The sequence below is a fragment of the Maniola jurtina genome, chromosome 17 (genome assembly GCF_905333055.1).
Source record: "Maniola jurtina chromosome 17, ilManJurt1.1, whole genome shotgun sequence".
Taxonomy (NCBI): Eukaryota; Metazoa; Arthropoda; class Insecta; order Lepidoptera; family Nymphalidae; genus Maniola; species Maniola jurtina.
In genome coordinates, this window is record NC_060045.1 from 2,243,602 (window position 1) to 2,531,959 (window position 288,358).

Below are 288,358 nucleotides of genomic sequence, written 5' to 3' on the forward strand. Positions count from 1 at the left end.
AATTCCCTTTCCACGTTCCCCATCCTCAACATCTTCCTCGCCCGTCCCAACCTCAGTCGGATGAGGCTAATATTACGGTTGTACAAGAAAGAAGGTGATTTAGCAAATGTAGATACGTAACGGAGTGACATGTTCCGAAAGGAAAAAACTCCTTAAAATAAAGATTATAAACAAGTGTAAATTAAAAATTTATAACACCCCCGACAAGAGAAGGTTACAGTAAGAACTAGAAAAGAGCTGATAACTTTCAAACGGCTGAACCGATTATCTGGATTATAGCTAAGAACACTCTCGATCAAACCACCTTTCAAACAAAACAAACTAAATTAAAATCGGTTCATTAGTTTAGGAGCTACTTTTTGGGTCGGGGGTTAAAAAGAGCCCACACATGACCGGTTAAAGCAAGTAGGTATATTATTTAATTGCTTAAAATCTAGCTAGCCCCACCTTAGCTTCAAAAAGTTATAGAGAGAAGTTCATATCTAAGTAGTTTCTTTTAAGTTCTCACTTGCGATTTGTTTTGGCATTCACTTTCCATCAATTTACTACAAATCATGTATAAGTAGTACCATATGTACTTACTTATCTAATTTACACTTACTTAAGTATACTTTCACTGATAGATTTGTCAATACGGATCTAAAATGTAAAATGTTATTAGCTTTTGAAATCCAAAGTTAAGAATTCTTCAAAGCAATTCATAAATTCTATTCAACGCGTTAGGCCAGGAAATAAGCGGGTAATCTTTGTCGTCGTTCTCTCGATTGATAACGTCCACAGCTGGACAAAGCTAGGTCTTTTTTTTTAGGGTTACGTCCCGAAATGTGTCAACGGGACCCTATTCTGTCCTTCCGTCCGTCCGTATACCGGGCTGTATCTTGTGATAGGTAGGAATAATGTGTATTTTCTATTGCCGCTATAAAAAGTACTGAAATTTTCAAATTGCCGCCATGAAAATTAAAATAAACTATATCTTTTTTTATGGTACGGACCCCTTCCTGTGCGAGTTCGACTCGCACTTGGCCGGTTTTTAGGGAGCCACGCGGAGGGGACCACACGGTCAGAGTGAACTAGAGTGAGGTAGCTCTTAGTTTGATCCTGAACACATCCTGAATCGACATGTGTCAAATATTCGGTAGCCATGTTGTGTGTCTATCCTAAGTCTTATTTAAAGTATTTCACTGAATAGTCTGTTTGTCGCTGATTTCGAGGACTAAAAACTACGATACGATGACAGACGAGGTCAATGCACGTTTAGGTACTTAGTAAGTACTTACATAATACATTCAATACGATTTTGCCTATGCAGCAACTTTTACGAATACGAGTGGGTAGGTACCTGTCTGAAGTAAATCTTGGAAGATGGAAGCGGGCTAACCTGGCTGGAAGGGGTATGGCAGTTTTTTATTAAACCCATACTACCCCTTTGGTTTCTATACGGCATTGTACCGGAATGCTTAATCGCTTGGCGGCACGGCTTTGCCGGTAGGGTGGTAACAAAATTCCAAACCCCTGCCGGAAATCAAACCCGGGACCTCCCACTAATGAAACGACAGCGCTTACCACTGTGCCAGGGAGGTTGTCGTACAATGATGGCACAGTTTAACGATATTGTAAAACTGTGATGATGGTATCCATCGGGATCGAATGCATTTAAATATGATCACATGAACTCAAAATTATGAGGTGCGTAGTACATAATATCTACCTAACAATTGGGATGATGCCTAGGTATCTCTAAAATAAATTATTTATTAGGAGTCATTAAATAGAGGGACTTCCAAAATTGGTAAAAGCCATGCCCGATTTTACTTTTAAGTTTGCTTAAAATTTTAAATTATCTATTTAACTAACAAAGTACGTCCAATTTATGTCAAAAGTCTATGACGTCACATCTGTGAATTTCATACAAGCTTACTAAGCGAGCGTTTTGACGTTTGATAAAAAGTCACTGATTTGACTAGTAGTCATCATCCCTATTGGAGTAGGTACAATAGGTAACAAAATACCTATATAACCGAGTTCAGGCATAGTATGGACACTGATTGTACCTACGCAATGCTCAATTGATGTCACGGGACCAGCATGATGGAATCGTCCAATGATTGTATGACACATGAGACATTAGCCAAATTGCCTCGTTGCGAGAACCAGAGGTGACAAATCGCTTGAATTGTATTTGCAACATTCTCGAACAGTAACTATACCTTCTTAGGGTTCCGTACCTTAAAAGGAAAAATAGAACCCTTATAGGATCACTTTGTTGTCTGTCTCTCTGTCTGTCCGTCCGTCCGTCCGTCGTATCTGTCAAGAACACCTATAGGGTACTTCCCATTGTCATAGAATCATGAAAGGTAGTTAGATAGATTTTATAGCACAAAGGAATAAATCTGAAAACCGTGAATTTGTGGTTACATTACTTATTAAAAAAAATGTGTTTCAATTTTCACAATTCTTACTTGGAAAATTGAAACATATTTTAATTTAACTATACCAAGTGGGGTATCATTTGAAAGGGCTTTACCTGTATATTTTAAAACAGATTTAATCAATTTATTATTTTTATTCATAATAGTTTTTAAATCGTGCAAAATGTCGGAAAAATTACCCGAACCCTCGGTGCGCGAGTCTGACTCGCACTTGGCCGGTTATTTTATCGCTGGGAAATGCGTTTACGCATTCGTAATACGCAAATCGTGCTGATTCGCGCATGCGTATTACACACAATCATACGAATTGATCTTCGCTTTTTAAAATTCGTATGAATGTAGATGAGTTTTGCCAAGAACGGTGGCTATGAGAACCCCAGCTCAAGAGTTATTTGACATTATTTGATGCGTTACAAAATACATATTTTGTAACGCATCAAATAATGTGATTGAAGTGAATACAGTGAATTAGAACCATAAATCAACTTCACGCTTAGTTGAAGTGGAAAGACGAATATTAATCACCATTTTAAAAAGGCCTAATAATTTCCAAGAAAAAGCAAATTACTCCAGTGGAAACTCCAATATAATAAGTTATTTCCTAACGACGTTTAAAAAACGTAGACGTTTTTTACGACCAAGAAATCTGATCAAAATGACATACGGCTTCACACAAAGAAAATTTACTCCAAGATAGCATTTCTGATTTTAATTAGGCAATTAATAAAAGTCTATTCCACCACACAACTTCCCACCATTTAGCCTGTGAATAGTTGAAATGACTTTAAATTAAACACTAGTTCATTAAAATTTACCTCATTATCTAATGGGGTAAGGTTTAAAATGCATTGGCAATGGCCAGTGAAGATTATACCACAGATTATACAAAAGGAAATGATGAATTGTCACCCGCACGCGTTTGAAATTTTAATGAAATGGTTTTATTTACTTGAGATATGCCTATGTGGAGCCAACGAAGCGTTAAACTTGAATCTTTATATTATTTATTGTCTAAGTAAATAGTTTTCATTAATTTAAATAACTTTCATATTAATAAACTTAGAACCGAACTAATTATTGAGCAAGTTAATAAACTATTTTGTAGTTTTATTTGTTTTACAGGAACGACGTTTTATTGTTTTACCAGTCAGCAAAGCAACAAATAGGAAATCAACAATTAAATAATTAATAGTACCGCGAGTAAGGGCGAGAAAATAATATCAAGCATTATGAATAAAGAAATATAAACACGAGCGAAGCGAGCCCGAACAAAGCTTTTTCGATTCGATCAACTCAAGACGTCATTCAGTCATCGGTAGGTACTTCTGATGACTGAGTGGCATTCTGAACTGAGGCAGTATGTATTCACCTTAAGTTACAAATGCCCTTGCAGTTGTCATGTTATCATTCCTTGCCTTGGCCGAAATTGTAGGTAAGTGGCAGGAAACATGGACCTTAAACCTAGGCTTTTAGAAATAACAAAGCAAAACGAGCCATTGGCTTGGCCTTGGTATATTGTACCAGTACTAAAGCTAAAAAAAAATATGCTGAAGTAGGTAGAAAATCAACCTTAGATGAGAGTTCGTCTCGAACGTTCTGCATACAAACGTATTTTGATTCTCATTTGAACACTAGCTGATGCCCGCAGCTTCGCCCGCGTGGATTGGTCAGATCCCCTGCAGCATCAGGATTGAAGAGTTGGACTCCAAATTTTTTATGAAACAATATCGCAAAGTTCCTCTATCGAATAAAAAAGAAATGACGCAAATCGGTTCAGAAATCTCGGAGATTTCGGTGTACATAGGTAGAAAAACACAACTCCCTTTTTGAAAGTCGGTTAAAAAAGTAGCCTATTTTACGCCCTGGTCAATCCTCTACTTGCCTGTGAAAGTCCCGTCAAAATCGGTTCAGCCGTTCCAAAGATTAGCCTTTTCAAACAGACAGACAGACAGACAGACAGACAGACAGACAGACAAAAATTTTAAAAAGTGTGATTCAGTTATGGTATCGTTCAAATAACCATATGAGCTTAATATGAGGTAGTTATTTCGAAATTACAGACAGACACTCCAATTTTATTTATTAGTATAGATAAACCGATCACACTCAATGATGTAAATACGTTTTAGAAAGTAATATTTCTGTCTGTTTTTGCCAGATTTGCCTAAAATATGTAGGTACCTAGTTTCAAAGTTAAAACGCAACGCAAGTTAGATTTACATACAATATGATTTATATTATGTAAATTTCTGAGCCCGTGTAACTATGAAAATAAATATTGTTACGGAAGTCTGGTAAACCACAGACACAGATGTTTATTACTAGAATGAGTCTACAAAATGAATGTGATTACAATTTCAATGGTATAGTGGTCTAGGCTATACCAACAATGCGTACCTACTATATACCTATAAGATAAAAGGTAAAGCTGACTGACCAATCTATCAACGCACAGCCCTAACTACTGGACGGATCGCGCTGAAATTTGACATTCAGATATGACATAAACATCAGCTAAGCAAGGGTTTTCAAATATTCAACCCCTAAGACCTCATTCGCACGAGCGTTAAAAAAGCGTTGCGTTAACCCGGCGTTGTGCTGACAATACAAAGTGTGCATTAAAAAAGCGTTGACGTGTGAACAGATACTTGTAAATGCATTTGGTCTATTTGAACGCTTATTTAACGGACTTTAAAAAGCTCTCGTGCGAATGAGACCTAAGCCCTAATTCGCACGAGCGTTAAAACCCGGCGTTGTGCTGACATTATACAAAGTATGCGTTAAAAAAGCGTTGATGTTGAACAGATACTTGGGAATGCATTTGTTCTATTTGAACACCCTTTAAAAAAGCTCTCGTGCGAATGAGGCCTTAGAGAGTAAACTGCGGGTTTGAAATATGTGTAGTATAAGCTATTCGAGCTATAGACATGTTTATTTTATTACGATTTTGTTACAAAAAACGAGTCAAGTCAATATGCCAGCATAACAAATAATCGTAATAACAATGTAACAAGATTCAGAAAATATGACGGGCGTATGACGGCGCAGTCAAAATATAGCAGAACGCAAGTGAATAACACTTGTACAAATGGCCGCCGCAATTAGAATGGATGCATGCCTCACTGCGCTTCGCACTGATCTCATTAGGGTTGTCACACATGAAAAATAACAAAAACAATCGTTTAAACTATCGTGAGTTATTTTCATTGGAAGTATAGGTACACCGTACCAGCTATACTCAAGTATTTAGTCGATGCAATCCCGACTAGTTTTGAACCCATCCAGGGTCCTTTTTTGATATTGCCAATCGCGATCGCGCCGCGGCCCATGACTCGCTGTGAGGGTGCCTGAGGGGGCGAGGGGGGGGGGGGATCATCTCTCGACAGTTCCTGCTGGGCATACACAGGTATGAACATGAACAGGGCGAACATGAAAAAATTAGATAACCACGAATATGTCGAACGAGATCAAAGTTAAATCATTTATTCAAATTGGATACAAAAAAAACTTTACTTCCTATAGTCCACAAGACAAAAAAAAACAATTGACTGCGTGACAAGTGACAGCCCTGTGCTCCAAATTATGCAGAATGTGATACTGAACTTGTTATATCACCGTTTCGCTCCAAAATCCGGCCGCAGCACACTACGCCGCTTCCGGCAGACCATCATTCTTGTTATTACATACCTATATTACAATATAATAAGTAATCATTCGTCATCATCATCATCAGCCCATCGCCGACCCACTACCTGAGCACATGCCTCCGCTCTAGAGTTTAAGCCACAGTCCACCACGCTGAGCGCTTGTCAAGTGCAGACTGGCAGCCCATTATCAGCCCATACATTTAGGAGAACTCTCACACGGTCTTCTCACAAAATTTTCCCTTTCCATAAAGCAAGTTGCAGAAACACAATACACAAGAAACACATAACTCCGAAAAATTATAACTTACTAGAGGATGCCCGCGGCTTCACCCGCGTGGATTTCGATTTTTTAAAATCCCGTAGGAACTTTTTGATTTTCCGGGATACAAAGTAGCCTATGTCCTTCCCCGGGATGTATCCCAAGTCTGTACCGAATTTCATTAAAATCGGTTCAGTGGTTGGGCCGTGAAAACGTAGCAGACAGACACACTTTCGCATTTTAATATTAGTATGGATAAGGAATCCAGAATAGGAGGCCAAAACGTTAACCATAAGCCTATGACCTCTTTGATAACATTATGGTAGGTACTAGGTACACTTTTCTATTTTCATTAAGTACACGGGCTTTTTGTATTACTTAGTTAGTAGGTACCTTAGTAGGTAGGTAGGTAGGTCTACTTGTTTTTACTGACACATTTTATTATAGCTTTATTTATGGGATCTAAGTTATTCAACCTGTCTACCTAGTAACTGTAACTGGTTCTAGTTACTTCTAATAAGTGTTGTAAATAAAAGAAACTTCACATAACTACCTCTACCTACCTAGGTATTCATATATTTATTATGTAATCAGAAAAACTACAGACTTGACTTTCTTTCTTGGTAGTAACGGTGTTAATCCTCAAGAACTGCAATGTATCTGCCATTCATCATTCATTGTAACATGCATCTCGACATTATATAATATGAAAATAGTCCCTTCCCACTGTCTGTTGTACGCTTAGGTCTTTTAAACTATGCAATGGATTTTAATGCGGTTTTCATCTATATGTATATAGTGATTCAAGAAGAAGGTTCATATGTATAGTTTAATATTGTTTTGTGTCAATTGTTCAAAATGTAGGAAGATCAAACCGACTGAGTACTTTCATCGAAAATGCTGTTTTATTCTTTTGAAATATTACTTTCGCTACTGACCTAAGTACCCCTATTACTACCGACTACGTCCGCGTTGATTTAGGTTTTCTAAAAATTCCGCTGGAACTCATTGATTTTCAGGGATAAAATGGAGGCTAGTAGGTAAGTAGTAAGTAGTATGTCCGACCTCCGACCTTTCAACTACATATACGAGTAACTCGATGCCAAAAATCAAGTTGATTGGTTGCTTAGTTAGGGCGTGAAGGAAGGACAAACAAACAAGCAAACAAACACACATTTGCATTTTTAATAATATTAGTATAGATAGGTACCACAGTGACACCTGTGCGAATCCGGGATGGGTAGCTAGTTGAAGTATAAGCAACGTGACAACTTTCTTGTAGGATTCTTGTTTTTATGTGATTGATGACCGTTATTTTTCAGAATTCCATTACATACGAGTACAGTGAAACCAGCGTATTGTATCGCTGAGTGAAGCAAGTTATAAATAGGTAGGTAGGTACCTAGCTTATTTATGTCTTGTACATGCTACTAAGGTACTGACTAACTTACTAACACGTCTACATGACATTACAGACCGAAAGTAGTGAAACTCACAGACACTTAAAAAAAATAGTAAGTTTAGGTAGCTAAATGTAAATATTTTCACAATACACGTATTATATCCTCATTACCTTACGTCATGAAAGCATTAGAGCCACAGAACTCCTAAGAAGAGTCTTCCTAAATCTGTCTGTCTGTGATTAGAACATTCGCTGGAGGAGCTCATACTTAGTATTGTAGGTTTTGAAGCCTATGTTTTGAAAATGTTTTGGATTCTTTCAATGGCTGAAACATAAAATTTAAAACTAGAACAATGGATGAAATTTTAATACAGAACAGTACCTATCTATATTTTTAGAACCAGCTCAAGAAGCGCTTTCATTTGATAAATATGATGACTTGGGGAAACAAGACTTCTTTGTGATCGCATATAGAAGTCAAACCATGGTCCTCATATTTTGCAAATGAATATATTCTATTGAGGGCTGTGGCCTCGTTAGTATTTCTATGTAGGTTAGATATAGGTAGGCCGTAGGTACATTATTTATAGACGTAGGCATTTCTGAATCTTAAGCGATCAGTTATTACAACATGCAAAAGAAACAATGGTAAACCAATTCCAAATTGAAAGAAAAATAAAACATACCAACTCGATTTTAATATTAGGGTTTGTATTTGCATAATGAATGCGCATTTTGTCATTGCGTGCTGAACGCATCGGCGCGTGGTTCCCTCGCATGGAAGGTCTCTATCAAGGCTTTTATGATGCGGTAGGTATTGAATTCCAGAAAAAACAATTGGAATCTGTTAGTTTTTGAAGTAAAGCAGTGGTTGAGACGTCGCTCAGCCTCCTTTCGGGAGGTTGGGGTTCGATCCCGGGCATGCACCTCTAACTTTATGGAATTATGTGCGTTTTTAACCCTCGACCCAAAAAGAGGGGTGTTATAAGTTTGACGTGTGTATCTGTGGCATCGCAGCTCCTAAACTAAGGAACCGATTTTAATTTTTTTTTTTTTTTTGTTTGAAAGGTGGCTTGATCGAGAGAGTTCTTGGCTATAATCCAAGAAAATCGGTTCAGCCGTTTGAAAGTTATCAGCTCTTTTCTAGTTACTGTAACCTTCACTTGTCGGGGGTGTTATAAATTTTTAATTTACACTTGTAAGCAATTCAATATCACTTGCTTTAACGGTGAAGGAAACGTGGGCAAGCCTGTATGCTTGAGAGTTGTCTATAATGATCTCAAAGGTGAGTGACCAACCCGCACTAGGCCAGCGTAGCAGACTATAGCCTAAATCCTTCTCGTTCTGAGAGGATTAAGACCAAAACCCACATAACTCCAAAAAGTTAGGTACGGGTTCGAACCGCCGACCTCCCGAAAGGAAGCATGTAGTCTTAACCCCTTAACCATATCGCACACACACAGTATGGGCTGCACATGTTTTTTAAATTTAATAAGGATTTTTTTTGACTATCCTGTCCTATCCTACAATCCAATCTATCATTCTCAATCTAAAAATCCAGTGTAGGATTCTACGACGCGAACGGTTCCACCCTAGTATGAAATCCATATTTTTTTATTTATCTTCTAGAGTTGCCATCATAAAAGACGGAAAAACCCGGGACCTATTTCTGTTGTCTTGGTAACCCTACTCAAAACTAAGAGTGTAGGCAATGCGGGTAGAAGTTACAATTCCTATCACGTGCAAACTGACAGTCGTTATGGTTGTACTATCTAGTGTTCACCCACTTGAACACCGTTACCCAGTACACTCCCACCCAAGTGTATCGGGTTATGGTGACGTGAGAATTAGAGTACAATAGAATAGAATAGTATAGAAATAGAATAGAATAAATATTTTTATTCAAATAAACTTTTACAAGTATTTTTGAATCGTCAAATGCATCTTCCACCGCAACTGGTTCATCGCAACTGCAAGTTCTGCAAAGCCATCGTGAAAAACTCACTCTGTAAATAACCCTTTCACTCGCTCCGTACAATCGTAGTTCCAATTTCATTTGAATATTAAGCAACCAAAGTCCATGAAATTTTGCAGACATATTCTAGAAACTAATATCTATGCCTGTGGTTTTCCAGATTTCTGTTAAAACATTCGGTTTCAAAGTAACGTGGTATTAAAAATTCACATACAAATCTTTGAGCCCCTGTAATTTTAAAACTACATATTTTTAGAAAAATCTAAAACACCACAGGCACAGATATTAGTTTCTAGACTATGTCTGCAAAATTTCATGGACTTTGGTTGCTTAATATTCAAATGAAATTGAACTACGATTGTATGGAGTAAGTGACGGAGAGAGCCCTGTTAATACGTATATTAGAGGGTAAGATTTTGGGTAACTAACGAAGGGACAGTCACAAACTTCTAAATAAAGAGGGATAAAATAACACTTTAAAATACCTACCGCTCCGAATAGATATTTTCATTGTATCGCTGATCCCCGCGACTTTGTCCGCGTGTATTCAGGTTTTTAAAAATCCCATGGGGACTCTTTGATTTTGCGGAATAAAAAGTCGCCTAGGTATGTCACTTTCGTTTTAACGCTTTCGAACATACAGTATCAAGTTTATTGAAGTTTAGTCAAGTTTAAAGTAAGTCTCAATTTAATAGAAGCGGCGCGGCTTCCTGTAAACTCGACGGTGTACGATTGCCATAATGTTATCACTTGTAACCAACTTGCAACACGCATAAAAGCAAACACAAGTACAGTACCCGGCATGAAATATTGCACATCGAACTTTAGAAAGAGATTTCGGCTTCGTAGAGCGTTGTCTCTGTCACTCATACCTATGTGACGTTTCGTCGGTTTCAACGACAGAGACAACGCGCTACGAAATCGTTATCTCTTTCTAAAGTTCGATGTGCAATATTACCTGCCGGGTATTGTACATACTACATAGGCTGGTTTTACAGTGACGCTTACCGCCCGCGCGGGTGGTAAGCGCGGTGGCCGAATAGCCGTCAGCGCGGGCCATCCGCGCGACTATGTAACGATCCATAAGAGACGCAAAGCTCGTGGCCCGCGACGCTTACCAACCGCGCTGGCGAAAGCGTCACTGTAAAACCACACATAGATATAGGTAAGTAATGGGTAAATGTAAAAAAAATTGAATTGGTGATCGACGTTAGATTTAACAGATCTTAAATGCTTCATTATTTTGTAACTTGATATCTCCAAGAAAATTCGTGTCTGCCTAATTAATGTGCATCGGCGTCATGTAAACTTATTAGTGTAGTCTGCAGACTAGAGACATGTTCAATTATTTTCGCTACAAAAAAATTAATTAGCAGAATGGTCGGCGCGGCACGGTTAGGGTTACCAGCTCACTGATGTGAAATGGAAATGTCCTAATACAAAGCCTCAATAGCTCAACGGTTATAGGAGTGGACTGAATTCCGAAAGGTCGGCGGTTCAAACCCCAGCTGTTGCACTATTGTCGTACCCACTCCTAGCACAAGCTTTACGCTTAATTGGAGGGGAAAGGGGAATGTTAGTCATGATTAAAATGGCTAATATTCTTTTTAAAAATAAAAAAAATAAAAAATAAAAAATAAAAAGCCTTATTGTTTATCAGATTGCGGCGAAGCCCTATAGGAGGGTTATGTGATTAACCAGTGTGTATGTATGTGCGTTTCTGTGTCTGCTCGTAACGTCTCAACGGCTCAACCGATAGTAACAAGCTAAGTATCTAATCAATTTTTGATAGAACAATTTCACACTTATAATTAGGGAACGTGAGATGAAAAACGTATTTTTTCGACACAAACATCGTATACTTAAATGTGTTGTTTGCTTAATCTTGTTCTATTTGGTGCAATACGAAACTATTTTGAATGCCGTCAGTTGATCCGTGAACATTTTATCAATATTTTTTATTATTTCTTTATCAATATTGGTTATATGGTAACCCTAGCCGGAGTGGAATTTCATTCTGGGATATAAAACACTTTCAGCGGCTTATGCGTCGAACAAGGGAATGCTGGTGGAATTTGGAGACAGACTTTCATCTTGTTAGTGTGAAGTTAAATACTGTACTACCTACATACTCAAAAATAATTTTACCTAGATATTTACGACTACCTATCGCTGCCCAGTGTCACTCGGGATGAAACAAGAATTCTAACGATAGGTAGCATACCTACATCGAAATCTGTTTAGGCAGTTTAGAAGTTATGGTGAAACAAAGAAACTCTCTCACTTACATAGTATACATGTACATAGTATACATGGTACATAGTGTACAATATACATGAACCCTAAAACAATTAGATACACTCCTTTTTTGGGCAGTGCATGTCGTGCAATAGAGGACAGTGGTTCGCCCCTAACTTGTCTTAGCATAAAAACGTAAGCATGCTTGCTTATTATTTCATTTCAAATATATGGACCTTAGTAAGGAGTGGAAGCGCAGGGTGCCGCTGTATTCAGGCGGCGCAAGATCGTGGCATGTGAAAGTCTCTACAAGAGACCTATGCCCAGCAGTGGAAGTTTATTAGTTTATTTGTTGATAATGATGATGATGATGATGATTTTATCTAAATATATAAAAGAAAAAGCTGACCGACTGACTGACGCACAGCTCAAACCATTGGAGTTTGGACGGATCGTTGGGCATGCAGATAAATGTTATGGTGTAGGCATCCGCTAAGAAAGAATATATTTTGGAAATTCAACTTCTAACGGAGTAAAATAGGGGTTTTTAGAAAGACGCGGGCTTAGGCTACTTTAAAATAAAATGCATGAAAATAATTATTGCAGATGCATTTCGGCTGGCAAAAAAATGACGACTTTCTATCGAGCTGGAGCAATTAGTGAATTCATACACGAGAGCAGTAAAGATATTTAGCGGCGCGACAAGACGCGGGAAATTCGAGATTAATGTGGATTAGTGAACAAATAAGGCTCGTAATACATGATTAGGTAAATATAGGTATAATGAATAATTAATTTATTTTATGTATTGTACTATCTAAGCCCAGTACACTTCCCTAAAGTTCAGTCAAATACTCGTACCTACCATTACCTACATGTTATAAAAGGGAAAGTGTTTGTTGGTTGGTTGGTTGGTTTGTCCTTCAATCATATCGCAACGGAGTAACGGATCGATAACATGATTTTTTGCAAGGGTATCTAACTATCTATATTACCTATAGACCTGGAGTGACATAAGATACTTTTTATCCCGGAAAACAATAATCCCCACGGGATTTTTATAAATCTAAATCCACGCGGACGAAGTCGCGCGCATCAGCTATCACTACCTACATTATAAATGCGAAGTGTATTTGTTTGTTGGTTTGTCCTTCAATCACATCGCAACGGAGCAACGGATCGATAAGATTTTTTGCATGGATATGGTATAGAGAAACCTGGAAAATGACTCCGCCCGCATTGGGGCATTACAAGGCTTGTTCTTTACTATTTTTAACCCCAGAACCAAAAAGAGGGGTGTTATAACTTTGACGTGTGTATCTGTGTATCTGTCTGTTGCATCGTAGCTCCTAAACTAATGAACCGATTTTAATTTAGTTTTTTTTGTTTTGTTTGAAAGGTGGCTTGATCGAGAGTGTTCTTAGCTATGATCCAAGAAAATCGGTTCAGCCGTTTGAAAGTTATCAGCTCTTTTCTAGTTACTGTAACCTTCACTTGTCGGGGGTGTTATAAATTTTTAATTTACATTTGTTACATAAACATTTTTACTTATGTAAAAAAAAATAGCTGGTGTATCTACATGTGCTAGGTGCCTAAGACCGTAAACGCACGTAACTTTTTAATTTAAGACGTTTCGGCAAAGGAATTCAGCGTCTAGTCTGCGGGCGAGAGAAATCGGATCAACTTAGTATTTGTCTGTTAATGAGATTGGCTAATTCGCGGCAGATCATAAAATAATAATAATAGTCAGTCAGTATCATTCCACAGTTTCTCTGATAACTGCGATGAGAAATCTCGATATAAGTGCTATGTTTATTATGAGTAGGTAGCTGTATAGGTACTATAGCGTAAGGTACCCAATCTTTGTATTGGAATAATTATTTTGAAGACATCTAACTACCTATAGTATGTTAATTAACATTTTCTGTAAGGTTTATTTCATTTGGGAAAATGAACAGCTTTTTTTTGTAGTGTAACCATGAAGTGAAACATAATTATAAAATAAGGCGGTGTTCTTGAAGGTTGCGGAAGGGTTGCGGCTGCTCTTTACGATAGTCAGTAGGTAAAGATTTAATTTAAAAAAAAAAATTAGATAATTATTACTGATTGACAGTATTCATCCAAGCAAAGATAACTATAATTATGATAAGTTAACTATATGCATCCACTATCATCCAAGTGCGAAATTAATAACATTATTTTAGTTTACCAAGTACACCATAGAAACTTGGCAGTTGATACTTGGCAATATTTATACGAAGCTTAGAACCTAAAGCTGCAAATACGATTAAAAAATACAGTCAAATGGGACTTCGTCTGTGTTGGTGTTTGCTGGCGCGCGTGCTCTGCCTTTTTGGTTTTTTTTTTTTTTTTTTGTTAAAAGTGGCCGGGTTTTGTGTTTTACTGGTGTTTTTGGTGGTGGGACTGACTCGAACCGTGTAACGCGCTCTAAAGGGATGCCGCGCGTGTCGGTGAGCGCCGGCACAGATGATGTCCATACTTTTTCCCTATCTTGTAAATAATACAAACTTGACATTAGCTAATCTTTGTAGCTAGACGAGAGAAAAAAAAAACGTCTACGTCAATGTCTGTGGTCAATGTCATTCTGATATGACATTTATTATCACATTGTGATAACAGGCGTTGTTTATTGTTAAGGTTAGTTTTTAGTTTTGCTTAATAATTCTTTACATCACAACTAATGATATTAGTAATCTAGGTTTCCTGTAATTAGATAAACCTTAAGCAATAATAGCGCTACTATGTCAGGCCTATCTTTTATTAAATCTACAAAAGGCAAAGTGATCTTGGCGACCGTAGTGGCGCTACATCTGGCAATTTACGTCGCGAAACCATCGTTTTTCAAGGGCGAAAAGGAGAATAAGGTTTACGAAGCACCGCCGAAGTATCTGCCTTGAGATCTCCGTGACCTTCGGAACCCGGAAATTAATTTAACGCTCGAAAACCGCACTAAATCGTACTAATTCATGATTTATAAAACGCTCGCCGTGTCTGCCGCTAGTTTAGTCCGTAAAGGTTTGGTGAACAACTTTTCAAGAAACATGAGTTCAGGAAGATTTCTGGTTTACGTCACAAGATCGGATATGCCAGAATGTGGTATAGAATTGCTGAAAAAACAGTGAGTTACATGTCATCTTGAATTATTACTTGATATACGTAACTCTAACTAATAAAATTATTTTATAGCCCTAAAAATTACACAGGTTTACCCTAGCTAAGATTTTCTTATATACCTATGTAATTATAAACCTAGATTCGCATGTGATTTTTTGTTTGTTTTAAAGTCAAAATCTCTAGCTAGCAGCAACAGTTGTAAGCTCATGCTAACCAAACAAAATGCAACTCAAATAATTTCCTAGTGCTCCAAGGCTTAGATCTATGGAGCACACTTTGACTTGGCTCATACTTGTACAGTGCAGAGTTAAAACACAGTAGATTTGTATACAGATAAATCTGTATATTAGAACATGTATTTCATATATTTTTTTATTAAATGTTATTGACATTTTAATTATTACTTTAATATTGGGTAGGTTAAACAGTTAAACAATTTTACATCATTTTGATATATTTAATTAAGCCATAATCTTACGTTCCAGATGTGAGGTTAAAACATGGAAGGATGCTGCACCAGTCCCAAGAGAAGAATTTCTTAAAGGTGTTGCAGGTGTAGATGCGATCTACTGCTCTCTCAATGAGAAAATAGACCAGGAAGTCCTGGATGCGGCTGGGCCTCAGCTAAAAGTTATAGGCACCATATCTGTTGGCCATGACCACATAGACTTGACAGAGTGCAGAAAAAGGGGTATCAGAATCGGGTACACACCTGATGTTTTGACGGATGCCACTGCTGAACTTACTGTAACTATAACATTGTTTTTAATCCAGATTATTATTATTTTACACAGACATGCTCCATCTTAGGTTTCTTCATATCCTGCTTGGTTTGATTGCAGTAAAGTACAGCCTATATAACTATATAAAAAAAACTATCTTCACTTGTCTAATGAAAATATGTACATAAAAAATCCTCAGTAAATTGTACAAACTATTATATAATTTCAATAAAGGAGAATGTAGGTAAAACAAGTTACTAATAAAACACCAAAACAGATATAATTACTTACTTTGATTACTTCATTAAGCTAAAACTAATTGCCAAATATAAAATTCCCAAGGTCAACAGGAAGTACCTGTAGAACTAGTAGGTGGTTTTCTCAACAGACACGACAGACAGACAGACAATAAAGTCATTGTATTAGGGTTCCTTCTTTCCTTTTGAGTTACAGGACCCTAAAAATTTTGCAAACTTAATTCAGGCACAATTAGTAAAAAGACCAATGTAAAAAAAAAACAAATATATCGATCAAACCAATCAATCAATCTGTCCAATATGGGTATAAAATAACAAGCAAATAACTTTTGTTTCAGATGGCCTTGTTACTTGCAACATCAAGAAGACTACCAGAAGCGCAGCATGATGCTAAAACTGGTGGATGGGTGTCCTGGGCCCCGCAATACATGACAGGACCGGGACTTAATGGCGCCACTGTTGGCATGGTTGGCTTTGGGAGAATAGGCCAGGCTGTCGCCAGGCGCGTCAAGTCTTTTAACACTGCCAAAATATTATATTTTAGCCGCAGTGAAAGAGTAGAGGCAAAAGAAGTTGGAGCTATCAAAGTTAACTTTGAGGAACTGCTTAGAGAAAGCGACTTTGTCATAGTCTGTGCTCCATTAGTGCCAGAGACAAAAGAGATGTTCAACAAAAGTGCATTTGAGAAGATGAAATGCAGTGCTGTCTTTGTAAATACTAGTCGAGGTGCATTGGTTGATCAAGATGCTTTGATTTATGCTCTTGAAAATAATATTATTTGGGGAGCTGGTTTGGATGTAACAACTCCGGAACCGTTGCCTCTGGATAGTCCACTGTTCAAGCTGAAGAATTGTGTTGTTCTACCTCACATTGGCAGTGCAACATTCGGTACAAGGAATACCATGAGTGAGCTAACTGCCTCTAATATACTTGCTGCTTTGAATGGTACAAAAATGCCTGCAGAATTAAAGTAGTTGTTACTTTCAAGATTATTTATTTTTCTAATATTGTACTTAATTTTAAGGAATGATTGTTTTATGTTATTAATATAAATGATGTTAGAATTTGTTATATTGATTATTTATTTATTATTAAATTATGCATTCTAATATTAAAATGTGAAAGAAGTCTGTTTGTTGATTACTTGTTCACTGCCCATTTAATTTGGATGTTTGGACTAGGGATAGCTTACATTCTAGAGATGCAGGGCATATGCTTTATCCTGCACTTTTATCCAGGAAAATTAAAATGGGATTTGAATACCTAACTGTAAATCTGCAGACAAAGTTGCAGGCATCATCTAGTTTATTACATTTACAATCAAAGTTCAAACACATGGGTATTGAGTATAATATTAACATTGGTCAGCTATGTCTTAAAATTGTGACCAAATGAGTGAATTTGATAAACCAGTTTTGATAAAATGTGATTAAGTAGATAAATTGTAAAATATGATGTTGCTGTGACTTGTAAATAAAAATAAACGTTTCCAATAAATTAATCATATATTTACATATCACAAATAAAGCTTTAATTTAATCATTGTGCTCATGTTGTGCCTCAGATTCCCTCCAATTATTCTGGATCATTTCCACAATCATTTTCCACCATTTTGATTCCATGAAGTAATAAATTGAACAGATTATAATGAACAGCCACGACAGAATGAGGAAATAATCAGTTTCTTTTTCTACAACACTTGAAACTGGTCCTTGAAAGTCTTTTGAAGTGACTAGTAACACTTGAGGATTCTGTCCTGTTATAACATGAACAAATTTGCTGAATAAATGGATATTGTACTCTGTACCATTAAATTTACCGACTGGTCGTCCATTGTGAAACATTTTTAATGTTGGTACACCTACTATTCCATACTGGGCATTTATTCCGTGGTATTTCAGAGCATCCAGTGCTACCATTTTAATATTGGGGTATGATCTGGCTAATGCATTAAAATGTGGTGCAGCATGAGCACTGAACGGGCAAGGCCTTGCAAAAAATAGGACAAGTACACAATCAGCTTCAACATCACGGCTTTGAATGTCCGGTTTCACTTGAAGTAACTTGGCAAGAGCCGTACCATTAATAATTTCAACTGATGGATCTGTATCAGTTTCATAGATTATCTCCTTACATTTAACTAGTTTTCTTGTTTCATTTGCATTTGTTTTATTTGTATCCACAGTAACATTGGCGAATGTAACTTGGTTATATAGATTGGTTAGTGTTTTGTTCACATCCGATACTACATTGGAGAGAAGAGATTCAGATTCGTCGACGGTAGAGAAGTCATTGTCTTCTTTTAAAGCATCTGCTTCTTCATCTATGTCAAACTGTGAGGCTATAGGAAGGCCTGAAATAAATAATACGAATTCTTTTTATTTGATCCAAATAATCTTGCATTACTGAGTTAATTACTTAATAGTCGGTTAAATTACAACTTAGTAAGGTTAAATTTTTTGGTAGGAAAGAATTTTACATTGAAATCCCTATTTTAAATTGTAAATTATGTATTATAAAAACGAGGATTCAAGATGTTTACAATTTCAATGTTTTTACTTACATAAAAGCAGTATGGCAAGAAAGGAAGCATAGCTTCTATTGTGGAAGTACATTTTACGAGTTTTTAGTTATACAAGAAAGTTCGTTTCGTCTTTGAACATCAAATTATTTAATTACAAATTCAAAACTCCACTTGCGAAATGCGAAAACAATACATTTTTGACATTTTAGTCTGACAAAACCGTAGACACCATTTTTAACAGTTGACACTGACAGTTATGTAACCATAGAGCGGTTTATTTTTTTTGTTTAAACATGGACTCTTTCATTTTGGTTTGGTGAATAAAATAAATTATTCACTTGATTGCAATATAACTAACTAACGAGTTCACAAAACAAACAGGATATGAATCGTATATGAATTAATTAATTTGATAGAAAATAATAACGGACGGAACTGACTAGATAACAAAAAACCACTTAGGTATTATAGTTAGTTACCTGAAACCTGTGTAAGAAACCAATCTTTATACAATTTTAGTGATGTACCTACTAAATGAAGTTATTTAAAGACATTTGTCCATTCAATTTATTTATTTTTAATTTCTATTATCGAATAGTTAGGTATAATTGAGGACGTCACACATGTCGTGGGCGATGGGCGTCGATATAACATTAATTACAGTCGATCTCGACCTTGCACTGCTACCGATTAGCCGATGTCACTTCCAGGGTGACCATGATGTCTGCTTTGGGCTGGACACAATAGATAGAGCGATCACTTGCTAGAAAAAATTGCTAGAGATAAACCATTCGTCAGACCCTTTATAGAGATGACTGCCTCTGAGGTGCTAGTACTGAGTAGGAAAATCAATGGCTTAATAATAATGCAGGCACTAACATTGGCCATCCAACATGTTTAACCTCTCCAAGAAATCTGTAGAAACACCTTTACAAATCAAAATATGTTATTACCCTGTATTAATGTATACCTACTAAATATATTTTCCGTGACAGGAAACACAATGCCAAACTGTGGAGTAGGCGAAAAATATGGCGGCCAAAATGTTGTTGTACCTACATAGCGGCAAGTAGGTACTGGACGGGAGAAGTTTCTGTTTATACTTTAAGGTGCTGGAATGGTAAGCCCACAGCCGTATTTAAATGCCCATATCGTTCATAAATATTTAACAATTTCACACGTCATTCACTTGAAATATTACAATAAAGTCTCTGAATAAAATGTTGCATCATAGTCGCCCCAATCATACGTTGCCAAGCTCAAACCAAATCCTATAGACTCACGAATTACTATAGAGTAGATATATTTAGGCAGTGTATTGGTATCCGTGACGTGCCACATCTTTGTCTTGACCCAAACTCCTAAAGCGCGCGGCAGTCGTTGACCATCCGCCGTCGGGCACCGCGCTACTCGCCCGGTCAGTAACTCGGAAAGTTTACTCGTGCGAGTTGACTGAAAACAAAGTAACGGAAAGTGTGAAAAGCGTGCACTATGGCGTATTCATGGGACAATAGAGTCGCTTTTGTGGTGCGCTACCTTTACGGTGAGTAGATTAATAAATTATTTATTATTTCAAATCTTGGGTTTAGAAACTTTTTTGTTTTTTTTAATGCATCTAAGTCTGCAAATCAATCAATTGTTTTTTTTTTTTTCAAAAAAAAATATTATATACTCGGGATGATGTAAGGATTCTAACGATACCGCATACATCAGAATCTGTTGTTATTTAGAAGTTATGGTGGAATTAAGAAACTCACATACATACTTATATGAACCCTGAAAACGTTACAAATCCTTTTTTTGGGCATTTGTGTCAAAAAGGAAAAACTTAGTAGTGAATACTTTCATATAGACATCGTTAATCATCCAACAACGATGTTATCATTCCAATAGTGGAAAATGACACACCCCTCCGACAATAACAGCCAACGATTAATGCCCCATACAATATGTTCCTACGTGGGTTGAGTACACGATCATTGAGTCAGTTAATTAAACGGTACTTTACAATAAAACTTTTGATGCAAATTCCATGATTAGCCTAATCATTACCATCACTAACCATATTATAAATACGAAAGTGTGTTAGTTTGTTGGTTTCATTTTCTTTTTTCTTCTCTCTGGGCTGGTTTCCGCATTTAAACGTTTCCGTGCGTGCGTTGCCCCTCTCCACTGAAGTCTTCATTCTAGCCATCCAAGCTCGCTCCAGAAGCCGAGTAGACTGCCTAGGTTGCCGAGGGCTTCATGAAGTGTGTTTGTTGGCCTAATGGTTTGTTGGTTTGTCCTTTAATCACGTAACTAGCATCGGCAACGGATCGACGTGATTTTCGCATTATTATAGTTAAGGACCGTTGGAGAGTTACCAGACCAGAGACAATTTAAGAAATTATAAATTCCCAAATTGCCACTGTTGCGAATTGAACCCCGGAATCTCCCAATAATTGTAAGAACACCCTCTATAGACGCAGCGACCAGAAAACTCAAATCATAATCCATCCATACTTCCATACTAGTATCCATAAGTACCTACTAATACTTATTATAAATGCGAAAGTGTGTCTGTCTGCTACCTTTTTCACGGCCCAACAATTTAACCGACTCCAACGTTTGTTACCTACAGAGTTAGTTTATATCCCGGGGACGGACATAGTTAGGCTTTACTTTTTAATTCGGAAAATCAAAGAGTTCCCATGGAATTCCTAAAAATCCATCCGCTTGACCGGTTGTATGAAAGGTACCGAGGTAGCTTGCGTCCATTAACATAAGCAACTTTTTGTCCCGGAAAATCAAACAGTTCCCACGGGATCTTTGAAAACCTAATTTCACGTGGATGAAGTCGCGGGCATCCTCTAGTTATTATTTACAAATCGATTGGGCACCACTCCCAGGAAGCACTTCCTTAGTGCGGTGCGGTGATCAATCACCCGTCAGTGCCACTTTCAATGTATTTATTTCTATTCTATTGATGCTACCTTGACTACGATAGCTAATAAACATTTCATTGGAACAAATAAAATAAATTGACAACTATTTAGGGTCGGCTAGCATGGACAGTAGATAAAAATTATATCCCCCGATTATATCCACTGATGTCATAGAAATCAGTGGATATAATCGGGGATATAATTTTTATCTACTGCCCATGCTAGCCGGGCTGATATAGAATAAATGAAACTTTTCTATTGTAGAACCTCAGCTAGTCCAAATTAGGTAGAGTTTTTGGAAAGACCTACCTTCTGATAGTTCTTCTCGGTAGGGAGGACATTCCGAACTAACATTTGGATATAGGCCTTCCCTAAAAAGCGCCATCACACCCGGTCCTCAGCCTTCCTCATCCAGCCACTTCCCGCCAGCCGCTTTATATCGGCGGTCCATCGTGCTGGAAGGCCTCCCACACTACGCTTGTAAAACGCGGTCTGCACACGAGGACTTTCCGGACCTAAGGTGCTGAAACAACTGGTGCTAAAGCAACTTCAAAGTTGCTCAGCGAGCTATGGAGAGGGTTATGTTAGGAGTTTCCCTGAGTGATGAGATCCGATATGAGGAGAACCAAGGTCATTGACATAGCCCAAACTATTAGCAAGCTGAAGTGGCAGTGGGCAGGCCATGCTTGCCATAGAGGCGATGGCCTTTGTAAAAGTTTATTTGAATAAAAAAAATTATATTCCACTAGAGATGCCCGCGGCTTCGCCCGCGTGGATTTCGTTTTTTTTAAAAATCCTGTAGGAACTCTTTAATTTTCCGGGATAAAAAGTAGCCTATGTCCTTCTCCGGGATGTACCACAAGTCTGTATCAAACAATAAAATCGGTTCAGTGGTTGAGCCGTGAAAACGTAGCAGACAGACAGACACACTTTCGCATTTATAATATTAAAGTTTGGATGGATTGTAATCAATTTTACAATTATTAGGGATCTTTCAGTTTAAAATTAGACTGAACAACCCACTTCAACGTACCAACTTAATAAATCTATGTATATAACCTCCGCCATTTGTATTCATCAATATCATCACCCAATATCTATTTTGTATCGACGAATTAATTATTGCGAGCCAAGAGATTAGTTTGTAATTAGCGACGAGTGTTAACTGACAATGTTAACCGATCAAAAACCTAATGCCAATATGTTTATAAATTACGAAATACAATTACTTATAGTGATTATCGCACTACCTACTACAATCTCAATAATTGTTATAATTGATTAAAATGGCCCTGATAAGTAGGTTGGTACCTACCCATATAATATTTTACCATAATAGCTTCGTCCGTGTGATTTAGGTTTGCGAAAATCGCGTCCGAACTCTGATTTTCCGAAAAAATAAGTTTTTTTTTTAATTTAAAAAAATTAAACTTTTACAAGTATGTACCTACTTTTGAATCGTGACATGTATCTACCACTGCGGAATGCCTTCCCTACCGAGAAGAACCAGTAAGAAATTCGGCGATTACACGTTTTAAAGATTTGATTTACAATAAAGTAATTGCAGTCCCGCGCATGTTATGGAAAGTGGTGATGTGGCATAAGATGAGACGCATTCTAAAAATACCCGCGGTTTGTCGGATCTGTCTTTCTTGACAGATCCGACAGACAGACAAGAACGAAGAGAATGAAGAAGAAAAGTGATTTTGAAGGGGGTAAGACCCTCGCTTCACTGGCTGTCTTGATCTATTCTTAGTAGAGACTATTGTCTACTTTGTGACCGTCGTAAATCCGAGGACATTCTTCCCAGCCAGAATAAATCATTCAAACAGTTCCTATGTCAACTACAATATCATACGGTCCACATAATCAACATAGTGACGCAATGACAAATAGACATAAGAAAATTCTAAACACGTTAATAGTTTGGTTGCGAAAGGGCCCGCTATTGGCAAAGGTCTAGCCATTGTTTACTCATGCTAGCCAAGTCTCAAGTCTAGATTACTAATTTGACCGCTGCGACATTTTAAATGAGTGTACTTTTTAATTAATTCGACTAGATTATTGAGATGGCTGTGATTTGTGAGCCAAAATAATTAATAACGTGAAGTAGATATTACTTCCGTGTCTTTGAGCCATTTTTTTTATTTTTGAAGCGAAGCTTCTATAGCGTGCTTGTGCGTTTGACGACCATAACTGTTAACTTCAATTAGCGTGCCGCGCCGGTTACACATGCTTCCACCGAAAAATGCGCAGAAGCTTCACTTCTTTCAGACTAACTACCCGCTTTTTTTATTGGCAATGTTCATATCATCAACGAATTATAAACGGTGTTCCTAAAAGCTTTTGCATCGTCTACCTGTGATGAGTGGATATAAGGTTCCCACTTTACCGAAGCCCTCCTACGACACCATCTATCTCTATACTCTATAGTCTATATAAATTGAAGTGACTGTTTGTTTGAACAGGCTAATCTTCGGAATGGCTGAACCTATTTTGACGGGACTTTCACAGACAAGTAGAGGATTAACCAAGGAGTAGAGTAGGTTACTTTTTAACTGACTTTAAAGATGGGGGAGTTGCGCTTTTCTACCTATGCACTGATATCTCCGAGATTTCTGAACCGATTTGCGTATTTTTTTTTAAATCGATAAAGGGTCTTTCGGCATTGTTCCATAAAAAATTTGGATTCCAACTCCTGTCCTGATGCTGCAGGGGATCTGACCAATCCACGCGGGCGAAGCTGTGGGCATCATCTTGTATACATATAAATAAATAAATATTTGTATGCGGAAGGATCTGAGAAATAACCTCAATAGGTATCCCAAGAAATTTTATCCGAAACTTTAGCTATGGGTTTTGGATTTATTTAATTACTCAATGTGATTTAATATTTCAGTGATCGTAATTAAGACAGACGTAATGGAGAAATTACAGGCAATAAGATTTTCCAGTTTATAAACAAAATTGTTGCCAAAGAATCTTAACTCTGATTGACTGACGATTGCACGTATTCTCCAATATAAACAGATAGAGTTCATGAAATTTTAAGAAACATAGCTTACCCATATTTTCCAAGGAAATTAATCTAAAACTCATTGTCTCACTATGGGACGATGTCGTGGTAACAATGAAGGAAAACATCGTCAGGAAACCTGCATCATGTCTGAGATTTCTCCACAAAGTCTACCAATCCGTACTTGACCAGCCTTATCCCTTCTCGTTTCGCGGGGAGATCTTTGTTCATTAGTGGGCCGGCGATTAATCTTTCTTACCGAGCACTTACATGAAAGTTTGGATGTAGTTATGTCACAAGGATAGTAGTTATAATTAATATAAGGAAACTTATAATTAACCTTGAATTAACACCTAATATTATAGACTAAGTAGTAAGTACCTACTTCTTATCGAGGAAAATCAAAGAATTTCCGCGGTATTCAAAAAAAAATATAATACCTATCCACGCAGATGGAGTCGTGAGTATTTTAAATAGTAGGTATAGATCGTTTCAACGAATAGCTCCTATGGCGTTATGTTGGCTCCCCTGAATGAAAATCAAATGAAAATAAACAAAATCTGCGTCTTCTCATGCCAATATGGTGCCAATGACTTAGACAGACAGGGGAGCCAACATAACGCCATAGGAACTATTCGTTGAAACGATCTTTAGTAGATAAATTAATAATCTCTAAATAATAAAAAATAAAAATAATCATTCATTCATTCATTCATTCATACTTAACCATAATTTTCCCATTTTCAGATATCGATAACAACGGCTACCTCGACGCCCGCGACTTCCACTGCCTCGCGCTCCGGACGTGCGTGCTGGAAGGCAAGGGCGACTGCAGCGCGAGTCGCTTGCAGAAGTACCAGCACATCATGCTGAGCCTGTGGGAGGAGATCGCGCAGCTGGCGGACTTCGACAAGGTGCCAGACTATGTCGGTTACACAACACCTTATACACTCGCTGTCGGTGTAGGCTTGGCTTTACCTGGCATTGTGACGTAGACTGCGGTATAGGCATGTAGCATTTCTTCTAGATCTTTCTATCTCATTGCAACTAATTTTTCTTTAGTTTTCGTAATTTCTTTTGTTGATGGGGGAGAATCTCCGCGAGAAAATCACATAAACCTCCTCGGTGGCTATCCTTAGCGCACTTCTTCTCTTGTTGATGGGGGGAAACTCCGAGAGGAGAGGTCGGATTAAGTGGGATCCATGTACCCCCCCCCCCCCCCCCCCAGGTGGCTATTCACAGCGCATAATTAGAGGTTCCGTACCAACTTTGCATCGCAACTCCCCATGGAATCATTCCAAGAGAAACTATACCCCTGCCTTGTGTAAGGCTCGGCAATGGCTACAATGCCACGGCTAGCTACCTCTGTTGGGATCACATAAGCACCTACTTATAGATGGAGAAATGAGCGCTTCGGTTATGCGTGCTGGAAGGAAAAGGCGAGTTAGTTGAGTTTCGTCCTAGGCGCCGCCCGAAGACACCTGGAATGGCACCTATACCTAAGCACCAAGAACTTTCCTTCTCAACAAAACGTGGCGCTCGCCTTGATATGTTTAGTAATTTTCTTCTTCCTTCACATTACTACCTTGTAGAGTACGTCCTTAGTAGGTACTTTGTTGTTTAGTAAAATATAAACAAAAACTTGGCGCTTGCTGCGCTCATATGTGTTATTGCCTGCTGAATAAATAGCTCTTCTTTCGACATTATCTATAATCTACCTTTGGTGTCATATATTTCCTCGTCTACTTTTATTGTAGTTAGAAAATAATACTGCCGAACTTATTTAATTATTTTTTTTATGTATTGTAGAAGAATTAAAATGAAACACACTATACATATTGCATGAATATTATTTATTAATATTATTTAATTGCTTAGTAATTATATTAAAAACAATTATCTATTATTCGTAGCTTAATTTATTAAAACACTAGCACGCACTGCTGCAGCGCACGCTTGCCGCTTCTAATTTATTTAAAAAAAAAAATAGATTATTTGTCTATGGTCAGCTATTTCTTTTAGGATGGCATTGTAACGGTGGATGAATTTAAAAATGCGGTACAAAACAGCTGCATAGGACGAAAGTACGAAGATTTCCCGCAGGCTTTGAAGGCATTCATCGAGACCAACTTCAGGATGATTGATATAAATGCTGACGGGATTATTGGTGTTGAGGAGTTCAGATATGACTGTGTGCAGAGGATGGTGGTGGATGACATCAAGGTTATAGATGAAGCATTCAATTCTTTGTTAAATGTGAGTATAAACAAGTCCTTCTATCCATATTTAAAGAACGCTTATAAGTCGGCCAGTTTCATAGGTTATTGGAGTCGATTTTTTTTGAGACGACATACCAATAAATAATTAAAACATGAAAATATTATGTCGAATCAATCACCTACACAACAATATTTTAGTCAGTCATGGCCATGGTCATCAGTAATGGACGAGTGATCAGCTACGTAGGCCAACGTATTCGTAATATTACGCGATTCTCGGAATACCCCGCCAGAACATTTGGCAAATATATTTAGCAATCCATGTCAATGCCGATCCATCTCTGTCGCAATCGCAATCGGCATTAAATCGTTCGCTATCGGGTATCGAACTCGGGGTTCTGGCAATGCTCTGGCTCTGTTTTGGCGTAATATGAAGGTGTCTAATCAATCATCATCTTCAAATTAAGACGCGCTTGTATCGACGAAGCTAAAGCTAGTAGTAAGTGCCTATCCCCGGGATACAAGTTATCCCTGTATCAAATTTCATCAAGATGGAATCAGCGGCTAAGTAGCTAAAAAACAGACGATATATTTTTGTATTTATTTAACAACTAGAGGATACCATCGTCCACGTGGATTTAAGTTTTTTTAAATCCCGTGGGAATCTGGGTAAGGGATGCAAGTACCAGCATTTCACGGTCTATCCGCATTTTTGACAAAAGGTACTTATAGAAGGTAGCTTGCATCCCGAAGACGAAAACAAGCCATTTTTTTATCCTAGAAAATCAAAGTTTTAACGGAATTTTTAAAACCTAACTCCACCTAATTTCTGTGTATTTTCTTTGCTGGTTTTAATTTCGTAAATTTTTACATCCACGAGAAGTAAAAGTTCTCCAATTTAATGCTTTTAACATGACGTTGCCGAGTTAATTAACAAAAGTCAAAAATTTCTGGAGTAATTCCAAAACCATCACGTTAGTGTGCCTTTCTGACTCGTAACGCCACACGTCAGTGTACATCACCGTAATTTTTGTAACCAATAAACTATGACACGCTTTCCTACGTATGGATTAAAATATATACCTAGTGCCAGAATCTTGAGTTTCATGATAATGAAACATCAACCAATAGACGCCCACTGTTGGCCTGGACATAGGTCTTTTGTGGGAACTTCCGCACGCCACGGTCTTGCCCGCGCCGCCGGAATATAGCGGCTCCCTCCGACTCATTTGATATCGTCTATCCACCTTGTTGGAAGCAACGCTGAACTTTCTCTGAACACTGAACACTTACTCTTAGTTCGCTAGGTACCTACTGACCTGACTGTTTTGTATCAAACACGCCCAAAAATAAAAAGCAAAGTTATTTATAACCAATTTTTTGTGATCATTTCGAAATAATAATTATAGTAGCGTGTGACAATCGCCCAGTAAAATGATTTTCTTGATACCCACAGTTCAGTGGGTAAGGCAGAGGGAATCTCGAGCGTTGGCAGCCTACCAACTGGTGCTCGTTAAATTTTTATTATCGTATTGCATAATTTCACGTTTAGATCGCTTTTGTTTATTTACCTAAATACCGAGGTGTTTAAATGTTAGACGTGATTTGATGGATATGTTAATTTTATAGAAATCGAACCTTCCATTTTAAGAAAATTCGTAGACCGTAGTCCGTATTCGACTTAAAAGGTCGAATCGATTAAATTATAATCAGATGTTAGCAATAAAACCAGCTGCTCGATTGCGGTAGAATGACAGCTACAATGTCACGATCGCAATCATTTCTGATTGGTTGACGCTCGCTCACTATTGGCTACAATGCATTGTTGCAACAAGAATACCATAAAATCAGCCAATCACAACAACTGCGATTATAATGATGATTGAGGCAGGTTTTCGGGAATCGAGCTGCTGAACTAATAGCTGCAGCTTATTAATGTGCTCTTGTGGAAAGCGCTAAAAAGCGCAAAATATGAGTAAGCGGGTCATACCGCCGCCCATGGACACATTTTGCAGCACTAAAGAAACTATCTAATTGTTGCCAGCATTTCAGCAAATTTTTAATCTGCCTCTTGATTCTTACCTTGAAACCCAGCGAATAGCACTGGAGTTGGTTTCACAATTGGCATTTTTTTTTTTCACAGCGTACGGCCCGTACGCTGTACTTAATCAATTCTATATCTACCTAGGCTCTTGCAATAATCAGTCTACTGGCCACACTTTTCTCAAACATACTGCAAGCTTTACTGTGGCTTTACTTACGTTCTGATTTAACGTTCCAGGACGACGACAGAAGAAAAGGCGGCATGTCAATCTCTCGGTACCAGGAGCTCTTCGCGCAGTTCCTGAGCGATCAGAGCGAAGACTGCCCCGCCAAACTGCTGTTCGGACCTTTAGAATTATAAGTTATACACCACTCTACTGAGTACCTACCGGCTGAAGGAAAAAGGAAGGCCGGAATAAAAACGAAATACAGTAGCCGGCAAGAAATATTGTACATCGACCTTTAGAAAGGGATTTCGGCTTCGCAGAGCGTTGTCTCTGTCACTCGTACTATTTGTGACGTTTTGTCGGTCTTAACGAAAGAAACAACACTCTACGAAATCGCTATCTCTTTCTAAAGGTCTATGTACAATATTTCCTGCCCCTTACTGTAGCATACTTTGATGCAATCATAAAATAGAAATATTCCGTAGGTTGGTAGGTACGCTCCATTATATAGTGTGATAATTTGATGAAATCTACCGTGGTGGGTAATAAGGCTGGTCTATGGAACATAATACATAGAGTTAAATTCCTGTTAAAAGTAAAACCCGTAGTAAATCTTTAATTTGTGGCTTAAACTCTGAGTAGCATTCATCTTCGAAAGCATTGCGGAAATAGTACCTATTGATTGCATCAAAAATGTGAAGTCCTGCTGACTTCACTTTTCATCCTTTATCTTTTTCCTAGGTCTGTGCGAGTCTAGTCATAAAAATTCGTTGAACTGAAATTATTTATCTATTTATCTACCTTTATTTTTATTCAGTAATTTATTTTAAAATAAGAACTGATGTTCGTATTATTTTTAATTTTGCATGTCAATGCCTGAATGTCAATTCACCATCAAATTAAAAAAAAACAGACATTAAAAAAGTTTTCATTTTAATGGCAACCGTGGTTGGCTTATGTAATAACTTAATAGGCTTGCGCTTGACAATAATCAGGATTCAGGCCTGATAGAAAGCAACGATGTGATCTAGGTTGGATATTCACCCTTGCCTTGCAGCCTGAAGGCAAGAAAAAAATTTACTGAAAGTCAATTATTATGAATCGTGTAAAACTGACCTTTTATCGTGTAAACCCTACCTAAGTAGTCATAATTTTTAAATTCAGGATAGGTACTTACTTAAGTACCTGGTTGAAAATGTTTAAAAAGTATTTACTTAGCCTTTTTATTAGAGTTAGACAGGTAGATAAAGATAGATTCGGATGAAAATACTCGAAAGAACACCCTCAATACTTATGTACTATAAACTGGTTTTAATTTCAGTTTAAAGTATTTCGTGGAAGAGATTTTATGAATTTCAGAATGATATGCGAAAAGGTAAAGTAAGTACCTCCTATATACGTTAATTAATTTAAGGCGTCTTAATGCTATTATTAAGATGCCTAGGTGGTAGGTACCTGACCTATAACATTTAGAAAATCGTAGATATTTCGCTATTTATAAATTTACACATCATAGAAAGTCCCGCTAAAAATACCGAATTCGCCGCATCGACGCGAATGTGGCGTTTAAATATAGATCATTAAATAAAGATGCGTTCTAAAACGCTGTGATATTTCATTAGATATAATTTAAAAATAAAATGGTTGGAAGTGTTTTATTTAAATAAGTACCTACATCTCTAATTATTATTGTTATTTATTATTGTCCGTCCTACTTTTACTCATATTTATTTGCAAGTTTCTTTTTGTGTTGTCTTTTCTATTTTGAAATGAATCACGTGATTTGTTTTTCTGGACTGTTGGTAATGGTATTCCTGTTCTGTATATTTAAAATTTAAATATCAATAATTTTAAAAAATGTTCATAACTACTGTATTCTATTATACCTACAGTCCGACAAGGCTCTTTTGGCACTTGAATGAGGGCGCTGTTATAGCTTCAAGCTACCTACCGACACAGCGAACTGTCAACAAGTGCACTTTTCAAGATGGCGGCTTTAGTTCCGATTTTGGCCACGCGCCAAAAGAGCCTTGTCGGACTGTAATTAAAATAGTCCATGCATGTTTTTTTGGAAATGTGATGTCGATGTGGTCAACCAAAATATCTAGTCATGACGGCGTTTATTTCTTTATTATTGGTGTGAATGTGAAATGTGTATAATTATTTAATTTTAATAAATTACTTATTTAAAAAAAAACGGTTTTTAATCGATTTTTTCTTCTACTGATTTTTTTTTCTAATTTCTGGATCTTACTACTTTTTAATATTAGGTATAATAATGTACCTAGGTATTATTTTTAATTTATACTTGACTAATTTTAGTATTTGATTCATGATTGGCTTGAGGTAATTGAATTAAGTAGGTACATATTGATTCAGTGACCCCAATTAATCCATAGGTCACTGGGTTATATCCGGCTCGAAGGACCAAAATGTACGGGTCCAACCAGTACAACATTTATTCAGAAGTTATGAGGCTCTGCCAGGTGGACGGACGGACAAATACAAATTCATCCAAGTAAACTCGGAAACCTAGCTTTGCTCGGTCAAGTCTTGAGTAAATAAAACACATTGTTTTTTACAGATCATATTTTATTGAAAACGCTAGTACACAGATCTTGCGACAAGTCACTTAAAGCGCAATACACTTTTTAGTAAGTAAAGTAAATATACATTAGTTGGTTAAATTTTGGCCTGCCTACGTGGCCGCCATTTTTTTTTTTTCAAAATAGCAGGCACTCAAAAAACATGTATTTATTAATAACTGACATCAATTATATTTATTAATTAGCAATAAGTGTTTCAAAAATGGGCCGAATAATAACGGAAAAAATTATGTACTTATGTTCAAGTGTTAGGTTTATAATAAACTGAAGTTATATTTTAAAACTCTTTTTTTACATTTCAGACATCACATACAGATGTGAATATGTGTGCAAACCTGGCCACTTCAGCTACGCCAGTTTGTTAATGACCTGTTATCTACTATATACACTATGATAATAAATCTATGACTAAACTAAAATCATAACCCTTCCTTTTGGCTTTGCCGCAGTCGGGTAAAAAGAAAATAGCGGGCATGTGGGCAAGCCAGGCTCCATGCTGGAATATTCAAACCACTTTTCTCTCTGAGTAAACACTTAGGTACTCGTATCGTACCTGCCTAGACGCTAATACAATTTTATGTACAACAACTTTGGAATAGGGTATTTTTAATAATTAATAAACTCGATTACCTAATTACAATTGTTTACTATGGATATGGGTATTTTATTTAGTATTTTTAGACACATCTATATACCTAAACTTTATTTTGGATCTATATTTTATAGTTAAAGTAAACAAATTATATTAATTCATTTTACATTATCTAGCAACAAAATGTTTTTCAAATTTCGAAATCTAGCAACTTTACTTTTGTAACATTTTTTGTCAAGTAGACCAAAAAGGCACAAGCACAAGGCTTTAAAAATCAATTAACAATAAGAAGATTATTTATATTTTAATTTTTTTTATTTCGTCTGATTTTATTAATCCTACTTATTTAATATTAAATTTTGATGCCGCTATATTAGTAACTTATTAAACAATATTAAGCCAATGTTGAAAATTAAAGAACAGCACTAAGTACATAATGGTAAATACAATCTACACACGATTTAGGTATTACCTATTCCTACTATTAATATGACTTAATGTTGTGCCTAATAATGTTATTTATATCAAACTTTTAATAATCATAATTGCAATGGGCCAAAGACCTAAATCCAATTCTGGGATCGAACATTTAATTAATTAAAATTGGGGCAAACGTGTTATTAAATGATTTTAAGCCGGAAACATAGTACCTAAACTTGTGGACACAATCGTGTATTTCCTGTAACAAGAATCGCATCACATACCTATTATACGTGCTTAGAGTTCCCACACAGACTAAATAAAAACGAGGGACGGAGTCCTCGTAAAAAAGGGAAGCACACAGTGAAAGTAAGACGTGTCACTAGGTACCAATGGACTTTTGTTGAAGTTGGCTTCCCAGGCTACTCGTTCACCGCTTTTTTAAAAGTCGAACATTTGTGAATGGTTTTCTTATACTTATACCTATTTATTAGCTTATGGCGTTTTGGTAATAATCAATTAATTTCAAAAGTTTGGTGTACTTACAGAAAAATTTGTCCCCGAAAAAAATATCAAAAATTATGATTACCGTGTACACTGTACATTGATATAAAGTTAAAAAGTTTTCCACCTTGGTCCATAGTTCAGATAATAACATGTTACTGTTACTTTTACATTCAGTCCTTCAGTCAGTATTAATGATAAAATATTTTTTATACTTATATTAAAATATGATGTCTGCTTGATAATAAATAATTGAATACCTAAAATAAAACTTGGAATTTCTTGGCTAATCTAAAAATCTATTTCTTATTTTTATGTACTCGTAATTTCTAATAATATCTATTTAATATACCTACTGCTACCAAAGACTACAGAAAAAATAAAGACATAGTCATGGTGAATCCTGACACTTGCATCAAAGCGATTTACGGTCGGCTTCTTTTATAGAAACCGGCATCTGCGGGACGCCTTCACATTATTATATCCCGTTTACCATCTATCTTTCTGCATGTTATTTGTTAATCGAAGCACATAAATACAATATTTGACTATGTATATAATATTATATCGGATAATAATATGTATAACATCAATTAAAAATGTCTAACACTACAAACTTACTCGTAGATCTATATAGAAGATCTATTATAGTAGTCGTAAAATATCACTACAAATCATAACTTTTTTGAAGTGTAACTTCTTTACAGGTTAGAGCTTCGAGGCACTGGTAAGCGTCAAACGTTAGTACATTTGACGCAACTAACTACATAGCTTTATTTTTCTTTGATTTTACGTCACCATAGCCTAATATTTAACAGATCGTCAATTCGTCGAGGATCAAACCGAGAGTTCCCTCACTCTAACTTTGACAATATACCTATCTACAAAATTCAAGCTGCAGCATTGATATGTCTCTAATATCAGCCACCCGATAACAGGCTTTATAATCACTTTAAGATACAAGCCATTATAGTGCCAAATTGGGGAATACGGGAAGCGAAAGTCGACGTATCAACCAATCGCATGCACTCGCGCCGACTGATCGACCAATCGCGTGCACCCGCCATTCGCCAGCCAATCGCGTCAATGCTCGAGTTGTTTGCCGGGCACTGTACAAGCCTTCGTTTACAAGCTGCGGTTATTTATGACTCGAACAGCACAGCAAAGAACGAGCAAGAGAAAAACTTTACCAGAGCCATTTTGATTTTAATGTTGGTCAATATAAAAAAGATTCACTTCTGATTTTCTAATAATAATCGGAAATAAAGCTTTATACTTACCACAGTTAAAATAATCTACATATTTTTATATCTAGATTAGATAGAAAATTTAAAATATTCAATCAATAAATCTTCTTAGATTTAGGTACCTCTATTTTACTTTTCGAGAAAAAAAGAATTCAACTATAGATTGGCTAATATATCTAGTAAAAAATCAAACAAACACGGCTTAGATCTAGAAACAAAATTACTTTTTTTATAAACATTTTCGAGTCCATTTACTACACTTCACTAGATACTTACTTATTCAATCAGTCCAATTATTTCGCTTGTCTCTGAGATTTACAATTAAGTACCTACTAATTAGCAATTTACATTTTTAACCCCCGACCCAAAAAGAGGGGTGTTATAAGTTTGACGTGTGTATCTGTGTATCTGTGTATCTGTCTGTGGCATCGTAGCGCCTAAACGAATGAACCGATTTTAATTTAGTTTTTTTTAACCCCCGACCCAAAAAGAGGGGTGTTATAAGTTTGACGTGTGTATCTGTGTGTCTGTGTATCTATGTATCTGTGTATCTGTGTATCTGTGTATCTGTGTATCTGTGTATCTGTGTATCTGTCTGTGGCATCGTAGCGCCTAAACGAATGAACCGATTTTAATTTAGTTTTTTTTGTTTGAAAGGTGGCTTGATCGAGAGTGTTCTTAGCTATAATCCAAAAAAATTGGTTCAGCCGTTTAAGAGTTATCAGCTCTTTTCTAGTTTTCTTGTAGAAAAGAAGGTTAGATAACCGTTAGGTTCTTAATATTATGTCAATAGACAAATGTCAAGCTGTCAAGATGGACGTTGCCTAAAATACATTATTATTTATTTGAAAATGATGTTTTGGAAAACTCAAATACTTTGGATCGTCGGGGGTGTTATAAATTTTTAATTTACACTTGTAACTACTTATGTCTATTAATAGAACCTCAATAGCGCAACGGTTAAGGAATAGACTGAATTCCGAAAGGTCGGCGGTTCAAACCCCACCCGTTGCACTAATAATTGTCGTACCCACTCCTAGCACAAGCTTTACGCTTAATAGGTAAGAAAAGGGAAATATAAGTCATGATTAACATGACTTATATTCGTTAAAAAAAGTAGGTACTTACCCAATATTGATTAGATCATATCAAATCATCCATATTTTTAACTAAATGAGCCTGCACTTGACTGTAAACACACCAAGTAGTAAGTGATAATGCAGTCTAAGGTTGAGTGGACCTGTCCAAGTGACTATTCGCTCTTTTGAAGGTTCCAATATTGAAAATTGAAGCCGGAAGTGCGTATTAGAAACGAGGAAGCGAATCTCTAGGGACCCATACTCATATGTTACGAGTCTGTGGAACTCCGACTATACAATGGTGTAAGTAGATCTTTACGATGCCTCGTGGTCTGATAATAAAATCCTTATTCCTAACAAATACCTCATACTACTCTATGCATGAAACACTCATACCTATTTTACGATGACCGCTCAGCCTTCGTTGTAGTAGTGAGTGTACCGATAAGCGTTAACGCAAGGCATAATTAGGGTGGAGTTCACCGACTTTTAAAACGGCTGATTATTAGAAAACCGGCTGATTAAGTGATTTTTACTGTTCACCAGCACCTAACCGAGGTTTGCAGCCCTAAAACGGCCGTTTTACCTAACCGAGCTCGGAAGGGTCGTTTAACCGGGGTTTCCACATTTTTACATCTGTTGTGCCTTTGTGTACAGATCAATTTAGATTATTTCGATTTGTCTTTGCGTCGTTCATTTCAGTAGCGTGCAACAAGTGATTAATGTAATGGTTGGAAATAATTACTTATCTTACTTTCCACTATATTTTGATATTTTAAAACCATCTCTGAACTGATGCGCTTGTCGTCACTTGAAAAATCACTTGTACACATTTTTGGCCCTCCATTTTAATATTGAAATTATTTTAAACACTAGAATCTCTTAAAATCATCTTTAAATGCACGCACAAATAATTACGGCAACACGACAGCAAAAAATCAACAGTCCAACACGTGCAGGACACATGATCACGACTGTGACGTCGGGGCCCCGAAGTTGTAAATTTGGGACGGTTACTACCTGGCAAAATTTAGAACAATAGTGTAGTTCATCTTACCCATAGCGTCGTTGTACTTTTCCAGTTGAAAGTATTTTATTTTATGCTCCTAAATATAGGCGTCACAGTTTGTTGTGTTGAATAGTAATGACAATGTGTCTTCGCTAACGCATTGCGTTTTAGCGTTCGTTCGTAGCAGCAGCGTAGCTGAGAACAGATGGTGTTCCGCCGATTTAGTAACCATGCTACACTTTTTCGTGATGAACAGTAAATATTAAAACGGTTGTTTAAACGACGGTTTCGAAATAACCAGCTGATTTAGCAACCGTTGTTTATGTAGCTTTCGGCGAACTCCAGTCTTAGTGTGCGTAATGTTAACACTACAACAATGTGTACGTGTGCACTACACACACAAACATAGCCAAACTGTCTTCGTGAAATGGAACATCTATCGTGTCTACTAAACTTTTGTTCAGTAGTAATGTAGATATTGCAAGTAAAACGTTCACTTCTACTTCGTATTCAAGTCCTAGTAGCTAGCGTACAGCATTATGCTGAGTTGGGACCTTTCTTTTCGGGTTGTGCCACACATGACACAGTTTATTTCGGCGCTTCTTCTGCTTGAGGCCTTTTGGCTTCAATCCTCAAGTGTTGAGGCCTCGGGATAACCAATCCCTTAGGTATTGGTCATGTGTGGCACACCTTAAAATAAATTATAAACGTTTTTTCTTTCTAATATACCTAATACTTAGGTTGGACTTATATGTAAATCTCAGTAGTCAAGCGAATACTTAGAGGTTTGTTGGGACACTAGGTTTCGTTGGTGAGGTCGAGGCCGCTGCTGGAGGCCTGGGGCTCCACTGGCGTCGAGTCTAGACTGCCGTAGGTGTGGCCGCCTCCCACTCGCCAGCGTCCCCGACGACGGGTTATGCCTATAATGGAAACCTTTATCTTCAGTACAAATGTGTGATTTTAACTATTTGTATAGAGGCTGTATTGGCTACGATCTTTGCCTGATTAAAAAAAAAAACAGTAAAAAAATCCGATCGAATCAGGTAGGTATAATTAACACGTATGACCGGTTTTTTTTTTGCTGATCAGTATTTTGATGAAACTATTTTATTAGTTCTAGTAAGCTTTGAAGCTATGGAGTGTGTATGTACCTATATATGAATGAAAAAAAGATTATGTAACGAAAATTAATGAAAAAAAAATTAAAATGTATTTCCTGTATGCGTGCGCGCGGGTGTGGTAAAAAGCTGGATAGTAAGTATTATAGTTTTACTTTGACTCCACATACTCTAGTATACGTATACCGTAGATGTTTATGATTTTCTACATTACAATCTATGTTTCTTTAGCTGACTCAAAAGAGTAACTAATCGCTTTTTTCAGTAACGCGCTTTGCACGGGCTTTTAGGACGTTCTTAGCGCGGCTATGAAACCGTGAAGTCCATGATACAAGCGAACAACGACTTCTATAGACTGGTGCCATGTTTTGAAGCATGTTCATAGGTGTCGTTTTTACCCAAAGGTGTGTACTTAAACACCGCATCAGTAATTAAGTAGCCTGTGCCACTATTCTCACAAGTTGGTTTGCGCAGAGCACTTTTAAAACTACGTATGATGAGCTTTGCCTATCTGTTGAAAGCAAAAAATTTATCTAGCGGTATCGGTCTGCGTAGACGAAGGACTAATTGCTCGCGAAGGACAAAAATAGGTCATTAAGAACTGTAGTTCTATCTATTGCATTTGCATAACGCACACTATGGACTATTAGTACGGTAAAACACCATAGTAAAAGATAAGGGACTTTTTCCTACACGGACAATAGTCGATCGTTCGCGTCTACCCTAAAGGACCGGGCAAAGCGCGTTTTTTAACCAGATTCTCTGAAATTTCTGCGATCTATTCACCTTTTAAGTCAGCTAAGGAAGAACAGATCATAGTTGCTTTAAGCTATGAATAAGTACAATATTCTCTTACGTTGTTTTCACTTGCCCTGAGCAGACACTATAGGTGGGTAATGGAAAAGAAAGAAAATTACACATTTGTACATTGGACCTTGGATGAATATTAGGTAGGTAGGTATTTAAAGCCGACAAAACATCAATGTTATCTATAACTAATTTTGAAAAATAAAATCGTTTTATTGTAATAGAAACACAATAAATTAAATCTTTGAAACAACCACTTATCAAAATGCAGTGCAATTGAACGAAATGAGAGCTTTAAGATTTTGACCGAAGTTGAGAATTCATTCATCTCATTGGTCAAAAACACATGTCCCGTTAAGTTCTGTGGAAACAGACCTAACCTGCAGAGTGGCAGTCGAGGCGTCCTTTAGATAACAACTAAAACTCAACTTTATTTACTTCAGTCAGTACATTTTGGGTCCATACCATCCCCGTAAGGCAATCCCTGCGACGCGCATCCGTGTTTTATTTTCATATAGCAATTTCAACTCTATGTCAAAGTACATAAAGCTGAGTTTAGGTAGTTACCAAGACGATTTCACTCGGTCTGTTTAATTTGAACTTTAGAGGAGGAATATTAAGGCATCTATTTCTATAGGTACCTAAATACCGTTTCACTGAGAGAGCTCGTGAGGTCGGTCGTGAATTGTGGGAAGGTGACAGCTGACGTAAAAATTAAGGAATACAACGTCGCTGTCTCCGTCCCGCATTCCGAATTCTACCTCATAATACTCTGGCCCGGTTTCCACCTATTAGCGGCGAGGAGTTGTGTTCGGTCGACCAATCAGCTTTTTAAACGATGACGCGATAATTTTTTCGCGAATCGGATTGGTCGTCTGAACACATCGCTCCGCTTAGGTGGAAACAGAGTCTCACGAGCGATCTCAGACAAGCGCCTATAGATTTTTTTGAAGATTACAAAGATTTTTTAATAATTTAAAGTAGCCCACAAGCGTACATGCAATGAGCTGGCAAACAGAGCTGTGCTCATGCCATGCAGAGGTGCTAAACTAAAGCCGAAGACACATTACCGTGGTATGATGTGTTGTGATGTGACACGACAAATGTCAAACAGCGACGGTGCCATATGGTGCGCGCCAAACAAGTAGACCAATCTGAAGTTGCAAGGACACTAAGGTTGAGATCTAATGAGCGTACTTTGACTTTGCTCAGACTTATGACATTTTTAAAACGAGACAGCGTTTTATTGGTGGCGTAAACCTGTCTCGCTTTAACATAATGTTAAGTCTAAGCAAAGTCAAATTACGCTATATAGATCTGTTTATAACCTATTTAGTTATTTTTTTTAATGCTGTCACTTTTTTGCAACTGTTATGCTCTTGCCTAAAAATGACGGCATTACAAAATTTTACTAAATCAGTTTAATAGACCCTGTGCAAGGGTTAGGGATTAAATACGCAAACTTGGCTGAGACATGACTTTGTACAATACGTCATCGTACGCCTCGTATTCGGATTGGTCTACTTGTTCTGCGCACACTAAACATTATAATATAGGACGACTATAAAAAGGACACTATAGTCCGTCGCTCGCAAACCCTAGAGATTTACTCCCGTTGGTTGATCGTCGCGTCAGGTACAACACTCCACAACACAGTAATTAGTCTTCAGCTTAAAAAAATAAAACAAAAACAAATTATAAAAAAGCTCAATTTATTTTCTATCACAATAAGTAGTCGGTAAATTATACAATACATTATTTACTTTTAACCATAACCTTTGGATAATTAAAAGCGTTACCCTCTAACATTAAGTACTAATTTTAAGTAAATATTTTAAGTAGGAGATTCCGAAACCGGTAAACACTCGAAACTATTACAAAAATCGGTTCAAATAACAAAATACAATTCGATTAATAGGTAAACATTAACTATTATATTTTTATTTCAATACAAATATATAGGTACAGCTAGGAACAAATAGAGGGTACTCACTAAAAATCTCAACAATTAATACAAAAATCAGAAACTATTTAGATAAAAAATAGCTTAGAAAAAATTCCCACAGAAAATTAAACTATATAACAGGGATGTAAAAATATTTTAATTATTTTGGTGATAATTTCCTTGGCATTACAGGCGTACCTGCAAAAATAGGCGCCTTTTTTATTTCTCGAAAAAAAAAAGAAATACTTAGTGAGAGAATTAACCGACACCTGTTACAAGAATTAGTTACCAATTTTCGCCCCATTTTTGTTAGTAAACTATTCGAAATAATAAAAAGAATAAAGAAACATAATATGTGCGAAACGCCTACAGACAAAACATTTCAAGTAGCGGCTACATATATTTTATTTGTGTAGATTATAGTTTTACAACCAGGGAGGTACTTACCTTTACTTACTAAACGGCCGAATACAGAAACGCTTATTAATCCATCGCAAATTCTCAGAAATTGTCTGTTAGAAAATCAGATTTTACCGAATCAGACATAGATGCTCTATTTCACGATGACCGTTTTTTTTTTCGCCTGGTTTTACAAAGATTAGCCAATGTCAAGTTTGTAGTTATTTACAAGTTAGGGAAACTATATGTATAAGTATGGACTTCGTCTGTGCCGGCGCTCGCCGACATACGCGCGGCGCCCCTTTAAAGCGCTTCCCAGTCAGCTCCAGCACCAAAAAACACAAAAACCGGCTACTTTTAACAAAAAAAAAAACACTCCAATAAGGCACCACACGCGCGCCAGCAAACGCTAACACAGACGAAGTCCCCCGTTCAGCCTTGTATGGTAGCGAGCGTACGGATAAGCATTATTTGCGTGCGTAGCGTAAACCGTGCGGTCGAAATTAAACGCCACGCACACTATAACAATGTGTACGTGTGCACTCACACAGACATAGTCAAACGGTCTTCGTGAAATAGAACATCTGTATGTGCTTCTGATATACGCCAACCGAATGGTCCTTAGTTGGATCGGAATATCGGAATTTGCAGGGCGCGATCTCTATACATTTTGTACTAAACCTCACAAAACAGCTTCAGAATCAAACCTGGCGGTCAAACTCGATTTTTTTTTAATTTATAGACTTTTTGGCTGCAATTAGAGCAAGTGAGGATGCATCCTAAGATGGTGCGTGCTTGCCTAGAAAATGCCACTCTAGACTTAAAGGTAAGTATATTAAGAGTGATGGGGAAAACTGATGCCGGAAGGGTGTTCCATATCCTAGTTCGAATCAGAAACTACTATCGTACTGTATGTATGTCATATTTGATATGTACTATTATAGATTCACCCTTTTCTGGTAATAATAATATGCGTGGTATGCGGACGGTCGTGGAAAGGTTTTCTGACAGACAATTCTGATAATATGCGGTGGGCTTTGTCAAGTGCACCTCAAATATTTAAAGCACAGTCCACATTGTCTCAACATCCTAAAACAGAATGGGACAGCGAGTGTTGCTGTTTTTCTCGTCTGTTCTCAGTTGTTCCTAGGTGGATGCTTTTAAGACGTCTCTCTACTGAAGCAAAAAGGTAATTAAAATTTAGGGTGCCCTTAAGTTTACAAGCGTTCCTATGTTCGGGAAATTAAGAAGCTAAGAGATTGCAAGCTGAATTCTGAAAATGTAGCTTTATTTTGTCTACAAATTTTCTAAAAATTACTCAATTAGTCGGTTTCTACTTCGAGTCGATATTGTATCGATTTGATTTACTGAGCATAAACTTGAAAAACTTCCTTGGTAAAATTGTTAATGTCTTCCAAATGCTGTGCAATTTATTGACTTTGCTCATACTTGACCAGAGTTAAAACGAGATAGATTGATGTGGTCTGACATAACTATGTCTTTGTCATATTATAGAGCTAAACGAGACAAATTTGTGTCTGTACATAAATCTGTCTTGTGTTACCTGTCTAGTCTGAGCAAAGTAAAAAAGTGATCCTATAAGGGTTCCGTTTTTCCTTTTGAGGTACGGAACCCTGAAAATTACGCTCTATGGATCTCAGCCTGAAAGGCGCCCTTACGTTTGTCATTTAAATAAAAATTTAAAGTGTAGGTACGTCACTGGATGTAAAAAGGATATGTATTGCACTAGCAACAATTTTACTTGTGTGCCCAATGTAGCATATTATTTAGTATAAATAAAATTTGTAGTTTAATTAAATTTTATCATGAAAAATGAAAAATAACGTAGAATATTATTGACATTAATGGGGTAACTTGGTTAAGATTTCATTAAATAAAATTAATCATTAAATAACTTTAAATTAAAACATCTAACATCGATCACATACACGAACTTGAACATCTATTAATGACGTCACACTTAAAGGGGAGAATTTTCGCCACATTTTTATTTTCGAACTACTAGAATTGTGCAATCAATGGAAAGGGTCATAATCTTCAAGCAGTGAGAAAGAGAGAGGCGGAGAAAAGGTTTCTACGCATTGTGATTTGTGACCAGTTGTGGCAAAAAGAGGGTAGGTGGGTTTAATTACTTTTCAAAAATGCTTTTTTAGCGGATGTCTACGTTATAATAGCTATCTGCATTTCGAATTTCAGCCTAATCCGTCCAGTAGTTTGAACTGTGCGTTGAAAGATCTATCAGACAGTCAGCTTTTCCTTTTAAATAATATATAGAGTATCGAGAGAAAGTGGAGAATATTTTATTTTGTGAAGATGGTTTTGATATACTTCAGATAGGCAAGAGCATTGCCTGTCGAAGTTTTGATGAAAAATAATTGAAAATTTGTATTTTTAACCCCAGACCCAAAAAGAGGGGTGTTATAAGTTTGACGTGTGTATACAGATACACACGTCAAACTTATAACACCCCTCTTTTCTGTCTTTTTTATCTGTCTGTGGCATCGTAGCTCCTAAACTAATGAACCGATTTTAATTTAGTTTTTTTTTGTTTGAAAGGTGGCTTGATCGAGGGTGTTCTTAGCTATAATCCAAGAAAATCGGTTCAGCCGTTTGAAAGTGATCAGCTCTTTTCTAGTTACTGTAACCTTCACTCGTCGGGGGTGTTATAAATTTTTAATTTACACTTGTAAAAAGTGAAGATAAACTCGTAAAGATACAGGCTAGATACTGGCGCAGGGTTTACGCACATTTTGACACCTACGAACGTGCTTAAAAATGGCTGATAGTTACGTCATTAAAACCAGAAATTGGCCTAAGTTTTTTGGATCAAATGAATCTAAGGTCATAAAAAGTGCGACATGTGTGACGTAATCAATAGATGAACCCTTCCACATAAAAGCACATGTAATAAATAGTCTAAAATTACATACCAAAAATAATTTCGAAAAATATTCATGCGCCGAAACGAATACTTTGTAGTTTGCGTATTTACGCGTGATATTAAAGCCTTGTGCACTAAGAAGTAGCGAATATTCATAATGCGACCTACGTACTAATATAAATATGTATAGTAACAAAAATAAGGGGTATTCGATCATATTCCATATGCTTATGCCTCATCGCACGCAATCTAATTTATATTTAAGGCGGATTTAGATTAATACAGTGATTGGAAACAATGTCAGTGGCATGTTAGCATTGAATAAAGGTCGTTTTACGTCAAAGTCACACAATGCGACATTGAAGCATGCCACAGGGCTTGCATTGCATGCTACAATAATTTAAAATGTAGCACAAATCGTTCGGCAGGCGGTCATAGCGCTATATCCCATTCTACAGTTATATATCTGATATATAATAAATTATATATCTAATAATGTGTGTGTATGTATATATAGATTTAAGAATGTATTGATATAATAATTTTCTGGTGTCCTAATAAATATAAATATAAAAATACAGCACAATGTTGTTTCGACATAAGATAGACTGCCTCATGCAGCTAAATGCCGCAAAATTAATGTTTCTTTTTGTAGCATGCCGCATTGTCGCATTTGTTGCTCTGGAGTAAAACGCCTTTAACAATATATATTTGCTCCCTGTGTTAGATCTGTAACTGGTATGATACATTTTTGGCATAAACCATGCCAGCAACATTGCCACCAGCCACTGTCTGAATCAAAATCCGCATCATGAATAATTATCGCGCATTTAAGTACTGAAGACACTGCATAAGTACATACGAGCCTGGTTATAAGGATGTACACGTAGATATATCGATAAGGAAAAAAACATTTAACAATTAAATTCGAAGAATTAGGAATGACTAAATGTCGATATACATCTAAACATTAAAACGGAGCATGCAAAGTTGAAGGAAATATTCAATTAAACTACATTAGGGCATCCCTTCAACCAAACAGTGGTTAAAACCGAACCCCTCTAAGGACATTGCAACCGGATAAAATAAGCTAAATTTTAATCTCACTTTTTTACAAAAAATCTTTTATCAAACTAATATAATACAATCATCGAAAATATAGGTACTTATTTAACGATTGCAATTATCCTTTACATATAAATGCTATTTGATAGAAAAAAAGGGAGGACCTTATTCCATTAATTTATACTAGCTTGTGCAACACTCACAACGAATCCAATTTTTATATTAACGCTGAGTTGTTCGAAATGAATTCAAAAATTTAAGTGTAGATTAAACTAATTTAATCACAAGAATTCTATGAAGTTTTGTGATTATATCAGTTCAACCTACACTTAAATTTTTGAATTTGTTTCGAACAACTCAGCGATAGAGAAGTATCGACAAGTGTCGCAATAAGGTATTTTAGTGGTTAAGTTCAAAGTTATCACTAAAATAATCTAACAAAGGTGCGTTGTAAGCCCTTCCACTGCTACAAAAAGTATCGATAAGTTAGTGTTTGAAACGAGATTGAACATTGCACGTCACTATTGCTCCATTCAATTTAAGTACACAGAATTTTAACGTCTCTTTTCTCGTATTGCAAAGCGTATGTTAAAATCTCATTTCTTATAACTTCCTATTTTTGGAAAATATTAATCCTAAGATAACCCAAGCGCATTTTATTTTTTAACTAAGCAACCTGTTAATATGATATAATTACAAGAAATGAGTTAGCCACTTAACATTGAATGGAAATCGGAAATAGTCTCACTATTTTAGAGTCTATTCGAATCAAAAGTATAATAAAAAGAACTATTTACAAATACAGATAATTTGACTGGATTAATATTTACAACCGATATAAAAAATATTATGTACTTACTAGAAAATATATAATTTATCAAACAAAGTCGATCCCAAAATCTACTTAAATATTCAAGTGTAAAAAATCTGATGCCCCTTCTTGCGTTGTTTGTTAATTTTTGTGAAAAGTTTTAAAAATATGACGTTTTGGGAAATAAATCGGTAAAAGACATCAAAGTTGACTAAAAAAATGTATCTATCTAAAACTGTAAATACTATAAAAACATTTTGGCTTTTTATTTGTCTTTATTGAAGCTCTTAGCAAGTATGTTAAGAGTATTTTAATTTTTAGGTGTCTATACTTTATACCCAATTATCTTATTGAACCAGTGTTATTGGCGTATTTATCGGACCCCAACACCCGTTCGCTACGTTTTTACACGTAAAATCCTACTAAAACCGATTCCGTCAATCCTTACAATCGTCCACTGGCAAGTATTCTTACAAAGTCGATGTCCTTGTCATGTCCATTTCTGCAAGTTTTTATAAGCATTAGTATACAAAACTTGCCGAAGAGTATTTCCTGCGAGTGATTCAGATTCTTTCATATAATAATTGTTTTACTAAACAGTTTGCAATGAAACAATAAAAATTGCATAAAACATTTGCATTAAATTGTTTTAAGTTTCTTTATTTGGCTTGGTTATTTCACGTTTTGTGTGCAATAAAGTTTTCTATCTCTCTAATATTCTCACATATTTAACAGCCCTCTCTTAAAACTTAATGTTAAGCAAAATCCAGTCTAAGTATCCACATACAACACACCGCGAGCGTCAGCGGACGTCTAATTTAATAATTTTAAATATATTTCAAAAGTATTTAAAACTTTCTTTTGTTTTGCCTATATTGAATAAATCTATCGTTCTCTGTTTTGCTAACTATCTCCCCATCATTTCCCGTCCTTTTAAACTTTAATCTGGAGACCATATTACGCGAAAACCAGTCAAACTATCCGCACACAACTTAGCGAACAACATAGCGTGCACAGTGAGCATGTCAAAGCCCAGTCTTGCTTGCGCGAGCGTCGGCAGACGACTATATTAATTTGTTTAGTTTTTCTTACATTGAATAAATCTATCCTTCTCCCAATTTTGCTAACTACCTCCCCCCCCCTTAAAGCTTAGTGTGAAAACCACATTACACGAAATCCAGTCAAACTATCCGCACTCAACATTGCGTGTATAGTGAGCATGGCAAAGGCCAGACTCGCTCACGGATTTTTATTTTTAATTTGTTCAGTTTTTCTTACATTGCATAAATCTATCCTTCTCCATTTTTGCTAACCCCCTCCCTCTCTAACTTTAGTGTGGCGACCACATTACGCGAAATCCAGTCAAACTATCCGCATACATCATAATCCAGTTGGCGGACGTCTATTTTCAATTTATTAAATTTATTTTAATTTGTTTACTTTTTCTTACATTGCATAAATGTATCCTTCTTCATTTTTGCTAACCCCCTCCCTCTCTAACTTTAGTGTGGCGACCACATTAAGCGAAATCCAGTCAAACTATCCGCATATATCATAATCCAGTCGGCGGACGTCTATTTTTATTAAAATTTTAATTTGTTTAGTTTTTCTTACATTGAATAAATCTATCCTTCTCTCATTTTTGCTAACCCCCTCATAACGCGAAATCCAGTCAAACTATCCGCACACAAGATAGCGCACAACATAGCGTGTACAGTGAGCATGCCGCGGCGCTCAGGCGAGCGTCGGCGTAGGGTCAAAGTCATAATGTCTGCCTTTGCTTACTCGGCTCAGCGACGTCTCCGCCACGCGCGCCTCCGTGCCGCGCAGCAGCTGGTTGGCGAGCTTCTGCTTGTTCACCGGCGAGCCTGCAACAACGGGCCACAACCTGCCTATCGGCTCAAGCTTTCTTTAAAACACCACTAAACGAACCAAACTAATAAAAAAAATTTTTGCAAATCGGTCCAGAAACCTCGAAAAAATCAATGTGCACACATTAAAAAAAATGGGTCGAATTGAACCTCCTTTTTGGAAGTCGGTTAAGTATGTAAGTGTCAAGAATAGAAGTGCCTATATAAAATATTTAATTTAGGTAGTAGAATTTTTACTATCACATAAAATTCGATTGCATTAATTGTCAATCAGGCTAATTTATTTAATGAGGTACGATAGGACTGTCATATACGTGTTGTATAAAAACCCGGTAAAAATAAATAAAGATGTTTAAAAAATTCATTAACTGAGCTCGGTTCAGTTAATGAATTTAACCTTTACAAAACCTTTTGCTAACTCTTTTTGTACAATGAATTTTTTAAATTTTCTTAATTGAAAATTTTTAAATATGATAGACCAAGAAATTAATTGAAATCGACCAATATTTCCAAAACCTAGGACCTTCCATAATTGCATTCTTTTAAGGGGGAAAAAATATATATTTTCTAAAAAGAAGAACAATATTTGAAAACTATGTCCTACTTACGATGTTCAAAATACCGTATAATCACATTTAAAATATAAAATCTGCTTCAGAACCGCTAAGAATCTTCTTTGACCGGAAAATCATATACATAATATTATGTAATCAGTTATTTAACACAGACATATAATATAAAAGCTACTATGTATTAAATAAGCTAAAATAGCAAAAAAGGATATATTTCGTTAGTATACTGTCACCATTGCCCAAACCATATAATTTAAATGCTTACCTCGAAAGTTAGTGCAATATAATACAATGAGTTAGTTTTCAAAAGACGTCACAGTCAACTAAGAAAAAAAATTAACCAAATGCAAAAAAAAAATGTAACTCAAAGTAGTATTAATATAATTTCTTAAAAATTACTGAAAATCTTAATGAATTTACAAACATGAGACAATAAGAAAGACTTAAAAAAACAGTTCGTATTTGAAATATAGTAGCAAGCTTTTTACTTTTTATTTTAAGATCAGTTTAAAATTATTGGTGTATTTAAAAAATTGACTGCAAGTGGGCAAGTTTAAGTTGAATTCGTGAACAACCCTAAAAGGAAAAGGTCCAATATACAAGCGAAAAAATGCGCAAATAAAAATGACTGAAACAAACTGAAAAAAACAAGTTTCACATGCAAGTATTTTCATAAAGACGCTCTCATACACGGGCTATTTTCATGGCGATTTCTTTGGATGCATTTGAGTTGCTATTTATATAAATAACTCAATGAAAAATATAATAGCCCGTTTACGAACTATGCCTATCTCAAGTACAAAATATGCAACCAAAAAGCTAAAACGGTAAAACTAATTACACTTTTAAAATAGAGATGCATAATACGTAATCGGCTGGTGCTATGAAAGTATGATGACTTCGGCGATCAATTTGGTATCAGTTTAATGATTGATCTGTATTCTGTGGCCTTACATTACAATCACTGTTGATAAGACATCTTCTATCTATAAGGCGCCATCACCACGGGCGAGAGTATGGGCTGGCGCACATATGGCGGAGCGTAGCGCAGAGCATTTTTCAGTCAAAATATTATCGACATTGTCCTCATTGAAATAATATCTAAAATCAATTGTGCATCCGTGCGGATACTCGCGCATCCGCGCGCAGTCCCGCGCGTGCTCGCGCATTCTCTGGTAGAAATTCGCGTAATGTGTCACGCGATTAGAAAACTTCGCGGGCATGCTCTGCGCTGCGCTCTGCCATATGTACGCCGGCCCTATGGCGGCGATAGTCTCGCCGTGCCACCAAATCCGATACAAACTATATGGGCCTGTCCCCACAGGGCGATACTGTCGCGGCGATACGAGTGGCTCTGGACGAGTATAACGTCTATATCGTCGAGTCTCACAGCGATACCGCCACGTTACGCCATAGTTGAGACGCCCAATGAGGCGTTGCGGTTAAGAGGCATGACACGAGTCTGCGCGCGAAATTCTAATTTAATTTGGTTTTTCGCAATTTGCAAACTAATACGACAAAGTTGGCTAGTGGCACTATTATTGCGCCAGTGGCAGTATCATCCTCACAGGTTTATATAAAAATCTTTACTTGAATGAAAGGGTCCAGTTAACGAAATTAGTTATAGTATCGACTAATTTGTGAGTAACACATATCAAACTCATTATTTTGACTGATTTCTTTAACTGAACACTTTCAAGTTAAGATTTTTATGTAATCCTGTGAAGATGATACTGCCATTGTCGGAATTAGAAAGCCATAAGCCTACTTTGTCGTATTAATTTACAAATTGCGAAAAACCAAACTAAATTTGAATTTCGCGGGCAGACCCTCATCTAAGGTGACCTAAGGTGCAAGGTCTCATGCACCTTAGGTCACGCGGCGATACGCTGCGGTCTTATTGCGTATCATTGCAACACGACACACTGGCGGAATTATCGTTATACCTAACGATAGTACGACGGAATCGTCGTGATACTCTCGCCCGAGGAGATGGCGCCTAAGGCTACGAGTATGCTGACGCGCAGGCGACGTAGCTCAGACCAGTGCAGATTTTGTAATGCATGACTGTACTCGCATACGCATTACACTTGGCACTGTACATACGCTCGTGGCCTATGTCTGCCTAAACTACCCTGTCCTGCGAAATCTGTACTGTGCTGCGCTACGTCGCCTGCGTGTCAGCATACGCTTAGCCTTAATAATTCAAGATCAATCTATGTACTTAGTATGAGATTTTACATCTCACCAATGTTGATAGAATTCAAGCGTCAAAACTTTCAGCGTTAAAGTAAAATTGACCTTGTTTTAGAACTCAAATTAGTCCATACATCTACAGACAGACACTTTGTGAAATTAAAATCGGTGGGACTGAATTTATGACTAAATCAAGTAGTTTTCACGGTTTGCGCATAAAGGATATTGGATACCCAGCTTTGAGAAAAGGTGCATTTCCACTGAAACGGAGACGTGTGTTTTTGACCAATCACATTCATCATCATCCTGCCTTTTAGCCTGCAGACGTCTACAGCTGAACACCCTTCAGATAGAGCACCACCTCACCCAACCTTCAGTGTTCCTCATCCAGCCACTTTTTGCCACCTTCTTTATATCACCAGTCCATCTTGCTGGAAAATGCCCCATACTACCCTTTCGCGGTCTCCTCTCAAAACCTACCGGTTCCAGCGGCCATCGATCCTAATGCAAGCATTGCTTGGCCACTGCCATTTCAACTTGCTGATGGTTTTTGCTATGTAAGAAATCTTGTTTCTTCTGCAGATCTTTTCATATCAAATCGTATCCTTCAGAAAATCTTCTAACATAACCCTGTTCACAGCTCGTTAAGCGACTTTGGATTGGTGGATCAAGTCCTTTGCCAATATTTTATCGTCAATAACCTGACTGGTCTATGGAACACGTCTCCGCTCCGCTTCAGTGGAAACGCAGCCTTTGGTATAGTCACTTACCGATATAGCTGAGCATGACGGGCAGGAATATGAGGCCGTGCGCGGCGCCCAGCACCACGATGCCCAGGTACATGCGGAAGTAGAACACCTGCAGACAGGGTAAAGTTAATAAACCGCAAAAAATTCAATCCTTACATTACAGTTACCGATCAAAATGGATAGCACAAGTCCGGGAACGGTACAATAAAAGACGACACCAAAAAGTTCGGCCATCATTGATTTAAAAATGGACGTTTTTTAATACCACTATAACCACAAACACGCACACACATGCACGCACACACGCATGCACGCACGCGCGCGCACTCTCTCTCACACACACTCTCATTCACATACACACCACACACCCTCACTCACCTACCCACCCACTCAATCATTTACTCACTCACTCACTCTCTCACTCGAGTCTGGTGCACTCGATTGAGATCAGAACTAGGCCTCACCTGGAAGATCTGGCTGTTGGCGGTGGCCAGCACCACTATGCCGCCGAACTTGGTGAGCGTAATGCCGGACAGCACGGACGAGCCCATGGTGCAGAGCGAGTGCGAGGCGCGGTCCACGCGTGAGCCGCCCCCGGACACGCTGAATGAGTGTACCAGGTGAGAGCAGAACTCCACCGCGATACCAACTGCCATCACCTGGACAAAAGAACAATCAATCCTGTCCAGTTGGATTCAGACCTAAAGCGTCAGAATTGAGGAGTTCGGACCTGTTATTCAATAATCTGAATCTCCACTGATTAGTTGGTATACTCTACTAATATATTTTGTGCTGCAGGGGAGGTGAACCCAGAATTTTAAAAGGGGCCAGTGGCGGGCAGCGCTGTCAAGGACCATTTTACAGTATGACCTCCCCAACTAAATGCTTACTCTAGCTTCTAATGTTGTGGATGCCACTGAATGTCACTATTAAAAAACGTCAAAAAAAAAAAAACAACGCACCGAATTGAGGACAGAAAAACAGTAAAACAAGATACTTACTAAATTAACTAATGACACTGCGTTCAGACTGATTCCCCACCAGTACATTACACCGCCGAGATTTACTACGATCATCGTTATGGTGATCACTACAACCTGAAAATGAAAAAAAGACTATAAATTCAAGGTGCGCGAATTAAATCGGAAATGAAGAGATTCATACGAAAACCAGAGTAACTGAGCTCAATGAGCTGTCGCGGGGAGCCGCTGAATTCATGCAGCGCAAGACCGTGGCATGAAATACAGCAGTGACGTCTATCGTTTATGTTTATGTTCATAGACCACCACTATAAATATGCTGCTAGCTTACAGTTGGAGAGTCCTGGATATTTCAGCTGACATGGAACCTTCTAGACACTCACCAGCGCAGAGAACAGATCGAAGCCCATGAGGATGAAGGTGACCAGGAAGATGGACAGCACCGAGATGCCCATCGACTTGAGCGTGTCCGGCCACATGGTGAGGTACTGCTCGTAGAACACATAGAACACCGAGTACGGGAACACGTTGACCGTCACGTTCTTGCCGCTGGCCTGCAGGTTGCGGTTTAGCGTCTCGGATATGTCTGCTGATATAGACCGCGCCGCGCGCAGGGCGGAGTAGTAGTCGTGGCTTGTCTTTAGAACGGAATGGTACCCTGCAAGTATACACAAATTATTTTTATTTCATATATTGTGGAGACACACACGCACTATGTACGCTTGTGTACGCAGCGCGTGCAAGTGCGTCTTGGATGAAAAAGACAAATAGTTTAGTTATGATATCGTTTCGCGTCAGCTTTGAGGATCATAGCACCCTCGAGATATCGCTTTCCTTCATTGGGTCATTTCTCTATATTTGAGGCCATACAATAGGTATTGCAGAGTTTCGACCGCACCTTATATCGGGTCAGACCAACGTGTCGGACTACTTCCGCGGGGTCTTTTCCTCTGATCTTTTAATGAAAATGAGTTTCTTGCTAGCTTCCTTCTCTTTCCCTTACTGCTTGCTTCCTTTTCCTAGCAATATAGAAAAGTAATCAAATGTTCGCCGTAGACTAAGGTTGAATTGCTGCATGTTTTTTTTTTCATTTAAGACAGAGACCCTTGTACTCCGTCCAAGAAACCATGACAGTAGTCTGAAAAATCCTTAAATTCTCAGTTAGGTATACCTTGATAGTAGGTAGCGCCAACTCGCTTCTCCGTCCCATTCATTTTATAGTTGACGGCGTGCCCGTACGCCGCGTGTCCGGCCTTGGCGCAGGTTGGCGTCGGGTTGTCTTGCAGGAAGAACGGAACGTAATGTTTGAAATCCTCCTGACTGGGTCGCTTCTCTGCTCCAGTGAGAGTTATGTTGCACATCTCACAAGGCGGCATGGCTACAAGAAAAATCACATTTAAATTCGTGATCAAATCAGAAATGAGGATATGCTTAGGTAACCAGAGTAACCAACATCGCTCAGCGGGCGTACAACGGACGGCTATGTTTAAGTGCGGAAAAGAAGATAGCTGAGCGGGTTGCGAAGTTGGTAATGGGCTGGGCACATCGAAAAACTGATAGACGTTTACAATCCAAGATGAGAGACATCCTTGGCATTGGCGTGGATACGGCGAGGGTCAAAAATGCATAATGATTGGATAAAATTGCTAAGTCTATACAGTTGAATACAAAATTTATAAGCAGAATTCTCCTACTGGCACTCAACAGATTTTTTCAGACAGTCAAATTCTTTAGTGTGAAAAAATCTTCTCGTGGTCTTACTCTCTTAACATTTTTGATTCTTTTTATTACACAATTTAACTTTCAATTAAATTTAACAAATTTTTAATTTAAGAGGTTTCTTAGTAAAAGTTGTGCAAAATGATGAGTACAGAGACCGACCCCCCTTTCGCTTACAACCCCGTTTACGATTGACCCTATATTATTGACTCACCATGATCGTTGGGGCAGAAGGAGTCATTGGTGGGGAACTGCTTGCAGCACTTCTCCGAGGCCGACCAGTCGAAGAAGTCGTCCAACCACGCGTTGGGCGGCTGGGCGATGTACGACACGTTGGGTGTTCGGTATGCTAGGGAATAACGAACGAAATAGACACATCAGTTTTATTTATTGTGTTTTAACTTTGAAAAAGTATTGCATGAAAAATAATTTTAAGGTTTTTTTATTATTTGGGCTACACTGAATGTAAAAATAATATTTTTCAAAAAGTAGTTCAAGTTTTGGGAAAAAAAATCGGCCTTTAAGGCTTTATATGAAATTCGATACTAGAGATATCCGGAAAACTGGCATAGCCTACTTTTTTCTGGGATTTTTAAAAAACCTAAATCCATGCGAACTAAATCGAGGGTTTAGTGTACTTTTATAAGGGAATATGGCAAGAGATCAAAAGCAAGCTCACCAGAGTAAAGTTGCATGGCGACGCTGTCGTTCCTGCAGAATCTGGTCCCGCACACCATATTCTGAATGTCCCGATCCGAGTAGTCCAGTTCATCCGTCACCACAAAATAGACCGGCGGACCAATATTCAGGTACCGGTTCAAGTGCTGGAAGTATTTCAGCTGGAAGCTGTCCTGAGGCATCGACAACTCCTGGTCCAAACCAATTTCTATGTGAGGTGCCACCTGGAATTAAGTCATACTGATCATACACATTCAAAACATTCTGTAGCCTCACTCTTACTTAGCACTCTTCAGACTTTGTACCTAAAATGTAAATATGTGTGCCATCTTGAATTTGAAAATGGAAGTCAATTTCATAATCAGAGCCCAACATCGAAAAGACACTCAATTATTAATTTATATTTAAAAATAGCCATCTCAGATTTCAAAATGGAAGTGATTTTCGTAGTTCAGCACCCTAAGGAACCTCAATATATTCATATTTATAGTTTCATGTGATAAGGCCTCATTTACACGAGAGCTTTTTTAACTTGCCTCTATTAAAAATGCGTCCAAACAGAACAAATTATTCCCAAGTATATGTTCACACGTCAACGCTTTTCTACGTGTGAAAAGATACTTGGGAACGCATTTGTCCTATTTGGACAGTTTTTTAACGGCCGTTAATAAAGCTCTCGTGTAAATGAGGCCTAAATCTGGCAATGTTTGCGGCTAAGTAAGCCGTAAGCGCAGCACGTCGGCTAGCAGAAGTGCAAATGGAGGTATGTCTCTTTATATGAAGTGGTTAGTCAACTTACGGCCACTGATGAGCAGAGCCAGGCGAAGAAGATGATCATGACGGAGGCGCGCACCTCGCGCTTCATTAGGAAGGGCACGTACACGTGGCGGAACAGGTTGTACAGCGCGCCCTCGCCCGCTTCGTGCGCCGCGCCCGCCTTGCTGCCCGCTAAGCAGCAGAACACGTCGTACCTGTGGGAATTGAGTGCGATCACTAATGGAGTTTAATGATGGCTACAGATAATCTCCCGACAGTTCCTGCTGATCTTCATCGCTGGCCCTTCAAGCGGGCCTAATGGTGTCCTGTCCCACAACTGATCGTGTTGTCTTAGCATTTTAGTCATAACATTTTCATTTTAGAATCAAATTTTTCTTTCATATTTTATGTTTGACCTCTGTAATATGGGTACAATTTGCCTGAAATAAAGAACATTTATTTTATTATTTTATATTTATTAAAAAGCGGTTTCCACGCCGAGGGTAGCATCCATTCATTGTCACGATTGAAATTCGGGTGGCAGCTAATTTAATCGCGAGGTTGGTATGTCATGGAAGGTGAAGTGGTGACAGTACCTGTTGTCCACCTGCCGCTTGGTGTCCAGAGCCAGCAGAGCCACGAAGCACGTGACTTGCAGCAGGAAGTCCACGAGCAGCGCGGCACCAGCGTACAGAGCGAACGCGCGCACCGCGGGCATGTCGCTCAGCGCGCCCAGGAAGAAGCACACGGATTCCGACACCGACGTCAGGAACATGGACGGGCCCACTTGACCCAACCTGACAAACCAATTACCATTTTAATACTGGTTTTTCAATCGCCAGATAAACTTTGACCACAGAGTAAAATAAAACATACAGAGCATCGACGAAGCCTGTATCTCTGTATAGTCAAAAAGCAATCGTGTGGTAAATGTGTGGTCGTCATTTACCACGAGATCAAAGGCGTCGGACAACTGTGTCTCTCTTTACCCAACTACGGCAAAGCCAAGAGGAAGGGTTATGACTTTATTTATGTACGTATGTTTGTATCCGGATTCCGCGTTCAACCCTAGCGCCTAAACTACTGGGCCGATTTTGATGAATAAGTTTTGATGATTCATTGTAAAAGTCCAGGTGACATAGGCTATATTTTATACGAAAAAAATTTACCTAGCTGTTACACAAAAAAAGTGGGGGTCTACAAAACTTTTTTGCTTCTGTATCGAGGGGGATGTCAAATGAAAGAGGAGAAAATTTTGAATTCTTGAATATAAATGTACTACAGTGTGCAAGTGGGAAGCAAGAGAGGGGATGTCAACTCACGTCCTGCCGATGTGCTGCGCGATGGTCTCGTCGGGGCGGCGCGGGTCGCGCTGCGCGGTCTGCACGAGGATGAAGATGTTGTCCACGCCCACGGCCAGCACGAGGAAGGGGATGACCTCCACGATGATGAGCGTGGCCGCCACGCCGCAGTAGCCGAATATCCCCACCGAGCACAGCACGGACGCCAGCACGATCAGCACACCTGCACAACAACCGCGTAAATATACCTCTAAAGGGGCTGGGGGAGAAGGTTTTTTTTAATATATAGACTACCGCTTGGCTGCAATTAGACCTGCTAACAATTGATGATGCAGCCTAAGATGAAGCGCGCTTGCCTAGAAGATGTGCTATTAAGCTCATTGGGTGCAGCATAGACGCGATCACAACTAAGAATCGTGTAAATCTATACATATCAATAGATAAAGGGGTTATAACTAGGGCATGATAATAATTAGTATTTGGGCTTTTGGACAAAAATGAAGAAGTATGTGGGAAACAATATTTACATCTAGAAGAGAAGAGAGAAGCGTTTATTCCGTAGAATTTAAAATATACACCCCGAAATCACAGACTAAAATTATTACAAGTGTAAATTAAAAATTTATAACACGGGGGTGTGAAGGTTACAGTAACTAGAAAAGAGCTGATAACTTTTAAACGGCTGAACCGATTTTCTTGGATTATAGCTAAGAACACTCTCGATCAAGCCACCTTTCAAACAACAAAAAAATTAAATTAAAATCGGTTAATTCGTTTAGGAGCTACGATGTCACAGACAGATACACAGATACACACGTCAAACTTATAACACAGGGGTGTTATAAGTTTGAGTCGGGAACTTTTTGGGTCGGGGGTCAATTAAAGAAGAAGATAAAAAGTATTTAGCGCGACATAAGTCCCACGGCAAAAACCAAACTTACCACCCAATCCAAGAGTGACTTTACTATCAATGAGCAGCCTCGAGCAAGTAGTGAACCTTCCCAAAGATACTGCAATATACGCGAACATGATGAAATAAGACACCAATATAGTGTAGACGTCCGACTTGGACTCGCGGTTTAGTTCATCTTCGATCGACCGCTCGGACGTGTAAGCTATGTCCATGTAGGGTGGCATTTCATTCTCCGTGTAATTCTTCATGAATTTAATGAACTCCTCCTCCCATTCGAGCGCTGGTTTCAACTGAAATCAAGAGGATTATTGAAAATACAAAAAAATATGTCATTTTATTACAACCAGTGATTCTTCTGAACTTGAAAATGAATTTCCCAAATTCAGTCAATGTGCTGGGTTAGAGTCCAATATAGTTCCTCAAGGTGATATCAGATTGTTCAATATCAGTTCACTCGAGTGATTGTCTCATTTTGTTTGTTAGTTTTTGATTCATTTGGAGTGAAAAATGTTGAATGATAAAAGAAAAAAAAAATTAAGCGTCTTATATCACAATAGTATTTGAAGGGGCATTTCAGATTCAGCAAATATTTTTTTCAATAAATTATCAGCGCCGATAAAATTAGTTCCGTTATCACTAAAAAGACCTTGAAACTGACCGCGTCTTGAAAAGAAAAAACTTGGAGATCTTTATTGGGCGGGGGAACGAAATTCTGGAAGATTTAATGGTCCTATTGTTATAGGGCCTTGTGGACATACACAGATTCTTAGATAGAATTGCTTTGACTCTTGGATACTGTTATATTGATTGGACCGCTAAGAGATGTAGCATAAGACTTATGCCACGACAAGAGATACTAGTTATTCTACATGAAATAAAAAGAATGATTTGAGGGTTGGGAGAAGAGATGTTACCTTCTCTTTGTCGTGTTTATTGTTGACGAGGATGGTGATGATGAGTGCGTTGGCGCGGTGGAAGCGCGAGGCTTTGCTGAGTGGCTCGCCGGGCGCCAAGAATCCACCCAATGCAACGCCTGGAAGCACGGGCCCTCCCCATACTGATAGACACAGGTAAGGGTTCCTGGAATAAACAAATAAATAATCTTTGCACAAACACGGTACAACAGAAAAATATAGAAAAAGATCACAAATACTTAGGCTTTCCATGCATTTCAAGTTTCAATCGAGAAAACTTAGGTATCTCTAAGAATACACGAATTATATCCATTTGAAGAACACAACTTGACTAAGCAACGTCAGTACTACATTGGAAAAAGTTCCGCAGTGGTGTCTTCTCTAAAAATCGAAGACTATCGGGCTAAGGGCCTTGTGGCCAAGCCTCATTGCCCAAACGTATTCTCAAAACTATCTCAGACTACAAGGACTATTTATTTCAGCATTTTTTAAAGTGGTTGGCAGCCGCGACTGTTCGGCATCAGCCTTGACAATACTGGATTTGGTCTTTGTTGGTGCTCTGTGTCAAATCTAGTGGTTTTAGAGTTTTATCCAGTGGTTGGAGTGTCATATTATGACGAAAGTGGTAACTTAGTGACGATAGATGGCGCTACTTGTAAATTAGTTAACGAGTCGAGAGTACGGCACTTACTGTGAGCATGTAATGATCTTCTCGAGGTACTGGTTGTTGTCCAGGTCGTCGAGCACGTTGTCGCGGTCGTTCTGCCACCAGCCCCACACGGATTGCACGGCGCACTGGTCGGCCGTTACGGGGCCGGTGAAGGGTGACGTCATCGGCGCGAAGCAGATGTCCTCGATGCGCGTGTTGTTCCCTAACGCTGCAATCACACAAGATAAACTTCAAAAACCCAACTGCCATTCTCCAATAGACACTAAATAACGTTACTCAAGCTCATACGAATGGTTCTTTCTACGGCTATCAGTAGCGCGGGTCGCGAGCAGTCGCCGATACGGGTTTCGAGACGTAGTCTCCTTACCCGGGTAGGGCGCATTTCACTATGACAAATGCTGCGGGTGCTGCGGTTCGTTTACAGGATTCTACCACCGGTTCAGAAAGCGGTTCTACTGAGAAGAACCATCAAGAAACTCAGCAGGTTTACTCTTTTCAAATCAAAAATAGTAACAATCTAATATAGCAATATTATCAATGTCTACTATTTCACTTACTGAGAGCAACTTAAAGTACTTCCATGCAATTTGTTACTAAGGAATTCATGAATCCTGTAATAGCTTTGATTTAATAAGTGTGTTTTTTCACATAATTGCAAATAATCAGGATAAACTATTGACTGATATTGATTGATTGATTGTAGATAGTCCGAATCTTGCCTCCGCTTGCTCTGCTTTAGTGAATAAAAGAATTGGCCAATTAACGACACTTACCCATAATCCTCTCCTGCAAATCCAGCACATTTAAGAGGAAGGTAGAGTTGAAAACTGGTCCAAACTCCCAAACTGTTTTATCATCAGATATGAACTCCAAGTTGGGCAGACCCTTCGAACTGATGATTAGCATCTCTGTCCTGTCAAAATCAAAATGTTTAAATGCTGCTACGGTTTTTAAACAGACTGAGAGGTCGAAAAATTCAGCCCCCCGATTTTGTAAGAAAAACGTATTCATGGTTATCGTTATCGTCAATAAATTCTGCCCTTTGATTGGCTGTGAAAAAAGGTAAACAGCGAATGAACCAATCAAAGGGCAGAATTTCTTGACGATAACGATAACCGTGAATACACGTTTCTTTTTTACATAATCGGGGGGCTGTTCTAACTTTAAACAGTTTCAGTACTGAAATGGTAAAAAAAAGTAAAAGTAAAATATTCTTTATTGTACACCAACAAGACATAGTAATATATAAATAACATTATAGATTTATGTACAAAAGGCGGCCTTATCGCTAAAATAGCGATCTCTTCCAGGCAACCTTAGGGTGAGGAGATAATAAAAATTAAAGAAAGTGGAAGGGGTGTACTAATAAAATAAAGTAAATAAATATAATGTATATATATAAAATTTATAATAAATAATTAAGAAAATAATAAAAAATGTGTAAAAATGTATCTACCTGTAGAATGGCTCGAAATGGGAGTCGAAGTATTCTCGCTCGACGCGCGACCTGGACGTCGGCGAGGCCCACAGCTCCACGGGGTTGGTCGTCACTATCATGAACTTGACGCCGAAACCCAGCGCCACTACGAAGCAGAGACCTGAAACAAGATACAGTTCGTAAAAACCTGTTTTAGGGTTCCTTACCTCAAAAGGAAAAAAGGAACCCTTATAGGATCACTTTGTTGTCTGTATGTATGTTGTGTCGATCTGTTCACATAAGCTTGGGTAAAGAATTCCACAAAAAGAACGTAGGATCCTTTAAAACTACAACACACTATCCGGTTTTGCAGGATACGATAAAAAGTAGATCCGACAAAACTTGACGTCATGTAAACGGGGGTAAGGCTGGCCGCATATTACCAGGAATTGTCTGTCACAAAACTTTCTTTTACACTCACTATGGCGCATGTATACGGGGTCTAACTCAAAACGTATGAGTAGATTGCCTCCCGGCGCGCCTCTGATTTTTTTTTCTGGCAGTAAATTCTTGATAATGTGCGGCTGGCTTAACACTGAACTTTTGCAGTCTGGTACAAAATTTATTCATTCATTTAATACTAGTAACTTACCAAGGACCAGGACGACCCATGGTCGCGACGCCATGGCCGTGCCCCACCACTGGAAGAAGTCCTCGAGCCTGCTCTCTGTCTCAGCTCCTAGCTTCTCGAAGAACGTGGCTTCGTCGGCGCTATCAGTCTGGTCGGCCGACCAACCAACGGCTGTCGGATTCGTTGCCATTTCTTGGTTGTTTTCAGATGCCACACCTACAATTTTTGGTATATTGGTATATGCCTGCATAACCTACAATGTTTTACGCTGGAGCAATGACATACGACAATGCGGCGTGCCGTAGCATTGTTTTAGCGTGGATTCACACTTGCGCACGTGCACGAACTGTGGACACAACGCGCATGGAACAGGCTATGAACACGTCACTGTCCCTGTGCGCACGCGCATATCGCAAACGAGTATACCATTACCGAGTTTTGCTACCATGTGGGACTAAGAACGTTATTGTACTATGCGACCCAGTGGCATACTACAATGTCGCACTACATTGCTCTGGCGTAAACGAAGCTTAACGCTCCCACGCCAACTACGTCTTATCGTAGAACCATTCTACATTTCAAATACACAATACAATAGATAGGACAAAAATTATAGCCAATAAATATTGAAAACAAAATATACCTATAAAAGTAGAACACACTCATACATAATCTATTTATAACAAATCATATATGTACATTGTACACATAAAACACAATTGAGTACTTAAGCCTTTAAATTATTACTATTCAAACTGTTTATTATATCTCCCAGTTAGTTATACTTCATGCAATAAATTAAGTCATGTGGTGAAATCAATAAAAAAATAAATCTTCATGCAAACACTACTTACTACTAGTCTATCCAAACAGGTGATTACTCCAATAAAATAATCTTAAAACGATAAACATTCAAAAACAAGCACAAAATCTTGGACCCAAGCTTAGTATTTCAAAGTTCACTAGACGATCTGCCACGAATTTCCTCGGGAGAAACTCCTAATCCTTTCTTCATCCACATTAAAGAGAAAATCTATATGCGAAATCTCAAGTTTCTAAAGCGTACCTAATCTGTACCTAAGCTGACACGTCAGTCAGTTAGTTTATCCTATTATATAGTTACGTTATCGCTAGTTATTATCCACTAACTAGCGAGACAGCTAAAGTGCGAAAAATTATGTACATATCTTCTTTCTGAAGTTAGTTAATGTTGAGATTTCCGAGAGTCAAAATTAGGGAGAGACGTAATTTGCAGTAAAGTAGGTATAATTTATTAATGTTTGCATTCGTAGCATGCCCATCTTAGACCACATCATCACTTTCCATCAAGTGTGATTGTGGTCAAGCGCTTGCCTATAGTGAATAAAAAAATGCCATATTGCCGCACGTTGTTGCGTCGGCGTATAGCAGCCTTAAATGAATGTTTAGTTTCTAACCACTGTAATTTATCGTCAAAGACAGAGGCTTCTTTAGGAGACGTTTCAAACAATATGTGTCATATTCAATCTTTATACATTAAGGTTGAATGTTAACACATGGCGTCCGAATGGTCACCTAAAGAAGCCCCTACATTGATTATGGATTCCAGTGTAAAAGCTTGAGGTCCAAGATTCCCGGACGGCACACTACACACGTGATACGTACTGGATCGGTGGCTGTGCAGCGGACTGGTCTCGGGCCCGCCGCCGCGCCGCAGCTCGGCCGCGCGCGCCCACCCATCTGTTCCCACACCACTGTTAGTGCCCGCACCCAACACACCGACAGACTTCACTACAATACTAATAATGTCCTTCCGACCGAATTCCAGCCCCGACGGCCAATCTATAGAGGTTAGCCAACTGCACGGGAGAAATTATAATGCACAAGTGTGTGCGAAAACACAGGGACACTCTCTGTTCTCTCACTCTCATAGCCCGATGAGCCGAAAAGCCGACACGTCCGGAGAAAGATCAGGCGCGGGACCGATGGCTTTACGTGCTTTCCGAGACATTACACCACTACCACTTTTACAAGTCGCAGAAGAAAAGCGCAACCTAACAAAGACTAAAACCAAAAGTACAACAGTGAAATACATACCTCATTACTTGAAGTTAAGATTTTAAACACTAAAACAACAGAAACTTGCTATCTCGCTCATAATTCGCGCGTACATATGGCGCGTAGGGAACAACCAATAGCGGACGGACGCGCGCTATCATTGGCTGAGATATTTCCGCGCCATTCAAAAATAAGATTTCTGCGCAAGTACATCGGTGTAACTATAAAAGTGGTAGTAATGTGCTCGATAGCTAAACTTGACGCAAGTTGGGGCGAATGTGAAGTCTGTCGATGTATTTTTGGTAAATAATATATTGTTTCATATACTTAGGCAGTGTACAATATAAATTTGTACATTTCAATAAAATTGTATTCAATAACTAGTGTGAAAAAACTAAAAATGCACACACTAAAGGAAAAGATAGATGGACACCCTGGAGCAAACCCTTTATAAAAGTGAGGCCAGGTTGCTTTTACTTGTTACTAGTAGCCGCAGTACCGTCTATATTTTCCCTACAATATATGCAAAAATATAGAAATAACTGCTTCCTATATGGTTAAACCAAAAGTTATTGGAAACTTAACACCTTCACCTCAATAATATTGTTGTGTATTAGTAAGGATAATATAATAATTCTATTAATTTAAAATGTTAAACTCTATAACATAGAGATGTTCTGGAATAAAATTGCCCTTCAAAGATCTTCAATAAATATCGCGATCTAGTATCGCAATAATTCATTCAAATATCGCTATTTAATTACTTGTTATAGCATTTAAATAAAGAATATCACGATATTTACTGACTATCTGAATTCTGGACCATGGCCATTATCATCTCCAAATGCATGCCCCAAAATCACTTTATTTTTATTTTTTACCAGCTGATACCGGCGGTTTTACCAGCATAGATTAGGAAAGAAAGTATCTATCTCCAGGATACTGACATCTCTGTGTTAAATTACGTCAATATCGATTTAGTGGTTGAGTCGCGAAAAAGTAACATACAACATGCAGATAGACAGACCAAACACGCCTTCGCATTTATACTATTACTATGGATGGTTTGCTAGACTATTGCAATCATAATATTGTCTGCCAAGGTATACGGCAGTGTTGCAAAAGTGTAGGGTGACACGAATTAATTAAAAAAAAATCAGATAGCGCCACGTAAGTCAAAACGGTGCAGAAGTCAAAAGGAAGTGAAGTAAGCGCATCTTTCAGACACATCCGACCACGCCCCATTTTGTAAGCTTCCGTGGCACGGATTGTAGGATAAATAACTCACTCCTCTCCGTGCAATTCACTTAACCACCCGCCACGATCAAATCATGACAATGCACCTTAGCTTGTAAGGCATAAGTGCACATCTCAAACCTCTGCAAAGCGTCTGCGCCGGTAAAGACGAGGGCCGTCAAATTAAGGTTGAGATCTATAGAGCGCACTCTGACTTTGCTCAGACTTAAGACACTGTTAAAACGAGACAGCGTTATACCGCTGGCATTAATGTGTCTCGTTTTAACTGAAACTTAAGTCTAAGCGAAGTCAAAGTGCACTCTATAGATTTCAACCTCAGTCTGCGGTCCCTTGCATGAGTGATCAGCCAAATGCTTGTGAGGCGCATAATATCTACCTTCACTTTCGGTCATAGTCACTTTGTGATGACTACGACCAATCTGTCAAGACTATTACGACGATGTACAATGGTACACTCACCGACAACGTTCTCCTGCGCGTTGCAGCAGTATACGCCGCTGAGGAAGAGCGTGGTGAAGATGAGGAAGACGATGGCCATGACCACGGCGTAGCCGTCCGCGCCGTGGAAGCTGAAGGGGCGCGGCGGCGGCGGTGCGGGCGCGGGCGCGGGGCACGCCGCCTCGCAGTCCAGGCACGAGCAGCCCGGCTGACCCTGTGGACCATCACAGCTGTTAGCATTTCACATGTTTTCTCCTCATGGGACGGTTCAGATACAAAGTAGTAATATTAGTAGGCAACCAGTCTCACCACAGAATAGCCAAAACGCAGGATATACCAAGGCCAATTGAAGCCCCACATGAAAGTATTTACTATATTTTTTACTATACTACTCTCCATCAAAAGTTCGACGACAGTGATTGTTGTAGTCCGCAGCAAGTACCAAACAGAAAGGCTGTTTTTAAAAAATTCCACTACAAGATAGCCCTTAACCGCAATGTCACCAGCTTGTAAGTGATCATGCAATCTAAGATGCAAGTGGGCTAACTTGAAGGGGGTATAACAGTTTTCATTAAACCTATACCTCTTATCGGTTTCTACACAGCATCGTACGTTAAACCCCTTTGCCGGAAGGGTGGTAACCAGCCACAGCCGTAGCCTTCCACCAGAGACTCAGGCTATGCTCGTACTCGGCAATTTTTTTTAATAATAAAATATCGAGTAAACGAGCAGACGGATCACCTGATGTTAATTGATTACCGCCGCCCATGAACATTTGCAGCACCAGAGCCGATGCCTCGCCGGCATTTCAGGAATTTGTTGGTCCACCCTTGAATAACCCCATGTTGCAACTTACCGGTAAGCCAATGCTGCAGGGTCTAGTGGGCGGGTTGTACGGCGTGAACCCGTCCACCGGCGCGTCTCCACTGATGTAGTTGATCTGGAAGGGCACTTGAGGCACCCTCACGTCGCCCATGAAGTTGAACCAGCGCTGGGGCGAGCAAGTGTACGCTTCCCCGCACAGTATATCCAACGCCAACTGATTCGTAGACGGCGTTTGTACCTGAAAATTAATGTAAACAAAGTTATTACATATGACTTACCTATATAAATGTATAAAGGAAAAGGTAACTGGAACGATTTTATCGACGCACAGCTCAAACTACTGAAAAGATCGGCCTGAAATTTGGCATGCAGACAGCTATACAGCTAGACATCAGCTAAGAAAAGATTTTTGATAGATTTGTATAGTCCGAGTGGACTACACAAATCTCAACCGACCCGCTCCGAATGCGGTCAGGTGGAATTGGTGAAATCCACTTATTGGTGGGGGTTGTTAAGCTTAAGTCGCACGTAGCGGGTTTACTCGCTTACTCTATTCGAATGGGTCACGGCGAGCCAACTCCTACATGTTTGTCACATGCAGCGAAGTGTCTAACGCGCGCTTAATCTACTGACGAAAGAAAACACAAACTTACATCTTTACACGAGCTAAATGTAGTATTCATGTATGTAGCGCTGAGATGGTAGTCCACCGCCATTATCATCTTATGTGTAGCTGAAATAGAAAAGAGAAAAAATTTATATCATCATCATCATCCTTCTTATATATGTGCACAGCGAAATGGCATACACCGGGAATTGGCCATATCCCTCAGGAATATGGCTAACTCCTGAGAGATGTTATAACGACAACTCAATTAGACCCTTTCACTAAACAAATCTAGTGATATCATAGAATACTGGGCATAGTTAAGAAGTAGCCTATGTCACTCTCCAGATCTTTAACTATGTCTATGTAAAAAATCACGCCGATCCGTTGCTCTGTTGCGGCGTGATTGAGGGACAAACCAACAAACAAACACACTTTCGCATTTATAATAGGGATAGTGATGACAATTTCTAAACGATCTCTTCGCAATTGTTGTCTTCCAGAACATTCTCATTCCACGCACGCAAGATCAAATTATATTAATAGAATATCATTTTCCGTCACGCGAGCCTCAATCACGTCATTTTCATACATTTTCCTCGACACATAAACATGGATACAGACCATCTTTACTTAATCATTAGATTTTCTTTGATTGGACTAAAATTTCGCTCACATCTATTTCTTCTGTAAACCCATATTTTTAAAATTATCGAGAACTCATTTCGAGAATGTTCAAAGAATTCGTGTCATAATTAAGGTTATCCAGCTGGCTCTATGTGATGGACGGAATAAATAAAGGCTACCAGGGAAATCTTGCATGAGCGTGCAAGAAAGGCAAACCGTCAAGGAAGAGTGGAGACGGGTTTTCAAGCGAGCCACAGCTGAAATGATGATCACAACAGCTTGCCAAGACTGTAGCGCCTAAGAAGTTTGCCCTAAACTATCAATATGATTGCTTTACACTTTTCTACACTATGTAAGTTTTCTACACTATGTAATGCCTATGAAAAGGAAGCAATGCTGTTAGTGGTGGGTAGACCCTTCGCTATGTCCCCTCCACATTCCTGATGCAAGGATCTGTTCTCTTCTCCTCACAGTTGAACATAACCTCTTTTTCCACTAGAGATAAGATAAGCTAAGCTATTATAGAAATGCGCCGTTCCTATAAGTAGCTTTCGCATGAATCCTTTAATCTACATTCCTGGTGGGTGAGTCAATACTCACAGACATTTGAACGGAGCAGTCTCCTCATGGCTCAAAAACTCACTTTACTGTGGAGCTCTTTTCCAACAGAGCTAAGATGAGCCAAGAGCAACCGCGGAGTTTCTTGCTGGTTCTTCTCGGTAGGAACGGCATTCCGAACCAGTGGTAAATTATTTGACGATTCAAAAGCACTTGTAAAAGTTTATTTGAATAATCAATTCTATTCTATTCTATTCAATAAAATGTGCCAATCCTATGAATACTTTTCACATGCAGTCTTTCAAGGGTCAATACTCACAGTTGTACTGAGCAGTCTCGTTGGGGAACAAGAACTCGCTCTGATTGGGCGAGCATGTCATGGCGCATATATGCTTGAGGAAGTTGTCCACGCAGGACGGGCACCGCGCGAGGAAGTTGAGAGGCACCTGTATGCCATCGTTGAGATTCTTCAGCTGGTGCTCGTCGCAGCACGAGACGCCCCCGGCCGCGATGTCCGGGCAATATGTCTGCAGGGTTTTCTGAAGCAAAAGAAAAATATTTGCTAATAATTGTTTTGACTATTATTTAAGAGCTAGACGATGCCCGCAGCTTCGCCCGCGTGGATTGGTCAGATCCCCTGTAGCATCAGGATTGAGGAGTTGGAATCCAAATTTTTTATGGAACAATGTCGCAAAGTTCCCTTAACGATTAAAAAAAAAATTACGCAAATCGGTTCAGAAATCTCGGAGATATCAGTGTACATAGGTAGAAAAACACAACTCCATTTTTCAAAGTCGGTTAAGAAAGGAGCCTATGTTACTCCTTGGCTAATCCTCTACTTGTCTGTGAAAGTCCCGTCAAAATAGGTTTACCCGTTCCGAAGATTAGCCCGTTCAAACAGACACGACATACACTTCAATTTTATTTATTATAGTATAGATATAGATTTAATGAACTCTTTTCTTAGCTGGTGTACCGTTGAGACGGCATGCAAATTGCGTTCCTATGCCGCTTCATGATTATATGCAGACGGTTGGGTTTTAGTGGGCCTGACAGTGAGCCCAACATCCCCCCCATACCATTACACATACAAGATAAGGAAATGATTTAGAAACTTATCATGATTCGGGATCATAGGGATCGAGGCGATAAAGAGAGTCTTTGTTTTAGTTAATCATCAGGGTAATTAACCGAGGGGTTATCAAACAAATACTAGTAGAAGTGACTGTAAGAGATTAGACGATAGTTCCTGAATCAGTCTTTCGTTTATCATGACTGATGAATGACTCCAATAACAATGTCTGAACCTCTGTGTTATCCAGATATTTGTCATGCAAACATCAATCATCTCATACAGATTAGATTATGCTAACATTATGTCTCAGCCATAACAGTGACTGTGGCAAAACCATAGAAATATACTAAGAATTATTACTTGCTAAATCCATGGTGGGTGGTGTTATGTTGTGTATCACTCTCAGAGATAAAATCTGGAACGAGGAAATTTGTAGAAGAATAAAAGCGAGCGACATAGCTCAAACGATAAGCAAGCTAAAGTCGCAATGGGCAGGTCATGCCTGTCGCAGAATCGACCGCGTACCGGTAAGCGCAGTTTTGGACGACCTCCAGCTGAACCGATGACCTGAAGAAGGTGGAAGCGGGTGGATGGAAGGCGGAGGACCATGTTTGGTGGCGCGTTCTTGGAAAGGTCTATGTCGCTTGCTTACGATCTCCAGTCAAGGAAGGATTGCTACACTGTTAAGTAATATTTATATAGGTCATGAATGAAAATCTTTTGCCGTACTGGCCGTCAGCGCATGCTGGCCCTAATTGTACTGTGATTATTCCAATAATTATAATATCGTTTGCTAACGGAAAAATACAATATTTCTAATAGTATTATTTACGTATGATTTTTTGGGCATAAATCATTTGGCACTAATTCGTATTTAAATACAGGAAATAGTTACGTTTCAATGTCGCTACTCCCTTGTTTGGTTACTATCCATATTTTTATCAATTTGTTCAACAATGTAATTTATCCTTTATTATTATCTGCCATTAAATATTTATTTTTGTTTTGAGTTTTGTAAACCTTGACCCGAGAAGCATACTTATTTACTGTAATTTGCAACAAGTTACATTTAAATATACCTAGGCACTAGATATAGTTAGGTTTGACTTTAGCTTGGGCCGGGACTACAGCTTGATTTGAGCCGGCCCACTGGTTTTAGTATAGTAGATCGATTTTGATGAAAGTTAAGTTAAAGACCAGAATATTTAGTCTGAGTAAAGCCTGCGAATCATTACAATCGCAATTGTTGTGATTGGCTGAATTCATAGTATTCTTGTTGCAAACAATGCATTGTAATTTGTAGCCAATAGTGAGCGAGCATCAACCAATTAGAGGTGATTGCGATCGTGACATTGTAGCTGTCATTCTACCGCAATCGAGCAGCTGATTAGCTATTAGATTTCACGTGACTCCTTAGAATTATTATTACACGTGAATCCTTAGAATTATTATTAAGCGAGACTCGTCGATGCCATAACAATAGTATCTTCACGGTTTGCGTATCGCCCACACGTTTTTTTGATAAAATATCTCGAGACATAGGTAACATGACAAAAAATATGATAGACATATTCTTTAGATAAGGCCGTCGCGCGTCGCATCGTACAACAAATGCAGAAATTAATTAAATCTGTCTGTGGTCTGCAGATTTCCTAAAAAATAATTTACACTGGATCCCCGAGAGCCAAACTATACATTTGTATGGAAAACACTACTAATAAACTCCCCTTAATAATCTATTTCCTTCGTACCCAATGTGCTCGACAGTTGACACCTATTTTTTAGGGTTCCGTACCTCAAAAGGAAAAAAGGAACCCTTATAGGATCACTTCGTTGTATGTCTGTCGTGTCTGTCAAGACAGGAAAATCAAAACCTATAGGGCACTTCCCGTTGCCTTAGAATCATGAAAGGCTGGTAGGTGGGTCGGTTTTCATTTGAATGTGGACGACGAATTTGTTAAACATCACAAAAAAATAGATATGTATTGAAATCTGTTCACGAAAAAATAATTACCTAGTTTAATAAATCCCATGTAGATGGCGCTATCCGTCATTAGCTTACACATTCAAGTGTTATAACTTGCACGATGGTACGGAACCCTTCGTGTGCAAGTCCGGCTCGCTCATTACCAGTTTTTCTGCCACAAGGATCTGTACAGCCGACACTACCCGGACAGTGCTATGTCCGCACACCCGGCGGACTTTGTCCGTAACATAAAGATTGTTTGTTATACAATAAAAATCGTTACAAAGTTGCATCGCCTGGCTAATTCTGATTGATAAAGTTTAATTGTTTAATTTCATGTTGAGGTGATGACATAATATGAACAGACGTGGCGCGATTGAGACGACCAATCCTAGATGTTAGCTGAATCTCGAATAATCGTCAAAGGTCGCGCCATACTTCTAGTTCGATGTGAACTGACTAGACGAAACTGTATTATAGTTCTACTACGGAATTCTAAATCATTTAAAAATCAGTCAAGTGCGAGTCGGACTTCCTCACGAAGAATTCCATACCATCCTACAAGATAACACTATGTATAGTTCGCTATCGGGGTATGAGGTGAGTCGTGGAGGTGATCGATCAGCTAGTAAATTGCGGACAATCTGGATCAATCATTGCAACAATCTCAATTGCGAATTGTGATTGGCTAAAATGGTACTCTTGCTGCAACCATGCATTGTAGCCACAGAATTATAAATAAATTGTAGCCAATAGTGAGAGAGTATCGGCCAATCAGAAGTAATTGCGATTGTCACAGTGTAGCTTTCAAACAACGGTGGTAGGATAGCCCTTCGGGAGTTATTGGCTCAAATGCACTGTTGAAGCATAAACGCAGTTGAGATTGTAGCAATGATTAATGCAGCTTTTTCGCAAGCAATGATTGATCATTATTAGCATCGATCGAAATGCATGCTATACCTATCAAAATGCGGGCCAGGCGCACATGCCATTGTATCTTAGCTTCCATTAATTTCGGTTAAGTGGCCATATTGACATCAATTATAGAGTCATTCGCGTCGTTACTACGCTGGGAACAATCTGGAAACGTCACCACAACGTACCTAACTCATTATTTGGGACTGCAATGCTGGTATTTTTAACCCCCGACCCAAAAAGAGGGGTGTTATAAGTTTGACGTGTGTATCTGTGTATCTGTGTGTCTGTGTATCTGTGTATCTGTCTGTGGCATCGTAGCGCCTAAACGAATGAACCGATTTTAATTTAGTTTTTTTTGTTTGAAAGGTGGCTTGATCGAGAGTGTTCTTAGCTATAATCCAAAAAAAATTGGTTCAGCCGTTTAAAAGTTACCAGCTATTTTCTAGTTTTCTTGTAGAAAAGAAGGTTAGATAAGCCTTAGGTTCATAATATTCAAGTGTCAATTGACAAATGTCAAGTTGTCAAGATGGACGTTGCCTAGATATACATAAGTATTTATTTGAAAATGATTTGTGGGGGGTGTTGAAAATTTTTAATTTACACTTGTGCAAACAATGTGTAATTTTAGAAGTGTTGAACCTGAAAGGAAATGAAGAATGAGCGAGCGAAATAAAGGGATTTGGAAAAGGTAAAAGGAAAATAGAATAAATAAGTAGGTAAGTACCATTCCATTAAAAACAAATTAAGCACAAATTAATGTCAATGTCAATTTAGTAGACTTATTCTCAATCAGACATTCTTTTTTGGGTCAGCAATTTAGATTTCTGGGTTTAATTTTTTTTTAATCCCGTGGCATCTCCTGTTTTCTGGACAAAAAGTAGCCTATGTCGTGCTCCAAGTCTTTAACTGTGTCCATGCATATCAATCACGTCGATTCGATAGGATTTTAGTGGCAGGTAAAGTTTTACAGAGGACCCTCCGTCACTCGCTCCATACAAACAAAGTTTCATTTCATTTGAATTTAAATTTTAAAGCAACCAAAGACACGTTTTAGAAACTAATATCTGTATCTGTGGTTTGCCAGATTGTCGTAAAAATGTTGAGTTTTAAAGTTTACACGATAGCACGGTTTTAAGCATTTGTATTTATAATACATTATTAACCGTGTAACTTTAAAACAAAATATTCAGACAGAAATGTGGGAAACCATAGACACAGATTAGACCCAAGAACATAATATCTACAAAATTTAAATGGTTAGTATTCAACTAAAAGCCAAACTGCCCACTGAAATAAACACGGCGCTATAGGTATTATTGTTTTTGCACAATTTCACGCATACGCTGTTATCAGCAAGTTACAACAGGATACCGCTTTGGAGGTGACTGCATCATCGCGTCGTGAACGTAAACAACTAAACTTAGGACATTAGAAACAATTTGAACTTTAACGCACTGATTTTAAATTCTAAATTCCTACGTGGAAACATTCCTATCGTATTGGCAGAACGCCCGCGTAACATTCTGGCGTATTGAATTATAAACATGCAAAAGAAGGAAACATAACTATGATTAATTCTTCAAATGTAAAATTGTATAGCTCAGCCACTCAGCTATTCATCATGATCAACACAACGCCGCGCGGCCCATTATTTACTGAGGGTAGTTCTCTTCTCAGAATGGGAAGACTTTAGGCCATAGTCTGCCACGCTGGCTCAGTGCGGATTGGCAGACTTCACACACCTTTGAAAACATTATGGAGAACTCTCAGGGATACAGGTTTCCTTAGAATGTTTTCCTTTACAGTTAAAGCAAAAGTGACATTTACTTAATAACTCCGTATAGTATTACCAACATAACTCTGAAGTACAAGGCCGATGTCTAAACCACTATAATAGCCTATCACAGTTCTTCTCATTACTCTCTTATTATTGCTTAGCTATTATCTTGCGATTTTGGTTCAATCAATCAGCCCGTTTGCGTCCACTGCTGGACATAAGCCTTCCCCAGAGCGCGCCACCACACACGGTCCTCCGCCTTCCTCATCCACTCACTTCCCGCTACCTTCTTAAGTTCGTCAGTCAAGCGGGCTGGAGGTCTGCCCCAACGGCCATCAGTTCTACCCACCCTGCCTATCCACTGCCACTAACATACACTTGTTTTTCTAACAAAGTGATAAATGCTTTGGTGAAATCATGTCCTCAGATACATGTTACGCATTAATCTTCAACTTTTTCGTCATGCCAGGAGCGACATCTTAACTAGAACATTGAACAATTGACTAACTTCGCGCTTCCGAGTTCCGAGCAATATAGTAAAAACCTTAACCTTTCATGTGTTATATTGTAATAATCGATATAAAAAAATTGAGTTATACAGCATTGAGCTTTGACACAAAAAATGGCCGACAAACATCGAGTCCTGCTTGATGATTTAGACTACGCTACTTTTATATATTATCACATACTTAATCTTACAAAATGTAAATAATTCCGTAGGTGACACTTTGGAATGCTCAAATTATAATTAGTGTTACTGTTAATTGGGTCTTAAAAACTCACGTGGCTATATTTGCATTAAAAATAAAACTACTTGTTTTTTTTTGCCATAAGACATAAAAAAAAATCAAGTAGTTTTATTTTTAATTAGTTTTATTTACATCTTAATAGCCTTGGGATCCTGAGAATTTAGTAGCCTATTAAGTTATTAATAAATAGTTTTTATGAAGATTCGTAAATGGATTTTTTGCGCATGGAAGACTAGCAACCAACCATCCAACGTTGTAGAATGCACATGTTTATTTAACACTTCGATGACGTAATAGTAATTAAGAATAACTTAGCGTAAACTCATACATACAACAAAATGTGACTAATTAGTAATTACGAATAAGGTCTATGACACAGCTGTATGAGTCAGACAGATAAGGCACCAAATATTATAAACAAATATCGGTTGTCAAATCATATTCGTTAATCGTTTTGGATTCCCAATATCACTATCTCCCCTTAAAAGTTGGCTAACTTTTATTAATTTATTTATATTTGTACCAGAAAGTTGTAACAATAAAGAGATTAAGTAAGAAAAAGTGGACAGGGAAGCACTTATCTCTATAAGATACCTCTACCAGTGACCCTTGGCCGTGCGAGAGGTTGTAAAGGGAGTAGAATGGGTAAAGCACAGATAGAAACTATTCATGAAAAAAGATATTATGTTACTTTTGCTTCCCTAAAAAGGTTTAAAGATAGCAAGGGCCGAAGTCAAGCTAATTCAAATCGCGATGCCCTTTCTTATAAGTTCACAAAAATATGGCTACAGTTATAGCCGGAAAGGAAAATTTAATAATTTTTTACCTGAAAAATAAGTTGGTAATTAACATCAACCTTTAGAATGAGATTTCGGCTTTGTAGAGCGTTCTCTCTGTCACTCATAACCGTTCTCTTTCTAAAGGTCGATGTGCAATATTTCCTGCCGGGTACTGTACTCTTTTAGGCCTAAGTAGCTCAGGGTTGGCATATTTTAAGCATGTTTAAAATTAAAAGTAACAGTTTTCAACAGAATGTTTTGTTCTTTTAAAAATTGCAGTTTTTCTTATAAACGGAACCCTGAAATGCCTACACGGGGTAGAATGATAAAAAAGTGTGCACCGAGGATGTTTTTCTCTATATGAGATACGATATAGTCCCGTTGTCCCCGATAGCCGTGTCCCCTTTAACGGGGACAGCGGGAATTGAATAAACAATACAATAGTTCAAATACTTGCACAAAATACTTATACAATCTTTTTGTGATACTAGTAACTTATTCTTTCGTTTGTATGGGAGCAAATCAATTCACGTTTTGAGTGATCATCTTAATTTTAGATAAAGTTTGTTGTTTATCAAGCAACCTAGTATCAATACTAATTTAATGTTTTGAAACATTGTCCTTACATAGAGAAAATATATTCTCCGCACACTTGTCCTGTCTGCCATTGTAATACATAGAACGATACTGTTGCGAATCATTAATGTTGCAAAAAAATGCTGTAACTCATATAGTGCGCTAAAATAACACATCAACCTTTAGAATTATACATCATTATAATTGTACTTTATAATGTAACGTATATTCTATTGTAACTTTTATTTGTATATATGGGGGTTTTTATGCCTGACAGTAAAAAACTATTATTATTATATATTATGGTCTCGGTCAGTTAAGTTCGGAATGCTCAAGTGAGAGAGAAAGAAGGCTCGGTTTGACGTCACAATTGCATGCACATGCTAAATATAGCCTGCCGGATAAGTAACCTCGCGGCTGACCCAGTTAGTGGTCTGTAAACCGCCCTTGGGGGATTGAGGAAGGTTCAAATCATCATCGGAATACATCGATGCAATTTAAGGCTCTTTTCATATAAACTAGCGGATTGCCCCGGTCTAAGGCCGAAATGTATTGAGCGCACTTTGAATTTGCTCAGACTTAAGGGAGGTTGCCCATGGCGACTTATTGCAGCGATTCAGTAGCGATACAGTCGTAAAAAGACAGCGATGTGGCGATACAGTCGCGAAATGCCACTGGACGTGTATCTTCGCCCGCGTACCAATGATTTTACATTGGTAACATCTACTATGTGCATTAATTCAGAAGTTATAATGCTCAGACAGACGGACGGATCATCATCATCATCAGCCTGTGGACGTCCACTGTTGGACATAGTCCTTCCCTATAGAGCGCCACCACACCCGGTCCTCAGCCTTCCTCATTCAGCTGAGGACCGGACGGACGGATAGACAAATGCAAATTCACCATAGTGGATTTGGAGTACTCCACCACTCGCTCGGTCTGACCTGTAGGGAGTCCTTTAGTAAGAACTTATTACTTCTTGCTTGGAATAGAGAAAATACGGAAAGCAAAACAAGGATGAAGCAAATCAAGGTTAGTTTCCAACCTATGAGCTACAAGTGTACTTAAATTAAAAATTTAGGTATAACACCCCCGACAAGTGTTACAGTAACTAGATAAGAGCTGATAACTTTCAAACGGCTGAACCGATTTTCTTGGATTATAGCTAAGAACACTCTCGATCAAGCCACCTTTCAAACAAAAAACTAAAATTATAAATCGGTTCATTAGTTTAGGAGCTACGATGCCACAGACAGATACACAGATACATAGATACACCGATACACTGATACACACGTCAAACTTATAACACCCCTCTTTTTGGGTCGGGGGACAAAAAGAAATGCTTTTGACAGTGCCTACATAATGGAGACTACTAGATATACTTTATTATAAAATATATAAAATCTTACAATATCGTTTTTTGATTGTTTGAGATGGCCTATGGGCCTAGTGGGCCAAGGAGTCGCGTGTTGGAACTTGGAATTAAACAAATTATTTATATTTATTTCATAAAACTATTATATTACAATTATTATAAATAATAACGTACTCAAATAACAATTTTTCGCGGTCACTGGTTGAAAAAAATAAATTGTATCAAAAGGGGTACAATGGAGAGTAGGGACTTGGGGACTAATATTCGAGACTACCTAATACCTATTTGCCTATCCCTCGATTAAAGTTATCCGGGTCAAAGTCAAAGTAGCACGATTCTAGCAGCCTAGCAGGCAGGGGTATGTATATCAGTATTTACTAGAATTTAGTAGTACCTACATTTAATGACCTTGAAAAACTTTATCGCTTCGTTCAAAGCTTGAAAGTTGGAGAAAGAACGTTTTTTACGCATGCTTGAATTTTCTTGCTTCATAGCAGATTTTTTAGTCACGCTAAAAAGTTTCATATAGGTATACGAAGTACACCTAGCATGATATAACTAATATTATAGATGCGATATCTATGTCTGTCCGTCTGCCTGATACCTTTTCACAACCTATCCGTTTAATTTATCTACATGGGCAGCTTGCATCCCGCGAACGAAAGGATTAATATCAAAGAGTTACCAACGGGATGTTTAAATCCATATGGACGAAGTGGTGGGCATCATCTAGAAAATAATAAATAAATATATACTCGCATATTTTTTATCTAGGAATCTTATCGAAGCTATAAAACCTTATACTCTCATGTTACACTGAAGTTGATATTTTCACAAACCGATTTGATCTACTCATATTATGTATTTTATATCTTAGTCATAAACAGGAAATTCATTAGTCAGTAAATATAGTTAGTTATAATGATAAATATGATTAGTATATTAAACTCTACAGTGGAACAACCTATACTAATAAATAAAATTGAAGTGTCGTGTCTGTTTGAACGGGCTAATCTTCGGAATGGCTAAACCTATTTTGACGAGACTTTCACAGACAAGTAGAGGATTAACCAAGGATAGGCTACTTTTTAACCGATTTTGAAAAATGGAGTTGTGTTTTTCTACCTACGTACACTAACTGATATGATATCTCCGAGATTTCTGAAACATTTCTACAATGTATTTAATAACACCTAACTGTAAACAAATGTTTCTGAACCGATTTGCGTAAATTTTTTTTTAATCGTTAAGGGAACTTTGCGACATTGTTCCATAAAAAATTTGGATTCCAACTCCTCAATCCTGATGCTGCACGGGATCCGACCAATCCACGCGGGCGAAGCCGCGGGCATCGTCTAGTATATAATACTATCACAGCAGCTGTAATTTTTCATCCGTTTCTTCCTTGAAATTAAATTAATAGACTTGAAGAGAACCAAATAAAAAGAAAACATTGTTTTCAATCACTTGGTGTGGTGACCATTGATCATGGATATTTTTGAATAATAGTTTGTCTTTTTTACTCACTTAGTACTTTTTTCTTGTATAAAGTAGGTACCTACTTACTTGGTTTTAATTAAATAGTGTAAATGTTAATAATAAAATATTGTACTTTCTGTGTTTCTTTTTACTTTAAGTAACTTTTAACTTTAAGTTAGTGCATGATAGGTTATTTTCTTTCATAAGTGCACCTGTAATGGACAACCATATTACTGCAGTGAATTTGTATATTTTATAGTCATAATAATTGTATGAAAGTTGTTGGTGGAAATTAAAAAAAAGAGATCCTCACTCTCCAGGTCGCCAACGACGCAAGTGGTAGTTAGAAGGGGCGGCCTGGGGGATGTGTAACAAATTTTTATAAAGAATATTAGCCATGTTAAATGACTAATATTCCCCTTTCCTCTCCAACTAAGCGTCAGGCTTGTGCTAGGAGTAGGTACGACAATAGTGCAACGGGCGGGGTTTGAACCGTCGACCTTTCGGTTTTCAGTCCACTCCTTTACCGGTTGAGCTATTGAGGCTCAATTATAAATCAACTTACCATTGCGTCCCCCTGCGGTATTGGCTTGGCAGGACCTTCATACTGACAGTTCTTCTGTTTCGACGTCGAGTTGGAGCACACGCCGTACCAGATGCAATGCCCTTCGGCGGACGCGGTGGGAATCTGTAAAGGGCCAAAAATATTTATTAGACCAAAATTATTATGAAAGAGACAGCTTACTAGTATGTTTCTACAAACGCTTAGTGAGCGTCAATATTTTAATGGAAACGGCATAAGAGTAGGTATTTATTATGCAAATACTATTGCATACTATTTGATCTGGACCTGGAATGATGCCCGCGACTTCGTCCGCGTAGATTTAGGATTCTATAAAATCCCGTGGGGACTCTTTGATTTTTCAGGATAAAAGTTGCCTATATCAATTTCCAGGACGCAAGCTACCTCTGTGCCCATGCAAATCGATCAAACGGATAGGACTTTAAGAGTCCCGTGGGAAATCTTAGATTTTTCGGGATAGTACCAATAACTAACTCTGTACCAATCATCAAAATCGGTTTAACTGTTGGGCCGGGAAAAGCTAGCAGATCTACAGACAGATACACTTTCGTTTTTATAATATTAGTATGGATACGCGATATAAATAATAATAATTTTTTTCTAAGTACATATATGATGTCATCTCTTAAGCGCGTTGCTCGACGACCACTCCCTGACCATTGCATGCCTGGATGTACTTCAATTAATATCGAAGCACTTTTAGCTACATGAAAAATTCAGAACAGCTTTTGGCTTGTAGACAAGGTCAAATTTTATCGATGTTTTTTTATTGCGAGGCAAGCTCGCGCTTGACAAAAATCATGCTTAGTAAACAAACCGGTCAAGTGCGAATCAGGCCTCGCTCTTTTAGGGTACCGTACATATAATTATGAAAAATAAACGATTTCCTTGCCTTGAACGGCCGTATTCACAATCATTACTATGATGTCTCACAGTGCGCTCGAACGCATAGCGTAGGTTCCACCAATCAGATCATTGCAAATTGACGTGACACAGTAATCTGATTGGTGGAACCTACACTATGCGTTCGAGCGCACTATGAGGCCTCATAGTAACGTTAGTGAATACGGGCAGAAGGCATTTATATTCGGAAAAGTAATTCAAAATGTAGTCTAAATATCACCCGATACGGTCAACCCAATAGGTGCTAGTAAGCGCGCACTATCGATAATATAATCCACCATTACATCGCAACACAAAAATAAAGTCAAAGTCAAAGTCAAAATCATTTATTCAAAGTAGGTACAATTGTACTCCTTTTGATGGTCGAAATTGTTAAACTTGTACGATATAGTGGTGATAATTAATTACGTTACTTAAAACTAAAGCTACGAGGGTTCAAATAGACCAATAAATCGGCAATTCAAGTACATAAAATTATTCAAAAGTGCGTGAACCTAAAGGTCCGGTACTTTGTCAAATGGGAAAGTTATTAATAGCGTCTCCCCCTAGGTAGGTTTTTGAGTATAAATAAAAAAGATAAAGTGATAAGCGACAATATCTTACCAGATCATTGAACGTAGCTGTAATGTTAACAGCTGATAACATTATCATTATCAAATACATATAAAGAATATTGCAAATCAAACAATAAAATAATCATCTGATAATGACAGATAGAGGAGGCACCTAACAAGAAAAGCGCATTTTTTTTACTCACAAACTAGAAGATACTTATCGGCGAGCTCGTCGGCGTGGATATAGGTTCTTTAAATCCCGTGGGAACTCTTTGATTTTCCGGGATAAAGCCTATGTGTTAAGTCAAATTTCAGCTAAGCCCGTCCAGGAGGCTTTGCGTGAAAAGTAACATGCACCCCACATATCGCTATTCCAATAATGGGAAAACGCACAGGGTGGAAAATAAAACTGAATTTTAAAATAGTAATGTATGCAAATACAAGTGAAAATTAAAAATTTACAACACCCCCGACAAGTGAAGGTTACAGTAACTAGAAAAGAGCTGATAACTTTCAAACGGCTGAACCGATTTTCTTCTATTATAGGTAAAAACACTTTCGATCAAGCCACCTTTCAAACAAAAAAAACTAAATTAAAATCGGTTCATTAGTTTAGGAGCTACGATGCCACAGACAGATACACAGATACACACGTCAAACTTATAACACCCCTCTTTTTGGGTCGGGGGTTAAAAATAGCACTTTATCGCATACATTTCTATTGTAAGACACCCAGTTTTCCATAATATGAAACACGATTCAAATCGGATTATATAAAAGGCCAGGATATTTAAACGTAACAGTTATAGACCGGACAAAGTTATGAAAGTCATAGGTCAAGATAAAGAGATTTGATTATTTTGCCCCTAGCTAAGAAGCGGAACAGTTTCAGTCTATGTTGATTTAGGGAGACTAAGACTGAAATCTATAGAGTGCACCTGACTTTGCTCAGACTTAAGACACTGTTAAAACGAGACAGATTTATGCCAGCTGTATAACGCCGTCTTGTTTTAACATTATCTTGTGAGTGAAGTCAAAGTGCACTCTATAGATTTCAGTCTCAAGGTTTGGAACTGGAGACTTTTTGCAGCGATTCAGTAGCACGTTTCGTTAATGCGTCTGAATCGCTACTTTTGGCTGTTAGTCGCATTTTGTAACGCGCGACAATATTATAGGGATTATAGGGAGTAGTGACCTTTCCAGGTTAGCCCGCTTCCATCTTAGACTGCATCATCACTTACTGCCAGGTGAAATTGTAGTCAAGGGCTAACTTGTATCTGAATAATAATAATAAAAAAGTGATACAATCACAAATTATCGATTCAGCATCGCTTTTGCATCAATGCAAACGCGCGATTGATTTAGCAACCGTGGTCTCGACCGAGTCCATCTTCCAACTGTAGCTGGCATCCTGTGACCATTAAACTAAATCATTAATTTATTCATTTAGAATTCTTTTTTGCACACACAAACATATACATATATACAGAACACACAGAAGAAACTATATATGAGGGTGCAAAGGCGGCTTTGCGCCCTTGTAATGATTAATGTAATATCGGTTTAAATTTTTCTATTAGCTGCTCTAGCTTTCACATAAATATCTTTGATAAAAGGAAAATATATCAAAAACATGCTGACCCGTTACATTGACGTTGAAATGTTAATTTGACTAAAAGAGGGTAGAAACGGTCAGATTTATACATTTTCGAAAATGGGTCGGATTCGCGTCGTTTACATAATTTATTTCGTATCTACTCAAAACAGAATCGCCATTTAAGATAATTTTTTATTCAATGAATGTTGGAAAATGTGGCTGTAATTTATTAAACGCATACCGTATTTTTAAGGTTCCGTATCAAGAGAAAAATGAAACCCTTATTGGATCACTTCGCTGTCTATGTGTTTGTCGTGGCTGTCAAGACTCTTCAAGGGAATCCAACCCTATCATGATCCCGTTGACCTAGAATTCTGAAATTTGGCAGGTAGCAATGACTATCACAAGTGAAGGGAAAAATCTCAAACCGTGGTTAAACCACAAAACAAGTGTAAATTAAAAATTTATAACACCCCCGACAAGTGAAGGTTACAGTAACTAGAAAAGAGCTGATAACTTTCAAACGGCTGAACCGATTTTCTTGGATTATAGCTATGAACACTCGATCAAGTCACCTTTCAAACAAAAAAAACTAAATTAAAATCGGTTCACTAGTTTAGGAGCTACGATGCCACAGACAGATACATAGATACACACATCAAACTTATAACGCCCCCCTTTTTGGGTCGGGGGTTAAAAAGTATTGTTTCTTATACGATGGTACGGAACCCTTAGTATACGAGTCTGACTCGCACTTGACTGGATTATTTTTCGAGTAAGTCCCACAGTTCACGACAGTTATGAATCTTGTAACAAACAAGGCTTCACCTACATTGGTCGACTTAATTTCACGTCACCCCTCGCCTAATATTTGACAGATGTCGATTCAGGACCAAACCGAGAGTTTTCTCAGCCTAGTTCTCTCTGTCAGTAACATCTAAAACCCAGTCTACTCTTTGCCCGCCTGGAATGACGCAAACATATCGATTATTATGAGCTCTATTCGGTTTATTTACGGCAACAGGAATTTATAAATGTATAAGTCGATGCAGGAAGCGGGGTTTACAGCATGAATTATTGAAGATCAATTTGAGGTCACTGCCGCGGAGCCAGAATGTTATTTCTACATAATTCATAAACACAGACAACCTTTTTGCAAGTAGTTCTTAGCTGACCGCGACGTCAAAAAGATAATTTCTATTTGTACCCCTTTTCTGGGTTCCGGTTCTCAAAAGGAAAAAAGGAACCCTTATAAGATAACTTCGCTGTCTGTCGTGTCTGTCAAGATAACTTATGGGGTACTTCCCGTTGCCCTTTAATCATTTTTGGTATGTAGGTAGGTCTTATAGCATAAGTAAAGGAAACAATCCGAAAACCGTGAATTTGTGGTCACATCCCAAAAAAAATATTTTAATGTGTTCACAAAAAATAATTTACTACATCACATATAAATGGCGCAGTCCGACATTAACGTGCAGTGTTCTACAATCTACATAAAAATGTTAGGTATATCTTGTACGATGGTACGGAACACTTGCCCGGTTTTTTAGCGTGTTGTGCATATTTCTGCTTATTTCTATCACATCACACTAATATTATAAAGTTCGAAGCGAAAGTTTGTATGTGGGTGTGTATGTTTGTTACTCTTCACGCAAAAACCTTGGATTAACATATAGACCGTAAAAATCCAAGGTTCTCGCGAGATTTTTCTAGAGCATTAACAAGTAATTGAAAAAACCAAAGCTACGAAGGTTTCCATCGTGCTATGAGTAGTTCACCATTTCACGTACATAGGTATGCTCAACAGTGAATACTTTTCCCTTCCAATTAACCTGAAAACTTCAGCTTTCACATACAGACAGCACAGTTCGTTTACCTTCCCTAAGGTTCTTGCCCGTGTTATTTTACGATTTACGTTAATGGATAAATCGCTCAAATCATTCAGTTCAATGTTTCGATTAACCTTTATCAATGAGCCCTTAAAATAGGTAGGTACATTGCAAATCTATAAATAGCCAATTTTGCTTAAATAAATACGTAATTGGGGACGACCCCTAGACTTGCCATCTGTAATATGAATTCAGGATTAATTATTTGGATAAATTTGAACCTTTAGGTAGGATCGGGATTCTGGACATCCCTGCCAAATATTGTTTTCGGAAAGGCATCATTTATCAACATCGTGCGAAAACCTGCTTGCCTGAGATTCGTCCATTATGTTCTCAAAGGCGTATGAAGTCTGCCAATCCGCAGTTGACCAGCGCGTTAAACTATGGTCAAATCCTTCTCATTTTGAGAGCAGAACCGGTCCAGTAGTGAACCGGTAATGAGTCTAGCATGATGACAGTCTAACTGAAAATAAATTTGCATAGAGGCATTTTAAGGCTCTGAACTCTGAAGTTAGGTATATGTTCGACCGTTGTGCCAGATTGTTATTTCCACGCAAACTGTAGAACCAACTCCCTTCGCCGGTGTTCCCACTAGACTACAACATGGGGTTATTCAAGAAGCGGACCAACAAATTTCTGAAAGGCCGGCAACGCATCGGCGGTTCCTCTGGTGCTGCATGGGCGGCGGTAATCACTTAACATAAGGTGACCCGCCTGCTCGTTTGCTCGCTATATTTATTTTTCTATAATATTATTTTTATCAATGACGGGGCGGCGAAACGCACGGAACTTTGGACTCCGAACTGACCAGATACTATACGTAGTCTTCCAAACGAAAAAACCCGAACGGATGCAGGGAACACTACCTACATCCATATGCACTCATTGATATCTATTACATGAATAATATAATCGCAAGCTACATTTGCAACTAGATGATGGCCGCGACTTCGTCCGTGTGGATATAGATTTGTAAAACCCCGCGGGAAACACTTAATTTTTCGGGATAAAAAAGCCTATAATCATCTCCAGGATGAAAAAATATCTCCGTAATCTCCACCCCCAGGATGTAAGCTAACTCTATACTTTTGTCAAAATCGGTGAAATACATGGAAACAAAGAGTAAGACAAGCTTTCGCATTTAAATTATTATCACACTAATATTATAAAGGTGAAAGTTTGTTTGTTTGTATGTGTGTGTGTGTGTGTGTGTGTGTGTATGTTTGTTACTCCTTCACGCAAAAACTACTGGACGGACTTAGCTCAAATTTGGAATGGAGTTAGATAATATCCTGGATTAGCACATAGGCTACTTCTTATCCCGGAAAATCAAAGAGTTCCCACGGGATTTCAAAAAACTTAAATCCACGCGGACGAAGTCGCGGGCATCATCTAGTTTATTATACATGCATTATGGATTTCAGCTGGCAGACAATACAAAGCAAGCTTTTATTTCTTTGGTAATGTCCCTATTGCCTTTATTTACTCTATGGTCTAGCTCAAGACAACAATGTTGCCTATGCCTGCGTCGCGCTGGAAAATTAATTCATTGCAGGGTTTCTCCAAAGCCCGTCAAATGCGTATCGATCGAGCCAATCAGACTGGTGGACTAACGTGCCTTTGAACGCCCCTGTCCTTGAACACCGCTCACGTTAATTTGTGGATGTACTTACCTAACACTAACTAACTAAGTAGGACTTTTTACTTTTTTAGGATTCCGTACCGCAAAAGGAACAAAAGGAACCCTTATAGGATCACTTTGTTGTCTGTTTGGCCGTATATTATGTATATGAATTTGACATCACATAAAAAAAATGTGTTCATGAACACATAATAATTATAATTTTCCGTTTTCAAAGTAAGATAACTATACTAAGGTTGAGATCTATAGAGCGCACTTTGACTTTGCTCAGACTTAAGAGACTGTTAAAACGAGACAGCGTTATACTGCTGGCATAAATCTGTCCCGTTTTAACTGAAACTTAAGTCTAAGCAAAGTCAAAGTGCGCTCTATCGATTTCAACCTAAGTGGGGATCATACGAAAGGGATTTTACCTGTACATTCTAAAACAGATTTTTATTTATTTTTATTCATAATCGTTTTTAATTTATCGTGCAAAATGTAGTAAAAATATCCGAGTACGCAACCCTCGGTGCGCGAGTCTGACTCGCACTTGGCCGGGTTTTTTATTGGACGACAAATTAGCATGTCTGCGACCTCACCAGGTGCTAACTTATAAGGAGTGTGACTTTAAAATCAAATCCATATACTTAGAAGTAAAATGTTATTACATCTCTTTTTTGAGGAATTTCCGATCGTTTTTTGCAAGATTTGACTGCGTATGACGGCATTTTTGACAATCAAAAACACGAGCGATACGATGAAGCGCGTACGGCCGACTGATGACGAAGTCAATAGACTTGCAAATTCGATTAACTTTTTGAGCGCGTTTTTTTTATTCCAAGGGCCTATCCTTTGTAGAACCAACCCATGACAAATGAGCTCACCCCATTGCCGGTTTACAGGGTTAACTCAAAACCTAGAGAAAAGGTCACACTCGGTGCAAGAGAAATCACCGTGTTCCGATAACCCCAATACAAACACACGGAATAGCTTCCTTGTGTTCTTGTAAGGGTCCGTTCAGACAGACCTGCTCGGACCGCAGATTTTGATAGCGATTAAAATAGAGTGTTAGATAGTTGAAATAAGGTTTATTTTTAACATATCACCTTTTTTGTTATTGAGAATGCCGGAGAGCAAACCTTACGCGGTTAGTGTGAAAAAATAAAAGGAGCCGACCGGCTACGTATGATTTCTGATGACGCGCTCTTCCGTTCTAGCGCAGCCGAACAGCTCCGTACTCCGCGTTCGCGTAACCGCTTGAATAGTGCTCTTCCAGCCGGTCTATGTGAAACAAAGCTTGGTCTGGTCGCTCCGGCCAGTTCCAACCGTACGCGCGCTGGAGGTCTGTGTGAAAAGAAGAGAAGGTCTGAACGGACCTTTACAGTCGCAACCGAGTCTTGGAACCGAGCTATATGAATTTCCCACAACTCGCACTGTGGCGCGTAATCCAACAGTACGAATATTATTTCCGTGCTAAGTACGTCAATCGGTGTTTATCTCGTGTACTTAGGAAATGTTACGACAGTGTGTATGCGACACATCGCTAATATAGCAAAATAATGTTGGCCTCGGATCGGAATGAAGCGGCACCGTATGCTTTCAGTGTTCGGTGCGGGGCCATCTTTGAGGACTTACTTCACTTACTTCAAAGCTTACTTTCACTCACTACTACTAATACTACTACTTTTTACTAGTCTTCAAAAAGTGACATTAAAAGCCCGCTTCATCGAAGCGAGAAAGAATTCTTTGGTGGCTGGAATCCATACTTCCATACTAATATTATAAATACGAAAGTGTGTCTGTCTGTCTGTCTGCTACCTTTTCACGTCCCAACAGTTTAACCGATTCTGACGAAATTTGGTACAGGATTAGCTTATATCCCGGGGACGGACATAGGCTACTTTTTATCCTGGAAAACCAAAGAGTCCCACGGAATTCCTAAAAAACCCATCCGCTTAACCGATTTGTATGTTTGATACCGAGGCAGCTTGCGTCCTTGTATTTGACCTAGGTAACTTTTTATCCCGGAAAATCAAACAGTTCCCACGGGATCTTTAAAACCTAAATCCACGCAAACGAAGTCGCGGGCATCCTCTAGTCTAAAATAATGATGTTTCCACACATGACGGAAACATTTTATTTGTGCGTGTCACACTTTCCCTCTAATCGCACCTCTCCCCGACTAGCTTTCATCCCGGAAATTGACATAGACAACTTTGTATCTCAAAAATCAAAGAGTTCGCACGGGATTTTTAAAAAATCCGGCCGGCCGTTTTTTATACGTAATAGTAAAGATTAATGTTATATTCTAGCCTCACTGAAGTGAATCTATGTGGACAGTGGACACTTTCACAAAGCAAACTGAACTTTCTCTAATACATAATAATATGTATTATATTCATACAAAAATAGTACTTTATGTACGACTAAACATACGAACTATAGTAGGTCTCATCCACAGTGACGTCACAAACCTGTAGCGTCTTACCGGCTCATAGTAATATGACTTTAATCCTAATTACACTAACGAGCTCTCATCCACATCATGCAAGTGAAAATGAGGTCACGTACTTACTTCTTACTCACTTTTTGAAATCTTTGATAAGTCCATGACAAAAATAACATACCTACAGACGTGTTTATTAACCCTCGACCCAAAAAGAGGGGTGTTATAAGTTTTACGTGTGTAAAACTTATAACACCCCTCTTTTCGTTTTACGTCTGTGAATCTGTCTGTGGCATCGTAGCTCCTAAACTAATGAACCGATTTTAATTTAGTTTTTTTTTGTTTGAAAGGTGGCTTGATCCAGCGTTCTTAGCTATAATCCAAAAAAAAATTGGTTCAGTGAAGCCGTTTGAAAGTTATCAGCTCTTTTCTAGTTACTGTAACCTTCACTTGTCGGGGGTGTTATAAATTTTTAATTTACACTTGTTGAAATCTTTGGTAAGTCCATGACAAAAATAACATACCTACAGACTTGTGTTTATTTATCCATCAGTCTGAGTATTTAGTAGCTGCGAATTCCAATTCACAAATAAACCAAAATGTTATACCTACACAAATCATTGTTTTGTATACCTCCGTAACTACGTATTAGTGTCTATACTAGCAAATACGACTATTTAGTGTGCCTAGTCTAAATTAGACTACACTAAACAATCGTGTTTACGATTAATTGATCCGCCCAGGCTTCGCACGAATGGGCTTACCTATTCCATAGACAATTTAAGAAAGTATATTTGGAAAAATAAATACCTAGGTACTTCAATAAACACCACGGAAACTCGTACTGTTGATTAAATCGAAATTTCAAAATATTTTTATTCAATTACACTTTTACAAGTACTTTTGAATCGTCAAGAGCATTTACCACTGGTTCGGTCCAGAAACCTCGAAAAAATCGGTTACATAAATAAAAAAAGGGCCGAATTGAGGACCACGTTCTTTTTGGAAATCGGTTAAAAATACAAGATAATACTTATACTTACCATAGATAAGGAAACTTATTTGTGTGTTCTTTGGTTCGTTACCTATGTTTTCGCGCATCGTTCATTCGAAAGTTTGAGTTGATTCTTCGTATCAAATCTTTGAAAAGAGCAACCGCCGAATTTCTTACTGGTTCTTCTGGTTAGGAAAGGCATTCTGAACCTGTGGTAGATGCATTTGACGATTCAAAAGAAGGTACTTGCAAAAGTTTAATTGAATAAAAAAAATTGATTTTAATTTTTAATAAGTATTTTCTGACATAAACTAATTACAATACAGATGACGCACGAGTCGCATTGTCGGGCATTATTAGCTAGTGAATCATGTTAGTACTTACTGTATGATATAAAAAAAAACCTCTATCGCCTGCATGACAAGTAAATCACACTAATATTATAAAGGCGAAAGTTTGTGTGTGTGTGTGTGTGTGTGTGTGTGTGTGTGTGTGTGTGTGTGTGTGTGTGTGTGTGTGTGTGTGTGTGTGTGTGTGTGTGTGTGTGTGTGTGTGTGTGTGTGTGTGTGTGCGTGCGTGCGTGCGTTCGTGCGTGTGTATGTGTTCCGGAAAACCAAAGAGTTCCCACGGGATTTTGAAAAACCTAAATCCACGCGGACGAAGTCGCGGGCGTCAGCTAGTAATTACATAATATACAAATTAATGGATGATATAACTGTCTAAGCATCGATAAGGTCAAGGACGCGTCCGTGTCGCGTCTATTGTTCCAGTTTCCACTATCATCAAAGCATCGATACACAAGAGGGTAGTTACTAAATTTAGCGTTCATTTGAGTAGATAATCTTTTGTTTTTTCCTATAATTTTATTAAGTACTCCTTTCGCCCGATACAAAAAGGTTACGAACTTATGAGTTTGACAGTTCAGTCTTGTAGTTTTTGTACGTTGTTCATCCAATGTCGGAATAAAGGTTTGTGGGAACTCCAAACTTTGAGAAGTTATTTGATTAAGTCGACGAAGGATAAATCCATTTAAAAATGAAAACAAGAAGGAAAACAATTTGTGCTAGGTTGCAAGAGGTCTTATCACTAAAGAAGATACTGCTACTGTATTAGAGACTTTATTATCAGTTATGTAAAGTGTATTTTCTACTGAATCGGGGCAAACTTTGTGTCCTGTTGATACAAATAGGGTAAATCTGGCATTTCCGGTTACAGAATGACTCAATCTACCACTCATCATAAAATCAATAGGCTTAGTTTAATATTCAATTTTATTGGGGCCTATTGTCATTACTTATTTTATCAGCAATGGAAGTAGAGATACACATAATATAAAATAATTACTTAATAAATAAATAAGTAAATATAGAGTACCTCTTGACAAAATTACGACATGTGTATTCAACTTAATAACTACTGAGTAGTAAATAACTATTTATATTAGTATTTATTTATTTTTTAAATTATTTAAGTAAGTACATAATTTTAAAAATGCCATAATTTAAATTTTACGCATTTTATACATAAGTATGTACTAACCTAACTTAGTGCCTACTTACTTAACAGGAAAATAAAAATCACATTTTCCTAGAATTGTTGTAATAAAAAATCGTTATGTATTTCATGTTTACGTAGGAAGCGGAACATAAAATGAGACGCTAACTACAAGATCAACGATCCCAAGGAAAATTACCGCAATTAACTGCTCACTAGTACAAAGTCGGTTAGGAAAAACTACATAATATAGGGGATTTTTGATGGCCTGCCTGTCACACTGGTAAGCACTATGGTCTTATAAATGGGAGGTCACGGGTTCGATTTCTGACAGGGACAATTTGGGAATTTTTAGCGTTCCGTACCTCAAAAGGAAAAACGGATCCCTTACTCTTATACCCTATATAGGTTTCTTGACAGACACGACGGACAGACAGACAGACAACAACCCTTCCCCTAGACAAGACTGTCTTCCCTTTCCCTACTTGTACTTGTACTTCCCGTTGACCTAGAATCATAAAATTTGGCAGGTCGGTAGGTCTTACAGCACAAGTACAGGAATAAATCTGAAAAACGCGAATTTGTGGTCACATCATTCAAAAAAAAATTAAAATAGGTATGTATCAATTTTCAAAGTAAGATAACTATACCAAGTGGGGTATCATATAAAAGGGTTTTGCCTGTACAATGTACATTCTAAAACAGATTTTTATTTATTTTTATGCATAACAGTTTTTGATTTATCGTGCAAAATGTTGGAAAAAATACCCGAGTACGGAACCCTCAGTGCGCGAGTCTGACTCGCACTTGGCCGGTTTTTAATTTCTGAATTGTCTCTAAGGCTATGGCTACGGGTCTCTAAGGGAGGCTACGGCTGTGGCTAGTTACCACCCTACCCGCAAAGTTTTGCCGCCAAGCGACGGCGGCGGCGCGGCGTGGCGGTCATTTTTAAATTCTTATTATTTGCTGTTCAATACAAATACAAATTCTGTGAACATTTCAACTCTTTATCTATTACGGTTCACGAGATACTGCCCACTGATAGACAGACCGACGGACGGACGGACGAACAGCAGTCTTAGTAATAGGGACCTTTTGGCACCATTTGGGTACGGAACCCCAAAAACTGCCATACTTGAAACTCAGCTGTTGCTCTTTTCAAATATTCAATTTATAATATTACGCCATGTTTTTAACCCCCGACCCAAAAAGAGGGGTGTTATAAGTTTGACGTGTGTATCTGTGTATCTGTCTGTGGCATCGTAGCGCCTAAACGAATGAACCGATTTTAATTTAGTTTTTTTTTGTTTGAAAGGTGGCTTGATCGAGAGTGTTCTTAGCTATCATCCAAGAAAATCTGTTCAGCCGTTTGAAAGTTATCAGCTTTTTTCTAGTTACTGTAACCTTCACTTGTCGGGGGTGTTATAAATTTTTTACGTGACAACGTCTTATAATTCGATAGAGCCGGCTGCACGCACGAAAAAACATGACTCATGCGGCGTTACCTCGCTCTGAGGCGTTCCATGTAAGGCTTGAAGTGCAAGCGAGAGCGCGGAACGAGCGACAAAGAAGCACAATCGGCCTTTGTTGTCACGTTCAACTATCGTCAGTAAACCGACTTTACAGACAACCAATTTTTAATTTACACTTGTGAAGTAACTAATAATGCAGTCTAGCTCTAACTAAAACAGTTACCTTAGCTAATTAGTTATATTTAGCTTAGGTCGAGGAAAAGAAATTAATATGATATGCGCATGCGATGACGTAAGATGATAGGCCTTGATGGCGGAGCCTTGCAATGGAAGATACGCAATACGCAATTATTATCAAGTAGGCACTGTATATGTTACGGACATATTACAACACAGGACGTACTTACATATTATACATATTCGCCTATGTAAAAAGCCAAGTACCTACACGGTTCCTTAAGCCGACTTTACATTACGAATTTAGTCATTAGTGGCATGAAATTAGTTTTATTACATTAATTTCATAAGAAATTTAACGTGTAAACGTCTAATTTCGTTCGTATTGAAATTAGTTTCGTGACATTAATCCATACTAATATTATAAATGCGAAAGTGTGTCTGTCTGTCTGTCCGCTACCTTTTCACGGCCCAACTGCAGTTTAACCGATTCTGACGAAATTTGGTACAGGGTTAGCTTATATCCCGGGGACGGACATAGGCTACTTTTTATCCCGGAAAATCAAAGAGTTCCCACGGGATTCCTAAAAACCCATCCGCTTAACCGATTTATTTGAAAGGTACCGAGGTAGCTTACGTCCCTGTAATTGACATAGGCAACTTTTATCCCGGAAAATCAAACAGTTCCCAAGGGATCTTTAAAATCCTAAATCCACGCGTACGAAGTCGCGTACATCCTCTAGTCTTAAAAAAAATAACCCTTCCTTTCGGCTTTGCCGTAGTCGGGTAATAAATAATGAAAAACTAACAAAGGACGTGGATTTGGAACACCCTCTATTTAAAAATCACTGAGAAATATTTATTTTGACACAGGCACATACCATATCGTAAATTAGTAAGGACTGTATTTCTAGTTTTGTACATATGTACAGTTTATTAATATGCACCCGCACTTCATTAAAGGCAATCCCACCTCATGTTGACACTGTCTGCTCTGCTATTAATATAATAAAAACGCGTTGCTCATGCTAAAATTATAAACATACGCAATACGTGGGTGGGTACACTGCTGTTCTAAAATCACTACCCATATTATAAATCCGAAAGTGTGTTTGTTTATTGGTTTTTCCTTCCATCGGATCCTGCAATGGATTGACGCGATTTTATGGATGGGTTTAAAGACATGAAGACTGACATAGGCTACTTTACATCCTGGAAAAGCAAAATAGTTCCTACAGGATTAAAAATCCTAAATCCACGCGGAAGAAGTTGCGAATATCATCTAGTTATTTATAACATATTTTTCAAAAGTTTAAGCGTCACAAAAAACATAGTCTACCGAATTTTAAACCCCCGACCCAAAAAGAGAGGTGTTATAAGTTTGACGTGTGTATCTGTGTATCTGTCTGTGGCATCGTAGCTCCTAAACTAATGAACCGATTTTAATTTAGTTTTTTTGTTTGAAAGGTGGCTTGATCGAGAAAGTTCTTAGCTATAATCCAAGAAAATCGGTTCAGCCGTTTGAAAGTTATCAGCTCTTTTCTAGTTATTGTAACCTTCACTTGTCGGGGGTGTTATAAATTTTTAATTTACACTTGTACTGATATAAACCAAACTAAACTCGGGCACACCCGCGCGTCACCCGCGCTATCCCGCACGGCTTAGCGCAGGACTGTGCGGGTGTGCGGGGCGTCCCACCCTAATTGCCATCTCGACCTGTCGCGTACTATACTCACCCGATTTCATAAATTCTTTCCTTGATAGACAGCTACATTATCCCCAACTTTTATACATGTCATAATATTGTACATCAAATCTTTTAAAAGAGTAACCGCCGAGTTTCTTGCTGGTTCTCTCGGTAGAAAAGGCATTCCGAACCCGCGGTAGATGCACTTGACGATTTAAAAGTACTTGTACAACAGTTTACTTGAATAAAAATATTTTGAAACTTGAATTGCTATAGGCTACTAATTATACACGTGTCGCAGACAAAGCTAGTAATATATACTTTTAGAGTTGCAGTTGTCAATTTTGCAGACAACAGTTACATAGTTTGTCAATTTACTAGTCAATTAATTCAATGAAGTCCCCCATTCTACATCAATTATTATGACATGGTAGTCCTATGAGGGTATTGATTGATATTGATTGTTACATAATTGTATTGATTAGTTTAATTGAAATAGTTAACATGGGCCATCATTATGTTACATTTCTATGGCATCCATTAAGTAGGATGATAGATTCTGCCAGTCACTGTAGGCAGCTGAGACAGATGAAGAAATCTATAGTCGATTTTTGACAGGCTGGATAGGAGTTCTGACTGTAACATATATTGTGTGTTAATTAATTGCCATTAAGCGCAATCACGGTAGGGGGTGAAACCAGACCATACATTATCAAAAACAACAGTCAAAACATGCACTTTTATTACAACACAAAAAGTGTAAATTAAAAATTTATAACAACCCCGATGATCCAAAGTATCTGAGTTTTCCAAAACATCTTTTTCAAATAAATAATTATGTATTTAGGCAACGTCCATCTTGACAGCTTGACATTTGTCTATTGACATAATATTATGAACCTAACGGTTATCTAACCTTCTTTTCTACAAGAAAACTAGAAAAGAGCTGATAACTCTTAAACGGCTGAACCAATTTTTTTAGATTATAGCTAAGAACACTCTCGATCAAGCCACCTTTCAAACAAAAAAAACTAAATTAAAATCGGTTCATTCGTTTAGGCGCTACGATACCACAGACAGATACACAGATACACAGACACACAGATACACACGTTAAACTTATAACACCCCTCTTTTTGGGTCGGGGGTTAAAAAGCAAAGTTGGTGATAGCATCTTTTTGCAAGCTATTTGTAATTTTATCCATACTTACTGCCAACTTGCCAAGAAACTGTAATATGGTGTAATCTTATTTTATTCAAAAAAATCAGGCCAATACTATGGGATCAATCGATTTTTTAACACAATCCAAAAAATGGTATGGGGTTCTCAATTCTGCCAGTTTTTTATGCACATAGAGTCCTTAGAAATCTGACTTCATCAATTTGAAGTAGGATTATTTTTTTGTCCTTAGTTTAAGGTCTAGTTTTACCACTTTTCAGTGTCGCACTTTATTGAGGGACACACTGTATAAGAAACAGTTATCATAGTTATTCTGCCTAATCTGATAACATGAAAAAATACTATAACTGTAACAGATAAGACAATAATATACCTAAGCAAGAAGTATGTTTCAATATCTAGTTAAATACTGGTTAGCCAGAATCTAATCAGACACCTGCACATGAATCAACCAAAAAATGAGTAATGATTCATCTTTATACATGAATAATTTGTTTACTTATTAAAGTAATTTGTTTTAATGAAAATATTGCTTACTAGCAACCCGCTCTGGCTTCGCACGGGTAGCTTATTACATATTTCGTAGGGATCTCTAATGTTTTAAAAAAATATATGGAATAATGTAGCTTTCTACTGGTGAAAGAATTTTCAAAATCGGTTCAGTAGTTCAAGAGATTGTGATTGCTTGTCTCCTACAAACAAACTTACAAACTTCACCTCTTTATATCTGTATTATAATTATTATACAGTGATACCCCGCTTTACGCGACCCTAGGCCATCTCAATCTCTAGCATGCAAGCTATCTCTTTACTAAATTACACTAACATTGGTTAAACAGATGGCCTGAAAATAGTCAACAGACAGACAGATACAGTTTGGCATGGATAATACATGTCAAGCGACCGACATAGCTCAAAGGATTAGCAAGCTGAAGTGGCAATGGGCAGGTCATGTCTGTCGCAGAACCGACGGCGGATGGGGCAGACGTGTTCTGGAGTGGAGACCGCGTACCGGTAAGCGCAGTGTGGGACGACCTCCTGCCCGCTGGACCGATGACCTGAAGAAGGTGGCGGGGAGCGGGTGGATGAGGAAAGCGGAGGACCGTGTTTGGTGGCGCGCTCTTGGAAAGGCCTATGTCCAGCAGTGGACGCATACAGGCTGATGGATGGATGGAATACATGTCATAAAAAGTTCTAACTTTGAAAATTCAAAGAATTGCTATACATGTACCTAATATGAAAAGAAATGATTGTGTTATCACTTATCAGTCATGCTGAGATTGTTTATAACAATAGCAAGTCATACAGCAACCAGCTATCATGACCAACACTAAAATTTAAACTGTAATTTTTAGGCAGTGTATGTGATGCAGTTAGCGGACCCTATAATAGAATATTGAAAATAAACTGTTATGTAGGTACTTGCAATACTTTAATCTTTGTTTCTGCCAGAATAATTTCAGAACAAAAAGAACATAAAGATAGATAGTAGTCTCTCACATGGTAGCAATTTCTAATATATAAATGGTCATAATACTGGGAACCTTTCTCTCTCTGCATTATATTCTTCATTGCAAGTCATTTCTTTCCATTAATCACATCAGAACTTTATTGTGATAAAGATCATAAGAATGTAGTAAGGAGGTACCAATTTAAAGAACATCTTGCAATAGTCAACTATGACTATTTCAAGATGTTCCGGTTTCGATCAACCTATAATGTTTATTATACCAAACACGCAATTAATAAACACTCCCAGTTCTTCCAGAAACTTATTAAAGTGAAATCCACCCTACGTTTTCAAAATGTTATGAAAACTTTAAAAACGAAGGTTTTACATCGAAAACCTGTTTTATGATATCATTTCCTCATGAATACGCAATGGTCTTGGTTTTATATTGAGCATTAATATTTTGCAAGGTGAACGTAAAAAAAGTAATATAACATGACGTTCAATCATGGCTACACACAAAAACTACATACTCACTATGGAGTGCACTGTGTAGTAGCGCAGAACAACGATATTTATAGTAATCACTAAGCACAATACTTACGTATTCCGCTATATGAATTAGAAACAGGAATCCGAAGACGGATGGGAGAAATCGTCGCAAAAATATTCCACCCGTGCCAGCCATTGTGCAAAACAAAACTTCACAATATTAAAGTCACAAATCCGTCATATCATATTATTTACACACCGATGTCTATTGTAAAGGGTTAATGGAGTCAATGTTATTTCTCTAAAATAATCGAAAATAAGGAGTAAAATAGAACAACGAACTGTTTCACGGCACGACATCCGTCAACTGTGAACTCACGGAAGCAGTGTTGCCAGTGGCAGATAGTCAATTGTAACACGAGACATCTCAAAATGTAACATTTTCACGAGAAAAGTAACATTTCCTTATTTTTCGTGGAAAATAAAAGTAAAAAGGTACACAGGTTAATATGGCACTTTATTATACAAAAATTTTAACAGTTTTCTTGTCCCATTAGTTAAGCTTAAAAAGAATCGTAATAATAATTGTTGATTGAATAAATTGACTGCTGATCCTGAAAAAGAAAGACAAATCAATATGTAAAATAATAATATACCAACGGATCTAAAAATGTCTTTGAATAGCTATAACTTATTTTGTTAGGTAATCAATTTTTATTACAAGTGTAAATTAAAAATTTATATCACCCCAACAAGTGAAGGTTACATTAACTAGAAAAGAGCTGATAACTTTCAAACGGCTGAACCGATTTTCTTTGATTATAGCTTAGAACACTCTCCATCAAGCCACCTTTCAAACAAAAAAACTAAATTAAAATCGGTTCATTAGTTTGAGAGCTACGATGCCATAGACAGATACACAGATACACACGTCAAACTTATAACACCCCTCTTTTTGGATCGGGGGTTAAAAAGATTAAAATCGTCTTATATCGGGCGATCTGGCAACACAGGACTGTTTGAGTTTGAGGGCTTCGCACTAGGTGGATTTTGTCTGTGTAGCGTTTCATGGCGCGCGTGTGTGTTGTGTTTCACTGGCGATTTTGGTGCTAGAACCATGCTGCAACTAACTGGGAAGCGCTCTAAAGGGGCGCCGTGCGTATGTCGGCGAGCGCCGGCACAGACAAAGTCCTTACTTAACTATATAGTTTCTCTAACTTGAAAATATCTACAAACTTGACATTGGCTAATCTTTGTAAAGCCAGACGAGAGAATAAAAAAAAACGCACTAGGTAGGTACGCAGTGAAGAAAATTACGCGGGAATTTCAAATTCGTTTTGTTAACTGAACAATACTAGGTAGGTACCTAACTACTTACCTTGGTCTCAGCAAAGAGATCGATAGATTCGATAGTAAAACTCAAATTTTAAGTTACGCCGGCCGGTATCTACTCAGCTCGCTCTCATTCCTGTAAAGAAAACCGAAGTTACCTACAACAATAACTAAGTAGTAAATAGCTAAATGAACTTCTGGAAACTAATGTGACTTAATAATAAGATGACAGTCCATACAAAAACGAACTGCTTTCAGTTGCAAATACTATGACTTTGTTTTTGCATTACTGATTCCCTAATTAGTTAACTACTTACTTATTTACTTAAAACTACATTGTATACAACATTTACTTACCAAGCAAGTAGTGTTAGCAACACATATACACGGTCGATAAGGATAATGAACAAACCAATCACTTTCAAATTTTGACGAAATAAAGATACAATTTTTTTTTGTACTTAGATACATAACTACAATATCACTACCCCGCAACGAATAACTTTATTCCAAAACAAAGTTCAGTCACAGAGAAAAACAAACAAAACACTTTTTTAATCACAGAGTAATTACAAAACAAAGTGAACTTAGACCAATAACTTAGAGAAAGTGAAATAAACTAACAAATGGGTCAATTACGACAAACAAAAACTGTTAATGGATGTGTTCCTTTTCACGATTATTTTTGGTTTGCTGGGAAAAATTTGAATATTTTTATGAAGTCCTAAAAGTAACGTAAAGTAACATTTTGAGTCGTGTAACATGGAGGAAACATGAGGGGGTCAAAAGTAACGTAAAATGTTACAAAAGTAACATTCTGGCAACGCTGCACGGAAGTGGCAACTACTGAACTGTGTTGCAAACTCTTTAAAAGGTCTTCGTCTGTGTTGGTGTTAGCACTTAGCTGGCGGGCGTGCTCTACCTTTTTGGAGTGTTTTTTTTTGTTAAAACTGACTGGAAAGCGCTCTAAAGGGGTGCCGTGCCTATGTCGGCGAGCGCCGGCACAGACGGAGTCCATACTTGTATAGTTTAACTAACTTGTGTTACAAATAACCACAAACTTGACATTGGCTAATCTTTGTAAAGCCAGACGAGAGAGAAAAAAAACTCTTTAAAACCGTTTGTAGCAATGACGTCTTCAAGTCGCTAGATGTGGAAAAAGTTAAAATTCACTAGAAGTCTCCGAAATCAACACAAACAAAATCAATGTAAAATAAATGACTAGAAAAGACGCTAAATTGTTTGTTGTCGCTAAAAGTGAAAAAGTTGCTGGTGCCTTTGAAGTTTGAAATGTCAATGGCAGAATGATACTGCCATTGGTGCAATTAAAGCGCTCTAAAAAAACACTCCAAAAAGGCAGAGCACGCCCGCCAGCTAACAGCAACACAGCAAAGTCTTCTATAACTTATTTGACATAAAAGATAATATTCTTTCCTGTCATAATCTGTAGTCTGTTAGTCTTTGGTTTGGTCCTATTTTTCTGTCATATTTTCTAATCTGCAGAGCAGAGGCTATTCTTATTTCTTTGATACAAAAATAAAAAATATCTACGTTTTCTAGTGTTGAATTAAAATAACATATCGATTGCGGTATTTATTTACCTAGAAATGGAAGGTAGGAAAAGACAAAGGTGTATTTATGTCACAGCTCGACAGAAGAAAAAGTTAATAGAATTAATGGCAAAACATCCAGAATTAATATCTTGCAAAGTTACTCAGGATTTTAGCTATAAAGATTCTCAAATATTATGGCAAAACATAGCCAGCGAATGCAATGCTATGCCAGGTGCGCGGAAAACTTGGAGACAGTGGAGAAAAGTACGAAAATAATGTTTATAAGTAACTACATTAGTTTGAGCCGGCGACCACTAAGTTCATACTTTGTGCCTTTGCGCAAAATTTGAGTGAAAAATTATAATAAGTTTACATTGTGGGTTTGTTACAAAAATCACCATTTTACAAAGTACTTTTACAGTTTACTTATTTTCCATCACTCATTTCAGACATGGCACGATCTTCGTTCAAAAACAAAGAAAAAGCAGACTGAAACAAATGGCGAAATACCTTTTTCTACAACTACACTAACTCAAGCAGAGCAGGATGCCTTAGGCATCAAAACTTTGTCTTCAGATGACTATCAAGAATCTACAGAGTTTGTGCCATTAAGTGAAAATCAAGATGAATTTAATGATGCCATGTCTGCAACCTCATTAAGTGAACCAGGTTCACCTCCTGAGCCAAAAGTATTTGTTTCAACAGAACACAAAACAAAAAAAGTAAAAATCAAAAACTCAAAACGTAGCTCAAAACACTCAAATAGCTGTTTCTTTAACTGTGACCTGATAGCTGTCCAGGAACAAAGGAAAGCACAGATCAAAGAAGATTATTTAAATTTTAAGAAGGATTACTTAAGACAAAAACTGAAATTGCTGAAAGAACAGACTGAAGCATTAAAAAGTATTGCTAAAGAATTAACAAAGTGATATGAGATCTCGAGTATTTGGGTTTATCTAGTTTATTTAGTAAATGTACCTATCTGTAATATAACAAATTGACATCTGTGCAACCATAGATGTGATGTAAATAGTTTTTAATAATTCTGCAATAGTTGAAAATATTATCACAATAAAACTTTAAGATAGTCTTATCTAATTCCTTTACAAATCATGCCTATGTGGAATGGTGCCAAGAATACTGGCTGCATTATTACAATAGTTGTAACTTGTAATAATTTAAAATATCTATTTAACTGCCTATAGCCTATTGTAGCGTTTACATTATCATAACAATTAACAATCTATACTTTTAATACCTATAGTCTGATTTATATTTATAATACAGCATATGATTCCAAAAAAAAATATGGCTAAGCGCTAGTCAGACTCGCCCACCGAGGGTTCCGTAGCAAAGAGTATGTAAACACTGGTTCCGTAGCTTTGAAAAAGTCATGCGAGAATCGATAGAGAACAGTATGTTATTTTCCTTGTACCAGAGTTAATCCTAAACCATGGTCATATAAAAGCAGAACGCCAATATTTAAGTTACCTACACTTAATCTGGAGCTGACACCACTGAACTGAGAGTCGAGAGATCTCTCGTTCTACTTTGTTAATCGAAGTGGGATAGCGATAAGTAGTTATAATTTGCTTCACTTCAAGTAGGATTAGGAAAGAAAGGTCGATCCATTTTTATATACATAAATAGGTATATTATATGCATGGATATCGTTCACAGGTAACTGTCACAAGGCTTAAAAAAGCTAGAAACCAGAGCCGTAAAACCAGTTAATAAAAAAAATAACTGTCATAATATAGGTTGTTGTTGTTTATTTATTTTAGTGGCTTTTTGTTGTGCCACACAGCACAATTCACTTCGCCAAAGACGCGTTGTTTGGAGAAAACACAAAGGAGGTTGAACGGTTTATTTACATCCAAGTCTTTTCTGGACAATCCCAGTCCGATTTGTGGTAGGTAACTGGACTAGATGGGTTATGATGTTAGTAAATAACCTACAACAACACAAATAAAAAATATTATGTACATGTACTTACATAAACAATAATATATACAGAATATTTTAAACTTAATAGATTAATTTACAATTTTATTTTGTTAGACTTAATATATTTACACAAAAATTTTACATAGGGACTAAACACAAACATTAAGAGACATTCAACACTTAGGGGACGAGGGATCTTAGGAGGGAGAACATCATAAAGTTTATATACAAGTCTTGGACAGGAAAAGAGGATATGGGAGGGTGACCCTTCATCCAAACCGCATTCGCACAAAGAGTGATCTCTAATTCTCAGTTTGGCCAAATGGACTGGAGTGCAAGAGTGCCCAATACGTAACCGGGTGATAGTTGAAGCAACCCAACGAACCATATTTTGATGAAAAAAGAACCACGGTCTTCGAGGAATTTCAGATTGCAAAGAAGCATAATATTTACCTTTAACCGATTTTGATTCAATCCACAATGTGTTCCAAGAATTAATAAGGTCAGTTTTTGCAAGAGCACACAGATCCTGGGAGTGATTTTTAAAATATGTTAGAGAACCTGATTTAGTGGCGAGCTTTGCATAGGAGTCTGCACTCTCATTACCTTTTATACCAGAGTGACCTGGGATCCATGCCAATGTAACAGAGAGACCTTTTTGATGACAGGAGTATAGAGTTTCTTTGATTTTAAAGATGATGGAGATCAGAGCTTTACTACGGAAGGGATTTCCTTTAAGTGCTTGCAGGCAACTTAAAGAGTCTGTCAGTATAATTGATTGTTGTACGTTATGGGACTCTATAAAAAGGGTAGCTTCTAATATAGCAATAGACTCTCCTGTAAATACCGATGTTTCAGGGGGGCATTTGTATTGAAGGACTATCTTGTATTTTGGAATCCAGCAGGCAGCACCAACACAACCATTGTTGGATAACTTGGAGGCATCTGTATATATTGCTAAGGAATCGGACCAGTTGTTTTGAAGTATTTCATTAAATTTTGCATTTGCCTCACTTGTGTCTTTATGAAGACCTAGACTGGCAATCGGTGGGTTATATGTTAACCCTGCAAATGAGGAGGAGAACAAGGGGAGTTTGGGAGAAGAGTAGAGTGGATGTGGGAGTTGAGTATATTTGACAAAACTTTTTAAAAGGCATGGACGGGTATGGTTTGGCCTTAAGACGGAGGAAAGCTTATGAAGCTTGTCCAATAAAGGATGGGAAGAGAGTTGTAATACTTTACAGATAAAGCGATCACTGAGATATTGAGCCCGTAGAAGTCTAGGAGGGTCAACACATTCAACTTGCAATACATTGGTGGGAGAAGATTTCATGGCCCCAAGAATGAGCCTTAGGCATTTATATTGAATTTTATTTAATTTTTCTGAAGCCGACTTATTTATAGGGTCTAAAATAAATAATCCATAGTCCATATGACTACGGATTATGGCGTTATATAATAACTTTTGGGTGTAAGGGTGGGCACCCCACCATACCCCTGACAAGGCTCGCAGGATATTAATATTGCTTTCACATTTACGGGTAACATAGTCGGAGTGAGCTACACCGTTCAGCCTGGAGTCTAGAACCACGCCAAGAAATTTGGTTTTGCATGCGAGAGAAATGTGTTGATCCTCAAACATAACATTGGGTATTGGAATTTGTCTTCTTCTTGTGAAGATGACTGCCTTGCACTTATCGATTGACAGTGTAAGCCCATGATCTGACAACCACTGGCCTAGATAATACAAAGCAGAGTTCAAACAGGTAGAAATTTCGTCCATGGAGTTGGAGCTGGCGTACAGAGCTATGTCATCTGCATATTGCAGGATGTTACAAAAACTTTCAACAGACATTTCAAGATCATAGGTGTAAATATTGTAGAGCAGTGGGCTCAGAACAGAACCTTGAGGGAGACCTTTCCAGACCATTCTGGGGGGAAGATTTAGGGATTTAGTTCTCACCAGAATGGTTCTAGATGAGAGAAGATTGCATATTATTTGAGTTAATCTCGGTGGGATGCTCAGCTGTTGCAGTTTCTGCCTGAGTACCGGGAGAAGAACGTTATCATATGCTGCTGCAATATCTAGGAATACACCCACAAGGTACTCTCCTTTAGCTAGGGCTAATCGAATGTCTGTTGAAAGAACTCCAAGGCTGTCCATTGTACCAAGGCCCTTTCTAAAGCCAAATTGAGACTTGGCAATTAAACCTCTGCTTTCTATTATCCATTCCAAGCGGTTTTTAATCAAGTGCTCCATAATTTTGGCCAAAGTTGAAGATAGGGCAATCGGTCGGTAAGCATTTGGGTCAGAAGGATCTTTACCAGGTTTCCTAATGGGGATTATTACTTGCGTTTTCCAAGGTCCCGGGATGATTCCTGATTCTAGAAACCTGTTTATCATGTTAAGAAAGCAGTGTTTCGCTTTATTGTTAAGTTTTACAATAAAGGAATATGGGATACCATCTTCCCCTGGAGTTGAGTCTTTAAGGTCCGAGAGAACACACTGCAACTCCAAGAAACTGAATGGGGCATCCATAGTGTCTGAGGAAGTAAGTGGAGTTAGATGAGGACAGGAATATTCGCATGGAACAAATGGTGGAGCAAGTTTGTCAGCAAAAGCATCTAACCAAACAGATGCGTTATTGGAAGTTGGGTCACTAGAGGAGACAGATTGCCGGTATCTTTTCATTCTATCCCATACCAAGGTAGATGGGGATCGGGGATCCAGAGACTCGCAGAAAGTAATCCAACCTCGCTTTTTCTTTTTTGATACCAATCTCTTGACTTTGGCATCGGTGCGCTGGTATTCCAAAAAGTTTTCACGGGACATTAACATCGTGTAGGAAATTTCTGCATCTTTACGTTTTTTTATTAGGTTGGTGCATTCCTCATCCCACCAGGGAGGAGATGCCATAAAATCACGTTTAGTAGTTTTGAGTGGTATATGGAGGTCGGCTGAATATTTCAAAATTTTGACAAAGTTATCGTAGTAAAGGACTGTACTGTCTTCATCTGATAAGTTATCAATAAGAAGGTCAACTGATTCCGCAAAAGCAGACCAGTTGGCCTTGTTAAGTTTGTGTTTAAGAAGGGGATTAGGATTATACTGTGGAATGGATTTTTGTGCTATGTTGAGTAAAATAGGGAAGTGGTCACTACCGTGGGTACTTGGGAGGGTTTTCCAGGAGGTAAGAGAAGCCAAAGAGGGAGAGCAAAGAGATAGATCGACAGCAGTTTTAGGATTTTGATAAGGATACACTCTTCTTGTTGGAGAGCCATCGTTAAGAATGCAAATATTTAATTCATCAAAAACATCCAGCAAGAGAGTGGAAAATCCGTCACAGGAATGGGAACCCCAGGACGTGTGATGGGAGTTAAAATCACCCATCACTAGTACCGGGGGGGGAAGAGAGGAGAGAATAGATTTTAATTCAGGGATAAGAGAGGAATGAGGATGTGGAATATAGAGTGAAAGAAAGGAGACATCAAGGGCTCTCACAGCAACAGCATTGAGCTGATGAGAGTGAGGCGGGAGGGAAATAGAAGTGTATGCAAGGGAGCGCCTAACAAGAATAGCACTACCTGCATATCCGTCATCCCTGTCATCCCTCAGGCAGGCAAAGCCTGACACCCTGAAACGAGAGTCCGGCAGGAGCCATGTCTCAGAGATGGCAGCGACAGCGGGCTTATGTTTATTAAGGAGATGAACGAGTTCATGTTTTTTCCGTCGTATACTTTGGCTATTCCATTGGAGTATCTCCAGGGAGGCCATTATTTAATACAGAAGCGATTTTGATGATAATTTCAGCAACGTTGGACGGTGGAGGGTTTTGGTTTATCTTATCAAGAATATTGGTGAGGGATTTGGTGAGAGATATATTATTATCATTGGGTGGTTGAGCATAAGAGTGATCACGTTCTGCATTCAGAGCGCAACCATTAGGTGTGGAAGAAGGAAAGTTGTGGATGATGTCCTGATGGGCTTGCCTATCGTACCCCTTTGCAGGTTGGGGTCTGGGGCGAGGGGAGCGGGTGACAGTTTGTTTGTAAGATTTGGACGGGGCTTGTGTAGGACGAGGTCTGACAGGATTAAAAATGGGAGAGTATGCAGGAGCGGTAAACATTTCTTTAGCCATATCGGCATATGAGCGGCGAACGGGAGGGAAGCGGGAGGAGGCATCTTGATAGGACAAATTTTCATCGGACATGACAAGTTTTATAGATTGCTGCCGAGAGTGTTCAGGGCAGCTCTTATTTGTAGCCATGTGTTTACCACCGCAGAGTAAGCAAGTTGCATTCTCAATAAGTACTTCACAAGTTTCACCTGAATGAGGCTGGGAGCATTTAAAGCAACGAGGTTTTGATCTGCATTGAGTTTTTATGTGACCAAACCGGCAGCAATTTATACATTGGATGGTGGGGAGACGGTAGGTTTCCACGGGAAGAGATGTATGATAGGAGAAAATTCTAGGAGGGAGAGTTTGTCCTCTAAATGTTAAAACAATGGATTGGGTTGGAACCCAGGTCATAACATTGTCTATTATGTTCTTGCGATTTAAGCGTCGGGCTTTAAGGATCTCCCCGCAGCCTACAGGGAGCTCCACAGAGTCAATAAACTCGTCCAGATGCCAGTCTACAGGTACACCTCGGACTAATCCCATGCGAGTGATGTTAAATGTGGGTATATATGCAATGTGCTTGGATATGGTAAGTATAGGGTTTTCTAAGAATTCATTAGCCGCTTGACCATTTGCAAATTCAACTGAAACTTTGTTTCTACCAACATTCTTCACGCCGTCGTTAAGAACTGACCTTATTTTGTTTTTGTGAAGGAACTGGCCGAATTTGATCGCTCTCATAGAAGCGCCGGCTGAAGGGTCGGACACTTCACGGGATACGTACACTACGAAAGGACCTTTATCATCTTTTGTATATTTTTTTGGGGAGTCTGAGAGTGAAGGATGGAGGTAAACGGATTGCATTGAAGGGGCTGTCGAGCTTGGCCCTATTACAGTTTTTTTAGTGGACGATGGAACTTGATCGTTATCAATTATCGGGATTGCTCGTTTAGTACCACGATGGGTTGATTCTGAGTCCATAGATATGGACTGCGGGCTCTCAATGGGGTCTGACATGACGGTTACATTTTCACCCGGATCAGGAGGTTCAGGCGGAGGATCGACCTCCATACTCGGGTTTCTCCCTTCACCAACACTTAATCTAAATACTCACGTCCAGACACCAACTAATAAATTGACACAACAGTTAAAATTATGCAAAACCTCACTAACACGTGTTTTCAACAACACAAACGCCAGCAAAGTCCATAATATAGGTATTGCCATTTGCAAGCATTTGCCATTGATATTTGACAAATGACCACTTTGACATATGATTTTTGACTCTGTAGAATGTATTTTGAATAAGTGCATTATGCATATTAGTTTCTATTTTCTTAATTCTTCTAAGTTTCAGTACCTACATTAGTTAAGTTTTTGCACATTGGATTAGGTATTTTTAAAACATGTTACGTAGACACTACAATAATTTCGTGCGGTCAACTTCACCTACAAAAACTATAGCCTCTAATAGAATAAGTGGTGAAGAGGCCAGAAAACTGTATCTGGAAGAAGTGGGTCAGGTGCAAGAAAATCAAGTGCGCCCCTCCGGGAATGCTAACGTTAACGCCCAAAATGTGTCTCAAATTAAACATACGAGAAAACCTGACAGTTTGGACGTATCTAATCTAAAACTGTTTACAAGTGTGCAAGACAATGATATTGATAGTTTAAAACATATCTTAGATGCTTGCCCTGATAAGATAAATACAGTTGATGAGTATGGTTGGAACTTGCTTATGATAGCTTGCCAAGCTAAATCTTATGAAGCTGTCAAAGAACTTTTGAAGCGTGGTATTGATATTACAGTTCAGGACAAAGCAGGAAACTCTGCTCAGAGTTTAATTATTAAGAACAAAAGTAGTTATCTAGCCGATATCCTTCTAAGTCATGTGTCAAGTTGTGGCCAACCTAAGAAAACAAATGTATATGATGTAAAAGAAATAAAGCATAAAAAGAGACACAAAGAACTGTTTATATGTGAAATATGTGATGGGAAAACATTTGACAGTAAAGATGAACACTTATCTTCAACTATACACAATATTAAAGCTAGCAAAGGTAAAGTTTCCACTATTTCTCTAGTAGGTATTAATCAAGTAACATTGACCCAAGTCAGTAACTTGATGGATGACCAACTTAGGAGGTCCCAAGACTTTTTATGTTTCCTCTGTGCCCTGAAGAGTGTATTCTATTATCTGTTCCAGTTATTATTACTAAAATCTAATTATTAAACCTAAAAAACTACATTTTTGTGATTAATGAAAAGGTACCTAGCACATTCCTCAGTAAAAACTAATAGGGATCAAGTCCTCTGCATGAGTTTCCTAATCAGGAAACTATCCATCTTACCAGCTATGTGTAGGATGCTGTTACTGCCACAGGCTTTGGTCAACAGTTATGCAATTTTCTTGCACCAAACAGCATCAAAGCCATCTGTGCAGCCTGAGATAGATTGACCTGATATTTTTAATTACTTTTTCTTGTCTCTGTTGTTACTCTCCAATCAAATGTAAATGTAACAATAATTTTGAAACATTCCTATTGCAGGAGAGATAAAATAAAATAAAAAAATAAAAAATAAAAATCCTTTACTTCGACCATAAAATTGATCATAATTGTTAGTAATAACACACCTTAAAACTAATGTTAGTGATCTTATACCTATCTAATTACTTAATCCTAATACTATATCTAAGACAGGCTTGATTAGTCAGCACGTGCACCATATGACAATGGTTCATGTACTGACAATCAAACCTGTCAGCAAATGCCCTCAGGATGGCATTGGAACTAGCCCGTACCCTGCGCACCAGGGATGTGCACCGCTTACGCATGGTAGTATAAAAGCAATCCACATGCGCATCCGCGAACATACCCGACGCGCTGCAGTAACGAGGCAGGCCCAATAGCATCCTGAATGCATTATTGTACTGGACACGCAGGGCATTGTACTGTTTCTGCGTGTAGTCCACCCACAGGCTACTCGTGTAAAAAGAAGTGCAGTAAGCTCTAAAGAGCGTTACTTTTACAGGAATAGTACAACGAGCAAACCTGCGAGCGATCATGTTCGCTCTAATAGACAATGCCCTGCGTTCTCTCTCTATGTCAGCATCGTCTTTCAGGTCAAAAGACACCAGATGCCCTAGGTATTTGAACTGAAACACCCTCTTTAAGGGGGTACCGTATAACTTAATGGGTGGTACGTTTGAGGGCACTGGTTTCCCTTTGGCCTGAAAGACCATGCATTCGCTTTTTTTTACATTATACGTTAACCCGTGACTGCGGGCGTAGCTTTCACACATGCTTAACAATTTTGCCAAGCCACAAACAGAAGCACTGAGCAACACCATGTCATCTGCTGCTAAAGATTTTGATTGTGATAATATTGACCACTGACTTTTATATTTCTATTTTTAGGTAGAAAAATACCAACAAACTATGTCATACCACAATCCAATAAAGGTTATCAGATCATGCTAAAAACTGGATGGAATAAGGAAATAGGACTAGGTCCAGATGGGTCCGGAAAAAAGTACCCAATTAAGGCAGTTCAGAAGAATGATAAAAAGGGGCTCGGCCATGAGCAAAAGAGGTTAAAAAGTTCAAATGGTGAATCAACAAAGCAACAAATTAAGAAACATGAGAAAAATGTTAATGAAAAGAATCGAAGATTTGAAATTAATTTTAGAAGAGAGTTTTATTGATATGAAGCTATTTTGAATTAAACATTGTGTAAATAATCAAATATTACACCATTATGTGAAGGAAAATCTCATGAAGAAACCTCAGAGGAGATCTCAGAATAAGAAAGGCTGGCACAATAGATAGAACATCATGATGATGATGATGATGATGTTTGTTTAACAATTTATTTTAAAAAAGACACTGCACTGGCAGTGTATCAAAGAAGTAATTAGTCATATGAATAAATTTATTGAAATCATAAAATATATTAGTTTTCTTTATTGAAAATTTTACAATAAAACTTAATGCTAGCCTTAATTAATTACTGTACAAATCAAGCTTGTGCAGAATGGTGCCAAGAGTGCTGATTGCATCTCCCTGCTGAACAGCCAGGCTGATCCTCTGAGGCGGCTCTAGCCTATGTAGGGCCAAAATAAATCAGAAGAAATTACATTATCTGTCTTTGTACTGAATTCCCAGATTTTTAGGCATAATTTTAAGACAGACTTATTTTGTTTTCATTAAAAATAAAATCAGACATACCTATTTGTGGTGTTTGTTACTAATGGTGAGTTTAAGGGAAAATGGAATTATTAATGTGAGGTACAGATTGATTGCATTTAGTTTTAGACATTAATAATTCCCATCTTTAAAACTGAAATGATTAATTGTGAGCAGTGAATTGTGATTGACATTATGAGGAAGTTCACTTATATTCTTCATTACTTGAGTGGATATCACAACAGGAAAATAAACATGATTTTAAAGGCACAGTATATTTCAATATTGACTTAAAAGTTATAGTAAAAAATATACAATTTATTTATAATTTTATTATAATAATAATATTTGTGAGCTGAACAGATACAACTTATTTTAAGAAGGGACTAGGGAAAATATAATTAACACATAAAATTAGCAAAACTTGAAACAAATTATGGTCATGTCCTGGCAAGGTACCAAAAATTATAACAGATGTATAAAAATATATTTATATTATTATAAATCTGAATTACACTGATTGGCATTTACAGCTTTGTAAAAAATATGACTTTTACTTAACAGGAACCTTATACTTAATTTAATACAATTTGATATTTTAATAACAATTTACACATGTTCTACACACTCCATCAAAGATTAGGGGCTACCCAGTCAAGGAACTTAACTGCAAATTCGAAACCAACAAAACAAGCAGCATTTGCTGGGAATGCCCTGATCATAACAGGTGTTACACCTTTGTACAAAGCTGTAGGTCCTTCTTTCTCCATTAGTTGTTTGAACACATCTCTCATTCCATTAGGATAGGTGCCTTCTGGGGCAGTCTGTAGCCTGCTCTTTAGGACATCAGCTGGCATACCCACCAGCCAGTTAGCTATACCCGCACAGCCTCCAGCGACAATTGTTGCTGCCATTTTTAATTTAGCACTCGCATCTTCAGGTACTAAAACTTCTTTTACCCATTCGTAAGTCATGAAGTACATGCCACTGGCAGGCACATCTCTTAGAATAGTGGCAACACTGCCCTTGTAAATACTTCTCATCCCACCTTCTCTGTACAACTGTTTGGCACAGTCTAGCATACCGCTATACTTTTGGGGAACATTACCACCCTGCTGAATTTGAAGCAGACACTTTATGCGTTCACCGGGCGCCATAATGGACGTGGTAAAAATACCGGAGAATGCGCCCGCAGCGAACAATTCCGGTTTAGATAAAACCTGATTGTCGTCTGACTTGATTAACTTTTTACCCAGACCGAAGCCGAAGAAACTTATCGCGAATATAGGTGCAACTCCAGTCAGCGGCGCCGACATACCTTTGTAAAGACCGCGGAAGCCTTCCTTCTGTATGGTTTTCTTAAAACAGTCCCAAGTGCCAGAATACAAGGCTGATTCACCTGGTTTCGGGAGAGGCATAGTTTGTAATCTTACTTTAATGGTGTCCATAGGGTGGCCCGACAGCACGGTACAGACACCACCGAAGCCCCCACTTATAAAATATTTTATTGGGCTGCTTTTTTCAGACATTTTTAATACTATTTAATCAGTACGGAAGAGAAAGGCAAGTCCACAAACTTTAAAAAACAAGTGTCAAGTCAAGATAAATTTAAAAATGCAATGTCAAAGTCCAAATTCATTAACCGCACTAATTGTCTTGTCAGCTGTCATAACTGAAAACACATTTTTTCTCAAATTCATCTGTGACGAAACCAGTACCTTGCATCCAAGGCCGTAAATAAATTTAAAAAAATGTAATTTTTTTTTTCTTTAAATCTGGCTTTACTCTGATTAGCCAATGTCAAGTTTGTGATATTTTCAAGTTATTGAATTTATACAAGTATGGACTCCGTCTGTGCCGGCGCCCGCCGACACACGCGCGGCGCCCCTTCAGAGCGCCTCCCAGTCAGTTCCACCACCAAAAAACACCAACTAACACAAAAACCAGCCACTCTTAACAAACAAAAAAAACACTCCAAACAAGCACAGCACGCGCGCCAGCAAACGCCATCACAGACGAAGTCCAAAAAAAAAAAAAAAAAGGTCATTTGCATCTGTGAATGTCAATGTCAAGATTTTTATCGTTATCTGTGGTCAAAATATTTTTAACAATTTTTAAAATTCCTCAAGGAATGTGTTGATGTGTGAACTGTGAAACTGCTGTGAAACAATGAAAGATTTTTAATATGGCATGCAGTAAAGAAGAAATTGAGAGGAAGCGTTTAGCTGCTCTACAAAAGCGACAGAGCAAGTTGACCAGCGAAAACATTATTCACAAGGTCGACATCCAGTCGCGAAGATCAACGGAATGGATGTTTACATCTCAAAGCAGTAACATAGGGCCTGTGAAATCCACTATTGGATCCCATAGTCCTAATACATTTCATCCATATGCGAAACCCGAAAGCAGTAAACAGGCTGAAAATTCAGTGCCTGTAAGTAAAGTCGTGAGTGGGACAGTATACCTGATTTCAGAACACAGGTTTGAAGTGAATCCATCAGAGTTCTGTACACCTCTTATTAATATTTTTAAGAGTATACCTTCTAGGAATTACGGTAAGATATTTAGAATCCATGCTATAATCGGTACTGCCTGTCTAATGTTTTAATTTTGATGGAAATATTTAAAGTTGCCTTATAATTATTTGTTTCAGATTCAAAATCAAAGTTATGGAATTTCTCAATTGACGATTACCAAGACCTAATGTCCAAAGTTGCACCACTGGCCCCCTATATTGTCCTAGGCCCACTTCCACCATATGTTTTAAAGGTTAAACAATAATTATTTATAGGCACAGCATCCATACTTTTTATTTAAAAAAACCGGCCAAGTGTGAGTCAGACTATCGCACAGAGGGTTCCATACTTGGATATTTTTTTCCAATTTTGCACAATAAATCAAAAACTACTGTGCATAAAAATAAATAAAAGTCCTTTCATATGATACCCCACTTGGTGTAGTTATCTTACTTTAAAAATTGAAAATAATAATTATTATTTGTTCATGAACACATTTTAATTTTTTTTTGTGATATAACCAGTTTCGGTTCAGTTTTCGGATTTTTTTCTTTACTAGTGCTATAAGACCTACCTACCTACCAAATTTCATGATTCTAGGTCAACGAGAAGTACCCCATAGGTTTTCTTGACAGACAGACAGACAACAAAGTTCTGTTTTTACTTTTGAGGTATGGAACCCTAAAAAAGATGATGTTATTGACAAAAACTAGTATAGTATTATGTAATGTGCCACATATGTCTGTTAATTTTAATGCATTTGGCATTCTAATTAGATGATATAATAAAATTGAGCATCTAAGACAAGTTTAACTCTGCCTCAAAAACTAGCTTATCTTTTAGGAGCTATATCTAGCAAAGAAAAGTGAATAATAAATGTTGAAAATATGATATTAGGGACAGATCTTAAACTTGGAAATTCACCACTTGGGGTTTTACATATTGCCTATGATATTCTTATATTCTTTACAGATTCTAAAAGAGCCCTTAATAGACCCCAATACTGTTGATCTATCGCCAATAGAGAAGACCCTTAGAAACAAACTGATGCCTTTCCAAGAAGAAGGGGTAAGGTATGTTTATTGGAGTTAGACGTAGTATTTAAAATTGATTTCAAGATGTTTCAACTATAATTCTGAATCTGATGTGACATTGTCCAAAATGGTTTACTTATTTATTTATTTGATACTAGCTTTCACATGTGATATTATTAATTATAGCACTTGAGGATAATATTATTGTATAAATTTTCTACAGGTTTGGCATAGCGCGCCGTGGGCGTTGCATGATCGCGGACGATATGGGGCTGGGCAAGACATTCCAGGCTCTGGCCATCGCTAGCTACTACAGCCACAACTGGCCGATGCTCATCGTCACCACATCATCTATGAGGTACAACAGGTTCCACATAGCGCGCCGCGGACGTTGTATGATCACGGACGATATAGGGCTGGGCAAGACATTCCAGGCTCTGATAACTCCAGCATGATGAACCGACAATGTAAAGACAATATGTAAAGGCCATTTATTATTATCAGACATTCTCACAAAATCATCTGTCCCTCTCACTCTGTAAACATCATCATCCAATCCAGCAAGATTCTGACAGTCTATGGTGTGTTGACGAGGTTTAGTAACAAAATGTTTGAGCACTTCACGCAAAAACTATTAGACGGATTTGGCTGAAATTTGGAATGGAGATAGATAATACCCTGGATTAGCACAAAGGCTACTTTTTATCCCGGAAAATCAAAGAGTTCCCACGGGATTTCGAAAAACCTAAATCCACGCGGGCGAAGTCGCGGACATCGGCTAGTTTCTGGTAATATGCGGCTGGTCATAAAGGGCGTGTTGGGGAGTATGTGGTGTGATGAAGAAGGCTGGGTGTCAGTGTGACGCTCATTGGGAAACCAGCAGTGGATGTCTACAGGCTGATTATGATGATGAAATTGTATTATGCTAGCTTATACCCGAAACTTCGTCCGCGTGGACTTACCCCACTTAGGGGTGGGATTTTCAAAAATTCTTTTTTTAGCAGATTCTACATGATAATAGTTATCTGCATGCCAAATTTCAGTCCGATCCATCCAGTAGTATTAGCTGTTCGTTGATAGATCAGTCAGTCACCTTTTCTATTTATATATTTAGATTTTCAAGGGGAGTAAAAGACAATGACTAATTTCAGAGAGACCTGGCAGAGTAAGATCCGTGAGCTGTTACCATCCGTGCCAGCGATGGATGTGGTCACTCTCACCACCAGCAAGGACAGCCAGTTGGTCGCTGACAAACAGGTATCACACTATTACACTTCACACTAATATTATAAAGGCGAAAGTTTGTGTGTATGTGTGTGTTTGTTACTCCTTCACGCAAAAACTACCTGACGGATTTGGCTGAAATTTGGAATGGAAATAGATAATATCCTGGATTAGCATATAGGCTACTTTTTATCCTGGAAAATCAACAAGTTCCCACAGGATTTCGAAAAACCTAAATCCACTCGGGCGAAGTCGCGGGCATCGGCTAGTCCCCTATATTTTCAGAAAGACCTGGGTAGAGGCATAGTAAAGACACTAGTTGGCCTACATGAAATAAATGAATTTGAATTTGATTTAAAATAATTAAAATCTGTGAGAAAGGCAGATTTTTGCTGTCTAAAATCGGCAGATTTTTGCTGTCTAAAATCGAGCATATTAATTAAAAGCTTATTTAAGCCTAACTAAAATTTTCGAAAATACTGCAACTGTTACTGTATATTTTAGAGCCAGGTGGTAATAGTGAGCTACAAGATCACCAGTATGCATACAGACTTACTGAAGAGCAAGAAGTTTGGCGTTCTTATTATTGTAAGTAAGTCTATAAAATACTCATATTATGTATTATTTTCATTTAAAAAAATTATATTTTAATACCGAAAGAGCCACATCTTAGCGGTTTATATCAGAAAACTTGAGCACAAAAGGTCCATATGAGTGGATGATTTTGACATTAGACGAAATTGATTTAATGTTTATTTTATTGTAGACTTATTTCTAAGAAAAATTGTGACGTTATTATAAAAAAATGAATTTGAATTATTGTCATCGACGTAGAATGTATATTATGAACATGGACGTATTATTGTTTATATACTATCTCTATGATTATGAAGAATAAATGTCTATGACTAGATGTTGACCATGACCACATTCTGTTTTTGTAAAATTCCTTGTTTTATTAGGAATTTTATGATTTCTAAATTTTCACTGATCTGGTCTGGTGGAAGGCTTCGGCCGTGGCTAGTTAGCAGTTACCATCCTATACCGGCAAAGCCGTGACGCCAAGCAATTTCTGCGGCCCCGGTACTATGCCTTGTAAAAACCAAATGGGATGGGTTTGATAAAAACTGCCATACCCCTTCCAGGCTAGCCAGCTTCCATCTTAGATTGCATCATCACTTACCAGCGGATGAGATTGTAGTCAAGAGCTAACTATATCTGAATAAAAAAAGAAATGTTTCTGTACTCTTCAATTATTTATTATCGTTCTTGTTGGTTAGGACGAGTCTCACTACCTCAAGTCGCACAAGGCTCAGTGCACATCAGCGCTGGTGCGCATCGCGCGGCAATGTGCGCGCTGCGTGCTGCTGAGCGGCACGCCCGCGCTCAGCCGCCCCGCGGAGCTCTACACGCAACTAGCGCTCATAGAACCAAAGCTGTTTACCAACTACACTGAATATGGTAGGTTATCAACCCTGTATCAGTCTAGATTTCCACCTACAGACTCTAGTTATCGCTATTTGAATCTTGTATCCGCCCTAACTTACAACGATGTTACTAGATGGCAGCGCACATATCTTCGATTACTTACTATGAAGCCTGAATCACGAAACGTAGTGGTAACCTCAGAAGCCTTAGGTACAAGTTTCAAGATACAACGGTTGGATCAGCTGGGCACCAAGCATGATACCCATTTGGAGGAAGATCTTCCTACTGTTAGGTCAATCACCTGCTACCCTTACATCCTCGTTATCTTGTAGCGTTTCTAATGTGTTCATTAAGACGAATCTCATTACCTCAAGTCGTATAAGGCTCAGTGCAAATTGGTACTGGTGATAAGATAATAAAATAGCACGAGCCGCCAAAACGTTAAAACGATACTTCTAGACTTTCATAGAGAGAACTGTAGCTGTGTATTTTTTTGTAGGCAAAAGGTATTGCGCAGGGAAGCAAACACACTTCGGTTGGGACATGTCTGGCCAATCCAACCTGACAGAGCTGCAGATTATACTGCAGAAGCGGTTCCTCATCCGAAGAACTAAGGAGCAAGTGCTTACCACATTGGAGGAAAAGACTAGGTGAAAATTATTGTATTTAGAGTTCCATTACTCAAAAGGAAAAAGGAACCCTCATAGGATCAGTTCATTATCTGTCGTGTCTGTCAATTCAGAGGAGTCAAAGCCAATAGGAAGAAACCAAACCCTAGAATCATGAAAGAGAGGTATATATAGCACAAATCAAGGAAAAAATCTGAACACAGTGAATTTGTGGTTACATCACAAAAAATTAAAGATTTGTGTTAGTTTACTAAATCACGCTAATAAGGTGCTGTCTGCCATTAACTTGCAAATTTTTATTATACTGCTTTAAGATTTCTTGTACAATGGTGCGGAACCCTTCATTTGCGAGTCTGACTCGCACTTAATCAGGGTTTTTTGTGGCATCTTATTAGTAATCATCAGAACTATTCCTGGTGCAGGTGGTGGCAGCTGGTGGTTGCCTGGTGGAGATTGCTCTGAGCAATAAGGCCGCCTTTGCATACAATTGTTTCTAGTTTTTTCTGTTTCTTCCTTTTGTGTTGATTATTTCATGTTTTGTGTGCAATAAAGTTTTTATCTATCTACTAGCCGATGCCCGCGACTTCGCCCGCGTGGATTTAGATTTTTCGAAATCCCGTGGGAACTCTTTGATTTTTCCGGGATAAAAAGTAGCCTATGTGCTAATCCAGAGTATAATCTATCTCCATTCTAAATTTCAGCCCAATCCGTCCATTTTTGCGTGAAGGAGTAACAAACATACACACACACACACACACACACACACACACACACACACACACACACACACACACACACACACACACACACACACACACACACACACACACACACACACACACACACACACACACACACACACACACACACATACAAACTTTCGCCTTTATAATATTAGTGTGATCTATCTTCGTATTTGCTAGTTTTGTACTTACACCCTGTATAATATGTTGGTTGTAGGGAGTCAGTGTTACTGGACCACTCGCTGCTTCAGTTCTCTCAGGAGGAGCAGCAAGGCTTGTCGCAGATGGCGGAGAACTACAAGAGCACCAAGTGTGCAGACAGGCACGCTGCGCTCATCACGTACTTCAGCGAATCCGCCAAAGTCAAGATACCAGCTATTAGGTGAGTTTCATTTTATTATTAACTGAGGATATATTGATATTGAAATTTATTTATTTCAGATCAGTTTTATAATTTGACCTTGCCTTTTGCTTGCGTGCGCACGTGCGTACGTGTGTGTATGTGTGTTTATTCTTTCAATAGATTCTCATTGTACTGAGTCAGTAATTCATATGATTGTTTTTGCCCCAATAATTTTTATTTTTCTCAAAAAATTCTGAAACACAAAATGTTAGTTACTTTTAATGAAGTTAAAAATTTGACTAAAGTGTCAGTATGTGGAGACACTTTCTAAGGCAGAATATTCGAGAATTTCTCTCTTGTCCTCAGTAAATACATCAAACAGCTCATAAAGGAGAGCGACCACAAGTTTTTGATATTCGCCCACCATCGCAGCATGATCGATGCGATCTGCAACGCGCTGGACGACACCGGCACCTGCTATATTTGCATCGTGGGCTCCACGCCGCCGCGGATACGAGCCGTGAGTGACGTCATCACCTCAGTCAATATATCAAACAGCTCATAAAGGAGAGTGGCCACAAGTTTTTGATATTCGCCCACCATCGCAGCATGATCGATGCGATCTGCAACGCGCTGGACGAGACCGGCACCTGCTATATTTGCATCGTGGGCTCCACGCCGCCGCGGATACGAGCCGTGAGTGACGTCATCACCTCAGTCAATATATCAAACAGCTCATAAAGGAGAGTGGCCACAAGTTTTTGATATTCGCCCACCATCGCAGCATGATCGATGCGATCTGCAACGCGCTGGACGAGACCGGCACCTGCTATATTTGCATCGTGGGCTCCACGCCGCCGCGGATACGAGCCGTGAGTGACGTCATCACCTCAGTCAATATATCAAACAGCTCAATAGGAGAGTGGCCACAAGTTCCTTTTTCGCCAAAAAAAAATTTTTTTTTTCGAAAAAAATTGAGTCATATTATGCCACAAAATACTTAATAGAAACTTACAGGCATTATAATATGTAGAAGGCTAAATCTTTCGTCTTTCGTCCGGCTGTACACTGATTAGCCAATGTCAAGTTTGTAGTTATTTACAAGTTACGGAAACTACATGTATATGTATGGACCTCGTCTGTGCCAGCGCCCGCCGACATACACGCGGCGCCCCTTTAGAGCGCTTCCCAGTCGGTTCCACCACCAATAAACACCAGCAGAACACAAAAACCATCCACTTTTAACAAAAAAACACTCCAAAAAGGCACAACACGCGTGCCAGAAAACGCCACCACAAACGAAGTCAAGGCTAAATCTGCAAAGATGTTTAATTAAATAGCGACATTTTCTAGCTCTAAACAGTATCTATCGTGTAGAGTTGTAGACTGTACATCGCCGACTCTTTTTGTAACTAAGTATGTATTAATACATCGAACATTTCAATACGTCAAACAGCTCATAAAGGAGAGTGGCCACAAGTTCCCGATTTTCGTCAAAATAATTCCCCCAAAAACGAGTTATGTAATACGACGCTATTTTTAACCCCCGACCCAAAAAGAGGGGTGTTATAAGTTTGACGTGTGTATCTGTGTATCTGTATGTCTGTGTATCTGTGTATCTGTCTGTGGCATCGTAGCGCCTAAACGAATGAACCGATTTTAATTTACTTTTTTTTGTTTGAAATGTGGCTTGATCGAGAGTTCTTAGCTATAATCCAAAAAAAATTGATGCAGCCGTTTAAGAGTTATCAGCTCTTTTCTAGTTTTCTTGTAGAAAAGAAGGTTACATAACCGTTAGGTTCATAATATTATGTCAATTGACAAAATATGTCAAGCTGTCAAGATGGACGTTGCCTTGATACATAATTATTTATTTGAAAATGATGTTTTGGAAAACTCAGATACTTTGGCTCGTAGGCGCGGAATAGTCCAAGAAAATCAGTTCAGCCGTTTGAAAGTTATCAGGTCTTTTCGGTCTTTTCTAGTTACTGTAACCTTCACTTGTCGGGGGTGTTATAAATTTTTAATTTACACTTGTTATAGGAACTGGTCGACAAATTCCAATACACGACGAATTGTCGTTGCGCAGTTTTGTCCATCACCGCCGCCAACTCAGGTCTGACCCTCACTGCGGCGGATATGGTGTTATTTGCTGAACTGCACTGGAACCCAGGGGTGAGATTTATTTATTTAGAATGTAGTATAGAAGCAGGCGTTATTTTGCGGAAGTCCATGATATACAAGGAACCAAAAGCTTATTTTGTTATAATCCGCCAAACTAAAGAAATCCGTATGGTGCAATATGCAGCATGCGACATGCACCGCCCGCCCTCCCACTGATAAACATGCAGGAAAAGCCAGCCACCAAGGAAGCCACACGGACCACCACCACGCAGCACCACACAATCCCAACACCACTCAAAGTAAGTGTTTATCAGTGGGAGGGCGGGCGTTGCATGTCGCATGCTGCATGTTGCACCATACGGATTTCTTTGGTTTGGCGGATTATAGCAAAATAAGCTTTTGGTTCCTTGTATTTATTTAAAGCCATCCTCGGCTAGCCAACTCGCCGTGGTCAACCAATAGACCTCCTCTACTGGATATAGGACTCTTGTCTTGGACTTCCTCATTTCGCGGTCTAACACTGTCTGAATGCAGCGGCTCCCTACGACTCGTTTGATGCCCTCTCTCTACTTAAGAGGTTTACCAAAACGCTGCGCTTTCTGACGCAAGGTCACCATGCCATTTATGTCTATCGATTCTTCGAACAATGTACCCTGTCCATTAACTTATCAGCTTCGCAATTGGTTGAGCCAAGTCGGCCCAAATAGCGGCTAAACGAAAATCAAGCGCAAACATGGTGGTTTGGTGCATTTTCTGGCTTCTAGTAGTATTACCTACCTAATGCTTTCTCAGTTTTGAAAATGTAGCAAATCATCATTTTAGCGCTCGATTTTGGCTTGGCCGCCCATAATTGAAATAAATTGTAGTATAAATGCTTTCATATGGCATAGGTTTTAACACAGTTGGGTCCAGGGTTCTACATCTTTGCCTATGATCCTTTGGAACGGAGATTGTTTAATACCTTTTTTTCGTGGAAAAATCCTCATGGATACCACTTCGCCCAGAGACTTAATGACTAAAACCCCATAGTGCTCCACACATCGCCTGGTGGCTGGGCTCCGTAGCCCGCAGCTGTCTGGGTTGCACTAGAGTCCCGAATTAACTTAACATATAGATACTACTAGCTGATACCCGCGACTTCGTTCGCGTGGATGTAGGTTTTTAAAATTCCCGTGGGAACTCTTTGATTTTCCGGAATAAAAAGTAGCCTATGTGCTAATCCAGGGTATAATCTATCTCCATTCTAAATTTCAGCCCAATCCATCCGGTAGTTTTTGCGTGAAGGAGTAACAAACATACACACACACACACACACACACACACACACACACACACACACACACACACACACACACACACACACAAACTTTCTCCTTTATAATATTAGTGTGACGTTGATCTCAATGATGTTATTGTGTTTGTAGATTCTGACTCAGGCGGAGTCTCGCGCGCACCGCATCGGGCGCTCGGGCGGCGTGTGCGTACGCTACCTGTTGGCCAGAGGAACCGCCGACGACTTCATGTGGCCGATGTTGCAGGACAAACTCAACGTGAGTAACAACTTGTAGCAAAACTGCAAATCCCTCAAGTCCCCATTCCCCACGTCAGGAATCTAACTCTAGTCGTTCCACTTATAAACCACAGTGCTTTACTACTAGGAGATCGTCAAAGGGCATTATTGAATTATTAATCAATAGCTTGCATCAATACAAATAAGTATTCTATAAGACAAATTTTTCCAAAGCGTCATGTTTCTAGATATAGGTTAGCTACCAAAGTTGTATTAGTGACGTCATCAATAGTCTAGCCACCAGTACAACTATGATAGTTTTGTAGCGAAGCAAGCACGAAGTACCCGCACCGACGAGATATGATGGAAAATTCCAGCCACGCAGCGAATGCATGATCCGTCGACGCCACCGCGCCGCCCTCCCGCCGACCGACACCCGCGGGCGGGTATATAACGCCCGCGGCCGCCGACTGCAGTCAGTCGTTCTGTGGACACTGCTGTCGGCTCGTGGGAACTCGGGCAGACGCAACCACAGGATAGACGCTGGAGGTGTTGGAGTACGCGGCAACCCGTTGCCCCGTAACCAGCTCCGCCGTCTCTCCCCTCGCGCGCGCGACACCCGCCCTCGGTCGTCCGTTGATTAGAGTCCCGTGACTCGTTAGAGTTCCGCACCGCAAGAAGGGCTGTAGGTTCCGTACTGTAGCATTTCGGATCGCCGTGCCGATACACCCGCGTGTTCGATAACTAGTGTAAATAAGACTAGTCTGTATCAAAATAGGTTAAGGTTGTAAATAAACAAGCACGTTAGATAGAAATCCGCGTTTCATTCCTAGAAACTCCCGTTCCCCAAAACCTAGATAGGGAAAATCCTAATCAATGTACGTGGCGGAGTAGCCGACGAACCATCGACTGCTTCACCACGTTACAGCTTATATCTCAGAAACGTGACACTTTGGAAAATTTTGTCTCATACAATAGGTACATGTTTGTAATTGATGTTAGCTATTAATTAATACAAGTTTTATTCGCGGCAGCTATTTTTAAAAAAAACGAAAATGGCGGACACATTTTCCTGGTCTACCTACACAGGTAGGCCAGGCTCCATACTAAGATATTTAAAACCCTTTTGTTTGACTATTAACTGTCGTAATTTTTTCCATAACCCACGTGTAAATATTTTGCAGGTTCTAAACAACGTCGGTCTTAGCGGCGATACATTTGAAGATACCACCATGAAGCATCAGGTATTTACCATATTTTAATACTTACATACACCTTCTAAATCTGTTGCTCACAATCTCTAACCTAAACTAAAATGACAGGTTCAAATGTATTGCTATCCCTCTTTCAATAATCCACTAGTATTATTCAAATCCTTGACTTTAAATGATCAATTTTTTTCAGGAGAGCAATAACTCTATAACACAGTACTTATCGCCTATAAGTGTCAAAAACAAAAACGATTATATCCCTGGGACAAATATTCGTAAAGTACCATTACCTGTCGAGAGAATACAAACCGATACAAACACACAAATGCATGACCAATGTGGAATAAATATTGGATTAGAATCTATAACAAACGGCCAGTGTGCATCTAATTATGGACAAAACGCAAAAATAAATGGCCAATGCGGAACAAACTACAAAGGCCAATCAAACAGAATAAATACGCAAAACGCACAAATATATGGCCAATGTGGAGCAAATATTGGATCAAAAACTATAACAAATGACCAATGTGCATCAAGCTATAGACAAAACACGGAGATAAATGGCCATTGTGAAACAAACAACAAAGAAGGCCAATCAAGCATTAGAACAAATGCACAAACATTCGAACACGACATGGATTTAGATAAATCGTTTCAAGAATACGATGACGATGACGATCTTTTAGCTAATTTAGATTTATGATTTTGAATTTTCTGTATTTCTTTTATATTATTTAAATCTCCTTATAAAACAGTAGTTAAAGTGAATTTCTTGTTAGTATAAAAAATAATGTCTCTCTCTGTCTGTTCATTACCTATGCGTTCGCGCATCTTTCTTTCGATTAAATTGAAATTTTGTGCAGTTGTATGCGGGAAGGTTGCTGACATAGTACGATCAACGCACTAGGTGGCATGCGAGTAATGCATGCTGGGATGGCACAGATATAAAAATCGAAAATGTGATTTTTGTTGATTTGTCCTTCAATCACAAACGAATCTGCGTGTATGTTTTGCATGGATATAGTTAAGGTGAGTGACAAATAAATGAATAGTAGAAAAACTTTTCAAACTTTTGTCCACAGAACAATTTTTAACATTACTTAAACTTATTGATATATTATATATACTAGCTGATGCCCGCAGCTTCGCCCGCGTGGATTGGTCAGATCCCTTGCAGCATCAGGATTGAGGAGTTGGAATCCAAATTTTTTATGAAACAATGTCGCAAAGTTCCTCTATCGATTAAAAAATAAATGACGCAAATCGGTTCAGAAATCTCGGAGATTTCGGTGTACATAGGTAGAAAACGCAACTCCCTTTTTGAAAGTCGGTTAAAAAAGTAGCCTATGTTACTCCCTGGTCAATTCTCTACTTGTCTGAAAATCCCGTCAAAATCGGTTCAGCCGTTCCCAAGATTAGCCTTTTCAAACAGATAGACAGACAGACAGACAGACAAAAATTTTAAAAACGTGTGATTCAGTTATAGTATCGTTCAAATAACCATATGACCTTAATATGCGGTAGTTATTCCGAAATTACAGACAGACACTCCAATTTTATTTTATTAGTATAGATGCTATCGGGTAGGTAAGTATGTATATGCAGTTAAAATATAATAAAAATACAACTTACAATTTAGGGTAACAACATACGACTTTTTAAACATTAAAATTATTATTAAACTGTAGATTGGTCTCTCGTTTCGGTCTGCATTCGCCTTGGTATGCTATTTGGAGGCTTTCCGGTTTGTCCATGTCGCATAATATGACATACCTACTCGCGTAGGTGCGTCCATCGCTGCCGCATACGGGCTCGTACTCAGGCAAGCACCTGCAACCCCTGGTGCAAGACCCCCTGTCTCTTGGCGCAGCGGATGTCATAACCACGCAGGCCACAAGCAAGAAAACTATTCCTGTAAACGTAGAAAGATATCAATAAAGAGTTTATACGACTGCTCAAGGAAATAAGTGTAATGTTTTCGGGGTTTCTTTATGGCATATATTAAAATGGTTTTTTTTTTTTTCTTCAAAAATAGCAAGTAAAAGATTTAAATGATCACCTTTTTTAATGATTGATCCCCTTTCTTTGAGACATAAAATAAATCAATCTATTACAGATAGCAGCGCTTGGCTACCCTGGTAACATGATTAGCAATTTCTCTTCATGAGATATTGTTAGCCATGGCTAATTGACCTGGCAGGGAGGGGGTGTTGTCCTCGCGTCCCTCTGAGTGTCCCGAGCAGAGGGCGCAGTAGACGCACCTATGGGGCATAGCCCCAGGAGCGGAGGGTGTGGCTGTGTTGGGTGGTTGGTGAAGAGTGTTTGATCACCCATTCAATCATTGGCTGCACCACCGGTCCAGTTTGGTGATGGGCGAGGGGGATGTTGCGGATGGGGAACGCGGAAAGAGAATTGAACCCTAGCCCTCGCTCGGGAGGACCTGTGGATGACGCAGTCTTTAATCCACAATAACTTCTAAATGCCTGAACATTATCACAATACAATATCTATGTATATGTGGGTTATATAAGTATGTTATGATATTAGGTAAGAAGAATTCTGTATTCACCGTCAGCCAAACACAGTTAATCCATAAAACATTCGTAACATATGTATGGTATATACAATTGTGGTGTAAAATGATCAGTTTACATAAATTAATAAATTGTTGGCGATGGCCCAAGTAAAAAAAATAATTATTACCAAACCGGCAAATCATGTTCAATCTCCTTCAATAGGTTTCAAACAGCAAAAGATTTTATCAATACTTAGATATAGTTACTTGAAGTCTCACTTCAGGTTGTGTGGAATTAGGAATGATGGCGTAAGACGTGGTGGTGCTTTGTATATGACCGGTGGATAAATGACTATTGTTTATTCTTCGTTAATGTTGTTACAGGCGGGGGCGGGGTCGTTCTTGATAGAGCTATGTTATTACTTATTAGTAGTTAACAAGATAATAATAATAAGGTAGATGGTACCAGCGACTTCGCGTGCATTTAGGTTTTTAAAATATCCTGTGATAGGTAGGTAGTTACCTAACTCTAAAATTCTCCGGTAACCGACATAATGTATGCCGTCCCGCGTAAGTAACTCCTTAATTTTTTGGGATAAAAAGTAACCTATGTCACTCTACAGGTTTCTAGATAACTGTAGGTATTCATGCAAAAAATTACGTCAATCCGTTGCTCTGTTGCGGCGTTGAAGGACAAACTAACACACTTTCGCATTTATAATATTAGTAGACCAATGTTTTGGTTAGGTATGTAAGTACGTATAATAAAATAATTATATTATTAGATAGTTCAGTACCACGTGTATCATTACGATCGTTCAATTCGATATTCTATCGTAACTGTAGTTCGCGACAGGTCGAGATGGCAATCGGGTATGAGGTGAGTCGTACACACCCGCGCTGTCATGTTCATGGGCGGCGGTAATAATTTAACATCAAAGACCAGTAATCAGGTGACCCGCCTGATCGTTTGCTCGCTATTTTCTTATTAAAAAAAATCTGATGAATATCTTTGGAGATGGAGAACAGAACTTTTCAATGGATGAAAGTAAATTGTTCGCGATCAGTGTAATAGCTTAGTAAACAGTAGGTTTTTAACCAGGCATAGCATATTTAAATGCAGTGGGGCCACTAAAAATTGTTAAATAAAAAATTTACCTAAGAAAAAAATAAGAACTTCAATAACCAGGAACTCAAAAAGTAAAAAATGATTTTATTTATTACCGAATATATTATTTATACAAGAGTTATAGGTAATATAGTTCTATAATAACATTTTTTGGAGTCGGCGCCAATGTGGAGTCGCAAACAATATGACGAGTAGACGGTTCGTCCAATTCACACTAGTACATAGTCCATAATATTCTGTATATTATCATCATTTAATAAGGTAAAATGTGACAAAGTTTTTGGTACAGCGGTTTAGTTTTGAGTGCTTTATTAATTTCTTCATAATATTGTACGGGAGCTGTGTCTGTGTGCTCGACCGTAGCAATAGGGAAATTTCCCACCGAGCGGTGTTGTGCTCGGTAACGCCAGTTGGGCCAACGGTTGTGCGTTGAAACTTCTATATAGGTATAGTGCAATTTGATAAAAGTTCTGTCAATGCGATTGAAAGTTGCGTGTTTCTCCTTGAGTTTCCAATTAAGTTACCCGTGCTGCCATCTAGGCATAGGCCGTGAGTTATCAAGCTGGGGTTTTGTGTCTCGAGCGTTGTTGATTGATTGAGTTTTAGAAGCGACATCTGCTTGTGAATGTGGCAACCGCTACAATATTAATAATATTATAGCCATTTACAGTCAGCGAATCCGGGCGGGTCTGCAAGTCCAGTATTAATTAATTAGCTGTAGGATGTGGATTGATCTCTCGTTTCTATCAGCATTCGCCTTCGTGTGCTACTTGGATGCTTTGGGGGTTGCCCGCTGCGTCGCAATCCATGTTACACCTGTTTCCGTAGGTGCGTCCATCGCTGCCGCATACGGGTTCGTATTCTAACGTGCAGATGTCACACTCCCCGTCTGTTGGCGCCGCGGATGTGATGGCCGCGCACGCCACAATTAAGACAAGTATTACTCCTGTAAACGCAGAAACACATCAAAAAGGGTTTTTGCTTAACCTGCCAAAAAATATGAGTATATAATGTTTTCTGGGTGTATCTAATTATGTACCTATATATTGGAGTTCCTATATTCCTCCATAACTTCTAAATGCCTGAACCATTTGAATGTAATGGGGCACACCGCACAATATGGGGTATTTTGAATCCTTACATCATATCCCGAGTTACACTGACTAGATTTTTTTTGGAAAAATTCAATTTGGCAGAGTTGGTATCTAGGTAGTTTTTTAAATAGCTTGTTCGATTGAATGAAGAATGAATTTGTCTTTATTTGTAGACCCAACACATATTAAACATGAACTGTGACATTATACAACACTTCACGGAAATAGCTCAACGGTTTCGAAAAATCAATAAACGTTGCTGGGGTTCCAAAGTGCTAGAATTGCATAGAACTGCACTCTCTGTTCCCTTACTCCGATGGGATGGCAATCTGACATGAACGGAGATAAATCAGGCACAGGACCAACGGCTTTATGTGCTCTCCGAGAAACTCGGCCGACTTCATAACTCCGAAGTCCGGACTGGTGCCTAGTAACCTACTGACAATTTCTTGATGGAAACCCCAATACTTAACGCTCCGGTGGTTTTTACTTAGTGCTTTGGTCTATAAGTCTATAAGGTGTAAAATGATCACTTTTCAAAAAAATGAATAAATAAAATAATAATAAAATCGTGGGCGATGGCTCCGAAAAAAAAATACATACCAAACCGGCAAATCATTTTCAATCTCCTTTAATATGTTTCAAACAGTAAAAGGTTCAAAACTACTTAGATACCAAACTTTAAGTCTCACTCCAGTTTGTGTCAAATTAGGAATGGAGAAAGATCATTGTGGTCAATGTGGTGCCTCTTATATACCTACCCAGTAGACTTTTCTTTGTCAAATGTTGTTCCAGGCGGGTTCATTCCTGATAACTTATATTAGGTAGGTATTTGTAACAAGATAATTAGATCTTGCACGCGGCTTTGCGTAGATTTAGGTTTTTAAAAAATCCTGTGGTACCTAAGCATCTCTTTATTTTCCGGTAACCGACTTAGGTATTTCACTCTCGCGTAAGGTTTTTTGGTCATTTGCTGTTGCAGCGTGATTGAAGGACAAGCCAACAAACAAACAGACATACTTTCGCGTTTATAATTCGTGGGATAGGATTTGAGTAATGTTTTGGGTTAAGTAAGTAGGTACATAATAAAATATTATTAGATAGGTAAGTAGTAAACATCGCTGTAATAAAAACGATAAACTGGTCAGTAATTTATATTTTATCAAATCAAAATAATTGGTCACCCAGGCACAAAATTGGTATGTACCTATATTTTTATGACCCAGGAGCACTCCAGGAGACAATATTTATAAGTTTTCTCGTTTTCTCATTAGACCGGTTATTACTCCGACCATTACTATTATCCAGTCAAATTCTAATACAAAATCTAATTCAAAATCTGATTGCACATTTAAAACAATAAAGCCTGTATTCGTCCTTAAACTTTTTTATGATAGTTAAAAATAGTGATATTATACATTTATTACTATTACAGTCTATACCACTATTTTAAGCTTGGTCTATAGGTACCTATAGCTAGTCTAGTACGAATTACTATTATGGAAATGTTCATTGGTCTCTCGTTTTGATCTGCATGGCTCTTCGTATACTACTCGGAGGTTGCTCGATACGCATTCCATGATACACCTGTTCCCGTAGGTCAGTCCATCGCTGGCGCATACGGGATCGTATTCAGGATAGCACCCGCAAGACTCCTTGTACTGTGGCGCTGCAGATGTGATAACCGCGCACGCCATCATCAAGACGAGTACTCCTGGAAACGTAGAAACACATCAACGGCTGCCCAAAAAAGGGGTGTAAGAAATGTTTTCAGGCTGTATGTATGTGAGATTTTTCCAACAATCAGCCAGTATGCGTATTGCATTTACTACTGGATATAGGCCTTCCCAAGAGCGCACCACCAAACACGGTCCTCCGCCTTCCTCATCCATCCGCTCCCCGCCACCTTCTTCAAGTCCGATGACCCGGAGTTGCCGGACTCCCGATGGAGTTTTTTTATACCACCATAACTTCTGAATATTTGGACCATTGCGGGGCGCTGCCGCGACGCGCAGTTCAGCTGCAGTTCAGTTCGAGTGCATATCGCGACCTTTTTGCGGCTGTGTCGTTGTACAATGTAGGTGATAGCCCTAACTAAAAAAATACATACCTAACCGGCAAACCATTTTCAATCTACAATAGGCATCAAATACCAAAAGGTTATCAATACTAGTTACCAAACTTGGTCTCACTGTAGGATATGTCAAATAAGAAATGATGGACATAGACCGTCGTGGTGCTTTTTATACTACTACTGTGTACTAGTAGATCAATTACCTACTATTTTTAGGGTACCGTACCTCAAAAGGAAAAAAGGGACCCTTATAGGATCCGTTGCCTGTCTATCGTGTCTGTCAAGAAACCTGTAGAGTATTTCCCGTTGATATAGAATCATGTAATTTGGCATGCAGGTAGGTCTTAAAAGTACACACACACACACACACACAAGGCACACATAAGGGGAAAATCCAAAAACCGTGAATTTGTAGTTACATCACAAAAAAATTAAATATGGTCATGAACAAATAATAATTAGTTTTTTCAACTTTTAAAGTAAGGTTATTATACCAAGTGGGGTATCATATTATGAAAGAGCTTTACCTATACATTCTAAAACAGATTTTATTTATTTTTATACATAATAGTTTTTATTTATCGTGCAAATGTCTTATGTTGTCTGAAGCAGGCGTTATTTTGCGGAAGTCCATGATATACAAGGAACCAAAAGCTTAATTTGCTATAATCCGCCAAACCAATGAAATCTAATTGCAAAGACAATTAGACATTGTAAGGTCTACATCTCCTGAGGATGCTCCGGTGTCGGGGCGAAACGCGCGTCGAGTGGTGTTGGAATTTGTGTGGTGCTGCGTACCATACAGATTTCATTGGTTTGGCGGATTATAGCAAATTAAGCTTTTGGTTCCTTGTGCAAAATGTCGTAAAAAATACGACTGTAGTAGGTACGGAACCCTCGGTGCGCGAGTTTGACTCGCATTTGGCCGGATTTTTTTAAATGTTGTGTAATTCTTGATAAGAGCCAAGTTATTAGTAACAAGATATCTCAAAATAATTATATGATGCCGGTGACTTCGCGTGGGTTTAGGTGTCAAGAAAAACCTATAGGGTGCTTCCCGTTGACCTAGAATCATGAAAGGGAGTTAAGTAGTTCTTATAGCACAAGGAAAGGAAAGAATCCGAAAACCGTGAAATCACAAAAAAAATTAAAATTACAAAAATAAAGTTTATGAATATAATAATTATTAGTTTCAAGGTTAGATGGCGTCAGGGTCAGGATTAGTTAGATGGCGCTGTACATCATTAGCTTGCAGTGTTGCACAACTGTTAAAAAAATTGTACACGCGATGGTAAGGAACCCTTCGTGTGTGAGTCTAACTCGCACTTGACAGGTTTTATTTGCTATAATTTTTAAATAGGTACGGTCAAAAATAAAATAACAATGTCTACGAATTGTTTTTAATTAACAAGTGATTCTCGGCCAATGCATGCCACGAACTGTTACTGAAGTGTCTGATAGATCTGATACATGTTAAGATAATCGTGCATTTACATAATATTTGCCATCGTGGTCTCGCTCGCTGCTCGCCATTCTTTACTTTCTCGGTTTAAGGATATGTAAGTATCTAAATTTTTGAGACCGAGTAACTTTAAAACTACACATTTTTACAGAAATCTGGAAATCCATAGACAGATACATACTTTTTTGTTTCTAAAATTTGTCTCCAAACAGTGAGTTTGATTGTTTAATTATTGTATGTATGGAAGCGCGCTACGCTAAGGCGCTACGATTATTTCTCGTAGCGAGACGGAACGCGAGGGCGAACATATTATTATGTAAATGCGCGGATAAGCCTCATAACATGAATGGCGGCCCGTCACAAGTCTGTAGCAGGGTTTAGAAGACTCTACATACACCATAATACTGTAAGCTGGCACCGCCTCCGTAACACTTGAGCCTACATAGGTTAGTATATGTTACGCCGTCGCTGCCGCATACTGGTTTGTACTCATAACTGCAACCGCAAAGGTTTTTGCGGCAAGTGCCGGCGTAGGCCAGTTGAAGCGTAGGATTGCCGTTCTGCTGGCATCGCAATAGGCAGTAGTTGCCGTAGGTTTGTCCGTCGGTGCCGCAAACTGGTTCGTACTCATAACTGCAACCGCAAAGGTTTTCACGGCAAGTGCCGGCGTAGGCCAGTTGAAGCGTGGGATTGCCGTTCTGCACGCATCGCAATAGGCAGTAGTTGTCGTACGTTTGTCCGTCGGTGGCGCACACCGGGTTGTACTCGTGGTTGCACGAACATGGGTTTGGGAACACGAACTGCGCCGATACGTAGGTTACAATTGTGAGAAGTATTCCTGTGAAATTAAAAAAAAAATGGTAGTCAGTTGGGTGTTAGGGGCTGCCGACAGAAATAAAGTACTTATTTGCAGTGTTTTTAGGGTTCCGTATCTTTTTTTTAAAATATATTTTAACGTAAAAATATTTAATATTTTTCTGTAACGACGTCATTTTCTTTATTTTTTTATTCAGATACAAGTTAGCCCTTGACTGCAATCTCACCTGGTGGTAAGTGCTGATGCAGTCTAAGATGGAAGCGGGCTAACCTGGAAGGGTATGACAGTTTTTATTAAACCCATACCCCTTTGGTACCGTAACCAGAACCTCGTACCAGAACGCTAAATCGCTAGGCGGCATGTTTTGCCGGTAGGGTGGTAACTGGCCACAGGCGAAGCCTCCCACAAGATAAGTAGACAAAGGGAAAATCCGAAAACCGTGAATCTGTGGTTACATCACAAAAAAAAGTGTAAATCAAACATGGCAATACGGAACCATTTGTGTACTCACCAAGTAATACATTTAGGTAACGCATTTTTATAGAGAAATTAGCCTGATCCCAGGCTTGACGTCTCTCCAGGAAGAGTCGAATACCTACTGACTATGGAACCCGCTGCAGGTTTTATATATAAAAATATACCTCGTTACGACATATTAATGTTGATTAAGAGCATAAAGCCTGTGTCGAATATATAACTTAATTTTATAGTTTATTGATTAAAAAGATAACAGACGCGTTTTCTAGTAGGTAACCACAAACTATTTTTTGGTTGGAACTTCTTGGAACACAGGTTCTGCAAAAAAGGGTCTGTTGGTATTCTACAAGATAGGTACCTACTTCGAAATATGCGAAAATACTATTTGATCTACATAATTCCTCCCTTTTCGTTTAAGGTACTATACCTACTCTATCTGCAGAAAGAAGTTAGAACGTAGTTTACCTACCTACCTACAGTTACATAATTTCTACCTATTGTTACGTAGTCCAAAATAGTCCAAAATAATTAGAGCCTCAATAGCTCAACCGGTAAAGGAGTGGACTGAAAACCGAAAGGTTGACGGTTCAAACCCCGCCCGTTGCACTATTGTCGTACCTACTCCTAGCACAAGCCTGACGCTTAGTACGAGAGGAAAGGGGAATATTAGTCATTTAACATGGCTAATATTCTTAAAAAAAAAAAAATATCTGTGCATTCAATAGAGGCTAAAATCCAAAATCTCAGTGGGCCTTAGTAATAATGTTTATAAGCGGCTAGATTCTAATGTCCCGGTCACATTAACGGCCAACAACGCGTTGTTTAAGAGCGTTTCCCGTTAAACGAGATGTAGCTACGATCAACATACAACGGCATTCACAGTGCCGTTTGGCGTCAGATTATTTTAAACCCAATTGGATTGCATTTGACATTAATCGTTCCAGTGTGGCCACTCAGTTTAACGCGTTGATTATGGCGTTGTTAGGCATTGATGTCTAACCTTAACGTGATTCGAGCATAATGGGTATAACCTATGGGTCCAACACATTCATACCCAGATTTTAGTCTATGGAATAGAATAGGTAGGCTTTCCGTGCGAAGCCGGGCGGGTCGACTAGTTTATTTATAAAATTCAAACCCTAACGGTTTGTAAATCAATTTGACTCCTTATGTTAAAAAACGTGATACAGAGTACTTTAAATGAACTTTTCCAATGTAGATTAGCTTTCACAACCGTGACTTTTTTAACAACCGTTAGTTAGCGGTTGTTAAAAATGTCACGGTTAAGTAGGTACTGAAATATTAATTTTAACAGTTAAATCAATAAGTAGGTACCTATGTCTAAGTATGTCTGAGCATTGAAAAGCGTAGGTGGCTGTAAATATTGTAGAAACAATTATTTCTATATGGCCTGAAAATGTACCACCTGTTGTAAAGTCTGTATTTGCAATTAACAAATTATGATTATGATGATTAATTATGACTACTTTTTTAAAGGTAACTACTTTTACCCATTTTTTAAATTTTTTTTGACCAATTTGTTCTCGTCCCATTCCAAATTACAACTTTCTATAATGATCTCTGAGCTAAGCCGCGGACGGACGAACAGACAGGACGTGGCGAAACTATAGGGGTTCCTCGTTTTCTACGGAATCCTAAAAATGAGGACTATGTACCCGCCTGTGACAATCCAATAGCAATAGAAAAAAATATATTCATTCATAGTTTTTGTGTGTACCTAGTCATTTTTGGTGTGACATTTTTTAGTGCAGTTAAATAAATTTTTTGCGCGCATGTCTAGAACTAACTAGTTACCCACTCAATTTATATATTTTTTAATAATTTGCATTTTAAATCATTAGATAGGTACCAAATTAAGTAGATTAAGTACTTATTAAGTAAATTAATTTGATAATAAGAATAAACATTTTTATCTTAAAATGTCAAAGCGTGAAGGTCGGGGCCGGCATAATACATAATATTATATTCGTGAAAATATATAAACATCACTATCTCGTTCTATCCGATTTATGTTACTAACAAAAAATATATAAGTATTTTTACTAATACAGTGTTTACTATATTGCGAACATCTATTTAACGAACAAGATAAAGTTGAAAACTAAAACTCGACTGCGATCGTCTTAATAAACGCTAAATATTATAGTAAAATTGTTTTTCTGTTGCTTGGTATATTTTAATGTTGTAGTAGATTTATATCTATGAGCTCAGAGTTTTCTCCTCTTTCATTTGACACCACACTCGATACAATAGCAAAAAAAAAATTTGGAGACCCCCACTTTTTTTCATGTAACATCCGTTAGGTCAATATTTTTGGTACAAAATTTAGCCTATGTCACCCGGGCCATAACGACGAATCGATTGACACCTCATTCACCAAAATTGGCCCAGTAGTTTAGGCGCTACGGTGGAACACACAGAATCTAGGGCCTGTAGTTGAGCTATACGATGGCTCTACGTTGATAAGTCTATGGTATCAGTTGGCGCCATAGACTGGTATGATCTTATCTAAATAGGTACTTAGTAAAATTATTATTATTGCATTAGTAAATTCATATACCTACTTAAACTTCAATTAAGTGCCTTCCTACCTATATTATCTAAATAAAAAATAAATAAATAAGAATGCTAATAAAACATAATAATCTTTATAAAAAAACGATTTTAAATAACACCAAAAAATATTTATTAAGTTCCTAAGTACAAAAATTGGTTCATTTGGATCACTACTTATAATTTGGTTTAGGCCAGTCTTCGTTGTCACACGGCCCATAGCTCTTCACGGTCAAATCGCTGCCCATACAGCGCATGATACATTCGTTGCTGTAGGTTTTACCATCGGACGCGCATACGGGCTGCAGATTCCTCGCACAAGTGCACGTCGGCGCTGCCTCTAAGTTTAAATCGCGGACTTTAATGAGATCGTTCTCACAGCGGCCGGGATGCAGGATGTGCAAGTCCTCCCTTTGCTCCCTGATGCAGTTCAGTAAGCACGGGTTGGAGTAGGTCTTGCCGTCGGTTCCGCACACCGGCTTGGCTTCTCGTGTGCACACACAGGGAGGAAGCTCAGCGATTTTGACGCTCTCTCGCTTCACTCTGCAGTCTCCTTTGTAAGCGAGCTGTACCTTGTCTCCTTCACATTCTAGCGCGCACATGTTATCGTAAGTGCGACCGTCGGAACCGCATACGGGATCGTTCTCGAAAGTGCAGAAGCACGCTGGAGGATCGTACTCGACGGCGTCGGAGACATCTCGTTTCGATCTGCACTCGCCACTGTGCGCAATTGCGACATTTCCATCGCATCCCGCAGCACATTTATTGCCATACGTTTTTCCGTTGGAGCCACACACAGGGGCGTAATTCAATGGGCAGAAGCATGATTCTCTTTTAGCTCTGCAGGCACCTCTGTACGCAACTTCGACGTCACCTTTGCATTTAAGAGAGCATTCGTTGCTGTATGTTTCACCATCCGTGCCGCAGACAGGAAGGTAGTTATACGGGCAGAAACAAATAGGCTCGGCAGCGACCTCTCGTTTCGATCTGCATTCACCTTCGTGTAATAGTTCGACGGTTCCACGTTTTTCGGGGTCGCAGTCCATGGCACACTTGTTCGGGTAGGTGCGTCCATCGCTGCCGCATACGGGGTCGTACTCAAGGGTGCAGATGCAAGATTCCTCGTTCCCTGTTTCTCTGACGCCCCTGCAGCGTCCGGTGCTCTCGAGCTGCAGGCTCGGCAGGTATTGCTGCTGGCATTTCAGGAGGCACATGTTGTTGTATGTCGTGCCGTCGCTGCCGCACACGGGCTTCATCTCGCGTGTGCAGACGCATGGCGGCAACGCGGATGTGACGGAGGTGTACGTCACAACCACGAGAATGACTCCTGTAAAAGTAGAAAAACATGTCAATAAAAAGGGTTGATTGCAAAATAATTAACAGTCGCTGTGGGTTAATGTGTGTAGGTATAATTTATTAAAAACTAGCTGATGCACGCGACTTCGTTCGCGTGGATGTAGTTTTTTAAAAATCCCGTGGGAACTCTTTGATTTTCCGGGATAAAAAGTAGCCTATGTGCTAATCCAGAGTATAATCTATCTCCATTCTAAATTTCAGCCCAATCCGTCCAGTAGTTTTAGCGTGAAGGAGTAACAAACATACACACACACACACACACACACACACACACACACACACATACAAACTTTCGCCTTTATAATATTAGTGTGATTAAAATACCTACTAGATGATGTTCGCGACTTCGTCCGCGTGGAATTAGGTTTTCAAAATAGGACGTAACCTAACTTTGTATCAAATAGAGGATGGCCACAACTCATCCATGTAGAGTCAGGTTTTTAAAAATTCCGTGGGGACTCTTTAACTTTCCAGGACAGAAAGTATGTCCATCCCCGCAATGGAAGCTATCTCTGTATCTAATCTAGCAGGCAGACAGACACTGCATTTATAATATTATTAGCAAGTACGTATGGACATGGGTTTGATTTTGAAACTGATCAAAATATTTTGTAGTAGAAAAATACAAAGAAGAGCTCTTATAAAAAGTCACCTTAACTTTTTGGCAAAATCTATAATTTAAAAAATCTTCTTTCAACATTTAGATAGGTAAGTACCTATTTACTAAATTCTTTTTTTTTTTTTTTTTTTTAATTGAAAATATTACAATAAAACTTAAAGCTAGCCTTATCTAATTACTGTACAAATCATGCCCGCGTGGAATGGTGCCAAGAATACTGGCTGCATTTCCGCGTTGGACAGCCAGGCTGATCCGTTGCGCAAAAAATGAGCCAGCCCTTCTGTCACCCGATGAGGCTATTAAACGCGGTGAAATGTCTCGTAAAAATTTCTTTGCACTAAGACTCCATGGCCCCAGGGTCTCCACGGCAAACGGAACAAAAATGTAACTCTCAATAAGAGAGGCATACTTGCGCCGCTTGCCGTTTTCAGCCATTTCTGCTGCGGCTCCCGGTCTTGATACTGTCTCCCTGATATGACACGGGGCCAATGTGTCAACGCACGTTGCGTCCCACATTAGCGCCCGTCCCCGTTCCCAGGGAACCAGCGTCAATCCATCAGGTCTCTTGCCATCATCCCGACTAATCCCTGCCGGCTCAATGAGCGCAGGAACGTCTATGGTGGCAAGAGCCCTTTTGATCGTGTCGTTAAGAGAGCCATGCCTAAATAGCCTACCAGCGCTCCTTTGGCAAGAGAGTCCGTGAATTCCAAATTTATCAACCTCTTTTCCACACGGACATCTGTGCTGATGGCACAGCGGTGTTCCCAATCTGAGACCTAGAGCCACACGAAAACTTTCATTATCTAAAAGGGTGCCGAGATTTTTGGATGGCAAGGCATGAAGCCAATACCCAGATTCCTTTTCCGATAATGCTAGGAGCCTGGCTTGATCTCTGTCACTTGTAAGATTTTGCAGCAAATTTGAATGTGTCAGCTGAACCAATGGCAAATCCCAAAGTTTTTGTGTAGAACGTTCCTTTGGAATATCGACATTGGGACATCTGACCTTCCAACTCTCTAGGGCCTCTGTGGCATAGGTCAATGATATTGAATTTGATTTGAGAATTTGAGAGCTAAGCTCTCTTATACTATGCACAGAGGACAGAAAAGCTGGAAGAGCTACACTGGAAATTTTCCTCACGCCGATGCCACCGTACTTGACCGGTAAAGTAGCTTGGTTCCAGGAGTGCTCATCAAAAGTTAAATTTAGAATTTGTTCTAGTGTACTTTTAAGGGTGGCATCCATATTATCGAGTAGTCCAGGAAATTTCCAAATTGGGCTCGCGCGAAGGATATAAATTAATTTAGGTACGAAAAGGCAATATTTTAGGATCGAAAATGCAATGTGAGAATTTAGAGCGCCCAATTTGTCGGTATTAGCCGAAAATGTTCTAATTTTTTGATCCAAAAGTGGTTGTATGGATTCATTATAAAGAGGAGCACCAAGGAGGCAAAGTGAATGTTTATCGAGTATCTTAATGCTAGGGGTAATTTCGTTAAATAAATCAGAGGCCAATCGTATTCTATCTTGCGACAGTTTTTCTGTGAAAAACAATTCGCATTTCGAAAAATTTAGTTCTAAACCAATTTTGCCAAACTGTTGCTTAATATGGTTAAGATCTTTTAGAACGTCATCCACGTTGCCCCCAATGGTTCCATCATCAAGATACCATATGTTAAATTTAGATGTTAAATTTGAAATATGGTTATGGATCCCTAAGCTGAACAGGGCCGGACCTAAAGGATCCCCCTGCTGAACGCCTACAGAAGACTTAATATCGCTATCTCCAAAAAATAATTTTGAAGCTGAGCTGTAACATTGCCAGACATATGGATAAATTTCAGGAAGTTGCGTTGAGACTTCGGTCAGCAAAGTTGCCCTGTCCAAAGAATTAAAGGCATTCTTTACATCTACTTTCAGCAGTACCTCAACCTCGCCATTCGCTAAGAATGTACGAGCCGAATGAACTGCTGCTTCACAACCTCCTTTACTGCCGAATCCAACTTGAATAGGTTGGAATTTATCCTTTAGGGTAGAGACTATGTGTTTACACGCTAATTTTGACGCCAAACGGCGAAACGTACAACCAACAGCGATGGGACGGATGCCGCCATCTTTCTTATTAAAAGCACAAAGCCTCGCACCATAAAGGAATGGTAAAAAGGATGAATTTACCTCGCCAGATAACATGAGATTACAAAGTCTGGTAATGTCGCTCAGTAGCGCCCTGCCGGCGTCCCCAGCAGTAACTCCCACAAGATCCTTAAGATGTTGTGGCGTTATGCCGTCCATGCCGCCAGCAGAGCCACTAGAAAACGACATTATCGCAGCGTAAGTATCTTCGTCCTTTATCTGTAAGTGAGAAGTGTTAGAAGGTGGGTCTGGCAGCAAAGAATCGATATTTGGTAAAGGATGCTTTTCACGTAAAGCTTCTAGCGTTATATCATTGAATGGAGCTAGTGTATCATTAGAAAACAAAATGCGGGCAGCGTTTTTAAGATCCCCATCCATAACTTTGTTTTCCACAATTTTCTTCAAATTATAATTTTGTGTACGAAAAGAGCAGTCAGGAATTGGAAAAACGCGATTAGCCAAACTATTTTTTTTTAATTTACTACATAACGACCCGCTTTCTGTTTTATTTACATAGAAATGTCTGTATGCGAAAAAAAAGAGGTTTTGCCAATCCAAAAGTGAATTTGATAGTACATTTTGGATAGTATGCGATAAGGATCTAGCTAACGATATCCTAGCTCCTCGGGGAATGCGTTTTACTAATGGGATATTTTGACTATATTTGGATAATACAATTTCAAATGGTACCTGGTTATCGCTTCCTGATTGGGTTTGATCGCACATTAAATTTGGGCATGTAAGAGGCCGTGTAGGCGGTCCGTGACAACGTGCGATGTGAATATTAAGGCCTTTGCGACCCTTAAACCGCCTGCCATCGCTACAGTGGGAGCATTCTAGGTATTCACCTTGAGAAGCACTGGGGTTCATACTTCAAAACACGTAAAAAGAAAAACACTAAAACACTACACAATAGCGTCTATAAGCGCGCGGAGCCCCGACTGCGGCAACCAGGAAGCCCGCAGAGCAGGCGCTGCCCGTTGAGGCCCCTGAAACAAAAAGTGCTGTTAGTATCGCATATCAAAGGTGAAAATAATACCACGGGGTATTTCGCGAATAAGAGCCAATTTGATGCCAATATTACTCCAAAATAACCGCGCCAAATATTAAATAAATAAAAATTTTGAAACGAGACAATTTTTTTATTTATTTTTTAAATAACTAAATTCTTGTTATAAATTTTATTTATCATCTACCGAAGTAGGTAGGTACCTACTACATTTTATCGCCTGTGAGATGTGACGGCCAGGTCACGCAATCTGAGTTTATCAAGCTAGCAGGATCTTAGGTACGTAATTATAGTTCTGATCTCGTATGACCTAGCTCAAGGTTGTATCCTAGTAAACTATTAGATCAATAAAGTCATAGCTCATAAATCATACATATGATAATATGACGTGATAATAGACTTTTAATGTTGTTTACAAATATACCACAAGCACTTAACACGGGTAAGTAAACCCGTACTGCCAAGTGCGAATCATAATAATTAGGTAGGTAATTAAATAGGTATATATACAGCATGATATAATAAAAAAGTCAACTGACAATATCGACTAGACAAACGGGAGACAAAACTATAGGTATACCTACTGACGAAGATTTATTTTATTGATAAATATAATTAACTAGCCGATGCCCGCGACTTCGCCCGCGTGGATTTAGGTTTGAAATCCCGTGGGAACTCTTTGATTTTCCGGGATAAAAAGTAGCCTATGTGCTAATCCAGGATATTATCTATCTCCATTCCAAATTTCAGCCAAAACCGTCAAGTAGTTTTTGCGTGAAGGAGTAACAAACATACACACACACACACACACACATACAAACTTTCGCCTTTATAATATTAGTGTGATAAATAGGTCGTACCACAGATCAGTTAATTTAAGTAGGTACCTACCGGACGTATTGGTATTAATACCATAAAGATGATAAGGTATATACCTAAAAGTATGCGGTAACTATGTGGATGTGGTAACTACATAGTATGTGTAGCTTTTCCTAGGTAGGTACGTTTTGCCTGACAGCGGCGATGCTCAAAGGAGGGTTATGTATTTGAACTATATGTATGTATGTATATGTGTGTCTGGGTAGGGATGTAAAATTTAAAAAAAATCAAAATGGATTTTATGCGCTTTAATGTGCGGGTTGTAAAAGATGCAGTGTAAACAGCAATCGGGGTTTTTTTGAAAACTAAAAGCACTTTCATATATCCTTTCGAATCTGTTTCGAACAATGTGGAGTCCTTTACCAACTATGTATTTGTAAAACGACTTTTTTAAAGTTTAGAACAAAAGATACATACCTAACTGGCAAATCATTTTCAATTTTCTTCAACTAAGTGCGTCTATCCTATCAAACACTTGAAGATTATCAATAAAAGATACCAAACTGGACGTCTTCACTCAGGAAGCGTCGAATATTGAATGATGAAGATGCACCGATGGCTTTATATTTAAATAAATATTTTTCCGAGCGAGGTTTTGTTGTCAGTGTAAATCCCCAGAGCATGCGTCAACAAACAGATCGCGGTTCTTGTAAACCAATCGCTGTTTGTATATTCTTCATACTTACAGAGAATTGTATATTTTTTCGGATAGCTTTAAGTACAATCTACTTATGCTTTTTATTAATAATCGATTTTACCTTAATTGTCGACTTAACTTACTCGTTAACGTTTAACGATAACAAAGGGCACTGACGGTAACTTTACAAATACAATTACAAAGTCGGTTACAAAAGTACTTCTTGGTTAATCCAAGGAGTAACATAGGCTACTTTTTTAACCGACTTTAAAAATGGAGTAATTGTGTTTTTCTACCTATGCACCGAGATTTCTGAACCGATTTGCGTATTTTTTTTTAATCGATAGAGGAACTTTCGACATTTTTCTATAAGAAATTTGGATTCCAACTCCTCAATCCTGATGCTGCAGGGGATCTGACCAATCCACGCGGGCGAAGGTGGGGGCATCATCTAGTTTTAAATGGGAAGTTGCTCCGCCCAAAAGGGTTGCACATTTCTACAACCCTGCTTGTCCATAAAGATAGAATAAGTGTCTGATAAGTGGATAGCCAAAGGACGATCACCAACTCCAACCTTCATGTACCTACTTACTTGTAAAACGATGACAGGTACAACTGTGGTGGTGGTGGTGGTGTGGTGTGGTGTGGTGTGGTGTGGTGTGGTGGTGGTGGTGACAGGTGTGGTGTGTGTTCTCCACAAAGTCCTAAAGTTGCGCAGGAGACGATCTCCTGCGCAACTTTAGGACTTTGTTACAAGGAGGATGTGTATTTATTCTATCTACATTCTACATAATCCCAGCTGCAGCCACTACCACCTGTCAAAAATGCACGATCGATAAATTATAAAAGAAAAATAAAATTAATCTGTTATGTACTATGTAATTTTAGCAAATCGGAAACTATGTTAGGTAGTAGGCCTACTTACCGAAATAAAAATCAAAATATTTTACATAACGAACTACTGCGTTCTGTTATCTATGACTACGTTAGCTAAACATTGAGGTATTACTACTACGTATATAGTTCAATGTAGCTAAAGGTTATCAAAGCCAGTGATTTCGGTATCTAAGGCTAGCGCGATTTATAGTACTAACGCCTAAAATTGTATAAAATAATCGTGCCTAACATGTTTTTAGTGCGTGTGAAATTCTTAATTACTTTACACATATTATAGGTAGATAGGACCTAATTACTTGAGGTTCGTTTTCAACATTATAGGAAATGTGAATGAAAAGTAAGCAAGCAATATGCACTACCACTATAAATATCTATTAAAAACGCATTTAACGTAGGTATACTTTACTCAAAAACTCAAAATGTAACTAGAAAAGAGCTGATAACTTTCAAACGGCTGAACCGATTTTCTTGGATTATAGCTAAGAACACTCTCGATCAAGCCACCTTTTAAACAAAAAAAAACTAAATTAAAATCCGTTCATTAGTTTAGGAGCTACGATGCCACAGACACACACGTCAAACTTATAACACCTTCTTTTTGGGTCGGGGGTTAAAAATACCTCATCAGTCATCATATCCTGTAACTTTTTACTACATTGCATGTAAAGGTAACAGGAAGACATTCGTTAGGAAGGCTCTAATTAAAACGTGGTGTATCTGTCACTCTCAAGGCTGGAAAATGATTGCTGTTCTCATTTGGATTTTCCTATTATTATAATAAAATGATTTCAATGTCAGCTTGCCGCTGTAAAAATATAGTTTACATAGGTAGAGCCTTGACTTATCAGTGGCACATGATGTCCTATATATATATATATGAAACAAATTAATTTCATTTCATATTTAAATCACCTGCATGCACTTATTATGTTATATTATTAACTATGTAGTTACTTAGATGATGGCCGCGACTTTGACCGCGTAAGTTCCGGTTTTAAGAATCTCATTTCCGGTTTTAGGAATCTCTTTTTTTTTTTTTACAATAAAAACTATTTTTACTGAGATAGAAAATATTACAATAAGCTAGCCTTATCTAATTACTATACAAATCATGCCCGCGTGGAATGGTGCCAAGAATAGGTACTGGCTGCATTTCCGCGTTGGACAGCCAGGCTGATCCGTTGCGCAAAAAATGAGCCAGCCCTTCTGTCACCCGATGAGGCTATTAAACGCGGTGAAATGTCTCGTAAAAATTTCTTTGCACTAAGACTCCATGGCCCCAGGGTCTCCACGGCAAACGGAACAAAAATGTAACTCTCAATAAGAGAGGCATACTTGCGCCGCTTGCCGTTTTCAGCCATTTCTGCTGCGGCTTCATTTCGGAACAAATGAAGAAATCTCTTTGATTTCTTCATTTGTTCAGGTGAAATCGCATGAAAAGAAGAAGAAAACAAGTGTACCTAAGTTAAAAATTTATAACACTCCCGACAAGTGAAGGTTACAGTAACTAAAAAAGAGCTGATAACTTTCAAACGGCTGAACTGATTTTCTTGGATTATATAGCTAAGAACACTCTCGATCAAGCCACCTTTCAAACAAAAAAAAAACTAAATTAAAATCGGTACATTAGTTTAGAAGCTATGATGCCACAGACAGATACACAGATACACATGTCAAACTTAATATAACACCCCTCTTTTTGGATCGGGGGTTAAAAAGGATTTTCCATGGATAATTTTATTTTTATTTTTTACACTTGGGCTAACTTCAAGTGCACGTTGACTGCAAGCTCACCTGATGGTAAGTGACATGATGCAATCTAAGATGGAAGCAGGCTAGCCTGGAAGGGGTATGGCAGTTTTCATTAAACTCTTACTGCTTTGATTTCTACAAGGCCGCGGCATCGTATCGGAACGGTTAATCGCTTGGCGGCACGGCTTTGTCAGTAGGATGGTAACTAGCCACGGCCGAACCCTCCAACGAGACCAGACCAGAAATTTAGAAATTATAAAATTCCAAACCCCTGAATCGAATTCGGGACCTCCCACTAATAAGACCATAGCGCTTACCACTGCGCCAAAGCGGCCGTCGAAAGGCCGATGAAAGTAGACCGAATCCGTTTCCGGGATGCCCGCTGTCTCTGTCTATTTGATACAGAGTCTGTAGTCTGTCTGTCTGTCTGTCCAAATAGATGATGCCATGAACTATAAGTTCGCGACAGGTCGACATGGCATCGGAGTGGGGACGCCCCACACACCCGCACAACCCCCGCGCTAACCCGCTGCGGGTGAGTGCGGGTGTGCGGGGTTGCCTTCCGCCTTAAAAAAAAAACCGATTACCATCTCAACCTGTCGCGTACTATACCTACCTACTTTCACCAAACCTCCTATGACAACGTGTTTACAATATTACCTACTTCAATCGTCCATGAGTATGTCATCGACTAATTAATTATTATTATTATCTAATCAATTTCAGCGATTTATTACTTCTGTTAATTTTCGTTATTCTAGGTATCTATAAGAACTAAGAAGACACTTGTTTTTTAAGTAGGGTCGTTGTGGCAACAGTGGGTCAAGTGGGCACACTGAGTCGGCACCATATTGGGCAAAAAGAGTAGGACAATAGCTGCATCTCTTTCACAGTAGATTCGCGTTCAGACGTGACTCGCTTCACGCTAGTCGGTGCGCCGTTCGGAAGTGTGGTGTACGACATACACGTTAATTTGTGTTTTAAGACTACAAAAGTAAAAAAATCACGTAAGTTTTGTTGTTTTCTTCTCTTGTAGTTATTAATTTTATCTACTTAGTTATTATTTGTACGTAATAAGTATTTATTAAGGTCTCATTTGACAATAAATAGAGATTGCCAGCACAGTTAAAGTTTTTCTTATTGCGTCATAAAATTAAAATGTTATGAGTGGTACACAGTGGGTCGTTTCTAAGGGGGGCACAGTGAGTCGACCCACTGTGTACCTATCACCAGGCGTCTCTAAATACAATCGGCCAGATGACTACAATAGCTATTTTTATTTTACAGAATGCCAAAAAAACGCCCGATAAGTAGAAAAATTGGTAATCACACAAAAGAACAAATGAAGGAAGCGCTTCAAGAAATTGAGTCAGGAAAAAAGATACGTGCTGTAGCAAGGGATAAAAGAATTCCATTTTCAACGCTACAACGTTATGCAGTCAAAGTAAAAGCATCCAAAAGTACAGAAAATGTAAAGCTTGTTCCGAATTATGATGTTAATAGAGTTTTTACGGATGAGCAAGAACAAGCACTTACTGAATATTATAAAAACTGCGCTCTTATGTTTTACGGCCTAACAACAAAAGATTGCCGAAAAGTTGCATATGAAATGGCTGTTATAAACAAAATTAAAATGCCACAGTCATGGATTGTTAACCAGATGGCAGGTATCGACTGGTTAAAATCTTTTCGCAAGCGTCATAATGAACTTTCTTTACGCAAACCGGAAGCTTGCAGTCTGGCTAGAGCAACAGCTTTTAATAAGGAAACCGTGAAGGTCTTTTTCGATAATCTACAAGAAGTTTATAAAAGACATTCTGCATTTGCTGATGGTACCAGAGTGTACAATCTTGATGAGACGGCAACGGTTACAGTGCAGAAACCCCAAAAAGTAATAGGTCCTAAAGGTAAGAATATCGGGAAAGTAACAAGTGGCGAAAAAGGCACCCTAGTAACAACTTGCTGCATTATCAGTGCAGCTGGTCAAGCTTTGCCACCGGTACTTATTTTCCCAAGGAAAAACTATAAGGATCACATGATTAAAGGTGCTCCCCCTGGAACATTAGGGCTAGCTACACCATCTGGTTGGATGAATAGCGAGTTATTTGTCGACACAATCAAACACTTCATCAAAAACACATCGAGCTCTAAAGAAAACCCTTCAATATTAATTATGGATAACCACGAGTCGCATTTGTGCATTGAAGCCTTAGATATAGCAAAGGAAAACGGTGTGACAATATTGACACTACACCCTCATACGTCAGCAAAGCTGCAACCTTTGGATGTGGGCATTTATTCTCCATTTAAAAGCTACTACAACGCCGCTATGGAATCATGGCTGCTAAACAATCCAGGAAAAGGTGTAACAATATATGATTTAGCTGAGCTGATAGGGACCGCATTTATCAGAACCATGACGCCAACAAATATTATTAATGCCTTTAAAAAGACCGGGATCCATCCTTTTGATAGGAATGTTTTCACAGAAGAAGACTTTTTACCGAGCGCTGTGACTGATCGTCCCAATCCTAATGTCCCCCAAAATTCACTTAACGTATCATTTCAAGATATCAGCGAAATTGAGCAAAATAGTCCGACAATTCTAGAAAAGGAAACACTCCTTGGGCCATCAGTAAATTCTCCAACTTTTCAGCAAGAGCCAGAGCATGACTCACGACAAGAACCTCTAGAGTCACAGAGAGAACAACCCCAAGAACCACCCAAGCCTCAGTGTTCTAAGTCTAAAGATACATCGCTATTATCAGGTGGTTTTGTCAGCCCAAGTCAGTTTAGACAACCCCTCAAAGCTATGCCAAGGGCAAACATAAGAAGAAGAAGAAAACCTGGTCGCAGCTTAATCGCCACGGATACACCGGAGAAGGAAAATATTAGACTACAAAGATCGGAAATCAAAAAAAGAAAATTACCCAAGCAAAACAATACAAATAAACCAAATAAAAAAGCAGTTAGAAAAATCTTGCAGAGTGAATCAGAAGATGACGCTGAAAACTTTTCTCTTGACGACGAAGACTCCGATTGGTGCGAGGAAGACGAAGTTGAAGACGAAATTGAAATTCTAACTGATCAAAAATTACAGCTCAATGTCTTGCCTCGAGTTCTGAAGGAGGAAGATTACGTTCTCGTTCGTTTTTCAACTAAGAGGAAAAGTATTTATTTTGTAGGAAAAGTTTTGCAAGACCGTAATGAAAACTTAGAATATTACGTGAGCTTCCTCCGTGTAAATCGCAAATATCAGTTCCACATGCCAAGTAATCCTGATTTGTCATACGTTAAGGAGTGTGATGTAAAACTTATATTGCCTAAGCCTTGTGTAGGAGGAAGCACCTTACGCCAACAGTCTTACTACTATTTCAATGTTGACTTTTCCCAAATTGATATCCGTTAGTTGAGATTGATTTTATATTATGTCGAAGTTCATAAAAAATATCAAGTTATTAAGATCTCAATAATTGTGATTCATAGAGTTGGTAGGCAATAAAAAAAAATAAAGAATTCATTATTTTGTTTGAGATTTCCATTTTGTTTTATTGCTGATTTATTTTACAAATTAATAATTTTTTTATAAACACTTAAAGAGGTCATTCCTATAGAATCAAAATATATATTATATCAAAATACCCTCCTGACCCACTGTGTCCCTAGGGCTGACTCACTGTGTACTCCCCATAGGACACACTGGGTCAATTCCCATTTAAAAAAAAAAAATATTTATTTCAAAAACCGTCAGACTTATGTAGATAACTTTTTGATCAAAGTAAGCTAACTAGCCTACCTCAATTCCATTAGAGTTTGACATCAATAGCTTGCTTATTTTCGGAGCAATATTACTGTGAAAAATGGGCGACCCACTGTTGCCACAACGACGGGTCGTTGTGGCAACAGTGGGTCAAGTGGGCACACTGAGTCGGCACCATATTGGGCAAAAAGAGTAGGACAATAGCTGCATCTCTTTCACAGTAGATTCGCGTTCAGACGTGACTCGCTTCACGCTAGTCGGTGCGCCGTTCGGAAGTGTGGTGTACGACATACACGTTAATTTGTGTTTTAAGACTACAAAAGTAAAAAAATCACGTAAGTTTTGTTGTTTTCTTCTCTTGTAGTTATTAATTTTATCTACTTAGTTATTATTTGTACGTAATAAGTATTTATTAAGGTCTCATTTGACAATAAATAGAGATTGCCAGCACAGTTAAAGTTTTTCTTATTGCGTCATAAAATTAAAATGTTATGAGTGGTACACAGTGGGTCGTTTCTAAGGGGGGCACAGTGAGTCGACCCACTGTGTACCTATCACCAGGCGTCTCTAAATACAATCGGCCAGATGACTACAATAGCTATTTTTATTTTACAGAATGCCAAAAAAACGCCCGATAAGTAGAAAAATTGGTAATCACACAAAAGAACAAATGAAGGAAGCGCTTCAAGAAATTGAGTCAGGAAAAAAGATACGTGCTGTAGCAAGGGATAAAAGAATTCCATTTTCAACGCTACAACGTTATGCAGTCAAAGTAAAAGCATCCAAAAGTACAGAAAATGTAAAGCTTGTTCCGAATTATGATGTTAATAGAGTTTTTACGGATGAGCAAGAACAAGCACTTACTGAATATTATAAAAACTGCGCTCTTATGTTTTACGGCCTAACAACAAAAGATTGCCGAAAAGTTGCATATGAAATGGCTGTTATAAACAAAATTAAAATGCCACAGTCATGGATTGTTAACCAGATGGCAGGTATCGACTGGTTAAAATCTTTTCGCAAGCGTCATAATGAACTTTCTTTACGCAAACCGGAAGCTTGCAGTCTGGCTAGAGCAACAGCTTTTAATAAGGAAACCGTGAAGGTCTTTTTCGATAATCTACAAGAAGTTTATAAAAGACATTCTGCATTTGCTGATGGTACCAGAGTGTACAATCTTGATGAGACGGCAACGGTTACAGTGCAGAAACCCCAAAAAGTAATAGGTCCTAAAGGTAAGAATATCGGGAAAGTAACAAGTGGCGAAAAAGGCACCCTAGTAACAACTTGCTGCATTATCAGTGCAGCTGGTCAAGCTTTGCCACCGGTACTTATTTTCCCAAGGAAAAACTATAAGGATCACATGATTAAAGGTGCTCCCCCTGGAACATTAGGGCTAGCTACACCATCTGGTTGGATGAATAGCGAGTTATTTGTCGACACAATCAAACACTTCATCAAAAACACATCGAGCTCTAAAGAAAACCCTTCAATATTAATTATGGATAACCACGAGTCGCATTTGTGCATTGAAGCCTTAGATATAGCAAAGGAAAACGGTGTGACAATATTGACACTACACCCTCATACGTCAGCAAAGCTGCAACCTTTGGATGTGGGCATTTATTCTCCATTTAAAAGCTACTACAACGCCGCTATGGAATCATGGCTGCTAAACAATCCAGGAAAAGGTGTAACAATATATGATTTAGCTGAGCTGATAGGGACCGCATTTATCAGAACCATGACGCCAACAAATATTATTAATGCCTTTAAAAAGACCGGGATCCATCCTTTTGATAGGAATGTTTTCACAGAAGAAGACTTTTTACCGAGCGCTGTGACTGATCGTCCCAATCCTAATGTCCCCCAAAATTCACTTAACGTATCATTTCAAGATATCAGCGAAATTGAGCAAAATAGTCCGACAATTCTAGAAAAGGAAACACTCCTTGGGCCATCAGTAAATTCTCCAACTTTTCAGCAAGAGCCAGAGCATGACTCACGACAAGAACCTCTAGAGTCACAGAGAGAACAACCCCAAGAACCACCCAAGCCTCAGTGTTCTAAGTCTAAAGATACATCGCTATTATCAGGTGGTTTTGTCAGCCCAAGTCAGTTTAGACAACCCCTCAAAGCTATGCCAAGGGCAAACATAAGAAGAAGAAGAAAACCTGGTCGCAGCTTAATCGCCACGGATACACCGGAGAAGGAAAATATTAGACTACAAAGATCGGAAATCAAAAAAAGAAAATTACCCAAGCAAAACAATACAAATAAACCAAATAAAAAAGCAGTTAGAAAAATCTTGCAGAGTGAATCAGAAGATGACGCTGAAAACTTTTCTCTTGACGACGAAGACTCCGATTGGTGCGAGGAAGACGAAGTTGAAGACGAAATTGAAATTCTAACTGATCAAAAATTACAGCTCAATGTCTTGCCTCGAGTTCTGAAGGAGGAAGATTACGTTCTCGTTCGTTTTTCAACTAAGAGGAAAAGTATTTATTTTGTAGGAAAAGTTTTGCAAGACCGTAATGAAAACTTAGAATATTACGTGAGCTTCCTCCGTGTAAATCGCAAATATCAGTTCCACATGCCAAGTAATCCTGATTTGTCATACGTTAAGGAGTGTGATGTAAAACTTATATTGCCTAAGCCTTGTGTAGGAGGAAGCACCTTACGCCAACAGTCTTACTACTATTTCAATGTTGACTTTTCCCAAATTGATATCCGTTAGTTGAGATTGATTTTATATTATGTCGAAGTTCATAAAAAATATCAAGTTATTAAGATCTCAATAATTGTGATTCATAGAGTTGGTAGGCAATAAAAAAAAATAAAGAATTCATTATTTTGTTTGAGATTTCCATTTTGTTTTATTGCTGATTTATTTTACAAATTAATAATTTTTTTATAAACACTTAAAGAGGTCATTCCTATAGAATCAAAATATATATTATATCAAAATACCCTCCTGACCCACTGTGTCCCTAGGGCTGACTCACTGTGTACTCCCCATAGGACACACTGGGTCAATTCCCATTTAAAAAAAAAAAATATTTATTTCAAAAACCGTCAGACTTATGTAGATAACTTTTTGATCAAAGTAAGCTAACTAGCCTACCTCAATTCCATTAGAGTTTGACATCAATAGCTTGCTTATTTTCGGAGCAATATTACTGTGAAAAATGGGCGACCCACTGTTGCCACAACGACCCTACTTAGGTAGAGCTTCGAACCACCGTGTTTATGAACACCAACAAGTGTCTATTATTTATTAAGTATGTAAAATAAACAACCCTATCTTGGAATTTATACGAAAAACCTGGAAAAACCTAAGCGAATCACTTTCACTGTACCTAGTGATCAAGATCTCGGTTTATCTCGTCAGCTGCCAATCGCCATACTCTATTGACTGATAAATGATAATGTATCTGTTAGAAACTACTAGGTACCTCATCATCATTATCGGTCCACTGCTGGACATTATACATTTATTTTATTAACCTTCGCATAATCAAACGGAAACAGATAATACCTACAGGATAGTATATAACAGTGCTACAATGATTCAGTGAAAGTTATAGCCAATGTATCTGTTAGAAACTACTAGGTACCTCATCATCATTATCGGTCCACTGCTGGGCATAGGTCTCTTGTATGGACTATCACACGCACGGTCTGGCGCCGCCTGAATCCAGCGGCTCCCTGCGACTCGTCTGTCAACATCACAGATAATCCTGAACTGTGGTCCACATAGTGGAGGGCCTCCAACACTACGCTTTCCGGTACGAGGTCGCCACTCGCCATTCTAGCATCTTGGGACCCCAAAGACGATCAGTTTTTCAGACTATAGGTATGCCCTGTCCAGTTCCACTTCAGTCGTGCAACCCGTTGAGCTATGTCATGATGCAGTCTAAGATGGTAGCGAGCTAACTTGAAAGGAGTATGGCAGTATTTATTACACTTATACTTACTCTTTATCGGTTTCCTTACGGAATCGTACCAGAACGCTAAATTGCATGGCGGCATGACTTTGCCGATAGAGAGGTAACTAGCCACGGCCGCAGCCTTCCACCAGACCGGACCAGAGACAATTTAGAAATTATGTGAATTCCCAAATTGACCTGCCGGAAATCGAACCTGGAACCTTTCATTTATACTCGTAACCGTGACCTTCTGCGCCAAGAAGGTCACGTCAAAACCTTTATAACCTTTAAATGAACCTTTGGTATGAACCAGTAGGTTTCTCAGAAGGTTAGGGTATCCTTCTGAGAAACCTGTTGGTTTATACTTTACTGGAGGAAAATGGGAAAACACGCAGCGATTTGGCGTGTGATTGCAAGTCCAAGTAGGTAAATATTGTGATCGTGTCAATATTAGTTACACCGAGGCCTTTGCATCAGTGATCGGTTAACCTGACCCCATATATTCATACTTAAAACCACAGAACAAGTAATAATATGTTACCACCTGCCACTTTTTGATTTACCAGCATCAAAAATACTGGTTTTAGATTTTTTACGGGAGACTATTAAAACAGCAGTGTTTTATGAAGATAGTTTTTATTAAGTAATTTATATTTATTGTTTGAAGAAACAGTTTTTAAAATGTCAAAACAATATTGAAACATTATTCTTACAGTATAGTACATATGCTTATACCTTATAGATAAGAACGATATCGTGGGCCATATCGAGGATCTACTAAAACTAAAAACTTTCACAGAAATCGTAAGCATGAAGGCATTTAGCTTTACCTCCTATATATTTTTTACCCCCGACCCAAAAAGAGGAGTGTTATAAGTTTGACGTGTGTATCTGTGTATCTGTCTGTGGCATCGTAGCTCCTAAACTAATGAACCGATTTTAATTTGGTTTTTTTTTTTGTTTGAAAGGTAAGCTAATCGAGAGTGTTCTTAGCTATAATCCAAGAAAATCGGTTCAGCCGTTTGAAAGTTATCAGCTCTTTTCTAGTTACTGTAACCTTCACTTGTCGGGGGTGTTATAAATTTTTAATTTACACTTGTTAACAAATAAAAATAGAAACCTAAAACATGGTTAACTTCATGAACACTATGGCGGTACCTTTAATGCGCGACAGGTCGACGTGGCAATCGGAGTATCAGGCCCCCCACATCCGCGCTTTCCAGGGTTAGCGCGGGGGCTGAGTTTGCCATGTCGACCTGTGTGTCTAGTGGGAGATTTTTAACCTATTCGATCGTTAACTGCGTTTTGTATGGAATTGAAACAGCGCCATCTAGTCACAAGAAGATGGCGCTGTTTCAATTCCATACAAAACGCAGTTAACTTTTACGCGATCGAATAGGTTAAAAATCTCCCACTAGACACACGGTCAACTTTGAAGAATGTTGAGTAAAATCTTCAATTTTGAATTTTGCAGCAATAAGTATGCAATAACAGGGCAATTTATTTATTTAGGTAAGTCGCTTTATTTTTCTCTTGAATTTTTTTTATATCCTTTATTTACATGTCATCTATGATATTGTCTGAAGTCCAACTGAATAATATTAGTTATGTTAGTTAAATTAATAAATAAAATTATTAATTAATAACTTCGGGTACGAAACCTAAAAAGGGAGGTAAAGGTAAAGGTAGGTGTAGACCTGCCTACTGTAGTGCAGAGTGCTACACTTGGATGATAAGGGAAGGTACCTTACGTGCGTTTTTACGTGACAACGTCTTATAATTCGATAGAGCCGGCTGCACGCACGAAAAACATGACTCATGCGGCGTTACCTCGCTCTGAGGCGTTCCATGTAAGGCTTGAAGTGCAAGCGAGAGCGCGGAACGAGCGACAAAGAAGCACAATCGGCCTTTGTTGTCACGTTCAACTATCGTCAGTAAATTTACCGACTTTACAGACAACCAATTTTTTCACACAATATGTCGCCTTTCAAGGCTCGGACTACAATAAAGACTACCCGATTGTAGATACATCGGTAACATTTATACGTAACAGTGTATTTGCTGAGCGAATAGTGAAATCACAAGTAAATAAAACATAACACAATTTTTATCTCGACCAGAACAAACGAAGTTATCAATATGACGGAAGAATGGCTGAAGTTAAATGTGGCATTGGGTATGACGCGCTTTATAGCGAAAACTACTTTTCCTATTTCCCTAATTAAAAACAAACTAAGTAGGTACATTATACACAGTATAGTACATACATACCTATGCGTGTTTTGACCCGCATTTGACCAGTTTTTAGGGGTTCGTACCCGAAAGGTGCCAATGAAACCCTATTAGTAATACTCCGATGTCCGTCCGTCCGTCCGCCTATCAGCGGGCTGTATCTCGTGAACCGTAATAGTTAGAGTTGACACATAATGAGTATTACTATTGCCGCTATAACAACAAATAATAAGAATTTCAAAACGACCACTGAAAATTAAAAATTGTTATTTCTTATATGATTTTCCATAAACCCATTTTTCAAAAATAATAAAAAATATACCTAATAAAATTATGAAGCCATGTCGAATAATATGTCACTTTTGGGTGTGCATACCTGCAATGTACGAACTGCAGCACAGTTTTACAATCTGTAAGTTAGGACTAAAGTTATACCAGAGCAAAGGTTTATACGTAAACCTGCCACCTTTCAGAATGCATATCGGGGTTTAGGTATTTAGGTATTATTTTATTATTAACTATAGGATAGGTGAAGAACCTAATTATTATTATTAAGAAGGATCTACACGTGAGTAGAGTTTGAAATAAGGTATTACATTCTGTAACAAACTTTTGCGCGATGTTGTTTATACCGAAACGCGTGCGAATTACAAATTAGGTACAGTTAGGTAGGTAGGTAGGTAAACCTACGTTTGAAAATGCGTATCTATGAATGCAATGCTTAAGTGGGAATAAAGCTGTAACAAATACTTATTTAATTTATATTTTCTGTTTTTAAGGGTTCCGTACCTTAAAAGAAAAGGAACCCTTATAAGATTATTTTGTTGCGACACCAGGTGACCCGCAAATTTTTAACCGACTTAAAAAGAGGAGGTCCTCAATTTTTCGGAATCTTTTTTTAGAGTTCCGTACCTCAAAAGCAAAAACGGAACCCTTATAGGATCACTTTGTTGTCTGTCTGTCTGTCCGTCCGTCCGTCGTGTCTGTCAAGAAAACCTATAGGATACTTCCCGTTGACCTAGAATCATGAAATTTGGCAGGTAGGTAGGTCTTATAGCACAAATACATATGAAAACCGCGAATTTGTGGTTACATCATAAAAAAAAAATTAAAATGTGTTTCAATTTTCAAAGAAAGATAGCTATACCAAGTGGGGTATTATATGAAAGGGCTTTACTTGTACATTCTAAAACAGATTTTTATTTATTTTCATGTACCTATAATAGTTTTTGATTCATCGTGCAAAATGTTGGGAAAAATACCCGAGTAATAATAAATAACCCTCAGTGCGCGAGTTTGACTCGCACTTGGCCGGTTTTTTATTATTAAAAAAAATACCTACCGAAGTACGTCGTGAGTCATGACCGCGGTTGCTTTGACTATGGACAGTGGACACTGGTCGGCGCCAGCCAGGTAACCTCCCAGTGTGCCTGGATGCTGCTGGTCCCTTTTGGATGCGTCCGAGGGGAAGAGCAGTGTTCGGGCCGGTGCGCCCCGGTAACATGGTTAATAATTTCTCTTCGGAGATATTGTTGGCTATGGCTAATGACCTGGCAGGGGGGGAGGTTTCTCCGCGTGTCCCTCTGACTAGCAGAGGGCACAGTGGATGAAGCGGAGGATGGGACGCGGGCGACGTGCGCGTCCCAAGGTCGGGGGACGCACTTCGTTGGTGCGTCCCGGAGGTGCGTCGATGGGGACCGAGCAGGTCCCCGGTGGAGGGTCTGCCTCGGCAGACGTCGCTGGCTGGGTCGCGGTTGTTTGCTTCGGCCGTTCCCGTGACCCAGTCGCCAGGCGACGCGCAGTAGCGCCGCTGGGGTTTAGTGGGTATTCCGGTCGCCTCTCGGCCGGCGAGTCCCACATACCCTCCCTCCGGGGGGGATGCGTAAATGCATTCCCCAGCGTCAACAAAAAAAAAAAAAAAGCCTGCCGCTCACTGCTTTTCGCAAGACGAGCCTGGGCCGTTAGTTATACCATTATCTGGACATAGCTTGACAATAATTTATTTCGCCGTTTGTGATTTGAATGAGGAACCCTAACTGATGCAATCGAATAAAGCAATCGATCATTGGACACATCGTAGTACGAGTAAACGGCACACTTCACCCGTTTATTGCGAGTGCTAACAACTTCAAAATCCAGGTCGTTAATCGTTACATTTATTTTATTAACCTTCGCATAATCAAACGGAAACAGATAATACCTACAGGATAGTATATAACAGTGCTACAATGATTCAGTGAAAGTTATAGCCAAGCTGAAACAGTGCGCAGACGTTCTAAGAAAATAAAGATTTCCTAGACCATGGATTGCAAAATTGGTAAGCTATATTAATATGAGATAATGTACATAAGTAGTTGTAACTAACTACGTGGTTGTAACTTATAACCGCGCGCTGAACTATAACGGTTCATGGGACAGGGTGCGGGTTGCGGAAATGGGACATTGAATTTGAGAGCCTTGCTTTTTACCCGACTGCGGCAAAGCCAAAAGGAAGGGTTATGATTTTAGCAGTTTACGTATGTATGTATGTATGTAAATATATGTTTGTAACCAAGATTCTGTGTGTTCCACCGTAGTGCCTCAACTACTGGGCCGATTTTGATGAATGAGATTGATTCGTCGCTCCGGGTGACATAGGCTATTTTTATACGAAAAAAATTGACTTAACGGAAGTGACATCAAAAAAGTGGAGGTCGGCAAAAAATTTTTTTTGCTATTGTATCGAGTGGGATGTCAAATGAAAGAGGAGAAAATTCTGAGCACATGAATATAAATGCACAACAGCATTAAAATATACCAAGCCGCAGAAAAACAATTTTACTCTAATATTTCATCGTTTATTAAGACGATCGCAGTCAGGTTTTAGTTTTCAACTTTATCTTGTTATGTCAGTAGTAGGTACCAGTGACAGTAGGTACGCTCACCCTTCCGCAACCAGCCGTCTACCTCACGAGCTGTTTCATATCTAAATCAGAGTGAATCGACATGTCAAATAACTATTAGGCTATAGTGACGTCAAATCAAAGAAAAATAGGGCTAATTTAGGGCTACCTAACGTTAAATCTACTAACAGCATACTAACATTAATTGATGCCTGCCAGTAACGTCGATGCCTAGACGTTTTGTTAGATGTTCCCTAACTGTCATGAACTGTACCTAGGTAGGTAGGTACTTTTTATAACAAAGTTTTGTCATTCTATGTATAGGCTCCTCCGTAGATGTAGATTGTAGACTGTAGAGTACTAACTTTTTTATCACGCGGATGGAGGTCGAAGTTTACTTCGTCCGCATAATATAAGTAGTTTATAGCCTACCACATAATACAATGTAGCTCTTTCAGTGAATTGATTCAAAATCAGATTATTAGAGTCGGAGATAAGGCCAAGGAAGTCAACCTCCAGGGATCACGCATCCAGTTATCTACCTCTTCCAGTCCAGTCTCCTTGACTTGAATCAACGTTGCCTTTATGCCCGTACTAGCTGATACCCGCGACTTCGTTCGCGTGGATCTAGGTTTTTAAAATTCCCGTGGGAACTCTTTGATTTTCCGGGATAAAAAGTAGCCTATGTGCTAATCCAGGGTATAATCTGTCTCCATTCTAAATTTCAGCCCAATCCGTCCAGTAGTTTTTGCGTGAAGGAGTAACAAACATACACACACACACACACACACACACATACAAACTTTCTCCTTTATAATATTAGTGTGATTCACAATCATTCCTATGAGGTCTCACAGTGCGCTCGAACGCATAGAGTAGGTTCCACCAATCAGATCATTGTAAATTGACGTGATACAGTAATCTGATTGGTGGAACATACACTGTGCGTTCGAGCGCACTGTGAGACCACCATAGTAACGTTTGTAACAATCGCAATCGATTGATATGCGTTATCACAACTAATGTCTATAGTGCCTACCTAAAGTTTTTATTTTATTTTTCAGTGTTATTGCTAGCGATCGCTGTGACGTCATGCGCCTGTCTCCCCGAGCCCGCGGGCCCCTGGACGTTGGAGCCCAAGTGCGCGTGCGGCAGAATGTATCTGCCCGTCTGCGCCACGGACGGCAAAACTGTCATCACTTACAGCAATATGTGCGAGTACAAATGTGCCGCCTCATTTTACCAACAATTCCTTGGAACACACATATACATTAAAAAGGAAAACGTGTGCGATGAACACGATACAGTGGGGAAGAAGTACTAAAAAGACTTAAGTATTTTTGACAAAAATAAATTATTAAATATGTTTATGCTGTAAATAATATTGTCTATTCTCGTTTTAAAATAAATGTGTGTATTTTACCTAAGCCTGTTTTTTTTTATCATCATAGCCTCTTTTATAACTAACTGTAAGTAGGTGTATAGAAATTATAAAAGTTTCATCAAAATCAGTTTGTTTTATACTTTGACTTGTGGCTTTTAAGTTTTTATATAGTTACTACTCGTATGATGCACCTAATTAATCTGATTACAATAATTGTATCTGTTTTATATCCTATCTTATATTGAAATGATACCATTGGCATTTGGCATTGATATAAATAATAAGTACTTACCAACAATTCAAGTTGATAAATCTTATATTATTCAGGTATTATATACTTTGGAGTAAATGATAAGTACAAGTTAAGTATAAAGTTGATAAAATATTTATTCCTACAAAACACCTTGATAAAAAAACCTATTGAATACAATAATTAATAAATAATATTAATAAATAATTAATAACTTAATACAAAATCAAAGAGCTAAGTAGTATCACAACTTAACCACCACTTCTCTTACACCAATATAATATATGTAATATGTATGTTTCCAAAAAGTTTCACATGAAAATTAAGTTCAAAATTCCCTTTCTAAGCACCTCTTAAAGTTACCAGGTACCCTAACCAGCCGGGCGATTCAGAACACTCGATTCGGTAAGTTATCGTTCGATAAGACGTATTTTTCAATGAAGAGTACGTCTTATCGAACGGTAACTTACGGAATCGAGTGTTCTGAATCGCCCGGCAGGTCATCAGCCATTGATACACCCTACACTTAATAACTATTTATGTTGGAAATGTTTGGAAAGGGGCATTAACTCAAATTCTAAGCACATTATGCTTAGGATGTGAGTGGATTGGGTTACTGACAAAAGTATATTGAGAAAATATTTGAATGCACTTTGCAATATTTCCTTAATACCTATTGCAATAGCAAAGTTTAATTTGTTGTAAAATCACAATATGTTTGTGTTTTAGCTATACCTAAGCTATACTCAGAAGGTTTGCTATGATCATTTATATATTTTGTACCTAGCATTAAAATGAAAAAAACATTGAAAGGATAAGTTATGTGTTTGATGTAGAATTTCATAAAAAAAAATATAAATATGTATCAACAGCAGTGTATTATATAGTATACATACATGATCAACCCATGAAGGGTTTAGGCCATAGTCTGCAACGCTGGCCCAATGCGGATTGGAAGACTTCACACACCTTTGAGAACATGGAGAACTCTCAGGCATGCAGGTTTCCTCACAATGTTTTCCTTCACCGCTAAAGCAAGTGATATTTAATTGCTTAAAATGCACAACTGAAAAGTTAGAGGTGCATGCCCGGGATCGAACCCCCAACTTCCGATTAGGAGCCGAACGTTCTAACCACTAGGCTATCACAGTTTTTCTTTTATATACAATAGTATCTTAAAATCATTATTGCAACAGCCCTTTTTGTAGAACTTGTCTTATAATCAATCCTAACATGTCATGCTACTATCATGAAACCTGTGCACAACAAATAATAAATGGGAAATCATACTAGAACTTGTATTACCAAATCTTCCAATCAACTGTTACATTACTATCAACTGTGAGTTACATTAGTGTAACTCGTAATAATGCTAAAAACATCTGTAATCATGTTACTATCTATAAATTAGTATAAAAGTTAACAAATCATATATCAATTCACATCCCAACTAGCCTTGCTATTAATTACAATTTTCCTATAAGGTTGAGCAATTTACTATTTGTTTTCATAGTTTTGATGGCATAAGCTCATCTAGTGTAAAGCCCTTCCTCATAAAGTCCACTTTGTAAGCTTCACTGGGTAAAAAGCATTCCAAAAACATATGGGTGATGAAACCTGTGATGCCCCATATTTTGTGTTTACCATGCAAAAATAATGGTAAAGGCATTCCATTGAACATTAAATGTCCATGGTTTTCTCCATTACAGAATACTGACATGGGCACGGAAAAAATTTCTTCCACTTCATGTATATTTGGATTTAAATTTTGAATGTCTAAGTTCTTAACTAAACCAACAACAGGGGTTATCAGCATAGTCTTGTCGCGACCCTGCACAGGGGACATGGTAGACCAAATTTCCACATCTTGCGTACAAATACCGATTTCCTCTTCTGTTTCTCTCAAAGCTGTCTCAATCTCCCCTTCAGCCTCTTCCATTTTCCCCCCCGGAAATGACACCTGACCACTGTGAGCTTTCAAATTCGAAGATCTAAGGGTGTATAATAAATGTACTTCTCGATTCTGGACGAATAAAGGCAGCAGAACAGAAGCTTTATACTGCGGCTTCACTCCCGAATGCATAAATGCAGGTAACTCTTTTAATTTCGCTATACATCTCTCTCGCGCTGTATTTGATAGTAACACTTGAGGTGATAGTGACATAATACACTCCTAATCTCAATTTTCTGTAACAATTACTTTTAAAAATGAAAACTTTAGAAAATTGAACTTTAACCTTTTTCTTCTCATCAGTGCAAAACACGCTTGACAAAGTTGATTAAAAAAATACGAAAAGTAACAAAGACTAAAATAAGTAATAACACGCAAAACTGCAAAAAACAAAACACTTGTCAAAATCAGCTGTTGACAGTTGACACAGATTAAAATATTCGAATCCGAATGTGATCCGATCCGAATGAACAGCTGCAGGAAATCAGCACCTAATCAACACGCAGAACCAGAACCTACGCTGAAGCTGGATAATTTATTTTAGAAACCATAAACCATCATATTTTATGTTATTGGTCTGTGTTAGACATGCATTAAACCATGATTCTCCGGATTCGTGGTCTGTGCATTAAACTGTTGACGTTACGAATCACGCTCACGCATCGCTCACGAGATCTTGGGTATAGGGCTCGATTATCTATGACGAGATTTTAGCTGTTGATGGTCAATCAGGTTCAGAAGGGCTAAACAAAGACCTTATAAAGGGCTAAAGCATTGGGTGGGCTAGGCTAAATGATAGAATACAGAGCCGTAAAGCCAGTTGAAAAAAAATGTTGACAGATCACTGTCAAACGATTTAAAAAATTAAATGTCATCCATTCACTGTCAATGGACTTCGTCTGTGTTAGCGTTTGCTGGCGCGCGTGCGGTGCCTTTTTGGAGTGTTTTTTTTTTTTGTTAAAAGTGGCTGATTTTGTGTCTCACTGGTGTTTTTTAGTGCTAGAGGCTAGAACCATGCTGGAACTGATTGGGAATCACTCTAAAGGGGTGCCGCGCGTATGTCGGCGAGCGCCGGTACAGACGAAGTCCATACTTATATAGTTTCCCTAACTTGTAAATAACTATACAAACTTCACATTAGCTTATCTTTAAAAAGCCATACGAGAGAAAAAAAAATTCACTGTCAATCAGCGAGTAGCGACGGCCGACAGCGGACAGATGACATCGAAAAAAATGTCAGTCAGAGTCACAGAAATCACATCACAGACCAAATTAAATTATTTGTTTAACTTATTTTATACAATTAAAAGATTGACTGTGAATTGCTGAGAAGAACTGTGATTTTGAAAGTGATTTATCTGAAAAGTGAACAAAATCAAAAACGCAAATTATTTTTAAAGAAAGAAAGAAATCATCATAATTGTCTGGTCCCTAGAAAGATTCAAAAAATTGAGAATTAATTACATTACTATGTGAATATATGTGTACCTATATTTTATAAAGATCGCTAACTTATCTACTAGACTATGAATACTGCAGCGTTTGGGCTGCAAAACATAATTTCGCTAGCATCACGCGAAAGATGTATGGCGAATTTGAAAAAGTTTCGTGTGCCTTCAATGAACAAAACAGGAAACCCGCCTTCTGCGACCGCTGCAGTTTTAATACCTCTTTGCAACGTTAAAGATCAAACCTCTATACTTTATACTGTGAGAGCTACGAATTTGAGAAGTGATAGTGGACATATATCATTTCCCGGTGGGAAAACAGACAGAAGTGAGTCACCTATTGAAACTGCATTACGAGAAACCCAAGAAGAAATAGGATTATCACCAAGCAGAATAGATATATGGGGCTCTTGTGAGCCAGTGCCAGGTAGAAAAAACAAAATAATGATCTCACCAGTAATAGGTTTTATTCAAGACCTACAAGAATCTGACTTGTGTTTGAATAGAAGTGAAGTAAGCGAAGTATTTGCGGCTCCTTTAGAAATACTGTGTGATCCAAAAAATCAATTTTACACACAATTTAAAAATGGTTATATTCTTCCAGTGTTTGCTGTCAAGGAGTTCAAGATTTGGGGTGTCACTGCTTACATGACACATGTTTTCTTAAGTTGCTTATTGCCAAAGAATATTTATAGAAATGATTGGATGAGGAAAAAAATTGTTATTCAAAACTGATATCAGTTTACTGTATTTTTAATAATGACATACTTATTAACATTAATTTTATACTGTCTTGTTAAAGAAACTTCTTGTTATATTTGTATACAGTTTATTTGAAAGTACAAAAGCTACATATCACAAGCAACAAGTTTTATTTAACTATCACTTAGGTAAAGTGATTTATATTATAACAATGCAAAGCAAGCAATATTTAAATACTTACCTATTTATTATTCTCTATTTATTAATCCTACTGAAATAATTGAGATTCCATAGCTTCATTAGTCTTAAAATAATTGATTTAACAGGGGCATTGAGATCAATGAATATGTAGGCATAGTTCTTGCAAATTCATGAGCATGCATGAACTTTAGTTGTATACCATGCCTATCCAACCATTCAGTCCGAGCAAGCACTCACCAATGCACACATTTACTTTTACCAATATGACTTAGGGCCAATGCACACTGGAACGGCAGCGCCCGGAAGCGACGCGACGAGGCCGGAGGAGGCCGTGGCCGCCTGCGGCCTCGCGTGGGCGCCGCGGACAGTACCACTGACAAGACGCGCGTGGGCGCGAGGCCGCTCACAACCTTTTCAAGCGATACTGATCCTTTAAATATGGAGATAAAGTTTAAAATTCTTTCACACTGACAATGCTCGCCGCGCCGCTGCTGTTCTGGTGTGAATCAGCTATAAAACAAGCATTAACCACACACTCGTGAATTGCAAGAACTATACTATGAAATTATAGTATTTTGTTAAGAACTGAACAGATTGGTCTTAAAAAAATCTATAAAAAAGATTCAAAAAGAAGTTCAAAACAATGATGAATGGAAAAAAGGAATATAAAAAATGAAACACAAATAAAAAATAATAATAATATTTATCCAGGTTTATTCCTTAACATTAAACATTAAATCTAGTATTAATATTTTATACATTGTCCAATTGACATGTTGATGTCTCTCGCCCTTGTCTATTGTGTACTTTTAATATTAAATATTAATATTTTCATAATAAATAAACAATTCACAAAATAATCTATTTCTAATGCTGCGACCACATTTGTGGGAAATACGATCTGAAAACTACTTTGCAGAATGACATGTCTATTAAGTTAATTTAAGTTAAGCTTTTTGCAAATGCAACTTAAAATTTTGTTTTTTTTTTTATTCTATATGAAACTTTTTTCACCAGTATTTTTCATTAAATTGCAATAATGTGGCCCCAGAGTTTTGAAAAATAGATTTTGATAAAAAAAATTACAACTGAAAATTACGACAACTTGGTCTTTAAAGCCTTTCTAAGGAGGTCAACAAAATCATAAAACTTGATTATCAAGTTGAATTCTAAATGTAAATGATAAGTACTAAAACTACCTTTAAGGAAGGTAACTTTGAGGCAGGCAAGAGCACTCAATATGCTATACATAATATAATAAGTAAATAGTGGCTATCAACAAATTGATATTACAAATAGTGTTTGACGACAAATTAAAACCAAAGAAATTAGGTTTCTTTTTAAATGAGCTAATTTACAAGTATCTGGCCAACATAAAGAGAAGAATGTATCTTCTTATGTAGAGAAGAAACATCAAATATAAACTGAATCAGTTAAGAGAAATATGAATAGGGAATAAGTATAAAAAAAACCAATCAAAAATATAATACAAAAATAATGTCTGAATATTATTATTCGTTGTGTTTGAACACAAACCTACTCTAAAACTAAAAAATAACAGGTTTTTTTAAACAAGAGTACTAATTCTATTGTACACGTAACAAAAATCAATGGACTAAAATTCATGCTATCCAATTTCAATTAGAATATTGTGAAAAGGATGGCACTATGTTTTAGTCAGTTAAGTTTTTTATATAGAATTAGCACTACACACATATAAATATAATGTAATAATACACTGTGTATGGTGTATGTTTCAAATGTGATAATCATAGTTAGTACCAACTAAAAGTATTATATCTCCGTCAATGAAAAAAATCATAAATTAAGGTTATTGTAATATATCTTACCAATAATGGCAACGATCAGCTCTCGCAACAACTAAGAACATAGGATGACAGACACGTGGAAACAATCAGACTTTCATCTAAAGAACTTACTAAATGCCACAAATGTGTAGTGACCGACAAGTATCTCTCAAAAACTTAGTTTTGACCAAGAAGTGGACAAAATATCGTTCTCGATCAAAAATTTAAACAAAGGACATCATTCAGATAACATAAAAAAATTATATCAAATTAAGATGAATTTACAAATAAAATTTAAAGTCAATAATGTATCCTAATGGCATATAAACACTCATGTCTTTTTTGTAACATGTCGGTTTCGGCTAAAACTAGAACAAGCCGAAAAACCGTTTCGACGAAAGCCGAAAATCCGTTTCGACGAAAGCCGAAATCCCGTATTGAAGAAAGCCGAAATCAGGTTTCGGTCGGTCACTATGATCAAACTTTTATAACAACCACCCATAACAATACTCATCGTGAAACAAATTTCGATTGCACCAGACCATTCAATCTTGTAGATTAATGATAATAATTAATTCAAAACTGTATTACCAGTTACAACAATGTCAAAAATTATACAAAATTACAAAAATAGTTTTGCAAGTGCAAAAATATTTTGTGGACCATCTTTTGATTACGTCACACGTAAATACGGCGATCGTACCACAAAAAAAAATTAACAAGTGTTAACAGCATGTTTGAATTTTAAATTTTATTGCTTATAAGTAAAACCCTTCATTTCTTAGCCTTGGCTTCTCTTCTTGCTTTTCTCTCGGCAGCACGCTCTAGCTGTTGTGTTTAGGTTACCCTTTTTGGAGAACTTTTGATTCCTTAAAAATTTAGGGTCCCTAGAGTTGATTCGTGCCTCATCTTCGTGGGCCTTTTAATTCCATTTCTGTGAGCCTTGCGGTTTTGGTTATGATTTGTATGGTTCTTTGACTTTGCCATTTTGTCAAAGGTGGCAATTCTAACCCACACAGAAAAATGAACAGTAAATAAACAGTATTTTAAACGTAACAAACCAATGCAAAACTATCTGTTCCATGCTTGTAACATAATATTATGACATAGTCAATAGATGGTCCTTTACAGAAAAGGAGAAAGTTTGTCAAAAGAGGGTATTATCACAAAGATTTGTGAACATAAACATTGGATCCTCGGCACTGTGAATCATAATAGGCGGATCCAACCGAAAATGATGTAAGGGCCCTCACATACCTCCACACTTCTGCTGACAGTTTTAATAAATGTTAAAAAACAGGGAGAAAATACAATTATTATTTGATAGAAAAAACTATTTCTATTTCAGAAATCTTTCTAGTTCTATATAGAATATGAATGCAATGAGTGCAAAATTAATATCACTGGTTTAATAATAATTAACGGAAAAATATCTAAATCTTTAATGCCGCCAAGCGATTAAGCGTTCCAGTACGATGACGTATAGAAACCAAAGGAGTATGGGTTTAATGAAAACAGCCATGCACCTTCCAGGTTAGCCCGCTTCCATCTTAGCTGTATCATCACTTACCACCAGGTGAGATTTCAGTCGACTGCAATCTCACCTGGTGGTAAGCGATGATCAGACTGCCCTTGAGGGCTGACTTGTAAATATAACTAAGCTAGTAGCTAGCTTACTTGAATTAAAAAAAATAGTATATTATGGCCAGTCAAAAGTGTGTAGTCTGTGAGGGTTATATTATCATAACTGTATTGGCAAATAACAATCAGAATGTCAACTTAAAGCCTAATGTACCGAGGTTCGGCGCGAATCACGTCACTGTTCGGAGTGGTTGTGTTCGTTGACGTCGATCGGGATGGACGTCGTGAACGTGGGCGTCTCGAGTTCCTCGTGTTTCTTCATTTTTAACGCCTGCAATTGTAAATGAGTATTATTTCAATGCACGCGAAATTATAGGCCTATCGATTAACTGAAGTGATTCCTGAGGGTGACGGCGCTTCATCACTTACCACCAGGTGAGATTACAGTCAAGGGCTAACTTGTATTTGAATTTAACAAAAAAAATCTACTTGCAGAGTAAATGCAACAGAAAATATCGGGTCGTATATCATTTGTGATAAGCGGCCCTCCTTTACTTACGACTCTACACCTCGTAGCTACCTCAGGTACCGTTTCAAGTAAATTGTAGGCCTAGAGAAATTACTTCAATCTGTTTTCAATCTCATATGAAAAATTTAAATTAGTTAATTTGGAATTTTATGTCCAACTAATTCTTTATATACAATTGATGTCGATTCGGAAGTACTAAAATAAAGTTTAAAGAATTCAACAAAATCGTGCAAAAATTAAAAAAAATTATTACTTACTTAATTTGTTTATTTTAGTAAGTTCGAATCTACATTACTCAGTGTAGTTGAATCACACTGACAAATCATGCTGCGTTTCACAAATACAAAACAGGAAAAAATTTTACACTAAAGGGCTCCGTGGTGCGTATAAACACAGCACGCAACGTAAAAATGACAAAGTTTAATACTATTATTGAATATAGTGCCGGATTGCTTGGTGCAAACGCACGTAACGTCATACGAAATCTACGTACAACGTACGTGGTCTATGCGTTGCATACGTACCAAGGAACCTCTGTCTAAAACCAAAACAATTGTTAGGCAGCATATTTGTCAAAGATATACCTTAAAAATAACAAGTTATCACATTGGAACCTCAACCAACAATATTAAAATAGTGAAATGGAGACAACGTCACAGGTGGTGGAATTAACCACGAATACTGATACAACTCTAAGGGCATTTAAAATTTTAATCGACGTGCTTTGTCATTTTTTCCAAACAAATGTCAAAACCGTAGCTTAATATTTAAGACGCCCTTAAAATTAGCGTTTTAGTATTCGATTCGACAACCCTAATCAAATGCTAAAGATGCATTTACATGTTCGCATGAGTGGTAAGGGATGCGAGCTGCCAGTTCAGTCTCGCAATCAACAATAGCGTTAGGCGAGGTGCAGCAAAGCGGATTCAATACACATTGTTTATGTGGTGCCAGCCCTGGTGAACAAGGCGGCACTGTATAAATGAATTGGTTCATCATCATTGAATCTTAGGCTGAGATCTGTAGAGCGCACTTTGACTTCGCTCAGACTTAAGACACTGTTAAAACGAGACAGCGTCATACCGCTGGCGTAGGTCTGTCTCGTTTTAACTGAAACTTAAGTCTAAGCAAAGTCAAAGTGCGCTCTATAGATTTTAGAGCCTCAATAGCTCAACCGGTAAAGGAGAGGACTGAAAACCGAAAGGTCGACGGTTCAAACCCCGCCCGTTGCACTATTGTCGTACCTACTCCTAGCACAAGCCTGACGCTTAGTTGGAGAGGAAAGGGGAATATTAGTCATTTAACATGGCTAATATTCTTTTGAAATAAAAAAAAATAAGAAATAAGAAACATAGTCTTCGCTCTCGTTCCGCCCCCGACTTTCGTCGAAGCCGCCGTCTAATGGCCATTGGCGAAATGAGACGCGATAGCGAATATGTAAATCCACCGTAACAAGTACAGTTTGACACTTCCCGCTAACTTTACTAAAAAAAAATGTCAGTAATAAGACGAAGTTGAGTGAACTTAGCAGGAGTTGTCAAGCCGTGCCTATTTGCATTTGAATAAGGTAATAATAATAATAATTAATCTGTCAATAAGCGATGTTCCGTGAGATGAGAGTACTATGGTGTAACAAATACACTTCACCATGTTTTGTCAATAATATTCTGCCCTCCTAAAGCTAAAGTGTCGTTAACTACCAAAACCAAGTTTCGAGATATGATCAAAAAAGCGCAAATTTATAAAGAAATGATGCCATTTGATAACTAATAAACGTATACAAAACTTGAAACTATAGAAATGTAGAGCAAACAGAGCACTTTCGAATAGCTGTATTTTTAAGTTTCTAGAGTAAATAATAATTATAGCAGGAGAGTTTTGGCTTTTTAGTCTAGCATTTTTTCTAACAATGGCTTATGTTTACATAACTTAAATGTCGTTAGATTACCCTTTAAGACGTTTATGGCTTGGATTGCATTTACTTTTTTTATCTTTTTACGGAACTTAAAAAAGTTATATAATTCCTAAAGTAAAATGACTCTAAAAGACTTTAACGACATTATATGTTAGGTTATGATCCTAAAAACTATCAATAACAAAACACTTAAATGCGGTTCTTGTAATTTAAACACATTTTAGTCTAGAAGAATAGAAATGATTTGTTTACAGTAGCGTTTTTTGGGGAGACTTGCTAAACTAAAATGTGGTTTATTACAAAAGATCGCACCGTAGCGACGTTTTAGGTTAGCATTGTTTATAAATGTTTGAGGTTTTCCAATGAAAGTAACGGTAACTACAACAATTGAAAGAGCGTCAGTCCGAAAGTGCCCATGCTCGTCTAGAATCTCTGTTCTGTACCGATGAGCAGTCAGTGATCCCTGTTCACGAGCTCCTCCAGTCCGGGAAACACACACAAGTTCGTATTTCCGTCGATTGACATGCCACCCCAGAACATGCTCGATCTTCCGCCATATTCTACTCTTTCTTCTATGCAAGCCTGAGCAAATCGTTCGCCTTGTCTTCTGTACACTCTGTTTCGCCCGTCATAACAAAATAAAGATACTCTTATCTCATCCGAGAAGAGTCCAGCCCTCCATTGGTCGAGAGTTCAACTGTTGACATGCTCACGGGCAAATTGCAACCTTTCCCTGCGATGCTATGCAGGTAATTTCCGACCCCTAGCAGGTACGCGGACCGCAATTTTCTTCTTTCGCAACCTTCTTCTAATCGTAGACGTGCTCACTGTAGCTCTGCGAACTTCTCGGAGCTGCCGTTGCAGCTTAACGACATAAAGGAATCGATTGCGCGAAGAAGATATCACAATAAAGCGGTTGTCTCTTTCGGATGTGCAGCATCGTTGACCTGATCCATGCCTCCGGATGTAGCCCCCAGTCTCTTGAAACCGTTGGAATACCCGCTGCACGGAAAAACGACTCAAATTAAGTTGCCGTGCCACATCACATTGTCGTATCCCTGATCGCAGTAGTACAACCACTTGAGCGGCTTCTTCAGCAGTAGTGTCCACCTTGAGGGTTAGTTTTCTTGCAGTCACCATCCAAACGTTGAAAAGGACACACGTTAACTGTGTGTCCTCTTCAACGTTTGGATGGTGAATGACCTTATTTTTTACTTATACTGGCCATTTTATAGCCCATGAAGTTCAAACAAGTCGTGGTCCCTATAATGAGGATTTTTGCAACATTTTCTTTGACGTACCGTATTCAGAAGGTTTATATCGTTTATGAAATGTAACTATTGTTTGATAAAAGTTCGTTAAACGTTCTTTGCATTGATATCAATACTGTTTGGGTTAGATGTACGGACAAACGAATACACAATAAAGTTACAACCTGGCGAGATGCGGGAATAGTTAGAGACATTTAAGTTATGTATTGCGGGATAGAGTCATTTCAGTCTAGGAAACAATACTTTTTTGCAAAATATAACTAAACTGTAACGCGTTTATGTGTGATTAAAGACATTTTAGTCTAGCATTTTCGTTTAAAGACATTTAAGCTATGGAATTTAAGAAAAAAACCTTGTAGCAATAAAAATTAACGCCGCTTAGAGACATTTTAGACTGGCAATGTCAGTTAAATACGTTTAAGTATTGTTATTATATAAACAGGTAGTTACTTAACGACGTTCTTCATATTGCTATATCAAAAACTACAGCAGCTAGGAAAATACCGGTTAGATTGGTCGATAGAAAAAAAAATTCTGAGTAAGATAGTGTTAAAAAGTCGAATTTGACCAAATGTTGGTTAACGACGTTTTAGCTTGAGGAGGGCAGTATTATAGACATTGATGTGTTTACTTCGTATGAATCAGGCGAGGTTATTGCGAGGCGTAAAGTTGACGGTTTGCAAGCTTCTCTCACACGCACCACTTTTCGAAGGACCACAAAAGTTTTAAGAGTAGATTTCTATCAGATTATATTATAGAGATCCATAACCGAAACTACGAAGATTCGATTCTTGGTGATCCGAGAGCACTTTGTAAAAGTTTATTTGAATAAAAAAACTTTTCCTTGTACTCGGAAAAAAAGCAAATATCAATAACTGAAATTCTGCTATCCAAGATGTTAAATAATTTAGGTTTGATCCCCGCTCCACATGAAATTTTGCTTTAGTAAAAATTATTGGGTTTTTTAGTAATAGCTGTTTATGGGTGGTTAGTTTGCGTTTTATTTATGACATATCGATAAATTGCATTCTGTGCTATGATCTATGATCTAACAGATTTCTTTGTACTAGAAATATTCAGGTTTCGCATCAGTAATTAAGAATCTGAATCTTTAGTGAAAGTTTAACTAAAACAGTTCCTACCATTCAACTGCGACGGTTTCACATCTGTGCGTTGCGAGACGGTCAAGCGGCTCTTGACGTCAAGCACGTAGTTTTGTTTTGCTTGATCAAGCTGCTTGACTGTCGCATTAAGCAGCTTGATGCGCCCGTCAAGCTTGATCAAGCAAACGACACTTTTCTCATAGCTCGAACACTGACCGAACGTCGCGTCAAGCAAAAATATAAAATCGCATCAAGCACGTAAAATGCTTGACTCAAGCGTCAAGCTAATTTTGTAAACGGTCAAAATGCTTGGTTCAAGCGAAAATATACGTGCTTGACGTCAAGCTGCTTGACCGTTATCACGGAAGCCCATAACAGAGCCATCAGCCTTCCTGCACCGCGCAACCACCTCGGGAGCCGTCTCAGTGAAACGGTAAGCGTATATGAATGTCATAGTAAAAAGGGCCCATCCGTAGAAAAGCGCGAGTATTATTTTGTGGCGCATGTGAGTTAAGCGTTACGATGTATGTACAAACAGTCAGTTGATGACGTCACAACCACGCAACGTACCGTCGCGTCCGGCGGCTTAACGTCCTCTTTGCGTTGCCGCGATAGCGTGGGCGACATGATCAGACCCTTAGACGATAACTGCAGGCGATAGGAATATAACATGGGATAGAGTATAGCGTACTACGAGGGCAGGACAAATAAATATATCCGGAAAGAAAAAATCAAATTATAACTCAAAAAAATACTAAATAATGGAGCTAGAGGCTAAGATTGCTACACATAATACTTTGACTATCAAATATAGTATAGAGAATATAGAGATTTCGATCAATAAATAATATAATAGAAAAGTTGAAGCGACAGGATACAATTGGGATGGTGCCTATGTCAAGAATGAATTATTTCTTACTAATTATTATCTTCTAAAATTCGTAAAATGTACATCCGCTGCAAGTTTTAAGTTGCTAGCCATCTTTAAAATCTTACCTATCGATTTAACTAAAAAAGTACGTCAAATCATGTCAAATGTTTATGACGTCACATCTATGTATTTCATACAAGCTCTCTTACTAAGCGAGCGTTTCTACGTTTGATAAAAAGTTGCCGATTTGACTAGTAGGCATCATCCCTATTGACTCACTTTAAGCGTATGCGCTAAGAATGTGAGTCGATTAGAATACTCGCACGTATACGTACGCAACGCTCGATTTCTAAGTCACATTTCAACATGGATCAGAGCTATTCAACTTCTGTGAATCCTTCCTGGGTTTTTGTCAAATGTCAACAGCCTCTATTATACTGCATACTAGATTGGGGTACAATGTTTTTTTGCAGCTGCAACTCGCTTTTGTTTATAACTTGCTGGTCAGTATCATACTAATTTTGAATTTTGAAGTTCATAAAACACTATTTTTTCGGAACAACCTATCCAGTACATAGTACATAGAGGTTATTGAATGTCTTACAATTTTCTCTGTGAGCGAAAGAAAGAAATTCATGTAGCACGCCATCCCACTCTTGTCGGGCCGTTTGTACGCGCTGTTCCAATTCATGAAAAGCTCCTGTATATCCAGCTGGCAGATGTGGCACATGTAGCAGCAATTCATGTACATACCTGTTGCAGCTTGCAGTGGTTGATGATGTCCTGGTCGGCGAAACAGTTCTGAGTAAAGGCGTCCAGCTGGTACATGGATACATGTAGCGACAACTCGTCCGCAACCATGTATGTACATATATACCTGTTACAGCTTGTAGAGGTGGATGATGTTCTGGTCGGCGGGGCAGCTCTGCGTGAAGGCGTCCAGCTGTTACACGTGGCACATATAGCGGCAACTCGTCTCCAACAATGTAAATACCTGTTGCAGATTGTAGTGGTTGATGATGTCCTGGTCGGCGAAACAGTTCTGAGTAAAGGCGTCCAGCTGGTACATGGATACATGTAGCGACAACTCGTCCGCAACCATGTATGTACATATATACCTGTTACAGCTTGTAGTGGTGGATGATGTTCTGGTCGGCGGAGCAGCTCTGTGTAAAGGCGTCCAGCTGGTACGTGTGACATATGTAGCGACAACTCATCCGCAACCATGTACATACCTGTTGCAGCTTGTAGTGGTTGATGATGTCCTGGTCGGCGGGGCAGCTCTGCGTGAAGGCGTCCAGCTGGTACATGTGGTACATGTAACGCCAGAGTGCGCGGAAACTCGTCTGCAACAATCCATGATAGTATCAATTTTTTTTTTTAGTATTTGTTGTTAAACAGCAATAGAAATAAGTACACATTCTGTGGAAATACAGCAATAGAAATAAGTACACATTCTGTGGAAATACAGCAATAGAAATAAGTACACATTCTGTGGAAATTTTAACTCTCTGCCTATTACGGTTCACGAGATACAGCCCACTGACAGACAGACAGACAGACGTATGGGTAGCAGAGTCTTGGTTATAGGGTCTCGTTGGCACCCTCCGGGGACGGAACCCTAACATTCTTAGGGTAGGATAGTTAAAATGAAGTAAGGCGACAGCATGGAGTAACGCTCACCGGTATTTCGAAGTCGACGAAGTATTTCCCGGCGACGCGGATGTGTTGGAGGCGCGGCATCAGCTCGCAGTCGAAGCAGCACATCGTGTCGCCTGTTAGGAATCTGTGGAACCGACATAGTTCTGGATTAGATACCAGGAAATTGAATTGCCTTTTGAATCTAATGGAACCACCAAATGTTTGTGACAAACAGCAAGCGTGTTGCTGGGTGTTTGCGTATTACCAACGCTTTGGAGCGTTCCGATTAGCAGGCAAGCCATGTGTGAGACGTCTCAGTCGCATACGACACCCGGGATCCTGAGACGCCTGTTACCTGACGCGGACGGCACCGCTGGGTTTTTTAGTTTACCAGCAAAAAGGCAAGCCATGTGTGAGTGTTTGCCAATGCTTGCTGTATGTTGTTTGGCTACAAGCGTGGAGCGCGTCCATTATAGTTATGACTAAATTACTGAGTTGAAATTTTATAAGTACTCATTCTATTTGTTAATGCGAGTCACATTACGGAATCAGTTCTACAGTCCTATTTCCCTTCCTAGAATGTCAAAGCATATTATTTACAGGCGTAGCCAACACGGACTTACCACTCCGCTGCAGCAAGCTGATCGCTCACGAACTCACGCGGGCTGCAGCGTGAAAGCATCGGAAACGACACCAACGCCCAGTGGTCGTACGCAGCGACCTTCCTGTAGTTGCAGGCGGCATTGCAACCACTGAAGAGGGCCAACGCCCTGACCAGTTACCCCGACCCTGGTCTGACAGGGTCCGGGTGGAAGACCAGACGAGAAAAATGGTTGTACCTGGTCCCCCTGCGCTCGAGCAGCGCATCGATGCGGCCGAGGTGCGCGCGCAGCGCCGCCGACTTTTGCTCGTCCTTGCGCACCAGCACCAACTTCAGCTTCGAGTACAGGTTCTCGATCAGCGACGCCACTTCTTTGTCCTGCAAGTGAACACCGACACACTCCTTAACATTAACAAAACCAAGTACATTATAATATAACCTATGCCAGGTCAAAATACATGATAGTAAAATATCAAAGCATCGTCACATCACACTAATATTATAAAGACGAAAGGAAAGTTTGTGTGTATGCAATATGCATGTGTGTATGTTTGTTACTCTTTCATGCAAAAACTACTGAATGGATTTGACTGAAATTGGGAATGGAGATAGATTTTACCCTTGATTAACAACACATAGGCTACTCCCGGAAAATCAAAAAGTTCCTACAGGATTTTGAGCCTAAATCCACGCAGACGAAGTCGCGGGTGTCAGCTACTTATCAGGTAAGAAGAATAAGTAACCGAAACTACAAAAGCTTCTTTCTTCTGTTAATAAAAAAAATCGGATCCTTTCTTAGAGGATGTGTACTCATAATAACTATCTGCATGCCAAACAGTCCGATCCATCCAGCAGTTTGAGCTGTACGTTGATATATCAGTCAGTCACCTTTTCCTTATTATTTAAATTGGTGCAAGCCCAGGGAATACTCACAATACACAAAATTATTGTACAACCAAAATGTCAAGCCTGATTATTTAATTGCATTGCATAATACGAAATTAATAAACTCACTTAACATAAATTAAAACAAATGATTTAATTTTATATTAATGAAAGTGTTAATTGCCAAATCAATATCGCTTTCCATCCATAGACAGGTTTGATCTTCCTTATGGCGATGCTATCAAAACTGGTATACTTAACGATGTAGAACCAATAAACGAGTTCGCAAATATGACATAACGTTTGCTAAACGAGGAATATTAGAAATCTGATACAGATTGCATAAAGTAAGGTGCCAATAAAAACCAGTCTTATAAATGCCGCTATTTAAGTAAATCCCAACTCCAAATAATTTCTTTATTAAAATTAGCACCATACAAGTCCACCAAAGGAAATTGGTGAAGCAACAGGTGGCTTGAAGATAGGGTGAGATACCAGTAAAATCTGTATCTAACATTCCAATTGGATGGAATAGTCCTGAGTCAGACTAGTTCTTCTAGTACAGACATCCTAACTAGTCAAAACTTCTGTTATAGGATCTATCACCCACCTGATGGATGGATGAGTGGGATAGCTCATAATATAGTATGGGGCTATTTTAGCCGCATCGATCGGAGTACCGGAAACCTGGTTCTTTATGCTAGCACCCTTATATGAGAGCTCATAGATAGTATGGGGCTATTTTACCCGCATCGATTAGAGTACAGGAAACCTGGTTCTTTTTGCTAGCAGCCTTATATGAGAGCTCATAAAATAGTATGGGGCTATTTTACCCGCATCGATCGGAGTACCGGAAACCTTTTTCTTTATGCTAGCACCCTTATATGAGAGCTCATAGATAGTATGGGGCTATTTTACTCGCATCGATCAGAGTACAGGAAACCTGGTTCTTTATGCTAGCACCCTTATATGAGAGCTCATAAGATAGTATGGGGCTATTTTACCCGCATCGATCGGAGTACCGGAAACCTGGTTCTTTATGCTAGCACCCTTATATGAGAGCTCATAAGATAGTATGGGGCTATTTTACCCGCATCGATCGGAGTACCGGAAACCTGGTTCTTTATGCTAGCACCCTTATTTGAGAGCTCATAAGATAGTATGGGGCTATTTTACCCGCATCGATCAGAGTACCGGAAACCTGGTTCTTTATGCTAGCACCCTTATATGAGAGCTCATAAGATAGTATGGGGCTATTTTACCCGCACCGATCGGTACCGACCCGCACAGATTTTGAAAAAAAAAAAAAAAACTTATTTGCCACGTCAATAGAACATGTAAGAACGTCTTACCTGTACAAAAAGATTGTGTCCACCAGGCACTGATTTCATGATATGCCGCTCGATTTTCTCATTTTCAAGTATGGCAAGACCGTTGTCGATGAGTATGGGCGGATGTGTCGCTTCGAAGTTGGTGCGGAAGTCTGGCGGAGGCTTTTGCATGTCCACTGTTGTCACCTGCAAATGTTGAAAAACAACAAGTGTAAATTAAAAATTTATAACACCCCCGACAAGTAAAGGTTACAGTAACTAGAAAAGAGCTGATAACTTTCAAACGGCTGAATCAATTTTCTTGGATTATGGTTAAGAACACTCTCGATCAAGCCATTTTTCGAACAAAAAAAAATCTAAATTAAAATCGGTTCAGTAGTTTAGGAGCTACGATGCCACAGACAGATGCACAGATACACATGTCAAACTTACAACACCCCTCTTTGGGTCGGGGGTTTTATTATTCATCAATCACAATAAATTGAATGATGTCACATTTATACAGGAAGAGCTTCTAGCTCCCTTAGCACGAAATTTCAGACCATGACTTTGCTACAATCACATGTGATAATTACATGTAATTCAACAGCAAAAATTTTTTTTTTGGATTTAACATTTGTCAGGTCGAATTTTTCGTGAAAATGTAGCCTATGGCACCCGGATCATAATAACGAATCGATTGACACTTCATTCATCAAAATCGGCTCAGTAGTTTAGGCACTACGGTGGAACACACAGCTACATACATAGACTGCTAAAATTCTAACCCTTCCTTTTGGCTTTGCCGTGTTCGGGTTAACATATGGGTGCTAGCCCACAGCCTAACAGTTTGTGTGATACAATTTTTATTCATTGATTGATCTCATAAATATGATCACATTTTCTGCAGAGATATGAAACAGTAGCATGATTGTGATTTAGCCACGAAAACAAGATATATATAAAAAATATAATCCACATAATTATCTAGAACTAAAGAAAAATTTAAGTGGTACAAAATTGGTTTCGCTTACTTTTAGACTGATGGTTTTAAGTTCTGCCAAGAGGTATAGGTCCATGAAGTACTCCTGGCAGAAAAGGCACGCACCTTTCCGCCTGCCATCGATGGTTGATGCCTGTAAATTAAGAAAAGATCATAGTTAATAGCTAGTTAATTAGAGAGCCTCGATAGCTCAATGGGTAACGGAGTGAACCGAAATCAGAAAAGTCGCCGGTTCAAACCCTACCCGTTGCACTAACAATTGTCGTACCTATTCCTAGCAAGCTTTACGCTTAGTTGAAGGGGAAAAGGGGAATGTTAGTCACCATGATAAACTTAGTTAATATTCTTTAAAAAAAAAATTGAGCACATGAGATTGAGGATAAAAGTACGCGGGGCCTTCGTCCATAAAAGAGGCGGTAAAATTGTTTGTGCAGTCAGTTTATAATTTACGAGTATCCTACGAGTATGAGGTCAGCTTTCCGATATCTCTGGCAGTTTTATGAGAATACCTTTAACGACGGCTACACACTAGGCTATTAACGAAATTAGATACAAATAAAATTAATGCTATAACAATTCTATAAAAACATAGTATTTTTTAATCCAATAATAGGCAGGCTGACCATCATCTAACCTGATCGAAATTAACCACATAATATGGTCGAAGATGGGATAGTTACTTTTTATATTATTTAGCCCTTGAAAAGTAATCCCTTGATTGCAATCTCCCCGATCGGTGCAGTTTTAGATGGAAACGGACTAACCTGAAAGGGTTATACCAGTTTTGTTAAACTCATACCCCTTATGGGAAGCTAAGTACCAGAATTGGCGATACAGATGTCCGGCAACTGAACAATTCAATCTGATACAAGTGTAAATTAAAAATTTATAACACCCCCGACAAGTGAAGGTTACAGTAACTAGAAATGAGCTGATAACTTTCAAACGGCTGAACCGATTTTCTTGGATTATAGCTAAGAACACTCTCGATCAAGCCACCTTTCAAACAAAAAAAAAAACTAAATTAAAATCGGTTCGTTAGTTCAGGAGCTACGATGCCACAGACAGATACACACGTCAAACTTATAACATCCCTCTTATTGGGTCGGGGGTTAAAAATATAATCCGACAAATGAATCCTTCATTTAGATACAATTTTTATATGAAATTCCTCTCACATTCTCCCGCAATGACATAATTATGTTCAATGTTCATAGTTGGTAGTTGGAATAGTGAACAGAGATCGCGATCCTGGAAGCAATTTTCTACGTCAGTCGAAACGTAAGATGAAAACCTTCATTGAATATTCATGCAGCCATTGTTTCGTGACACGATGCCCCGTGACCGATCGTAACGACTTACCTACGACGGTTTAACAAAAAGCAATTACTTTAGATGTACCGACGTGGTACCGACTATTGTCAACTACCTATTAGAGCTTGTCTAATATCAGTTGTTTTATATAAATTGTGAACTATACGACCAAGGAAGCAAGTAGGTAACTGCTCATGCTGTACAAGAATCGAAGAAATGCGTTGCTGACTTTATCTGCTCGTCTCATGAGTTGACCCAAGTCGGTAACTGCATGGGTGACTGACTTTGGAGGTCCGTATTTGGCCTTTTCAGTGGCAGTGGGCAGGCCATGTCTGTCGTAGAGGCGATGGCCGCTGGAGCCGGAAAGTCCTTGAGTGTGAGTTAGTCCTTGAGTAGTGTGGGACGCCCTCCAGCACGATGGACCGACGATATAAAGCGGCTGGCGGGAAGTCGCTGGATGAGGAAGGCTGAGGACCGGGTGTGGTGGCGCTCTTTAGGGAAGGCCTATGTCCAACAGTGGACGTCCGCAGGCTGATGATGATGATGATGATAATGATTTGGCCTTTTCGTTTCCTCTGTGCCTCGGAGAGCACGTTAAGCCGTCGGTCCCGGTTATTATAACTAACATCTGATAATAACTGTAAAAACCTAAGAATCGAAATTTCGTTCTCTTAGTAAGTTGTATGCGGAGGGATCTGGGAACCTACCGCATTATTATCCCAAGAGAACTCCTGCCATTATGTGATGAATGGAAAGGAGTCACGACCCTCAGCAATGAAGGAATAAGACTAAAAAGAACGAATAAGTTGAACCCGTAAGTGACACAGGCTTTGTAGGATGAATTCCACTGTTTTCACCTAGGTGATATCACCAGAGTGATCAAAGTGAAACAAAGTGGAATCATATCTTGAGAATTATTACACCTGAAGATTAGTGTAACAACGGAGCGGCCAGTACTTGTTTTGTTTTTTTTTTTCACATATTTTGGTAGAAATTTGTAACAATTGTCTCCTTTAGTTGAGCAAAATAGTATACTGTATCAAACATTGTGAGAAAATAAGCTCCTCTACTATGTACCAGTTATGCTAGCTATGCAGATTAGATTAGATTTTTATCAATTGCAAAATTGTATGTACAATGGGTCTTAAAATTATTACTCAGGAACGTATTTATGTGAGATTTACAATAGATCTCCCATTTAGTTTAGTGTATAACTAGGTACTATGACAATATTATCATGTCTGCTCTCATATCTACGAGTGATAATTACGATATCAGTTAGTTCTCTTCACAGACTGTTATTTTCATTCAATTCGATGCTTTTCAAAGTTCAAGCCAAAAGTACTTTGTTAGAATACCTACCATTTCTCTTGGAAATATTCTTTGCTTACTTATTCATAAGATTACCAACTAAAAGAGAAATACAATTGACAATAAAACGATTATTAAATAAAAGAACGGTAAAAACCGATATTACTGGTTTAGTTATAGACGTTAGTAATTGTCGGGTTTAAATTAAAATGCCGAGGAACAAGTTGTAGTAACTTTTACTTTATGGAATACTGAACGATTAGTGAACGGAGCTTTTCCTTGGGCAGCATAGAAAGTAATCACTCGATGCTTGTTAGGTAATAAATTACTTGATTACGAGCCGTGAGCCGTCCCAGGTAATTGATTTGATTTTTGTGATTTTACGACCGTTGACCGTTACCGTTTTTTACAGACTCTGTACCCTACTTCATGCCACATCTCTATGTGGTCCTACTCATTTTTCTAAAAAAAAAACAACCAATACGGTTCAGTAACCCCAAAAGTTGATTTTCTTTTTTTAGCGATTCTTAATTCATTTAGATGATGTCTTGGGTCTTTATTTTATTAATTACCTTTGCAATTATGCTACTCAGCAATATGTTTACCTAATTGGTTTCTTCGCAATACGTATTTCTATATACTTTTCCTACTACTTGATGATTTGTAAGTTTTCCGTACTACCTATTCGAGTGCTCCATATTTGCCTATAATTCTTAACTCTTATTTTTCTAACTTTCTGAACTTGATATTTTTGTTATTTATTATATTTTTTATCCTTCTATTAACTACAGTGCGATACGTTGCGATAAGCTAGTCTGCAGTCAAAATCCAAAAATCAAAACCTTACTTGTGAAAACTTATCGTGACCGTATCTCCCAGAACGTTATTTTAGCGTACTTCCGGTATGCTTCCCTTCCCTTTGTTAGAGCAAAGACTAAAAAGCGATAGTTATTAGTCATCGGCCATCGGGTTCTCTACATTGTTCCACTGAAGTGTAGGCAGTCGGGCTAACAAGGGCTCTTTGATCCCTCATGAGTCATGAACCACTGACTTGAGAGGATTTGGGGTCAAAGGGCTCAAACGAGCGCTGATTAGAACCGCTTTCTACCGCTTCTCTACATGTAAATAGATGTGTGATTCACCGTTAACGCAGGTGTAGGTTCTGTTTATGAGGCCATCACTACTCTACCTCAAATATAATTCTAACGACAGAATTGGAAACCTCATTATTATAACTGTACATTTGATAGATTTATAATATATTTTAGTAAAATCATTAACTTTGCGCCTATTGAAATAACGCTAAAAACTGTGAACTTTACTGCATTGCCGGTTTATAATTGGATTTTAATAACTATAAGTAAAAATATTTGACAGTTCAATTAGTTTTTATAAAAATCATTTGTTTTATTAAATCAAGTTGTTGCGGATAGGATTTTTGCTTTCGCAACTAAGACCTACCTTACCTTGCCTAAGAAGTACCTTTTCCCTTCTGACGATGTCTTGCAGAATTTTATTTGAGTTAAATTTTAGAGTATTCGTTTTCTGGTATTTACGTATGCGGCATGCCATTCATCTTTTGTTCTTCAGCGGTACCTCGACAGCAAATTTTCGTCAGATTTCAATCGTTTATATTAATCTATCTTTAAGAAGTATCTCTACTTGTCTTTGAGCAACAAAAATTGTCTTTGCTTTAATGTTTTCAGCATTATTTCTTCGAGTTTCCTATCGCTTTTATTTAACTGATATTTTTCTTGTCTTCAAACAATTGTTTAAAGCGAACGGAAGATGATTGAACAACAATAGACATATAATAACTGTGTACCTAGCAATTATACTAAACGCTAGAGTTTCTAGCGCGATACCACTTTAATAATAGACCTGTGGTGTGACGAGCGAAATATGTTTATTTCCAACGTGGATATTGTTTTCATTTGCATGCGACGCTGGTCTCTACATCGCGGAACGTAGAGTGACCAACATGTTCTTTACTCTAGAGACGGAAATAAACATGGGATAAAACATGCTAGATACATATTGGCAACTCCTATTTTTAACCCCCGACCCAAAAAGAGGGGTGTTATAAGTTTGACGTGTGTATCTGTGTATCTGTCTGTGGCATCTTAGCGCCTAAACGAATGAACCGATTTTAATTTAGTTGTTTTTGTTTGAAAGGTGGATTGATCGAGAGTGTTCTTAGCTATAATCTAAAAAAATTGGTTCAGCCGTTTAAGAGTTATCAGCTCTTTTCTAGTTTTCTTGTAGAAAAGAAGGTTAGATAACCGTTAGGTTCATAATATTATGTCAATAGACAAATGTCAAGCTGTCAAGATGGACGTTGCCTAAATACATAATTATTTATTTGATTTGAAAATGATGTTTTGGAAAACTCAGATACTTTGGATCGTCGGGGGTGTTATAAATTATTAATTTACACTTGACGATACAGGAAATGGATTGTGTAAAGATTAAATCCATAGCGTCATCTAACCCTCACTGAATTTATTTAAGTACAGTATACATCCTGTTGCTATTGATTGCATATACATAATGATTACCAAAACATTTTGCGAGTCATGTGGTCTAATCAAGCTCTATTTATCGTATTTGCACAAATTCAGAAAACTCTGAGGACCAAATGTGGTAGCGCTCTTTGGGAAGGCTACGATCACCAGTGGACGTCCGCAGTCTGAAATGATGATTGATGAGGTATCTATGTATGTTGTTAATTCATTTCCATTTTCCATCTAGATTGCAAGTGCATCATTGCTAATCAGATAACAACAGATAAAATTATGGTCAACACCACGATTTGCAAGCAAGTTTTTGAGGTATTAAGCGGTTTTCCGACTTGTCCTTCACAGCGTCACTCGGAAGTGGCAAGCGAGAGAAGAGGTGTAGAACTCGAAGACAAATGCTAATGAGAAAATATAAAGAGGAAACAAACAGAAAACTGTTTTGGAAGATATACCACTGGGGAAACCGCTAAAAGTCTAGTTTTAGACATCACAAGCGCACACAATTAATGGGTTCCATTACTTCCACAGAGCACAAAATGAAACATGGTGTCTGCGTAACCAATGACTGGGTAAAGTAGAAACCAGGTGGTGCGATGGTGCGTAACGCACCTACATACAACGTGACGCACTTCGTATTTACGATTAGAAACCGCAGACAATACAATTGATGTACTGGACACGGTGGTGTCATGAAAACCTGGCGGCGTCCTTTCTCATATTTGCATGCCAGCTTAACGCCTGATTGATTAGTGATGTAATTTGTATGGTAATCAGTCACACGAGCGTATATTGTACTTGGATGCATATATAAAAATTATGTAGGTATCTAGCAAGGAAACCTATTCGTACATACAAATATTATAAATGCAAAAGTGTGTCTGTCTGTCTGCTAGCTTATCACGGCCCATCTATTTAACCAATGTGGATATTTGGTACAGAGGATAGCTTGCATCCAGGTAAGAACATAGGCTACTTTTTGTCCAGGAAAATCAAACGGTTCCCACGGGATTTTTAAAATGAAGTCGCGGGCTTAATCTAGTACATAATAAACCTGTTTCAGGATTAGGTTCAAGTTCTCATATTCCTTAAAACTGAACATATTTGCTATAATTATAGTCACGGATATATTTTATAACTAGATGATATCTATGACTCTTTGATTTTCCGGGATAAAAAGTAGCCTATGTCCGTCTCATGGATGCATGTTATCTCTGTACCTCGGTTTAGCGGATGGACCATGAAAAGATAACAGACAGTCAGACACATAATAGTTATTACTTTTATTAGTATGTGGATTATAGTAGGTATATTATTTATTACTAGATGATGCCCGCGGCTTCGTTCGCGTGGATTTAAGTTTTTCAAAATCCCGCGGGAACTTTTGATTTTCAGGGATAAAAAGTAATGTTAGTTCTGTAGTAATGTTGTTAATCTAGGGCATAATCTACCTCCATTTCCAGCCAAACCCGTCCGGTAGTTTTTGTGTGAAAAAACATATATTACATACTACACACAAACTTTCGCCTTTATATTACCTGTGATTGTTTTCGACTATTGTTCTCATTGATTTCATTATTCTCGGACAAAAATAGAAAAGCATCAAGGATGCACAACAGCGCTGCAATTCATCTAAAAATAACGAGGAATACTTCTGAGCATTTTAGCTCAGAAGTCAAGTATCACTCTTAGATATTCTTAGCCCATTAAATTACAATAAAAAAGTACATACATAAATATTATAAGTAACGTATAATGATTCATAATGATCTGCTTGAGGAACTAGCACGCTGTGACGGATATTATAATTAAATAATTTATGATTAGGTAATAGTAAACATTCCTTTTGAACACATTCGACATTCCTTTCGACGTCCTACCCGGCGCCGTGGTATGCGCTGTGGTTTTATTTAGTGGGAGGGTCCGAGTTCGATCCCCGGCAGGGGTTTTGATTCTACATACGCGGATGAAGTCGCGGGCATCATCTAGTCTAAATACCTATATAAAAGGATAGCTGACTGAATAAATGAATGACTGGCTGACCGACTGATTGATTGATCTATCAAAGCACAGCTCAAACTACTGGATGGATCAGGCTGAAAGGCATGCAGATATCTATTATGACATAGACATCCGCTAAGAAAGGAGTTTTGAAAAACCCCCAAGGCGGTGAAATAGGGGTTTGAAATTTGTGTAGTCCACGCGGACGAAGTCGCGGGCATAAGCTAGTCTGACATAATATGGATAGATCAATTTTTAAATTCGGCCGTAAATAGATAAAACCTACTGTAAAATAATTCTTACAATCAACTACCAAGATAAACTAGTTGTACGCCGTGCCGTAACAATACTAGGAAGTAACGGTGCTCTGCCACGGGGCGTCGCTGCAGCTAAGAATGCCACTAAAACAACCAATAAATTGCAACGCCAATTTTAGAGCCTCAATAGCTCAAAGGTTGAGGAACGGACTGAATTCCGAAAGGTCGGCGGTTCAAACCCCACCCGTTGCTACTCCTAGCACAAGCTTTACACTTAATTAGAGGGGAGAGGGAAGTATTGGTCATGATCAGCATGGCTAATATTCTTTAAAAAAACGACATAAAGCATCCTACTCACGACACTTTGCAAGGGCCGATTAAGGCTAAAAAAGGGAGGATCCAAAACATGTGTGTTGTCATTCTAGGTCGGATCCTAGATCGCTCTCTAGATCGGCCGGCGCGGCTAGAGCAGATATATGCATCCGATATGATAGACCCATGTGTAGGGAGCACACTAGATCGCTCCAATCTAGCTACTTCCTAAATCACTCCTGCCGCACTGTCGTGAATAGAATGCTTAACATAACTCAAAAGCTAGTGGACATTTCAATTATGTCCTGGTTGGACTAGTATTTAAAACACTTAACAATTTATTGACCTGGTCTCGCTGAGATCTATAGAGTGTACTTTGACTTTGCTCAGACTTAAGTTTCAGTTAAAACCAGACAGATTTATACCCGCTATTTAACTCTGTCTCATTTTAACTGTGTCATAAGTCGAAGCAAAGTCAAAGTGTTCTCTATTGATCTCAAACTTATGGCTTGTTTGATTCTGAAATCTACAGAGTGCACTTTAACTTTGCTTGCACTTAAGTTTTAGTTAAAACGAGACAGATTTATGCCAGCGGTATAACTCTGTCTCATTTTAACAGTATCTTAAGTCTAAGCAAAGTCAAAGAACTTAAACTTATTGCTTGTTTAAGTGGAAGTGTGGCCTCTCAAGTCTCAATCGTAACACGAGAATAAGCCGTGGGGCAACCAGGCGTGGCAAACAAACAACCAAGTCAATGACACCACCCGAACATACAGCCACTTTCAGTTTCACGAAAACGAAAGCAGCTCATACATCTCCTGTATGTAGCAAACGTGCCATTTTTGTTTGGACTACTGCTATTCGCAAGCAAAAACTCGATAATCCGTCACGGAGCTATGCGCCGGTGCATCTAGGCGGTCTAACTTGAGTGTCAACGGAGAATTTATGTGCTTCCATTTCTTCATTTTATTTTATTCAGGTACAAGCTCTTGACTGAAACCTCACCTGGTGGTAAATGATAATGCAATCTAAGATGGAAGCGGACTTACCTGGGCGGGGTATGGCAGTTTTTATTAAACCCATACCTCTTTGGTTTTTACACGGCATCGTACCGGAACGCTAAAACGCTTGGCGGCATGGCTTCGCCGGTAGGATGGTGCTAGCTAAAATTTGTTCCTAAAATATGGTATTTGGGTATGGTGAAACTTCAATTTTATTAGTTTCAAGTTTCAACAACGCTATAATAAGTCACTTTGAAGGTTCATCTACTAAAAATAATTTGATTGGCTGCCATATCAACGTATAGGTCAAAGTGTGGGCTTATAAACATGAAAAGTACATAGACACAGACGAAGTGTATTTTGAGAAATTCCACATGGATTTTTAAGACCTAATCCTAGCGGACGAAGTTGCGGGAAAATGCTTATAAAGAATTATCTTTTTGTCCCATTTCCGTCATAATATCAAGGTTAATATACTTAAGTTACTATACTCCAATAACACCCAGCAATAAAAAGATGATAAGTAACTACGTTCACCTGGATCAAAAGCATAGTTTTCGCTACTAGCTAAAAATTAATATCCAAAGAGGATCAACCTATGGAGTAGAATTAAGAGAGATTTTACCAGCATCCAAAGACCATTGACCCGCGTCGGGAAAAGCGACCAGCACTTGACCACGGCCCAACCGGCGAACCTTACAGACCGTGAAAGTGTGGTCTCTAATTACCTGCAGGCTGCAACCCGTCTCTCCTTACAAGCTAGAATGTCTTTGGTATTTGTAACTCCATCTATGTAGGTTTCATAACTGGCGGCTTTATTATTAATCGATACAGGTTTCGTATTGGTAACTAACTAGTGGGAAATATTTCCGTTTTATTTCTAAATGAGACCAACAAACATTCTAGCAAACAATCTTTTTAAAACACAGGCTAGAAATATAAGCACAAAAAGGCGCGGGCAATATCAAAAGATGGTTTCTTCAAGAAGTGTTGAAGTTTTTGCATTATTAGTTTCAACTACGTCTATGGGAATAAAAGATAGCATAGAAATACTTTTCATTGAAAAGTTTATTTCGATTTAGTCAGAGTGATCTAAAATGAGTGAGGTCTCGGTTTGATTCTAAATCGATATCTGTAAAATTAGCAGGTATTTGAGCACTAAGAGTAACAAGAAAACAAGGATTTAAAAGCATTGTAATATTTAAAACTCTTTGCCACCTGTTACCATGACGGCCCAAGTCACATACCTAGTCGTTACATAGCCTACATTTGACGCCTGCCAATGCAGGTGACGCCTCGACAAAGGCAAGCAGTGCAAGTAGTTAGTAACTTTGCCCGTAACTCACAAGAAATATCGTGAGGAAAATCACACATACAAAACAAATTAATTATAGGAATTCTGCTATGTAATGCTTGTTTTCAACTATCAATTACTCCCAACAAGTAAAACGGACAGTCCTCAATTAGACGGACAATATACACTGAAAGTGTAAAGCCAATGACATAACAACAAATGAAGATCTCGCATGTACCAGTCGAACATCTGTCTGCGGCGCCGCGGGTTGAGTTTGATAAATGGCCTTCTTCAGTTTAAAGCTGATCGCACATAACAACAACCGCAAGCAACGCAATTAGTCCTGGAAATCATCAAGCTACAGGGTGACGATCGAAAGCACCGCAGAAAAAATCGTGACGTCACTAGCAGTATTCACATCTCACATACTTGGTAGGTTCGTGTCTGCTGCAGACTGTACTAACAAGGTGTAAATTAAAAATTTATATACCCCCGACAAGTGAAGGTTACAGTAACTAGAAAAGAGATGATAACTTTCAAACGGCTGAACCGACTTTCTTGGATTATAGCTTAGAACACTCTCAATCAAACCAAGCCACCTTTCAAACAAAAAACACTGAATTAAAATCGGTTCATTAGTTTGGGAGCTACAATGCCACAGACACACACGTTAAACTTATAATACATATTAACAACCCTCTTTTTGGGTCGGGGCTTAAAAAATGTTTTGCTTTCAACGAGTGCGGCTTCCACTGTAATCTGCGATCAGCATTACACTGGACGTTCCTGAAAGAAGCATCGCGTGACGATTCGTTTCGGTCAGAGTGAAATTCGACATTGTCCGCAATCCGCATTGCTCGTATCGTTTCCGCGCGCGCGGTCGCGTGGACTGAACACGAGTTGCAACTTTATTCATTTCTTTGGTTGAAGGCATTGCAGCTTCAACGAAACCAGTTGACAACTGCTGCTGCCAATGAAATAACTCTAACGTAAAAAAAAATCTATGAATAGACGGCTTTTAGAAATACCATTATTCTAAAGTAAACTTACGAACAAAAAACATAAAATCGAAGTTAATTGAATCGAAGTTAGTTTAATTGAAATTCCATGCAATTCAGCTCAGAGGATCACCGCGCCGCCTTTGCAATACAAGTCTATTATTTATTAGTCCTACGAAATAGCGGTGGTCGTCTCGGCTGAAACGCATGGAAAGTTAAGTTTTAGGTATTTAAGTTTCATTTATTAGTATAAGTTTTTGTATTCATTCTGTGTACTGTGTTTGCGCTATAACCATAGTCCCGAATAAAAGAATATTTATTGATTTTATTTATTCATTTATTTAAGTTTAAGCTGCAGAGAGGTCTAAACTTAAAACACTACTTTTACTAAACCGATTTCGTTCAGATGTGAGTACAATTAAATAGGTACTTAGTTAAAGTTGATATTAATGAGACACTATAGCAAAATGTATATAACTAAATCATTGTTGATGAGAATGAAATAAGACGATAAATTGAATGGGAAAGAAATCTAGAATGTCTAGAATATGAAAGGCTTTTACAATACTATTTTGTTTATTTGTTTTTATATAGGCACGTGTCTGACCGGCTGACCGCAATTTCACCTGAAGAAAGTTATTGATGAAGTTGAAACAGACAATGCCAATAAAATTGCTTACTACTAACTTTAAAAATAGATAGTAGAAATAGGTGTAGATGCCAAAAACTATCTTCTCTATCAGAAGAGAGTTTTTTCGTTTGCGACAAATAGATATCTCAGAAAAAGCTTTCCATGTATGAGTACACGACAGGTCGAGATGGCTCTCGGGGTATTGTATTGGTAAATATTAAGACATTGGAGCCGTCGAGAATAATAAACTAAGATGAAGAAAAACATTGATGAGAAGGTTTCGTACAACGGGATCCTATTGGACAGCCTCCGCTGTCCATCCATCTGTCCGTCCGTCCGTCTGTCTGCCAGCGGGCTGTATCTCGTGAACCGTAATAGGTACTTAGAAAGTTGATATTTTCACAGAATGTCTATTTCTATTGCTGCTATATGATTGCCGCCAAGAAAATTAAAAAATATTCTTGTATGATGGTACGGAACCCTTCGTCTGCGAGTCCGACTCGCATTTATCAGATTTTTTGAATTCGGTGATGGAAACAAGCAATTGCATCATCCCTCAATATTATGGCCGTATAATACATAATATATTATGCTCATATAAGGATGAGTTGTTAAGTAAACATAATGTAGGCCCCGGAAGTAGGAAGGCGTGGTCAGTTGCACAATCTGACTGTCCGGTGCCGTAATAATGTCGCCATATCTAGCTGGGCAAGTGCCATCTTTACCACAATTCACTCTGTCTTTATTAAACCATTAACACATATAGTTTTACAAACATTTCCGATAACTTTTGATTAATAGAAACAACAGAGTAGAAACAAACAAGATAAGAAGCTGATGCCGATGACTTTGGAAATATTTTTCCTCGAGATGAACTAAATGCTACTTTTGTAATGCTATTTTAGATGGTGAATTAAAAAAATTAGCATAGTTTAGTAACAATGCTTTATTAGATAGAAATGCTGCCATAACTACTTCAACTATACGGCCTAATTTACACGAGAGCTTTTAATGTCCGTTAAAAAGCGTCCACAAAATCCCAAGTATCTGTTCACATGTCAACGCTTTTTTAAAAGCTTCTCTCTAATCGTGCTCTTAGGCAGAGATCTATAGAACGCACTTTGACTTTGCTCAGACTTAAGACACTGTTAAAACGAGACAGCGTTATACCGCTGGCATCAATCTGTCTCGTTTTAACTGAAACTTAAGTCTAAGCAAAGTCAACGTGCGGTCTATAGATCTCGGCCTTAGAACCAGTCACATTGATCAAATGACAAAGCAAAAGAAGTGCAAGCTCATATCATCCCTTATCCACCGTCATCTAAATAATGCGAAGAAAATATATAAATTCCAATGATTATTGTTGCACACGAGATAAATATTTGAACTTGAGTATACGTAGAACATTCTTAAGACTTTAATGGAATAACTTCATTAGTAATGCTTAAAGCAGCTTAGGTATCGCACAATCGGTTTTATTCTAATACTCTAAACGTATACGCATACAAGAAACTTGTTTTTAGGGTTCCGTATCTTCCGTAAAAGGAAAAACGGAACTCTTATAGGATCACTTTGTTGTCTGTCTGTCCGTCTGGCGTGTCTGTCTAAAAAACCTATAGGGTATTTCCCGTTGACCTAGAATCATGAAAGGCAGGTAGGTAGGTCTTATAGCACAAGTAAAGATAAAATCTAAACCCTGGGAATTTGTGGTTACATCACAAAAAAAATTAAAATGTGTTCATGAACAAATAATTACTGTTTTCAATTTTAGAAATAAGATAACTATACCAAGTGGGGCATCATATGAAAGGGCTTAACCTGTACATTCCAGAGCAGATTTTTATTCATTTTTATGCATAACAGTTTTTGATTTATCATGCAAAATGTCGGAAAAATACCCGAGTGCGGAACCCTCAGTGCGCGAGTCTGACTCGCACTTGGCCGGTTTTTTCTCTACAAAAAAATCTTTCAACAATTTTCTTCTCTGCAATGTCTTTGTTCAAAAGTGCAAAAGTTCACGAACGAGCACCGTAAAATCTCCAAATAACTTTTGCAAAGGCAAGAAACTGTTACAGAGACAATAGGGATGATAACTACTAGTCAAATCAGCAACTTTTTATCAAATGTCAAAACGCTTGCTTAGTGAGGCAGCTTGTATGAAAAACACATGATTATGTGACGTCATAAACGTTTGACGTAATTTGACGTATTTTTTTAAAATTAAATCGATAATTAAAAAAGGTTAGCAAACTTGAAACTAACGGGGGATAATATTACGAATTTTTGATTTTAATAATTCCTAAGAATTAGAAATAATTTATTTTTGACATAGGTATTCATTATCTCAATTGTTGTTCGCGTGTGTAACCCCTTAGTTTCTTGCATACAAATAGCAGTGATATCTATGCCCAAGATCTAAAACGTCGATTCCAAGAGATCCAACATAAGGTCAAAGAATCCCTGGACCCGGGACTTGGTACTTGGAAGTATTTTCAATAGCTTCATCTAGGGATCTATAGTTGGACGGTATAAAAAGAAATGCTTAATTATCCCTATCAAAGCGCAGCGATTAGAACATAACTTGATACAATTCTTCATTTTTTACCTTTGCATTTTTACAATGTGTACGTTTTTGTGTACATCATTATCAGTGTTATTTAATGCTCCTGAGTTCGAAGTCCTAACATAGTATATGTATAAATTTTCTTCAAAGAGATCATATTAAGCTACTAGCTGATGCCCGCGACTTCCATTGCCGTGGATATAGGTTTTTTAAAAGCCCGAGGGAACTCATTGATTTTCTGGGATAAAGGAGATGTGCTAATCCAGGGTATAATCTATTTCCACTCCTTTCGGCCAAATGCGTCCAGTAGTTTTTGCGTGAAAGAGTAACAAACATCCATCCATACATACAAACTTCCGCGTTTATAATATTAGTAGGATGATATAGAGCTTTTAATTTCAAATCATAATCAATAAGAACCTTTTTCGGCACCAATTTTTGGTCTAAAACCGGTAATTTTAAGAGTTAAGAGTTTGTGCATAACCGAGCAGCAACAAAGGCTCTAATGGTATTAACAAGTCAAACAAATTACTTGGTTATCTCTTAATTAAAATGCGCCTACCCTACTATTCTCAGTAAGCTTTATATCAGCGATATTACGAAAAAACTGACTCATGAATTTAATTTTATACACATGGCAGCAGGATGTTCTGCTGTTTACCCGTTGTATATAAAATCATTGTAAGTTTAGATTTTAGAAGAATAAGCGGTAGGTACTTTACCAATGGTTTCATCTAATAGTATCAATTATATATTTACGTATTTTTTTATTCTCAATCCGAGTTCCTTACTTGTTGGTAGTTTTTTATGATCTCAAAAGGAGCTTGAAAAGTTAATTTGAATAATTTTATAGTTATTGGCAATTTTAATTCACCTGCGATAACTATTAGAAAGTTATGATTTTTTAATGGATATCAACTGAACCGACAAGTCCTGTCTCCTCATTAAAATATATTTTTAGCTCTTTTAAGAAACTTTTATTATGTTTCTAAACTTAATATCTCAGTCTTGGTTTTTGGACTTTGCCATTCCCGCTATCTAAACATTTTCGCGCAAAAAATTACACAAGATTAAATTTAAATTTAAAAATTCTCAAATCCAAATATATAATCTGAAAGGATATGCCCAAAATAAGTTGCCTGACTAATTCTCTACCATCTGTTCTGCAATATGGCCTTATATTGTTTACTTTGTTACTCCCGCTCGTTTTATAACAAATTCTGGTGATCTCAGCACTCAGCAGCTATGGTATAGTCATGTGTGATGATGACAATGACATCACGACCTCGCCTCACCATATAGACGTTCATGGAATGATTGCTGAAGGAAATTCTAAACACGTCAACACAAAGGTTCTCAGCTTTATTCATAATCGTTATCCTTTTGATATTAATAATGACATACTATTTGACGTCAGAATTCTGATCATAACAAGTGTCAATGATTCAGAGGAGCTATTTGTTAATAGTTGATTCGGTTTTACTCAAATGACCAAGAGTAAAATTGATGCTTCCTTTTGCAAGGCATTGTAAAAGGGACGGTATTATTTTAGAGCTTTGTCATTTTTACATTACTAAATTAGCATGATATTGATCTAAATTGAATGAAATAAAAACAGTCAGTCTTCTTATTCAAATAAAAATGTTCAAATTCCTTGAATAAAAAGACTTTCAGACTAGTGCTTTCGTCAGATGATTCTACCACCTGCCCGGCTAGCATGGACAGTAGATAAAAATTATATCCCCGATTATATCCACTGATTTCTATGACATCAGTGGATATAATCGGGGGATATAATTTTTATCTACTGCCCATGCTAGCCAGGCTGGTACGGAATGCCCTTCCTACCGAAATGAATCGGTAAGAAACTTGGCGGTTGCTCTTTATAGATATTTAATTTACCTTTAGATAATTTTACAGATTGCTAAATTTATTAGTTTGATATTATTATCAGCCAACTTCAATTAGGTAAGCTTAAGTCACAAAGATATTGTATTGAAAATAAAGAGGCCCTAAGCTTATCTACTTGAGAAAGGTTAGAAGCATGGAAAAGGCTATGCCGCCGAAGGCATTTGAAGAGAATTCGGAAGGTTTAGCAACATAGAAAGGATTTTACATACACTTGACCTTATACGTTGCGAAAGACACGAAACAAACCGGGTCGAAAACGTGAACAGCCTGTTTATATTGTCAAATTGTGTTAACCAGTTGCTGCACGATTTATAGCTACAAGCAGCTCATTGGGTGGCATACTTAATAAGAGATAGTTGACGGAAGTAACTACATATAATTTAAACTTGGATTTTTTTTTGGGTTCCGTAACTCAAAAAGAAAAAAGTAACCCTTATAGGATCACTTCGTTGTCTGTCTGTCCGCCTGTCGTGTCTGTCAAGAAAAACTATAGGCTACTTCCCGTTGACCTACAATCATGAAAGGCAGGTAGGCAGGTCTTATAGCACAAGCCAAGGAAAAAATCTGAAAATAGATCATAAATCGTTATTTGTTTTCAAGTTTATGATTTGAATATGCCTCTTTTGGTCGGAATCGTTGGTATCTGGTACCACGTATAAAATATAGTGCACATTGAACATAACCAAGTTTATGGATAGTCAAATGCGTAATTAACTTTTAAATTAAAAACTAAAATCGTACTTTTGACATGACAGTTGTCACAGAGCAAATATGGCGAGTGAGTTCTCAAAATGTATGCACTATGTCTATATTTTGATTTGACTTTGACTTTAATTATGAACTACATTGTGCGGATGCTATCCCCAGGGTGAACGCAAGTGTGTTGTTAGCAACGCGCGTGATGAGAATGATCAAACCATAGAGATAGAATATATAGATTAGTACGATCAAACCATTTCCCGCCTTGCATAGTAATATCTATTGAAAGATAGTAAGCGCTCGTGTTAATATAATTACACATCAGTACGTGCGAGCCTTCTACGATCCAAAAGGCAGATAGTTATAGACGGCCACCTTTGATGCAGCTGCATAATTGCGATTAATTATTATTTATAAACAATGTTGAAAAGTAGCAAACTTATGGTAGAGTAGTTAGGACGTCTGGAAGTTGTAACAGACTAGAATCTATGATGAAGAATGCTTGTAACTTCGTCTAAAGATCATGTCCTGGCAAGATCCTAAAACCGCGGACGGATTATTGTCATCGGATTCTGTTGATGGTCTATTTTTTAACCCCCGACCCAAAAAGAGGGGTGTTATAAGTTTGACGTGTGTATCTGTGTATCTGTGTGTCTGTGTATCTGTGTATCTGTGTATCTGTGTATCTGTGTATCTGTCTGTGGCATCGTAGCGCCTAAACGAATGAACCGATTTTAATTTAGTTTTTTTTGTTTGAAAGGTGGCTTGATCGAGAGTGTTCTTAGCTATAATCCAAAAAAAATGGTGCAGCCGTTTAAGAGTTATCAGCTCTTTTCTAGTTTTCTTGTAGAAAAGAAGGTTACATAACCGTTAGGTTCATAATATTATGTCAATTGACAAGTGTCAAGCTGTCAAGATGGACGTTGCCTTGATACATAATTATTTATTTGAAAATGATGTTTTGGAAAACTCTGATACTTTGGATCGTAGGCGCGGAATAGTCCAAGAAAATCGGTTCAGCCGTTTGAAAGTTATCAGGTATTTTCGGTCTTTTCTAGTTACTGTAACTTTACTTGTCGGGGGTGTTATAAATTTTTAATTTACACTTGTACAATGTTTATATAATTGTTAAATTGTTCATAATGTACACTGTCCTTATAGACCGGAGTCCTAATGTGACAGTGCACTCTAAACTAATTTATACCTACCTACTAAAAATTATTTATTTTTGCACATGTTTGATTCCTTCAGTTTATTATAAGCCCATCTAGACCTTGCCAGGACCATCTTTAGCAAATTACGTCCAGAGAGAGAGAATTTTTTCTTCAAAGATTAGGAATTAAAAATGCTAAAATAGATCTACTGTCTTTTAAATTATTCCCGATTCCGATATGATTTAAGATAAACGCACAGCTCATTGGATAAAGTCATGTGGCGGGAAAAAAAACGTTGATATTCACTATGAAGTATAAGAAAGTGCTGCTGGATACAGACGATCAAGACCTTGACGTGTGGAAGTCGCTTCAAAAGACCTATGTCCAGCAGTGGACATCTATCAGTTGACAATGATGATGATGGTTAAGTCTCTCCTTTGCGAGATATGTACTTGAATGACAAATACGTAGTAGTTTAAGTAGTAAATGATTACATATAGGTAAATAATTATAAGAAACACACCATATTTTATGTTATGACACATTATTATTAAAAACGACAGTTCAGTTAGTGATGGACTTGTAATAACAAGTTTTTATGAAGGTTAAACCCGGCCCGCGTTATAAATAATGTAATTGACGTAACATTTGCACGCGTAAGTTCTCGTAATGACTAGTACTTGGCTTTGAATGCGATTGACCTAATGAGTATACGAAAATGCACAAAACTGGTCTGGTGGGAGGCTTCGGTCGTGGCTAGTTACCCTACCGGCAAAGCCGTGCTGCCAAGCGATTTAGCGTTATGCAGTGTGAAACCAATGAGGCATGGATATAATAAAAACTGCCATACCCCTTCCAGATTAGCCTGCTTCTTAGTACCTACGAAAATGGCAGTTTTTAGGGACCTTAAAAGGAAAAAGGAACCCTTATATAGGATCACTTTGTTGTCTGTCTGTCCGTCTGTCGTGTCTGTCAAGGAAACCTATAGAACATTATAGAAAAGTCTCAGTCATGCAGTTTTCCTCACGATATTTTCCTTCACCGTTAACATAAGTTATATTTACCTAATTAAAGTTAAACCGTACATATAACTCCGAAAATTTAGGGGTGCATGTCCATGATCAACCCTAGACTGATAGAGTTCATAGAGCATATTATTATGATTATAGTTTTTCAGAAGTAATCTATCTTGAACAAGAAGATAAAATTAGGAAATCATAATCCAGCTCTTCTGAACAAACAAGGGAATAGCGATGTCCTTCAACACCTAAAGCAAAGTAAGATTATTATCTTTAGAATTATAACATACCAGATTGCATTAGTCCATATTCAATACATACATTATAGATATGTAATCGATTACTGAGAACTGTAAGATTGCTTGCTTATAAATGATAATATACATATTAGCCACTTATTGTGACTATTTAATATTAACTCCCCCTCTTTAGTACATACTATCACGCTACGAACTAACACGCATAATTGTGGCAAATTGGTGTAGTTACACTAGAGTTATCAGAATCCTATGAAATTAATAACACGAACATATTGTATATCAGACAGATCTAAGATTCTTTAATGCCAGAGAGTATTAAAGAAATATAAGGTTAGAATTAAGTATGTACGTAGTATACTTACTAATAACTTAATAAGTAACTTACTGTTTATCAGTAAACAGTTGCAAAAGTTAAGTGAATCTGGAACCAACCTGAAACAAAAAAAAAAGTTAAAATAGAGAGAATAAAATAGAATAGAGAGAAAAATAAAATAGAGAATAAATCTGAAAACCGCGAATTTGTGGTTATTAAAAATACTCGAGTACGGAACCCTCAGTGCGTGAGTCTGACTCGCAATTGGCCGGTTTTTTTTTGTGATGGAACCACAATTTCACCGTTTTCGGATTTTTTTCTTTACTTTTGCTATAAGACATTGCTACCATTGCTGCTTCATTATTCTAGGTCAACGGGAAGTACCCTATAGGTTTCTTGACAGACACGACAGGCAGGCAGACAAACAGACAACGAAGTAACTCTATAAGGGTTCCTTTTTTTCCTTTTGATGTACGAAACCATTAAAAACAAAGGAAAAACTGCTCTAGTTCCGTCCGAGTGATAAAGCATGATCTTGGACATGCAAAAACCAAGGTCCTTTTTGAAGCAAGACTGCATTCGCGGATAAAAAACTGTAAACATAGTAGGTACAAAACTACGTGACCGTTAGTTGCTAGCCCGACGGTGGTTGGTTAGCCGTAGAGACGCTTATCTAAAGCGGTTGTCCTCGGCCACCACATATCAGGTGACGTCACCCCAAAGTTTCGTAAATTCGTTGGCTTTTAAAAGATACATGGGCATCGTTTTGTTAACATACTTTCAACGGCATGGCAGAGCGAGGACTTCAACTCGCAATGACTGCTTCTTGCAGTTAATAATGATTTTGTCAGTCTCGTCTCCAAGGATACTTAGACTAAAATAATTACTTCCCAAATATATGTATAATGTATATAATTATATATATGTATATCACGCAAAAACTACAGAACGTGTTTGGCTGAAATTCGAAATGGAGATAGATTATCCTACGGCATTTTGAACACCCTAAATCCACGCGGACGAAATCGCGGGCGACAGTTGGTAATACAGATAATGTACATACGCTCCCTCTGCAGTAAATGTTTCTCTATCTCGTTTGATGACACGAGTTCTAATGCTAAGTGTAAGACATGTCACAGATAGTGCCATCTATTCTCATTTTCAAAACATTTTCAAAAATATAACTTAGGTATCTTATCTTTTATCCTTAAGGCAGCAGAGAAAGTTGTGAAAGATACGACACTTACTTACGAAGTCTACCATGGAGCTGATGGAGCTATGAATCAGCTGAGCTTATCTACAACAAGATTGGGGTCAATACTACGAAATGTTATTCGTAGGGTCAATATAACTATTAAGTTCTTGTTATAATTAGCTCAATAACCAGATGCCTGACTGAATCGAAATGAGCATTTTAGGTCGGAGACCTAAATGTCAGTCGTGCCAAAATGCCAGATCCGAATCTTGTAATGACGTTAGGTAACATCTTGTTTTTTGTCACAAGTTGAGTCATGTCTACATATTTAGCACTTAGGATTGTGTATTATGTTAATTTTAGCGTCCTTGCGTCGATATCTATGTAAACATGTACTTCGTCGGTCTAGTAGCTAGCATATTAGGATGTGCATTTGAGACCTGGGTTGGACTAAAAAAAAGTCTTCGGGTATTTTCAAAAAAAAAAATTAGTAGCAGCCCGGGGCTGCGAAGTTTATGGTTTATGCTTCTAGAAACAGGTTGGTTTTTTGCCTGAACTCTCTCCGGTCGTGTCGGATTGCCGATCTCATCGAACCATGAGTGTGAAGAATGAGGATGTGTTTGCACTCACTTGAGCACTATAACATCTTCCTCCTTAGATTAATATGTCCGTCCCCGGGATCTAGGCTAACTCTGTAGCTTTCAAAAACAGGTAAACTGTTGAGCCGTGAAAAACTAGCAGACAGACACACTTTCGCATTTATAATATTAGTATGGATTGATACGCATGACCTCTATGTGTACAATAAAAGCAAATCTAGGCATTTTCATTATGAATTACGGTCGTTAGCAGCGTAATATTCCTAGAATAAGCGCTGCGCAACCTCCTCTCAATGGGTTAAGTTATGCAATCGCATTGTAAACGTTGTTCACATGAAGACTCAACACTGTGAAGCTACCCACTTATCTTCTAGGTACTTGAACATACGTGATTAGTAAGTCTTTAATGATGTCTATTTCTAACTGTATTATAATAGCACCTACTTTTCTGGTTCTTCTTTATATAATGTTAATGTAACCACTTTACATTACTTAAGCTGAAGTTAGGACCGATGTGTAGAAGTACCAAAAATTAATAAGCCTTGTAGCGAAACTTCAATGTTACAACCCTGCAAACAGCTGATCGCAGAAATGAACTCATGAAAAACTTCTGTGAATACGAAGGACCGTTTAAGCGTTTTTTAAGGAGCAGCTAAACAACGAAAAAATCTACAGCACCAAGTTTTTAGTACTACATACCTCATATTTTGTCATGTTATATGATTTATCAGACGCTGGTTGTAAACCAGCAGATTTATTACAAACGCAAAGGTCTTTTAAAACAAAGAGAAGTTGTAAATGAAGTTTAAATGCCCTTTTGGCACTTTGATAAAGCATTACAGAAAGATGTTTGTCTGAAGGGAAAGACTGCTTACATGTGTTAGTATAATTTAGGATGGTCCAACCGAATAAATACCAATATGAACATTATCTGATGTCACATCTATTGGATACAATCAGCCTCGGTTCACTAAACGTGAAATTAAATAAACGAATACAATTGAAGCAGATATACGGTTTCCCTAACAACAATCTATACTTAATAAATAAAATTGGAGTGTCTGTCTGTAATATCGAAATAACTACCGCATATTAAGGTCACATGGTTATTTGAACGATACTACAACTGAATCACACGTTTTCAAAATTTTTGTCTGTCTGTCTGTCTGTCTGTCTGTTTGAAAAGGCTAATCTTCGGAACGGCTGAACCGATTTTGACGGGATTTTCACAGACAAGTAGAGAATTGACCAGGGAGTAACATAGGCTACTTTTTTAACCGACTTTCAAAAAGGGAGTTGTGTTTTTCTACCTATTGTAAGGTTATTTTTAAAAATTGATTTGAGTTGTCAAAAATAATATAAAATTATTAATTTATCTCATGCAGGTAGATTGATAAAATCGATATTTGGCTCATTCGATTTCATACAATCTGTTGCTAGGAGGCCAACAAGATTGAACTTGCATAAATACGGGTGTTTTGAAGGTTGTAGTTTAGTCTCCTTCCGAGATTCGGAGCGATATCGCATATTTTCGGTATTTGGATTGTGAACTGTATAATTAGATGTTGTGATAGCAATCACGCTCTAATTAAATTATTTATTTTGGCATTAGTTTGTTTAGATTAAGACTCTCGGATTACCTTTACACATTAAACTTGTGTTTTTTGTGTTGGTAAATGAGAGGACATTCCAATAATTCCATAAAAATAATTAAATAATACCTGCTTTTCTGAGTGACGCCAATAATTCAGAAGCGGGACGTGTCTCACGTTGCCTTAATTTCGCTTTGGTATCTTTTTTTAAACAACCCACATTTGATTAAAATTTTAATTGAGTTTGATTTGGTGACTAAAAGTTTTAGTTTTTTTTTAAGAATTTAGTCTTTTGTGAAGTGGAAAGTAACTTGCAATAAGTGGTTCAGATTTTGTATACATCGAATGGGAAGTTAGTCGTTTGGATTTATTGTTGACTTGATATTAAAACTGAGAGTTCGGCAGTTCAAGGGTAGGTTTTAATGATTTGACGGAGGGCAGGATAGCCCATGATTTGGATTTGACTTAGGGCAAGGAAGCCCGCGACTGACATGACAAGATTGATTAGAAACACGAGGACGTGTTAAATTCAGGACGGCCGAACTGTAAGGTTATTTTTAAAAATTGATTTGAGTTGTCAAAAATAATATAAAATTATTAATTTATCTCATGCAGGTAGATTGATAAAATCGATATTTGGCTCATTCGATTTCATACAATCTGTTGCTAGGAGGCCAACAAGATTGAACTTGCATAAATACGGGTGTTTTGAAGGTTGTAGTTTAGTCTCCTTCCGAGATTCGGAGCGATATCGCATATTTTCGGTATTTGGATTGTGAACTGTATAATTAGATGTTGTGATAGCAATCACGCTCTAATTAAATTATTTATTTTGGCATTAGTTTGTTTAGATTAAGACTCTCGGATTACCTTTACACATTAAACTTGTGTTTTTTGTGTTGGTAAATGAGAGGACATTCCAATAATTCCATAAAAATAATTAAATAATACCTGCTTTTCTGAGTGACGCCAATAATTCAGAAGCGGGACGTGTCTCACGTTGCCTTAATTTCGCTTTGGTATCTTTTTTTAAACAACCCACATTTGATTAAAATTTTAATTGAGTTTGATTTGGTGACTAAAAGTTTTAGTTTTTTTTTAAGAATTTAGTCTTTTGTGAAGTGGAAAGTAACTTGCAATAAGTGGTTCAGATTTTGTATACATCGAATGGGAAGTTAGTCGTTTGGATTTATTGTTGACTTGATATTAAAACTGAGAGTTCGGCAGTTCAAGGGTAGGTTTTAATGATTTGACGGAGGGCAGGATAGCCCATGATTTGGATTTGACTTAGGGCAAGGAAGCCCGCGACTGACATGACAAGATTGATTAGAAACACGAGGACGTGTTAAATTCAGGACGGCCGAACTGTAAGGTTATTTTTAAAAATTGATTTGAGTTGTCAAAAATAATATAAAATTATTAATTTATCTCATGCAGGTAGATTGATAAAATCGATATTTGGCTCATTCGATTTCATACAATCTGTTGCTAGGAGGCCAACAAGATTGAACTTGCATAAATACGGGTGTTTTGAAGGTTGTAGTTTAGTCTCCTTCCGAGATTCGGAGCGATATCGCATATTTTCGGTATTTGGATTGTGAACTGTATAATTAGATGTTGTGATAGCAATCACGCTCTAATTAAATTATTTATTTTGGCATTAGTTTGTTTAGATTAAGACTCTCGGATTACCTTTACACATTAAACTTGTGTTTTTTGTGTTGGTAAATGAGAGGACATTCCAATAATTCCATAAAAATAATTAAATAATACCTGCTTTTCTGAGTGACGCCAATACTATGTACACCGAAATCTCCGTGATTTCTGAACCGATTTGCGTCATTTCTTTTTTAATCGATAGAGGAACTTTGCGACATTGTTTCATAAAAAATTTGGATTCCAACTCCTCAATCCTGATGCTGCAGGGGATCTGACCAATCCACGCGGGCGAAGCTGCGGGCATCAGCTAGTACACACTACACAATAAGGCGCAGCATGAATGCCATGAATCAGCCCTATTCAATTAGAGGCAGATTTAAAACAATCTAATTCAGAGCAACGCCCGGCGAGTGGCGAGACAAATGGAGTTCTTTTTCTGTATAAGTGATAGCAGAGTGAACAAGTGAGGAACAAGAACTCTCGGTTTGATCCTGAATCAATGAAACTTTGTATACTTTATCTTGGCACTAGAAATGAAAATCCGCTGAGTCGTACCAAAATTTAGAGGTCCCCTTCCAGGGGATATGGGCAGGAAGGAAATTCAGGGGTAAGGGGACACCTCACTCGCCTAGTTTGTAAAATGTGCATTTTTTTATAAATCCCCCCCCCCCCACCCATACTCTCTGGGAGGGGGTAGGACGCCTAAGTTTTGGTAGGGCTAGCAGATCTTCATTTCTGGTGCCAAGATAAAGTTATGAACAAAGTTTCATTAATATGTTACATCCAAATTTTGCTATTTCAGCTGTATAGTACAGGTGAAATAGCATATTGTAGTAATAACAAGTCAAATTATAGGCTATGCGTGACGTGAAATCCTTGGATGTAGGAAGTAATCAATCTTAGGTGTACTATGTAGTATCTGCTTATTATTTCTATGGTGAAATAAAAAAAATGTCGTTGCATAGCCGTCGAAATATGTAGGTAACTTTTGACGCCTGCCAGTGACGTTTTGTTACAAGTTCCTGTCGCGAACTATGACGATAGTGATTTTTTAAACAGGGCTCTCTCCGTCACTTCTCCATACAATCGTAGTCCCAATTTCATTTGAATATTAAGCAACCAAAGTCCATGAAATTTCGCAGACATATTCTAGAAACTAATATCTGTGCCTGTGGTGTTTTAGATTTTTCGAAAAATATGTAGTTTTAAAATTACAGGTGTTCAAAGATTTGTATGTGAATTTTTAAGACCGCGTAACTTTGAAATCGAATATTTTAACGGAAATCTGGAAAACCACAGGCATAGATATTAGTTCCCGGAACGTTTCTACAAAATTCCATTGAGTATGATTGGTTAGTATTCAAATGAGAGACGAACTACGTTTATGAAGCGAGTGACGGAGAGACCCCTGTTAAAGTACATAGCTACTGCGCGAAATTAAATTCTTTCAAGAACTCAAAGATTCAATCGATGATTTGGAATACCGAAATTAAGATACATTTTGAAAGAATTTTAGTGGAGTTGAGTAAACGTTAGGACAAATATAAATTATACTGATAATGTGAATAAGATATTGAGCACGCCAAGCTTTCGATGAAAGATTGGGTAAGTACCATAGAATATAGAAGAAGCGAAGAATTTATGAAAGTGAAGCAAGATAATTTTGAAAGTGACGCAATACTACGCACTATTCAGCCGCGTCGTTTTACAATAGAGGTGTAAAGAAACAATTGCAATTGTTATCAATTGCTGTTGATGTAATCTTATTGATAAACAATCGTCGAAAGTGCCGCAAGCAATATTTACTATACTTACTTAATCGTTCCTTAGATATAGATCGCCTCTCAATCTTTCCTTAGATATAGATTGCCTAAAGTAAAATTTAGAGAAAGTAGAAGTAATGGTTTCTGATAAGTAATTGGCTAAAGATGTTATACCGAAAATATTTTAGAGAACCTGTCGAAACTATGGTAACTTTAAGAACCTCTCAAATCTAGTAGTCTTGTAGTTTATTAATATGTACATTAATTAACTGGCTTCTACACGTCAGACTTACCAACTGGCAAATATGATAAGAATTGTTCAATTTTAAATGAAGCGTGAAAATATTTTGTTTCGTAGTTAAGTCAGTATTAGTTAGAGGTACTTTTTCACTCTATTCAAAGGATAATGCTCAAAAGCCCAGAGCCCAGACCCAATATGTAGTCCTTCACAAGAGAGAAAGGAGAAACATATTACATGGTGAACCATTTCTCATGAGGCATGCACTTACACTATGTAATTTCTGTCCTATCATATCCTTTAACTTTCTATCTACTATACAGATTCGCGAATATTCATCCCAAGCCTGGCTTCGCTTGCCTCTCTCATCGCATCATGCGCCGTCAACAAAAGATAGACAACCAAGTTGGTCTAATCGCTTTAATAGAGTTGATTATTGGAAGGTATTCTCAAAATTAAGCATACAAAAATACGCTATTTTAAACTTGATAACATGACTGTTAAGATAAAAGTGTGGGACGACTTCCAGCCCGCTGGACCGATGACCTGCAGAAGGTGGCGGGGTGCGGGTGGATGAGGAAGGCAGAGGACCGTGTTTGGTGGCGCAATCTTGGAAAGGTCTATGTTCAACAGTGGATGCATACAGGCTGATGAAATGGAATGGAATTAAATAGAAGATAAAAATAATATTTTCTCATCTTCATACATTTTTACGTATTTTTTTACGTATTTCTTTCTTAAGATCAATGAACTTAACAGAATTAGTTGTTTGAAGGGCTTCGTGCAGACTAAATCGGGCTAGGCGTACGACCTATCGTCGACCTGGACCTAGGTAGGTATAAGATTAAATTATTAGCGGATTTAAAGAAGTACTTGCATTTAGTAAGTAAATCGGATTAAAGCCTCAAATGTAATAGAACAAGATCCCACTGCCGACAGACCTTCCTTATTTTCTGAGAAACAAAATGTGTGGGATAGAGTAGTTTTTTAGTTTATACTATTAACGTACGCATATCTGCTAATTTGTGCCAAGGACAAAGCAAGCAATTAGGATTTAGAATAGATTAGCCACTTTCGTTTAAGGAATTCAGGTTCATCGGTTGGGGCCATGATTCATCCATGTTGCAATGTAATGTTATGACTGCATGTTAAAAATCATAATGTAAATATGCGCGTGTGCTCCTATATCAAAAACCATGTACGCAAATATTGTTATCTAATCGGTCGGAGGCTTTATCTCTTTGTTTTTGAGCGGTAAACGAATACAGTGAAAAAAATATTCTTTACTGAGCTCAGTGTTAGTGCAATATTCTAGGCTATATAAAACTTTATTATTATCCACTAACTGCTGCCTACGACTTCGTCTGCGTGGATTAAGGTTTTCAAAAATCACGTGGTAAAAGCCACCATGATACAAACTTCATAGTCGCTGATCGTTCCTCCCTATGCTGGGGGCAATACGCAGAGAAACTTTCAGCTTTTATAACATAACGAAGGTCTGACGCACGCTGGCTCTCTCTCTCTATGTGTACAGGAGACAGCGAAACTTGCAACGTATTTGACAACGTGTGACCATGTATGTGGCAAATTGCGAGTGTTATCACGCTGACTAGTGCGATTTATCGAATAAGTGATACAGCACGTTGTGGACGTGTAGAGTAAATTACTTATCTCCGGTAGTTCCCGTGTGACTTTAATATCAGTTCTGACTTCTCTGACATTATTACAGAATAGGTACTATTTACTTTTAAAAAGCGGCCAAGTGCGAGTCAGACTCGCGCACTGAGCGCTTCCGTACTCCGATATTTTTTCCGACATTTTGCACGATAAATCAAAAACTATTATGCTTAAAAATAAATAAAAATCTGTTTTAGAATGTGCAAGTAAAGCCCTTTCATATGATATCCCACTTGGTATAGTTATCTTACTTTGAAAATTTAACTCCTTTTTTTTTGTGATGTGTCTAACCACAAATTGACGGTTTTCGGATATATTCCTTTACTTGTGCTATAAGACCTGCCAAATTTCATAATTCTAGGTCAACGGGATGTACCCTAAAGGTTTTCTTGACAGACACGACAGACGGACTGACAGACAGACAACAAAATGATCCTATAAGGGTTCCGTTTTTCCTATTGAGGTACTGAGCCTAAAAAAGTAATGTTATGGCTTTCCGTTTTTTCCCAGTACTAAATCAGCACAATGCACGGGTAAACTTTCGAAAAGAGCCATACCTCCGATGAATCTGAAAGGAGAACGGCGAGCTTCCATAAAGTTTCAGACCCAGACTTGAGGCCCACATTCACGAATCAAATTTTTGATACTTGTTCGACTAAATCAGACTACAAAAAAGTTAATCAAAGTCAGTCAAATAAGAATCAAGAAGTCAGTGACAAAATCGGCCATTATGCTCGTGTCTTTTCTGATCCCAACCTTTTTGGCCAAAATAGACTGCTAAAATCACAACCCTTCCATTTGGCCTTGCCGAGTCGGGTAAAAAAAAAATGAAAAATCTTTCGCGAATGGAGTCAGATCAACAAACTAGTTAGTAACAAATTATTTACAGGGGGTCATATTATACGAGTACTTGTGTCTTTTCTAATCCCAAAGCCGCACGCGCAAAACCGGAGTGCGCCTGACCGGAGGATCCGGTTTGGCGATGACTCATTGGATCGACCTCATGCCGACCTCTCGGTACGTCCAAATGTCTTCTATACTACACTTCATGCCTATACCAATGTTGTGAAGCTTTACCATTAAACCTGTTTGTTTGAGAACCAATGCTTGGGTATTTATTACACGACTGTCCAACGCGAAGGAGTGTTTCAAAGAGCCCAAAGAGAAAAAAGAAGAATGTCTATAATTAGGGAACTAAATGATGTATTAAATCGTAAAGTATACTAACTATAAAATATTAAGGCTTTCAAGTATTATGATCCAATTATCAAGATAAAATGAAGCACCTCCTTTTCTGTGTTTCTGATCATGATCATTGAAATCTTCATTTACAATTGCGTGTATCATGTACGCGACACGCCTACAAAATTATTTATTACTGCGTCGCCTCGTTTCAATTTTAATCAACGCACCTTCTTCGACCTATATATGGTCCTATTTAGCTAATTAACTCTAAATCTGCTTAATATCCTACAGCAGTTTCTTATGTTAAGTTTCCATTTATCTATCTATCATGAAATCCACAACTCCTCTAATTATAAGTTTTTGTATAACATTGTTATAACATTACAATGGGCTGTTTACAACGCATAGAGGACAATCGAACACTAAAAAATTTGGTGACACAGCCATAGATGGTCTCAGACTTACAATAGTATAATCTGTAGACAAACTTTGCTACATGAGTAAAAAAATTTCCTGCAATTTCGGTCTACAACTGGTCGATTGCGAAGAAGCTGCACCAATCATTGCTATATTTCACTTGTGTGATTGGCTGAATTTAAATTATTTTTATGCAACACTGCATTTCAGCCAATATTGAGAGTGACAGCACGGTGTCAGTCAATCAGAGGTGATTGTGATGGTCACATTGTACCGTCAAACGACATCGTTAGGCTCCAAAACTTTGAGAATTTAGCCTTGATTGTTAATGAATCTGTCTTTGTATGGAGATGTTCAACGGCTGTCCAGTGTCCATACAAATTGACAGATTAACGCCAACTTCAGTGACGAGTTTGTTTACTCTAGCTTCCACTCAAGATCCTAAACACGATGCCTTCAGCTGACTGTGTACGATCATAGACGTAACATAATCATAAGACCATATTTGTTGTTATAATCGCACTAATATTATAAAGGCGAAAGTTTGTGTGTGTGTGTGTGTGTGTGTGTGTGTGTGTGTGTGTGTGTGTGTGTGTGTGTGTGTGTGTGTGTGTGTGTGTGTGTGTGTGTGTGTGTGTGTGTGTGTGTGTGTGTGTGTGTGTGTGTGTGTGTGTGTGTGTGTGTGTGTGTGTGTGTGTGTGTGTGTGTGTGTGTGTGTGTGTGTGTGTGTGTGTGTGTGTGTGTGTGTGTGTGTGTGTGTGTGTGTGTGTGTGTGTGTGTGTGTGTGTGTGTGTGTGTGTGTGTGTGTGTGTGTGTGTGTGTGTGTGTGTGTGTGTGTGTGTGTGTGTGTGTGTGTGTGTGTGTGTGTGTGTGTGTGTGTGTGTGTGTGTGTGTGTGTGTGTGTGTGTGTGTGTGTGTGTGTGTGTGTGTGTGTGTGTGTGTGTGTGTGTGTGTGTGTGTGTGTGTGTGTGTGTGTGTGTGTGTGTGTGTGTGTGTGTGTGTGTGTGTGTGTGTGTGTGTGTGTGTGTGTGTGTGTGTGTGTGTGTGTGTGTGTGTGTGTGTGTGTGTGTGTGTTTGTGTGTGTGTGTGTGTGTGTGTGTGTGTGTGTGTGTGTGTGTCTGTGTGTGTGTGTGTCTGTGTGTGTGTGTGTGTGTGTGTGTGTGTGTGTGTGTGTGTGTGTGTGTTTGTTACTCCTTCACGTAAAAACCACTGGACGGATTTGGCTGAAATTCGGAATGGAGATAGATGATATCCTGGATTAGCACATAGGCTACTTTTTATCCCGGAAAATCAAAGAGTTCCCACGGGATTTCGAAAACTAAAACTAAATCCACGCGGACGAAGTCGCGGGCGTCAGCTAGTAATTGAATATTAAATTAATTCTACGCTTGGATTATCTCGATTCTCGACATCGGATACACTCATTGCAAGGAAATTGTGATAGATAAAAAATATATAAAATGCGGCGGCCACGCGTAACAGCCGGCAGCTGCTACCGCCATATGCGTCGACCGAGTGCCAACCCTCAGGATATAAGTTTATAATGACAGGAACGAACGGAAATATCTTCTAGAATCATCTATAAGATAGCTAGCAAGTACAGCGAAATAAGTAAATTTATAGTTAAAAACACAAAATAAATAATAATATTAAAAGCTATAAAGTAAACAGGCAGAGAACTAGTGATAAGAGAATATTGGCGGATTACCAAGAAGAAGCAACAACACCATCTAGTTACCTATTGTTGTTATTATACAAGTGGCAGAGTGGAGTAGAGTGTGGGAACTCTCGTTTTGATCCCGAATCGATGATATTATGTCAAATATTAGGCTATGGGTGACGTGAAATCAAAGAAAAATAGGCTTTTCATAGCCTACCTAGCGTCAAATGTAGGTAACATTTGACGCCTCTGTTACAAGATCCCTAACTGTCGTGAACTGGGCAGCTAAATAATGGGCAAATTAAATCAGAACCGAATCTATAGAGGGTGCTCAGACTTAAGACAGTTAAAACGAGTCAAATGTATGTCTCTGACATACATCTAAATGAATTAATTTATTGAAGGCGTTCTCTGGCTGCGATCTATTCTTTGACTTTGCTCAATTCTTTACTTAGAATTAAAGAGATAAGTACAGATTGTAAACTCTAAGCAAAGTCAAAGTATGCTTAATAGAATCCCTTACATTCGGATCACATGCTTAGGCCTAAGTTATCGTACCCACTCCAAGAGTGATCTACATGTTTTTATAACTAACTACCTAGTTAATCTATTTTTCTTACTCTATATATTTTTTTTATTTGCGGCAAAGATAAAAATGTGCAAAAAAATAAATAACGTCTACAAAAAAACCTATGTATTTTCGTAATTTGAATCACCTTGTTACGTTATCGGATAATTAGGACAACTAACAACGTCCCATTACTTAGCAGCTGCGTCCCTATTTGGAATAACACACTTAATTATCGTTTTATAATAGCATAATAGTGTAAAACGCGCCTTGCTTGGGCAAATGTCTTTAAAATTGCACGGTGTTTTCTTACGCACATTTTTTTCTTTGGCATAAAAAACTTCACTCGGTCGTTCCATGGAAGTTCGGACAGGATAAGCTTGCTGATGATAAATGCTGTCGCTTCAAATATTTGTCGTGCCTTTTTGAAGACGACTATTATTTTTCACGACCAAAAATTTTTGTCATTTTGTCCAAAAAGACAAGGCTTAACAGAGCTCTCTCCGTCACTTACTCCATACAATCGTAGTTCCCATTTCATTTGAATATTAAGCAACCAAAGTCCATGAAATTTTGCAGACATAGTCTAGAAACTAATATCTGTGTCTGTGGTGTTTTAGATTTTTCTAAAAATATGTAGTTTTAAAATTACAGGGGCTCAAAGATTTGTATTTTTCTTTAAAAAAAGGCCCAACTTTGTGCTCGTTTTTCTAGACAACGAAGCAATTTAATGAAATTTGGAAAAACCACAGACCTAGAAAATTTAATGAATATTATGTAGTAAAAAAATTATCGTTATATATTTTATATTGTTATAATTATGTGGGAACTACGAAAACCAGAAATTACACCCAGAAATCTTGAAAATTTCGTGCTGTCTCGATTTGTGCAAGCGGGGTGGTGAAGTGCGGGGGACGACACGTGAAACTGACAGAAACGGACAGTCTAAACACACGGGCCACATTTAGACTGCACCCGACTCCAAACTTGTCGATAGGTCTAACTAAATACATTTCAACTTGCGTTAGACGTATGCGTTACCTACTCAGACGTTGCCTGTAGATAAAAATATGTCTCATGTTTGCTGGCAATAGCGCATGCATCAAACCCTGCAAGTTGCAACTCTCTTGCAACCTATTCCTCACGCAATACGCACAGCTTTAATATTATAATTTTTGACAATGTATACTATATGTAATGCCATATCACAGGTCACTCTCTGATTTATTGCTAACAATTTACTTCCAAATGCAAAGAAATCTAAGTGTGTTGAATTCACACTGCCCAATACCAGGACCTTAAATGACATAAATTCATTGATAAATAATCATATGTTGAAAATAAAGGAGAACCCCGTGTTTCTCGGTATAATGTTAGATGCAAAGCTTCTATGGAACACCCACATATCAACACTTGATGGTAAACTCAGCTCTGCTGCTTACACTGTTAGAAAAATTCGACAGGTACTGACGTGGAAACTGCAAAAATTGTATATTTTGCCTATTTTCACTGTATTATGTCTTACGGACTCTTGCTATGAGATAAAGCGGTAGATATTGAGAAAAAAATGTATTACAGAAAAGGACAGGACGTGCAATTTATAATTTAAAACCGCGCGCTGCCATACAATAAAAATATAAGGAAATAAGTACCTTATCTATTATCTTATAGTAGCTTCTAAATATATTTACAACTAGCTAATGCCCGCAGCTTCGCTCGCGTGGATTTAGGTTTTTAAAAATCCCGATCCTTTCATTTCCCAGAACAAAAGTTGCCTCTCCGTAATAGCCCGTCCCCGGGATGCAACTTGTTTCTGTATCACGTAAGAATATTTAAACGGATTATCCTTTTCAAATCCCGAGGGATCACCAGGATTTAGGAATGCAATTTCTTACAGCATCAGGGTTGAGGTCAACGACAAAGTGTTTACTTGGTATAGATACCTTCAATATCAATTAATAATCGACACTTTTTAAATCCCATTAGCTTCAGTAGTCAGGTCCCCTGCAACATCAGGATTGAGGAGTTGGAATCCAAATTTTTTATTGAACAATGTCGCAAACTTTCTTTATCGATTAAAAAAACTACCCAAAATTACGCAGTTAGGTTACCTGCCAAATTTCATGGTTTTGAGTCAACGGGAAGTACCCTAGAGGTTTTCTTGACACACACGACAGACAGAGAGATAGACAACAAAGTGATCCTATAAGAGTTCCGTTTTTCAGTTTGAGGTACGAAACCCTAGAAAACGTAGGAACGGCATTCCAAACCAGTGGTAAATTTTTCTGACCATCCAAAAACACTTTGAAGTTTACCTAAAAGTTTACAGGAATAAAAATTTATCATTGTATTCCATTCCATTTCATTCTATTCCATTCTGTTCAAAGATAAATAGATAATAAAAATATTTGTCACCGAAACAATAATTTACGATACATCGACCAATATCAATTTTACTGATGACAATCTGACTATTACCAAAGTGAACGACTACTATAATATCTATTATATACGACTAACATAATATGTATTATAAATTGTGTGCCGTTTGCATTCTCACTAGGTTCTCATTAAGTTTGTTTTATTTGGTTAAACTTTCTGGCATTTATATTGTTATGACGTTTAATTGGCAAACAGTCTGTTTATTGGCTGAAACTCAAAAATTCAGCCAATCACAACAAAGAAAATATTGTAATAATGATTGATGCAGCTTTCTGTAATTGAAAACAAAATATTTGACATTAACTTGAATGTGACAGTGTTTTCCGAATAGGGTTGCCAGAGGCCCCGTATTTTACTGGTTACCCCGTATGTCAGGATAGAGAAACCGGTAATTATGAAAATAAAATACGGGGCAAATAAAACTAAATATTTTTAGGGTTCCGTAACTCAAAAGCAAAAAGAACTCTTATAGGATCACTTCGTTGTCTATCAGTCTGTCTGTCTTTCCGTCTGTCCGTCTGTCCATCTGTCCTTCTATCCGTCTGTCATGTGTTCATGAACAAATATTAGTATTTTCAATTTTCAAAGTAAGATAACTACATATATCAAGTGGGTTATCATATGAAAGGGCTTTACCTGTTCATTCTAAAACAGATTTTTATTTATTTTTATGCATATTTTTTTTAATGCATAACAGTTTTTGATTTCTCGTGTAAAATGTCGAAAAAAATACCCGAATCGGAACCCTCGGTGCGTGAGTCTGACTCGCACTTGGCTGGCGAAACCGAACACTGACGTTATGTCCAGTAGAAAGAATATTTTCCTTTTGCGGCAATGCGTAGCCGAAACCCACTCGATATTGATCATGGTCGTAGCCAAGGCGGCGGGGCTTGGTTTGAGGATGTTAGCCTTTTTTTATACAAGTTAGCCCGTGACTTTAATCTTTTCTAGTGGTAAGTGATGATGCAGTCTAATTTCTTGGCCGTTAGGGCCATACTAACCATATAACTAGCCATGACCGAAGCCTCCCACCAGACCAGAAATTTAGAAATGGCGACTGCGCCTGGGAAGCCGTCAAAAACCTAAGCCTAAAATAATACTTACACTATTTCTTGCATTTGCTTACCAATTTTTTTTTGGAAATATATCAAACATTTCGCGCTCACTTCACTCGCGCTTTGAATTTGTATTACTTGGTGTAAGCCCCGCAATTTCGTTTGCATGAATTTAGAGTTTTAAAAATTCCGTGGGGGATTTTCCGGGCTAAAAAGTTTATGTCTGGGATGCAAGTTACCTCTGAATAGTAAGTACCAAAATTTTGGTAAAGAAGATGGGCCGTGAAAGGGTAACAAATAGATAGGCAAATAGATATACTGTCGTATTTGTAATATTAGTATGGATAGGGAGCTTTAAAAATAAAATCTTGCTATGGCTAAACTCGTTTCCCTTTCACTTTAATTCTTTCTGTAATTGAACCAAAAACACTTACGCTCACTGCGCTCGCGCTTTTTTATTGTTGTATTTTATCTCACTGTCAAATTGAAAGGCGAAATTCCACTAACCAGGTAATTAGCCCATAAAGTTGAGCGAATGTTATTTTCCTCATGACAGGATTCAGTTCCGGCCCTGATAAAACCTCTCCCGAAATCGATTCCTGGCTACGGCCATAGTATTGATACTGTGAAGGTGGAATTACAAGTTAAATGTAAATTTAAGTTAAAATGCAAAGATTGTATGCATGAAATGTATAACATTTTGCTTTACAAAACTAGAGTTTTTAAAAGCTATTTAAATAAATAAATCTTTTATTTAAAATCACATTGCAAACACAGTTCACCAATCAAGACACGGCAACATACAGAGAAAAAATACAAAACTTACAAATAAACTGAAATATCTAAATAGGCTTTCCATGCATTTCAGAGAGAACCACCGCCTATTTCTTCAAATACTTCAAATTTTTAAATTTCTTCAAATCTAAACCCCGTATTTTTGATGGTGGTAGCCTGTAAATCAAAAAGAGGCAGGTGGCAACCCTACTTGCCACATGACATTACAGAATGAAAAATTGTTTTCATTACTCGGTAAGCCTACTGCCATAGTTTCACAGAAAGTGTGACGGTAGTTGTGACCTCTGATTGGTCGACTCTCTTTCACTATTTGCTAAAATTGATGATTGCAACAACAATTTTTTCTTTTTTGTAATCAAAAACAGAACACGGACGTCATACAGGTTGACTAATTGCAATCATTTCTGACCGGCTAACATTGTTCCGCTAGTGGCTCAAACTCACTGTCGCAGCAAGAACATGGTAAATTCAGCCAATCACAGCAATTAGAATTGGTTATCACAAATGCACCGATCTAGGAACCGAGAATACACGAACCAGGGCAGATAGAGATGAGAACAATAATATCATACGTAGGAAATCGACGGGGGATCGTTGACAATGATCCTCTTAAGCAGATCGATTAGTTAGATCTAAGGAGCGTGATTTGACTTTGCTCAGATTTTACTTAAGTTAGTTAAAATGAGAAAGATTTATCAGTTACTTACATAAAGTCTAGTTTTGGCGTGATGACAGTTTTTGTAATGAAAACCTGCCAAAATATCAAATTTACTCTTGGATAAGACTTATTTTACGTTGGCGAAATCGGCCAATACATGAATTTTGATGCTCTCAAGAATTCACACCTTTTAAACAATTAAAATTTATGAAAAGGGCACAGAAATTTAGACATGTTTATAGAAAAATTAAGTATAATTAAGTAAATAATTGCAACATAGTTGCATTGACATAAAAACGACCCCAACCACTTAGATTATTTTGATAATAGGCCGTAAATTGAACTGTCTAAAATTAGTTCAGAACTGAATTATCATTATTTGCAATAAACAGTGTAAGTGAAATGTCACGGGAATGGTTTAACATGGTATGGTTTAATTGTTGCAAAGATATTTTTTTATAAACCGACACCTTCATCATGTTCTGGCAACATAAAAACAATATAATGGTCCTTAATATGAAAAAGTTCAACTTTACAGGAGCTTAGATAGATATAAATTTTAAACCTACGGACAGGAAAGAGAAATGTTTGGATATTGCAAAATGAAAAGTGTTTATATAATATCATGGGCAATAATATTGATATATTATGTGGCCATTGCAAAATTAACAATTCTGGTAATTGAATAGAAATTATTTTGTAAAAACAAATTGGGGGAACTCCACAGGACCCTTTAATTGGAGTATTCAAAATGTTGGGTAAAATAATGAACCAACCTATTGTGAGAAATTCTTCTTTTTTTTTCTCGTGAGGAAAAACCAGTATGGATACCAACCGGCCACGGGGAAGCACAGTGGTTATGTCGGACTACTACTGACTAAAAACCTTACGAAGTTCCATCCTACTGCTGACGACGGAGCACAAGGGACCTACAACAACTCGTTACTCCGTCTGCGGATGTCCGCCGCAGCAGACACACCAGTGGGGACTATGCCCCGGTCCAAACACTGCTCTTCCCCGGGTGTGTCTGAAAGGGACCCGCAATACTCAGGTTGAAATCTATAGAGCGCACTTTGACTTTGCTTAGACTTAAGAGGGATCTCTCCGTCACTCGCTCCATACAAACGTAGTTCCAATTTCATTTGAATATTAAGCAACCAAAGTCCATGAAATTTTGCAGACATATTCTAGAAACTAATATCTATGCCTGTGGTTTTCCAGATTTCTGTTAAAATATTCGGTTTCAAAGTTACGCGGCCTTAAAAATTCACATACAAATCTTTGAGCTCCTGTAATTTTGAAACTATATATTTTTAGAAAAATCTAAAACACCACAGGCACAGATATTAGTTTCTAGAATATGTCTGCAAAATTTCATGGACTTTGGTTGCTTAATATTCAAATGAAATTGGAACTACGATTGTATGGAGTAAGTGACGGAGAGAGCCCTGTTAAGTCTGAGTAAAGTCAAAGTGCGCTTCAGCCTCAGGCACACGGGGAGGTTACCCTATCAACAACACAACCATGAAGTAACAACTGACCTAACGTAGCAGAAACATTCACGAGCGAAAAAAGTACTTAGTTACTCTAAAAACATTTACAAAAAAACGTTTTCACAATTAATTCCGAGCAGAGCCTATCGCTATTACTTGTAATGGTACAAATTTTACAGGCCGTAAAGCATACAAAAACGAAAACACTCTTCATAACAAAGGAAGTGTCGTGATGGAGAACGTGTAAGTGAAACTAACAATAAATAAATGTACAGTCGGCATTAGATTTACTCTAATTGACGTAACCACGGAAAACGTAGCAATTAAATACTTTTTTATGATAAACAAGACGTGTTTTAGCTTATGAATAGTAAAATTAGTTACGGAGTATTTTTCTTTCATATTCATACATTCAAAAAGTTAATGATAAGTTGCATGATCGTTATGTTTGTCAATGTGACTATGGGTCCTTTTTTACTAACTATATATTAATTTATTAAGTAATTTTTTTAAGCACTAAAGCTTAATACAGACCCTGACCCTGAACCTTACACAGCACGACACGGAAAGTGGTAGTGGTAATACCTATAAAATTAAGCATACCAGCAAAATAATAATGTAAAATTCGGACCAATCTTCGGAAGTTAGGTTTGTAAACCAAGCAATTTTTGAAAATTGTGTTGGTGCCCATATTATAGCAAGTTTTTCAGTCGCTCTCTGTACATAATTATAATATTATTGTTATTTTATTACCAAGCATCATTAAAATTTTACAGTAAATGCAATTCCCAGTGAGCCATTTTACAAAAATGCAAGAAATTGAATGTCCATCAGATAGTTACTGATAAAACGATAAGCAAGCGTGCAAATAAATGCTCCGATTAACTAAACTAATTGCTGGTGCGAGTTATATTAACATTCGAAAGATAGTAGGTATGTGCAATTCAAAGCAATGATATAATTAATTATTGTTTTATTGCAGAATATTTTATAACTTTGAATAAAGTGAAGCTCATTTTTAGGGTTCCGTACCTCAAAAGGAAAAACGGAACCCTTATAGGATCACTTTGTTGTTTGTCTGTCTGTCCGTCGTGTCTGTCAAGAAAGCTATAGGGTACTTCCCGTTGACCTAGAATCATGAAATTTGGCAGGTAGGTAGATCTTTACATAGATACAAATACAGGATAGAGTACAAATACAGGATTAAATCTGAAAAGCGCGAATTTGTGGTTATAATGTCATGTAAAAAAAAATTTAAATGTTTTTCAATTTTCAAAGTAAGATAAGTATTTTTATTAAAGGGCTTTACCTGTACATTCTAAAACAGATATATATTTAATTTATAATAGTTTTTGATTTATTGTGCAAAATGTTGGAAAAAATACCTGAGTACGGAACCCTCAGTGCGCGAGTTTGACTCGCACTTGGCCGGTTTTTTTCACTATAGGATATAAATTATACTATAGTCAATAGCGGTATTAACATTTCAAAATCAAATTGCGCAGTGCAGCATTTTTGGGATGGCACTACCAGAGTGAACTAGAGTGAGGCAGCTCTCGGTTTGATCCTGAATCGACGATATGATGTCAAATATTAGGCTATGGGTGACGTGAAATCAAAAAAAATAGGCGATTCATAGCCTACCTAGCGTCAAATGTAGGAACATTTGACGCCTACCAGTGACGTCGAAGCCTCGATATTTTGTTGCTTTTCTAACTGCCGTGAACTGTGGCACTACCAAGTACAAATGTTCTGAGCGCTATGCTAGTATTTTTGTCGCGACATTTCAATCCGTGGTTTTTGAGATAAAAATCTTGTGCTATTGTTGAACTAGATTGATCTTTGCCACGGATGCTGAACTTTATTTCTACAACAACTAGCAGCTCGTCGATTATGTAAATCTTGCACTGTGAAGCCATTATACAACCTTGCTGTATTGTCTGTTGTAGAGCGAGGGAACTCGGTTTGATCCTGAATCGACGACATGTCAAATATTCTAAGGCCTATGATGACGTGAAATCATTGAAAAATAGGGATACCATAAGGCTACCTGCGTTAAAGGTACTAACATTTGTTGCCTGTCAGAGACATCGAATAGACTACAGGCCCATGTTTAAAAATGGGTGGGTCATATGAACCACCAGGTGACGTATACAGGACGATATAAGAGCATAAAATAATAAGATTCAGCACTATGCCGTCACTTGTAAGCTGTCCAACAGAGTGCTGGTGAGAATTGAAAAGTGCAGGTAGAGTGAGTACATTTTGGTCATATATTTTTGTACGGCATTTTTACCATCGATAGATCCATGAAAAATAATAAGAAAGCGCGCAGTGCCGTAAAAAAATGGTGCGCCACAAAGTCAGTAAATGTTTTGATTTTCTGACAATTTCCGGGGTAAATTTGGTCATTTAATTCTGTACGGCACTAGTTTCATACTGTTTCAATACAGCCTCTAATCCATTATTCCGCAACGCCGTACAAAAATCATGCGACAAGGGGAAAAAATTGAGGGTAGCAACCCCCTCTCTTTCCGTGGTCCGGGGGGTGATTTGAAACAACATAAAATTAATTTATTTTGAAAGTGTTTTATGCATAGATAATATTTTTTTACATGCCGTACATTTTCGTTGGTCCAAAGGTTTGTAGGGGATGTGGATATTATATACACACCCGTTCACTTCAGTTAGACGGCATAGTGATTTTATCATATTATCAATTGTTCTCTTCAAAAATATGTTAATGCCGTACAGTATCAGATGGCCATAAAGTACTACCCTTAAAATGGTAGCGTCATTTTCATCAGCCTAAAAGATATGGTCTGCATTAAAATGTACGGCATAATTTTTTCCTAATTTATTTATCTTAATACTATTTAAAACAAGGGAAAAGCGTAGAAAATTGCTATATTTTATTAATCTATGAATATTTAAACTTTTGCAATAATTTGAAAAATTTCAGTTTTTGTATTTATCTATAATTTTTTTTAGAACAGTTTCTTTTGAACGGCAATACTATATAACAATAGTATTTTACACTATCATGTTAAAAAAAAAGTTGCCGTACAGAGTCAAATGATTTTACAGCTTTAAAAATTAAGTATACCATGAAATTAAGATAATTATTGATACACATTCAAATGAACACTAATTTTTTTACGGCATTATTTTTAATAGTACTTTTGAGTGCTAGATAATGTTTTGGAACCAAAGCCGTACTTTCTCAAATCACCCCCCGGACCACGGAAAGAGAGGGGGTTGCTACCCTCAATTTTTTCCCCTTGTCGCATGATTTTTGTACGGCGTTGCGGAATAATGGATTAGAGGCTGTATTGAAACAGTATGAAACTAGTGCCGTACAGAATTAAATGACCAAATTTACCCCGGAAATTGTCAGAAAATCAAAACATTTACTGACTTTGTGGCGCACCATTTTTTTACGGCACTGCGCGCTTTCTTATTATTTTTCATGGATCTATCGATGGTAAAAATGCCGTACACAAATATATGACCAAAATGTACTCACTCTACCTGCACTTTTCAATTCTCACCAGCACTCTGTTGGACAGCTTACAAGTGACGGCATAGTGCTGAAACTTATTATTTTATGCTCTTATATCGTCCTGTATACGTCACCTGGTGGTTCATATGACCCACCCATTTTTAAACATGGGCCTGTAGTCTAGAAGCCACGAAGTTCCGTAACTGTCGTGAACTGTGATATTGCCAACTGGGCTGAAGTAGGTAATCACACTAATATTATAAAGGCGAAAGTTTGTATGTGTGTTTGTGTGTGTGTGTGTGTGTGTGTGTGTATGTTTGTTACTCCTTCACGCAAAAACTACTGGACGGATTTGGCTGAAATTCGGAATGGAGATAGATAATATCCTGGATTAGCACATAGGCTACTTTTTATCCCGGAAAACCAAAGAGTTCCCATGGGATTTCGAAAAACCTAAATCCACGCGGACGAAGTCGCGGGCGTTAGCTAGTTACTAATAATGCAATTTTCAAGAGCTGTATTGTAAATTTTCTTCTATCTATTAGATTTATGGCTGAGATCTATACAGCATAGGTACTTTGACTTTGCTCAGACTTATGCTTCAGTTAAAACGAGACAGCTTTATGCCAGCGATAACGCTGACTCGCTTTAACAGTGTCTTAAATCTGAGCAAAGTCAAGTGCGCTCTATAGATTTCAGGCTAAGACAAACTTGAAACAAATCCATAAAAGTATTTTTAAGTAAGTAATAAAACTCGCAGTCATCACACAGCGTTATCTAATGTAGTTATGTGTATAAGATATTTAAAAAAAAAACTCGGTACATTCGGCAGATCATAAAAAACTTAAATATAAGTACTTATGTATAATATAAGTACAACTAGCATGATAGGTTTTTTACTCAGAAACTTACACTCAAGGTTCAGTAAAACGAACAGAAAGTAGTTCCGTATATATTTTAATTTTTAATACAGAAAGGGGAAAATATAAACTAACCCTTTTTAAGGTTGGCAGATATGGGTACAAGAAAGTAAAAATTATGACACTGTAGTGTAAGTTTATTCAACAAGTGTAAATTAAAAATTTATAACACCCCCGACGATCCAAAGTATCTGAGTTTTCCAAAACATCATTTTCAAATAAATAATTATGTATTTAGGCAACGTCCATCTTGACAGCTTGACATTTGTCTATTGACATAATATTATGAACCTAACGGTTATGTAACCTTCTTTTCTACAAGAAAACTAGAAAAGAGCTGATAACTCTTAAACGGCTGAACCAATTTTTTTAGATTATAGCTAAGAACACTCTCGATCAAGCCACCTTTCAAACAAAAAAAACTAAATTAAAATCGGTTCATTCGTTTAGGCGCTACGATGCCACAGACAGATACACAGATACACAGACACACAGATACACACGTCAAACTTATAACACCCCTCTTTTTGGGTCGGGGGTTAAAAACAATGATAATTTAGTCGTTTATTAATGCGCGGTAATAATAAACACATCAGAATAAACAAATAAGACTCACAAAGAGAGGAAAATGAGTGGACATTTTTGTATTTATTCACCTGCAACATAATGCTGCCTGCAGGTGCCGAAGTTCAAGTGCATTAATTTAATTTGTATTAAGTCGTTAATCTTTATTGCTATGGAGGGAAAAGCCTTGAGCTTGGGTATTAACAACATTGGAAGTTATTTTTAACTGTGGACTAATAACACATTATTACGTATTTGATGAATAACGTAATCTGTGGCTATCTTATGAACAAAAAAATCAAAGAATTTCGAAAAATCGATAACCTTCTTTCCTTTTGTTAAAAACATATTATTACCTACCCTAATGTAATGTAATCTAGGAATTAAAGGTATCACAACAAACGTGGTACATACCAATTCTTTAAGATAGGCATTCTCGGTAGGAGAGGCATTCCGAACCAGTGGTAGATGCATTTGCAGATTCAAAAGAACTACGAGTATTTTTCCTTCTATCTTGGGCCACCAGAGACAACCTAATTTCAGCATGCCATTTATTTAATTCATTTAGTTATTATATTTATTTATTAAATAACCAATCCAATACTTCAAATAATAACTAATGCTGACGTGTACCTTATACTTTATTAGATAATGTTCCGCTATCATAAAATTAACAGCTTATCGAAAGATAAAATTTCCAAATAGGTAACTATGGTATCAGATAAGCTTTTGTTTCATATTACACATTAGTTAAGGACTTGTTCTTTAGCAAACGTAGATAAGTAAAGCCGCGTTCAGTAATCAAACACAAATTCTTCGAAATATACTTATTTATACTTCGGTGCACGAATCAGGCGTGGATACCATTCAATTTGCATTCTAGAGTTCTAAGTTCTCCGTTCAGCGTTCTCTTTTATTCAGAGAATTTTGGCCTTTGAGAGAGTAATAGATCGCACTTTGACTTTGCTCAGGCTAAAGACACTGTTAAAACGAGACAGCGTTATATCGCTGTCATAAGTCTGTCTCGGTTAAGTCTGATGCAAAGTCAAATTACGCCATATACAGATGTCAGCCTACTTGCCACTTACAATTACTCGCCCTGACTCAGAGGATTTTGGCATTTGAGATATATATGTCTGTCTCGTGCCACTTTGCGCAAAAAGTCTAAGGATGTCCAACAGGGCCTTTCCCATCCAGTAAGGAAATATGATGCGTTATCCTATCACAGCACGATCCTCTACGTATATTGCCCTCGCATCAAGACCCTCTTCATTTTACTGTTTGAATACTTTGCTTATATTTTGACCATCACTGTTCAACTTTTTCTATGTTTCATAGAATCTATGCTATAGGTTATAGAACCTAGATACTCATAACAGTGAATGCTGCACTCTAAAAATTCCGTATCATTGGCAGTGGACTCTGGTTGTGGGATTGACGCCTGAGGCCTTTACCGCCTGTTGTCTCTTGGTGATTCGATTTACCGATATAATTCTAGTTTGAAGTTGCTTCAAAGCAGATCGCTATTATAGATCGTAACTACCGATATCGATTGAACCAATACGATTTTATTCCCGCATTACCTTTTTATCACCGAAAAATCAAACGCCTTTCCCGCTTTTATCAGAAATCGATATTCTCCCATCCATGAGGATTTTTCTATTTAATAACAGATGTATCAATATTATTTATATAAGGGAAGAATTCCAATTGGTAGGTACAAGGTACCACACTTGAGTCAATCAATTTCGAATTATTGTACTTGGAAAGCTTTGGAACAAATTGAAATGCCATTGTAAAATATCTCAAATGGTCTTGCAGTTTATGGATTTTATGGAAGGTTTTATAAAAGAGAGAGCGAATCGAAATAAACACTTAGTTCCTGCAGGTCTATTGCGTATCTCAATGTATATTGTAAGTACACTAAACACACATGAAGTCAACTGCGTAACGGAGCTCATGCCGTCACTGTCGCGGTCTATCATTGAGATTGCACTGGCCACCCTTGGATTCCCAAAGAGTCACACCGTTACACGATTGGGTGTGACTCGTTGGGCACCCACCTGTCCTGGGTGTATGACGTCATCTCCTTTGTTCACCAATTCACCGATATCTATATATAATAAATAAAATTGGAGTATCTGTCTGTAATTTCGAAATAACTACCGCATATTAAGGTCATATGGTTATTTGAACGATAACCGAATCACACGTTTTTAAAATTTTTGTCTGTCTGTCTGTCTGTCTGTTTGAAAAGGCTAATCTTGGGAACGGCTGAACCGATTTTGACGGGATTTTTACAGACAAGTAGAGAATTGACCAGGGAGTAACATAGGCTACTTTTTTAACCGACTTTCAAAAAGGGAGTTGTGTTTTTCTACCTATGTACACCGAAATCTCCGAGATTTCTGAACCGATTTGCGTCATTTCTTTTTTAATCGATAGAGGAACTTTGCGACATTGTTTCATAAAAAATTTGGAGTCCAACTCCTCAATCCTGATGCTGCAGGGGATCTGACTAATCCACGCGGGCGAAGCTGCGGGCATCAGCTAGTTACCAAATAAAAGAGTTTAACAGTTTTGTTGTTGGACACTACACAAACTACGCTACACTAAACAAATTCAAACCACGCTCTATAGATCTCAGCCTTACCACACTTCACGAGAGTTAGGGAACTGGTACTCGTAGGAATCAAGGCGGCGTCAAATGTTACCTACATTTGACGCTAGGTAGCCTATGAAACGCCTATTTCTGTTTGATTTCACGTCACCATAGCCTAATATTTGACATAATAATATCCTTGATTGAAATGTAAATGAGTGAGGGAATTCTGGGTGAATTCCTCACTCATTTACCCTGGCCTTAGGTACAGTCTTGACTATAGTTATCGAAAATCTAACAATAAGCTGCCAACAGTATGGAATTAGTGGTGCGGTATGAAAATTACGTTTAATTATACCCCAGATTACGAGTGGACATGCTAATTGTTGTCACTCAGGCCAAGATGCACGATCTGTCGCGTGAGTAATGTCACTTTCCCCGACTTCGGCGCAGGTTTTCTGTTTCGAAGGCGTTCACGACGCTAGGGCTGTCACGTGTCGACTACATCGGTCGCGCGTACTACTTCGAGAGTTAAGAGTATCAGCTTTTCTAGTGTACTAACTGACATAATGTAGCTTTTCTAGTGTACTAACTGACATAATAATAATAATAAGTAACTGATTCTGAGCACAACTAAATTTTAGAGTATTCACATAGTGTCATCATCTTCATATGAAGAAGACAGACACAGTTTGACAGTTTTAAATTTAATTCAGAGCTGTCAAACCTCGTGACTTTAACTGCCAGTCGCGAGCCTATTTAAATTTGTAGCGTGCACTAAAATTTAAAGTCATTAAATGTAAAATTCACGTTCCCTCCATTTTTAGCAATATTAAAAAGAAAAAGATGCAGGCACCCTAAATTTAGTTTAGAGACAGACATCAGAATCAGCGCCAATGTGTATGTATATATGTAATCTTTATATACCTATTAAAATTGGATACCCTGTAGTAACTTAATTTTTTTATTAGTGCTAATTTAAATTCATGCTTTTCTGAAAATGACAACCCTATCCTGTCATACGCTCTCTCGCATGGAATGCTCATTTGCTCATCAGAAGATGTATTCATTATTCAAGGAAATTTTCTAGACCTTACTACCTACCTACCTCCTTCTACAGTGATGTACAAATTGAATATCCAATAGTTTTCGTCTCACGTCTGATCTCACCATAAGATCTTACTACCTATAAGATCATACATACTTACATTACTGTTTGAATTTAATTTTGAGTATTACTTACTTAAATAGTAAGTTATTCGACTGAATAAACATGTACATAAAAAAACGGTAAATTGCGAGTCGGATACGCACCATTCCGTACCATTGTACTCCTATAAGAAATAACACATTTAATGTTCAAACTATCGTGAGTTATTTCCATTTATATGTGAGTAGGTATATCCTAAACTTAAAAAATACCACTTTTTAATGATTATTTTGTAATGTAACCACAAATTCATGGTTTTCGGATTTTTCCCTTTACTTGCGCTATAAAGCTGATAAAACGAGACAGTGTTATATCACTGTCTTATTTTAACTGAAACTTAAGTTTAAACAAAGTCACCTGCCTCATGATTCTAGGTCAACGGTATAAGTTTTGATTCCCTTGAAGGGTCTTGACAGCCAACGAAATATACTTACGCCAATAAGCACGCTAACTGTTCGAGATCAAATACTACCTATGTACGTATGTGACATGATGATTGAAAAAAAAGTCAACAAAGTGATCTGTTATAGGTTCCTTTTTCTTTAAGAGCTACGGAACCCTAAAAATAAAAAAAAACACGTTATCTTAATCGACATGGCATAACTATGCAGCAATAAAATTGAGTGGAAAGCTTAATTAATTTAGTTAATTCCTAGATAAATAAGTAATTACGAAAGAGGCGTCGTTGGTTGAATTATATAATTTTAATTGGCATTACAGTGTGAGTGAGTTTGATATATAGGCAGAGGAATTTACGCTGAAGAGAATTGTTTGTTTTGAATGCAACGGCCCAAGAAGGCGGTGTATGTTGCGTGCTCATCTCCAAATGATCTATGGACTGTGTGCAATTACTTTTATTTATTGTGTTTAACCAACATCTTGAAAGTTTGAACTTTGAAGGCGTACGTCGAAAAATATCGGAAATTGCAGACTTTGGGCCTAATACAGCGATAGGAGTATATAAGTATCTACAGGATTTGTAATTAGTGCCGCAAAAGCAGTCCGAAAATTAAAAGCAACAAAAATAATAGTTATTTTTAACTTGTGTGAAAGGTGTTAAGTTTTATTTCAGAATAAATATTTTTGTTCTCATTTAAAAAAACCTGGTGATGTCATTTTGTTCCTGATCTTACTTAATAAGTGCCTAAGTAATTTAAAATAACCAACATAGATCTACATGTACTTATTATGTACTTAGTGCAGTTCTTTTCCTAGTCGTATACCACAACATAATTTTTATTCTTTTCAATTTAATTACTTCACTGACTAAATAAAGACATCATCATCATCATCATTATCAACCCATCGCCGGCTCACTACGGAGAACGAGTCTCCTCTCTTAACGAGAAGGTTTGATAACAGTCCCCCACGCTGGCCCAGTGCTTGTTACTAAGTTGCAGCATTATTCAGGGACAAAGCAACAAACACTTTCGCATTTATAATATTAGTTAAGATTAAGTAAGTGCTAAACTTACTGTCGAAATTATAAATTAGGTATTTTGTAAGTAATTACTTAAAGTAGCTATTGTACTTTTAAGTCTTTGAATTTTAATTTGATAGAACTAACAAAATTAAATGTTATTTTTTTTTAATTGTTAATGTTTTATCAAAATAGGGCATCTAATTAGATTTGATGGTTAATTTTAGAGTTCCCTATCCAAAGGGTGCCAACGGGACCCTATTACTAAGCCTCCACTGTCCGTCCATCCATCAATCTGTCAGCGGGCTGTATCTCATGAACCATGATACCATAGTCTGTAGACTTAAGAGAGGTGAAATTTTCACCAAATGTGTATTTCTATTGCCCCTATAACAAAAAATAATAAGAATTAGAAAATGTCCGCCATGATAATTTAAAAGTGCTATTTCTTGAACAATTGTGTGGAACCATTCCTACACAAGTCAGATGCGCACTTGACCGATTTTGTTTATTTAAATAACCTTTAAACATAATTGCTACAAGCTAAGTAATTAATTAAAACCGAATTAAAACTTAATTAAAATCATTAGATATTACTAACGACATTGGCACAGTGACACTACTATTTTCTACCATTTGTAGGTACATAAATATGTTTAGCAATTTTGCGCTCTGGCTTTCATCCAAGAGATTTTACTATCTGTGATTTTGAATGGAGTTTATTTTTAACACACCAATCCTGCTTTTCAGGGAAAAATAAATTGGCATCATTACCCATATTATCACTTTGCCCACCCATATGATAAATATGAAAGTGTAGTTTTTATTTGTTTCGTTTTTTTTATTCATTATAGGCAAGCGCTTGACCACAATCACACCTGATGGAAAGTGATGATGTGGCCTAAGATGGGACGCGTTTACCTGGAAGGTGCCTATTCACTTTTGTTTTAATTGGTTTTTCATCAATCACATTGCAATGGAGCAAGTGATTGATGTGATTTTTTGCATTGGTATAGTTAAAGAGATATAAATATTTAATATTTTTATCCCGGACCATGTTCCCATAGGAATTTTAAAAACCTAAATCCACGCAGGCTAAATCGCAGGTATCAACTTGTCTATGATAAAATAGACAGTTTACACCCAATTAAACATAATCACTAAAGTGTATTGAGTGGACACAGGCTGTCACAAAGCAAGTGAAGTGACCAGTATTTCCTAGCCGGCCCACTACTGAGAAGAGACTCCTCTCAGAATGAGAAGGGTTTTGGTCTACTATGCTCACCAAACGAAGATTTGCAGATTTTACACACCTATTAAGAACATTATGGGAACTCTCAGTCTGCATGACTTGCAAACACATCAGCATAATTAATGATGTAAATATTAAGTACTATTTATCACACATTATTCATAATATTCAATAGGCCTCCATTAAATTACTTCGACATCTTTAATAGCAATTTAAACAGTATGCTTTGAATAAACGCATTGGATGTGCAATCTAAATTGCATACATTAAGCATTGAATGCTTCAGTAATGGTTGCTTTGATAAGTAGAAAATATGGAATTAAGTTACTGACTTTTAAGTAAATATCCAAACACTACCTTATTTCAGTGACTTGGTCTGCATGGATTTCTAGTCTGTTAGTCAGTCAGTATTTATGAATTGATCATCTGCAGAACAAGTGGTGGTAGGTTAATTACAATAGACAGGTTCTATACAAACAACAAACATTAACAGATAAAAAACCAGTTAGACTCAGACTTGCAAATGAAGGGTTCCATACTATTTTAAAATAAATCACATCCATACTATTGTAAAAGAAATAACAGTTTGCTTGATTCTTTTTCTTCTTGAGATACAGCCTGCTGATAGATTTATGGACAGACAGACAGACACAGGCTTCGCTTGCATGGACTATACAGTTTAAAAACCCTTATTTTACTCCTATTTTAATTTTAAAATTTGTTTATTGCTAACAGATAGACTGACGAACAGATGGACAGAGAGATTTCATCCATTTGTGGATTACAAAAATTTAAATCCCTATTTTACCCCTGTCATATTGTACCCTGTGGAAAAGGATAACATTAGATTTAGGCCTATTAATTTAGTCCAGTTTAGAGATTGCGAACAACAGAATCAGTCACACTATCTATATAGATAATAACAATCTAATTCCAAAGATTATTTAAACTAAATATGGTTATCACTTATAACTAAGTGTAAACATATATTTTATCACAGAAGGAAAGTTTTTGTAGGTACTTGTTTATTTAATTTGCTTATATGAAATCGGAGTTCTTTGATAAAATTTCATTTTAACACAAGAAAACATTTTCATTATGTATTTATTACGCATGATTCATCACTTGGGAATATAAATTACAATAAGATTAACACATGACCAACTATGACCTCATCCTAACAATAAAAAATGTCAGCACAGAGACATCCAAACTCTTAAGTCCCCAAGTTGTAACCTTGGTCTACGGTATTCTATTCAGTATCACCACATTCATACAAGATAATGACCTGAATAACGCGCATTATGAATGCAGTAATAATATACTTTCATGCATACGAAGCCGTGCAAGGTAATTTCATGCGAATCAAAAACACTACGACACAACCTTGTAAAGTACGTAAATCTCGCGGTGTCGACAGATGAGGGCAAATAGAAAGGCAGGTTAACTTTTGTGTCGAATGTACATTTCGCATTTGCCAACTCCACATAATCTTTACGAAATTTCGAGGCTGGAGTCTCGCTTGCCGTGTTGTTGAGTTGACCGCTGTAATCTTGCGCTAGCACGTGTAAAACAGAATGTTACCTTTATAATAAGTTCGATCTCTGGAACGTCCCCGTTCGCAGTTCCGTTCTCTGCAATTTCATCCGACATCGTCAACTCCAAAAAACACTCAAATTAATCAAAAGATTATACTTTTTCCACTTTTCACACAACCGTCACAGTTACAAAACACCGAGAGACTAACTTCAGTTCTGTCTGGTATTGCTCAACTCCAAACATTTCCCATGCAATGATTGGTCGACGCTCAGCGCCCCGCGCTGTGCTTTGTATTTCGTAACTAACTTCATTGCTAAGAGATGTACCTAGCGAGAGCGACACACGGTTTATTCAAAAACAATCGAGTAATCCGATTGTTCTTTTGACTCGTCAATAATGTGGCTTTCAAAAGTTTCTACTTTGCAAACGAATTTGACTTGATGGAGCGATGACTGGTGCTGTTGGGTAACTGATGATCGATGCTGGTGGGTAACTGTGGTCTGAGGGTGCGAGTTTATTGAGGCGAGTCTACGAGCTAAGAGCGAGAGAATCGTCGACTCGATTGAAAAATATATCGATTGGTGAAACATTTCGATAATATAGATGGTGCAGCTACTAGTCAAATCAGAAACTTTTTATCTAAGATTAAAATGCTCGCTTAGGGGAGCTTGTCAAGTATCCTTTTTTTCTGGTCGGTGGCTTGCATGCTTGAATATCTCTACGCTTGCATATGACTTGCTTGACGTAACGTCATTTAAACATTTGGCGCGTACTTTTTTAATTAAATCGATAATTTAAAATGGTAAAAACCTCATCACTAACAGTGACGTGGATTACACGAATTTTTGAAGACCCTCTATTTGAAAATGGCTAAGAAATAATTTATTTTAGAGTCAAGGTTGCAGCGTAAGAGGTAAAGGTTGCAGCATTGACGTGGTTGCAGCATTACTTTATATGGATTGCAGCATACATTTTGCAGTGGTTGTCACTTTTAGCTTTACATTGTCTGTCTATTGTCATTGTCAACGTCAATTGCAGATTTTCATTGTCTATGCTGTGTATCAAATCGCGAGAAAAGCAAAAAGACGCATTTTATAGTAATTTGTAAATATTTAATTTCTGTAATAAATAAACTAATTTCCTCAGTTGAATATGAGCAATGCAGAGGAATCTTCGTCTTCGCCAAAAGATATGTCGTTTGCAGAAAAGCAAGCTGAACGCTTGAAACGATTGCGTACGCTGCACACAGCCAGAAACGAGGCCAGGACCCACAACCACCAGGAAGTTGTGGCAGAAGAGGCAAGAAATAAGCTACCAACGAACTATGAGGCTAAGAAACGACAAGCGGAATGGTTATTGGACGATCAAAACAAGCGGGAAGAAGCGAGTAAGCAGGGCAAAGATTACGACCGTGTAAAACTTCTGAACATCTCTGCTGTAGAAGCAGAGAGATTAGAGCGCAAGAAAAAGAAGAAAAATCCGGATCAAGGCTTCTCAACTTACGAACAGGCGACCGTGAGACAGTACAATAGACTTGTTAAAAACATGCCTGCAATGGAAAAAGAGCAGTATGAAAAGCAGAAGCAGAAATATGGAGACGCGTTCTACGGCGGTCCTAACGTTATCATACATGGAATGCATGAAGACCGTAAGGATGCCATAGACAAAATGGTGGATGACTTGGAAGGACAGATTGCTAAACGAGCCAAATATTCACGTAGGAGGATACACAATGATGATGCAGACATTGATTATATTAATGAAAGGAATGCCAAGTTTAACAAGAAGTTGGAAAGGTTCTATGGTGAGCATACAGCTGAAATTAAACAGAATCTGGAGAGAGGCACTGCAATATAGATTTTTGTTACTTTGATCAGTTATTTTACCTTCTGGTTACAATTTCTATAGACTGGTAACAGGCCACCATGTTTTGGAGCATTCTTTTAGGTGTCGTTTTGCTCAAAGATGCATAAACCACACCACATTGTTAATGTTGTGCTGCTATGTGCAGGAGTTTCATATAATAAAGGAGTGTGTAAGAGTATATGAATTTGTTTTCACTTTTTAATTTGCGAATGTATGAGCTTAGCATATCTGGAGTTTTATAAAAATATATCTCTGTTTTGTGTACTATAAGTTTTTGACGAAATCTATAGCCTTAACTTAACTTAAACACTTTTTTCACTTTATTGCACGAACAAGTCATACAAAAGGCGGACTTAAGACTTGAGAACATTATCTGCCAGTCAACCTTATGCTCGGACCACATTAAGGTTAACATCAATGCAATCATGAAGATGTGAGAGGTGTGTAGTGGGTATGCTCAAAATTAATATATGTTTTGAGAGATTTTGTATATATTTAGGTATGGTAGGATTCAAGCAATATTCCCTTTTCAATGTTTGAAATGTGTAGTTAAATGCTAGAATTCTTAATTTTTGTGAAGTAGTATAATTATTATGGCTTTGTACAGTTTTTTGTAATATATTTAAGTGTAGTTGTGTCCGACTCTTTAGCAACCAGAGGTTATTTCTATGGATTTGTCTAATGATAATTATTATGAATTTGTATATAATATTTATGTGGTCTAAAGCTGAGATCTATAGTGCATACTTTGCTTTTGTTTAGACTTAAGACAGTTAAAACAAGACAGATTTATGCCATAATTCAGAATTGTGCTAGTCTGAGGAAAGTCAAAGTGTGTTCTATAGGTCTTGACCTGAGACAAGTGTTCACTAGCAATTAATGTAAGAGTTACTTTCCAATGAAAAAACTTGCAGAAATTGACTTGCCACAAGTAATTACACAGTTTAATTGCCAGACCTGGCTTCTGTAAATTTCTTTATTTTATGCCAGATAATATATTAGAATTAATATCTGTCTATGCAAATAGAGTAGAGCAAAGATGTTATGGAGATCAATCACATGATATTGATAGGACAGTTTTTTTGATTGGTCTGTTGATTCAGCTTGACTCCATTTCAGTGGACAGGTACCTTTACATGCTGTAAAATAGCAGGACTTGAATATTCAGTCTAGAATAGATTGTAGTCTGAAATTAGAATTCTGCATTATCCTAATACCAAGTAGCAGAGAAAAATGCAGAAAAGTATTCAAAACCTATGTAGATGAAGCTGGAAAATCCTACTAATATTATAAACGCGAAAGTTTGTATGTATGGATGTTTGTTACTCTTTCACACAAAAGCTACTGGACGGATTTGACTGAATTTTGGATTGGTGATAGATTATACCCTGGATTAATACATAGGCTACTTTTTATCCTGTAAAATGAGTTCCCACAGGATTCTTAAAAACCTATATACTTGGAGACGAAGTCGCGGACATCAGCTAGTATTACTAATATATTCATATTTTTAAATCATTTTTGATGTTTAATATAAGGGATTTTTAATACTGAAAAAAAACAAATTCAACAATATTTCAATAAGTAACAAGTTTATTTTGATACAGATGATAAAAATATTAAGTACATATTGTGTTCACAGATACAATTCTAAAATACATAAAACTATAAAAGCACTTGCTGTTTCATTAATACTGTGCAAGTTAGTAACAAACTATTTAGGTTTACACAACTTTTATAAACTTTATACATATTTAAGCATAAACCACACCACTGGCAATACTGAAACATCTCTTAAATTTTTTCCTTCATGCTGTAAAGTTGTTAAAATTGAGATAGTACCAATTGCCAGTTCAATCTTTATAGTGTCTTGTGTGTGCAAGTGATCCTATTTAACTTTTATGGGGATGTGTATTGAAAAAAAAAAAAAACTTGTACTGAAGGTAATTTTTTTTTTAATGTATATAATAACAATATTATTCAATCAGCTATTTTAATTCAGCTTAGCAATTTAAGTCATTGTACTTACATTATTTTATATAAAAAATTTGTTCAGTGGGAAATTGACTCTTTAATCTTTGGTTTTAATACTTTGTTCAAACTTGCACAGTAAAAACCTTTTCTACCTTAGTAAAATAATATATACAATAATTAATTAATGAGCACAAGATTATTTTTATACAAAGAAATGCTGTTATGCTATGGCCCATCTGGATAATAAATAAATTATATATTTAAATAGGTAATTAATTATAATATTATGTAGAAGTAAGTTATTTGTTTATAGAAGTGGATGATCATTTGCTTTTCTAATCTTTTACTCTATCATTCAATACATAAAACTTTTGTTTTTTTTTTTTAATTAAAAGCTGGTGAAAGTTCTAAGGAAACTAAAATATGTAGTATATTAAGTATATATTTTTTGAGCATTTGATCACCACACGCGTACAGCTGTAGCCGGCAAGAAATATTGTACATCAACCTTTAGAAAGAGGTTTCGGCTTCGTAGAGCGTTGTCTTTGTCACTCATACCTATGTGACGTTTTGTCCGTCTCAACGATAGAGACAACGCTCTACGAATCCGCTATCTCTTTCTAAAGGTTGATGTACAATATTTCCTGTCGGGTACTGTACTACACCTTGTATATTACCAAAACATCCTAGTGGTTTGAGCTATTATAGGTATTAAATACAAAATTTATACATAATGCATTCCCTCAATAGTAAAAAAGTACGCATTTCTTATACCTACACATATAACTATAAGCCATGTTTAAAGTTATATGTGTGAACTGTGAATATTTATTATTAAGACTATAAGATATTTTACATAATGTAAATTCTGAAATTGCATACTTAGTATCTCTGATAAATTGCAGGACCCCTGAGTATAAGGATTAGGGGTTCCTTCATAAATACGGCAAATGCCGAATCTCTTTTTGGGAAGGTAAAGTATTAAATATAAAATATTTTCTTTGCTAATAACCCCACCAAATATAAAGTTAAAGAACTCTTATGTCAGGGACAAATAGCGAAATTTCGGCGCGCGAAATTTTGATAGGTATCTTAAAACACTGTTAAAATGAGACAGCATTATATCGCTGCCTGTCACATAAATCTGACTTCTAAAAAACTTAAATCTGAGCAAAGTTCAAGTTACGCTCTATATAAATCTCAGCCTTGAATCTTAGCAAAGTCAAAGTAAGTATCTACGCTCTTTCGAAATTATGTGGATACATACAAATGATACAAAGCAAGAGTGAATATGCACCTTTTGGGCAAGCAAGCTCCACCTTAGCTGCATCATCTCGTTTGGTGCGATTTTAGCCAAGCGCAAGCCTATACTTGCCTATAGTCAAAAATATACAATACCTATTTCATTAGCCATTTTACCTAATTATCATCTACAAGAGTTATTATGAACTAGTAACGCCGGATGATAAGCTTTTCTTCCAGCAAGCATCTACTGTGTGCATAATATGTACCTACCTACCTATGATGACACCTGCCTATTAATATTTGGCCACTTACAGTTATATATTTCATAGTTTTTTCTATTACTCACTTATAAGAGCTGCTTGTACATACCATGCCAAACCTGTTAGTTCAATGGCTTCAGTAGGCACACAATGGCTCAGTCACCGACATCTATTGTACCTACCTACGGTCTTGAAATTAAAGCATATAAACTTAATCAATTTTCGACGTTTGCGGCTTGTCAAGTATTTTTTTTGATGTGATGTGATGGAGTCCTTTTATTTCCTTATGGAAGTTCCATGAAAGAATAAAAAGTGGAGGACGGAATAAAAAGTGCAGCACTTTTTGATGGTTTCCATAATTCTGAACGTGCAAAGAGCATTGGGCTAATGTATTCAGGCTCTCTTTTCTTGAAGTTTCTTTAAAAAATTGGCTTATTTTGCTCCCGCTGCCACACAGCCTATTATAAAGTAGGTACTACTAACTACCTACATTTAAAAAAAATGGATCAATTAAAAAATCTTCAACTCGCAGCTATAACGCGTGGCGAACGTAAAACTTCAATTGATCTTTGTTTAGAGCAGCTACACAGGTACCTATACCATGTGAAAAACGGAAGCCTTTTCTTGACAAAGCTGATGAAAGTCTAAAATGAGAGCACTCTTAAAAAGATAACCTTAAATAATAATGTGTAATGCACCCTATGAAAGTCTCAATAGCTCAACGTTAAACGAGCAGACAGAAATCCGAAAGGTCGGCTGTTCAAAACCCACCCGTTGCACTATTGTCGTACCTACTCCTAGCACAAGCTTTTCGCTCAATCAGAGGGGAAGGTTAGTTACCGTTGACATGGCTAATATTCTTTAAAAAAATCTCATTCTGTGAGGGCTGAGAGGAGACCCGTGCTCAGTAGTGGGCCGGCCACAGCTTGATCATGATAATGATGATGATGAATATTATGCACACAGTATTTTCCATCCTTAATCTGCTTTCTTGAATATTACTAATGCTATAGGTAAGTAGAAGCACATACTTCTTGCTCGATAAACCCTTTAAAAATATGTTTTTTTATTCGTCAGTAAGGAATATTCAGGATTTTCGGGTTCGTCAAGTGTGTCATTTTTTTCGTAAGAGTCACTCGTCTTCTTCAATATCATAAAAATTCAATGGAATCTAAATTGTATTTTCAGAAGGATTGCCTAGGTAGCATAATATTATGCTAGTTCGCTCTGATAGTGCTCATTTTAAGGCTGGCGGAATATTATCAGAAGTTGTCTGTTAAAAAAAAAAATTGTCTCTCTCACTCTGCGAACTTCAAAAGCGTACGTCCGATCAGGCAACTATTCTGAAATTCGTGTCTGCGGGATCTACTACTTTTTCGGTCAGAAATTTCTGACAATATGCAGTCCGCTTAAATTATGTATCTGGTCTAAAAATTTTGCTATCCTTCTCATCTGTTTGAAGAATAAGGGTGCGTTTCCACTAAAGTTGAGCGGAGCAGAGACATATTTTCGTATGACATCATTACATGATTGGGCTATTAATCTCCGTTTCAGAGGAAATGAACCCTTACACGGTACACTAGTTTTGATAATTTAGCTGGTTATAGAATATAAAAATCAACCATCAAGTTCACCATAAAATTCCAGCATTTATCATTTCATCAAGTTAGGAATATAGTTTTATACTTGTAACTTTGTAAGTGAGGGTAGATAAATAATTATTTCCCGTAAAAGTTGCACTGTTGTAAGTCATGATGACTTCTATATGAACTAGCTCACAAAAATCAAGTTTTGGGTAACTGTTGCAGGCTACTACCGTGTATCAAATTAAAACTTTGAAACATACTTAGGTACAGCAACTTGATATCAATGTGCTTAGTATGAGATTTGACGTTGAAAGAATTTGGGTGTCGAAACACTACATTATTAAAGAGAAAAAGACCTTAACTGCCTTGTTTTAAAGCTCAAGTTCGTCCATACATCTACAGCTAGCGCTACAAGCGGTAACCTTGAGAAATTAAAATCGATGGTACTGAATTTTTTATCTTAAATCAAGGAAATTGAGGTCCATTTTACTTTGACGTTATTGTTTGGACGTTCGAATTCTACCAACGTTGGTGAGATGTAATACCTCGTACTAAGCACTCAGGCATTTATAGTGATTTTGATCATAGAACTAGGATTTGAGCTGACTTAAGCAAAAATGGTTTTTGCTTCATTCAGGTCAGGTCATGTTGAGAGTATGTTTCTACTTTCTACCTTCTAACATCACATTAATAACATTGCTAGTTAGTTATGGTTGTTGCTCTATGCCATTCGTTGCACAAATGAGTGCTTACAAAAATGTAGGTAGATTTTTTTACAACTTTTTAAACCTTAGTTTATAACAGATTCAATAATATAATTTATTATATTTTATCAAAATATATTACATAGACGTACATTGGCGCTAGTGCAGTAGTACATAAATCCCAAACTAAACTGACAGATCGAGTAACAGTGTTGTCCTTTTCTTAATGTTTACTTCGGAAAGGGACAGCACTACCTTAGACCAAATTCAAAGTCATTTGACCAATGAATTGAGCCTTAGACCAATGATCTAGAAAAAAATGCAATCAGCATGCATTTAATCATATGTGGTATCTACTGTCTACCTATAGGTACCTCGTTTCACTGAGACGGCTCGTGAGGAAGGCCACGGCTTGTGAGGTGACAATTAACGTAACAAGTGTAAATTAAAAATTTATAACACCCCCGACAATTGAAGGTTACAGTAACTAGAAAAGAGCTGATTACTTTCAAACGGCTGAACCGATTTTCTCGGATTATAGCTAAGAACACTCTCGATCAAGCCACCTTTCAAACAAAAAAAAATAAATTAAAATCGGTTCATTAGTTTAGGAGCTAGTTACGATGCCACAGACAGATACACAGCTACACACGTCAAACTTATAACACCCCTCTTTTTGGGTCGGGGGTTAAAAATCAAGGCTCTCAAAGTCGCTGCCACTCTCTTTGAACCTACAGTGCACCCATGAGCTGTCTCAGTGAAACGGCACACCCATAATTACTACTCCATAGGGATGTCAATTAACGGCACAATCATTACTATGAGGTCTCACAGTGCGCTCGAACGCATAGTGTGGGTTCCACCAATCAGATCATTGTAAATTGACGTGAGACAGTAATCTGATTGGTGGAACCTACACTGTGCGTTCGAGCGCACTATGAGACCTCAGTAACGTTTGTGAATACGGGTGTTAGTTTCGGGCTTTTGTACAACATTACCAGCACTTACTTAAATTATATACTTATATTTATATATAATAACAATATAATTTCCCTATCCACCTTAAGTGCAGCAGTGCTTTAAACGAAAATAACGAAGTTATTCGCATTTGGTACAACAGAGCACTCACTGAGAATAGGAAAGGAAAAACCAAAACTGTATCAAATTGAGTCAAGGCTCTCATAACCACGCTGAAACAGCGTTAAACTCTTTTTGGGTAGCCACCCATACAAAAAATAAAATAAAAGTTTCACAATGCCAAATTCATATTTAATAAAAAGTTAGACCTTATTTATTTGAATCTTCTCGTTTTAGCAAGCTAACAATAAAATTATCTATTTCCTCTAAAAGAAGGCGACAACCCTGATTCTTATAGTTCTTATCACTACCAACAGAAGAACCTAAATAAAACATTATTTTTTGGAATGTGCGAATCGAACTGAACTAAAAAAAAATTAAAGCTACCAAATGCGAATATCACAGATAGTTAATTCTACTAATCCCACTGCACTTAAGATAGGATTCTCTTAAAAATACATTTCACTGTAATTACCGCCCTGTTTCATAAAACCCACGACCGCACAATTTCTGAAAATAGAAAATTTCGTGTCATGAAAGCCAATTCAACCCCATAAATTTAAAAGATTCCGACGAATTGAGAACCTCCTTCTTTTTTTTGAAGTCGGTTAAAAGAAGCAATGAAACATAAGCCATGATTGAAATTTGGCCACAGATTTCTAAAAAAGATAAAGTACCTAATTCTCTTGTAATAAATCTCTAAACAAAATTGACAAGTTACGTACTAAGACTATAATTTCAGTTTAGTTCTGGAGATTGTGAACAACAGAATTAGCCACAGTATCTGCAAATTATTTTAATTGTGGCTGTACAGTACACAGCATATTTGTACGGTGTATCACTCTCTAGACTAAAGCTGAGATGTATAGAGCCAACTTTGACTTTGCTCAGACTTAAGTTTCAGTTAAAACGAAACAGATTTATGTCAGCGATATAACGCGGTCTCGTTTTAACAAATGTCTTATTTTTAAATCAAAGTCAAAGTACGCTCTATACATTTCAACCTAAGTATAGAGCCAACTTTTGCTTTACTCAGACTTGTTTCAGTTAAAACGAAACAGATTATGTTAGCGATTATAACGTTGTCTCGTCTTGACAGTGTCTTAGGTCTGAACAAAGTCAAAGTTCGCTCTATAGATCTTATCCCAAGAGTCGAGAGATACGCACGGTGGTTATCAGGCGCGAGTGAGCGATTTGTCTAAGAGTTGAAGCACAACATATGAGAGATATTGTGATTGGTAAACAAATTTAGCGAAAAGCAGCGTAGTGGAGGAAAGATTGTCTAGCATCGTGGGAAACAGGTCTCCTGAACTGATCAACCAATCGCTCGCTCCCACGGGAAAATCCCCTACGCCCCTTTCGGTCCACCAAAGAGACCTAAAAAATCCATACCGCACATTTGCTAAATTGTTTGTCAATCATTGTAACAGAAGTTCCGCTCATTATACCAAGCGGTATATTGTACACTGAATATATCTGCATCTTTGCATACTTGTTTTTAATTAATAGGTTTATCTTAAAAAATATCAATATACTCACTCCGTCGACCTGGCATCAAGCGCACTGTGATTCCTTCGGGCGATCGCACTGCATGGAAAAAAATAAAATTGTGTTTTTTAACTGTACAGATAACGAATACGTGATACAGATTAAAATAAAACAGCGGCACAATCAAAAACACCACAGACAATGAAGCGTTAGGCATTAATAAAAAAGTACTTACCCTGTTCGAAATTAATTGGTATCTATTTTTTTTTAACTATAACCATCAATGAAAATAGGAGATTTATGTTAAAACATAAATAAAGCAAGAATATTTTATTTTGCTAACTTTTTATTCTCATTCAATAAACATTATTTAAAAATTATTGATCACATTTTAAGCCTATTATACCTATCATACAAATTCAACAGTAAAATCTTAATTTGCAATCTCTTATGTAAGTGCAAAATCTAGATATATAAAAACATTTTAACTATTTTGTTATTTTCTGCTTTATTACTTCAATATAACTTCAAAATTGATACACACAAATTCATCTCCACAAAATCAAGACTAACATTTTGAAGTATTAGTATAAACTTAGCCTATATAGGAGGCATTTAAGTACAATCCATTTTCATATTCATGGAAGCAAAAAACGTTTTTTTTTAATAATCACAGTTAAATTCGATAAATATTGTGATAGTGATTGTTCATTGCATCTTCCTCTAAATGATTTAACTAAATATAAAAGTGTATTTTATTTATCTATCTACCCACCTTAATTTAATTGTGATCTTTCAGTATAGGTACATTAAAAATTGTCTTTGTAAACAAAATTGTGATTCTATTATAAAAATTTTGGAATGTTAATAAGTATAATATTATGCATACAATAATAAAATTAGTCTGCCTATACAGCACCGTCGAATTAATCTCAAATACCTAATACTTTATTGCTTTTAAAATTGCAGTCTAAATATTTTAATAGAAAGTATCTATTCGCTTGGAATTCTATACTATTATAAGTTATTATTTTACTTCTATATAAATCCGTTTTATACCATTCCCAAAAAAAAAAAAAAGAATATATATTATTTTTAATACATGACAATGTAAAAGGCACTTATATATTGTTTTTAATTTTAAAAAGTGATGTATTAAATTTTCTAATCTGAGCAAAATAGCAAGTTGAGCAATATTTTAAAAATACGATATGGCTAGAGAATGCCTGAAAAATGTATAATTTTATAATTCATTTTTTGGCAAGGCGCTTCAAATAGTCTTTGAATGAGATCTTGTGATGCCTCGAGTTTGACCAGATAACAAGTGATGTATTTATTTATTAATCAGCCTAATAATAATAGTCAAAACAAATAAATATTATTAAATATTGGTAGTAACCTAATAATAATTATAAAGTAATGTAACAAACATACATCTATCTCATAAAATTTCATAGTTTCCTTACATTAAAAAAACTTCTATCACATACTTCGTTTTATAATAATTCATATTACAATCGCATAATATAGGTAAAAAATTGATAATTTCATAAAAATTTAGATAAGACCACCTTGGCTATTCTGATATATTTTTGTATCTTCAGGAAAATATTTATTGCTACCAATTACAATGGGAAATTCCCTTTATAAATATCATTATATTTTTTGTTTAAAATTACTTTACTTATCGGTATGATTAGTAAGTATTATCCATACTAATTAACATAAATGCGAAAGTATGTCTGATTTCCACTTTTTCCAGGACTATCTGCTCAACCGATTTTGACGAAAGGTACTTACAAAGATAGCTTGTGTCTCATAGACAGACATAAGCCATTGTTTATTCCAGATAATAGCCTCCAAGGGTTTATCAAAACCTAAATCTATGCAGACGAAGTCACAGGTATCATCAAGTAATATAATAAACTACATACAGCCCGGTAACTGATAAATCTTCTGGTATATACACATAAGTCTAAATCTAAAATCTTATAATATGAAAGTTAATTCAAATACAAAAACGAACACACATGCAACAAATGTCCAGTATCAATCAGGAACATTTGGAACAACGACAAGAAAAAAACAAGAAAATGCCAACCTCCTTTCCAAAAGTCTTATACGAACTGGCATATTCTTACACAGTGGTCATGCCACATGCTAGGTTATAGTTCAAAGTTCACGCACAACACTGTTTTAGTACTTTAGTAGCCTCCTTTGTAAAAACATGAGTTTTAGTTAAAACACTTAATGTACACTTTTATACACATTGACAGTCACTTTGATGAATTTTTCATCAGTATCATAAGTTCACCCACAATTGGGCATAGGTTTTAGGAACCAGTGTCAGTTATCAGAAGTTAAATAGCCATTCACGGCATATAGTGAATGAATTGAAGCTAGTACCAATCAAGATCCAGATTTTTACGGGCTATACATTAACTGCCCGGTAATCGCTGACCAAATTAGAGATCGGTGCGTCGGTGACATCAGTGGACTGTATATTAGCACCTCTCCTATTCCTGTCTCTGAAGGAGCCGAACCCCGAGTCGTGGGTCATGGCAGGGGACGTACCTACAAATATCCGGGGCATGTCACACTCTTCGCACTTGTCCAGCAGGGGGTGGTTGCGGAAGGTGCACATGTGGCACTGCCACGAGGCGGTGGGCCGCTGCCCCGTGTAGATGTTGCTGTAGAAGTTGCCAGAGTCGTCCGTTTCTGCAACGCGCATTACACGGGCTAGTGAACAAAAAGTTGGGCATTAATAAATTTTTCTTACTCAGAAGTTGCAACATGGCGGTTTGCGCAGATCATACACTAATGATTAAGTTCACAAACTTGGCTGAGATCTATTTTTAACCGACTTCCAAAAAAGGAGGAGGTTCTCAATTCGTCGGAATCTTTTTTTTTTTTTTTATGTATGTTCCCCGATTACTCAAAGACCCCTGGACCGATTTGGAAATTTTTTTTTTTGTTTGAAAGGGTATACTGTGCAGGTGGTCCCATATAAATTTGGTGAAGATCTGATGAATATCTTCGGAGATGGAGAACAGAACTCCTCAATAGATAGGAGCAAATTGCTCGCGATCAGTGCAATAGCTTAGTAAACAGTAGGGTTTTAACTGGGCATAGCATATTATAGTACAGTGGGGCCACTAAAAATTGTGAAATAAAAAATTTTCAAAAGAAAAATAAAACCGACTTCAAAAACCACAAACACTAAAAAGTAAAAAATAACTTTTATTTAGCTACACATGTAATGTACCTAGGTATGAAGTCGGGCGAGCTTCACTCTTGGATTTCTAATTTTGTTTTAATATGCTCGCTCGACTTCATACCTAGGTACATTACATGTGTAGCTAAATAAAAGTTATTTTTTACTTTTTAGTGTTTGTGGTTTTTGAAGTCGGTTTTATTTTTCTTTTGAAAATTTTTTGGATAATGCACACTCACAAATGCTTTGCCATGTTCAAATTGGAGTACTTGTTTCCATGCATTATACAAAATGTAACAAAATACACATATCACAAAAATGATTACATCAGGTTTTTCTCTACATATTCAATACTGATAAGGAGATAATGATACTCATATTACAAGATCACTGTTATGGCCCCTAAGTAAGTATAGTGAGTGAATATTTTTAGATATTTCGACTTTTCGGTGGGTTTGATATAATTACATAATTAAAAGACCTTATTTGTCAACCACAGGTAACTTATTTGTGGTAGGCCACAAACTTTCAAAAATAACAATTAAATTCGAAGATAATAATCTAAATTCTAACATATACTGGTGCAAGTTTTGTTTGACACTGTTTTGCTAGTATTAAAAAAATTGTGCGTGTTTTGCACATCCAGGACTGTCTCGTCATATAGCTCTTACAACTATTTTTTAACTAAAATAATTTAGTAAACCTAACAAAAAAATTAGAGACAGCTGGACAAAACAACCTTCCTTCTGTAGGACTGGGGCCACTACCATCCCTTATAGTATTCAACAATTTTAATTTGATACAAGTTTTATATGAAAATGTCAAAACAATGTACATTATTACTTTAAGCGGTGGTAGTAGGGCCCCTGTACTTAGTGTAACTATGAATAAAAAGGCCAACTTACCGCTACCCCGCATCTCCAGCCTCTTAGCGAGCGTGTCACACTCATCCCGCAGCCTCTCCACACAGTCCCGCAGCATCTGCACAGCGCTGGGCGAGGGCGGCGCCGCGGCCAGGACCTGCGTCTCCCGGTTCAGCTGGGCCAAACAACCCTTCTCTTGCGCTAGCGCTGACGCTAATCTTGCTAGACGCTCTTTTTGACGCTCGATGAGGTTGCGATCTGGAAATTTACATAGCTTATTTCATTCATGGGCCTTATATTCATAAGCCATGGGTCTTCACATGGAAACGCAGATGGAAACGAGAGAGAATAAAAGTCATGGGTCACTGAGCGGGCGATGTAGGATATATTTTTTTTTTTTATAAAAAGAATATTAGCCATACTCCCCTTTCCCCTCCAATTAAGCGTAAAGCTTGTGCCAGGAGTGGGTACGACAATAGTGCAACGGATGGGGTTTGAACCGCCGACCTTTCGTAATTCAATCCGCTCCTCAACCGTTGAGCTATCGAGGCTCGAGGATATTAATATTGTTACGTGATCAAATCAAAACAAAGAGATTAACAGGAAAACCACATGGGACTTAATTACGAAAACATAACAGCTATAGCGTGACAATCCCCTTTAATTGTATTATATTTAATATTGTAATAAGAGCTACGTACTACGATAAATACCTACGATGATTTAGAGTTATCGATATTTCAACCCAGTTAAACCACAAAACAAGACTAAAAGCACCTATAGGCAGGCAGATACTCTCGTTATTCCCTAGAAAATGAATTTTTGCAGCAAAAATACCATAAATTCTGCCAATCACACCATGGATTGAGATTGTACCAATGATTGATGTAGCTTTTTAGTAATTGATAAGAACAGAAACTAACAGACAGCTCATCGAGGTTTGTTTGAAGAACCGATAGACATTGAGGTGCCAAGGTAATTGAATGACAACGGTGCAATGGGAAACACAGCATTAAAATGACATGAGTATACAAACAGCACAAGAGCATGTTCTGTGGAGATCCTTGCAAGACTATCAAGAGGTCTACATCCAAGAGTATCAGTTGATGACGACGATTTTATTCATAAATGAAGGTGCAACAATAGCTATAGCAGGGTAAATTGACTTAATTTAACATCCATACTATTACTAATATTATAAATGCAAAAGTGTGTCTGTCTGTCTGCTACGTTTTCACAGCCCAACCGCTGAATCGATTTTAATGATATTTGGTACAGACTTGGGATACATCCCAGGGAAGGACATAGGCTACTTTTTATCCTGGAAAATCAAAGAGTTCCTAGGGGATTTAAAAAATTGAAATCCACGCTGGTAAAGCCACAGGCATCCCCTATTAATTATAATATTTACAAGTCAATATGAAAATCTAGTTGGTCTCTAATCTGTAAGCTATATTACCAACATGTTAGGTATTCACAAAGTGAAATCAACATCATTGCAAAACCACACAGTAGGTAATCAATTTCCAGTTTTGTGACAATATTAATTGAGTCACCTCACTTTTATATTTACCCATTCTCATTTGAATTAGCATAATGTGTTAGCAAATATACATAATGTTTCACAGGAAATTCAACATAACAAAACATCATTATATTTTAATTTAATAAAGTATGGTTATGTAATGTTATTCTTGCTAAGGCTTATTACTTAATTACATTTTATATTTCTTTTGCTTCTCAGGTAACCTGGTCTATCAGTATATTGACTAGTACTAGGCAAACTTGCAAGATAACTAGGAAAAGTATGATATTGTACTTATCATGTAGATTATACAAAGTAGTTCTTGGAAGTTTATATTTGCCTGATAATCTTGATCTCTATCTCTTGAGATGATTATGGTTTCAGAAATTACAAAGATTTGCTATGGGACATTTCCCTAGAGCAGTCTAGGCTACAATGGTCAATAAATATTTATAAAAGAAATAATAAGCTTGATTTCATCAAAACAGACAGATCTTTGTCAAAGTGCAATAGGCACCACCCGCCTTGCATTGTAAGGTCTACATCTCCTGAGGTCTAGTGTTAGACTGAAAGAAGCATGGTGTTTTATAGGACTTGTGTGGTGGCAATGCATCTGTTTTGCTTGGTGGTTTGTTTCTTGCTGCAGTGAAAGACAGGTGATGCATATTGCTCGATACACATACTCATTTGTCTGTTTAGGTAGATTATAACAAATTAAGTTTATTGTTTCTTGTATTTAATAGAGTTCCTCAAAGTAACACCGGCTTCTATCCAACAAATATTTAATTATCATTAGTGTTTATGTATATAATTTACCTAGTATTAAAAGTTCTTACCATATGATTGTCCAGGTGGTTCAGGAGCTGCCCTCATGGGCCTGGGGGACTCTATACGCGACGACTGCGGCGGCGGTGGAGCCCTGCGTCTAACTTGTTGCGGCCGCGCAGTGCTAGGGCTCACAGTAACAGTCACATGCCCTTCAAACCCCCCTTCTTCCTCCCGCGTATCCCTCACAGGACTCGCCATGTTGGATGTTGGAGTACAAACTGTTAAATTAACTGATGTTATAGCTCTTGGACTATCGTAATCTTCTAACCCGTAACCATGACTAATGTCCATATGACAGTTAACATTCACAGATAAGTTTAAAGGATACCCAGGTCTGTAGGAACCTGAATCAGGTTTTTTTTCTTTGCTTTCTGGTTTTTGTACTGATGGTGCAGGGGAGACAGTCCGACAGTTCTCAGCTTCTGGTTGTTTTAAATTCTCTTTAAATGCAATGTCTGGATTTGGTTTGATAAAGTTCAGTGTGTTAGGTCGCTGGGGTTTTTCTTGCGGAACTGTTTCTTGTGGAACTGTTTCTTGCAGAACTGTTTCTTGCGGGGATGCAGGCTGTGGTTCTTGCTTTATTGTTTTTTTCTCCTTTACCTCCTTCTTACCCTCTAACTTTTCATGTAAATTGGCCTTTACCTTATTGCTTTTCAGAATCTTGTAATTGGTGCTCCCTGGTTGTTCACAATTCTTTATTTGCTCAGCCTGTTTGCATTCATTGGATATTAGATCCTCTTGGATTTTCTTTTCTTCTGTATTGTTCTCATTAGTTAACTCCAGGTCGCTGGGTGATTCAGCGTGGTATTTTGCATAGCAGTTGTCAATGTTTATAATAGTTACTGGAGACAGAGCATTGTTTGTGACATTTGGTTTACTATCAACAACATTTTGGTTTGCATCTGTGTTTAACTTGGGTTTCTCCTCATCTGACTCTATGTTGTTGCTAATCACAGCCTGCTGGGGACCCTGGCAAGTTGACTCGACGGCAGTTATCTGGGCAACTTGGTACTGGACTACAGGCTGGTTGCGGCATTTGAGAGGGAGGTTGTCTCGGAGCTTGCTGAGCTGGCGCGCTGCGGCCGACGAGGAGGCATGGTAGGCGTGCGTTAAGGAGGCTTTGACTTCGCTATGGAGGTGTGTCTCACAAGCTTTCTTGTCGTGACAGTATAGCTCAATAGTGTTGGACACAACATGGTCGGGGACACCCGGAAACTTTTGTTTTAGCTCATGGAACAATTGCATAAGCGATATATTGGTGCACGCACATGGTGAAGGGCTCGCAGCGCTATCGGAGGGGGCAGACATCGCCGCCCATCCTCGCGGAACACCTCCTCTGCGCCGTGAACCTCCCCTCACTGCACCAATGATATCACACAGATACTTACCAGCCAAGATTCGTAAACATCACACGGGAGTAGCGAAATTTTATTGTCTTTTCGCTCTAGTGACGTCACAAACCCTATAATCTCCTCATACAGTTACGTACACATCACTGAACTTTCACGATTTCGAACATTCATGACTCGCTAATCCCTGCGGTACACATGTAACGAAAAAGAGCACATAACCAGACAAGGCTGAATTTTTATATCTTTTGTTATCATCATACCAAAGCTATTTTTCGACTTGTTGCGACACCTTAAATAACTATGTTGCACTTTATATTGGAAGGACACCACCACCTGTAAGTTCCGGCTTTAATGGATGTAGCTTGATAATGTAATAGCTCAAGAAACATTTGCAAACCCAAAAAATAAAATTTATGAAAATTACAAACTTGTCAATCCGTATCTTCCATTTTGGCCTTTGAGCATAGACAAAAGTTTCATTTTTATTTTTTATTTACAAAATGTTGCCATTTAGCAAAAAAATATAGCCCGTGGTCAGTGCCACAGACATCAGACATTTAATAAAATGAGACCATAGACAAAAAGATTTTCAAAGGATACCTATTCGTCTGTGTCCAATGTCATAAGTCAAATTATCAAAGTCAAAATCTGTCAAAATTGGTTTCAAAGAGATTTTTCGGTGATTTTCGCAATTGTTTTCAATTTTTAATATTACTGCAAAGGAACTTAATTTATCGACGAAATATTCACTAAAAAAACTTCAAAAATGGTCGATGATTTGCGAAAATATCTAAATCATCTATTGGAGAAGTAATGAAGTTTATTCAAAAGTTCAGTGCTTGAATACGATATCAGACATAACTTTATCTATGTGTTCATTCCAGGGTGAACGGTCTTCATTGTATACTAATCACCGATAGAGATGGGGTGCCTGTGGTCCGCTCTGTTACGGAGAAAGCCCCACAGTTGGCTCTGAGGTCAAACTTCATTTCCACTTTTGGAATGGCAACTGAACAAGCAAGCAAACTTGGACTTGGGAGGAACAAGACTATTATATCTATGTATTCGAGTTATCAGGTATGATATTTAGCGACTACAGTATGGTCGCTATAGTAAATTTCAAGGGACCCACCTTACAAATCATTCAACTATTATTTAGACTTTGAGATCCCTTTAAGCTAATTGTCACATTTTATGTAGAGTAAAGCACTTACCGAGTTTTGGTTGGTTTTTTTTTTCTATCAATGTGTTTTATTTAGTAGGTTTTTTAAAAATTCTATAGTACCTAACTTATGAAATTCCTTTCTTAGTGAGAGCTTATAAGGAGGAAAACCTATGTACATTCAAAACCTCAAGAATTGTATTGAATATTGTTATTGTATTGTATTGAATTTTTTTTTTTAAAAAGAATATTAGCCATGCTTATCATGACTAATACTCTCCTTTCCCCTCCAATTAAGCGTAAAGCTTGTGCCAGGAGTGGGTACGATAATAGTGCAACAGTGGGGTTTGAACCGCCGACCTTTCGGAATTCAGTCTGCTCCTCAACCGTTGAGCTATCAAGGCTCTGATAGTTTCAGAAGTCAGTCAGTTAGTTTTTTCCTTTTATATGTGAAGACAATAAAACCAAAAACACCTAAAATTAAAAGTTTAAATAGTATTCTATCCTAGTTATATTCTCTATACTGTGTTTGATAGTGTCTGTATTCTCTAAGCAAGCTGAGGTTAAGACCAATGTACCAAAAAATAGCACTGTAGTGTGGGAAATATGAGGACCAAAAAATTCATTTAGAACTTCAGTGTAACTATCCTGCAAACAGCTGATCATGGAAATGAACTCGTAAAAACCTTCTGTAAACTCAAAGGACTTTTTGCTTGTTTGTCAAATCAGCAAATGAATTTATGGCACTAACTATTTGATACTACATACCTCATTTGTCATGTTATATGATTTATCAAACACACTGTATAAAGAAACAAATGCTTTATTTAATTTTTAATTATATTATAAAATAAAATAAATAAAAATAGCCTTTATTTCTAAGTCTACATTATTTTAGTATTCATCATCATCATCATCGCGTGCATTCTTCGAAACGAAGTTTGGCGATCATCATCCGAAAAACTTCTCTATTAAAAGCCGCCTCTTTCAACTTCGGGTAGCTAAGCCCTGTCCACCCCCTTATATTCCCTCCAATTCTGCCTTCCAACACTAGTCTTGGGAATGGGAATTGTCCTCCTCTCTGTAAATGCCCAAAGAAAGCGAGCTTCCTTTGCTTGATAGTGGACATGAGTTCTCTCTCTTTCTGGACCAATTCCAGTGACTTGGTGTTCGGTGTGAAGCTGTTCCAGGTTATCTTGAGCATTTTCCTGTAAATCCACATTTCAAAAGCTTGCAGGCGGTTAGTTGCTTCCTTTTTGAGAACCCAAGCTTTCAAAGGTTTAGTATTCAACCATCACAAAAAATCTCAACTGTGAGTGCCTCATGGCAAAGGTCTCCTCAAACTCTGCAGTGCTTACGGTCCACTGTCACCCTTCTCCAGAATTTCCTTTGTTTCTTTTCTCCCATCTCCTGGGTACCACTGTGTTAGGGTTTCCGATTTCCCGAGGTTTTTTAGTTCTCGGGTGTCGAGACTTCTCGAGCCTGATTTCTCGGGTCTTCTCGGGTTGTCGAGAAAAAATAAAATACGTCTAAATTTTTGTTTAATTAATAAAAAGAGTCTTTAATTTAACTGTGTTTATTTTACATGAAAAAAATCAACATAATTTTTAACAAAAAAAACAAGTTCTCAATAAAAAATCAGCTCAAAACAAAATTGCTAACTAAAAACAATCATACTTCTTCTCCTTATCATAACTAATCTCATCTCACTAATCTGTAATAAAAAACAAAATCTCTGTTAACAATCAGCTCAAAACAAACATCTTAACTAAAACAATCATACTTCTTCTTATTATAACTAATCTCACTAATCTTTAATAAAAAACAAAATCTCTGTTAACAATCAGCTTAAAACAAACATCTTAACTAAAACAATCATACTTCTTCTTATTATAACTAATCTCACTAATCTTTAATAAAAAACAAAATCTCTGTTAACAATCAGCTCAAAACAAACATCTTAACTAAAACAATCATACTTCTTCTTATTATAACTAATCTCACTAATCTTTAATAAAAAACAAAATCTCTGTTAACAATCAGCTTAAAACAAACATCTTAACTAAAACAATCATACTTCTTCTTATTATAACTAATCTCACTAATCTTTAATAAAAAACAAAATCTCTGTTAACAATCAGCTCAAAACAAACATCTTAACTAAAACAATCATACTTCTTCTTATTATAACTAATCTCACTAATCTTTAATAAAAAACAAAATCTCTGTTAACAATCAGCTTAAAACAAACATCTTAACTAAAACAATCATACTTCTTCTTATTATAACTAATCTCACTAATCTTTAATAAAAAACAAAATCTCTGTTAACAATCAGCTCAAAACAAACATCTTAACTAAAACAATCATACTTCTTCTTATTATAACTAATCTCACTAATCTTTAATAAAAAACAAAATCTCTGTTAACAATCAGCTTAAAACAAACATCTTAACTAAAAACAATCATAATTTTTCTCATCATAACTAAAGATCACTCACTAATCTCACTATGTGGGTGGTATGGTATCACAATTTTTGGCAGTTTTAATGTAATTAAACAAGAGATTAAGGCAAAAACAAAGGATACCGACAGACACGAGCCGTGCTGTCAAAGGATGCCGCTGCCGCCTCGCATTTACAAAGAAAGCTAAGCGTAAAAATGTTTATTTAAACTTCTCGATGTCTCGACTTTTCTCGAGCTGAATTTCCCGGGTACGAGACCGACCGATTTCCCGGGAATTCCCGGGACGAGAATTCCCGGGAACAAACCCTACACTGTGTCTATTCTATTATACATATTATTTTATTCTTTTTAGGTCATACAAATGAACAAGCTACCCCTAGTGATCACCTTCATTGGCAGTGACAACTGTAACACGGGACATATACTGTCTCTAGAAAGCCAGATAGAACCTTTCTTGAAGGACCTTGGGACCATAGTGGCTGATGCACCATGATATAGCTATTAATTTATATTTACTAGCCTTAAAAGAAGTGCCCACTAGCCACAAAACTTGCAGAAACTCTGTGCTATTCAATTGCACTGAAATACTTGTAGCAAGTCAATTTTATCTTAGTTTTAGTAACTTAGACTTGCAAAAATTGGCATTCATAATATGATAATGACAGCTGACTTCTGCAAGTTTTATTGCTAGTGGACACAGAGTGCAAGGGTGTGTTCTCACTAGACATATATTTTGAAGTTTAGAATTCAATAATTCATCAGAATCTGGTCACAGCTTCAAATAACTGTATTCTTCTACATTTCTTGTAGCACAATTTGACACTCATTCTATGTCATTCATTCATAAGTCATAAAGGTGCCCACGCACTCGAACTGAACTGCAACTGAACTGCGCGTCGCTGCAGCGAGCTGCACGATATTCTCTCCAGCCGCGATGCGCGTACCGCGTGGCGCGGCAGTGCACCTGGAGAATATATGCAACTGCAGTTCAGTTCGAGTGCGTGGGCACCTTTATTCTTCTAATGGTTCCGAAAGAAAATTCTACTGAGAAGAAAAGGCTAGAAAGTCTTACATTTTTTTTTGAAGTTGTCTTTATGGGTGTCATGATAAAATTTTGTTTTGGTGTGTAGAAACAATTTTTGTTTTGAATTATGTTTATTGGTAACATATCGTCAAGTATCTATCTACTACGAAATTTTTTGCTTCATCATTCCTCATATGCATGGCTAGAATTTGGAATACTCTTCCGCGACCTGTGTTTCCTACCAATTATGATCCGGGTATCTTTAAATCTTGTTTTAAAGATACCCGGATTATAAATTGGAAAGCCGGCGATGTAATAAATTGATGATGTTAATAGTATATTACTGTTCAGGCTGGAAATAAATCAATTGAAGGCCGAGTAATTTTGGAAGGACAAGGTGAAGCCGAGAAGTGATTTTTTTTTACGTGTTCAGTTAGTTTTTGGTCGCGTGAGATATGATGAGCGTAATTATTTCTGTAAGTATAAAGTTATTGATTACTGAATACTTCGACCATTTCATTTATTGGAGACCAAGCTAAAAAGTTACGCCACGTTGTCACAGTATTAAAGACTGCAAATACCAATTATCTTATTTAAAATTCTGTGGTGTAATCTGTGTAATATGTTAGACAAGTCATAATAATGATTTGTGTATTCAAGAAATGAGTACCTATTGTACGCTAAAGCTTCATTTACGCCAGAGCAACATACCTAGTGCAACATTCCGGCATGCCATAGGGCCACATGTTGCAGTGATCCCAAACAAGTTGTCCAATCTGAAATGCAACATGGTGGTCTGCGTAGGTACAGTCAAAGTACACAAGCCATGTTTTTGTACTCTTTAGAGTTTAAAAAAGACTCGCTGTCAAGGTTTAGATCATCTTCATGACGGGGGATACCTCAAATCTAAACGAGAGATGAATATCCGGGGGGGGGGGGACTTGGGCAGTCTACCCCCCCCCCCCCCCCCCCCAGATATCCTCTGCAGACTATTGTTTCGTAGTATGTGTTTCAATAATTGTACAGCACAAACATTTTGTCGGCATAAAAAAATCTGCCGCATGCTGCTAGGCCGCGTAGCATGTCGCATTGTGGCATGTTGTGGCTCTGGGGTAAAACAGTCTAAATCGTGCATTCATAGCTGTAAGAATTGTTTAATAAAGTTTTTGTCTTCTAGTAAAAATGAGACATTATTTTAAACTTTGTTATAGTTATGTAAATATAATGTAAATATTTTATATGAATAAAGACATTGTGCCTCTAGCAGATCTTGTAGTATGTCTGAAAATGCTTTATAATATATTATTGCTAATGTTATCTGTATTTTATTTCTATTAGGTACGATATTATCTAGACGATATATTTTAGGGAAAAATGGGTAGATGAATAAAAAAAACTGTTTTTTTTTTTACATTATTTAAGTAACATTTAATCGAGTATTACAATAGTTCGAAAAATTCAATTAATCATTGTTTGTCAATGAATCAGGTAAAGTGTAAAAGATCAGTTGGGGCAATTCCGTCTGGGGCAACTTCGTCACTTCAAACGGCGTGCATATTCGCACGTATTAAGTTACTCATGATATTTACCTATTCATTATGACTAGATGATTGTTTATAATTTTGCCCCATTACACCATTGCCCCAAATGACTTTAATAATAATAATTTATGAAGTAGATCGATTCAGTTTCTTTAAAAATTGACACAGATCGTACAAGTAATTTTTTTTTTTTTTTTTTTAATGTTAAATATTAGTTGATCTTTCTTTGCCAATCCAACTTCGTTCTAGAACTGTCATTTTTAATTTACTTCGACAAAGTTTCATCTCAATCTAAACGCGCGCGTAATACCTCAATTATTGTCTTATGAATATTAATATTTATTGTAATTTAGAGCCATGTTAAACGTTCACATTATGGCAGTACGGGTGTAATGAGCGGTTTCCCCGTGAGTGCGTTGACGACGTTTTCTGCCGCGAGCACGGCCATGTCGCTGCGCGTGCGCACCGTCGCGCTGCCGATGTGAGGGAGGACGACTAGAATGCAAAAAGATACATATACATACAGTACGAAGTCAAGTGCGAAGCGGGGGTATTTACTCCTTCGCGTTGCACGGTTTAGTTAGAATATATATTTCATGTGTATTGCGCGCAAAACAAGTTGTCCAATCTGTAGTTGAAACATGGCGGTTTGTGCAGGTCATAGATTTTGCTATACAGAATTCCGGCTGAGATCTGTTTTTTACAATGCGCATTCATACACCTCGTGTTCAGATTGATTCTGAACCAGTGGTAAATTATTTTGACGATTCAAAAGCACTTTTTAAGCACTAAAAGTTTACTTGAATAAAAATACTATATTTTCTATTCTATTGGACTGCTTGTTTGCGCGCACAACATATAACATATAAGCCAACTTGTGGCTCTTATGTATAAGTCAAAACGTCTACCGGGTTAGAAGTCCGGAAGGTTTTGTCAACCTTTCACTTAATAATAATTATATTGCCCATGCGCGCACATATCCTCTTTTTCAGAGATCTGTTTTCGTGAGACGAACTGTTATATTGTACGATGTGTGCGTTAAACAATTAAATTAGGTTTTTTGACTAAGTGAGACTTATTATAAGGAAATCGGATACTTACACAAGTTAGGCAAAGTCAAAAGTTTGTGGTCTTTGGGCAGAGGCTCAGGCGTGGTGACGTCGAGACCGGCGGCGTAGATTTGTTTGTTTTTCAGAGCATCGTAGAGCGCATCCTGATCGATTAGATCTGGGCAAAAAAAAGATATTAAAATAAGACTTAATGCCTTCTTGTTAACTCCATCATTAAAGCATGGGCATCACTTTTCAGTAAAGTGAAGTTTCAATTCAAATGAATTTCAGGCAATTCTCATGTCAGCTGTATCATAAAACCTTGGGCATCACTTCTCTATAAAGTCTGTTTCAAATGAATTCCTGTTCTCAACAAAAAATAGTCAAAAATGTACATAAACACATTGAACCCCTTTTGCTTTTTGGAGTTCCTGATTCTATTGGCTATTTTACACTTCTTTGAATACTTAGTATGGATTTTAAAAAGCTCTATTATACAATCTACCTCCTCGTCCGACATTAATAAGAATGGCATTTTTCTTCATTTTCCCGAGAGTTGTGCTATTGATCATGTGGAGCGTCTCGTCTGTCAGTGGAACCGCCAGAAGTATGAAGTCGCTCTGGTTTAGCAGATTATCTAAGGTTGTGAACTCCGCGTTTAGGGCTTTAGCTGAAAAAAATGAAAAATAGTTAGTAGAGTAGAATAGAAAATATATTTTTTATTCAAATAAACTTATAAGTAACAATCGTCAAAAGAATCAACCACTGGTACAAAATGGCTCTCCTACCGAGAAGAACCAGCAAGAAACTCGGTGGTTCCTCTTTTTTTAAAAAAAGAGCCGTATTTGGTAGAGCGTCTCGGAGAGGTGTATTTCTAGGGAGTGTAGTTATTTTGATGACTAGAATTGACCAACTAGACTTGACTTCCTTGCCTAATTTTTGCAAACCAAGTTTAGTAATGCTAATATTATACCATTAGAGATGCCAAGCCTAATAACAATTTTATATTATATAGCAGTCGAATTAGTGGCCTGTCTATATTATGCTATTAGTCAAACTCACCTTCAGGTTTTTCCCTGTGTCCAGTGTAAAGAAACTTGCCGACTTCGAACCCGGACAATCTCTTGACTGTCGCCTGTCCGATACCACCGAGTCCAACGATACCAACTGTACTGCCGCGGATGTCCTGTCCCAGCACCTTGGTGAATCCGATTTCCCATTGCCCACTGTTGGATAGTCAAAATAATTAAATACATAAAGCTATTCCATCTTCCAATTTAGGTATTGCATCTGCATCATCACTAATCCCTAGATGAAATCGATGTCAAGGGCTAATTTTCCATAAAAAAAATTAATATGAAGATAGGTACAAAAGTTAAATTTTCTTACTCATGGGCTAATAGCAAGTGAACTGTGAAATAGGCACGGCTTAAAATCTCCTGCAAGCTTACAAAACATGTAATAATGATGTCGGTAACAGCGAAGTTATGTGTGAAGTGTAAGCAGGAGGCGCAATTCAAAATCGTGCCTGTTAACAATTGGAGTACCTATACTTTACCTTCGAACTTGTTCTAAATTCTCAGTAAAACGTCTTGCAGCACCAAGCATCAACGCAACGGCGATTTCAGCGACGGCAGAGCTCAGTACACCGGGAGTGTTTGCCAGTTTGATGCCTCGCGCCTTGAGCTCGGGCACGTTGGCGTGGTTGTATCCTGCTGAGGCCGTGCTCACGATCTTTAGTTGAGGGCCTGAAATAATTATATCAATTTATAAGGGTCTCTTGACCGAGTTTTGGCCACAGCAGCCAGTTCGGACTGTTACTGAGAAATTGTTTACAGAAAAACTCTCAGCTGTTTTGGCCCGGGACATCAGGATCCGCGTTCGAATGAGCTTGCCACTTGATCAATGGGTCAAACAATATATTAATTTACCAATTACCCCAAAGTCTTGTTCTCTAAGATCAGTTGTGGCATTTTAGTCTCTGGGGCAAATCTGACACCTATGATCTCAAAATTGGCGGAATTACCCCTATTCTCACTATATGCACTAACCCTCTAAATAGTGGGTTATATTTTGCAATCACAGACCATTAAGCTAAAAGTGGTTTGTGTATGCAATATTTATAATTTTAATAGCTGTGGCCGCGTCAAAAAGTTTCTCAGACTTGTAGATAGATATAGGTAACATTTATGTAGATACTTACATAATAACAGTAGGTACCTACCTATTATATTCCATATCAAATATACTATTGTAAGGTTATTTTTAAAATTTGATTTGAGTTGTCAAAAGTAATATAAAATTATTAATTTATCTAATGCAGGTAGTTTGATAAAATCGATATTTGGCTCATTCGATGTCATACAATCTGTTGCTAGGAGGCCGACAAGATTGAACTTGCATAAATACGGGTGTTTTGAAGGTTTTAGTTTAGTCTCCTTCCGAGATTCGGAGCGATATCGCATATTTTCGGTATTTGGATTGTGAACTGGATAATTAGATGTTGTGATAGCAATCACGCTCTAATTAAATTATTTATTTTGGCATTAGTTTGTTTAGATTAAAACTCTCGGATAACCTTACACATTAAACTTGTGTTTTTTTTTGTGTTGGTTTTGGAGAGGACATTCCAATAATTCGATAAAAATATTTAAATAATACCTGCTTTTCTGAGTGACGCCAATAATTCAGAAGCGGGATGTGTCTCACGTTGTCTTAATTTCGCTTTGGTATCTTTTTGTAAACAACCCACATTTGATTAAAATTTTTATTGAGTTTGATTTGGTGATTAAAATTTTTAGTTTTTTTTTTTTTAATAATTTAGTCTTTTGTGAATTGGAAAGTAATTTGCAATAAGTGGTTCAGATTTTGTATACATCGAATGAGAAGTTAGTCGTTTGGATTTATTGTTGACTTGATATTAAAACTGAGAGTTCGGCAGTTCAAGGGTAGGTTTTAATGATTTGACGGAGGGCAGGATAGCCCATGATTTGGATTTGACTTAGGGCAAGGAAGCCCGCGACTGACATGACATGATTAATTAGAAACACGAGGACGTGTTAAATTCAGGACGGCCGAACTGTAAGGTTATTTTTAAAATTTGATTTGAGTTGTCAAAAGTAATATAAAATTATTAATTTATCTAATGCAGGTAGTTTGATAAAATCGATATTTGGCTCATTCGATGTCATACAATCTGTTGCTAGGAGGCCGACAAGATTGAACTTGCATAAATACGGGTGTTTTGAAGGTTTTAGTTTAGTCTCCTTCCGAGATTCGGAGCGATATCGCATATTTTCGGTATTTGGATTGTGAACTGGATAATTAGATGTTGTGATAGCAATCACGCTCTAATTAAATTATTTATTTTGGCATTAGTTTGTTTAGATTAAAACTCTCGGATAACCTTACACATTAAACTTGTGTTTTTTTTTGTGTTGGTTTTGGAGAGGACATTCCAATAATTCGATAAAAATATTTAAATAATACCTGCTTTTCTGAGTGACGCCAATAATATCTAGGCATAGCTTGCAGCGTTCTTTGAAACAGGTGGAGTGGTATCAACTAAATCGCTTATCGTTATCAATATTGCATATTGAAACGCTTATCAATGATAACACTAACCTTAGGCATTCGAAAAATACCTACTGGTAGGTACCAAGATACTAATGTTATTACAGTTTTACGATGTACCGTAGAACTGTTTATTAGCAGCTGTTGTAGGTAGTCAACTGCTGTTACCTATCTTAGTAACAAGTGTAAATAAAAAATTTATATCACCCCCGACAAGTGAAGGTTACAGTAACTAGAAGAGCTGTTAACTTTCAAACGGCTGAACAGATTTTCTTAGATAATAGCTAAGAACACTCTCGATCAAGCCACCTTTCAAACAAAAAAAACTAAGTTAAAATCGCTTCATTAGTTTAGGAGCTACGATGCCACAGACAGATACCTACACAGATACACAGATATGTACACACGTCAAACTTTTAACACCCCTCTTTTTGGGTCGGGGGTTAAAAACTGACGAAAATGGCCCGCGGCAACGCTTCTTTACCTGCTTTGTCCAGTAGCTCCTTAGTGATGGGATGGTGGGAGGACCACACGAGCGCGGAGCACCCTGGGATGAGGTTGAGAAGTTCTTCCTTGTTCTCGTTAATGCCTTCATCTCCGAAGTGGAGGAACCGGCTTTGTAACACTGTGAAACTGATAATAATAATATATAACCCAATTATTGTGTGATAGATAATTTAATTCATACTTATATTATAAATGCGAAAGTGTGTGTGTCTGTCTGTCTGTCCGTCCGTCTGCTACCTTTTCACGGCCCAACAGTTTAACCGATTCTGACGAAATTTTGTACAGGGTTAGCTTTTTATCCCGGAAAATCAAAGAGTTCCCACGGGATTCTTAAAAACCCACCCGCTTAACCGATTTGTATGAAAGTACCGAGGTAGCTTGCGTCCCTGTAATTATTGACACAGGCATTTTATCCCGGAAAATCAAACAGTTCGCACGAGATCTTTCAAGACCTAAATCCACGCAGACGAAGTCGCGGGCATCCTCTAGTAAATTATAATCTGAACAGCGCTTTCCGGTAGAACGGTTTTACGGCACCTCGATTTGGTTCTCGGTATGTAGGTATCATATACCTACTTAGGTCTCAAATCCTAGTATTTATAATTACATAATATACCTAACTTAGGTACAGTTATATTGCATCTCTACCTACATAAGATACGTTAGTACTATTATACCTATGTATACAGGGTGTTTGGTAATTAGTATATTATGAAGACACGTACCCATGCTACTTTGATCTGATAAACACAATGTTGAAGTATAATGACGAAATAAAGTTATAAAAATTCCCATACAAAATTTAAAAAAAAAAAAAATATGTCAAAGTTTTCATGACCCTAACGTGCCCTAACTCACTGAGATCGTTGGCCATTTTTAGATAGGCCGAGGCCAACGATCTCAGTGAGTTAGGGCACATTAGGGCCATGAAAACTTGGTCATAAAAAAATTAAAATTTTGTATGGAAATTTTTATAATTTTATTTCGTCATTTTACTTCAGCATTGTATTTATCAGATCAAAGTAGCATGGGAATTGGGAACGTGTCGTCATTATATACTAATTACCAAACACCCTGTATATATTTTTTAAATAAAAAATAGTGATATTCTGTGCTGTACTGCATACCTAATAGGTATAAGTAGTTAGGTAGGTACTGAGATTCGTATTGTTGTATGTTCCGCTTGAAATACGAGATAAAAACCAAGCAGCTAGAGATAATGAACTTACAAGTATACCTAAATTGTTTTAACGGTTTTCTTGAAGTCACCTTGAATTAGCCTTGAAAATTAGCTAAGTTATTAATAGGTGTGTAGTTAGGTAGGTAGGAAAAACTTTAGGTAGGAAATTAGCGAATAGTCTTAGTCAGATTAGGTCTTACCTTTCTGACTGTGTCTTACCTATATTCTCATCTGTTGTTACTTAGGTAACAGATATCTACTATCTACCTATTTTTAATTTACATTTTTCATTGTTTTTAACCAAAACATAAGGGTTTGTCATGTCCACGGTTCACCATATTGGATTTGTCATGAGTCATGACGTCATAATATAGGATTCTCTGAGTAGAAAAACAAAACGCCAAGACAAAATATGACACCTCGTCTACCTATCTAAATCTGAAGAGTTGTTTGACAGTTATGAGGGAACCAATGACCAGACAAACATACCGTAAAAAAAAAACCTACCGTTATAGGTAGGTTTTTGATGACCTCCCCGGCTCAGTGGTAAGCGCTGTGGCCTTACAGTGGGAGGTTCCGAGTTCGATTCCCGGCAGGGGCTTAGATTTTTATAATTTCTAAATTTCTGGTCTGGTCTGGTGGGAGGCTTCGGCCGTGGTTAGTTACCACCCTACTGGCAAAGCTGTGCTGCCAAGCAATTTAGCATTCCGATACGATGCCGCGTAGAAACCAAAAGGGTGTGTAGGTTTAGTAAAAACTGCCATAGCCCTTCCAAGTTAGCCCGCTTCCATCTTAGACTGCATCATCACTTATTGTGCGATTTATTGACATAAAACTAACCTAAAACCCGTGATTTCGTTTACTCTTTATCTTTTTAACACCAATATTCCATTCGGACCTTAAACTTAATAAATAAATAAATAAAGTACTCAACTGTTCTCTCAACACATCCAGTCCGCTCTCAGGAAAGTCGTTGGACGACACTAGGACCTTGAGATTTTTCGCCATTTTCGTCGACAACGCGTCACTAGCCGGCGACAAAGCACTCGCGAATAACGCGAGCGACACTAAATACAACATGCTTCCTTATCTATTACAACTTCAACTTAGAATTACTTGAGATAATAAGTATCGCTCTTTTTTTATCGAAAAACGTGAATCTGTGCGTTCAATATCAAGGCCGGTTGGGAAGTGGTCAGTCGGTAACTCGGTATGAAATAGTTATCTGGAGAATGTTTCTAAATAAAGACTGCTATGCGTAGGCGAAGGTAAACTCGTATTTAATTCTACTAGTACAAAATACAATGTATAGGTACTTTATATAGCAGTCATACTTTAATTTCTAGGTTTCCGTACCTCATAAGGAAAAACGGAACCCTTATAGAATCACTTTGCTGTCTGTCTGTCTGTCCGTCGTGTCTGTTAAGAAACCTATAGGGTACTTCCCGTTGACCTAGAATCATGAAAGGTAGGTAAGTAGGTCTTATAGCACAAGTACAGGAATAAATCTGAAAACCGCGGAATAAATCTAAAAAAATTAAAATAAGTTTCAATTTTCGAAATTGGGGGTTACCAAGTGGGGTATCATATGAAAGGGATTTACCTGTACATCCTAAAACAGATTTTTATTTATTTTTATGTATAATAGTTTTTGATTTATCGTGCAAAATGTTGGAAAACATACCCAAGTACAGAACCCTCAGTGCGCGAGTCTGACTCGCACTTGGCCGGTTTTTTATTAGCCAAGGCAAGTAGGTAGGTACCATTATGCATTTAGAAAAAGTTAATTAATGACATCGACAGTCAAGAGTCGTGTTTGGCCTGATATCCACGAGGTCTAGAGTTATACAGGTATGTACCCAAGGAGCAGTGAATAAATAGCCTAGTGGCTTCCCTGTCGGAATTCGGGATGTCGGGGTGCGATCCAGAACACGCACCTCTAACTTTTCAGAGCTATGACAGTTTAAAGCATTTAAGTAGGTATCACTTGCTTCGATGGTGAAGGAAAATATCGTGAGGAAACCTGCATACCTGAGAGTTCTACATACCTCGGTAGGAACGCCATTCCGAACCAGTGGTAAATTATTTTGACGATTTAAAAGCACTTGTTAAGTTTATTTGAATAAAAATCTAATCTATTCTACTGTTCTCAAAGGTGTGTGTAATGTTTGCCTATCTGCACTTAGTCAGCATGGTGAACTATGGCCTAAATTCCAATAGGAAACATTTGCACCGTATGCGGCGGCGGCGATGGGTTGATTTTGATGAATAATGACAATATATCTACCGAGGATAATTGTGATAACACATAGATTATCAATTCAATGCGATCGTTAAGCAATGTAATCCAAGTGGGCAACTGGATGGGTGACCGACTTTGGAGGTCCGAATTTGGCCTTTTCGTCTCCTCCGTGACTCAGCGAGCACTTCAAGCTCAGTCCGAATTATTATCAGTATCATCTGATAACAACAGCTGTAAATTGTAAAACCTAAATGTCGAATTCGTGGAGTAGTATGCGGAAGGATCTGAGCATCCACCGCATTATCACAAGCTCCTACCATTATGTGATTAATGGAATGAAATTACGACCCTCAGCAATGAGGAGGAGTACGACGCACAGAGAGAGAATTAACGACATTCTGCTATTAGATTAATTTAATCGAATGCATAATAATTAATAATTAATTGGGAGAAAATACTTATTAGGAAATTTTGTTGAATTTGCCGCGATTTAGTTTGCCCTTCAAGTTGGCAGCATTGGACGTCACGCTGTATATAAAGTCTAGTACACACTAGGTGCTTTTTAAGTTTAATTTTGTGCTTAACTAAATATTGTTATGTAAGTAAAACAAAAGACAAGCATTTATTTGCTATCTATTTATTTGTTCATTTATTTTATTGATTTTCACTTATATAAATTACAAAAGCTATTGTAATTCAATAGGCTTTTAGCAAAAACTCATACAACAGGATTTAACATTGGCTTTCCTTCAATTGATAAAAGTACATTGTTGGCTGCTATACGTGCCATGGCATTTCTAGTTTCCACAGTGGCACTGCCCAAGTGCGGAACTATAACTGAAACAAAATAAAGTATTTATAAAGGAAAACTTATCTTCTAAATTGTATAAAACCTAACAAGTATTTATAATTTAAGTATGTTTGATGAACATTTTTGAAATAAGATATTAAGTAATATTTAAATCATGTTAGCCTTTGAACATTTATGAAATTTCGCAATGTAATCTTCTATCACTATCATTTATTAGTATCATGACACAACATATTGGTATCATGACACGTATTAATGATTTAAAAAGTTTAAATAAGTAATGTTAGAAATCAACTTACAACAATTTGGCAGAGATACGAGTGGATCATCTTTAGGCAATGGTTCCGGAGTGGTGACATCGAGACCGGCTGCAAAAATCTGGCCAACTTTCAATGCGTCGTAAAGTGCTTTTTGATCGATTAGCCCTGAAAAAGATAGATTAAAATTGTTTTAATATGTCAGCCTGTTTTCAGTTTTGTTTTTAAGGCTACGTGGAAAGTGGATACATTAATTTGTTATCTAAGATGATGAAAATACTATAAAAATTAAGAAAAATTGTAATGAAATAACGAAAAATTATATCGCATCCAGTTATATACAAAAATATTAGCAGATAACAGATAAAAATATTACACTTGAAAAAAATATTTTATTAATTAATTAGCCAGATGAAAATATACAAACCTCCTCTGCCAATGTTCACCAGCACAGCAGTGTTTTTCATCATCCGCAAATTTTCAGCGTTGATCAAATGCTTGGTTTCTTTTGACAACGGACAACACAGAATGACAAAGTCACTTTCTTTCAATAACTGTTCTAAAGGCACACGCTCTGCTCCCAAAGCTTTTGCTGTGAAAGTTAAATATCGTTATAAACTATGTAAGTTAAATATCGTTACAAAAATTGAAAAAGAAGATGGACTTTATGCAAAATTGGCTCAGCAAATACTTTTCAAGTACGGATTCGATTTTGAGTTTTCGAGTCGTTAACGTAGCAGCATAAATGCCTCATATTCTTTCTTTGAATTATGTTGTAGGTATTTCACAGTTGAACTCTTTTGTGTTTTTATATACCTACACATTTTTTTATCTGCAAAAATAATATATAATTATTATTTTTAATATGATCGAATATCCTTAAATCATCTACCTTCAGGTTTATCAGAACGTCCACTGTAAATGAACCTTGCAACATCAAATCCCTTCAATCTTTTGACTATAGTCTGGCCAACACCCCCGAGGCCAACAATTCCTACAGTACTTCTAGCTATATCTTGTCCCAGGCTCCATTGCACGCCGGACTTCCATTCCCCACTGTAATAACATTTCCACCATTTTTTGAATATTTTATTTTTACTCAATTTTGAAGTAGTTAAAAATTGTTAGGTATTATTAGAAGAATATATTATTCATAATACCATGAACTTAGGCCTATTAAGTACAGAAGTTTCTGGTGCTGCCGGTTTTATTGGATGCATTTGCTTTGGTGTAGCTTTCTTCGCTTTGGACACTGAATCTCAGGAGGAATAAGGCATCTTAGCTGCTCAGTTTCATCTTCGTCAGTATTTTAGTAATATGATTGAAGCCTCAGCAAAGATGTTAAAAACTATTAAGCAGCAGCAATGCCACCAATAGCAGTGTGGCTGGCAACTTTGCTGCTGCATTCTGCGGTTGAGATGATCCCAAACAAGGCGACACAAAAAGACTTCTGCATTCGCTTTCAATCGTACAATATTCATTTCATTTCATGTTCATTACAATATGTATTTTGTTACAAAAGGAAAAAGACATTTTTTTATTGTTTACACAATTAATAAACTTGTCTTCTTCTTCAAAAAATTATTTTTCATGTGCATGCTCACTTTCAACTTTCGTAGCAAGTACTGCAGTGAATCTCCTTTAAACCATCCATTATTTAAACAACTTCAGAAAGTTCCTGTTTCGAAAGAATCTTACCTTTCCAATTCCCTAATGCCTTCTTTGAATCGTCTAGCGGCGCTAATCAAGAGGCCTATAGCGATATCAGCGACTGCATCGTCCAGTACATTGAGAGTGTTACCCAGAGACAGACCACGTTTTGCTACTTCATTCACATCTATATGATCTAGCCCAGAGGACATTGTCGAAACGGCTTTAAGCTTTGGACCTGAAATACGAGTTCAAAATTTTAATTCTATTAAAAAATTGACACATATTTCTAAACAATCTCTTTTTATATAAGTTGTAATTACCTAAATTTATAATTTCTTTATTTGTTTTAGTATTTGTGTTTGAGAAAATCTAATATAATTGGCCATACTATTATATATGCACTATTAAATAAATTATGCAAATAAATAATCCCTGAAATATACAAAAAAGGATCCTGTTTGATTTCAATTACTTACTTACCAGCTAAGTCCATTATTTCTCCCGTAAGGCGGTGTTTCGTATTCCATATAAGGGCATCAAAACCCTTGACAATTTCCTTTTTTATTTCAGGCAAACTTTCAGGATCACTGTCTAAGTGCGGGACTACGGTCGGTTCAAATCTGTAATTATATAATTTAATTTTGCATAATTTAAAATCGTTTTCATGAAATTCCTGATTCATCTGTGACAATAACTTTTATGATATGAAAATTTATTAGAAAAATTTAAAATAATATGGATTATTTTTCATCTTAAAAAGTTTTCAAAAACGCCTAGACTGCGGTTTGCACTGCATCTTTTTCAACCCACACATTAAAATCATTCAAATCCTTTTTAATTTATAAGAATTTTATCGCTTATCGCACTATCAAGACGAATCTAATGACGTTTCATTTTTCAAAATCGGTTGAGCAGTTGAGAAGTTACGATCGGACATACAGGTCAAACATATCACACATTTTGAGCTTCGCCGCGGTCGGGTAAAAAGGGGATTTAAAAGCGCAACAGATTAGAATTATAATCTCCAATGTGTTCTAAACCTTACCTACTTAATAATCGCTCAACCACACGCTGAACTTACGAAATATGAATGATTATTATTTTTTAATTTAAATGTTTAATATGTAATTTAGATAATACTCACTTAGTTTTTAATAATTTCAATCCCGCGTCAGGGAATGTTTTATTTACGACCAGCACACGTTTCAAAGACATGATTATTTTAATTTGTTTCAAACTGAAAACAAAAGCGTACGGACTGCCGAAATACACTCAATAATTAGTAATTACAGTTAATTTACTCATGGACGCCACGGAGGTAATAGTAAATACCTACCTACCAATTACCAACGACGTCAACTCTATGTATATTATTTTATATCTCTATTACAAATAGCAGGCGCACGACGTAATCGTAAAATACGTTATCTATTTACTTTACAACCTCTGTCGGAATATTTTCATTTTTTGAATTGAAGATTTTTCTATCTGGCAAACCCAAAAATAAATAAATATAAAATTATCATTTACCTACTTTTTTTTCTTCTCGTCTGGCTTTACATAGACTAGCCAAGGTCAGGTTTGTATTTACCTTCGATCATAGATTTATAGGTCTGTGGTATTTACCTACTTAGACATACCTACAGGTCGTTGTGAACTAAGGTTGTGAAACATCTGAATTCTGAAATTCGAAGATAATATTTTTAAAGTAAACACCAAGTCACATACCAAGTAGCTAATAATATTATTTAACAATTAAATGGTTATTGCACGCCATCTGTTGTCGAGTAGAAAACCATAAATAAAACAATCTCTAAACCTCACCACTAGATGGCAGAACTAATATATATTCCGTGCCAAATAAAATTTTAAACTAAAATTAAAATAGTAATAATGCTATCATGTAATTTGGATAATATTTTAATTTAACTTACTAGGTTTATTTTTATTAATAACTTGGTTTACTTACATATTTTTACTTGCTGTCAAAAATGTGATAGACAATTTTTTTTTTTTTCAGATTGCCTATTGCTAGTTGCTAGGCTACGATCGTAACGTGATATAGCTCGACGGTTGAAGATGAATTCCGGGAAGATTCTGCAGTTCATAAAGATTAGACAGATCAAACTATTTTGTATTTTCATTACTTACCTACTTATAAACATCCATACTTCCATACACAGGACAGGCATATAGGCTACTTCTATCCCGGCAAAATTAAAGAGTTCCCACGAGGTATTAAAAAAACTGGCCGAGTACAATTCGGACTCGCATGCTAAGGGTTCCATTATCCATACCATCGTACAAGAAATAACACTTTGTATTTTTTTTGCGATATAACCACAAATTCACGGTTTTCGGATTTTCCCTTTACATTTAGAGATCCCTATAAGAGCTATTGATGCCTACCTGATTCTACGTCAACTGGGACGCGCTTACCCTTGACGGGTATTGACAGACACGATATACAGATTACAGACAGACAGACAGATATTATTCCTGGGTTCCTTTTTTTCTCTGGAGATAAAGAAATTGTAGAAACATACATATTAAGTTGGACATATAGACTATAGAGCTGGGAAAGCCTCGTTGTTCCTCTACGATAACATTATGAAACAATTATGATATTGGCACAACACGAGGAATTTCCGTTCCCCGCTCGCGCTTCACCTGTCACAGCAAGGTGGCTCCGCACGCGCCCTACCGCCCGATACCTTCCGCTTCGCTCTACCTGACGCCATTTATTATAAATTATAGGTACAGGAGAGTGTAACCAAAACGCTAGCAAATACGAAGACAGGTGATGATACTGATGATTAGGTACTGATAAGATATACAAAAAAAAAGCAAAAATAAGTAAATAAGAAAATCCTGTATTTTTAAAAGTTCACACAAAGTTATATTGCAAATAAAATATCTGACTGAGGCTAGAGGTCAACGAACGTTGCCTAAGTAGGCCACTCAGTATCAATGCCGCGTCGTAGGGATACTCGTTGAAAAACTAACATCCAAAGCACTGCTTCTATTTTCTAGATTATATTGTGCTATATATTTATGATTTGTCTACTACCTTTTTTTAAAAACATTCTTGAATTTTTCTTTGTTTCAGACCATAGTGGAACGTACCACTTCGGCATTTTGCGACCCCTAGCCCACCTGTAGCTAAAAAGTTAAAACGTATCAGGTGGCGGAGGTGCACGTTGTCATTTTATTTCACTACTACTATAACTAGGGTAGGTACTACTGTCCTATGCCGTCATGTTGGCACTATTGCTTTGTTTGCTTTATTTCTTATGGTATAAGGTTTATTATTGTGTGATTTGCAATGGTGCCAACATAACTCCAGGGGATCTATATTTGATCTCTCTGGACTGAGGAGGTTCCTCAACAGATGATCTCCCAGATGCAGTAGTGACCGCCATGGTCTTATGAGGTGCCATGTTCCTTCATTGCCTTCCACGATTCACATGTTTTTGTTTCTAGACTTATGTCTAGGCACAAGGTAGTATATAGATATCTACATACTACCGACCAACATAGTCAGTCATAGGAGGTAGGTAGTTAGTTAGGTACTGTTTATTAAGTACTAGAAGATGCCCGCGACTTCGTCCGCGTGAATTCAAATTTCTTATAATCCCGTGGGAACTATTTAATTTTCCTGGATAAAAATTGGCTTATGTCGATTTCCGGGATGCAAGCTACCTCTGTACCAAACTTCATATAAATTGGTTAAACAGATGGGCCCTTATAAGAATTCCGCAACTTTTTGATTTTCCGGGATAAAAAGTAGCCTATTTCCTTCTCCGGGATATAAGCTTAGGTACTCTGTACCAAATTTCATCAAAATCGATTAAACTGTTGAGCCGTGAAAAGCTAGCAGACAGAAAGACGGACACACTTGCGCATTTATTATATTACTAGCTGATACCCGCGACTTCGTTCGCGTGGATGTAGGTTTTTTAAAATTCCCGTGGGAACTCTTTGATTTTCCGGGATAAAAAGTAGCCTATGTGCTAATCCAGGGTATAATCTATCTCCATTTTAAATTTCAGCCCAATCCGTCCAGCAGTTTTTGCGTGAAGGAGTAACAAACATACACACAAACACACACACATACACACATACAAACTTTCTCCTTTATAATATTAGTGTGATGTGATTATAATTTATAAATTGTAATTTGTAAATTTTTGTAAAAATTTGTAAAATTTGTTAATTATGTAATATTGATGCTGTAGTATTTTTGGAACCTATTAATTAATTATGAAAATAATAAAGAGATGGTCTATATTTAAGCGTCATCAATATCTAATGTATCTAATATAATAAATTACAATTTTAAGAATTTAGGGTCCCCATCGTAAACCATCTGCGCGCATTGTTGACACATATTTGTGACTGCGAAGGAGCGACCGGATAAAAAATAACTAACGACTCCAGCAGGTCTCACATGTGGGATCCTTCCACTCAAACTCAACAAAATGTGAACATGCTACAATTTATTGTGGCACATTGTATCGGAACTACGAGCTACGCGCCTCGATACGCGAGAAGACATAAAAAATAGCGCCCTCGATACACAAAGTTATGCTAATTCATATAAGGGGAAGATGATTAATTCTGCCATTGTTCTATGACAGATTGCAGGCCTCCTATTCAGCACTATTTCAATGTTTCACTAGATAGGACGCTTCATTTACATCGCCGCTTCTATTGTTTAAAAGATATTGTTGAAACTCTTGTGTAATTTTCAAGTTAACGTTATAAGATAAATAAACAAAAAAAAAAAAAATGAAAGCGTTTTATTCTCACTTTCCTTAGTTAGTTACATAGTAGATTAGTTTTGTTAGTTATTACATTTTCCTAAGTTAGTATGGTAAGTATGTGATCACTTGTTTTTATGGAACATAAGCCCCTTATAAGGCCGAGAAGCAAGAAAAGCTTAGAGAAATTATGTCTCGGAAGAATATCCCAAAGTTAACGTTAGTTGTATGTGAATTTATCATTTAGCATTGACGAGAAAACGATGGGGATACGTGATTTGACGTCATATTTTTGTCAGATTTACGTCATTCCTGAGTCATCCTTATCACGTTTTTTACGGTATCTAATATATAACAAGAAAAGTCCTAAACACACACTGCTTCATCAACGCCCAACCCAAATTCTTTGATTTAGAAAGCTGAAATTTTGCACAAAGGTTTCGCTTGTAATGTAAACAAGGTACAAGACTGGATTTTTTGAAACGATTTGAAATGAAGTGAATTTATATTTTCACCAACTGTATTCGCGGGCGACGGTGAGACAAATGGAAGAGATTACAGCCACAAGGGTTACAATGCAAGGAGAACATAAGCACTGAGTAGTGTTCGATGGTCCAGTTCTTTGGCAGAGACGAACATCTTAACACCTAAAGCGTCTCCTCCTGAAGACATCGTTGCTTGTTGATGCACATTGTATTTCATATTTCTCAGCCATACGGTAGATATTTGTTTAAATTATCTTTTTTTTTGCGACCAACTTGTTAACTGTAAATGTTTCTTATCGTTAACACTAACTTAATTTGTTGAAAGGTATTTCTTCTAACTTATTTTTATAGCAAGAAAGTTGAATTTAGCGAAACTTGAGTAGAAGTAAAATATATTGGTAAAAGTTTTCGTAACCTGTGACCTTGCGTCCATTTGTCAGTTTATTTATACGCCGAAATGTCACCGGGATACTAACATAATGATTTACTTAATGTGCGAACTATTTCTTTTGTACTGATTAGCCAGCAGATGTTATGAGTTAATATTTTTAGTTAATTAAGTAGGTAATTTTGTAGTTAATTTTAGTAGGTTTTTTTATTACTACGCTATAGGTACAAAGTATACATCTGTACTAGGTACCTACTATTTATTAGGTAAATTACTAGCTAGTGCTCGCGACTTCAATCGCGTGGATTAAGATTTTTAAAAATCGCATGGAAACTCTATTATTATTTTCAGGATAAATTCACTCTTAACAGGGCTCTCTCCGTCACTCGTTTCATACACTCGTAGTTCCAATTTCATTTGAATATTAAGCAACCAAAGTACATGAAATTTTGCAGACATATTCTAGAAACTAATATCTGTGCCTGTGGTGTTTTAGATTTTTCTAAAAATATGTAGTTTTAAAATTACAGGGGCTCAAAGATTCGTATGAAATTTTTTAAGACCGCGTAACTTTGAAACCGAATATTTTAACAGAAATCTGGAAAATCACAGACATAGATATTAGTTTCTAGAATATATCTGCAAAATTTCATGGACTTTGGTTGCTTAATATTCAAATGAAATTGGAACTACGATTGTATGAAACGAGTGACGGAGAGTCAGAGAGCCCTCTTAAGAGTGAATTTAAATTCACTCCAGGTTTATAATTATAATCATTTAGAAAATCAGGCAGATCCATTGTGACATGATTGAAGGACAAACCAAGAAACAAATAAACCAATAAACAAACACACTTTACTATTTATATTAAAAGTAATGATAGGCACCTTCCTACCTACTTCCTTACTACTTAATTATATCCTCCTGTACTTAATTTATTATCATGTGTTTCCATTGTTATTATTTAAGAGAACACAATATAATTTAAGGTAAGTACAATTTTCAGGGAATCATTCCGAAATGTCCATTTATTGATAATTAACTTTAATTATTACGAGCACAATTAAGTGCAGGCTTTCGCAGAAGCTCACGAGCAAGTCCAAGTTGGGCACAAATATGGTGGCCGGGGCTCGTTTTGGGCACAAAACGTTGCCGTGAAATGTGTTCCCGCATTATGCGTATTTCAAGATTTTCATAATAAGGCAGTACCATTGATACTTTGAAGAAAAAGCATAGATAGACATCACATCTCTCTAAGTCTAAGCCTTAATTTAAATTTAGCGAAGTGCAATCATGATCGGCGGCCCAAGTTTTTTAGAAATGTGTATTTAACTAGATACCTAGTTACTTACTTATCCCAAACATAAGAATGGCGTGAATTAAAATTTCATTTGAATGATGTACAGGCTACAAATCTATGTATTTTTTCACACTAATATTATAAAGGAGAAAGTTTGTATGTGTGTGTGTGTGTGTGTGTGTGTGTGTGTGTGTGTGTGTGTGTGTGTATGTATGTTTGTTACTCCTTCACGCAAAAACTACTGGACGGATTGGGCTGAAATTTAGAATGGTATCTCCATTGTAAATTATACCGTATAATTATACTCTTGATTATACCCTGGATTAGCACATAGGCTACTTTTTATCCCGGAAAATTAAAGAGTTCCCACGGGAATTTTAAAGAACGTACATCCACGCGAACAAAGTCGCGGGTATCAGCTAGTTGACAATAAAATCTAATTGAAAATTCCTATGCTATATCTAGCAAATGTATGAAAACTTGAGTAGGCAAGCATATAGAGTTTTTGATAATAATTACTGACACTTACATGTTACCTACATAATGTGAATGTCTCCTCGAACAGACACCTATTTTTAACCGACTTCCAAAAAAGGAGGAGGTTCTCAATTCGTCGGGATCTTTTTTTTTTTTTTTTTTTTTTATTTTTTTTTATATTTTTTATGTATGTTCCCCGATTACTCAAAGACCCCTGGACCGATTTGGAAAATTTTTTTTTTGTTTGAAAGGGTATACTGTGCAGGTGGTCCCATATAAATTTGGTGAAGATCCGATGAATATCTTCGGAGATGGAGAACAGAACTCCTCAATGGATAAGAGCAAATTGCTCGCGATCACTGTAATAGCTTAGAAAACAGTAGGGTTTTAACTGGGCATAGCATATTATAGTACAGTGGGGCCACTAAAAATTGTGAAATAAAAAATTTTCAAAAGAAAAATAAAACCGACTTCAAAAACCAAAAACACTAAAAAGTAGAAAATAATTTTTGTTTAGCTACACATGTAATGTACCTAGGTATGAAGTCGGGCGAGCTTCACTCTTGGATTTCTAATTTTGTTTTAATATGCTCGCTCGACTTCATACCTAGGTACATTACATGTGTAGCTAAACAAAAATTATTTTCTACTTTTTAGTGTTTTTGGTTTTTGAAGTCGGTTTTATTTTTCTTTTTATATGTTTATTTTAGGTAGATATCTTGGTATTGAATTTTCTGGATATCTATGGTTTATTTATATCAACTGCTGTGTGTGACAGTTTTTATTTATGACCAGCACAAAACCCATCAACAGTATACGCACGGTAAATATTATAATATTATATGCTTAGGTAATGTCTATACCTAGGTAAGGAAATAGGTATTTAATAATATTTGTCATGAAAATATTGACTCTACAAATATAATAAGTACGTCTAAAGTAGTATTATTCTCATCGAGTAATTTTATTTCCTATTTATAGAAAATGGTTTTTACAAGTAAACAAACACCCAAGTAATAAAAAACAATCATAAAACATTAATTACTCAGTGTACGCGTTTTAATGATTGAAAATAAAGCAACAGCTGGTAGTCACATAAAAACCGGCCAAGTGCGAGTCAGACTCGCGCACTGAGGGTTCCGTACTCGGGTATTTTTTCCAACATTTTGCAGGATAAATCATAAACAATTTTGCATAAAAATAAACAAAAATCTGTTTTAGAATGTACAGGTAAAGCCCTTTCACATAATACCCCACTTGTCATAGTTATCTTACTTTGAAAATTGAAACATATTTTAATTTTTTTTAATGATGTGACCACAAATGCGCGGTTTTCAGATTTTAGGTCAACGGGAAGTACCCTATAGGTTTCTTGACAGACACGACGGACAGACAGACAGACAGCAAAGTGATCCTATAAGGGTTCCTTTTTCCTTTTGAGGTACGAAACCCAAAAAAGAGCAAATATATACCTACCTATAGAATTCGATCCTCAAGTCTGGGTGGTTGGGTAGAGATGCTGCAGCGTTTATTGGTATATCTGGACTCTGGAGTTAGTGCAGGTTTCGCATGTAATAAAAGGCTTTTAATAATGTGCTAGCGGTAGCCCTGAGGAGTGGTCCAAGCGACATGCGATTCACGGGTTAGGTACTGGTTTTTCATCTTTCAGCGTTTCTATACAGTGCTTTATAGAGTTATCTTGTGGTTTGAGATAGAAAAGCATATTTATTTAAACCGTAAGAAATTTTATTTTTTTACTTTATAGGAAAATAAAAATAATAGCTATTGATAGAAATAATTCGAGCCATGTCTGGGTGGTCTCCCTAATATAAGTTATATAAAAATGACAAATTAGTATAGAATATAGATATCTATCATATAACATCTCGGTAGGAAAGGCATTACAAACCAGTGGGAGATGCTCTTGGCTATTGAAAAGTACTTGTAAATGTCTAATTGAATAAAAATATTTTGAATTTGAGTCTATACAATAATCGCAGTCGCTCGTGCCTTGTGGAGCGGTGTTAGCGTGGAGGGAGAGGCGCTTGTGGCGCGAGCGGCCGCGACGAGCCAATTTTACAGATTCGTCACCGATTAGCACGCGACACCCAATGCGGTGCGCGAGGATTGGCTGTTGTGCTGACTGTAGACGAGGCCAGAACCTTATATGTAGGGTGTACACAGAACGCTAGAAAAAACGAAGACAAGTGCTAGTACTGGTGATTACTAATAAGATACCATAAAAAAACTACGAAAAAAATAAAAAAATCTTGTATTTTCTTGTGTTCACAATCTATTGCCAATAAAACATTTGATTGACGCTAGAGGTCAACGAATGTTTCGTAAATAGGCCACTTGAAGTCAATGGCGCGTCGTAGGCGGGGCATTGACCCGAGTTTTGCACGCTATTCATTGCGGGTTTGAAAAGGCAAATGGTTATAGGCATTGGATTTGGTTATGGTAGTATAATAATTATATAGTAGTTTTTGCGTGAAAGACTAACAAACATACTACATACTTACATACAAACTTTCACCTTTATAATATTAGTATGATGATAAAAGTGCCAATCTCAAGTGGTCGCAGTATAGAAATGTAAAATGGCGCCAGCGTGGCGCCGAGATCACTGCAGTCGAGCAAATGGACCCTCGTATGTACATACAGACACTCGTACGTGTCTTTTATTCTCCACTAGACTTGCATTTTATTCTACTACTAGCTGATGCCCGCGACTTCGTTCGCGTGGATGTAGGTTTTTTAAAATTCCCGTGGGAACTCTTTGATTTTCCGGGATAAAAAGTAGCCTATGTGCTAATCCAGGGTATAATGTATCTCCATTCTAAATTTCAGCCAAATCCGTCCAGTAGTTTTTGCGTGAAGGAGTAACAAACATACACACACACATACAAACTTTCTCCTTTATAATATTAGTGTGACTAGATACCTACTTGTAATGCCCGCGACTTCGCGTGGATTTAGGTTTTCAGGATTCCGAACCCGAAGGGTGCCAACGGGACCCTGTTACTAGGTAAGCCTTCGCTGTCCATCCGTCTGTCCATCTGTCTGTATCTCATAAACCATAATAGGTAGAGAGTTGAAATTTTAACAGAAAGTGTATTAAATATATAATATATATTTCTATAGTCACCATAACAACAAGTAAAAAAAAATTCTAAATGGCCGCCGTGAAAATTTGAAAAAATTAAAAATGTTATGTCTTGTACGGAACCCTTCGTGTGCGAGTCCGACTCAAACTTTTTTTTTTAATATCGTGAGAGGTTCCCAGCTTACAAGTTGGTCCGCTTCCGTCTTAGACTGCATCTTCACTTACCACCAGGTGAGATTCCAGTCAAGGCATAACTTGATATCGTATAAAAAAGTTTTTCATCGCTATAGTAAACTACCTATCTAGCAATTTAAAAGAACATTATCAGTTAAACATGAGGTTATTATAATATTTTCAAGTGCCTCGCCTACGTGTACTGCAGTTTTTTTACCTTTAACAGGGCTCTCTCCGTCACTCGTTTCATACAATCGTAGTTCCAATTTCATTTGAATATTAAGCAACCAAAGTCCTTGAAATTTTGCAGACATATTCTAGAAAGTAATATCTGTGTCTGTGGTGCTGTGGTGTTTTAGATTTTTCTAAAAATATGTAGTTTTAAAATTACAGGGGCTCAAAGATTTGTATGTAAATTTTTAAGACCGCGTAACTTTGAAACCGAATATTTTAACAGAAATCTGGAAAACCACAGACATAGATATTAGTTTCTAAAATATGTCTGCAAAATTTCATGGACTTTGGTTGCTTAATATTCAAATGAAATTGGAACTACGATTTATGAAACGAGTGACGGAGAGAGCCCTCTTAAAGCTGCACGAGGTAAATAAGTGCTTCATTTTCACGTGTCATCAGTGCTATAAATAATGACGGGCAAGTGCAATTAGCTTAAAAGTTAGATGGTTCCGTAGGTACCACGAAATACTTACTATAATTTGGTTTTCGTTAGTTTGCCATTTCTGTCTTTTTTGATCGGAAAATGCTTAAAAGTTAAAAGTATTAAAAGCTTTTATGAAAACAGCTACAAATACCATAGTGACTTCTTCCACGGAGCTGTGCAAACTTATAAGCGCTAGACTAGATTGGATTGCGACTAATTGAAATATCTAAATATTTAATCGTACCTATGTTGTACCTATGACTTAATCCTATCTACGTCCTTGCAGTTCACAGACCATAGTTACGGGACCCTAAAAACGTACATCGCTCATCCTCATCACCTTAAAAGAGTTATAAATTCAGCAATTTTCGTACATTAAGATGACCTTATTTATTGTAGAAAAAAAGTATATTTTATTCAACATAGCCGCCCGACGCGAGACAGATATAGTCGAGAAAAGTGACAAATAGGACTCAGGAGGTTCAAATTAACACAGGCCCGGTGTGCGAACACCTTTCGATAGTTTTGTTTAAGAAAAAACTTTTTTTTATATTTTTACGTGTTTTATTCGACATCTGCATTTTTTGGGGTTGTCCTTCATCCATACTAATTCACGGCTCATCTGTTAAAATTTTTTTTTACGTAATTTGAGATAGCTTCAAGCTTGTATCCCGGAGAAGGAAATAGGTTACTTTTTATCCAGGAAAATCAAAGAGTTTCCTCGGGATTCTTAAAGGCTCATCCGCTTAACCGATTTTGTCGAGTATGTAGAGATAGCTTGCATCCCGGAGATGGACATGAGCTGCTTTTTTTGTGTCGAAATGGGATTTGACCCCCAAAATCTCACCAGCCCTACCATGACCTATGACGATGTGTGATCAACAGGGATTGTCTGATGTCTTGACATGACAAAGACTTTGCTTGGGTCTAAATTCTCGGGTCTATTCGCACGAAGTTCATCAAAATTACATGATTTAGGGCGAAGGGGCCAGGGGGAGTCGGGTTTTAGTTTTTAATCTTTATATTTAACTAGAGGATGCCCGCGACTTCGTCCGCGTGGATTTAGGTTTTTAAAAATCCCCTGGGAACTGTTTGATTTTCCGGGACAAAAAGTTGCTTATATCAATTGCAGGGACGCAAGCTACCTCGGTACAAAAATTTCATACAATTCGGTTAAGCGGATGCGTTTTTAGGAATCCCGTGGGAATTCTTTGATTTTCCGGGATAAAAAGTAACCTATGTCTGCCCCCGGGATGTAAGCTAACTCTTTACTTTTCGTTAAAATCGGTTTAGCCGTTGAGCCGTGAAAACGTAGCAGACAGACAGACAGATAGACAGACAGACACACTTTCGCATTTATAATATTAGTATGGAAGTATGGATTTCAGTTTTGATTCAAAGCTAGTAGAACTAGGTGGTTGGTACCAACTTATTATTTGCCGGACATAACTACACAGCTGTTGTCATTCTCAGGGACTACCTATATATAATACAGCCAATCAAAAAGCACATGTTAATAAATTGAATTAATTAATTAATACATATAATAATTTATAGATACCATCTTCAACCATTTTTGAATACGGCGTTGAAAAAGTCTTCGTACAGCTGTCAAACTATTTAAAAATTAATGAAAAACAACCGATAAATTGTAGATTAAAAAGAATTTCACTTTTTAACCTTGAAATGTTTAAATAATTACAATTTAGGTAGGTACACCCATTACGCATAAACAGAGTTTAACAGAGTGATCAGTGAACTAAAATTATTGTCCTATGTGGATGATTTAAAGTTTCCGAATAGGTGGTAGCTTTTAAACTTAATTTTTTAGTATCTACTAATAATTTTTCTTTATTATTAACTAGAGGATGCCCGCGACTTCTTCCGAGTGGTTTTAGGTTTTAAAGATCCCGTGGGAACGATTTTCCGGGATAAAATGCCTATGTCAATTACAGGGACTCGGTACCAGATTTCATACAAATTGGTTAAGCGGATAGGTTTTTAGGAATCCCGTGGGAACTCTTTGATTTTCCGGAATAAAAAGTAGCCTATGTCCATCTCCGGGATATAATCTAACTCTGTACCAAACGTCGGTTAAACTGTTGGGCCGTGAGAAGATAGCAGACAGACAGACAGACAGACAGAAACACTTTCGCATTTATAATATTAGTATGGATTATGTTTCAACTATAAATAATACATTCATTTTAATTAGGTACATTAGGTACCTACGCCCATACATAACAATAATATAGGTAACTTAAATGTATTTGCTCCGTAATAAAACATTTTTTTTCAAGTTCTCAATGTGCAAATTATTATTAATGATAGGCACATTAAAAATCCAATAATATGGAGTAATTTGGCCGATGGTATCGAACAGCTGAGTTTTCGCCTGACCACTCGCGGTCGCACCTGCACTGATTTAGCCGGGTGATCTTTGCTTTTTTAACCTTTTCCGAAACCCGCGGCTTTGACACCTGGTCTTTTGGTCGCCGTCATTTTACCTAACCAACGAACTTTTAAGACTAGTTAGTGCTTCCGGGTTTTACCTGCTTATTTACTGTATTCAATGACATAATATTACATACTAAATTCAACTAGCCCTTGCGATCACCGGTTGAAGCGGTCAGATGGAAGAGGGTTAACCTCAGGGTATGGCAATTTTATTAACAGGGCTCTCTCCGTCACTCGTTTCATACAATCGTAGTTCCAATTTCATTTGAATATTAAGCAAGCAAAGTCCATGAAATTTTGCGGACATATTCTAGAAACTAATATCTGTGTCTGTGGTGTTTTAGATTTTTTTTAAAATATGTAGTTTTAAAATTACAGGGGCTCAAAGATTTGTATGAAAATTTTTAAGACCGCGTAACTTTGAAACCGAATATTCTAACAGAAATCTGGAAAACCACAGACACAGATATTAGTTTCTAGAATATGTCTGCAAAATTTCATGGACTTTGGTTGCTTAATATTCAAATGAAATTGGAACTACGATTGTATGAAACGAGTGACGGAGAGAGCCATCGCCCCATAGCACAGCCCATAGCTTCCCCTAAGAGGTTTACTTCGCAACTTTGAGCTGCAATGCTAATTCAATTGGCGGTACAGTTCTGCCAATAGAGTAGCTAGCCACGACCGAAGCCTTCATCTTATCATTACCCTCTTTTAAGTAGCGCCCATACGTTGCAGCTCTCGCTTTGCATCCAATCCTTTCCAGCTCTCATAGCTCCAGCAAACTGGGGGGTGATCTCTATTCTCCGTTTGCCGAGACGCGGTCTCTAGTCCAGAACGGCCATCTTCAGCGGCCTTCAGTCCTCTGGCAAACGTGACCGGCCCACTGCCACTTCAACGTGCTAGCCTTGAGACTTGAGAGTGATATCGATTACTTTGGTACCGAAGTCTTCAATTAGAACAAAAATACCTAATTATTAATGTACGGTCTACATTTTTCATCAATAGCCAATATGCATCCACTTTTGGACATACTAAGAGCACACAAGTAGATATCTTAGAGCTCTTTTAGGTAGCTCCGATATTTCTTATTCTCGGCTTTTCACATCGAATCGCTCCAAAAAAAACTAATATTAACTAAGTATCTACTTACTTCTATTATTCTTTCCACCGTACCAGTATATAATATAATTCATGTCTTAATCGTTTTAAAGTACCTCAATTAATTTACAGACGCCTGAAGCTAATGCGATATAATTTATTATTATGCCTTACCTATATAGATTCGGCACAGAACACCCGGCCGGAGAAAGAATGCGTGCACTGTTGTCCGCGTAATTAAAAAAAAACTGACAACTGATATACAGCCTTTGCGGTGAGCGATAGGGTAATTTAAAAAGTATTGAGACGTTCTAAAAAAGAATTTATTGCCCATCTGCTTCAATGCTACACGTTGATGTCTTTAAAAAAGATTTAAATGATTCAAGATTCAATTTATTAAATATTTTAAAAGGCTCCAGGAATCCAGACTTATAAGTTTTATAAGAAAACAGTTTTCCGGGTGCTTTCTAAGGTGTTCCTTATTAATAAATAAAAGCATTAAAACTAGTTAGTTCTGTTGTTCTGCTTCTTTAGGCCTTTAGTTTTTTTTCTTAATTAATAAAATTTTTACAATAGTCTCTTGACTTTTATGGCAAACTATGAAAAAACTATTTTATTGTGCCAGTTTCTTTATTATTGCGTTAAATTAATGTAGGTGCCTACTTAATCTTAGTAAGATCGTAGTCTTTTGTTAGTGGCAAGTTGTTGTTCTGGGGGCACGGTAGTGCCCCCGGCCAAGTCGAGCTAGCACACCGTACCATCCTTTTCTCGAACCCATTCGTGTCACTTTCGACCCCCCTGTAACTTCGTTGCAGATAAAGCTAGAAGTCTGAATTTTCAGTGACCAAGAGGACATAGTAAAACCAGGTATATGCCCAAATTACATTTAATTTGAACCAGTAGTTTAAGAACTATTACAAGTCAAAGTTCCTTGATTCTGTAAGTGACACACTCACCGATCATCAAAATTCTAAGGTACTTCTAGCAGACCTACAAGTTTCAAATTTTGCACACAGTTAGTGTTTAGAGTATAAAGCAAGGAAAAATTTAAAAATGCCTGAATTTCAGTCCCGTTTTCAAGATATACTTATTTTTACTTATTACTGCATAAGTAACTTTGTAAACCTATATAAAAAGATTGTAAACTTGCGTGATTACAAAGTTACATTTGCAGTGAATTTCGAATAACTTAAGCGCCTATCTTTAGGCGATAATACTTGAAAATAGACAATAATGAACCCTATTACAAAGTAATAAAAAGGTATATTTGAAAATAGGCAATAATGAACCCTATTACATCGTAATAATATGGTGTATTTGAAAATAGAAAATAATAATGGACCCTTTTACAGAGCAGGTAGGCAGTGGGAGTAGGTATGTCATATTTGAAATAGACAATAATGAACCTTATTACATAGTACTAATATGGTACAGAATATGGTATATTTACTTCGAAAGCAACTTATACGCTACAATAGAAATCTATACTAATAAATAAAATTGGAGTGTCTGTCTGTAATTTCAAAATAACTACCGCATATTAAGGTCATATGGTTATTTGAACGATACTATAACGGAATCACACGTTTTTAAAATTTTTGTCTGTCTGTCTGTCTGTCTGTTTGAAAAGGCTAATCTTCGGAACGGCTGGACCGATTTTGACGGGGTTTTCACAGACAAGTAGAGAATTGACCAGGGAGTAACATAGGCTACTTTTTTAACCGACTTTCAAAAAGGGAGTTGTGTTTTTCTACCTATGTACACCGAAATCTCCGAGATTTCTGAACCGATTTGCGTCATTTCTTTTTTAATCGATAGAGGAATTTTGCGACATCGTTTCATAAAAAATTTGGAGTCCAACTCCTCAATCCTGATGCTGCAGGGGAATCTGACCAATCCACGCGGGCGAAGCTGCGGGCATCAGCTAGTATACAATAGAAAGCTCGAGTCGGAGTCGCACACAAAGGGTTCCATACCATCGCACAAAATTGAAAATTATGTGTTTTTTAAATAGGTATTTTGGTTTAAAAAAACAAAAGAGACGCTTTAAAAATATCACATTTCGTGTATAGAGGCCCCCTTTATTTATTTTATTTTCATTATTTACTGTTATAGCGGCAATATAAATACACAATCTTTCAAAATTTCAATTATCTACCTTCTATATTTCATGAGATACAGCCCACTGACAGACAGACGGACAGACGGACGGCGGGGGCTTAGTAATAGGGATCCTGTTGGCACTCGATGGATTCGGTCTTCGGAAAAAAAGCTTGTTTTTTTTCAATGAATGCTATGCATTGTTTTTTACAGACTCAGTCGTTTAGAGTTATTTGTTAATTTTGCCAGAAGTGGTATGTCAGTAGGGTTGACAGTTGCCACCTATTAAATATAATATCACCCGATTTACATTAATTGTAAACAGATCTTGTATAAGGATACAAAATATTGAGGCGGAAAACTCACGTTAATAGTAAACTAGAGCAGTTAAAAAGTGAACTTACAAAAATACGATGTATTGTAGTTACTTGGCAGATGGTAGCTTATTAAAATGTTCATTTTAAAAACCTGTTCAATAGTTCCAGAGATTACGTCCTACAAAAAACTTACAAACTTTACGTCTTTACATAGATATAAATTTATTTTAGTATAGATTTATTTGTTTAAGTAAAGAATTAAAAAAAATATAAGTGAAAATAGGCAAAAAAAAATATATTGCTCTCATACGTTACGTTTGCCCGAAATAAGGTAACATACTTTATTATTAAGTATGGTTGACAGCCCTAAACGTCGAGGTCCATTCATGGGTTGTGTCTGATGAACATTTGGTACTCACTGGGATGGATACAACTTTATACTTGTGACGAGCGTGGGGACCCTTACATCGACGCTGATCTGTACTCGGCGGCAATGTTGAAAACTACCACCTACTATACGGTTCCGTATCTGAACTTAAAAGGATGGTTACCTATCTACAAAAAGAAATGAGATCCCATCAAAAACATAACATGTACAAAAATCCAAGTCTCGCAACCTACCTAGTTCTTCTACCGCAAAAAGTTTTGAGATCTAACATAAAACCAAGTCAGTTAATTTATTCAGTATCTATAATCCCACCAAAAACATTTCATGTAAAAAGGTAGCCAAGACTCACAAGTTCATAATGTTTTCACTGTTAAAAAGTTATGAGATCTCTAGTAGAGCCAAGCCCCTAGCTGAGCTTAGATTTGTGCTGGCCATGGGACCTATCCCAAGTCCAAAGTAATATAGCTCTTAAATGTTCTTGACTATATCACATTTATAACAATAAATAACAAATCACTCTACTTACAAGCTCTGATTCTACAAACCCTACATCTTGGTAAAAAAAGGACGGCTTGGCCGTTTAATGTTCGTAAAACTATTCGACAATTACTAATTTGTATTGTACTTCGTGATGGTCGCAGAAGCTATTCCGGGCTTAAATGTCATTTCAGTTAAAAAATCCACGAACTGTAAACGGCCAAGCCGTACTTTTTTTACCAAGATGTAGGGTTTGTAGAATCAGAGCTTGTAAGTAGAGTGATTTGTTATTTATTGTTATAAATGTGATATAGTCAAGAACATTTAAGAGCTATATTACTTTGGACTTGGGATAGGTCCCATGGCCAGCACAAATCTAAGCTCAGCTAGGGGCTTGGCTCTACTAGAGATCTCATAACTTTTTAACAGTGAAAACATTATGAACTTGTGAGTCTTGGCTACCTTTTTACATGAAATGTTTTTGGTGGGATTATAGATACTGAATAAATTAACTGACTTGGTTTTATGTTAGATCTCAAAACTTTTTGCGGTAGAAGAACTAGGTAGGTTGCGAGACTTGGATTTTTGTACATGTTATGTTTTTGATGGGATTATCTTTTCTTGGTATACTTCTGTATCATCATCATATTTTGTCACATAACATCCGTAATTTTAATTACGAAGTTAACTTTAAATTGTAAATGTTTGAAAAGGTGTTCCCAGTAAGTAGACAAAGGCAACGTCTCCAATTCTAAACGTAATTTGTAAACTCAATTTCAATCTATTTCCGACTTTCTTCCTTTGTAATAAGGATCAGCAAAAGTTGATATAAACGAATGTAGAATGATATTTAAACTTGCAATAATGTTTAGGAAACAATTTTCATGTAACACCTATCAAACTAATATTTACGCAATTTTGAACTTTCATACCTTGTAATAAAATGTAGGGGATGTTTTTAGAATGTAATTTAATGTTGGTTTTAGGACGTGCAATGATGTTTAGGGTGGATCCACCTGACACTGTCCACCTGTACCGACAGTTGCGTCACACCTTGGCCTTATTATGTTAGTGTTAGATGATTAGTGGTTACTGGCTGAAATTCATAGATATTATTTTCGGTTTTGGCCTCTTTCATTTTTGTTTACTTGACCAAAATTATGCTGTCACGTGCTTAGCTGAGGTGTGTAGCTTGATAAGTAGGATGAGCAAGATTGCCATCCTTGTGCTAAAAAAACGTCTCAGCCAAAAGTTTGCATAAAAACCTGGGAATTTAGAAAAACTGGCGTTCTTAAAAAATATGCAACGTAGGACCACGTTTTTCAATCAATCAATCAAATCAATCAAATTCTTTATTTGCTGAATACTGACAAAAGGTGGAACAAATAGCATACAATGAGTCCAGTGTATTCAACCATTTCTGGCATGCAAATATAATAATTAATACAATAATTAGTCAAGTAGAACAATGTCAAAATTTAAGAGCTTTAAATACCTGGGTCATATTCTAACAGATGACATAAAGGATGATAAAGATATGGAGAGGGAGCGCAGGGCTCTCTCGGTGCGGGCTAACATGATAGCGCGCAGATTCGCGCGTTGCTCCGATGACGTGAAGGTGACGTTATTTAAAGCTTTTTGTCAATGTTTTTACACATGTCAACTGTGGACAAAGTTTACCAAGCGCAGCTATAATGCGCTTAGGATACAATATAACAACGCCTTCCGCATCCTAATGAAGCATCCGCGTTTCTGCAGTGCTAAAGCCATGTTTGCTGCGGCGAGGGTCCCTGACTTCTTCGCCATACTCAGAGCGAGGACGGCTTCCTTCTGGGAAAGACTAAGACACAGTACTAACTCCATCTTGTGTGCTATTAACGAAGATCTGAGTAATCCTTTTTCTAAAAATTGGTCAAACCTGCATCGGTGCGACAACAACAGCTTTATTTAGATTAGTTTATATACTATGTATATCTACATTAAGCTGTATATTATTTTGTGTTTTTTCTTTTTGTTTGTTATGGGTTGTCTTGTGACTTATATTGCCTGAAATAAAAATTATTATTATTATTATTATTATTAAAAGATGTTAAAATTAATATTATGTCACAATAAAATTATTATTATGCCTATATTATTTTACAGTGCCAACATGTCATTTATTGAATAAAAACATTTATTTATCAACCACGAAAAAAGATCTTTTTTGAAACGTGCTATTTAAGATGTTAATTGACGTAAGCCTGGGGGTAGTTTATTAGGTATATATTTTTATGCACATGGCATGACTACACTTTCGGTATGCTGCATTATTGGCTCTATATGTTGTTACTAGTCGATCCCTATTTCTTGAGTTCCTCGGATAAATATCACGTGCTTTGCTAAACACCTAGTCAGCTTTTCACCTAGTCAGTTCGGTTATACGTAGCATACTTTATTTAGAAACATCAAGTCTTTATAAAAAGACTGAACTCAACAACCTACTCAACCTCAAAACCTGTCAAAGCGTTCCTGATACGAACCGCTAAGAATTGGGACGCCCTTTCGGCGTCCATGTATAACTTAAATATCTTCAAGGCAAAAGGAAGTAGGCATCTTCTAGGCAAGCGCGCTTCAACTTAACCCCTGCATTTTTGGTTTCTTCGTCAAATGCAAGCTTATCCTAAATCCTAATATCCTCATTCTAATAATAGTATTATAAATGCGAAAGTGTGTCTGTCTGTCTGCTAGTTTTTCACGGCCCAACAGTATAACCGATTTTGATGAAATTGGCTACAGAGTTAGACGTTCCCGGGAACGGGCATAGGTTTTTAATTTTTATTCAATCGTAGAGTTCCCACGGGATTCTTAAAGGCCCATCCGTTTAACCAATTTATATGAAGTAAACGGGTAGCTTGCGTCCTGAGGTTGACATTGCCGACTTTTTATCTCGGAAAATCAAAGAGTTCCCACGGGATTTTTAAGAAAATCCTAAACCCACGTGGATGAAGTCGCGGGGTATCACATAGTATAATATAACTACTTTTTAGCGTTAGCAGCTTTTGACGTGACAACGTCTTATAATTCGATAGAGCCGGCTGCACGCACGAAAAAACATGACACATGCGGCGTTACCTCGCTCTGAGGCGTTCCATGTAAGGCTTGAAGTGCAAGCGAGAGCGCGGAACGAGCGACAAAGAAGCACAATCGGCCTTTGTTGTCACGTTCAACTATCGTCAGTAAACCGACTTTACAGACAACCAATTTTTTAGCAGAGGCCGGCAGAAGAGCACGTGGCCACCCCTCGGTAGTCTGGCAGTTGCGGCGGCACATGCCACGCACCTTGCGCCGCGCCAGGTGCCCCAACTGACACACTTCTGCCGCGTCGTTAGAACTGCTACGTCTACTTGTTTCCACGTCTATGCCGCCTAATTTATTGGCAGAGACAATGCAAACTAGGACTTCGTCTGTGGTGGCGTTTGCTGGCGCGCGTGTTGTGACTTTTTGGAGTGTTTTTTTTTTTGTTAAAACTGACTGGAAAGCGCTCTAAGGGGGTGCCGTGTGTATGTCGGTGAGCGCCGGCACAGACGGGGTCCATACTTGTATAGTTTAACTAACTTGTTACAAATAACTACAAACTTGACATTGGCTAATCATTGTAAAAGCCAGACGAGAGAGAAAAAAAATGCAAACTAGCATGCTCCCGGTATTTGATCTGCTGTTCCGTAACTATGTCGCGCAATGCTGGAGCGGTTCAAATCTAAACCTCGGCGGGTCAGCCGACCAGTAAACCCAACACTTTGTAGAACCAGAGAAACCGCTAATGCGTTCCGGTTTTTTTTTTTAATTTAAATATTTGATGCCCCGACTCATCTTTTCTGAAAATTCGTTCGTAGATTCTTCTTCGTCCTGGTGTCATTTGTAAATCTAACGATTTGAGCTGTTGATACATATTATTTCGACCGTCAGAACTCAATTGAATCGCGGTGAAATGTGGAAAATGCCCTTGAGTGCAATCTCACCTGGGTGGTAAGTGATTATGCAGTCTAAGATAATGTTCCTTAATAAATAAAATAAAATAAATAAGATGGAAGCGGTAAGCGGGCTATCTTGGAAGGAGTATGGCAGTATTCATTCAACCCATATTTGTTTTCTATACGGCATTTTACCGGAACGCTCAATCGCTTGGCAGCACGACTTTGCCGGTAGGGTGGTAATTAGCCACGGCCGAAGCCTCCTACCAGACCAGACCAGAAATTTAGAAATTATAAAATTCCAAACCCCTGCCGGGAATCGAACCCAGGACCTCCCACTAATAAAACCGCTTACCACTGCGCCAGAGAGGCCTTACGGGAATACGTGATGATCTTTATACAATTTTGGCAGATTTTTAAAGTTACATTAGGCTAGGACTTTAGGTTCTAGCTGCTAGAGCCTATGGGGCGGGGCTGTGAAGACGGCGAAGTTTGAAAACCACTAACTATGGTATGATAAACTGCAATTACATGAAAACAAATGTCTCTAATAAATAATTTATTTAAATGCAATAGATTAGTAACAAAATATAATTTTTTTTATCTATCTATTGATCCGCAGCCTTCCAATGAAACAATTTGTAACGGGAGCAACTCTACTAAAAATATGAATGAACGTATTCCTACTATACATAAAAGTTATTTTAGTTATATATACATCTCTGCTTTTTTTAAGTACAATGCGGGATTTTATCAAATCCAATTAATTTTCCTATGAATTTCGTTTAAGAACAGTCGTTGTATACTGTGTACGGCGCAAAAGTCGAATGATTGTGAAAGTAGTAAAGGTATGGGGTGTTTGGAACACCTGATCGCAGGAACAGGTGTTTTGTTGCGAATGGGGAAACACTGTACAAGTGATTTTAATGTTCTGACTAATCTAGAGATATTGATAGTTTTATATTAGATATAGATAGTAGATAAAAGTGGTACGTATAGAATAATTTATTGTATCTAAGCAGATTTTTAACTAAGAATACGTTGGAAGAAGAACAGTCGTTTCAAACGGCTGAATGGAATGACATCCTACCTGGGAAATACTAGCAAAGACTTGGTTCCGATTAATTATTTTTAACCGTTACTGAATAAGTAAGAGTTAAAAATAATTATTTTTTTACATTTCGCGATTCGAATACGATTTTACCTTGATGTTGAAGTCAGAAACATGGCACAAAAAATTGGTAGATTTGGTAGGTGCCTATTTAAAAAAAAATTGAATAGTTTAGTTAACAAGCAGGTGCGGACCCACCTGATGTTATTAAAAAAATGAATTTGAATATTTTGTCATTTATTATCAAAAATCAATCTTGACTTCTTACGATCTGAACAGAAAACAGAGTTACCAAACACGAAAGTCAAATTCTCAAGATAAATCTCAAGATTCTACCTCATTTACACTTAAAATAACGAATTAAAGTGGCATTCGCAACGCTGAACGGTCGTTTTAAATGCACATGCGTTTTAATTATATAATTACACCCATTTTTAAATTCTTAATCGATACAAATGTATTTTAAATAGGTAACTATTTTTCTACATAACACGTACGTACTTAGGTGTTTTTTAAATTTTTTATGAAAAACTTGTTTTTTTTTTCTCTCTCGTCTGGCTTTACAAAGATTAGCCAATGTCAAGTTTGTGGTTATTTGTAACACAAGTTAGTTAAACTATACAAGTATGGATCCCGTCTGTGCCGGCGCTCGCCGACATACGCACGGCACCCCCTTAGAGCGCTTTCCAGTCAGTTTTAACAAAAAAAACACTCCAAAAAGGCAGAGCACGACCGCCAGCTAACACCAATTCAGACGAAGTCTTAAAAACTTGTAGTCATTTAGAATCTTTGGAGTACCGATAGCTCAACGGCTGGTATAAGAGGACTGAAAGATACTGTATTCTAAGGTTCAAATCTCACTCTAGGAAGGAGGGAAAACAGGAATATCTACAATCTACATATTAAATTTATTTGATAAACTAAAATATATTTCTGAGTGCTGATTTCTAAGGCCATAGGACATTAAATTAGCTACAGGTAGGTCCTTTACAAACAATTGAAATCTGAAGTTATGAAAAAGTGTATTATTATTCCTCAGTTAAAATAATTTTGCAATTGTAAAATCTTCTAAAAATAAACTTTCAAGAT

The 288,358-nt window shown here is 37.5% G+C and overlaps 19 protein-coding genes, 3 long non-coding RNA genes and 1 pseudogene across 34 annotated transcripts; 11 read left to right on the top strand and 12 right to left on the bottom strand.

Moving 5' to 3' along the window:
* The first annotated feature begins 662 nt into the window (after positions 1 to 662).
* Positions 663 to 4,922, top strand: LOC123873667. Its single transcript, XR_006797729.1, has 3 exons — positions 663 to 676; positions 3,788 to 3,790; positions 4,845 to 4,922. It is a non-coding gene; the product is annotated as an uncharacterized LOC123873667 (long non-coding RNA).
* A 9,643-nt stretch (positions 4,923 to 14,565) lies between these two features.
* LOC123873665 (glyoxylate reductase/hydroxypyruvate reductase-like) lies at positions 14,566 to 17,562 on the top strand. The gene is made up of 3 exons (XM_045918636.1): positions 14,566 to 15,089; positions 15,571 to 15,832; positions 16,403 to 17,562. The coding sequence occupies exons 1-3, from the start codon at positions 14,938 to 14,940 to the stop codon at positions 17,036 to 17,038; spliced, it is 1,050 nt and encodes a 349-aa protein (XP_045774592.1). The 5' UTR covers positions 14,566 to 14,937; the 3' UTR covers positions 17,039 to 17,562.
* Positions 17,558 to 19,323, bottom strand: LOC123873666 (thioredoxin domain-containing protein 15). 2 transcript variants are annotated; one of them, XM_045918637.1, is made up of 2 exons: positions 19,172 to 19,323; positions 17,558 to 18,416 (listed from the first exon to the last, which is right to left on the bottom strand). In XM_045918637.1, exons 1-2 carry the CDS (start codon positions 19,240 to 19,242, stop codon positions 17,600 to 17,602), a joined length of 888 nt encoding a protein of 295 aa, XP_045774593.1. In that variant the 5' UTR covers positions 19,243 to 19,323; the 3' UTR covers positions 17,558 to 17,599. The 2 variants fall into 2 exon arrangements, with proteins under 2 accessions (XP_045774593.1, XP_045774594.1); XM_045918638.1 differs by lacking the exon at positions 19,172 to 19,323 and adding an exon at positions 18,628 to 18,828 and having other exon boundaries at positions 17,558 to 18,417.
* Positions 19,324 to 19,807: 484 nt separating this feature from the next.
* Positions 19,808 to 30,818, top strand: LOC123873577 (sarcoplasmic calcium-binding protein 1). Its single transcript, XM_045918459.1, has 4 exons — positions 19,808 to 20,131; positions 25,276 to 25,442; positions 26,551 to 26,784; positions 29,029 to 30,818. Exons 1-4 carry the CDS (start codon positions 20,080 to 20,082, stop codon positions 29,149 to 29,151), a joined length of 576 nt encoding a protein of 191 aa, XP_045774415.1. The 5' UTR covers positions 19,808 to 20,079; the 3' UTR covers positions 29,152 to 30,818.
* A 5,851-nt stretch (positions 30,819 to 36,669) lies between these two features.
* Positions 36,670 to 96,800, bottom strand: LOC123873556 (NPC intracellular cholesterol transporter 1). Of its 5 annotated transcripts, none has more exons than XR_006797707.1 (25): positions 96,532 to 96,800; positions 78,443 to 78,565; positions 67,497 to 67,716; positions 66,039 to 66,118; positions 65,417 to 65,623; positions 64,582 to 64,774; positions 62,473 to 62,547; positions 60,850 to 61,044; positions 60,237 to 60,378; positions 59,554 to 59,693; positions 58,802 to 58,988; positions 58,111 to 58,276; positions 57,225 to 57,486; positions 56,305 to 56,506; positions 55,579 to 55,779; positions 55,026 to 55,197; positions 54,228 to 54,450; positions 53,763 to 53,897; positions 53,001 to 53,207; positions 52,213 to 52,487; positions 51,851 to 51,946; positions 51,314 to 51,508; positions 50,871 to 50,958; positions 37,105 to 37,334; positions 36,670 to 37,060 (listed from the first exon to the last, which is right to left on the bottom strand). XR_006797707.1 is itself a non-coding variant. In XM_045918424.1 (25 exons), exons 1-25 carry the CDS (start codon positions 96,613 to 96,615, stop codon positions 37,329 to 37,331), a joined length of 3,957 nt encoding a protein of 1,318 aa, XP_045774380.1. In that variant the 5' UTR covers positions 96,616 to 96,800; the 3' UTR covers positions 37,197 to 37,328. The 5 variants fall into 5 exon arrangements, 4 of the variants coding, with proteins under 4 accessions (XP_045774378.1, XP_045774380.1, XP_045774379.1 ...); XM_045918424.1 differs by lacking the exon at positions 36,670 to 37,060 and adding an exon at positions 47,247 to 47,329 and having other exon boundaries at positions 37,197 to 37,334; XM_045918423.1 differs by lacking the exons at positions 36,670 to 37,060; positions 37,105 to 37,334 and adding exons at positions 40,033 to 40,482; positions 47,247 to 47,329.
* LOC123873566 (G patch domain and ankyrin repeat-containing protein 1 homolog) lies at positions 91,911 to 109,881 on the top strand. 2 transcript variants are annotated; one of them, XM_045918448.1, is made up of 3 exons: positions 91,911 to 91,923; positions 106,766 to 107,433; positions 108,793 to 109,881. In XM_045918448.1, exons 2-3 carry the CDS (start codon positions 106,779 to 106,781, stop codon positions 109,077 to 109,079), a joined length of 942 nt encoding a protein of 313 aa, XP_045774404.1. In that variant the 5' UTR covers positions 91,911 to 91,923; positions 106,766 to 106,778; the 3' UTR covers positions 109,080 to 109,881. The 2 variants fall into 2 exon arrangements, with proteins under 2 accessions (XP_045774404.1, XP_045774403.1); XM_045918447.1 differs by lacking the exon at positions 91,911 to 91,923 and having other exon boundaries at positions 106,667 to 107,433.
* Positions 99,206 to 100,397, top strand: LOC123873572 (myb/SANT-like DNA-binding domain-containing protein 3). Its single transcript, XM_045918455.1, has 2 exons — positions 99,206 to 99,568; positions 99,754 to 100,397. Exons 1-2 carry the CDS (start codon positions 99,359 to 99,361, stop codon positions 100,231 to 100,233), a joined length of 690 nt encoding a protein of 229 aa, XP_045774411.1. The 5' UTR covers positions 99,206 to 99,358; the 3' UTR covers positions 100,234 to 100,397.
* LOC123873568 (congested-like trachea protein) lies at positions 109,341 to 111,214 on the bottom strand. The gene has a single exon (XM_045918449.1). The coding sequence runs from the start codon at positions 111,087 to 111,089 to the stop codon at positions 110,193 to 110,195; it is 897 nt and encodes a 298-aa protein (XP_045774405.1). The 5' UTR covers positions 111,090 to 111,214; the 3' UTR covers positions 109,341 to 110,192.
* A 418-nt stretch (positions 111,215 to 111,632) lies between these two features.
* Positions 111,633 to 123,124, top strand: LOC123873558 (SWI/SNF-related matrix-associated actin-dependent regulator of chromatin subfamily A-like protein 1). 2 transcript variants are annotated; one of them, XM_045918427.1, is made up of 15 exons: positions 111,633 to 112,115; positions 112,214 to 112,329; positions 113,049 to 113,149; positions 113,334 to 113,468; positions 114,262 to 114,367; positions 114,839 to 114,922; positions 115,615 to 115,795; positions 116,262 to 116,412; positions 117,352 to 117,516; positions 117,844 to 117,997; positions 119,521 to 119,652; positions 121,026 to 121,151; positions 122,296 to 122,355; positions 122,516 to 122,651; positions 122,802 to 123,124. In XM_045918427.1, the coding sequence occupies exons 1-15, from the start codon at positions 111,746 to 111,748 to the stop codon at positions 123,026 to 123,028; spliced, it is 2,244 nt and encodes a 747-aa protein (XP_045774383.1). In that variant the 5' UTR covers positions 111,633 to 111,745; the 3' UTR covers positions 123,029 to 123,124. The 2 variants fall into 2 exon arrangements, with proteins under 2 accessions (XP_045774383.1, XP_045774382.1); XM_045918426.1 differs by having other exon boundaries at positions 111,635 to 112,115; positions 122,516 to 123,124.
* Positions 123,125 to 123,936: 812 nt separating this feature from the next.
* Positions 123,937 to 125,187, bottom strand: LOC123873585. The gene is made up of 2 exons (XR_006797711.1): positions 125,029 to 125,187; positions 123,937 to 124,237 (listed from the first exon to the last, which is right to left on the bottom strand). It is a non-coding gene; the product is annotated as an uncharacterized LOC123873585 (long non-coding RNA).
* A 5,336-nt stretch (positions 125,188 to 130,523) lies between these two features.
* Positions 130,524 to 132,052, bottom strand: LOC123873578 (thrombin inhibitor rhodniin-like). Its single transcript, XM_045918460.1, has 2 exons — positions 131,928 to 132,052; positions 130,524 to 131,437 (listed from the first exon to the last, which is right to left on the bottom strand). The coding sequence occupies exons 1-2, from the start codon at positions 131,950 to 131,952 to the stop codon at positions 130,977 to 130,979; spliced, it is 486 nt and encodes a 161-aa protein (XP_045774416.1). The 5' UTR covers positions 131,953 to 132,052; the 3' UTR covers positions 130,524 to 130,976.
* A 2,497-nt stretch (positions 132,053 to 134,549) lies between these two features.
* LOC123873562 (serine protease inhibitor dipetalogastin-like) lies at positions 134,550 to 141,030 on the bottom strand. The gene is made up of 2 exons (XM_045918443.1): positions 140,881 to 141,030; positions 134,550 to 135,794 (listed from the first exon to the last, which is right to left on the bottom strand). Exons 1-2 carry the CDS (start codon positions 140,894 to 140,896, stop codon positions 134,641 to 134,643), a joined length of 1,170 nt encoding a protein of 389 aa, XP_045774399.1. The 5' UTR covers positions 140,897 to 141,030; the 3' UTR covers positions 134,550 to 134,640.
* Positions 141,031 to 155,600: 14,570 nt separating this feature from the next.
* On the top strand, positions 155,601 to 158,245 carry LOC123873581. The gene is made up of 2 exons (XM_045918463.1): positions 155,601 to 155,987; positions 157,617 to 158,245. The coding sequence occupies exons 1-2, from the start codon at positions 155,972 to 155,974 to the stop codon at positions 157,874 to 157,876; spliced, it is 276 nt and encodes a 91-aa protein (XP_045774419.1). The 5' UTR covers positions 155,601 to 155,971; the 3' UTR covers positions 157,877 to 158,245.
* A 1,028-nt stretch (positions 158,246 to 159,273) lies between these two features.
* On the bottom strand, positions 159,274 to 160,534 carry LOC123873574 (mitochondrial coenzyme A diphosphatase NUDT8-like). The gene is made up of 2 exons (XM_045918457.1): positions 159,492 to 160,534; positions 159,274 to 159,401 (listed from the first exon to the last, which is right to left on the bottom strand). Exon 1 carries the CDS (start codon positions 160,348 to 160,350, stop codon positions 159,694 to 159,696), a length of 657 nt encoding a protein of 218 aa, XP_045774413.1. The 5' UTR covers positions 160,351 to 160,534; the 3' UTR covers positions 159,274 to 159,401; positions 159,492 to 159,693.
* Positions 160,535 to 161,341: 807 nt separating this feature from the next.
* On the top strand, positions 161,342 to 162,635 carry LOC123873573 (mitochondrial coenzyme A diphosphatase NUDT8-like). The gene is made up of 2 exons (XM_045918456.1): positions 161,342 to 162,341; positions 162,626 to 162,635. Exon 1 carries the CDS (start codon positions 161,664 to 161,666, stop codon positions 162,318 to 162,320), a length of 657 nt encoding a protein of 218 aa, XP_045774412.1. The 5' UTR covers positions 161,342 to 161,663; the 3' UTR covers positions 162,321 to 162,341; positions 162,626 to 162,635.
* Positions 162,636 to 163,174: 539 nt separating this feature from the next.
* On the bottom strand, positions 163,175 to 165,758 carry LOC123873583 (annotated as a pseudogene).
* Positions 165,759 to 165,906: 148 nt separating this feature from the next.
* Positions 165,907 to 228,796, bottom strand: LOC123873569 (chloride intracellular channel exc-4). 2 transcript variants are annotated; one of them, XM_045918450.1, is made up of 8 exons: positions 228,611 to 228,796; positions 177,038 to 177,139; positions 176,046 to 176,210; positions 174,047 to 174,186; positions 173,250 to 173,352; positions 172,802 to 172,912; positions 171,266 to 171,343; positions 165,907 to 166,208 (listed from the first exon to the last, which is right to left on the bottom strand). In XM_045918450.1, the coding sequence occupies exons 1-8, from the start codon at positions 228,677 to 228,679 to the stop codon at positions 166,113 to 166,115; spliced, it is 864 nt and encodes a 287-aa protein (XP_045774406.1). In that variant the 5' UTR covers positions 228,680 to 228,796; the 3' UTR covers positions 165,907 to 166,112. The 2 variants fall into 2 exon arrangements, with proteins under 2 accessions (XP_045774406.1, XP_045774408.1); XM_045918452.1 differs by lacking the exon at positions 171,266 to 171,343 and having other exon boundaries at positions 165,908 to 166,208.
* Positions 228,797 to 229,595: 799 nt separating this feature from the next.
* On the top strand, positions 229,596 to 230,530 carry LOC123873571 (pre-mRNA-splicing factor Syf2). The gene has a single exon (XM_045918454.1). It carries the CDS (start codon positions 229,718 to 229,720, stop codon positions 230,420 to 230,422), a length of 705 nt encoding a protein of 234 aa, XP_045774410.1. The 5' UTR covers positions 229,596 to 229,717; the 3' UTR covers positions 230,423 to 230,530.
* Positions 230,531 to 237,173: 6,643 nt separating this feature from the next.
* LOC123873560 lies at positions 237,174 to 247,025 on the bottom strand. 5 transcript variants are annotated; one of them, XM_045918441.1, is made up of 5 exons: positions 245,204 to 247,025; positions 242,885 to 243,100; positions 241,340 to 241,483; positions 238,817 to 238,864; positions 237,174 to 237,787 (listed from the first exon to the last, which is right to left on the bottom strand). In XM_045918441.1, exons 1-5 carry the CDS (start codon positions 246,501 to 246,503, stop codon positions 237,762 to 237,764), a joined length of 1,734 nt encoding a protein of 577 aa, XP_045774397.1. In that variant the 5' UTR covers positions 246,504 to 247,025; the 3' UTR covers positions 237,174 to 237,761. The 5 variants fall into 5 exon arrangements, with proteins under 5 accessions (XP_045774397.1, XP_045774396.1, XP_045774394.1 ...); XM_045918440.1 differs by having other exon boundaries at positions 241,340 to 241,504; positions 245,204 to 247,024; XM_045918438.1 differs by lacking the exons at positions 237,174 to 237,787; positions 238,817 to 238,864 and having other exon boundaries at positions 239,913 to 241,504; positions 245,204 to 245,717; positions 245,748 to 247,024.
* On the top strand, positions 238,871 to 240,843 carry LOC123873587. Its single transcript, XR_006797713.1, has 2 exons — positions 238,871 to 239,018; positions 239,059 to 240,843. It is a non-coding gene; the product is annotated as an uncharacterized LOC123873587 (long non-coding RNA).
* Positions 247,026 to 247,182: 157 nt separating the features above from the next.
* On the top strand, positions 247,183 to 252,513 carry LOC123873580 (ragulator complex protein LAMTOR3 homolog). The gene is made up of 3 exons (XM_045918462.1): positions 247,183 to 247,357; positions 247,432 to 247,624; positions 250,527 to 252,513. The coding sequence occupies exons 1-3, from the start codon at positions 247,314 to 247,316 to the stop codon at positions 250,665 to 250,667; spliced, it is 378 nt and encodes a 125-aa protein (XP_045774418.1). The 5' UTR covers positions 247,183 to 247,313; the 3' UTR covers positions 250,668 to 252,513.
* Positions 252,514 to 252,620: 107 nt separating this feature from the next.
* Positions 252,621 to 260,294, bottom strand: LOC123873564 (glyoxylate reductase/hydroxypyruvate reductase-like). The gene is made up of 7 exons (XM_045918445.1): positions 259,983 to 260,294; positions 257,846 to 257,994; positions 255,347 to 255,536; positions 254,851 to 255,014; positions 254,294 to 254,458; positions 253,841 to 253,966; positions 252,621 to 253,234 (listed from the first exon to the last, which is right to left on the bottom strand). The coding sequence occupies exons 1-7, from the start codon at positions 260,126 to 260,128 to the stop codon at positions 253,113 to 253,115; spliced, it is 1,062 nt and encodes a 353-aa protein (XP_045774401.1). The 5' UTR covers positions 260,129 to 260,294; the 3' UTR covers positions 252,621 to 253,112.
* A 1,645-nt stretch (positions 260,295 to 261,939) lies between these two features.
* Positions 261,940 to 265,385, bottom strand: LOC123873565 (glyoxylate reductase/hydroxypyruvate reductase-like). Its single transcript, XM_045918446.1, has 7 exons — positions 265,156 to 265,385; positions 264,492 to 264,631; positions 264,057 to 264,246; positions 263,251 to 263,414; positions 262,786 to 262,950; positions 262,401 to 262,526; positions 261,940 to 262,127 (listed from the first exon to the last, which is right to left on the bottom strand). Exons 1-7 carry the CDS (start codon positions 265,224 to 265,226, stop codon positions 262,009 to 262,011), a joined length of 975 nt encoding a protein of 324 aa, XP_045774402.1. The 5' UTR covers positions 265,227 to 265,385; the 3' UTR covers positions 261,940 to 262,008.
* Positions 265,386 to 288,358: the final 22,973 nt, after the last annotated feature.

Excerpts from the sequence above, each read along its gene's own strand:
- LOC123873665 (XM_045918636.1), top strand. The coding sequence starts at position 14,938 with ATGATTTATAAAACGCTCGCCGTGTCTGCCGCTAGTTTAGTCCGTAAA. Across the intron at positions 15,090-15,570 it reads ATAGAATTGCTGAAAAAACA|ATGTGAGGTTAAAACATGGA; the intron begins GTGAGTTACATG and ends CTTACGTTCCAG. Across the intron at positions 15,833-16,402 it reads ATGCCACTGCTGAACTTACT|ATGGCCTTGTTACTTGCAAC; the intron begins GTAACTATAACA and ends CTTTTGTTTCAG.
- LOC123873666 (XM_045918637.1), bottom strand. The coding sequence starts at position 19,242 with ATGTTATATCGACGCCCATCGCCCACGACATGTGTGACGTCCTCAATT. Across the intron at positions 18,417-19,171 it reads CCTAACTATTCGATAATAGA|CCTTCCTATAGCCTCACAGT; the intron begins AATTAAAAATAA and ends ATTTATTTCAGG.
- LOC123873577 (XM_045918459.1), top strand. The coding sequence starts at position 20,080 with ATGGCGTATTCATGGGACAATAGAGTCGCTTTTGTGGTGCGCTACCTT. Across the intron at positions 20,132-25,275 it reads TGTGGTGCGCTACCTTTACG|ATATCGATAACAACGGCTAC; the intron begins GTGAGTAGATTA and ends TCCCATTTTCAG. Across the intron at positions 25,443-26,550 it reads AGCTGGCGGACTTCGACAAG|GATGGCATTGTAACGGTGGA; the intron begins GTGCCAGACTAT and ends TATTTCTTTTAG.
- LOC123873556 (XM_045918421.1), bottom strand. The coding sequence starts at position 96,615 with ATGGCTGGCACGGGTGGAATATTTTTGCGACGATTTCTCCCATCCGTC. Across the intron at positions 78,566-96,531 it reads TAATTCATATAGCGGAATAC|ATTCCCACCGCGTCCGCCGA; the intron begins GTAAGTATTGTG and ends GGCCCTTTACAG. Across the intron at positions 59,694-60,236 it reads CATTTCGAGCCATTCTACAG|GACAGAGATGCTAATCATCA; the intron begins GTAGATACATTT and ends TGATTTTGACAG.
- LOC123873572 (XM_045918455.1), top strand. The coding sequence starts at position 99,359 with ATGGAAGGTAGGAAAAGACAAAGGTGTATTTATGTCACAGCTCGACAG. Across the intron at positions 99,569-99,753 it reads CTTGGAGACAGTGGAGAAAA|ACATGGCACGATCTTCGTTC; the intron begins GTACGAAAATAA and ends CACTCATTTCAG.
- LOC123873566 (XM_045918448.1), top strand. The coding sequence starts at position 106,779 with ATGTTACGTAGACACTACAATAATTTCGTGCGGTCAACTTCACCTACA. Across the intron at positions 107,434-108,792 it reads CAATATTAAAGCTAGCAAAG|GTAGAAAAATACCAACAAAC; the intron begins GTAAAGTTTCCA and ends TTCTATTTTTAG.
- LOC123873568 (XM_045918449.1), bottom strand. The coding sequence starts at position 111,089 with ATGTCTGAAAAAAGCAGCCCAATAAAATATTTTATAAGTGGGGGCTTC.
- LOC123873558 (XM_045918426.1), top strand. The coding sequence starts at position 111,746 with ATGGCATGCAGTAAAGAAGAAATTGAGAGGAAGCGTTTAGCTGCTCTA. Across the intron at positions 113,469-114,261 it reads GTCACCACATCATCTATGAG|AGAGACCTGGCAGAGTAAGA; the intron begins GTACAACAGGTT and ends GACTAATTTCAG. Across the intron at positions 121,152-122,295 it reads TGTTGCAGGACAAACTCAAC|GTTCTAAACAACGTCGGTCT; the intron begins GTGAGTAACAAC and ends AATATTTTGCAG.
- LOC123873578 (XM_045918460.1), bottom strand. The coding sequence starts at position 131,952 with ATGCGTTACCTAAATGTATTACTTG. Across the intron at positions 131,438-131,927 it reads TTACCTAAATGTATTACTTG|GAATACTTCTCACAATTGTA; the intron begins GTGAGTACACAA and ends TTAATTTCACAG.
- LOC123873574 (XM_045918457.1), bottom strand. The coding sequence starts at position 160,350 with ATGTCACTATCACCTCAAGTGTTACTATCAAATACAGCGCGAGAGAGA.
- LOC123873573 (XM_045918456.1), top strand. The coding sequence starts at position 161,664 with ATGAATACTGCAGCGTTTGGGCTGCAAAACATAATTTCGCTAGCATCA.
- LOC123873569 (XM_045918450.1), bottom strand. The coding sequence starts at position 228,679 with ATGTCGGATGAAATTGCAGAGAACGGAACTGCGAACGGGGACGTTCCA. Across the intron at positions 177,140-228,610 it reads AGATCGAACTTATTATAAAG|GCATCAACCATCGATGGCAG; the intron begins GTAACATTCTGT and ends CTTAATTTACAG. Across the intron at positions 174,187-176,045 it reads GACACAATCTTTTTGTACAG|GACAAAGAAGTGGCGTCGCT; the intron begins GTAAGACGTTCT and ends GTTCACTTGCAG.
- LOC123873571 (XM_045918454.1), top strand. The coding sequence starts at position 229,718 with ATGAGCAATGCAGAGGAATCTTCGTCTTCGCCAAAAGATATGTCGTTT.
- LOC123873560 (XM_045918436.1), bottom strand. The coding sequence starts at position 246,503 with ATGTCTGCCCCCTCCGATAGCGCTGCGAGCCCTTCACCATGTGCGTGC. Across the intron at positions 243,101-245,203 it reads ACCACCTGGACAATCATATG|ATCGCAACCTCATCGAGCGT; the intron begins GTAAGAACTTTT and ends GTAAATTTCCAG. Across the intron at positions 241,505-242,884 it reads GCTGGAGATGCGGGGTAGCG|CCCGTGTAATGCGCGTTGCA; the intron begins GTAAGTTGGCCT and ends TTTGTTCACTAG.
- LOC123873580 (XM_045918462.1), top strand. The coding sequence starts at position 247,314 with ATGGTCGATGATTTGCGAAAATATCTAAATCATCTATTGGAGAA. Across the intron at positions 247,358-247,431 it reads CTAAATCATCTATTGGAGAA|GGTGAACGGTCTTCATTGTA; the intron begins GTAATGAAGTTT and ends TGTTCATTCCAG. Across the intron at positions 247,625-250,526 it reads CTATGTATTCGAGTTATCAG|GTCATACAAATGAACAAGCT; the intron begins GTATGATATTTA and ends TATTCTTTTTAG.
- LOC123873564 (XM_045918445.1), bottom strand. The coding sequence starts at position 260,128 with ATGTTGTATTTAGTGTCGCTCGCGTTATTCGCGAGTGCTTTGTCGCCG. Across the intron at positions 257,995-259,982 it reads CTGGATGTGTTGAGAGAACA|TTTCACAGTGTTACAAAGCC; the intron begins GTTGAGTACTTT and ends TATTATTATCAG. Across the intron at positions 255,537-257,845 it reads GGAGCTACTGGACAAAGCAG|GCCCTCAACTAAAGATCGTG; the intron begins GTAAAGAAGCGT and ends TAATTATTTCAG.
- LOC123873565 (XM_045918446.1), bottom strand. The coding sequence starts at position 265,226 with ATGTCTTTGAAACGTGTGCTGGTCGTAAATAAAACATTCCCTGACGCG. Across the intron at positions 263,415-264,056 it reads GGCATTAGGGAATTGGAAAG|TGGGGAATGGAAGTCCGGCG; the intron begins GTAAGATTCTTT and ends ATGTTATTACAG. Across the intron at positions 262,951-263,250 it reads ACGTTCTGATAAACCTGAAG|CAAAAGCTTTGGGAGCAGAG; the intron begins GTAGATGATTTA and ends TAACTTTCACAG.